The sequence below is a fragment of the Bos indicus x Bos taurus genome, chromosome 22 (genome assembly GCF_003369695.1).
Source record: "Bos indicus x Bos taurus breed Angus x Brahman F1 hybrid chromosome 22, Bos_hybrid_MaternalHap_v2.0, whole genome shotgun sequence".
Classification (NCBI taxonomy): domain Eukaryota; kingdom Metazoa; phylum Chordata; class Mammalia; order Artiodactyla; family Bovidae; genus Bos; species Bos indicus x Bos taurus.
Genome location: NC_040097.1, coordinates 4,640,576 through 4,910,760, shown reverse-complemented (window position 1 = coordinate 4,910,760; position 270,185 = coordinate 4,640,576). Strand labels below are relative to the sequence as shown.

The 270,185-nt window shown below is 45.2% G+C and overlaps 2 protein-coding genes, 2 long non-coding RNA genes, 2 other non-coding genes and 1 pseudogene across 17 annotated transcripts in view; 3 read left to right on the top strand and 4 right to left on the bottom strand.

The window, feature by feature from the left end:
* Nucleotides 1-31,633: 31,633 nt before the first annotated feature.
* TRH (thyrotropin releasing hormone) lies at nt 31,634-35,122 on the bottom strand. The gene is made up of 3 exons (XM_027523413.1): nt 34,872-35,122; nt 33,668-33,886; nt 31,634-32,820 (listed from the first exon to the last, which is right to left on the bottom strand). Exons 2-3 carry the CDS (start codon nt 33,876-33,878, stop codon nt 32,306-32,308), a joined length of 726 nt encoding a protein of 241 aa, XP_027379214.1. The 5' UTR covers nt 33,879-33,886; nt 34,872-35,122; the 3' UTR covers nt 31,634-32,305.
* Nucleotides 35,123-89,309: 54,187 nt separating this feature from the next.
* LOC113880765 lies at nt 89,310-89,858 on the top strand (annotated as a pseudogene). Its single transcript, XR_003507820.1, has one exon. The product of XR_003507820.1 is annotated as a 60S ribosomal protein L23a pseudogene (transcript).
* Nucleotides 89,859-92,740: 2,882 nt separating this feature from the next.
* Nucleotides 92,741-249,302, top strand: TMCC1 (transmembrane and coiled-coil domain family 1). 11 transcript variants are annotated; one of them, XM_027523475.1, is made up of 9 exons: nt 92,741-92,846; nt 98,111-98,234; nt 103,079-103,327; nt 134,532-134,587; nt 138,488-139,188; nt 224,555-225,489; nt 233,420-233,437; nt 242,006-242,141; nt 245,105-249,302. In XM_027523475.1, exons 5-9 carry the CDS (start codon nt 138,616-138,618, stop codon nt 245,417-245,419), a joined length of 1,977 nt encoding a protein of 658 aa, XP_027379276.1. In that variant the 5' UTR covers nt 92,741-92,846; nt 98,111-98,234; nt 103,079-103,327; nt 134,532-134,587; nt 138,488-138,615; the 3' UTR covers nt 245,420-249,302. The 11 variants fall into 11 exon arrangements, with proteins under 11 accessions (XP_027379276.1, XP_027379277.1, XP_027379282.1 ...); XM_027523476.1 differs by having other exon boundaries at nt 103,076-103,327; XM_027523481.1 differs by having other exon boundaries at nt 92,742-92,846; nt 138,917-139,188.
* LOC113881092 lies at nt 146,014-146,117 on the bottom strand. Its single transcript, XR_003507944.1, has one exon. It is a non-coding gene; the product is annotated as a U6 spliceosomal RNA (small nuclear RNA).
* On the bottom strand, nt 163,331-163,437 carry LOC113881069. Its single transcript, XR_003507924.1, has one exon. It is a non-coding gene; the product is annotated as a U6 spliceosomal RNA (small nuclear RNA).
* LOC113880857 lies at nt 212,937-214,003 on the bottom strand. Its single transcript, XR_003507851.1, has 2 exons — nt 213,856-214,003; nt 212,937-213,702 (listed from the first exon to the last, which is right to left on the bottom strand). It is a non-coding gene; the product is annotated as an uncharacterized LOC113880857 (long non-coding RNA).
* Nucleotides 249,303-263,759: 14,457 nt separating the features above from the next.
* The window catches only part of LOC113880813, a 6,511-nt gene continuing 85 nt past the window's right edge, over nt 263,760-270,185 (top strand). Inside the window, exons 1-3 of the long non-coding RNA XR_003507837.1 lie at nt 263,760-264,093; nt 264,459-266,451; nt 266,699-270,185. The exon at nt 266,699-270,185 is cut by the window's right edge and continues 85 nt beyond it. This is a non-coding gene — a long non-coding RNA (uncharacterized LOC113880813). The remainder of the gene's footprint in view (nt 264,094-264,458; nt 266,452-266,698) is intronic.

Here is a 270,185-nt window from a genome sequence, read left to right as displayed (position 1 = left end):
GGTGGGATTCCCCGCTGCAGCCTCCTTGCACGGAGCCGTCCCCCAACCTAGGAACCACAGCGACCTCAGCGCAGCGGTCTGCCGGGGCTTGGCATCCGTCGGGGGTGGGAAACGTCCCGGGAAACAGCAAGAAGCACAAACCTCGGCTGTTTCTTCTCCCCCTGTCCACCCTCCTCTCCCACCCAGGAAAGCCACTTTCTTCTCTTTAAGGCTCTGCTTGCAGCCCACCCAGACCCGGAAATGGAAACGTGCTGCCGCCTTGTGGACACGTCCTGTAACAACACCTTGAAAAGCCGGGCTTCTGGTAACTGGATACTCACAAGGGCTCCTCAGTTCAGTTCAGTTTAGTTCAGTCGCTCAGTCGTGTCTGACTCTTTGCGACCCCATGGACTGCAGCACGCCGGGCTCCCCTGTCCATCACAAACTCCCGGACCTTGCTCAAACTCATGTCCATCGAGTCGGTGATGCCATCCAACCATCTCATCCTCTGTCATCCCCTTCTCCTCCCGCTTTCAACCTTTACCCAGCATCAGGGTCTTTTCCAATGAGTCAGTTCTTCGCATCAGGTGGCCAAAGGTTTGGAGTTTCAGTTTCAGCATCAGTCCTTCCAGTGAATAGTCAGGACTGATTTCCTTTGGGATTAACTGGTTTGATCTCCTTGCGGTCCAAGGGACTCTCACGAGTCTTCTCCAACACCACAGTTCAAAAGCATCAATTCTTCAGTGCTCAGCTTTCTTTATGGTCCAACTCTCACATCTATACATGACCACTGGAAAAACCATAGCTTTGACTAGACGAACTTTTCTTGGCAAAGTAATATCTCTGCTTTTTAATATGCTGTCTAGTTTGGTCATAGCTTCTCTTCCAAGGAGCCAACGTCTTTTAATTTCATGGCTGCGGTCACCATCTGCAGTGATTTTGGAGGCACTGGGCCCCAGCTCACAAGGGCTTGGGCACTGGAAAAACACCCCACCTCCAGAAATGTCCTAGGGTTGGTCATCAGAAACAATTCAAAAAAGAAGTCCCATTCACGAAGCACATTTCAAGTGGTGAACGGTCGGCGGAACTGTTGCTGAGCTGATGATTTTGCTGAAGCACAAGAAAAGCGATCATTAGGGAGAAGCAGATTGAAATCTCAAGCAGATACTACTTCACAGCCATCAGACAGGAGATCAGGAAAAACAGGGACAGAGAATCAAAGCGGGATAGGGGCCCAGGGGAAGGGAACCATCCGACGGTCATTTGGGGGAGGTAAAGTGCAGGAGCCACAATGGAGAAAAGTTTGAAGGTCGCTTCTGAGAGAAAATAAAATACAAATACAAATCGATGTCTACCAATGGGCCCGCAATGACACTCCTGAAACTATATGCAAAGAAAAACTCTGATTCCCAAATGACGGGCGCAACCAACAGTCACTACAGAAAAACTTGCAATCACCAAGACTGGCAGGCAACAAAAAGGTCCATTCCAAGGACAGAGGGATGCTTCAGCAGGAGGCAGCACACAAATGCAATGATCTCTCACTCAGCCATCAATGGAAAGGAAATGCTGCCTTTGGCAACAACATGGATGAACCTGGCGTCGATCATACGTAGTGAAGGACCTCTTCAGGGCTTCCCTGAGAGCTCAGTTGGTAAAGAATCCACCTGCACTGCAGGACACCCTGGTTTGATTCCTTGGTTGGGAAGATCCTCTGGAGAAGGGATAGGCTACTCACTCCAGTATTCTTGGGCTTCCCTTGTGGCTCAGTTGCTAAACAATCTGCCTGTAATGAGGGAGATCTGTGTTCAATCCCTGGGTTGGAAAGATCTCCTGGAGAAGGGAAAGGTGACCCACTCTAGTATTCTGGCCTGGAGAATTCAGTGGAGTGTATGCTCCATGGGGTCGCAAAGAGCTGGACACAACTGAGCAACTTTACTTTCACTATTTCCAGTGAAGGACCTCAGTCACAGAAAGACAAATAACCTGTGATGTCACTTAGACAGACAGTGGAAAATGAACAGAAATGGACCCATTGACCAAGGAGAAATCGATGCCTGGACCCAGAGAAAAAAAAAACAAAACCTAATGGTTACCAACGGGAAAAGGTAGGGGGAGGGATGAATTCGGAGTCTGGGATGGACAAATCCCCACTAGCACACAGAAAGTCGTCACGAGGACCAACTGTCCAGCGTCAGGGACTCTGCTCAGCCCTCTCTAGCAACCTGCACGGGAAAAGAAGCCTGAACTGAAACACGTCTGTGTAGAGGCATAACAGGTTAGGGTGCCTGATGCTAAAAAGAAGCACAACATCAGAAGTGAACTCTATTCCCATGGGGAAAATGTAAACTTCAAAAGAAGAGGGGGAAACAAAGAAAAGAGATGCCACGGCTCTTCCCTGAGCCCTCGGTGACCTGGGCTTGTGTCATAGCCCTGGAGCCTGACCAGCCTTGAGAACCGAGGCCTGGGTGATGGTACAAGCCCCCGGAGGCCCAGAAAAGGCCTGGGATTCAAAACACAAAACAATTCAAAATTCAGAACAATTCAACACACAACCGCTCTGCAGAAAGCAAAGGCAAAGAGGAGATAGGATGCCCATTGTGTGTTTTCAAGTTTTGCAGGAAAACCACCGGCTGGCTCTTCTCAATTATTATGAGAGGGAAATCAAATCACCACCAGGTATCACCTCACACCACTCAGAAAGCAAATCAATCAGGGTCGACAAAGAATACCTTCTGGGGAGGGCACGGAGGAGAGGGAACATTCCTTCGCCATTTTCGCCAAGGTCGATTGCTAACAGCCCGATGAAGAGCCGGAGGAGGTTCCCTTTAAAAATAAAAGTACACCTACCAATAAAGCCGCAATCACACTCTTGGGCCTCTACGTGAAAAAATAACAATTAAAAAGAAAACTTTCATTAGAAAAGCCACATTCCCCCAACCTGCATGCAGAACCATTGACAAGAAGAGACCTGGAAGCAACCAAAAAAAATGTCCATTTCATGCATATTCTGCAGTATGACTCTGCCAATCAAAGGAAAGAAACACTGCCTTCTGCAGAAAACACAGACAAATGCACAGACCTGGAGCCACCGGCAGAGAACCACAAACACCTTCTGATGTCACTCAGAGGCGGAATCCAAAGACTGATACAAATGAATTCATTTAGGAAAGAAAAACCGATTGCCAGGCCCAGAACCAGACGGATAGATATCGAAGCATAAAGGGTGGGGAGAAGCACACAGGAGGTGTCTGAGGGTAAGAGGTGTGCACTGAGGCCTCTAGACGATCAGAAAGGACCCCCTCCACTGCACTGGCTGCTCTAGTCCACACACTCCAGGAACCCGAAGGGAGAAAGAAATCAACACGGAATACATCCATGGTTAGGTGTAACGGAACCAGGTGGCTAGAAACACCAAAGAAACGCATCGTGGTAAATGAACTCCATTCCAATCTCACAGAAAGCCTTCAGACTGGAAAGAAGGGGGTGGGGAAAAAATCCCAAAACTAAACCAAGAGAAATGTCAACACTATCTCCCTGAAGGCCCTTTGAGCAGGCTTGTGTCACCTCTCTGGGGCCTGAGCAGCCTGGGGCCCCCGAGGCTGGACTCTGGCCAGCTGAGAGAGCTGGGGAGGACGTGTCTCTCCCCTGAGACCTGGAGTGTCTGGTTCCATCATCTCCTGACCCAGGCGCACCCCCCTGAAGCCTCCATAAAACCTCCTGCATCCAAAGACCGGTGCGTGCTCTGGACTGGAAGAGCTTGCAAAAGTCACCTGGTGCGCAGCTCTCACGCCGGTGGGATTCCCCGCTGCAGCCTCCTCGCACGGAGCCGTCCCCCAACCTAGGAACCACAGCGTCCTCAGCGCAGCAGTCTGTCAGGGCTTGGCATCCGTCGGGGCTGGGAAATGTCCCGGGAACAGCAAGGAGCACAAGCCCTCGGCTGTTTCTTCTCCCCCTGTCCACACTCCTCTCCCACCCAGGAAAGCCACTTTCTTCTCTTAAGGCTCTGCTAGCCGCCCACCCAGACCTGGAAACGGGAACGTGCTTCCGCCTTGTGGACACGTCCTGTAACAACACCTTGAAAACCACCGCTTCTGGGGACTGGATACTCACAAGGGCTGGGGCCCTGGAAATGACACCCCACCTCCAGAAACGTCCTAGGGTTGGTCATCAGAAACAGTTCAAAAAAGAACACCCATTCATGAAACAAATTTCAAGAGGTGAACGGTAGGTAGAATGTGCTGCTTCGTTGATGATTTTGCTGAAACACAAGAAAAGCAATCATTCAGTTCAGTTCAGTTCAGTCGCTCAGTCGTTAGTGAGAGGTAATTCAAAATAATTTGCGATAGGGGAATGAGAAATGGGAAGATATACCCATCTGAACGCAGAGTTCCAAGGAATAACAAGGAGAAATAACAATGCCTTCTTAAATAAACAATCCCTAGAAATAGAGGAAAACAAAGTTGTGGAAAAACTAGAGTTCTCTTTAAGAAAATTAGATACCATGGGCACATTTCATGCAAAGAGAGGCACAGTACAGGGCAGCAGTAGTATGGACCTAGCAAAGTAGAAGGTGAAGGGAATATGCTATGCACAGGCCTGTACTATAATTAACGGGGCTTCTTTGAAAAATAAGAATGACTTTCTCATCACCCCCAAGGGCTGGGAGCAGTAAGAAGTACATCATGGGAAGACATCTTGAGAACAAGATGTTGAAGTACTGATGTGAAAACCACCATGACTGTTTGTAACCAGAGCCTTGAGGCAGTTACTGAGAAAGGGCGTTGCTAGCCAAAAAGCTAAACAAAGTCATGAAAGGCCTGAAGGTTTGACACTGAGGACTACGCACTGTATATCTTTATCCCCAGTCTGAGATTGTAAAGAACAGTTATCTCTCGGGCACGAATAAGGAAGCGGAAGCTAACAATAAAAGGCATGCGGGGATTAGGATCTGGGTTTTTGCCTGCAAATGGCATCGGCCCCCTGACCCCACTTTATTTATGAGTCTTGTTTTCCTTATTCTTCTGTGGCACGACTCCCTCGGGTTGGTTGGTTGTTGGGCTGGTCCCGACAGAAGAGATTAAGAAGAGGTGCCAGGAATACGCAGAAGAACTGTACAAAAATGGTCCGTATAAGCTGGATAACCACAGTGGTGTGATCACTCACCTAGAGCCAGTCATCCTGGACTGTGAAGTCCAGGGGGCCATAGGAAGCATTACTAGGAGCAAAGTAAGGGAGGTGATGGAATTTCTGCTGAGCTATTTCTAAATCCTAAAAGATGATGCTGTTTAAGTGCTGCACTAAATATCCCAGCACATGTTGAAAATTCAGCAGTGGCCACAGGACTGAAAAGGTTGTTTTCGTTCCCATCTCAAAGAAGGGCATTCCCAAAGAAAGTTCAAACTACCTCACAATCTCACATGGTAGCAAAGTCATGCTCAAAATCCTTCAAGCCAGGCTTTAACAGTACGTAAACCAAGAACTTCCAGATGTAGAAGCTGGATTTAGCAAAGGCAGAGGAACCAGAGATCAAATTGGCAACATCTGTTCGATCATAGAAAAAGGAAGGGAATTCCAATAAGACATCTACTTCTGCTTCACTGACTACACTAATGCCATTGACTGTGTGGATCACACAACAAACTCTGGAAATTTCTTAAAATGGGAATACCAGACCTCCTGACCTGCCTCCTGAGAAACCCGTACGCAGGCAAAGAGGCAACGGTTAGAACTGGAGATGGAACAACAGACTGGTTCCAAATCGGGAAAGGAGTCCATCAAGGCTGTATATTGTCACTCTGTTTGTTTAACTTATATGCAGAGTGAAATGCCAGGCTGGATGAATCACCAGCTAGAAACAAGATGGCCAGGAGAAATATCAGCAGCCTCAGATATGCAGATGATACTACTCTAACGGCAGAAAACAAAGAGGAACTAAAGAGCCTCTTAATGAAGGTGAAAGAGGAAAGTGAAAAAGCTGGCTTAAAACTTAGCATTCAAAAAAATAATATCATGGCATCTGGTCCCATCACTTCATGGCAAATAGGAGGTGAAACAATGGAAACAGTGACACTTTCTTTTCTTGGGCTCCAAAATCACTGCAGATGGTGACTGCAGCCATGAAATTAAAAGACACTTGTTCCTTGGAAGAAAAGCTGTGACCAACATAGACAGCATATTCAAAAGCAGAGATATCACTTTACTGACAAAAGTCCATCTAGTCAAAGTTATGGTTTTTCCAGTGGTCATGTATGGATGTGAGAGTTGGACCATAAAGAAAGCTGCTGTGCTTAGTCGCTCGACCTTGTCCAACTCTGCGACCCCGTGGACCTTAGCCCGCCAGGCTCCTCTGCCATGGGGATTCTCCAGGCAAGAATACTATGGGTTGGCATTCCCTCCTCCAGGGGATCTTCCCAACTCAGGGTTCAAACCCAGGTCTCAGACATGGCAGGCAGATTCTTTACCATCTGAGCCACCAGGGAAGGCTGAGCGAAGAAGAACCGATGTTTTCAAACTGTGGTGCTAGAGAAGACTCTTGAGAGTCTGTTGAAGAGCAAGGAGATCAAACCAGTCAATCCTAAGTGAATTCAACCCTGAAGATTCATTGGAAGGACTGATGCTGAAGCTGCAATACTTTGGCCACCTGATTCGAAGAGCCGACTCATTGGAAAAGACCCTGATGCTGGGAAAGATTGAGGGCAGGAGGAGAAGGGGGTGATAGAGGAAGAGATGGTTGGATGGCATCACCGACTCAAAGGATATGAGTCTGAACAAACTCAGGGAGATAGTGAAGGACAGATGAAGCCTGGCGTGCGGCAATCCATGGGGTTGCAAAGTGTCGACACGACTTAGCCACTGAGTACCAGCACCACCAGTGGAAGCGCAGTAAGCTAGGCGTCTAGAGCCCTGGGGACTAGCCCTGACTGCATCCTACTTTGTGACTCGGAGCGAGTTCCATCCCCTTTCTTGGTCTCGGTTTCCCATCCGTACAGATAAAAAGGGTTCCAAACCTCTTTTATGTTTTCAACCTGAAGGCCACATATATATATATATTTTTTTTTTTCCACGAGGCATGGACAGGGATTCCCCTTCCTGTACCCACACGGATCTGGAAGAGACTTGCCCGGGGGTCAGAAGCAGAGCAACAGACCCAGATCTCCCCGTGTCACTGGCCTCTCTCTTAGATCCTGACAGCCAGCACTGGGGAAGGAAAACAGCTCATTTCACGTCCAGCGGTCACAGGAGTCCCAGCACAAGCCATGCCCCCAGGCAGGATTGTGTCTGGGGTCAGGCGATGAACCTGTTTTTCAACCATCGTGATTTCTGCCGGCCATTCTATCAGTTAGACGAGGCCGAGTGACGCTCACAGGAGCGGCGGGTCCCTACTGATGAGGCGCCTCCCCGGGAGCACAGGCTGACTTGGCACCACAGTGAAGCCGCTGAGCGGGGGACGGAGCTCACCAGGCGGGGACCAGACGTCAGGGGCGGGTGTGGGCACGTCACGCAGCTCCCCACAGGCCTGGCTTCCCTCCAGGCTGGCCCCGGCCCCGGTTCCCAGGCCTCTGCCACCTGCCGCTGTGAGGCAAAGCGGGCAGGAGGTGGGGTGGAGGCTGGCACTCCCTGTCCGCTGGCACTGGGAAGCAGCCACGATGACGGAGGAACTGGCAGGACCCCGTCTGGGGAACCGGCAGAGACTGTGCCAGGCTGGGTGACGTCCAGGGGAGGTGGCAGCTGCTCGGAGTCAGGAAGGAAGGAAACAGAGGCAAGGAAGGGGCAGAAAGGGAGGGAAGCAAGTAGGGGAAGAGGAAGAAAAGAAAGACAGGAAAAAACTGGCACTTCCAGGGTGGCCTGTGGCTAAGACTCTGCACTCCCAATGCAGGGGGCCCGGGTTCACTTCCTAGTCAGGGAACTAGACCCCACGTGCCGCCACTGAGATCGGTGCAGCCAAATAAATAAATTAAATTAAATTAAAAAAAAGACACTTTGTTTTTAAAGTGAAGGCGTAGTGAAGCATCGTGGTTACCCACTGCCAGAGCCAGGGGACCCAGGTTTGAATCCCAGTCAAGGAGCTGTTTGATTCCAGGTGGGTCACGTATTCTCTGGACTTTTAAGTTTTTCTAATCATTAAAATGGGACCACGATCCTATCTCCCTCCTAGGTTGGAGAATTAAAGAGGTCAGCATTTGGAAAGTGCTGGAAGAGTGCCCAGCACTCAGGAAGGACTTTGTAAATGTTTGTTCAATAAAGCGTCAGCCTGAGTCAGATCCTGCCACGGGCGGTGTGAGAGTCCAATCTGGTTCAGGGAAATATTGTTGGGTGTCATGGCCCTGCCAGACGGAAGCTCAGAACTGAATCACATAGTAACCATATTTCTTTGAATGTGATAGGGGCGTGAGGGTGAGGGATGGGGGGTGGGGAGCCTGAAAAGTAGAAAATATGGAATTGACCTGAGGGCTTGTGAGCTGCAAGGCCGCCCGATTTGCAGGTCATGGACTGGCATCGCCTTTGACCAGGCAAGGCTACCACTCACCCAGAGGCCAAAGGGACCTTCAGTGAACGAGAAAGAACCCCCAACCCCCGCGCACCCAGCAGATGGAAGCCTGTGCCAGCACTCAAGCCCTGGATTTGGCCAAAGGGGCTGGCCGCCCACCCAACCCCTATTCCCACTCAACCCCTCGACTGTGATATTCACAACCTGAGCTGTGTTCCCAGGGACAGAGGAGAGAATCAAAGTCAACACGCTGCTCAGGAGAAAAATTCACGTCGGTCGACTGCAGCTTCAGAGCTCATTCCTCTGACCTGCATCTCAGGAGATCTGTGTGCTCAGCCAGTTGAGAAGTTAATCCTAATTTTACCCCCGAATTGAAGCAATCCATATAATATGTGGTATTTGAAGTATTTGAGGCATTTAAGAGAGTTTGGAGCACACAGCATCTAACAAGACTTGTGCCTCCAATTTAAAATGTGTAACTCAGAATTGACTTAGGCTTGCAATTTTAAGTTCATTCAATAAACTGTGTATGCATGTATTGCCCAAGATACACCAAACTGACCCTGATTCTTGCCCTCCTGGAGCTGGAGAGACACAGACTCTAGACAACACGTATACTAAGTAAGTACATGATGTGGTGTACTGGAAAGTGGTGAGTGCTATGGGAAAAAGATAAAGGAGATGGGGAGGGCCCGGTCACGGGATTTAGTAGGGGGCTGGGAGGCAGTGAGGAATGAGCTATGTGGATCCCCTGGGGAAAAGCAGTCTAGGCAGAGGGAACAGGCCATGCGAAGTCCCCAAGGCAGAGTGTGCCTGGAGGGTGGGAAAAAGAGTGATGAGGCGGACACCTGTGTTCACAGCAGGATTGTGCCCAGAAACCAGAAAGTGGGAACCACTCAAGTGGCCATCAGTGGGTGACTGAACAAACAGAGTGTGTTCTGGGCATGCGGTGGAATATTATTCGGTCGTGAAAAGGAACAGAATTTGACATATGCTGTAACATGGATGGATCACGTTCATCACGCTGAGTGAAGTAAGCCAGACGCAGAAGGACAAATACTCTGTGACTGCACTTGCAAACAAGTTCACGGAGACAGAGAGTTGAATAGCGGCTACCAGAGAAGGAGGGGCAGTTTCACGAGGGCAGGTTTGTGGAGGGATGACGAAAAACTTTAGGTGTAGGTAGTGGTGCTACTTACCCTAAATTGTGACGGTGTTTAATGCCGCTAAAGTGTGCACTTAAAAAGGGTTAAAATAATAAATATAATGTATATGTTTACCATAGTTTAAAAAGTCTAAAGAGGCCAGTCCCTGGAGAAGGAAATGGTAACCCACTCCAGTATTCTTGCCTGGGAAATCCCATGGACAGAGGAGCCTGGAGGGCTGCAGTCTATGGGGTCACAAAGAGTCAGACACAACTTAGCAACTAAACAACGCCACACAACAAAGAGGCCAGTGTGGCTGAAACAGGGAGCGAGGCAGTTACAGGAATTAGATCCTCGGGCCCAGGGCGGGAGGGCACATCATGGCTGTCGTGGCGACGTCTGCCTTTCCTCTGAGTGAGGTGGGTGGGGGAAGGGGCAAGACTTGCAGGAGGAGAGGGACAGGATCTGACTCTAGGCTTCTGTGTTGGGAAGGGAGGCAGAGGACAGACACCACGCGTGCCTGGCACAGAGTAAAGGAGGCGCTGAGTCTCTGGAGGGAAACAAATTCCAGCTGAGGTTGCCTCTGGGGAGGGGGAGCTGGGTTGAAGGGAGGCCTTTTCACAGTGTATACCCTTCTTGATGCGACAACTGGACCATAAGGAAGGCTGAGCACCAAAGAATGGATGTCTTTGAACTATGGTGTTGGAGAAGACTCTTGAGAGTCCCTTGGACTGCAAGAAAATCCAACGAGTCCATCCTGAAGGAAATCAGTCCTGGGTGTTCATTGGAAGGACTGATGCTGAAGCAGAAGCTCCAATACTTTGGCCACCTGATGCGAAGAGCCAACTCGTTGGAAATGACCCTGATGCTGGGCAAGATCGAGGATAGGAGAAGGGAATGACAGAGGATGAGATGGTTGGATAGCATCACCGACTAGATGGACATGAGTCTGAGAAAATTCTGGGAGAGAGTGAAGAACAGGGAGCCTGGTGTGCTGCAGTCTATGGGGTCCCAAAGAGTAGGACACGACTTAGTGACTAAACAATCTTTTTGTGGGCTGTGCACGCAGGGTGAGCAGAGGGCTGCGAGGAGTCTATCCAGCCACCAGGAGGTGCCATAGGACCATATAAGAGCCATGCAGCCCTCCTGGGTTGCCAGCGTGGCTCAGCTGGGCCCTACGCTTTGCTTTCCAAGGCCGCCCCTTGCTGTCCATCAGAGGCGGGTGAGCACCCCAGCGACCTGGGGCGGGAGAGTCAGCCACCTTCGCGCTCCCCCGACCAAGCCCCTGCACCGCTGAACGTGAGCCCCCTTTCTCGCGGGGGCTCAGCTGAGCAGCTGATGAGCTTGGACTGCAGGACACACAGCGCCTTCTGGACCAGCCCTGTGCCTTCAGCAGAGCTCACGGGGGTTCTGTTCTCCCAGAGACCCCACCCCCAAACCGGCTCTGATCGCAGCCTGTCCGTGGGGGTCCATGGCACCTCCATTCAGCCAGCTGTTCCAGCCCAAAGCCTTGAGGTCATCTCTGACCCCTCTCTCTGACACGTCACTCCCAACCCATCCGTAAGTCCGGCTGGCTTTTGCTCCCCAGTGTATCTAGAATATGCCTGCTTCTCCCCTCCGCCCGGGGTTGGGGGGGCGAGTAGGGGGATACCCACCCTGTGCAGAGTTGAAGGGGGTGCTCACCCCCAGACCGGGCCCCGCTGGCCTCCTCTCTGGACTCAGGGAGCCTTGTCCACTTCCCCTGCTCCTGGCTGTTCCCCCGCGCCCTGACCCCTTGACCTCTATGCCCGTGCCCGGTGTTCGCGTCCTTCATCTCTTCTGAATGTGCCTGTGTTTACTGCCTGCCTGCCTCCCTCTCGCATCCCAGCCACACGTGGCAGCAACTCAGCCTTGTTTGCTGCCGCATCCCAGCCCCCAACCGTGCTGGCACAAAGTAGGCCCCCGGTGAGTGTTGCAGGGCTCAGCGAGTGAATGTGTGGCCTGCAGTGCCCTTTCCTTTTCTCCCTCCCGCTGTCAACCTAGCTGACCCCCACTCAGACCTCCCGGGTGGCTCAGTGGTAAAGAATCCGCCTGCCGATGCAGGAGACGCAAGAGACGCAGGTTCCATCCCTGGGTGGGGAAGATCCCCTGGAGTAGGAAAAGGCAACCCACTCCAGGATTCTTGCCGGGAAGATTCCATGGACAGAGGAGCCTGGTCTGTAGTCCATGGGGTGACAAAGAGTCGGACACAACTGAGCGTGCACGGCACTCCTACCCAACCTTTAGAACCCATTTCAAGGGCCTGCCCTCCACAAACCCTCCCAGACAGGGGGTGCAATTCATCTCTTGTGAGTCCCAGGTCTGGCACCCACCCGACAGCGACCTTCCCGAGGAAGGAGCCCTGTCCTGGTCATATGCCCCAGGACGTTCCAGCTGTGAGAACTGGAGTGAGTTATTAACTCTCTCTGTGTATCAGTTCCCTCACCTGTAAAATAGGGATAATGACCCTCTTCATAGGATTGTGGGGCTTCTCTGGTGGCTCAGATGGTAAAGAATCTGCCTGCAATGCAGGAGACCCAAGGTTCAGTCCCTCGTAGGGAAGATCTCCTGGAGTAGGAAATGGCAGCTCACTCCAGTACCCTTGCCTGGAGAATCCCATGGACAGGGCAGCCTGGCGGGCTACAGTCCAGGGGGTCACAGAGAGTCAGAGACAACCGAGCGACTAGCACTTTCATGCAGGATTGATTATACGAGGATCAAATGAGTTAATACGTGCAAAACACGTAGAACAGCTCCTGACACAAAGCAAGTGCGCAATACGTGTGAGCTATTATTATATTTGCAAAGGGCCTGGCCCAGGAGACATTTGTAGAATGGATGACTCGCTGAATTGTGCGTGACCTTCAACTTCATGAGCAGAAATGCCAGAGCACGGGAACGGGTAAGCTTTTAGCTGGGAGAAAAATACACTATCATCAAGTGTATTAAGCATTTTAATTAGCGCCTCCTCCACGCCCCCATGCTGTCTGGCCTCTGCCTTCTGCCCCTATTTTTGTTCGGCCTTGGTGTCACTTTGAGGATCAGAATTTGGGACATGCCTTTTGCCTGCGTCCTGAGCCCATGCACCAGACCTAGTGGCCTCCTACGTGCCTTCCAGCCTCATGCTTTAAATAGCATCCTCTACCTAACTGTGAAAAGGCAGCCTGGAGCACAGCTTACATAAACGGGACCAACCTCTCCCCCATGTAGCTGAGACCCCGAGTCTCCCAGCAAATCCTACCAGTTGGGAGAATGCGGCTCCTCCCGCCAGCAGGGGGCGCCCAACACCTCTTCTCCTGAGAGGCTCAGGGACGCTCTATGAACGGCACACCTGTCCCTGCTGCTGCTGCTAAGTCGCTTCAGTCGTGTCCGACTCTGTGCGACCCCACAGACGGCAGCCCACCAGGCTCCCCCGTCCCTGGTGGGGCTTAAAGAATTCTAACGCTGGGTCTGCACCCTCAAGTTGATCTGGAACGCAGCCTGGACACTGGGGTTTTTAACACTTCCCATGCGATTCCGATGTTCAACCAAGATTGAGACTCGCAGCTCAGGAACCCAGCCTTCCTCTCCCAACCGCTGCGGTGGGCTCATTCTAGGCGCGAAGCACGGATCTCACTTTCTTGACCCGCCTGTTATAATCGGTTCAGTTCAGTTCAGTTCAGTCGCTCAGTCGTGTCCCACTCTTTGCGACCCCATGGGCTGCAGCACGCCAGGCCTCCCTGTCCATCACCAACGCCCGGAGCTTGCTTAAACTCATGTCCATTGAGTCGGTGATGCCATCCAACTATGTCATCCCCTTCTCCTCCTGCCTTCAATCCTTCCCAGCATCAGGGTCTTTTCAAATGAGTCAGTTCTTCCCATCAGGTGGCCAAAGTATTGGAGTTTCAGCTTCAGCATCAGTCCTTCCAATGAACACTCAGGACTGATCTCCTTTAGGATGGACTGGTTGGATCTCCTTGCAGTCCAAGGGACTCTCAAGAGTTCTCCAACACCACAGTTCAAAGCATCAATTCTTTGCCACTCAGCTTTCTTTATGGTCCAACTCTCACATCCATACGTGACTACTGAAAAAAACCATACCTTTGACTAGGTGGACCTTTGTTGGCAAAGTAATGCCTCTGCCTTTTAATATGCTGTCTAGGTTGGTCATGTTAATAGCCACAAGCCAAGTTCCAAACTGTCCCTCTGCCTCCTGTACAGTTTCACCCTTTTTACAGATTGCCCATTATTTACCTTGAACATAGCGCACTTTTAAATTTTAACCCCATTTTAGGCAGATGGAAAATTCTGTGTGGGACATACTGGTCTGTTTTCTTTAGAACACATTTAAATAGAAGTCGAACTATTAAAACTTCAGGCCATGCTCCACTCCAAATCGTTTTGTGCAGACCCAGGGGCACACTCACCACAGCTGGGAGGGCACGTGGGATCTGGGATTAGAGGCTGCCTTTCAGGGTTGCAGAGAATAGGAATGGAGGGGGTTAATTCTAAATCACCGACAGCACATGGATGCTGAAAATGCTTAAAATATCTCTCGAGGGACTCACAAGAACCTAGTAAAAGTAGCTACCTCTAGGTCTTCTGGGCTTTTTTTTTTTTTTTTTTCTCTTTCACTTTTAAACATAAATCTCCTTTTTTTGGTCTTTTTTTCTTTTTTGGCTGCACTGCTGGGCAGTCAGGATCTTAGTTCCCCAACCAGGGATCGAACTCGTGCCCCTTGCATTGGCAGCCTGGAGTCTTAACCCCTGGACCAGACAGGGAAGGCCCCCAAATAAATCAATTTTAAAAAGAGATAGAATAGGTTAACAGAAGGAAGTGTCCAAGATGGAGGCACCAGTGCCAGAGCCCCAACTGTGGTTGAGGATGCCCAGCCTGGTCCAGGCAGCAGAGGCACAGGATCAGGGTGGGGGCTCCTGGTGTCCTGGTCCCCAGACACCCTCTGCCCTCCGTGTGGGCAGTTAGCCTTCCTCACACCTCAGCCAGGGCACAGCTGTACCCACGCAGGGACCTGGGCACAATACTAAAGTCACCAGACTGAAGAAACAAAAAGTCCAGGTGACTGAGTTGAATTTGAACGTCAGAATGTCGGATGAACAATGAATCGTTTTATAGGATAAGTTCTATGCACTGTGTCCCATGCATTTGTCTATTTAAGCATCATTCAGTGACCCAACATTTAACTGAGCACCCTCTACTTCACCTGGAGGCACCTGGGAGAGGCATCCAACCACCGGCCTGGCTCCCATGGGCAGGAGAGGGAAAGAGGGAAGGTGGACAGTGCGGCAGGCTGATAATGGCCCCCCAGATGCAGAGAAACTGTGACTGCTACCCTGCCTGTCAGAAGGACTTTGCTGATGGGATTGAGTTAAGGATTTCAAGAAGGGGAGATGATGCTGCATTATCCAGATGGGCCCTAAGTGTAATCAAAAGTGTCCTTACAAAAGGGAGGCAAGAGAGTCAAAGAAGGAAGTCAAAGGTGTGACTTCCAAGCCCGCGGGGTGTCCTGTCCCTGGGGAAGGGCCTGCTGCTCTCGGTCACTGTCTGGGAGCAGCCCACAGGAGCCTGGTCTCCAGGGGAATGTTGTGTCTCCTTCCATACAGGCAGCTGAGGCAGTCGGTGACACGCCCCATCCTTGGAGACCTCAGAGGGGCATCTTTATGGCTACTGTGTACAACAGCCTTCTTTGTCTCATCCTATCGCAAAGAAACCAATGCACAGAGAAGGTAAGAAACTTGCCAAGGTCACACAGCCTTGGAATTTGAACCAAAGTGGTCCGACTCTGGAGTCTATACCACTTAGGTACGATTCTAGAATGCTTCCTTCACATATCTTTGAGTAAAAGCTATCTCGAACCACATTGGGGATCAAGTAGAATATATATTAGAAATATTAATAGATTAATTTCAGGACTCCCCTGGCAGTCCAGTGGTTAAGACTCTGAGCTTCCACTGCAGGGGGGTGTGAGTTCGATTCCTGGTCGGGGAAACTAAGACTCTGCATGCTGCAAAGTGTGCCCTCCCACCCAAAAAAATAGAAATGGGTTAATTTCAAAAATATTACAAGCTGATAATATCCAGTGTTGGGAGTGGCATGGGGAAATGAGAACGCACAAATCTCATTCACTCTGGTGGGAGTATGAATTGCATACAGACTGTTGTAGAGCATTGGCAGGATTTACAAAAATTATGTCTGTCCATTTTTTGTCCTAGCAATTTCACTTCCGAGGCTTCCCTCGTGGCTCAGCTGGTAAAAGAATCCGCCTGCAATGCAGGAGACCTGGGAAGATCCCCTGGAGAAGGGAAAGGCTACCCACTCCAGTAATCTGGCCTGGAGAATTCCATGGACTGTATAGTCCATGGGGTCCAAAGAGTCGGACACGACTGAGCGACTTTCGCTTTCACTTCACTTTCAATATCACTTCTGGGGCTTTCCTTGTAGCTCAGTCGATAAAGAATCTGCCTGCAATGCAGGAGATTTGGGTTCAATTCCTGGGTCAGGAAGATCCCCTGGAGAAGGAAATGGTAACCCTCTCCAGTATTCTTGCCTGGAGAATCCCCATGGACAGAGGAGCCTGGCAGGCTACAGTCCATGGAGTCGCAAGAGTTGGACACAACTTAGCGACTAAACCACCACCACTAATTTCACTTCCAGGTGTTCTATCCCACAGAATCCCTCACGTCTGCACAAGGCTGCTCATCGCAGCACGGTTTGTAATGGAGAACCACTGAAAATAACCTAGATATCCAGCACCAGGGGAGTGTGAAAGTGAATGATGGCGCTCTATCGGCACAGTCTTGTGATGCTAAAGCGGCCTAGGGTAAGGAGTAGAGGGACAATAACGTTTATGTCAAATAATAGGAGACAAGGCGTGAGAGTGTGTGTGTGCATCCTGGTAATGCATGAAAATATGCAAAAGCAGAGACCACCCTTTCTAGTATTTATGCTTCCTTCTGGAGACTCAGCCTTCATCCTTTCAGCTAACACTGAGGCTTCACCATGTGCCCAGCACATCTGGCATCAACACACAGCCAGAGGTCAGGTCCTGTCCCTCCCACCCCTCTCACGAGACCACAGACAGCAGATCCTGGTATGTGACCCTCCCCCTTGGCCTGCCAGCCTCAGACCCAGAGTTCCTGGCTCCTCCTTGTATTACCTGAATCTTTTACCTCTTTTTTTTTTTTTTAACCACGCCAGGTGGCAGGTGGGAATCTTAGTTCCCCAACCAGTGATCAAACCCACGCCCCCTGCATTGGAAGCACAGATTCCTAACCACTGGACCGCCAGGAAAGTCCTGTACCTTCCCTTATTTCTGATGCCACCAACTGTGGGGGCTTTCAGACTCAGGAGAGGCTGTCCTTCCAGGGTAGGCAGTTCCTAGGGCTCAGAAAGGGTTACCTGGGAGAGTGCCTTTTAGATGCAAACTAAACCATCCAGAGGAGCTCTTACACCCTGGATCACCACCACCACGCCCACCCCAGGGCCAGGCCCCAGCCAGCTAGGACAGCCCCTGCTCCCCAGAGCCCACTGGAATTATTCAGCTCCGCTTACCTTCTTCGTTCGCCCATTCCTTCCTACAGACACCACAGTAAAGGCTCCTGCCCACATATTCCCTCTCACTGCCTTCCATCAACCCTGGTGCTTCCCCCCTTCCATGCCTGCCCGCTCTCCTCCGGAGTGTGGGACCCTCTCCTCACAGAAACTGAGAGGCAAAGTGTCTTTTCTTTCTTTCTTTCTCTCTCTCTCTGTATCTCCATATCTCTCTCTTTCTCGGAACCTTAGTTTAGTTGAACTCACGCCCTCAGCAGTGAAAAGTGCAGAGTCCTAACCACTGGACCGCCCAGGAATTCCTAAGCTGCCTTTTCCAGGTCCGTGGGCCTCATCACACTGGGCAGAATAACAAAATCTACACCAAAAGTGTAGAATACTGGAGTGGGTTGCCATTTCCTTCTCCAGGAGATCTTCCAGATCCAGGATCTAACTCAGGTCTCCCCGATTGCAAGCAGTCTCTTTACCGTCTGAGCCACCAGAGAACCCACATTGAAAAGCCCTCCCACATCTCCCTATCTGAACGACCACCCCTCAGTGGCGTGTGCGCTGTGCTGACCCCCAGACTCCTCCTGACCCTTCCGGCTCCTAGTCTGTCTGGAGATGTTCCTCGTGAAATGGACACATCTGTGAGCCGTGTGCAAGGATTATCATGACGCCACACAGTAACACACCCTCCTCCTTATTCCCCTGGGCCCCGCCCCTTCCTGGGAGCAAGGCCCCCAGGTCCAGCTACCTTCAAACCCTGGGGTAGCAGGAGGTGGCGAGTTCCAAAAGGAGACTCTGATTTTTGCTCTGCAGATCCGTGTGTACACACATTTTTAAACAATAATGTATTACTTTATGCCCGCTGAAGAATGGTGCTTACCCTCCGGGTCTGCAAGGGTTAGGTCACAAGGCACTCCAGTTCCTGACCTTCAGGACAGCCTGCCAGGGGCTCAGGGTGGAGATCAGGAATTGAGGCACTCAGTGCTCCGGGAGAGGAGAAGGCGGTGGCACCCCACTCCAGTACTCTTGCCTGGAAAATCCCATGGACGGAGGAGCCTGGTGCGCTGCAGTCCATGGGGTCGCAAAGAGTCAGACAGGACTGAGCGACTTCACTTTTTACTTTCATGCATTGGAGGAGGAAATGGCAACCCACTCCAGTGTTCTTGCCTGGAGAATCCCAGAGACAGGGGAGCCTGGTGGGCTGCTGGCTATGGGGTCGCACAGAGTCGGACACGACTGAAGCGACTGAGCAGCAGCAGCAGCATCAATGCTCCGGGAGAGCTGGCAGAACAGGCCTTCAGACAGTTAGATATTTGCAGAAGAGAATTTTACGAAGCCAAACTCCTGCATCTTCCCATATTCTGAAAAAGCATGGGGACTTTCCTTGATGGTCCAGTGGCTAAGACTCTGATCTCCCAATGCAGGGGGCCCTGGGTTGGATCCCTGGTCAGGAATCTAGATCCCACATGCCACAACTAAGATCTTGTGCGGCGAAATAAATAAATATTTTATTTTTTCAAAGAAGAAATAAAGAAAGCACTAAAACCATTTACTAAGCTGCCTGTTCCTCGTACCAAGGTGTGTGATTGGTAGCCAGTACCCACTTCCCCAAAATCACATACACACTAACCTCCCCCCTTACCTCTCTGGAACAGTTCCTCAGCCTGAGAGACTGCCCCCTGGGCTGTGGTCCTCTGTGAGATTCTGAATAAACTCAGCAGCTTTTGCATTGCACAGTTTTTCTTTACAACGACATCTGTTACTTGAGTGAATGAGTGTGGGTTTGGGGGAAAGAAAGGAGGAGGCGCTTTACATCAACAGCTGTGTGCTTTGGCAGGGTGTGCGGGGGAGTGTTAGGGAGGCTTGCTCAGTCTTTGCTGCTTGTCACTGGTCTTGAAGCTTTGCTCTAAAAGAAGCCCCAGCCAGGTGTGAGGAAAGGGGTTTCTTACTCAGACCTGTTGGCACTTGCTGTCTTGGTGGCAGCCTCTCCTCCACCGCACCCAGCTCCTGACAGCATCTTCCGCCGCCTCCTCCTGCCAGCTTCAGAAGCCCTTCATCGGAGGACATGAATGGGCCTCATTTGTCTCTGCCTCGGGTCTTGCTCCCACGCGTCGGAAATCTCCAGGGGCTGGGTTCTTCTCCAGACAGCTGCCCACCACACCCCAGCAACACTCACTGGACCATCAGGAAGTGAGCCCCCAATGTTCTCCTGGGTTCACATACCAGATCAGTCACAAAATTGCCGTGTGACCTCACACACATTGCTTCATCTCTCCGAGCCTCAGTTTCCTCACAAGTCAAATAGGAATAAGATACCATCTACCTCGTAAAGTTGTTGGCTCTTTGACTAGATCTGAGACACTTAACGTAATGCTCAGAGTAAATGTTCACTTTCAATTGTCAAAGTTTATTCTTAACCCACCCATTTCCTCCCCCCACCCCCCACTATTTCTAAGTGAATAAACCATTTACTGAGTGCCTGCTGTGTCCCTGGCCCTTGGCTAGTTTCCAGAGAAAAAGTGGAAGTGGTGATGCATTTTGTTTTCTTGGGCTCTAAAATCACTGCGGAAGTGATGGCAACCGTCACTGAAATCAAAAGGTGCTTGCTCCTTGGAAGGAAAGCTGTGACAAACCTAGGCAGCATATTAAAAAACACCGACATCACTTTGCCGACAAAGGTCTGTATAGTCAAAGCTATGGTTTTTCCACTAGTCATGTGAGAGTTGGACCGTAAAGAAGGCTGAGGACTGAAGAATTGATGCCTTAGAGCTGTGTTGCTGGAGAAGACTCTTGAAAGTCCTTTGGACGGCAAGGAGATCAAACCAGTCAATCCTAAAGGAAATCAGACCTGAATATTCTTTGGAAGGACGGATGCTGAAGCTCCAATACTTTGACCACCTGATGTGAAGCACCAACTCATTGGAAAAGACTCTGATGCTAGGAAAGATGGAAGGCAAAAGGAGAAGGGAACGACAGAGGATGAGATGGTTGGATGGCATCACTGACTCAATGGACATGAGTTTGAGCAAACTCTGGGAAATAGCAAGGAACAGAGAGGTCTAGCATGTTGTAGTCCATGGAGTTGCAGAGTCAGACATGACTTAGCTACTGAACAACGACAAAAAACAGAGATAAAACCACTTGTTTCTTATAAATCACAGACTGGTTTGGAGCCAGTGACAGCAAGAAAGAGTGAGGTTAGACACCAAAAAGAACTTCCTAGTACAAGAGGTTAGCAGATTCCAGGAGTGCAGGGAGGGGATTAGACTGAGGGAAGTGACTCTTCTGAAAATGTTCGACACCTTCCCAGCTTTCTGAGCCACAGTGGTGAGTTGCTGGGCAAGAGAAGAGGGGAAAAGAAGTATTTTTCCAGACAACATTTGGTGTGTCTGAGGGGAGCCATGCGAAATTGACAACGTTTTCCTGAAGAAGCAGCTGACTGGCGTGTTGATTCTCAAACTCAGCAGGTCCCAGCGTGGCAGGATTGGGATGGAAGAAAGACTGATGAGAAATAAATGAGACCGGTGCTGAAATTTCTTCTTTGCCAATAAAAGAAAGTTACAATTCAAAATTGGTTGAGTGTCTCCATGAAGTGCGAGAAGAGGATGGGTCAGAGACAGTTCTAGTCTGTAACAACTCTGTTAGCCGGCGGCACCCAGGGGAGGCACGGACCCCTCCCTCTTGCAGCAGCTGCTGGAGTGGGACCAGGTCGTAAGGCACTTCAGATGCAGAAAATGCAGCTGCTTAGACCAGTGATTCTCAGACTTGAGCTTCAGAATCCCATGAGGGGCTTTTTACAACACAGATTGCTGGGCCGTGCTCCCAGTTTTGATTCGGAAGGTCCAGGGTGGAGACTGAGAAGCCATGTTTCTCACAAGTTTCTAGATGAGGCTGGACCATGCTTTGAGATGGGTGGTTCTAGATGGATCCCCAGGATCCTGGGCCCAGGTCTGTCCAGCTCTGGCAGGTGGGATCCCCGAGGAGTTGCCTGATGCAATGCTGGGAGGAGGTCACGGAAGGCTTCCTGGAGGAGGAGGTGCCCGAGTTGAGCCTGAATTCGGGATTTTCCAACTTCAAAAAGAGAGGCTGGAAGAATGGTAGTATTGCGTGGGTGAAGGAGAGAAATCGTTTCGTCCACACAGAGTGATTGGGTAAGGTGGGTGATTGGGTGGTTGCTGACACAGGAGCAGTGGGCAGGATCTGGCTCACGAAGGACCTTGAACGATGGGCCTTGACCCCCGCCTGTGTCTGAGAGCTGGGGTTAGTGCGGCTCGGGGACGTCAGCAGGACAGAAAGGCGAGCAGAGCTGACTTATGAAATGAGTTCTCTGCAGGGTCGTGGTTCAGGTACGATTCTTGATCCCCTCCTTACAGTTGAGGACACTGGGTGCAGACAGCAGAAATGACTTGCCTAACACCAAGGCCGGAGAGTGGCAGAGCAGAGGACCCACCTGTCTGCCGGACATCAAGTCTGCCCCCCATCTGTTCCCCCCCGACCCCCCAACTTTCCCTGCAAGGGTTTGGAGCAGGGACAAGACATCTGAATCTGATTGTCTCCCCCCCTGAGGCCTCGTGTTCTGATTCAGCCTCTCTTGGCCAAACCAGGAGGACCAACGAGTAAATACCTAGTTTATCACCTCAGTAAATGCCAGCTGCAGTGCTGGGCCCTGGGGCTGGAGAATCATGGGAGTGGGAGTGGGGCACGGTGCCATGGCTCTGTGCTGGCGTTCCCTGAGTCATCGGGCCCAGACACAAAGGGACCGCCAGCCCTGGCCGCCCCGCTGTCAGATGAGACGCTTCCTTCTGCTCTAATGAGGGGTGTGCTCCGCGGAGGCCAGAGGCAGCCCCACTTGCTGGCTCTGCTCTCACCAGGCACTAATGAGGCATTTCGGAGCTTTGAGGCCACAGGGACCCAGGGCCAGGGGGAGGGACGATAAGCTGGTAGGGGGGCTCATCCTGGCTAGGGCGAGCATCCTGACCCCCACAGAGGCAATCACAGGGCACCATCCTGGCAGACTTTGCAAAGGCAAGACGTGATCATTTATCGTAATATTCGACCCACGCTCCTCAGATTCCCAAACCAATGGTTGTTGACCTTCCGGGATTGTAGACCCCTTTGAGAATTGTATGACAGCTCAAAACTCTTCCCCCAACAAAAATTAAATGCAAACTAATAAAGTGATCATCCCAAGAGCTGGCGTTTTTGGATAATTTACTATGAGTCAGTTCTCAAATTACATGATTCACATGCCGCATCTCATTCAATCTTCATGACACCAAAGACCAAGTTCGATCCCTGGTCAGGGAACTAGATCCCACGTACCGCAACTAAGTTCACATGCTGCAACTAAGACCTGGCAAGCTAAAGAAATAAAGAAAAGGGTGACATGCACAGATGATGTTAAACTTGTTATATTTAAAGGAACACACATGAGAGAAAACGGAATTCATTGGCTCATGTTACTGGAAAGGCCAAGGGTATAAGGCAGTGCTGGGTCTGGGTCTCAGTCTCTCCATCGCTTGTCTGACTTCTGATCAGTGAGGATTCTCAGCCAGGTTCTTGCTCTGCACTGGCCAGGAGCTCCAGGGTAACCTCCTACCAGTTCAGCAACCTGTGAGGGGAAAAAGAGCCTCCAGAAAAATGTCCCCACCGAAGCTCCGAAGCCGGCTCTCATCAGCTGGGCATGGCCCATCCCTGAGTCGATCGGACACTGTTGAGGGTGGTGAGAAGGTGGTCCTCGGGGTCTGGCTCAGAACTGAGGAGTAAGGAGCCCTCTCCTGGCTGTGTGATCCAGCAAAAGCGCTGTATCTCTCTGTGCAGAAATGTATTTATCATGGGAAACTTACACTGATGCCATCAAACCCAACCCCACCTCCCCCCGCTCCTCCCCGCCCCAGGGGGCATGCTGCTTGGAAGCAGAGTGCAGAGGCCTGGCCAGGAGCTCAGATCTGGAGCCTGGAGGCCTGGGCTGGCAATTGGACTCCGCCCTGTTCTGAATATGTGGCCTCGGGTAAGAGACTGAACCGCTCTGTGCCTCAGTTTCCCCGTGTGGATAATTGTAATAGTTACCTCCTGGCTATGAAGACTAAATAGTTCAAAATACATAAAGCCCTTACAAGAATATGTAGCACACAGGACTGCTAAGTCCAGCTCTTCTTAGGATAGTGTGTGTGTGTGTGTGTGTATTTGTTTCAATCAAGTTTCTCTCAGCACCCCTTTAGGTACTTAAAAGTTATTGAGACCCCCCTCAAAGAACTTTGGATTGTATCTATTGATGTTTCCTGTATGAGAAATCCAAGTGAGAATATTTTAAAACAACTAATACATAGTGTGTTAACTAAAATATTTTTAAGGAAATAATAGAGTTTCCAAAACAAAACAAAAAATTTCATGAGAGAAGTGGCATTGGTGTACAATTTTACAAATTTTTTCATTGTCCGACTTAATGGAAGGCAACTAGATTCTCTTATCTGCTTTTGTGTTTACTCACCAGATTAAATTTTGACGGAAACACATGAAGACAACCTGGCCTCACACAGATGCACAGCTAGGAAAGTGGAAACTTTGTGGATCCCCTTAAAGGGTTTTAGGACCTGAGGGGTCGTCCGAGCCCCATCACCTAAGAGCCAGCACTCCATCCATAGCTGTTCAACCGGGAAACAGACTGGCTGGAAAAAGATGTGAGGCAAATCGCTTGACCTCTCTGAGCCTCAGTTTTCTCCTTAAGAAGGCTGAATGTCCTGCTTCCTGTGAGGTGCTTAGAGCAGTTCCAGGCACACAGTTCAGCTTAGTTCAGTCGCTCAGTTCTGTCTGACTCTTTGTGACCCCATGGACTGCAGCACACCAGGCTTCCCTGTCCATCACCAACTCCCGGAGCCTACTCAAACTCACATCCGTTGCGTCAGTGATGCCACCCAACCATCTCATCCTCTGTCGTCCCCTTCTCCTCCTGCCTTCAATCTTTCCCAGCATCAGGGTCTTTTTCAGTGAGTAGGTTCTTTGCATCAGATGGCCAAAGTATTGAAGTTTCAGCTTCAGTATCAGTCTTTCTGATGAATATTCAGGACTGATTTCCTTGAGGATTGACTGGTTGGATCTCCTTGCAGTCCAAGGGACTCTCAAGAGTGTTCTTCAACACCACAGTTCGAAAGCACCAATTCTTCGGCGCTCAATTAAAGAGTTCAATTAACACTGACTATTATGATTATTAAACTGTGGTGTTGGAGAAGACTCTTGAGAATCCCTTGGACTGCAAGCAGATCCAACCAGTTAATCCTCAAGGAAATCAATGCTGAATATTCATCGGAAGGACTGATGCTGAAGCTGAAGCTCCAGTACTTTGGCCACCTGATGCAAAGAGCCGACTCATAGGAAAAGACCCTGATGCTGGGAAAGATTTAGAGCAGGAGAAGAGGGCAATAGACAAAGAGCTGGTTGGATGGCATCACGAACTCAATGGACTTGAGTTTGAGCAAACTCAGAGAGATGGTGAAGGACAGGGAAGCCTGGCATGCTGCAGTCCGTGGGGTCGCAAAGAGTCGGACATGATTTAGCGACTGAACAACAATAACAGTTGTGATTATTAGAGCCTGGCACTAGCAGGGGGTCCCTTTTTTCTTTAGGTTGGGCGTCTCCTTGGAGACAATGTTTATCCTCCCAAGGATGGCCTGGGCCTCCGTGTTCTCCAGGGTCACCCCGAGACCCCACACTCCTCCTAGGGGAGACTGGGTTGAGCCTGGCATGTGTCCTGTGCCGTCTCTGGCTACCGGCCTAATGCGGCCACCCCCCGACGTGTGCCTGCCTGCCTCTGTCTGGCACCTTGGACGGGGTGTACCTGCGTCTGTGCCGGGAAGCTCGCCTCCTCAGCAGCTGGCAATTAGGAATTCACTCTCCTCCATGGACAGGATCTAATCAGCCTGCCGATAATCAACAGCCCCAGAACATGGCTGCAATTCAGGAAAGATGATCCCCGAAGACTAGAGCCACTTAAATCCTGGCATTGACCACAGGTCCCCTTGGTAACCTGTAACTCTCAGCGCAGTTTAGCCACTGAGCTAATTGATGTTCTCCAAGGCAGTCAGCTCAAACCCGGGTGATCGAAATGGGCTCTAATTGCCAACATCCTTCAGGTTAGAAGCCCCACGTGTTCCCCCACCCCACCCCACTCCGCAAGAGGCCCGAGCAGGAACTGAGTCTCTTGGCAAAGCGGTCCTCTGATTGCATCTAATTAATCGAAATAAGGTTCGCAGAAGAAATTAATTCAAGAACATATATCAGAGGAAGTCATGACATGGGGATGGTTCACAGCAAAGCAGGTCAGACAGCCTCGCTGGAGTCTGTGAGAGGCAGCTCCTTGAAGGGATGTTCCCCAGCTTTAAAAAAAAAAATATATATATATATATATATTTATTTATTTATTTATTTTTGGCTGTGCTGGGTCTTCGTTGCTCTGTGGGCTTTTCTCTAGTTGCGGTGGGCAGGCTTCTCCTTGCGGTGGCTTCTCTTGCTGCGGAGCAGGGGCTCCCGGACTCTAGAGCACAGGCTCAGTAGTGCGGCGTATGGACTTAGCTGCATGGGGGATCTTCCGGGATCAGGGATCGAACCCGCGTCTCCTGAATTGGTAGGTGAATATTTTACCACTGAGCCACCAAGGAAGTCCTGTTCCTCCGCTTTTAAAGCTTCGTACATGAGGATGGCAGGGGTTGAAAGGAAAAACCACTGGCCTTGAAGTCTTTAGAACTGGGGTGAGCCTGGTGGTACTACCCATAGGAGACGTATGGCCTTGGGCAAGTTGCTTCACCTCTCTAAACCAGGCATTTCTCACCCATAAAGTGGGGTGTAAATGGTAAGCGGAAAGTCCCCACACAGAGGAGGTTCTTGATGTCCCAGTGTAGAGACTAAAGACTACCACCTGCAAAGGGCTGTTTAATGCCCTCCAAGGCTCTGTAAAAGGCAGAGTCACTGGGCAAGTGTAACACGGGGTCATAACACAAGCTCTCAGCTCCGGGGCCACCCTTGAGGCCAGGCTCACAGGTCTGTAGTGAGGAGCGCCCTACAACATTTGGGTTTGCCCCATCGGCTCTCTCTCAGGCATCATGCGTGCTAAGTCCCTTCAGTTGTGTCTGACTCTCTGCAACCCCATGGACTGTAGCCCGCCAGGCTCCTGTCCATGGGATTTCCCAGGCAAGAATACTGGAGTGGGTTGCCACGCTCTCCTCCCTGAGTTCTTCCCCACCCAGGGACCAAACCTGCATCCCTTATGTCTCCTGCATTGGCAGTTGGGTTCTTTCCCACTGTGCCAGCTAGTGAGTGAGTGAAAGTCACTCAGTCGTATCCAAGTCTTTGAAATCCTATGGACTATACAGTCCCTGGAATTCTCCAGGTTAAAATACTGGAGTGGGTAGCCTTTCCCTTCTCCAGAGGATCTTACCAACCCAGGGATCGAAGCCAAGTGTCCCACATTGCCGGGGGATTCTTTACCAGCTGGGCTATAAGGGAAGCCCAAGAATACTGGAGTGGGTAGTCTATCCCTTCTCCAGGGGATCTTTCCTGCCCAGGAATTGAACCGGAGTCTCCTGCAGGCAGATTCTTTACCAACTGAGCTATCAGGGAAGCAGGAAGCCTTCAACTCCCATCTCCACCTTTGTTTTCATGTTTAACAAATGTTTTCTAAGCACCTGCCCTGCACTGGCACTGTCCTTGGTGCTCGTGGTACTGGAGTGATCGCCTCATGGAGCACAGAGTTTGATGATGAAGGAGGCATTTATGAAAAAATCACCCAAGAAAACTGGCAGGTGCTGCGGGCCCCTCACTCCATCCCCTCAGTGCTCACCTTTGCGGTGATACACAATAGCATCCTAAGATTCTCCACCTCAGGGCCCCCAGTGGTCAGTGCTTGCGGCAAGCTGAAAGTGCCAGGGTGTCAACATCCCTAGGGCCCATCTTTGACTCCTGATCAGTGAGAGTCAGGAGAGAATCTCCAGCTACCTCACTCTGTCGAATGGGACCCTCTGAGTCCTGTTCTCCAGTTTCTCAAGGGAAATCTGTTCACTACTGCATCTGCGCTTATTGCCTTCTCTTCCCCAAATCCCTCCCCAACTCTGAGACCATCGCTTCCTGGGATCACCCTCCAAGTAAACTGTTTGCACTCTAATCCTGTCTTAGGCTACAGATATAAAAACAAACTGTGACAGCTGCAAGGAAAGGCGAGATGCGGTGCCACATCCCGATGAAGGGTTGTCTGAAATGACAGCTAAGGAGGAGGAGGAGTTACCTAGTGTGAATCAGGAGTGAGCACAGCAAACACTTTACTCTAGGGATGTTGAGCAGAAAAGTTGATCTAACACAGCAGGGCTGGCGTTCAGCAAATTGTGTCCATACTGCTGTGACGTCACAGGTGTGTTAGAATCTGTCCATTCTGATCGGACGTGGGCCCTGATTGGCTGATGCCTGTCTGGTACCAGTCTTTGAATATCTGGAATATTGCTCTCGGAATAAAGTGCTTATGAAATTGTCAAAGGGCTGGGGGAGCCATCCTGCAGAAAAATACCACAGAAGCACCCCACCAGGGAAGCTGTTTTCTCTGTTTCTAATCAGGAAAATGAGGAGACCACCATGGGAATCACTGAGCTTAAGAACCCACTACCAGTCAGTCCTAAAGGAAATCAACCCTGAATATTCATTGGAAGGACTGATGCTGGCTGACGCTGAAACTCCAATACTTTGGCCACTTGATGCAAAGAGCTGACTCATAGGAAAAGACCTTGATGTTGGGAAAGATGGAAGGTAAGAGGAGAAGTGGGTGAGAGAGGAGGAGATGGTTAGATAGCAACCAACTCAGTGGACATGAATCTGAGCAGACTCCAGGAGATAATGGAGGACAGGGAAGCCTGGCATGTTGCAGTCCACGGGGTCACAAAGAGCCAGACATGACTTAGCAACTGAACACAACAGCAACTTGGAATATTATTCAGCAATCAAAAAGAACAAGGTAATAAGACATGTTACATCATGGATGGACTTCAAAAGCATTGTGCCAATTGGCAAAAGCCAGGCATAAGAGACCACATGTTATAGATTCTATTTGTATAAAATATCCAGCAAACACAAATGTATGGAGAAGAAGTATATGAGTGGTTGCCTGGGGCTAAGGGTAGGGAGAGAGATTAATTGTAAATGGGCATGGGGATTTTACTGGGGGTCTGAAAATGTTCTAAAATTGATTAATGATGATGGTTGTATCACTATGTAAATTTACTAAAAATCACTGAAGTATATTCCTGCAATAAATAAATCTCAGGATACGTAAAATATACCACCAACAAAGTTGTTTATAAGGGAAAGAACATACTATGATAGCTGCGAAGCTGGCCTGAAAGGTGCTTTCAACAACTGACTCTAGATGCTCTCAGAGCTGGAGTTTGGAGAGCAGGAAGGTGCTGCAGAAACAGATCACTATCACCTTGCTTTCCAGCAGGAGTCATCAGAGCAGCCTTCCCAATCTCACTTCTTCCCCACAGACACCTTAATGTGATTCCAAAACTCTAGCTGCAAGGGAGTCTGGGAAATGCAGTTTCTGCTTTCTAACCTCCACAGTTCAGGAAGTACCCTAGGATACTGATCTGGAGAATGTGAGGAATAGGAGGAAAGGGGGCTTCAGATGGAGGGAGAAACATAGACTAAGGTCCTGAGGTATGTTTAGGAAACAGAAAAGAGGCCGACTGGGTGGCCGTGGTGAGGATTTTATTCTAGGCAAGTTGGAAGCTGCTAAGCGGTCTTAAGCAGTATGGTTTCCATAGTCCTATCTGCTTCTCTCTGGCTGCTGTGTGGACAATGGCCTTTGGGGACAAGCGTGGAAGCCAGAGACCAGCAAATGATGGTGGCCAGGACCTGGGGGGTGTCAGAGGAACTGGGAGAAAACAGGGGGACTTGAGACATCTAGGAGGTAAAATTTATAGGCCATACTAAACACTGGACGCTGAAGGAGGGGTTAGGTAGAGATGAACCCCAAGTTTCAGACTAACCCGAACCTTACTTCTCTCTTAGTATCCTTTCCTTTGAACTGGAGATGACTATGATGGGTAATTAATTCATTCAACAGGTATTTACAAATCACTTATATGTGCTGGATAAAAGTGCCCATCAGGCAAAGCCTGATGTCTGGGCCCAGAGTAAATGATTAGGAAGTTTTCTTTTTCTTTCATCTTTCAGAGCTCACCTCAAGTGCCCCTTTCCCCAGAGAGGCTTCCTTGATTCCATTCCCAAATCACACTGCTCTCTCACACTTCTAAGGGGCCGTGATCAGCACTAGACAACAGGTAGAGAAATGGGCCACATTTCTCCTCAAAGAAAGGAATGGGCCAAAACCCCTCAGATTTCCAGTGTTAGCACTCTAGGAACACTGATTTTTTTCCCCCACTGGGCCTTTGTTTATGCTCTTTATTTCTGCCTGAAATATCTTCCCTCTTATTTATCCTGTGACTCAGCTTGGATGTTTCCTCCTCCAGGAAGCCTGCTTTCCTCAGCCAGACGGATTTGCTCTGCCGTCTGTGTCTATCCTGCATGCTTTACTAACTACAACGTGGTCTGATCACTCTCAGGGGTACAGGGGGATCATTAAATGACTGGGGAAGCGGGTGTCTCACTCTTCAAATGGCCCCATGTCTGAAGAGGTAAGAACAACCCACACCAAGCACGTTTGGAAGGAGCAGAGGGTAGGGTGTGCTCTTGGGCAAGCACTTCATTTCTCCATACTCAACTGCCATTCAACGTCAGAAGGACACACCAGGGCTTCCCTGGTGGCTCAGTGGTGAAGAATCCACCTGCCAATGCAGAAGACACGGGTTCGATCCCTGATCCGGGAAGATCCCACAGGCTGCAGAGCAACTGAGCCCATGCACCACAATCACCAAGCCTGTACTCTAAAGCCAGGGAACTGCAGCTACTGAAGCCTGCGCGCCCCAGAGCCCATGCTTCATAACAAAAGAAGCCACTGCAACGAGAAGCCTGCACAACTCGGGAGTAGCCCCCACTCGCTGCAGCTAGAGAAAAATCCTCAGAGCAGCAAAGACCTAGAGCAGCCAAAAATAATAAATGTATTTTTTTAATTAGCAAAAAACACAACAAAACAGTCTTGTGTATTTTTTTTAAAAAGGACCTGACAGGCAGCTTCTTGGGGCTGCATGGGATTGGCTAAGAAACCACCTGCAAGCCCTGAGCTCCCGGGAAGAGCTCTTTAAGTGGCCCGTGTTACCTGTATTAGGGTGTCTGCCTTCCAGCAGGTCTCTGAGCAGAGGGTTTCCTGCTAGGGCCCTGCTTGCCCTGATGGTCCAGTGAAGAAGAGCCAGAGGGTCTAGAGGGAAGACCACCCTACCTTCAGGCACCTCGGTGCCTAATCTCTGTGCTGGTTCCCTCATCAAAAATAGAAAATCCATCAACGCCTCAATAGTTCAGGAGACTTCTGCGGACATTAATGGAGATGACGCATGTGAGTGCATAAGCCCTTTGCTCTTCCAACCCCAGCCCACCCGAACTGTGGTTCCCTGAGGATGGGAACTGAGTGTCAGACACCCTTCCAACCCTTCTTTCCCTCTCCAGGAAGGTGACCAAATCCTGTCTGCAGAAAAGCCAAATAGACCATCCACCCACCAGAAAAGAAGGTGTGTGACGCACAGTCTAAGACCCAGGGAAATTTCAGAGTTTGAGTCAGAAGTGGGAAGGTGGCAACGAATGGGCCAAATTCAGCCCCAGACACGTCACTTGAGCTTTCTGTACGTTGGTTTCCTGGCTAGGAAATTTGGCCTAATCATAGTAACACTTAGGATCATTGTGAAGATCAGAACTAATATACGTAATGTGCCTAAGAACTGCCTGACACATAGTACATGTTGGGTATATGTCACTATTATTATCGTTATTTGATTCACAGGATGTCAAAGTTTTTGGACTGAAGTGCTATCAGATGGCCTCTTCCATTTTTTCCCAAGTCCCCACCACTCCCTCTTGTCCCACACTCAGCCTGCCTCCCTGCTCGGCCCCTGGTTTGAGTTTGCAAACACAGCCTGGCCCTCTGTCCTCACTCTGCCTGCCAGATGACACATGAACTCTTGGTTCCTGCCAAGAACGATGATGATTATAAAACTGGGCCAGCCCAGCCCTGTCACCAATCAGGCAAACTCAAGTCAGGGTCCTGAGCTGCCTCTCACACCCGTGGCTCCGCCCCAGCTAGCTGTGTGTCTTCTGGCAAGTCCCTCCTCTTCTCCAGGCCTCAGTCTCCCAGGTGTCAAACGGGCTCCAAAGCTCCCGTCCACCTCCCTGGAGCTTGTTCTGAGCTGGGGATGGTGGAGAGGACTTTTCACCCCTGCAAGTTCCCTGATTCCCTTCTCAGCAGAGCTGGGGACTCTCAGCCTGTTCCCTCTCAATGCTGTAAAGATAAATCCCACACCAGCTGAGATATAACTGCAACCGCTGATGTTATCCAGATGTAGGTTTTATTAACACGGATAGGAGAAAGGTGCCTAGAAGGATACATACGAACCACGGCTTCCAGGGTGTCGTTTACAAATTCCTGCAAGTGTTTATTCCCTTAGCCACCATGCAGCACAGCGCCACCTACAATGTTTCTCCCAAGCGGAACACAGCTGTGGGGAGGGGCTCTTCCTACCCACAAAAGGATACCCAAGAAGAGAATGAGATCCTGGGTGCCGGGGGTGAAGTGTATACATGGCAAATCCTGGCACGTGGCAAGGGCTGAAAGTTGGATCTGGACCCCACCCACCCTCCCTGGTTGCTCACATCAGTGGCACCCTGTTCCACTCTGGGGGTCCCTTAGAAGACACAGCACGCTCATCTTAGGGCTAGGGAGGGGAGCAGGCCTGCCGGGGTGGGGGAGAGGGACTCTGGGGTCTGTCGCCTCGCCAGAGATGCCGAGGTGGGTGACACAGGGTGTGAACTCATCGGCTGGCTTTCTCACGTCCCTGATATAGGCAGGCGAGGCAAGAGTTTGACATGTGTGTAAACTGGGGGCTCGGGAGTATGGTCAGGCATCTAAGGAGGAGGGGAAAAGGGGGGTCACAGGGGGTAGGGTGCACAGGGCTCAAGACGCTCTTAGACCACAAACTGAGTTTACAGGCAATGGGGCTCACTCCTCCAGGGGCTCGCTGGCCCAGGCCGCTCGCCGCCCAGGGTGCTGCCGCTTCTCTTCAGCCCCCTGCCCTCGGCTCAGGTCATCGAGGAGGCCCAGAAGAAGGCTGGCTTGGCCGCAGGGTCCCCGGGGTCCGCACGGGCTCCCCAGGGCCCTCTTTCCAGGATGCTGGCGTTTCTCGGACATCAGCTCTCCACCCTCATCCTCGTCCTCCCCTGCCTCCTCCCAGCTCCTTTGGGCCCTGGGGTCCACCAGCCGTCTGCCTGGGTGCTGCCTCTTAGTGACAGCGTACCCAAGCCAGGAGGCGCGCCGGCCAGGATGCTGCCGCTTCTGCTGACCCGCGTCCACCGCCCATGCCGCCACATCACCCCTCCGGCCAGGGTGCTGCCGTTTGTGGAGTCCCGCAGCCCCTCCTTCCTCTTCTCCTTCCACTGCCTCGTCTGCCTCCTCCTCCTCCCTTTTGCCAGGATGCTGACGCTTGGAGAACCAATCGGGTTGAAAGATCTGAGACTCTGTGGAAGGAAAGAGGCCAGTGAGGGACCCCATGACCTGCAGATGCCCACTCCAGCCTTCCTTCCAGGCAAGACAGATTCCCACAGCATTCACCCAGATTCATGGCCTTGCACCTGCCTCTCAGGCCTCATAGACCCAGGCACACTCACACAGGTGGTCAAGGGCATGGCCTCTGGTTCCACTCCCCAGCTGTGTGACCATAAGCAACTCAACTTCTTTGAGCCTCAGTTTCCTTCTGAGTAAAATGGGGGTGGGGAAGGGTAATAACTACCTATCTGAGGCTTCGGTGGTTTAGTTGCTAAGTCGCATCCGACTCTTGAGACCCCATGGACCGTAGCCCGCCAGGCTCCTCTCTCCACGGAATTCTCCAGGCAAGAATACTGGAGTGGGTTGCTATTTCCTTCTCCAGGGCATGTTCCCCACCCAGGGATTGAGCCTGGGTCTTCTGCATTGCAGACAGATTTAGGATCTGACGCTTAGGAAGATCAAATCCTGCTACAAGGGGTTTCAAGTACTTAGAAGGGTGCCTGGCATACCGGTGTCTAGTATGAACAGGTGCCTAGTAATTCACACTGTAACACACAAAGAAACTCTCTCTCCCTGGCACAGACTCTTTCCCACTGAAGGTCTGCTCTCTGAAATATTCCCAGAACTGAGATGGAAAAGGAATCTGATCCCAGGAAGCAGTCAACTCACCACCTGCCAAAGGTGTGGCCAGGGGTAGTTTCTGAAAGGCAAGAGGCTGAATGACTAAGTCTCTCCCTCCTCTGTGGCCGGGTTTCCCCTAACCCTCTCCAGTCGGCGTCCTTCTCTCAACCCGCAGCCCCACACAGTCCCAGCCCTCACCAGATACGCTGTCATCCTGGTGTTCTCGCAGTCGCTGGAGGTCTTCCCGGAAGAGGAGGAGGCGCTCCGCCTGGCGCAGGAGGTCTTCCAGGCCCTGTTGCTCGGACAGGTCCGCCTCCTGCTGGGCCACATCCAGCTGTGCGCGGCCTCCGGGGACACCGGTCAGGGTCAGGGTCAAAGCCATGGCTAGCAGAAACCAAGAGCCAGGCATCTTGGCGTCTGGGGCAGGGAGACAGGAAGAGAAAAAAGGTACACCGCTGCGCTCCCGTCCAAGCATGCTCTATGGCTCTCTTTCCTGTCCTGGGGGATACCCGAGGCCTGGGGTGAGCTGGGGAGGATCAACCGTTCAAATGCTCTCCCAGGAGCAGGACCACCTGCCACATTTGGGTGACGTCAGCTGGAGGACCTGCCTTGAGTCCTGGGCATCCTCAGCCCTAAGGATGCTTGGACAGCCTGCCCACCCCCAGGTCTACCTGCGAGAGTCAGGGACCCCATCTCCACCGCCACTTCTCAATGACAGAGGTGTAACCATCAAGATTGCGGCGCGGGCCCAACGGCCAGGACGCTAACCTGCAGCGTCGCAGGCTAAAATTCTCCCCCAAGGTTCCCAAAGCAATGTTTTTATTCCAACACGCCATCTACAGCGTTCTGATTGCAACCCTGACTCTATTTCCAATGCTAAGATTCTAGGGCCAGGCTAGGAATCAAATTCTAACACTAAGAGGCTAATTTCAATGGGCTAAATCCTATTTCTAGCTCCGAGAGTGAGATTCTCAGACTGAGGTCGGTTGCCACCGTGAACAGTCTGTAAGATTCGGATTCGAATTCTAACTCCCAGGCTTTCCCGCCGGTCCCTTGACTGCCCAGCGCAGCCCCGGCATCCTGGCGCGTACCTCCAGCTTGGGGAAGCCCGGCAGCGGTGGGATGCGAACCTCCCCGCGATGTGCGGCTCCAAAGGCCGGGACGTGCGCGCCGGGAGGGGCCGCCAGCCCTGTGGCCGCGCCGTGCCTCCGTCGGGCCCCGGCCTGCGCCGTGGAAGACCCGGGGGTGGAAGCGCAGCGCCCCTCCCGGGAGCGCTCGGAGCTCCAAAGCCGCCGCTCTCCGCGGGGCGCATTGGAGGGCGGGTAAAGCCCCCCCTTTCCCGGGCCCCGGACGCCGCCCGCCGCCCGCAGCTGGTTACCTGCCCGGCACGAGCTCCACGCACCGGTCCGGGATCCTGGGCTCCAATCCGGAGATTCGGGGTCTGGGGTCGGCGGGTCAGTAGTCGAGGAGCGCTGGTAGGACCCGGGGCGCCGGTTGCCCTCTTCGCCGCGGGGCCGCTGCTTATATCTGCGCGAGGCGGCGGCGCGGGTGAGGTCAGCGCGGAGGGGTCGCGGCCGCCGGGAAGGGACGCTGACGGCAGCGGGCCCCGTGGGTACCCCGCCCGCTGGCCCGCCTGCCTGCCTGCTCCACCGGAAATCTGGGGCGGGGGCGGAGAAGCGGGAGGAGGAGGCACGAGCCGCAGAATGGGATGCTGGAGCGGGGTGGCTTCTGCATCCAGCTTCGAAGGTCTGATGTCTAAGAGAACATCAGGGTAGGGGACAAAGGCAGAGATGCTGAGAGAATCGCACAGAGATGCGCACAGGACAGACTCGGAGATGGAGACGGAGACTGAAAGATGCACAGAGAGATACAGAGCAGACCACGCCAGAGAGACTGAAAGACGCACAGTCAAGATGGGGAGTTGGGGGCTGCGGGGGAGAGGGAGGGGGAGTAAGGGAGAGGCCGAGAGAGGAAGAAAGTGGACAAGTGGACCTGGGCTCTGATCTTGACTGTGTTGCCTCTGGAAAATGTCTCCCCCTCTCTGGACCCAATTTTCTCATCCCTACAGTGAGGGAAGGCCGCAGTTTCTAAAATTTCAAAACTGTAATGGACACGAGTTTGAGTAAACTCCGGGAGTTGGTGATGGACAGGGAAGCCTGGCGTCCTGCAGCCCATGGGGTCACAAAAAGTCGGACACGACTGAGCGACTGAACTGAACTGAACTGAACTGGCCTGTTGGGCTCCCCAGGTGGCGCTAGTGATAGAAGAATCCACCTGCCAATGCAAGAGACACCAGTTCCATCCCTGGGACGGGAAGATCCCCTGGAGTGGGAAGATTCCCCTGGAGTAGGAAATGGCTAGCCACTCCAGTATTCTTGCCTGGGAAATCCCATGGCCAGAGAAAAAACTCAGTAACTGACGTTTTACAGCCAGGAGAACGCAGGGAAATTATGGATTTGTGGCTTCTCTTGAAAATCTCTTGGGAAAAAAGTGGGCTTGCATTTCCTCCTAACAACAGCTGCCCCAGGTCACCACACCCTCCACCAATTTCTACTGTCTTCTCAGAGTATTGCTCTGGTCATTGAGTAGGGACATTGGAGTTTGTGACCCCTGGATAGGAGGTTTTTTTGAATGTACCTACCCCAGGCAAAGGAAATGAAGGGATACAGGGAGCAGAAAAGCAACGATCCCAAGGAGCTTGTGCACCAATCAGTCCCCGAAGTCAGATGATGCCTTGGAGGAGAGCATTGTCACACTAGTCCTGGAAACAGCCTCCATAGTGAAAGAGTTAATGGGTACCCACAGTGTGCCAGGCTCCGTGGTCCCTCCTGGAGATAGAGAAATGTGCCAGGCATACTTAGAGGAAACCACATTTTAGGCAGAGGGAACATCAGTGAAGACTCTTCTACCTCTGGACAGTCTGAACATTATTCTGCCTCCCCATACAGTAGTTCTTCAGGCTGAAACTTGGAGTACCTGTTGTATGTCTCAGGCCATGCTGGTGGTTTGGCAAGGGGAATCCAAGAGTGTTAGATGTCACTCCTTTCCTTGGCAGAGCATCTAGCTTTCCAGGCGTGTCCACCACCTCATTGCATCCCTACATCACCTTTACATCAGCCTTACATCACAAGATAAGTGGGATAGGGACTATTAGTCCCACTTTACAGATAGGGACATAGAGACTCAGAGAGGCAGAAAGACTAGAGGTGGGAGGGAACTTTTAGATCACCAGCTATAGTCCGCTCCTCATTCTTAGGTGAAGATACTGAGGTCCGGAGAGGTAACCTAACCACCTTCCCAACTCCCAGACACACGTTGTGTCCCCAGGGTCAGATGGTTGGATGGGGGTGGATTACAAACCTGAAATTCCAGACTTGATCTCCCAACCAGACCCCAGAATTAGAACTGCCATCCTAGCTAAGCATTAAATCAGACAGACAGGCCTCTTACCTTTCATATACAGCAGTGGAGGTGTAAATCAGTGCCATCTCTTTGGGTGGCAACCTGAAAATTTAACACGTGCACCTTCCACAAGGCTTCTCAGGTGGTGCTAATAGTAAAGAACTGCCAGCCAACGCAGGAGACGCAAGAGAGGCGGGTTTGATCCCTGGGTGGGGAAGACCCCCTGGAGGAGGGCATGGCAACCCACTCCAGTATTCTTGCCTGGAGAATCCCTTGGACAGAGGAACTTGATGGGCTAGAGTCCATGGGTCACAAAGAGTCAGACACGACTGGGGCAACTTAACATGAAGCATGCACCTTCCACAGACAATTCTGTTTCCTGAATTCATCCTATAGACACCCACACCTGCACGTGAATTACACACACAGGGTATTCAGGGCAGCAAGATTCACAGAAGCCAGAACTGGAACAAACCTGGTTGGCTGTCAATCAGGAGAGATCTGCTTGAATCAACTGGGGCCCATCTGGAGCTACAGGGTACTATGTCACTCTTAGCCGATGTGCAATAAGCTCCAGGATGTATTGTTAAGTGAACAAAGCAGAGCAGAGAACAATTTTTACATCTGTGTGATGGTACAGGAGATGAACTGTGGTTCTCGTATTTGGAGATCCCTTCAGGAGGGATGAAAGAGTACAGTGCCAGGGAGCTGGGGGGCTGGAGAAGGGGAGGTCAGGTAGGGGCTTTCTTTCACTGGCAGCCCTTAGAGGTATTTGGATTTTTTTTCTCTGTCCAGGATTCCCTGTCCACAAGTTCAGTTCAGTCGCTCAGTTGTGTCCAACTCTTTGCGACCTCATGGACTGCAGCACGCCAGGCCTCCCTGTCCATCACCAACTCCCAGAGTTTACTCAAACTCACGTTCGTTGAGTCGGTGATGCCATCCAACCATCTCATCCTCTGTCATCCCCTTCTCCTCCTGCCTTCAATCTTTCCCAGCATCAGGGTCTTTTCTAATGAGTCAGTTTTTCCCATCAGGTGGCCAAAGTATTGGAGCTTCAGCTTCAACATCAGTCCTTCCGATGAATATTCAGGACTGATTTCCTTTAGGATTGACTGGTTGGATCTCTTTGCAGTCCAAGGGACTCTCAAGAGTCTTCTCCAACACCACAGTTCAAAAACATCAATTCTTTGGCACTCAGCTTTCTTCATAGTCCAACTCTCACATCCATACGTGACTACTGGAAAAACCATAGCTTTGACTAGACGGACCTTTGTTGGCAAAGTAATGTCTCTGCTTTTGAATATGCTGTCTAGGTTGGTCATAACTTTTCTTCCAAGGAGCAAGCGTCTTTTAATTTCATGGCTGCAGTCACCATCTGCAGTGATTTTGGAGCTCAAAAATATAAAGTCTGACACTGTTTCCATTGTTTCCCCATCTATTTGCCTTGTAGTGATGGGACCAGATTCCCTGTCCACAAACCCACAAGCAATATGGGAAAAAAAACAAAACAACAGAATCTTGTCTGAGTCTAAGAGATTCCCTCCCAGGGGCAGGGGGGAAGTGGGGGGAACATCGCTCCCTGGTGAGCCCATTTCTGTAATCAGGGGTCTGAGTTGCTTATTAGGAAGTTTCTGGGTGGTTGGAGCGTGGGATGGGGGTTCCCATATAGCCCAAGGGATCAGAGAAGATGATAAAGGCATCTGAGATGTCCTCAACAAGCCAGCTCTCTCCCTTCCATCTCTTCTTTCCTTCTTTCAATGAATATCCACTGAGTCCTTATTAGCTACTAGGATCTGATCTGGAATCAGCGCAAGATGGAAGGCTGGAAAAAGCACAAGCTGGAATCAAGATTGCCGGGAGAAATATCAATAACCTCAGATATGCAGATGACACCACCCTTATGGCAGAAAGTGAAAAGGAACTAAAAAGCCTCTTGATGAAAGTGAAAGAGGAGAGTGAAAAAGTTGGCTTAAAGCTCAACATTCAGAAAACTAAGATCATGGCATCTGGTCCCATCACTTCATGGGAAATAGATGGGGAAACAGTGGAAACAGTGTCAGACTTTATTTTTGGGGGCTCCAAAATCACTGCAGATGGTGATTGCAGCCATGAAATTAAAAGACGCTTACTCCTTGGAAGAAAAGTTATGACCAACCTAGATAGCATATTGAAAAGCAGAGATATTACTTTGTCAACAAAGGTCTGTCTAGTCAAGGCTATGGTTTTCCCAGTGGTCATGTATGGATGTGAGAGTTGGACTGTGAAGAAAGCTGAACGCCAAAGAATTGATGCTTTTGAACTGTGGTGTTGGAGAAGACTCTTGAGAGTCCCTTGGACTGCATGGAGATCCAACCAGTCCATCCTAAAAGAGATCAGTCCTGGGTGTTCGTTGGAAGGACTGATGTTGAAGCTCAAACTCCAGTACTTTGGCCACCTCATGAGAAGAGTTGAGTCATTGGGAAAGACCCTGATGCTGGGAGGAATTGGGGCAGGAGGAGAAGGGGATGATAGGATGAGATGGTTGGATGGCATTACCGACTTAATGGACATGAATTTGAGTAAACTCTGGGGGTTTGTGATGGACAGGGAGGCCTGGCGTGCTGTGATTCATGGGGTGGCAAAGAGTTGAACACAACTGAGCGACTGAACTGAACTGAACTGAGGATCTGATCAAGACCTTGGGTACTATACTCAGGATATATTTTTAATGCTTTGACCTCTGGGGTCTTGCTGACTCTCTGGAGAGCCTGCCCCTCCCAGGGTAGCCAGTTCCTAGAGATAGTAAAGAACTCCCATGAGAGCACCTTTCATATACAGACTAACCAATCCAGAGCCCTAATCAGTCAGGGTCAGGTACCAGACAACTAGGGACAGTCCGGATGCCCCAGAGTCCACTGGAATTATTCAAACTAGCCAGTTCTAAAGCTGCCTACCCCACTGTGCCTATTCGTTCCTGAGCAACCACAATAGAGGTTCTTGCCCATTCCCCCCCCACCACTCCCTGCTCCCTCTGCCTGACTCCCGGTGGACGCTGGTACTTGCCTCTGTGGCCCTGCATGGTGTGTGCTGTCTTCTTAGGAGCTGTGGCTCACTCCCACTCGTCTCCTCATCTACTGGTCTCACCATACCTGAATAATGGTCAAACTTATATTTTAAAACAGGGACCCAGCAGGATAACAAGTCAGGTTCCTTCTCTCTCTCATGGAGCTAGGAGTCCAGTCATTATATTGCATATATTTTTCCAACTTGCTTTTTATTTCCCCCACCTGATGATAGAAATCTGCTTGATTTCAAGACTGTAGTTGCTTATCAGATTAAGACGGCTTTGCTTTTGAAAAAGAATAATGAGATAACTTAATGGTGAGGTTTGGACACTATTTCTAACTCCCAGTACCCACGGCTGTCACCCCCACCCACCCCAAAATGCACACACATATATATTCCTGCATGAGGGCTCTTGAGACCCTGGGAAAGTTCTGATTTCCAGATCCTGCCTTCCTTGAGCTCCTCTAACCTTCTCTCTCAAAGCCCTCTGTTCCATGTTCAGAGATGCCCCTCAGATATTGTAGGGTCTTTATCAACCCTAAGCTGCAGAAGGTCTGCCTAGCCTACCTATTGATTTTTTTTCAGGGTTTAATAAATTTTAATTTTGAGATAATTGTAGATTCACATGCAATTGTAAGAAATAATACAACGAGGTCATTGGTACCCTTTTCCCAGCTGCCCATAACGGTTACATCTTCCTCTAGTGGTTTATATATCCACTACATGGTAGCTTTTTAATTATAGCAAATGGTACCTTTTAAATATTCAGTTCTTTCCTTTGTATTCAGCTTTAATAGAAATAATAATACATAATAAGCATCCTCTCTTTCCCAAGATCATAAAAATTGTCTCAAAAAATTCCAGGAAGAAGAGTCCTTTCAGCATCTGCCTATTCTCCATAGAAACTCACTCATTTCCCCAGTCAGATTCCATTGGAGATTTTTGACTCAACTGATCAATGACTTTATTGATCATGAGTCCACTGTAAACTTGTCAGTTGTTAATTCAGTCATGGATGTATTTCTTTATTCAACAAGGATTTCCAACATACATCTAAGCGTCAAGGATGGTTCCAGCCCAGGGCACATAGGGGTGGTGGGGTGGGGAGGGGGTCAGGGGGAGGGGTCTGATCTCCTGGGGTCTTGTTGGCGGTAGAGAATAAAAGAGTATGGATTTTGTTCTCGAGGCAATGGCACAACAGAGGGCTCAAAGCAGGGAGAACCCTGGGCTGATTTATCCTTTCAGACCATCCCCCTGTCTGCTTGGCAAATTGTGAGTACATCGGGGGCAGAGAGAAATGGCAAAGCCAGCGAGGAGCTTCTGTGGAACCTTGTTCCTTGTGAAATCTCCCGTCTGTCTCATCCCATTCTGTTCACTGTCTCCTCCTGGGTTCTCGCTCTACTCTGCCTGCGTCTATCTGTGCCCCAAGGGGCTCAGCCTGGGTCTGTTCCCACCATGCACCGCCCAGCCTTCCTCAGCTACTTCGCTGCACCTGGCCACAAACCGGCTTCCTCACAAAACCACGGAACCACCTCTTCTTAGCCCTTGCCACCTGCGGGCCATTTATTCTGTTTTTTACATACAGATTTAAGACAGCATATTCAGACTATGAATGCAGACATGTATACACATATATATTAAATATGAAGAATAGTTCGAACCCCTTAAGCACCCAGAAAGTGAACGTGAAGGTTGCTCAGTCGTGTCCGGCTCTTTGCAACCCCATGGACTATACAGTCCTTGGAATTCTCCAGGCCAGAATACTGGAGTGGGTAGCCTTTCCCTTCTCCAGGGGATCTTCCCAACCCAGGGAACCCAGGGCTCCCACCTTGCAGGCAGATTCTTCACCAACTGAGGGGAACCCTTGAGCACCTTATGTGGAGATATTAAGTGAGGAAATATTTTTTCTAAAATGAGTGGCATATTAATGTAAAAAGAAAAAAATCCCATCTTCTTTATTGTGAAAGATACCTTTCAGAAACGTAATATGTTTCCACTGGCCTGTCTGCACTCCCTATCCCACTTTTCAAGCAGTCTCAGAGTTGAATCCTGCATTCTTGCTGTATGCCAAGGGTTAGGTCATTAATATGTAAAAGAGGCTAGTGTTGAAAGGGTGGACTTTATAATTGGACACATTCTTTAGAGCCTCCTGCAAACGCTCATTTGTTCATACATCCATTTCTTTACTCATTTATTCGCTCATTCATTCATCTCTCCTTTTATTTGCTAGCTTAATGAACATTCCCTGGGCAGGTCATGTTGAGTTTTAGGGTCACTGAGGGCATCCAGAAAGGAACACTCTTCTGAAGATGTTAGCAGTCCGGGAGGAGAGGAGAACCTGTCCACATCGATTGCACTGCAAGATACCAAGTGCTCGGAAGCCCTGGGGTGGGGCCACAGATCCAGCTGATGGGGTCAGGGATGGATGGTGTGTTGGACAAGACTTGGAGTTACTTTGGATGGAAGGTCCTACCAGGGGCTTTCTCTGACCACCCTGGCTGAAACAGTGGCCGTCGCACTCGCCCTTCCCCGCCAGCGCAGCTGGGCGTTTATTTCCTTGTCCCTGGTTTGTTGTCTGCCTCCCGCAGCGGAACCTCGCTTCGTGAGGACAGCTGCTTGCTGTGTGCTGTTTATCCAGTTTCTGGCCAAGAGCTAGTGCTTGGTAAAGAGTTATTGAATGACTGATGGCACGAGTGAATGCATTCAGCCCAGAACGAGTGTGCACAAGCTGAGTTGCCCAGCTGATGTCTTTCGAACCGAGAAGGCATAAGGGTAGCCCCCCAACCCCGTGTCATCTCTAGGCACACACAAGGCAGTCTAGACATGTACCGGAAGGAGGAACGAACCACATGGGGGGCAGTTTTGGGGTGTGCGAGGAGGGACGCGAAGGCAAGAGCAATCAGGGAAGGCTTTGTGGAGGTGGATGGGCCAGAGGATGGGGGTACTCGGGACCAGCAGGACTGGAAACAGGTAAGCCCTAGCTGTTCAAGGACCTGTTTTTCTTCCCTTCTTGAGCAGAGACATCCCCTCGCCAGAGCAGTGTGGTCCGGAGATGGCTGATGCCCAGGGAGGCTTCCCACGCCCTGTGAAATGCCCAGCAGAGTCATGCCCCTGTCTGGGTTCAGGGCCAGCCCAGGATTCTATGGTCTGGGCTGACTGATGAGCTGAAGCCCTGAGCCCCACCAGCCCAGGCCCTGTGCCTCCCTGAGGTCTTACATTCATGCTGAGAGGCCAATTGCAGGTCTGTGTGGTCCAGATTGTGTCTAAAGAGCAATTTTCCGCTCTGCTGGAGCTTGCTGAATGGAGCCTGCGATCAGAGAGGGCCCGGGGTGGCTGAGATGCCGCCAACCCGCAGAGCCAGCCAGGGAGCGGAACTCATGAGAATGGCTCTGGAGAGTGTTGTCCGATGCATGTAGGTGGCATGGAACGTGTGCACAGAGGTGTTCGGGCGCACGGCTCTGCATCACACAGGCAGCTTGAGTGTGCGTATGAACGTGTGTGCAGTCCGTGGCTGTGCAGTGTGCACATGCGTTTGTGCCCAGGGATACAGGTCAGGATGTACCTGCGTCACACACATTATCTGTGGCTCAGTTTGGGGCGGGGTCTGTGATCATCTTAGGGTCCAGTCAGTCACTGGTGACGCCATCTGGGGAGGACACGTGGCTGTAGGCCCGGTGTTTTATTTGTGCATGGACCACTCTCGTTGCCTCCTTTCACACTGACCTGTAAATTCTTTTCTTCTTTATTCTTTGCTAGCTGAGGCTTCCCAGCTGGTGGTAGTGGTAAAGAACCTGCCTGCTAATGCAGAGATGTGGGTCCAATCCCTGGGTCAGAGGAAGATCCCCTGGAGAAGGGAATGGCAACCCAATCCAGTATCCTTGCCTGGAGAATCCCATGGACAGAGGAGCCTGGTGGGCTACAGTCCAGGGGGCTGCGAAAAGTCAGACACGGCTAAGCGACTGAGCAGACACTGCACACACATACTCTACTAGCTAGCCCGGTAAGTTAACATGTGTTATTATAACAGAAGGAACTCCCCTGCAGACATAATGTGTTCACCTCCCAGAGAGTTTAACACACAGTGGGCGCTGAGGAAGGAGATGAATGTGGAGAGGGACAGCAGAAAGAGACTGTGTGTAGCAACCAATGCCCGGGTGCCCCGCACACATTGTTTTCTCATTCAATGCACGCAGGCGTATGAGGGCAAAATGATTCTGCCTCTTTAAAGAAACTGAGGCTCGGAGAAGCAAAATGACCTACTCAAAGTCACATAGCCAGGAAATAGAGGAACTTGGCTTTGAATCAGGTTTGTGTTATTCTAAAACGTGCCCACTGGGACATATCTGGTGGTCCAGTGGTTAAGAATCTGCCTGCCAATGTAGGGGACACGGGTTCGATCCCTGGTCCGGGGAAGATCCCACATCCCTTGGGGGCAATTATGCCCGTGCACTGCAATTATGGAAGCCCAGGTATCTAGAGTCCGTGCTCTACAACACAAAACCAACCTCCAGTCACTGCAAATGGAGAAAACCCAGTGCAGCCAAAAATAAATAGAATTTTAAAAATAATAAAATTCTTTATTAAAATAAAGAAAAATTTCTACTTTATCCCACTGGAAGGGAATGTACCCAGTTGAAAACAAATAGTGTTAGGATGCTGATGCATATGAAAAATTCTTTTTCCTTTCCCAAAATTTTCTTTGATGTTTTGCTTACGTCTTCTCCTCACTAAATTAGAGGGAGTTTTATTTTTTAACAGAAAATGTTTTGAAGGAATCCATACCTCAAGCCATCAGCCCAGACTCTGATGTCTCAAGGCCCATCGTGAAAAGTGAGACTCTCACTTTTTAAATATCACGAAGCTTATCTTTGGATCCTCCCGGGAGGATATACGCTGACTCTGGTGAGTCCAGAGACGCTTTGGGTGGGTTGGGGCGGGGATGGGTGATAACCTGCGGGCTGCCTGTGAGCCGCAGTCACCGGGGGATGAGACACCGCGTCATCCATCAGGCCCGCCAGAGATGACAAGCCCCCACCCCTGCCACCGCTCCTCTTATCACAGGAGAAAAATGAAAACCAACCGCAAATCACCTTGGCCATTTAGGTATATTTATCTTGCTGTCAGCCACAAGCAGCCTCTATGCCAATGTTCTGGGCTAATTAGAGCTTGTCCTTGGAATATATGGAGTCTGAACTCTGAATATTGCAAGTTGGGGGAGCAGGTATTAATCCGCCTCTAACACTGGGCCATGAGTCAGGGTGACAAGAGATGGAGGAAGATGGCTCCAGCAGGTGCTGACAGAGGCGTCCAGTTAGTTTGGTCTGAGGAGAGGCTCGTTGTCCCTCCTAAGAGTTCAAGTGTTCCTTTTCATTGCCTCATGGGAAGTCACTTGTGAGTCTGGAGTGGATGCCATTGTGTTTTGGCCTCCTATATCCATCCTTTGACCTCTGGGAAGCAGAAGGAGCCATGGTTGAGATGGTTGGATGGCATCACCAACTCAATGGACATGAGTTTGAGCAAGCTCCGGGCATTGGTGATGGACGGTGAAGCCTGGCATGCTGCAGTCCACGGGGTCACAAAGAGCCAGACATGACTGAGCGACTGAACTGAACTGAACTGAAGCAGAGGAGCCATCTTTTCTCCTGGGGGAGGTGCCTTATCTCCATCCAGAGTGGCCTTGATGGCACACCAGCCACACCAGTGCATCCCAGTACAAGGAACTGGCATGTGGGCCACGCTTGGCCTATGGAACCCACTCTCCTGTGGGACTTAGACTCTTGGGTGGAGACATGCCAGAGTTGTGGGGGGACACTCGTACCAGCAGTAAAGGCAGTGTTGGGATAACATGGTTGGAAAGTCATTGCTGCCTGGACCCTCCAAAGCCCTCCTTTTATTTTTCCCGGTTGCTGTTGCTCAGTTGCTAAGTCGTGACTGACTCTGTGAACCCATGGACTGCAGCATGCCAGGCTTTCCTGTCCTTCTTCGTTTCCTGGAGCTTGCTCAAACTTATATCCATGATGACATCTAACCCTCTCATCCTCTGTCGCCCCCTTCTCCTCTTGCCCTCAATCTTTCCCAGCATCAGGGTCTTTTCCAGTGAGTCAGCTCTTCACATCAGGTGGCCAAAGTACTGGAGCCTCTGCTTTAGCATCAGTCCTTCCAACGAACATTCAGGACTGATTGACTGGTTTGATCCCCTTGCTGTTCAGTAGACTCTCAAGAGTCTTCTCCAGCACCACAGTTCAAAAGCATCAATTCTTTAGGGCTCAGCCTTCTTTATGGTCCAACTCTCACATCCATCCATACATGACTACTGGAAAAATCATAGCTTTGACTATATGGACCTTTGTCAGCAAAGTGATGTCTCTGTTTTTTAATACACTGTTTGAGTCAGTTTCCACTGTACTTGCTGTCACTTGCAACCTAATGACTAACAGATGACGCTCAAAGACGTAAAGGGATCCCAGCCCAGGGAAGAAGAATCGTGTGACTGACACCAGAGCAAATTCCCCTGTCTTAGCTTCTGCCACAAACTCTATAGGTCTGCATTCAAGTACCAGCTCAGCCAATGATTTGCTGGAGGAGAGAGGGGATTAGGTACCCTACTTAACATCTCTAGCTCAGTTTTCCTTCTGTAAAATGAAGATGAAAATAATGCTTAAGCACTAATAATAATTTTTTTAAGTTTTCAGCTAACTAATTCATTACTACAGGCTAGTCCTTATGCTAAGGATTTTTCCCATGCATTATCACATTCAGATCAGATCAGTCGCTCAGTCGTGTCCGACTCTTTGCAACCCCATGAATCGCAGCACGCCAGGCCTCCCTGTCCATCACCAACTCCCGGAGTTCACTCAGATTCACGTCCATCGAGTCAGTGATGCCATCCAGCCATCTCATCCTCTGTCGTCCCCTTCTCCTCTTGCCCCCAATCCCTCCCAGCATCAGAGTCTTTTCCAATGAGTCAACTCTTCGCATGAGGTGGCCAAAGTACTGGAGTTTCAACTTTAGCATCATTCCTTCCAAAGAAATCCCAGGGCTGATCTCCTTCAGAATGGACTGGTTGGATTATCACATTAAATCCTCATAAAAATTGAATGATGTAAATATTATAGTTATTCCCATTTTACAGATGAAAACACTGAAACCCAGAAGTTTGGGCAATTTGCCCAAGGTCACTAGGTGGAAAACCAAATCTTTGACTCAACTAACACGGTACACAGCATGTCTGTTGTTGAAAATGTACCTGGCCATGAGGGGCAGGGAGCTCTGCTCTGCCTGTTGGTTCACAAGCTCTAGCCTCTTTGTTACTTGTTCTGCACCTTTCAGAGGTAGCTCCAATTCTACCTGAAAAGTATTCCTGTGAGGAAGTGACCCAAAGTCTCATGAGTCTCTGAGAGAACAAAGCAAGTTCAAGGCCTTACCCAACACAGGGCCATTGGCCCTATTGATGATATCTGAACTGGACTTTCAAAAGATGGATGGTTTCTCCTGGCCTCATCTGTATGTAGTCAAAAGGAGGCCAGAAAATTTTAAGGATACTAATGCTTTACGTGATTGAGTGAATGAATGAATGGATGAGTCAGGGAGTGAATAAATGAATAAATCCATGAATGAGCAAGTGAGTGAGTGAGATAGAAGTAAATTGGTTTCCTGCCTTATGGAACTCCGAGCTCGACTGGAGAGTTTCCCAGGTGGCTCAGGGGTAAAGCATCTGCCTGGTAAGGCAGGAGCCTCAGTAGATGCAGGTTCAATCCCTGGGTTGGGAAGACCCCCTGGAGGAGGGAATGGCAACCCACTCCAGTATTGGTGCCAGGGTAATCCCATGGACAGAGGAGCCTGGTGGGCTGCAGTCCTGGAGGTCACAAAGAGTCGGACAGGACTGAGCGACTGAACAACAACATCACCAAGGACGCAGACGAGTGGGGACACCCACGGCGAGATCTGGGAGGGTCCCGGGCGCGGGCACTCCATCTTCGCAGTGCCAGGGGGCATCTCCCTCCTGGGGTGGATGTGTTCACCAACAGAAAGAGTCGGGCGTGACTGAGCGAGACTGACCACGCGTGCACGCACAGCGCAACTGGGAGACTAGACACACACAGTTTAAATGGACTTCTCTGCTGGTCTAGAGGTTAGGGAGCCACCTGCAAAGGAAGGGGACACGGGTTCAATCCCTCATCTGGAACGACGCCGCGTGCTGCGAGGCAACTAAGCTGGCGCGTCACGACGATTGAGCCTGCACGCTAGAGCCCACGTGCCACTAGGGAGCCCCCGCGATGCGACTGCTGAAGCCCTCGCACCCTCCAGTCTGTGCTCCTCAACAAGAGAAGCCACCCCAGTAAGAAGCCCACGCATCGCAACTAGAGGAGCCCCTGCTCGCCGCAACTAGAGAAAGTCGGCACGCAGCAACAAAGACCCAGGACAGTCAATTAAGCAACTAATTGATTTGAAAAACAGTATAAACAGCTCGAGAACAGCTATGTGCCGAGACATATAGCATCGAAGGTTTGTCACCGTGGATGATGTCTCTGTCGACTGCACAAGACCAGTCAAGTGTGAAGTGTGAGGAGGGGACTATTTGGGGTGCTGAAGAATGCGTAACATCAGAAAAGCTGGAGCAGAGAAGGTCAGGCACTCAGGAGGGGCCACCTCGTGCAGCTGGAGATGAGGAGGACGTGCAGGAGCCTCACCGCCTCCCTGCAGACCCGCTTCACCCTTGCCAAGGCAAGGGCGATGCCTGAAGCAGCACTTAGCCAGGAGTTATTTGTGGGCACAGATCTAGGGCATGGATTCTTGGGGGAGAAATCGCAAGGAAGGGCTTCTCTCCACTCGAGCCCACAAGTGGAGAGCAGAGGTGAGCCAGGCCATTCCATCACAAACATCCTGGTCTGGCCGTGGCAAAGGGTAGTCTAAACTCATCTCCAGGGCCATCCTGGGGGCCTAGTGGCTGCAGCAAGTAGACTTTCCTTTATTGGTTTTGGGGCCAGAGAGCTATTCAGGACAGTAAGAATGATGCTCAGAAAAGCAAGGGCCTCTGAGGAGGTGGGCGGGACCGCAGAAAGCACTCGACTGTGAGACTCCATTCCTCAGCCCACCACGGCCTTGCTTCATGACTGGGGCAGATATCGTCACCTCTCCATTCCACAGGTTCCTCATCTTTACATTGAAGGGAGTAAAACCTTCCTCACGGGGGTCATGTGAGGGAATGTGGAATGTTCTTGGCATCATGCTGGCCTGGAACAGAGCAGATACTTGGAAAAGATTGCTTTTTATTTTCTGACTTTTCCCCAATGGGCACTTTTTTTGGTTTTGTTTTCTAGCTTTTTTTCCCCCTGGTTTGTGTTTTTTGTTTGTTGTTCATTTTTTCTCTTTTTAAATTTTTTTTAAATAGGGGGAGCATTTATTATCAGAAACAGAGTTAATTTTTTAAAAACTTTAAAACATCAAAAGTGTGTCCGCTTGTGGTCTGGGTAGCAAAAGCGTATTGGTCACAATCAGGCCAAGAAATAGATGACATCTTCCAACTGGAGAGTCTGAGGATGATTTAATAAAGGGGATATTTATAAAAATATGGGCAGAGTGTACAAGGTATCATGCAGCACCCGGGAAAGGTGAGGGATCCCTGTCAACACCTCCAAGCCCGAAGGGAGACAGAGGAGTCAGTGGTCACCAGAACCCAGGGAAGGCAGGGGCTGGGTGGAGAGGGAGGTGGCCGGAGCTGTAACCTTCAGTTAGGGACCCCCGAGCCCGAAGGGAGACAGAGGAGTCAGTGGTCACCCAGGGAAGGCAGGGGCTGGGTGTAAAGGGAGGTGGCCGGAGCTGTAACCTTCAGTTCAGGGACCCCCCCGGCCCAGAGAGGAGCCAGGGGACAAAATATCGCACCCTGTTTCTCCTCCCACCTCTGATCTTCCCTGGGACTCTCCATCGGCCAAACCCAAAAGAGAACCAGGGGCCCAGGAAGCCGTTGATGAAGACTGGCTTGCTCCGCACGCACAGAGCAGCGAGGGGAAATGGAGAGTGGATCCAGATGGTCAAATAGAGAGACCCAGGGAAGGGATCTCTGAATGCCCTGCTGGCAATAGACTTGGAGACCCCTCCCTGTCACCATGCTCCCACACCCTCCGTCTTCCAATTGCAGTGGCAGCCAGTGTTCCACAGCCCGGAGAGGGGAGCGCAGTGATGACTACGCTCTGATGAAAGATAAGCTTGGTCTCTTTAGGGACGCAGCTTGAGAAAGGGGCCGGGACACTGTGACATCCTCTGCGGGGATGGGCAGGGCCGGACGTCGAGCGGGAGCCCTGCGGATGCTCTTCACGCCAAAGGCGCCTCGTGATTGATGAGCCTTTCGAGTCCAACAGGTCGGGAAATGAACAGACATTTTCAGAAGAACATTTAATAAATTCTGGCTGGAGTCACGCAGAGAGAGACACCCTCCTCTCCCAATTACCACCCGTCATTTTTCAGTTCGCATTCAGAGAGTCACAAACTGACTTGCTGCAGCTGTCAGGATGGTGGGGCCTGGGGTTTCAAGCAGGATTTACCAAGTTCTGGCACTTCCCCTGGGCCTGGGAGGGAGGGCAAGTGCTGAGATGGGCCAGGTCACAGCCACCAGGCTGGTCCGAGGCAGACAGAGGTCAGGGTCGCCAACTCCTAAAATGGGATGGAATGGACAGGCAGGCGGGGTGTGGGGAAGGTGGTGGAGAAAGTGTCACACCTTCAGCACACACGGATGGACACACGTGGGGACCAATACAGAGACTCAGACACACACAAGGACACAGGGAGACATGGAGACAGACACACAGGAACATTTAACAAGGACAGACAGAGACACAGAGTGGAATTCAAACCCAGGTGCATCTGGATCCAAAGCCCAGCCTCTTTCTGCTCTACTCTCTAAGGCCCTAGAGATGAAGGGTCACGCTTCATGCACACTTAAATCCTTTCCAGGGCTTCGTTATTCTAAGCCATGCTGCAATGAATATCTTCACGTTTTAGATCATGTCTTTAGCTTAATTCTCAGGAGTGAAATTAATGGTCTAGGTCCTACTCTGGTGCAGGGGGCAGACTCTCTGACTCTGAGCAGGTGGGGTGAGAAGCAGATTGCTAGTTGTTTTACTCCTGTCCTGAATCAGGTACCTGCTGAGTTGGAAGGGAGGGAGGCACAGGTGGCAGGCCTTTCTAACGAGCAGAGAACTCATCCAGGCAGGGCTGGCCATCGATTGCCCGGCTCCCATCTCACTCCAGCACCCAGGGAGGCAGGAAGGGGCGTGCGTGTGTCCCCAGGAGCAGGATGGCCTGAGAGTGGAGAAGGAGGGTGTCTAGGGAGATGTGAAGGGCACTCAGTCCCGTGGAGGTGAGAGCAGACAAGGAGAGCCGAGTGAGTGCCAAGCACATTACATCCTTCATAAGACTGAAGCTCAGAGAGGGAAGGTGACTTCCGCAAGGTCACATGAAGGTTATGACTTCTGTGTCTAAAAGTCTAGAAGCCAAAGAGGCAAAAATTTTGACTCTCTAGGTTGGCACTTCACTTCCATCACAAGCTCTTTCTCTGCTAAGAAGTGGAAATTTAGTCATTTCAGAATCTCCCCACCCCTACTGCTCAGTCCCCAGGTTTCTATTGTTGTCTAGGGAATCAACCCCAGATTTAGCGGCTTACAAGAAGAACTGACAGAATAAGAGAACAGTTGGTTATTGTCTGGACAGGTCTGCGGGCCGACTGGGCTTGGCTGGGGGGCTCCCACTCAGGGTCTCTTGTGCTGTTACAGTCAGACAGTGGCTGAGGCTGGAAGTACCTTGAAGGTCCCCTCAGTTAGCAACTGATACTGGCTGTTGGTTGGGACCTCAGCCAGGTCTGTGGCCTGGAAAACCTACATGTGGCCTTTCCAAGGCCCCTGGGCTCCCTCGCAGCAGGGTGGCCAGGTGCCCAGAGCAAGTGACCCAAAAGAACCAGGCAGAAACATCTCCTTGTTTTTTCCATTCCCTCCCCAGGCTGGAAAGAGTGGGACCTAGGGGCTGCAGCAGCGACAATCCAGACAGGAATCCAAAGCCCGGCACAGAGGAAGCGCTCAGTAAGCGTTAGCCTCTGCTCCTGGGATCCTTGTAAGTTACTGAAGGCGAAGGGAAGGGCATAAGGCATGAGGGTTCAAGGGTTCACGGAGCCAAGCCGGGGGTCGATCGTGACACTTAACCCAGGAGGGACCTCGAGCTGGTGGTTCAGGGCTGCTGGGGAAGGTCATGGCAGTGTTTGAGCACAAAGCTAGGAAGAAAGCAGGCTGGAAAAGCGTCCACTCTCTCCACAGGTCCACTTTGACTTCCCCACACCGCAGTTCCTGTGGGTGGGCGTTCCAGCTCTAGGACCTCGGTGAATGAAGCAGGTGGGCCTTGCCGAGCTGACTTCCAGTGTCCAGGCCCCTTCCTTTGGCAGGATGGGGGTGGGCTACACCCATATTCTCAGAGCCTTCTCAGGGTGGCGGAGTCAATCAGAGGCTCTGCCGGGAGGTAGCAGAGTGTGTAATAACTCGCATTGTTTCATTAGGAGCACCGTGTTTAATTTAGATAAATGTACTGCTTGGCAAAGAACTGCTGAGTGGGTGGGTGGGGGTGAGGGTTGGGGCTAGGGGTTGGCGAGCGGCAGGGCTCTTTGGCTTCCCGCGACTTTGTCCATCACCACCTCTTCCCACTGCCCAGTGCTATCTGCAGACTGGCGCTCCGCAAACTCCCCGAGCCTCTCACCAGGTAGGTCCAGGGGCTGCCCCAGGTGACTTGGACGTAGCTGGACCAGGAACATGCTTAGGAAGAACTGGTAGAGAAGGAGGTGAGGCTGAGGTCGCAAAGGACCTTGAATGTCACTTCAAACAGTACACACAACTCCAGTCTACTTGTTTGGTACAGGCTGGATGTCGGGACAATACTTAATTTGAAAGGAGAGGTTTGGAAGCAGAGCTGACCAGCTCCGGCGCTTGTCTTGCCAAAATACCTGTTCATCCACACCTGCTCAGGGCCAGGCCTTGTTCTGAGGACCGGAACAGGGACAGACATGGGAATAGGAGCCTGAACTGTGACAGAGAGCTGCTCCTAGCCAGGGAAATGCAAAGATTAGCTCTACTTCCCAAATTGGGGTCTTTGGGGCTGGGCCTTGAAGGATGAATAGGAGCTCACCAGGGGGAAGCCAGCAGAGTGGGAGGATGGGGTGAAGAGAGGCAGTTGGACTTCTTTTCCCACAGGGTCTAGTTTATTCCTGTGTGGTGGCCCACGTCCTGCCCCTCCCTCACACAGCCCCATGGTGGCCAAGGCGACCCTGGTTTCCAAGGCTCCCTGGACTCAGCATCTCCATGCGCTTTCCCCCACCCCCCATACACATCTAAAGCTGCTATCTCGAGTCACCTGGCAGGGTGGGAACATCCAGGTGACAGTCTTCCTCACTGTCACAAAGTTAAGGGTCCCAGCTACCGCAGAGCCCTGTGAATGGACTTTCTTCAGCTTTATAATTATTTTTTTCATCTCTGGGCCTATTATTCTCACATTTAATTAATGTTCTGCTTGACTAATAAGATATTGAAAAAAAAAAAAAAGCATCTGGGATTGCCAGCTGGAATAATTGCACATCTTGGGAAGGAGGGGGAGAGCCTTGGTAGGGCTGGAAGTCTTGGGATGCAGGCAGTTAGACCTGCAGGAGGCTCAGCTTCAGAGAAACCCAGCAGGTGAGCCCGCTCCCCTCTGCACCTTCGCCCTGGCTGCCCCCACCCCCCACAGGGGTTTGTCACTTCAGAATGCGACTACCTCAATGGTCTCTTCACCCTGCCACCTCCCAGGGCAGCTGGGGCAGTGGTCCTCAAAACTGATGCTGGGAAAGATTGAAGGCAAAAGGAGAAGGTGGCAGAGGTTGAGCTGGTTGGATGGCATCACCAACTCGATGGACAAGAGTTTGAGCAAACTCCAGGAGATGGCGAAGGACAGGAGTGCCTGGCGTGCTGCAGTGAGTCCATGGGGTCACAAAGAGTCAGACATGACTGAACAATGACAGAGATTGCCACGGTGTGTGTGTAAAATGCAGGCTCCTCACCCCGCTCTGATAATCGGGTGAGTGCAAGCCCAGGAACCTGTATTTGACCGGCACGGCCGGCCCAAGTGCTTCAGTTACAGGCTGAACTCAGACAAAGTCTAGGAAATCATGATTTGGAGATGCTCCCTTCTCCTCTTTTATAAAAGGGGCACAATCATGGCACTGTTAAAAGAATCAGGATCCCGCCTGGCCACTCTAAGCAAGCACTCAATAAACTTCAACAGCCACGGTCATTATCCTTGGTTCTGCAGGGGCTGTGTCTGGTCCCCTGCTGTCCCTAGTGCCCAGGGGAGTGTTTGGCTCTGAGAAGGTGATCAATAGCATCAGGAGAGCGGGTTTTCTCCCCGCAGCAGTTCCGGGAGGCATCGTGGAGGGCGAGGAGCTGAAGTTCCTACTTCATCCTCCTGTGTTTTTTGAATATTTTAACATGTACATACGACTTTTCTAAATTCTCAAACTTGTTAAACTGTATATTAATTTGTTAAATGTCTCAAATAACCTTCTTGAGGTTTTGGGTGGAGAACATGTTCTCTTCCTAAGGCTTTTTGGTTAAGAGCAAAGAGTGCAAAATCGGATTCCTTGTAGCCTGCGGAAATTCCATTTAATCCATATCGTCTGCTCCCAGAGAGACGCTGGTTTGCAGGATCTTCAGGGCTGGAGACTGCCGAGAGTCCCTTGGACAGCAAGGAGATCAAACCAATCACTGGAGGGACTAATGCTGAAGCTGAAGCTCCAATACTTTGGCCACCTGATGCGAAGAGCCTTTTCATTGGAAAAGACCCTGATGCTGGGAAAGATTGAGGGCAGGAGGAAAAGGGAGCAGCAGAGGATGAGGCGGTGGGATGGCATCACTGACTCAATGGACATGAGTTTGAGCAAACTCCAGGAGATAGTGAGGAACAGGGAAGCCTGGCATGCTGCAGTCCATGGGGTTGCACAGACTCAGACACGACTGAGCAACAAAACAACTACAGGGCTGGAAGCGGGTATCTGACACCCTCCGGGCAGGAACTTGAGATCCCTCCGGCTTCTGTGCCTGCCCCATCCCCCAACACAGTCTAGTTGCTGTGGTTGAGTGTAGGGAGCTTGGTAAAGACTTGTTTATGGATTGAAAAATCTGGCATAAAACTCAACATTCAAAAAATGAAGATCATGGCATCCCGTCCCATCACTTCATGGCAAACAGATGGGGAAGCAATGGAAACAGTGACAGACTTTATTTTCTTAGGCTCCAAATCACTGTAGATGGTGATTGTAGCCATGAAATTAAAAGACACTTGCTCCTTGGAAGAAAAACTATGGCCAACCTAGACAGCATATTCAAAAGCAGAGACATTATTTTGCCTACAAAGGTCCATATAGTCAAAACTATGGTTTTTCCAGTAGTCATATAGGGATGTGAGAGATGGACTATAAAGAAAGCTGAGCACCGAAGAATTGATGCCTTTGAACTGTGGTGTTGTAGAAGACTCTTGAGAGTCCCTTGGACTGCAAGGAGATCAAACCAGTCAATCCTAAAGGAAATCAGTCCTGAATATTCATTAGAAGGACTGATGCTGAAACTGAAGCTCCAATACTTTGGCTACCTGATGTGAAGAACCAACTCATTGGAAAAGACCCTAATGCTGGGAAAGATTGAAGGCGGGAGGAGAAGGGGACGACAGACGACAGATGGTTAGATGACATCATCGACTCAGTGGACTTGAGTTTGGGTGAACTCCGGGAGTTGGTGATGGATAGGGAGGCCTGGCGTGCTGCAGTCCATGGGGTTGCAGAGTCGGACACAACTGAGTGACTGAACTGAACTGATGGATTGAAAAAGGCACTGAGGGGGCTTCCCTGGTGGTCTAGTGGCTGAGACTTCTTGCTCCCAATGCAGGGGGCACGGGTTTGATCCCTGGTCAGGGAACTAGATCACACATGCTGCAACTAAGACCCCACTCAGCCAAATAAATAAGTTTTTTTTAAAAGTATACTGAGGCCCAGAGAGGGGCTAGGACCTCCCCCAAGCAGAGGAAGTGGTTAAGGCCCAGGCTGGGAACCAGAACTGCCTTATTTAAGAAGACAAAGCAGGGACTGCCCTGGGTGCAGTGGCTAAGACTCTGTCCTCCCAGTGCAGGGGCCCTGGGTTTGATCCCTGCCCAGGGAACTAGATCCCACATCTAATGAATTTTCTTGTTGAAACTAAAACCTAGCTCAGTCAAATAAATAAATAAAAAGAAAATACATATTAAAAAAAAAAAAAAAGAAGACAAAGCAGCTGTTTCCTGGATGGCTGTACGGCCTGGGGCAAGCGCCTCCACCCTCCAGGGGCCTCTTATGAAAGGGGCTGTTCATCCTTATCTCAGAGGCCATTTACAAAGGGGCTTAGCGCCGCCTCTGACCCCTGTGAACTTCCAGTGCCTGGAAACTACTAGTGATGTCACACTTGTCAACACCCTTGTCATTGAGAGGCCACTTGGGAGCCGCTGGCCCCACTTTTGATCTGAGTGAACTTGGAGTTGTCACTGGGCTTCTCTGGGCCTTGGCTGTTGTTCAGTCGCTCAGTCGTGTCTGACTCTTTGCGACCACATGGACTGCAGCACACCAGGCTTCCCTGTCCTTCACCATCTCCCCGTTTGTGCAGACTCATGTCCATTGCGTCAGTGATGCCGTCCAACCATCTCATCCTCTGTCATCCCCTTCTCCTCCTGCTTTCAATCTTTCCCAGCATGTGTGTGTATGTTAGTCGCTTAGTCATGTCTGACTCTTGCGACCTCATGGACTGTAGCCTGCCAGGCTGCTTTGTCCATGGCATTCTCCAGGCAAGAATACTGGAGTGGGTTGCCATTTCCTTCTCCAGCATCAGCATCAGGATCTTTTCTAATGAGTCAGCTCTTCACGTCAGATGGCCAAAGGATTGGAGCTTCAGCTTTAGTCCTTCGTGACGCATGTACAAGATGGAGACGGGCACAGTAACCATCCCACACATAACCGTCCTCACGGGGCTGCTGTGAGCTGATATTTGTGAAGCATTGAGGACAGCACCCTTCACAGAGTGGGCCCGCATGGCAATCAGCCGCGGGACGAGAGGCCTGCTGAGCCCCGGGAATGGAGCGTGCCTGCTCGCCTCCCTCCTCGGCCCGTCCCTCTGGAAGTCCCGCTCGGAGCTGTCTGCGTAATGAATGTACTTCTCATCCAAGCACGGCTGAGACCACACGGCTCTGACGAACGAGGCCTTGGCGACAGCACCACCATCTATGCAATTAAGCAGCTCCATGGCGCCGGGGAGGTGAGTGACAGGCCACTAGGATGGGTGGGACCACAGCCCAGGCCAGACGGGGCCTCTGCTGAGACTGGAGTCAGTGTGCAGGGGCTAAAACCCCCACCCTGCCACTCTGCCTGGGGCCAGAGTATCCTGGGCTAGGAAGTCCCCCTCCTTCCGGGAGGGCCACATACGAGCCACGTGTTTCCTGATAATGCTGGTGTGACACCGGAGCTGACATTTAATAAGCATTTAGAGAGAGCATTTCATGTTCAATCATAAGTACAGTGATGACTCCTTTAATGGACAAGAAACCTGGGGCCCGGAGAGGCAGAGGAACTGACCCAAGGCCACCCAGCTGGGTTTCAAGCCCAGTCTGTCTGTTCCAAGACATCTCTCTGAAAGATTGCCGTGCTGCCTCCTGTGCGTTACTTGGGTAAGTTCCTGGCTGGGCCTCAGTTTCCCCATCTGCAAAATGGTCCCAGAGGACTGAAGTGGATGACCTCCAAGGGCTCATTCTGCAGTCGCGTTTGTGGTGAATTAAGTCGTCTAAGGGTTTTTCTGAATCAGCCAGGAGACTGAGCAGGGGCCCGTCTTTGAGACTGAGACTGAGCCCTGCTGCTTCTCAGAGACTGGCACACCCACCATGGCCCAAGAGGTCATTAATAATATGCTAGCGTTTCCCAAGAACTTACCATGCATCAGACACGGTTCTAAGAATGTAAACTATTTTAATCCTCACCTTTCCCTAATGTACACAGTCTACGCAATGCAGGAGACTACCTGCAATGCAGGGAACCAGGGTTCAAACCCAGGGTCGGGAAGATCCCCTGGAGAAGGAAATGGCAACCCACTCCAGCATTCTTGCCTGGAAAATCCCAGGGACAGAGGAGCCTGGTGGGCTACAGTCCATGGGGCTGCAAAGAGTCGGAGACGACATAGTAACTAAATCACCACCACACAGGCTACAAGCCCTGTTTTCTAAGTGAAGGGACTGAGACACAGAGAGGCTGAACAGCTTGCCTGTCCAGAAGCTGTGGGTACCCAACCCCGCTCCCCTCTCCGGGCTGAGGCACCCACCCCCCGGCTGCCGTGAGTGTTGCCTGCTAAAGAGCACAGCTGCCCCCTTCTCCTGACAATTGTCTTTGGCCAATGGGAGCCACCTCATCTGCAAAGCCCTCCCATAGGGCCCAACTCTCGGGCAATGTAGACGCGACAGGCTGGCTCATTGCCCCAACAACAAAGCTGTCGTGGGATGAGCTATATCCCCCTGAAAACCTATACCGAAGTCCTAAGCCTCAGTATCTCAGAATGTGACTTTATTCGGAAACAGTCATCGTGGATGTAATTAGCTAAGGTGAAGTCGTAGGGTGTGTCCTTGAGCCAACACAATTACTGTTCTTATTAGAAGGGGAGAAAAGACACAGAGACGGAAACACACGGGGAAATGGCCTGGTGACCCGGGAGGCAGACGTCAGAGTGATGCCCTTGTAAGCCAAGTCATAACAAGAGTGGGGTGGGGGGCAGCGCTGGTGGATGAGGGGTCTGGATCAACAGGATATGAGAAAGGTGGGGAGTGGGGGTGGCTCCGGAGGAAATGAAAAAGCCCAGAGATGGAGCTGATTGTAGGGAAATGAAGGGGGAGCCTCGGGGTCCAGGGGGACGTGACAGTCCCCATGGTGAGGTGGCAGTTGCTGAGAGTCCCTGGGCACAGGAAAGTGAAAGTTGCTCAGTCGTATCTGACTCTTTGCAACCCCATGGACTACACAGTCCATGGAATTCTCCAGGCCAGATTTTTGGAGTGGGTAGCCTTTCTCTTCTCCAGGGGATCTTCCCAACCCAGGGATAGAACCCAGGTCTCCTGCATTGCAGGCACATTCTTTACCAGCTGAGCCACAAGGGAAACCCAAGAATACTGGAGTGGGTAGCCTATCCCTTCTCCAGCGGATCTTCTTGACCCAGGATTTGAACTGGGGTCCCCTGCATTGCAGGCGGATTCTTTACTAACTCAACTATCAGGGAACTGGAGGGTCTTGCAAGTCCCTTGAGAGGGGTGGTGAGGCGATGAGGCACTCTGTTCTCTCCTAAAGGGTCAAGGTATCCTGTGACTCTTGCTGAAAGCTGCTTCTGGCTGCTCTTAGGTAGCGTGAAGCCCTCATGACCCTGTTGTGATCTGCGTGGCCCTACCAACCACCCAGCATCTTCTCTTTACTTGTGAGTGAGAGGTCACTGTCTCCCCTCCCCAGGCTCCAGGATCAGGCTGGCTGGGCCGCACACAGTGTGTTCTCTCTAACTCGTGCTGATGGCTCTCCTGCGGGCGTCCTGTCTCTGAAAATGCAACCCGCTCCTAGCAATTGCTTCAGCAAAAACCTCTGGGGTCATTCTTGACTCCTTTCTTTTTCTCATTTCCCACGACTCCTCCAGCAGCAGATCCTATTGGCTTATCCTTCAAAATGTATTCAGAATCCCACCCTTTCCCCCAGCATCAGTCTGGTTCAGCCACCATCTCCTCTCACCCCAGCAACTGCAACAGCCTCTCTGCTGGTCTCCCTGCTTCCACCCGGGTTGCCCCCACCCTGTGAGCTATTTCCTACCAGATGGTTCTTTTCGAAACTGAAGTCAGATCATGTCCTTCTGCTTCTCAGAAGCCTTCCATGGCTCCTGGCTTTAGGGAGAGTGAAAACTCAGGTTCTTATCGTGGCCCATGGGTCCTGCACCTCCTTCCTGTGTCTCCTCCACTCCTCTGATCGCCCCGCTTAGCCCTTAGAGCCCTGAGGACTTTGGTTGTTTCTTGAAAACACCAAACTCATTGGGACAACTGAACGGCAATACCCGCTATGACCTCTCGCCCTCTGGCCTCCCCTTGTTGTCAGACACTGGGTCAGGCACATCCCCAGATCCTGTCCCCACCATCTCTTTTCAGCTGCCTTCTCCTCCTGCCCTGGTAGCCCCTGAACCCGGCAGAGTAGAGCTCCCGGGCCTGGTTGTTGTTGCTGTTCAGTCGCTCAGTTGTGTCCGACTAGTCGCAATCACATGGGTGGCAGCGCACCAGGCTTCCCTCCTGTCCTTCACTATCTCCTGGGGTTGGCTCAAACTCCATTGAGTCAGTGATGCCATCCAACCATCTCCTCTGTTGCCTGGGCCTGGAACTCATCAATTTTGCAATCTCTGCTTCCTCCTGGTGGTAAGAATCAGAATTGCACTTTAAACTTGCAACCGTTCTTGCAGTCAGGAAGAGCAAAATCCCATGAACACACACACACACACACACACACACACACACACACAGAGCCGTTTAGGAATGTTGTGATGGTCTGGTGGACAGCAAAGTCCTATATTTTTAATGTGCTAAATCTGGCAACCGTGACACGCCACCACCACTCTACCCCAGGATCCTTTTCATAGAAGCTTAGATTTTTTCAGGCTGGCCTTTGGAGTTGTTACAGAGACTGAAGGAGACCTCTAAAGGGAGTGGCCCCCACTTCGCCCCACCCACCACAGCCCTGAGGGAAGGACTCTGTTCTCAAAAGAGGCACAAATACTGACTATAGATCAAATTTCCAGATTTCTACAGGTTGGGAACTAATTCAAAGTTCATGTATCACCACGCAGGTCAAGCAAAGCAGATTCATCAGGAAAACAGCAGCCAGGTTTTGACCTCGGGAGCTAACTGTCCCATTTCACAGACAAGGAGACTGAGGCCCATAGAGGGGGGTGGTGCTGGTTGGTCACAAGGCCGGTAGGTGTTACCTTAGGTGTTACCCCTGAGCGGGGCCCTGTGGGGTCTTCCTGGAACACAGATCCCCGTCATGTCCTCTACCTGCCTCTCTTCTGCCGGAAAACTTGCTCTTCCTGCTGCTACTGCTGCTAAGTCGCTTCAGTCGTGTCCGACTCTGTGCAACCCCATAGACGACAGCCCACCAGGCTCCCTGGTCCGTGGGATTCTCCAGGCAAGAACACTGGAATGGGTTGCCATTTCCTTCTCCAATGTGAGAAAGTGAAAAGTGAAAGTGAAGTCATTCAATCGTGTCCGACTCTTCTCGACCCCATGGACTGCAGCCTTCCAGGTTCCTCCACCCATGGGATTTTCCAGGCAAGAGTACTGGAGTGGGGTGCCATTGCACCTTCCCTGAGTTCCCAAAAGTAAACTTAATCAGAGAGGTTAGAAAACACAGAAAGAAAACAATCAAAAAAGATAAAATATAATAGTTTAGTCATGAAATGAAGTTAAAGACATTTAGTTCCCTCTCAACAGCTATAGATAATGGTGGTGGTGGTTTAGTCACTAAGTTGTATCCAACTCTTTGGGACCCCATGGACTGTAGCCCACCAGGCTTCTCTGTCCGTGGGATTCTCTAGGCAAGAATACTGGAGTGGGTTGCCATTTCCTTCTGCAGGGGATCTTCCCGACCCGGGGATGAAGCCACGGTCTCCTGCATTACAGGCAGATTCTTTACCAACTGAACCACCTGGAAGCCCTATCAATAATATTCTGAGCCATATTCTTCATGTTGTTTTGCAGACACTGAAGCCCCACCAGGTGGCAGAAATTAACTGCTTGTTGACCATAAGCAGGTAGATGGCCGAACAGCTGGAACCAGAAGGTTGATGATGTTGACTCCAGGTTACCTCACCACCAACCAATCAGAAGGACAGTCCACTAGCTAATCACATACACCTCTTCCTCATCCTGTCTTTCAGTTCAGCTCAGTCGCTCAGTCGTGTCCGACTCTTTGCAACCCCATGAATCACAGCACGCCAGGCCTCCCTGTCCATCACTAACTCCCGGAGTTCACTCACACTCACGTCCATCGAGTCAGTGATGCCATCCAGCCATCTCATCCTCTGTCGTCCCCTTCTTCTCCTGCCCCCAATCCCTCCCAGCATCAGAGTCTTTTCCAATGAGTCAACTCTTCACATGACATGGCCAAAGTACTGGAGTTTCAGCTTTAGCATCATTCCTTCCAAAGAAATCCCAGGGTTGATCTCCTTCAGAATGGACTAGTTGAATCTCCTTGCAGTCTCAAGAGTCTTCTCCAACACCACAGTTCGAAGGCATCAATTCTTTGGCGCTCAGCTTTCTTCACAGTCCAACTCTCACATCCATACATGACTACTGGAAAAACCATAGCCTTGACTAGATGGACCTTTGTTGGCAAAGTAATGTCTCTTCTTTTCAATATGCTATCTAGGTTGGTCATAACTTTTCTTCCAAGGAGTAAGTGTCTTTTAATTTCATGGCTGCAATCACCATCTGCAGTGATTTTGGAGCCCCCAAAAATAAAGTCTGACATTGTTTCCACTGTTTCCCCATCTATTTCCCATGAAGTGATGGGACCAGATACCATGATCTTCATTTTCTGAATGTTGAGTTTTAAGCCAATTTTTTCACTCTCCTTTTTCACTGTCATCAAGAGGTTTTTGAGTTCCTCTTCACTTTCTGCCATAAGGGTGGTGTCATCTGCATGTCTGAGCTTATTGATATTTCTCCCGGCAATCTTGATTCCAGCCTGTGCTTCTTCCAGCCCAGCATTTCTCATGGTGTACTCTGCATAGAAGTTAAATAAGCAGGTTGACAATATACAGCCTTGACATACTCCTTTTCCTATTTTGAACCAGTCTGTTCCATGTCCAGTTCTAACTGTTGCTTCCTGACCTGCATACAATTTTCTCAAGAGGCAGGTCAGGTATTCTGGTATTCCCATCTCTTGAAGAATTTTCCAGTTTATTGTGATCCACACAGGCAAAGGCTTTGGCATAGTCAATAAAGCAGAAATATATGTTTTTCTGGAACTCTCTTACTTTTTTGATGATCCAGCTGATGTTGGCAATTTGATCTCTGGTTCCTCTGCCTTTTCTAAAACCAGCTTGAACATCAGGAAGTTCACAGTTCACGTATTGCTAAAGCCTGGCTTGGAGAATTTTGAGAATTACTTTACTAGCGTGTGAGATGAGTGCAATTGTGTGGTAGTTTGAGCATTCTTTGGCATTGCCTTTCTTTGGGACTGGAATGAAAACTGACCTTTTCCAGTCCTGTGGCCACTGCTGAGTTGTCCAAATTTGCTGGCATATTGCGTGCAGCACTTTCACAGCATCATCTTCCAGGATTTGAAGTAGCTCAACTGGAATTCCATCACCTCCACTAGCTTTGTTTGTAGTGATGCTTTCTAAGGCCCACTTGACTTTACGTTCCAGGATGTCTGGCTCTAGGTAAGTGATCACACCATTGTGATTATCTGGGTCGTGAAGATCTTTTTTGTACAGTTCTTCTGTGTATTCTTGCCACCTCTTCTTAATATCTTCTGCTTCTGTTAGGTCCATACCATTTCTGTCCTTTATCGAGCCCGTTTGCATGAAGTGTTCCCTTGGTATCTCTAATTTTCTTGAAGAGATCTCTAGTCTTTCCCATTCTGTCGTTTTCCTCTATTTCTTTGCATTGATCGCTGAGGAAGACTTTCTTATCTCTTCATGCTATTCTTTGGAACTCTGCATTCAGATGCTTATATCTTTCCTTTTCTCCTTTGCTTTTTGCTTCTCTTCTTTTCACAGCTATTTGTAAGGCCTCCCCAGACAGCCATTTTGCTTTTTTGCATTTCTTTTCCATGGGGATGGTCTTGATCCCTGTCTCCTGTACAATGTCACGGACCTCATTCCATAGTTCATCAGGCACTCTATCAGACCTAGTCCCTTAAATCTGTCTTTAAAATCCTTTAAAAACACCCTGTCTTTAAAATCCTTTAAAAACACAAAGTCCAGCTGCTTTTCCTCTGCCGCTGGACATGGAAGGCGAGCCTGCATTTGCCTGGGACCCAGGCATTCTGCTCCAGGTAGATGCCTCCAGACATCCGGACTCGGGGCCACCGGGGGCTTGGACAGCAAGACTCGAGGCAGACTCGTCATATGAGCCAAACCTGTCCATCTCCAGGTGAACATCCATCCAATCAGAGGAGCAAACTGCTGATTCATGCAAAGCTGAATCTCAGAATCATCACACTGAGCAAAGGAGCCGGACATAAAAGGAGTCCCTGTCACAGGACCCCAGTTGCGTGAAATTCCAGAAGCGGCCTAACTCGTTTATTAGTGACAGTCTGAATAATACTGGGAGTGTGTATGTGTGTGTAGGGGGGGAGGGCTGTGGACACTATTGACTGAGAAGGGACACCAGGCCATCTGCTAGGAGGCTGGAAAGGTCCTATGGCCTGGTGTGGTGCCAGGGTAGATACACATGGAAAAGTACACCATGCCAAATACTTTTTGCACCTGGCCATATGTATATATGGATCTCAATTTTGGCTATATATGGAGCCCAATTTAAAATTTTTAAAATAGATTTGTGTAAAATTATCAGATGTATGGACTTTATCCAGAGATCAGAGAGAGTGGTACCATCTCCTGTCTGTTTCTGTGAGCTCTCTGCCCCAGGGTTGGATTAAGACCCCTCCAAGCCCTGACAAGCTTGTGGTGAGCTCCCCTCACCCCAACTGTACCTCAGAGGATGGCCACCAAGTCAGGAACAGGGCAGGCAGAGGAGTCAGATTGAAAAGAGACTGATTTAGGAGACAGGTTGCAGGGTGAGGTGAGGAGCTCAAAAGCATCTGGTTGAGAGAAGAGGAGGGTGAAATCAGGGTTGAATCTGGGGATTCTGTGAGTCCAGGAGGCCATCCAGGTAGAGGTGTCCAGGTGGCACTTCCTTAAATCGAGGCCCAGAAGAGGAATCCAGGGTGGAGAGAGGGAGCTGGGCTCTATCGGATGTCAAAAGACAGGCAGCCTGTGGGCCAAACTTAGCAAACAGGTGTCATTTGGTCTGTACAATTAATGTTCTTAAAAATGACATCAGTTCCACTTTAAAAAGTGGAGAATTTCACTTAACAAAAGTCACATTTTTAGCTTCCTTTCAATAACCAGACGATCAGGCAATATTGGAACACTTTTCCATATGGAGATGATTAACTGGGGCTTGATTAATCTGGGAAATCCCACTTGCTGCCCCTCTCTGTTGCATCACAGACTGCCAGCTTTGATCTGTAGGCACTCATTCACGCATTCAACAAATCACGGTGTGTGTTCTCAGTCACGTCCGACTCTGCGACCCCATGGACTATATTCCACCAGGCTCCTCGGTCCATGGTACGTTTCCAGGCAAGAATACTGGAGTGGGTTGCCATTTCCTCCTCCAGGGATCTTCCCAACCCAGGGACAGAACTCATATCTCTTCCATCTTCTGCATTGGCAGGCAGATTCTTTACCACTGAGCCATCTGGGAAGCCCTCGGTGTCTACTATGTGCTGGTAAACTTAAATGAGCAGGGACAATGATCCCTGGCTTCGTAAAGCATAGAGTACTGGGAATGAGACTAGACAAGCAGCAAATGTACAAAACATGCCGAGTAGCAGGTGGTGGCAAGAGAAAGTCTGGGGGAGGGCTTCACTGAGGAGGAGACATTGAGCAAAGACCCAGAGAGGCTGAGTGAATGAACTGAGTGGATAATCCAGAGAAGGAAGGTCCCAGCAGAGGGAAGGGCAGGCAAAGGCCCTGGCAGAGAGTCTACCTCATCAGTTAGGGGAGCCGTGAGGAGGCCAGCGTGGGGAGGGGGTGATCGCACACCAGATTCCATGGAGCCTGTCCATGGAGTTTTCCAGGCAAGAATACTGGAGTGGGTTGCCATTTCCTCATCCAGGGGATCTTCCTGACCCAGAGATCGAACTAGCATCTCTTGCACTGGCAGGGAGATTCTCTACCACTGAGCCACCTGGGAAGCCTGTGTGTGTATGCTGCTGCTGCTGCTAAGTCGCTTCAGTTGTGTCCGACTCTGTGCGACCCCATAGACGGCAGCCCAGCAGGCTCCCCCGTCCCTGGGATTCTCCAGGCAAGAACACTGGAGTGGGTTGCCATTTCCTTCTCCAGTGCATGAAAGTGAAAAGTGAAAGTGAAGTCGCTTAGTCGTGTCCGACCCTCAGCGACCCCATGGACTGCAGCCCACCAAGCTCCTCCGTCCATGGGGTTTTCCAGGCAAGAGTACTGGAGTGCGGTGCCATTGCCTTATATGTATATACCATACCTCCCTCCGTTTTTGGCATCTCTTCCTGGAAGTTGGTATGTACAAATATCTGTGCTCTTGTTTTTGAATTCAAATGCATGAAGTTCCTTCCCAGAGGTTCAGAATCACAAAATATTAGAATGTCAGATATTTATATCCTAGCAATATGATAAGGATAAGAATTACTGTTCACTGAATACCTGGCTTGGAGAAGGAAATGACAACCCACTCCAGTATTCGTGCCTGGAGAATCCCAGGGACAGAGGAGCCTGGTGGGCTGCCGTCTATGGGGTCACACAGAGTCGGACACGACTGATGCAACTTAGCAGCAGCAGAATAACTGGCTAGAAAAAAGCAAATATAAAATAATAAGGACAATAATTTTTCAAAGTACTCAAACATGCCTCAAATTTTAATAAGATCCTGTGTATACTCATTTATTTGCTACTAAAAATTGAAATACACATCAAAAGTTTTATTGCAAGTCAAGTTTTTGAAAACAGAGAATTTATTTACCCATCCTGTCCTAGTTATGCTCCAGCCAATGTTTTCTTTACATTCCTTCCACACAAATCAATTTGCCTCAAATTCTGGGCCTGGGGTTTCATCTTATGGATTTAAGGCTTCTAAAACAGGCAGTACCTAAGAGCTATTGTGCTTCTCTGGGTCAAATCAAAAAGTGGAACTAGGGCGTATTGTTGTTGTTATTGTTCATTCGCTCAGTCGTGTCTAACTCTTTGCGACCCCATGGACTGCAGCACGCCAGGCTTCCCTGTTCAGCACAAGCTCCTGGATCTTGCTGAAGCTCACGTCCATTGAGTCGGTGATACCATCCAACCATCTCATCCCCTGTCATTCCCTTCTCCTCCTGTCTTCAATCTTTCCCAGCATCAGAGTCTCTTCTAATGAATTGGCCCTTCACATCAGGTGGCCAAAATATTGGAGCTTCAGCTTCAGTATCCATCCTTCCAGTGAATATTCAGGGTTGATTTCCTTTAGGATGGACTGGTTTGATCTCCTTGCAGTCCAAGGGACTCTCAAGAGTCTTCTCCAATGCCACGGTTCAAAAGCATTAATTCTTCGGTGTTCAGCCTTCTTTATGGTCCAACTCACATCCATACATGACTACTGGAAAAACCAGCATATATTGAAGTCATTCAAATACAAACTAGGTAGATTCCTAATGTTACCCATATTGAGGTAGAGAAAAGGTACAGAAGACAGACATCATAGAACTTATATTGTAGGTTATCAAAATATTGATACACAGTTCTGTTTTATCGTAGAATAACTTTCCCAGGTTCCTGCATAATGATCCTAAAATTCCTAGGTAGAAGAAACAGTACAAGAATAAAGATGTTGGCTACATCAACTCTGTGTCATCATTATTCTCCAGGATAGAATTCTCAGAAATATCTCTGTGATATGGGAACTTTCCTGGTAGCCTAGTGACTAAGACTCTGTACTCCCAGTGTAGGGGGCCCAGGTTCAATCCCTGGTCAGGGAACTAGATCCCACATGCCAAACTAAGAGTTCACATGCCTCCACAAAGATGGAAGACCCCACGTGCCACAACTAAGCCCCAATGCAACCAGATAAATATATAGTAGCTCTGTGAATCTTTCCATTCTTGATTGTCGGGGGAGGGGGGAATGAAATCAATTGGGTTAATAGTCAAAATAATGAAATGGATTGATTTTTACCCCAAAGAGATACAACAATCTTCAAATCTAACGATGGTTATTAGAATCGCCTTTGGAACCCAGGACACTGAAACAATAAGTAAATAAAAAGTCCAAACCAAAACATTTTGAGAAAAAAGAGGAGGCAGGGTTGAAATATATGGGTACCAAAGAATGCCAAATAGTGAGTCATTTTGTAACGGTATGGCTGCTGATTGTCAGTCCATAAAAAATACGTTCCTGGTGTCAGTTCCCTGAATGCCTTAAATGCGACTCATTCAGCGATGCAACGTTTTGTATTTGCTCTTTTTCTGCGTGGCATTGTCAAAAACATCATGTTTGTGACAGCACATGAACAAAAGCACAAGACAGAACACCAGGAGTGGACTCCAATGTCAGCTACAGGCTTTAGGAGATGACGCCCTGCTGTGGCTCCATCAGCTGTAACCAACTGTAGCCACAATGTCAGCTACAGGCTTTAGGTGATGACGCCCTGATGTGGCTCCATCAGCTGTAACCAACTGTAACCACAATGTCAGCCACAGGCTTTAGGTGATGACACCCTGATGTGGCTCCATCAGCTGTAACCAACTGTAGCCACAATGTCAGCTACAGGCTTTAGGAGATGACGCCCTGCTGTGGCTCCATCAGTTGTAACCAACTGTAGCCACAATGTCAGCTACAGGCTTTAGGTGATGACGCCCTGATGTGGCTCCATCAGCTGTAACCAACTGTAACCACAATGTCAGCCACAGGCTTTAGGTGATGACGCCCTGATGTGGCTCCATCAGCTGTAACCAACTGTAGCCACAGCTGAAGTGTCACTGCTTCACAGTCAATTTCTTATCAGCCCCCAACCCCCATTCCGTTCCCAGTTTGAGACCTGGAGGGTAGGGCCTTTTCCTAAGACTGCAGATCTATCTGTAGCCAGTAGGTGACACTGCAGTGCCAGAAATAGCCAGACTCTGGGCTGAGTGGACTGTGGCCCCAGAACCAACAAACCGAGTTTTCAAATAATCAAAACGTGTACGAGTACAGTTCTAGAATCTTAGCATCAGCCAATTTGCAAGCTAAGACAGGAAATGCTACACCTGACTCTGTGAGTAGGAAATTCAGTGGGTAGTGGGTTTCAAGAGGTGTTTACTTCTGTGGTATATATGTGAATTAATTCCTTGCCAGTCAGTGAGGTTATTCACTGAGCACCTACTAAGTGCCCGCGAGCTGTGCTAAATGCTGTAGATTCAGCTGTGACTAGGACTGACTTAATACATACCTGCCTTGGGGGAGTCTGGAGACAGAAACATCAACAAACAATTTAAAGACTAAGATAATTATAGGTTGTGTTATCAAGGAAATAAACAGATTTATGTGATGGAGATAATGGAAGGAGAGAACTGGGTGAGGAGGTGAGGTTTTGAGGGGAAGGCTCCAAATTTCTCAAATAAGAGCAGGCTTTTAAAAGCAACCTCCAGATGGCCTGTGCAAAAACGCTGACGGGAAAAGTTTAATGATGCCAGTAATACATGCTTTGCCTCTGTTACCCAGATAGCAGACCTGGAGGCAAAGGTGAGCTGTAAACTCCAGGCTTCTTTGACCAAGAGGGGGCAGACGAAGCCGCAGCCAGGAGACCAGTGCCTGGGAGCCCCGCCTGGACCCCAGGACTGTGAGTGGTGGGGGAGCAGGAGGCCAGGGGCCTTAGGGTCTAGCTGGCGAACATCTGTCCAGTGTGACTTCAGACTTCCTGCCTGGGGACGTCTGCCCTGCACGTCCCAGGGAAGAAGCTTGGCTTAACCTCCTCACTGTGGCTGACACTCATTTGCCCCTGGCAGATCTGCATACACTTGTCACATACAGACACAGACACACACATACACACACACACTCTCATACATGCACAGACTCGTTCACCCAAATGTTCACACCCACACGTTCACGGTCCCATACGATTCACCTACTCAGACTCCTGTGCTCACACATATATTTATACATGTGGTCATAGCTTACACACTCAAACTTTCATATCCACACGTTCATTCGTTTATCCTCATATTTACACACCCTCAAACATATACACTAGGTGCTAGGTGCTCAGTCGTGTCCAACTCTTTGCGACCCGATGGACTGCTACGGCCAGGCTCCTCCGTCCATGGGATTCTCCAGACAAGAATATTGGAGTGGGTTGCCATTGCCTTCTCCAGAGGATCTTCCCGACCCAGGGATCAAGCCCATGTCTCCTGCATTGGTAGGCAGATTCTTTACCACTGAAGGGGGCAGCAGAGGATGAGATGGCTAGATAGCATCACCAACTCAATGGCCATGAGTTTCAGCGAACTCCAGGAGACAGTGAAGGACAGGGAAGTCTGGTGTGCTGCAGTCCATGGGGTCACAAACAGACGGACATGACTTAGCAACTGGACAACAATAAGCATATGTGTACTCACATCTTTAAATGCACGCACTAATATAGTCAGTAATATAGACACTAATATAGTCACACAATTTTATACTCAAACATACTTAAATCTGCTCCCAGACATATACTCTCAAACATTTACACACACTCAGTCACACACATTTACACATACAAACATTCACACATGCTGATGTATCTGTGCACGTTGATTCACACACATGTGATTAAAGCACTCATACACTTACACACGTACTCAAATGTTCTACACCTCACACACATTCATATTCACAACACTTACACTTTCACACACCCACTCTGCATTCCCTGATGCACATATATCCTGCACATTCATACCTCACCCATTCATAGACACTTCTACACACACTTGCCAACGTGTCTGCTTATACACATAGCCATATATATATACACACGCAAACATTCACACACGTTTATACTCAAGCTCACATATGTACACGTGTACACTTACATGCTCAAACATCACATGCACTCATACATGCACATAGCTACGCACACAAACATTTGCGAGGTCACACGCTCACTCATATAAGGACGTGTGCTCGGTTGTCTAACCATTCAGTAGCATCTAAAAGACCTCTCCTCTGTGGTCTTTTGTGTGCTGCCTGTGTCAGGGAGTTAGCGTGCTGATCAAATGAGGAGAAACTGCCCAAGAACAGGTTTGGACACTGCCAGGCTCTGTACCCACCACATCTCCCCTGGACACTGTTCCCTCACTGCCCACCTTGGGGGCCCCGGGAAAAGTCCTGGGCTGAGAGGTGAAGCAGCTGGGGCCAGACCCACTGGGAACAGCCACAGCTGTCACAGATCCAGCCAAGGGCCAGGCATGTGGTCTGATAGGTGGGAAGCACATAGGGATTCCGGGGACCACAGGCTATGGAATCACTGTTTACTGCTCCCCCAACTGAGTGTTACAACTTTGTACAAATAAATAAACATTTGTTGAAAGGGAAAGTCGCTCAGTCGTGTCCGGCTCTTTGCGACCCCATGGACTATACAGTCCATGGAATTCTCCAGGTCAGAATACTGGAGTGGGTAGCCTTATCCCTTCTCCAAGGAATCTTCTCAACCCAGGGATTGATCCCAGGTCTCCCACGTTGCAGGCGGATTCTCTACCAGCTGAGCCACAAGGGAAGCCCAAGAATACTGGAGTGGGTAGCCTATCCCTTCTCAAGGGAATCTTCCCGACCCAGGAATCAAACCGGGGTCTCCTGCACTACATGAGGATTCTTTACCAACTGAGCTATCAGGGAAGCAAACATTTGTTGAGGGCTTTAAAAAAAAATCATTTATTTATTTGGCTGTGCTGTTCTTTGTTGCTGTGAGGGCTTTTTCTCTAGTTGCGGTGAGCAGGGGTTACCCTCTGTTTCTGGTGCACAGGCTCCAGTGTGTTTGGGCTTCAGCAGTTGCAGCTCCCAGGCTCCAGGGTAAAGGCTCGGTAGTTGTGGCACACGGGCTTAGTTGCTCCGCAGTATGTGGGATCTTTCCAGATCAGGGATTGAACCTCTGTCTCCTGCATTGGCAGGCAGAGTCTTTACCACTGAGCCACCAGGGAGGCCCTGTAGAGGGCTTATTTTAGGGACCTGAGACCACAAATCATCTGATGGACCACAGACCATCTCACTCTACAGGCTCTTTCATTTGGGCAGCACATTTTAAATTTTTTAATTTCAAGATCTCTGTGGGAGGGGAGAGCACTTTCGGAAGAATGGAGTGAGGACCACTGAAAGTCCAGCCCTCCATAAGGACAATGAGGATGTTGGCAAAAGTAGTCAAAATCAACTTTTTAAGTGTTCTGGAAATTAACCAAAGTCTTACAACATTCCCAGGAACATTTATTTTAAGAAAAACAAACTGAGTCTCAGTAAGAGCCGTGACCTTTTGTGGCTATTATCCGAGTCCATCTTCTCTTCCCATATCTGCAGTAGCCTTGAAAACCAACAGTTTCACAATCATGATAGCCAGGAAAAACAGTAATTTTAGCAGCATCTGAAGGGGGAAGGAGGGCTTGGTGCTCCCTAAAAGGTCCTGTCCCCAGGGCTTTGTCATTATTTGACCTGCTGGAAGTTACCTGGAAATCCCCGCTCTCAGAGCTTGTCTTTATTTGACCTGACTCACCTCTTGTCAGTGTGAACAGCCTTTTCCCTACGGGACTTCTGTCAAAAAACAAAGAAAGAAGGAAAGGTCAGCAGCAATAATTTAACATAAAATCTGCCTGAAGCACTGACAACAGATGGAACACACAAGAAGCTGCACAAAAAAGTGTAAAAGGAAAGCTGGGGAAGGAGATCCATCCATAGAGGACTCTGAAAAGCTCCAATATGTTACTGGAGGTCTCGAAGGCCAGGCACCTGGCCAGGACATAGCTGAGATGGCCCCAGTGGTTCACGTGTGGCTGACCTTCAGGCTCTGCAGAAGCAGGAGGTGAAGACCCTACACAGTCTGACAGAGCATTGGAAGCATGTCTCAGCACATGGAGCCTCTCGTCCAGCCTGGGAGACTTACTGGCGCAAGGCATTTAAAGAAATCTCTGTTTCATCGTTAGCAGACCACGATGCTAACCAGACAGAGATTTTGGTGATCACACATAACAAAGAACACAGATTTTACAGAATTCAGTCAGGGATTTCACCAAAGAAACAAGCAGCAGCAGCAGCAGTAACAATGCATAACAGCAACACACCCTGGGGAGGGGGGGTGTCTAATTTCTAGAATTGCCACACTTACTATTTAAAATGCAAACGTTTCAGCAAATTTGCAAGACACACAAAGAAACAGGAAAGTATGACCCATACATGAGGGGAAAAGAAACCAACTGAAACTATCTTTGAGGAAGGCCAGATCTTGCCTGGAAAATCCCATGGACGGAGGAGCCTGGAAGGCTGCAGTCCATGGGGTCTCGAAGAGTCGGACACGACTGAGTGACTTCACTTTCACTTTTCACTTTCATGTATTGGAGAAGGAAATGGCAACCCACTCCAGTGTTCTTGCCTGGAGAATCCCAGGGACGGGGGAGCCTGGTAGGCTGCTGTCTATGGGGTCGCACAGAGCTGGCCACGACCGAAACGACTTATTAAAAGGCAAAATGATAGGATACTGAAAGAGGAACAGGTGCCCAATATGCTACTGGAGATCAGTGGAGAAATAACTCCAGAAAGAATGAAGGGAAAAGACTCTGATGCTGGGAGGGATTGGGGGCAGGAGGAGTAGGGGACGACAGAGGATGAGATGGCTGGATGGCATCACTGACTTGATGGACGTGAGTCTGAGTGAACTCCGGGAGTTGGTGATGGACAGGGAGGCCTGGCGTGCTGCGATTCATGGGGTCGCAAAGAGTCGGACACAACTGAGCGACTGAACTGAACTGAACTGAACTGAAGCGACTTAGCTGCAGCAGCAGCAGCAGCAGCAGATGGTGGATTTACTAGACAAAGACTTTATTTTTTGATAATTTTTATTGGACTGTAGTTGATTTACAATGTCGTGTTACTTTCAGGTGTACAGCAAACTTATGCCAGTGGTCCTTGCAGCATTATTCACAATAATCCAAAGATGGGTACAACCCAAATGTTCCTCAATAAACGAAATGTGATATTATACATACCATGGAAAATTATTTAGCCTTGAAAAGGTCACTCACCTAGAGCCAGACATCCTGACAAAGGCATTCCAGCCACATTCATCTCTCATGCTAGCAAAGGAATGCTCAAAATTCTCCAAGCCAGGCTTCAGCAGTATATGAACCAAGAACTTCCAGATACTCAAGCTGGTTTTAGAAAAGGCAGAGGAACCAGAGATCAAATTGCCAACATCCTCTGGATCATCGAAAAAGCAAGAGAGTACCAGAAAAACATCTACTTCTGCTTTATTGACTATGCCAAACCTTTGACTGTCTGGATCACAACAAATTGTGAAAAATTCTTTAAAATATGGGAATATCAGACCACCTTACCTGCCTCCTGAGAAATCTGTATGCAGGTCAAGAAGCAACAGTTAGAACCAGACATGAAAAAACAGACTGGGAAAGGAGGGAAATTGGGAAAGTTTCCAAATTGGGAAAGGAGTTGTCAAGGCTGTATATTGCCACCTTGCTTATTTAACTCATATCCAGAGTACATCATGCAAAATGCCAAGCTGGATGAAGCACAGGCTAGAATCAAGATTGCTCAGAGAAATATCAATAACCTCAGATATGCAGATGACACCACCCTTACGGCAGAAAGTGAAAAGGCACTAAAGAGCCTCTTGATGAAAGTGAAAAAGGAGAGTGAAAAAGCTGGCTTAAAACTCAACATTCAGAAAACTAAGATCATGGCATCTGGTCCCATCACTCCTTGGCAAATAGATGGGGAAACAATGGAAAGTGACAGACTTTATTTTGGGGGCTCCAAAATCACTGTAATGGTGACTGCAGCCATGAAATGAAAAGATGCTTAGACGCTTACTCCTTGGAAGAAAAGCTGTGACAAGCCTAGACAGCATATTAAAAAGCAGAGATATTACTTTGCCGACAAAGGTCCATATAGTCGAAGCTACGGTTTTTCCAGGAGTCGTGTATAGATGTGAGAGTTGGATCATAAAGAAAGCTGAGTGCCAAAGAATGGATGCTTTTGAACTGTGGTGTTGGAGAAGACTCTTGAGAGTCTCTTGGACTGCAAGGAGATCAAATCAGTCGATCCCAAAGGAAATCAGTCCTGAATATTCATTGGAAGGACTGAAGCTGAAGCTGAAGCTCCAATACTTTGGCTACCTGATATGAAGAAATGACTCATTGGAAAAGACCCTGATGCTGGGCAAAATTGAAAGCAGGAGGAAAAGTGGATGATAGAGGATGAGATAGTTGAATGGTACCAGCGACTCAATGAACATGAGTTTGAGCAAGCTCCCAGGAGTTAGTGATGGACAGGGAGGCCTGGCATGCTGCAGTCCATGGGGTCACAAAGCGTCAGACATGACTGAGCGACTGAACTGGGCTGATGAAAAGGTCTGAAGTACCAACATTTGCTACTACACAGATGAACCTTGCAATCATGCTAAGGTGAAACGAGCCAGATAAAAAAGAACAAATATTATATGATACCAATTATATGAGGTACATAGAGTGGTAAATTCATAGAGTGGAAAGCAGATTTGTGGTTCCTAGATTCAGAGAGGAGGGGATAATAGAAAGTCATTGCTTAATGCTTACATAAAGCAGTCCTTCAGGCTGAAATGAAAGGACACTCAAGAGTAACTCAAATCCACAGAAAGAAATAAAGAGCACCAGCATAAAGGCATAGGTAATTCTAGAAGATAGCATAAATACATTCTTTGGTTTACAGCTCTTTTTTCTTTTGTTTAATTTTTAAACAAAAAGTGGATAAGCTTATAATACATGAAGATATCATTTGTATGGCCATAGGAGGACGAAGAAGGGGAGGAACAGAACCATAAAGGAGCCCTGGGCACATCGGTCATCATCTTAGCCCCCAAAGCCTGATTCAGGCTCTGACTCCCGAGTCAGTCATCTGACCTTTATTGGTTGCTCACTCTGGGGGATCTAGTGGTGGCCAAGACAGACCCAGTGGTCCCTGCCTTTGCAGACAGAGCTCCTAGCCCCAAAGGATAGGTGAGAAGGAGTTTTTCAGCGTCTGCTCAGAGCAGAGGGACTGGATCCTGCTCGTGAGTTTTAGAGGAATTTTGTCAGGCTTTGGCGTTAGGGCTTCCCTGGTGGCTCAGATGATAAAGAATCTGCTTGCAATCAGGAGACCCAGGTTTAATCCCTGGGTAGAGAAGATCCCCTGGAGAAGGGAACACTGCCCACTGCAGTGTTCTTGCCTGGAGAATCCCATGGACAGAGGAGCCTGGCAGGCCACAGTCCGTGGGGTCACAAAGAGTCAGACTTCCACTTTCTTTCACTTTTGGTTTCAGGGAGAGAGTTCTAGGTATGAGGCTACCTTCCATTTTCTGCTGCACTTTCCCCCTTGTTTCTGCTGCCTCTCCTCTCTCTCTGCTCTTCCAATTGTTTCTTCATTATGCAAAGCCTCCACTCTCACCTTGACCTTGGAGCTAGGGGTGGAGGATGGGCCTGTGGGGCAGGAAGGTTGTGAAAGGGTGGCATGGGAAAGTGGGGGGAGCACCAGAATCAGTGAGTGCAGAGCCCTCACCATCTACCCCCAAGCCAGTGCTCCTGTTCGCCCTCCTGTCCAGATACACACACAGCTCTCCCTGCAAAAATTCAGCAGTAGAAACTGTTCTTACCTCTTTGCACATGTAATTGTGTGTGTGCGTGTAACAGGATGCTAAATTGCAACTTCCTACTCAGTCACCAAGATAAAATGGATAAGACATTCCAGACCACGATGCAAATGTTCAGAGGAAAATAACAAAAACCCACTGTAAGACCTTAGAAGGTTTTCCCAGCATTGAGGATCTCATGATCTAGTTATTGGAGATTAAATAAATTTCTGAGTGGTTAGTGGCTCAGTTGTGTCTGACTCTTTGAGGCCTTGAACTATAGCCTGCCAGGCTCCTCTGTCCATGGGATTCTCCAGGCAAGAATACTGGAGTGGGTTGCCATTCGCTTCTCCAGGGGATCTTCCCAACCCAGGGATCAAAGCCAGGTCTCCTGCATTGCAGACAGATTCTTTCCCGTCTGAGCCACCAGAGAAGGCCAAATTTGTGAGAGCCCTCCTGTAGGAGGAAGGAATCTTGGTCCCAGCATTCTGCCAGTGTAAGGAGGTGGCAGCTGTGAGAGACTGGGGTTTTTCTTGGTTTGCTGCTCTGGCTGGGGCCTGGCCTGGGAAGTGAGAAGTTCCTCGACTCTGGGAAGAGAACAAGGGGTTGTGATGGCCTGGTCTCTCACTAAAATCAGAGGCCAAGGGCTCAGGAAAGGAGCAGCCAGAGGGGCCCCCAGGGCAGGGCTCTCCAGGGCAAGAACCGGCCAGGGCAGGTGTGGGCTGACTGGTTTCAGCTTTCCTTTCACTCCCTCAGGCTTTCACAAGACTGTGTGAGGGCCCCAGGCTGGACTGCTTACTCAGAGGAATCAGGTGAAGAGCAGTGGCGTGAGGGGGGAGGTTCTAGAACAACCGGCCTGGCAGCCTGATGCAGCAGGTCAGAGGCAGCTGAGGGACGGGGTGGACAAGCAGTTCATCTGTGAATGACTCTGGGACCATAGCCTCCCACGGCGAGGGGGTAACATTAGAGGTCGTGGCGGGGGGCGGCTCGGGGATTCAGGGGGCGACTTCAGAAGGGAGACGCCTGGTGTTCGGGAGCCTGAAGGGGGTCAGACTTTGGAGAAGGGGCAGACAGTGGAGCATCATGGGGGCGGGGGTTCTCTGCAGCCAGACTGCCCGGGGATGAGTCCCGAGGATGGTGGAGGTTAATCCCTCTCTCTCTGTGATCTCGGCTGTCAAAGTGAGGGTGTATGAGGATTAAATGAGTGGGTATTGGGAAGTGCTGAGAGGAAAGCCCGGGAGGCATGTGTTTGTGAAATAAATAAGTGCTGAGTGAGGGGGGAGATGGGGGCCGTGTGGTCAGGTTACAGAGGCTTCTGCGAGGCACACTGAAGACCTCCCCCAGGCCCTACGCAAAGAGGGGTGAAGGCAGCTTCATGGGTTTTGAGGGCAGATGGGAGGAGATTCCTGGTCCCAAATGAGGTATCTGCAGGAGTGAGAGGCTCCCCCTCAAACCCGCTCTGGGTCCTGACCTTGCTCCCAGGGCTGAGAGAAGAGGGAGGGAAGGGAAAAAAACAACAACTAAAGGCTGTTTAGCTTTCTCTCAAAGCCTTTCCTTCCCTTTGGGAGCATTGTGAGGGCCAAGCAGAGGTCATTCCATTTCTGTGTTTCTCTAATCTGCTTCCAGCCCAGCGGCACACAGAGGCCTAGAATCCTGTCAACCGCCAGGTTGGATCCTGTCAGCCTCTGGCCCCCGGGGCCGCCAGGCCTCTGCTCACCAGGCGGGCGCTCCGTACGGGCCTCACTCACTGGCATCCCCTGCCCGCTCTGAAGTCTGGCAGTGGCATTCAAAGGGACAGAGCCTGAGAGATGGGGCTGGTCAGGGGCAGGGGGTCTCCTTAAGAGGGGCTGAGGCCCAGCCAATGGCCTCAGGATCCAGGGACGGGCCAGGGTCTCTGAGGTTGTCTTGACTGGCCCTCCCTTTTGGATAGCTGTGGACACTGAGTCCCAGAAAGGGGCGGTTTTGTGGTTTTCTGAGCCGCACTGCTTCCCCTCCCTGGCTTCAGCCAACTTTATTCAGAAACTGTTATCTTCCAGAAAAACTTCTAAAGATCCTGAGAAGAAAAGGCCCCAGACTGCTGGAGTTCAAAGTCCTGGCTGCAGTCTCCCAGGAGAGGTGGGCCCTCGCTTATCACAGTTGAGGCCTGCCCCAAGGCCGCAGGTGCGAGGCCTCGCGCTAAGGCCACAGAAGCGGAGCCCAGAACCAAGGTCACCTCCGAAGCTGATGGAGCCCTTTTGTAACCGCTGGTCATCACTCACAAGCTTCCTGACTCCCAGTCAAGCAGCGATGCCCGCTCCAGTAAACGCCCCTATTGTGCCCCAACTGGTCGCCTAATGCCAACCGTCCAGCGGGAATTTTCTTTGTCTTCAGGCTCTAAAAACTGGCTATTAACCCATGAAAACTGTTGACTCCCCCTGGTCTGTCAGGCGTTGTTGGCCCACTGTGCCTGCACTGCCCACTTTATCTCTCTGCTCTTGGCTCTTCATAAACTCACTCCCTTCTGAAATGCTCTGTGTCTGGAAATTCTGTTCCAGCTTGCTCTTGGACTGCCTCAACACCTATCCCTGGCCTCTGGGCCTCAGTTCCTTCAGGTGAAGGTGAAGGGTGAGGCCCTGGGGGTTCTGTAAAGACATGAGAGGGGGTGGCAGGGAAGCTGGGAAGGGGGGGTCTCTGGGAATCAGCCCCACATCACCTGCTCACCTGGCAAACCTCGGCCCATCCATTAAGCCACCATCCAGGCACCGTCTCCTCCTGGAAGCCTTCCAGACCTGTCCTAGACCTGCCTAAAGGCCTCCTCCGGGTGGTCACAGATTACAAGCTATCTCCTATCTCCTCCTATCACAAGCTATCAAAGAAGTACCTTTGTAATAGGAGATATTATAGGAGATACTACAAAGGTACACACCTTTGTAATTGTCTACACACTTATTTACCTGTCATCAAAGAATAAGTAAGTGAAGTCGCTCAGTGGTGTCCAACTCTTTGCGACCCCATGGACTGTAGCCTACCAGGCTCCTCTGTCCATGCGATTTTCCAGGCAATAGTACTGGAGTGGATTGCCATTTTCTGCTCCAGGGGATCTTCCCGATCCAGGGATCGAACCCGGGTCTCCCACATTATAGACAGACACTTTACCGTCTAAGCCACCAGGGAAGTCATCAAAGAATACCTGAGTTGAAATTTCAGTTCTGTTACTTCCCAGCTGTGTGACCCTAAGCAAGTGACCTAACCTCTCTGTGCTTCAGTTGGTACATCCCTAAAACGGTATCAGTAAACACAAAATGTTTGTTACATGCCACTCCCTGTCTTATGTCCTCAATTTCATCTGCAAAACATCTCTATGAGACTGATATGAAAGGCATTCATTTCTACTTTAAACAAATGAGAAAACTGGGAATTCCCTGGCGGGCCAGTGGTTAAGACTCAGTGCTTTCAGTGCCAGGGTCCTGGCTCGGTTTGAGGACCTCTGGTCTGGTCAGGGAACCAAGATCCAACAAGCTGTGCGGCGTGGTCAAAAAAAAAAAAAAAGAGAGAGAGAGAAAAAACTGAGGCACAGAGAGGTTAAGTACTTTGCCCAAAGTCACACAGCTTGTAAGTGGCAGGGCCCGTAGTACTCAAATCATGTAGTCCAATTGCAAAGAGACTCGATTGCCTCTCAGAAGCTATGTCATTGGATGTGGTGAGGGTGATATGAGTAAATAAAGCTGCTTGGCACATGGCAGGTACTCAATGTTGGGAGTTGGATGCTCAGTTGTGTTCGACTCTTTGCAACCCCGTGGACTGTAGCCCACCAGGCTCCTCTGTCCGTGGAATTCTCCAGGCAAGAATACTGGTGTGGGTTGCCGTTCCCTTCTCCAGGGGATCTTCCCAACCTGGGGATTAAACCCAGGTCTCCCACATTCTTTACCATCTGAGCCACCAGGGGTATTCCCTGCTAGGTACTCAATAAACGCTATCTATGATTTCCAGTGTCCCCTTCTCTCTCAGTTTACTCTTTGGGGATTTAAACCTGGGATTTGAAATAGGAACCAGACACATTTCTACATTTGTTTGCTTACTGTTCTCACCCATTTACTGTCATAGGATCATGACACGCCAGTGCTGGAACGGACAAGTGAAATAACGAGAAGAATCATAATAACTAGCACTTACTGAATACTTAGTATGTGTCACTGTCTTATGTTATTAAATAGATTTTATTTTTTAGCAGCAAAATGAAGTAGAAGTTACAGAAATTCCCCATGTATCCCCTGCCTGCCCCCTTCTTCCCCCACTGTCAACATCCCGCACCAGAGTGGTACATTTGTTATAATCGATAAACTTATATTGACACATCACTATCACCCAAAGTCCACAGTTCACCTTAGGGTTCGCTCTTGGGTTTGTACAGGCTCTGTGTTTTGAAAAATGCATTATGACATGTATCCACCATTATAGTATAATATAAAGTATTTTCACTACCCTTAAGATCCTCTGTGCTTTGTAGATTCAGCCCTTCCGCCCACCCCCACCCTCTCATCCCCAGTCACTGATCCTCTTACTATCTCCATGGTTTTTCCTTTTTCGGAGCATCAAACAGTTGGAATTGCACAATATGTAGCCTTTTCAGATTGGCTTCTTTCACTTATTAATAGCAATAAGCATTTAAGGTCCGTCCACGTCTTCTCATGGCTTGACAGTTCATTCCATTCTAACACTGAAAAATATTCCATTGTCTAGATATGCTACAGTTTATTTATCCATTCACCTACTGAAGAATATCTTGGTTGCTTTCCAAGGTTTGGCAATTAAGAGTAAAGCTGCTATAAATATTCCTCTGCAGTTAGTTTCATGAACATGAATGTTCAAGTCCTTTTGGTAAAGACCGAGGAGCACAGTTACTGGCTCCTCAGGTAGCACTAGTGGTAAAGAATCCACCTGCCAGTGCAGGAGACATAAGAGACACGGGTTCCATCCCTGGGTCGGGAAGATCCCCTGGAGGAGGGAATGGCTTCCCACTCCAGTATTCTTGTCCAGGAAATCCCATGGACAGACGAGCCTGGTGGGCTACAGTCCATGGGGCTGCAAAGGGTCGGACACAACTAGTGTCTGAACACACACACGTGCTAAGAGTATGCCTAGTTTTGTAAGAAACCACCAGTGAAAGTCGCTCAGTTGTGTCCAACTCTTTGGGACTATACAGTCTATGGAATTCTCCAGGCCAGAATACTGGAGTTACCGGGTAACCTTTTCCTTCTTCAGGGGATCTTACCAACCCAGGGATCGAACCCAGGTCTCCCACATTGCAGGCAGATTCTTTACCAGCTGAGCCACAAGGGAAGCCCAAGAATACTGGAGTGGGTAGCCTAACCCTTCCCTAGCGGATCTTTCCGACCCAGGAATCGAACTGGGGTTTTCTGCATTGCAGGTGGATTCTTTATGAACTCAGCTATCAGGGAAGCCCAAGAAACCACCAAACTTCTTCCAAAGTGGCTATGTCATTTTGCATCCCCACCAGCGATAAAAGAGAGCCCTCATCGCCCCACATCCTCAAGAGTATTTGGTGCTGTCAGTGCTCCAGACCTGGCCATTCTGATAGGTGTGTAGTGGTATCTTGTCATTTTAATTTGCATTTCCCTAGAAGGCAATGGCACCCCACTCCAGTACTCTTGCCTGGAAAATCCCATGGACGGAGAAGCCTGGTAGGCTGCAATCCATGGGGTCGCTAAGAGTCGGGCACGACTGAGCGACTTCACTTTGACTTTTCACTTTCATGTATTGGAGAAGGAAATGGCAACCCACTCCAGGGCTCTTGCCTGGAGAATCCCAGGGACGGGGGAGCCTGGTGGGCTGCCGTCTGTGGGGTCGAACAGAGTCGGACACGATTGAAGCGACTTAGCAGCAGCAGCAGCAATGACAGATGATATGGAACATTTTTTCATACCCCTGTTTGCCATCTGTATATATTTGCCATCTCATCTCTGATAAGGTGTCTGCTCAGTATTTTGCTCATTTTTACATCAGTTGTTCATTTTCTTATTGCTGAGTTTTAAGAGTTCTTTGCATATTTTGGATATGCCTTTTGCAAATATTTTCTCCTAGTCTCTGGCTCGTTTTCTCACTTCCTTGACCAAGTCTTTCACAGATCAGAAGTTTTTAATTTTAATGAAGTTCAGTTTATCAATTGTTCCTTTCATGGTGCTAAGGTCTGAAGGTTTGGGTCCATCCAAAATGTATATGTTGAAATTCTAGGACTTCCCTGGTGGTCCAGTGGTTAAGACTTCTAGTCCACTACAGGGAGCTCAAGTTCGATCCCTAGTTGGGGGAACTAAGATCCCACACACTGTGTGGCATGGCTAAAAAAAAGAAAATTAAAATATTAAATAAAAAATAATTTTTTAAAAAGAAATCCTAACCCCTAAAGATGATAGTGTTGGGGGGTGTGCTTTAAGAGGTTCTTAAATCCCCCAAGAATGGGATTAGTGCCTCATAAAAGAGGCTTCGGGGAGATTTCTCAGCCCCTTCTGCCATGTGAGGCTAGGAGAAGTCTGAAACCCGGAAGAGGGCTCTCACCAAACAATGCCAACACCATAGCCTTGGACTTTTAACCTCCAGCACCAGGAGAAATAAACGTCTGCCGTTTGCAAGCTAGCCAGTCTGTGGTATTCTCTTATGGCCTGAATGGACCAAGACATTTGGGTCATGCTTTTGTGATGTATCTAAAAAGTTAATCATCATTCCCGGGGTTGCCTAATTTTCTCCTCTGTTATCTTCTAAGAGCTTTAAGTTTTGTGTTTTATTCTTAGGCCTATGATCCATTTTGAGTTCATTTATGTGAAGGAGTACAGTCTGTAATTAGGTTCATTTTTTGCATATGAATGTCCATTGTCCCAGAACCATTTGTCAAAAAGACTTCTTTTCTCCATTGTATTGAATTTGCTCCTTTGTCAAATAAAAGTTGACGACATTTCTGTGGATCTAATTCTGGGCTCCATGTTCTGTTCCATTGATCTACTTGTCCATTCTTTCACTCACATTAGTCCGTCTTGCTTACTGTGGCTTTATAGTGAGTCTTACTGTCAGATACTTTCAGTTCTTTAAGTTCTTCTTCAATATTATGTTGACTATTCTGCGTCTTTGTCTCTCCATGATAAGGACAGAGTAAAGGGAAAAAGCAGGTGTTTAACGGGGACTGAGTTTCAGTTTGGGAAGATGAAAAAGTTCTGGAGATGGGTGGTGGTAATGCTTGCACAACACAGGGAGGTCAATGAAAGGTACACTTAAAAATAATTAAGATGGTAAATTTTATGTTACATATATTTTATCCCAATATAAACATTAGATTGTATTAAACTATAATCCACTGAATAAAATTGGAATCAATGACTCTGTATGGACAATAAATAAAAAACAAGGAAATGGGGGAGATGGGAGGGCTCTTCCTTATGTTATAATCTCAGTTGATAAATGTGGAAGAAGAGGTGGATTTGGAAAATGACAATTTACAGCAATCATAATAAAGGTTGATTTTGCAAATACCATCAATTGATGCTGAACCTAAGGAGGAAAATTTGCTGAGGAATGTGAGATTGGCGTGGTCTTAGAATGTTTCCCCATAGGTTACCCATAAAACAAGAGGAAAACCAGGACCTAATCAATGGAGAAAACAGATACAGCATTGAGTAGGTGGCCCATACAGACATCACCAATAAGACTTGTCAGATATCACATGCCTCCGTATCAGTTCAGTTCAGATCAGTCGTTCCGTCATGTCCGAAACTTTGTGATCCCATAGACTGCAGTACTCCAGTCTTCCCTGTCCATCACCAATTCCTAGAGCTTGCTCAAACTCATGTCCATAGAGTCAGTGATGCCAAGCAACCATTTCATCCTCTCTCATCCCCTTCTCCTCCTGCCTTCAATCTTTCCCAGCATCAGGGTCTTTCCCAATAAGTCAGTTCTTCACGTCAGGTGTCCAAAGTATTGGAGTTTCAGCTTCAACATCAGTTCTTTGAATGAATATTCAGGACTGATTTCCTTTAGGATTATACGACACCCTTGAACGGGTACAACACTTGTCTAAAGTTCTGGTTGGGGAGGTATTACCTGAATTTAATCATGAGGAGACATCTGACAAACCCACATTGACAGATCGTCTATAAAACAGTTGGCCTACATTCTTCAGTAATGACAATGTCATGAAAGATAAGGAATGTCTGAGAAAACGTTATAGACTAAAGGAGGCTAAAAAGACCTGATAACTATGTGCAATTCCTGATCCTGTGGGACACCAAGACAACTGGCAACTTTGGAATATGGACTTGGGAGGTGGGCGTGCACGTGAAGTCGCTTCACCTGCGTCTGATTCTTTGTCACCCTATGGACTGTAGCCCGCCAGGTTCCCCTGTCCATGGGATTCTCCAGGCAAGAAGGCTGGAGTGGGTTGCTATGCCCTCTTCCAGGGGATCATTCCGACCCAAGGATCTAACTCCCATCTCCTGCATCTCCTGCATTGCAGGCAGATTTTTTTTTTTTTACTGCTGAGCCACCAGGGAAGTCCCCTTGGGAGGTGTTATACCAATATTAAATGTCCTGAATTTGATAACTGTATTGTGGTTATGTAAGAGAAAAATTGTTGTTGTTAGGAAACATTAAACCATGAAGAGTAAAAGGGGAATGGTGTATGCCAGGAACTCTCAAATGGCTCAGGAAAAAAGCAAGAGAAAGAATGTCTAAATAAAGGTGTCAACATGCAGGAAGTTGCTGAACCTGGGTTATTTGACTTATTTTTACAAATGGTTTGTAGTTTTGAAATTGTTTTCAAAACTAAAGCGTTAAAAAAATTCCCAAGAGCACACCATTGCTAACGGAAGAGCTTGGATTTAAATTGAGGTTGTTGGGGCATTTCAAGGGATTCTGCTGTCTCTCTCTCATCAGTGAGCTCCACTACCCCCATCTTACAGAGGAGGACACTGAAGCCCAGAGCTGAAAGAGATCGGTGTTTGGTCACGCCTCACGTGGGCTGCTGCTTAAGGACCAGTGTCTGGGATCCCAGCCTGGGCAGATTCTATTGCTCTCTTGTCCTGTGGATAGAGCTGAGCTCCTAGACTTGAGAAGACTCATGTTCCTCTGGAGCTTTCCTCTGACCACATCCTGAGCTGGCCGGATCTCACCTGCAGGACCCTCTGGCCCCATCTCTGGAACCCTGGACTGTGAACGTTATGTTTAACTGGAGGAGTAACCAGACCAGTCCCCAGGGATGAAGTTGCAGCCAGATCAGTGTTAGGAATCTGTGGTTTACTGGGTGTCAACAGAAAGAAGGGGAGGGAGATTAACACTCAGCAAGGCTCCCCTCTGAGGTTCTCGGTGGGAGGAAGAGAAGGGAGTTGGAGGAAGTCTATGTCAAGATAAAAGGAGATTGGCCACAATCCCTTACTTGTGCCTAAAACATGTGAAAGTCGCTCAGTTGTGTCTGACTCTTTGCGACCCCATGGACTGTATAGTCCATGAAATTTTCCAGGCCAGAATACTGGAGTGGGTAGCCTTTCCCTTCTCCAGGGGATCTTCCCAACCCAGGGATTGAACCCAGGTCTCCTGCATTGCAGGTGGATTCTTTACCAGCTGAGCCACCAGGGAAGCCCCCAAATTACATACAGTAAAGCACTCTGATCTTGGGACTACATTTCCACACACACATTCATCTGTGTAATGATGAGCGAGAGTCAGAGCGTTTCTGCACCCGGGAAGTCGGCTGTGTGCCCCTTCCAAGTCAACATGCTGGCCCCCACCTCCTCTGTACTGATCTACCTCTATCATCATAGGTTAACCTTTCTCCTGCCCTTAAATATCACATAATAAATATCAAACTGTTTTTTTGTGTGTCTGGCTGCTTTTTCACTCAGCATAATAGAGGGGATAGGGCTTCCTCAGTGGCTCAGCGGTAAAGAATTCACCTGCAACGAAGGAGACATGGGTTTGATCTCTGGGTCAGGAAGATCCCCTAGAGGAGGGCATGGCAACCCACTCCAGTATTCTTTCCTGGAGAAACCCACGGACAGAGGAGCCTGGAAGGCTTCAGTACGCGGGGTCCAGAGAGAGATGGACACAACTGCACAACTGACCAACAAAACAGCAGCAACAACAAGTAAAGAGGATGCCCAATCTTTAATGTTGGTCCCAGTGCTCTCGATCTTCATGCTTGCTGTTGTTCAGTCGCTAAGTGGTGTCTGACTTTTTGTGATCCCGTGGACTGCAGCACACCAGGCTTCCTTGTCCCTAGTCTCCAGGAGCTTGCTCGAACTCATGTCTATTGAGTCAGTGATGACATCCAACCATCTCATCCTCTGTTGCCCTTTTTTCCTTCTGCCTTCAAACTTTCCCAGCATCCAGGGTCTTTTCCAAAGAATCAACTGTTGGCATCAGGTGGCCAAAGTACTGGAGCTTTAATAGCTAACATCTGCCAGGTGCCAGGCACTGTTCCAAGTGCTTTACATGTACATATTCTCTTACTCCTCACAGTGTATCTATGAAGTAAATAAAAATAAGGGGACTGGTGTACAGAGAGGTGATGTAACTTGCCCAAGACACAGAGTTAGGACTGGAAGGCAGGCAACCGACCCCTAGTCATGCTTATATCTGAGAGGTCAGATGTCTCATACATATTTTTTTTTAAAGATTTTTATGTGGATCTTTATTGAATTTGTTACAGTGCTGCTTCTGTTTTATGTTTTTTTTGGGCCAGGATGCATGTAGGATCTTAGCTTCCCAACCAGGGTTTGAACCTGCAGCCCCTGCATCAGAAGGCAAAGTCTTGACCACTGGACTGCCAGGGAAGTCTCCCTTATACACATTTTAAGGGCTGAGAGAGGCTCAGAGCTGGATCTGGGTCTTTGGAGGCCCAAATGGGATAACAGAAGTAAAAATGTGCTAAAAAGAATAAAACTTTGCACAAACAGAAGGCAGAATCATGCCTCATTTAATGTGAATAGGGTCACCATTATTCATTTAATAATCCAGTATGCATTAAAATTTTTAATGACTTTAGCATATTTTTTATTTATTTTAATTTTGGCCACACAGTGCTGCATGGAGGATCTTAGTGCTTAGTTGCTTAAGTTGTGTCCAACTCTGTGACTTCAAAGGCTGCAGCATATCAGGCTTCTCTGCTCATGGGATTTTCGGATTTTCCCGGCAAGAATACTGGACTGGTTGCTGTGCCCTCCTCCAAGGGATCTTCCTGACCCAGGGAATAAACCCACATCTCCTGCATTGCAGGTGGATTCTTTACGGCTGAGCCACCAGGAAAGCCCCCTTGGTACCCCAGTTCAGTTCAGTCGGTCAGTCTTTGTGACCCCATGGACTGCAGCACGCCAGGCCTCCCTGTCTGTCACCAACTCCCAGAGCCTACCCAAACTCTTGTCCATTGGGTTGGTGATGCCATCCAACCATCTCATCCTCTGTCGTCCCCTTCTCCTCCTGCCCTCAATCTTTCCCAGCACCAAGGTCTTTTCACATGAGTCAGCTCTTCCCATCAGGTGGCCAAAGTATTGGAGTTTCAGCTTCAACATCAGTCCTTCCAATGAATACCCAGGACTGATCTCCTTTAGGATGGACTGGTTGGATCTCCTTGCAGTCCAAGGGATTCTCAAGAGTCTTCTCGAACATCACAGTTCAAAAGTGTCAATTCTTCAGTGCTCAACTTTCTTTATAGTCCAGCTCTTACATCTATACATGACTACTGGAAAAACCATAGCCTTGACTAGACGGAATTTTGTTGGCAAAGTAATGTCTCTGCTTTTTAATATGCTCTCTAGATTGGTCATACCTTTCCTTCCAAGGAGCAAGTGTCTTAATTTCATGGCTGCAGTCACCAGCTGCAGTGATTTTGGAGCCCCCCAAAATAAAGTCAGCTACTGCTTCCACTGTTTCCCCATCTATTCACCATGAAGTGATGGGACCAGATGCCATGATCTTAGTACCCTAACCAGGAAGTACCCCAACCAGGGAGCACACACATGCCCCGTGCCGTGGAAGTGCAGAGTCTTAACCACTAGACCGCTGGGGAAGTCCCTAAGCCAATAAGCACTTAATGAGTACCTGAAGATACAGTCAGTGGTTTCAGAACGACAAAGTTCTGGCACCTTGGAGCTCACCGTCTAGAGAAGAAAGAAGCTGCTTAAGGGGGAAGTTACCCATGTGCTGGGCTGAGAAAGGGGAAGTTCAGGATGACTTCGGTGTGTGTTGGGAGGGACTGACCATGTCTGTGGGGTTAGGGAAGGGGTCTCCGAGGAAATGACATTTCAGCTGAGACCTGAAAGGACAGCAGAGTTGGAGAGGAAGGTGTATCATGGACAGGCAACAGCAGAAGCAAATGCCCTGAGGTAAGAGAGAAACTAGCACAATAATTAGAAACTTAAAGTCACTAGCATGTGATAATTTTCTGTATAACAGTTACTTGTCTTGCTTTCACGGAAACAAAATTCCTTATGGCAGTTTCAGATGTACAAGCCAGTATCAGGCTGTATATTGTCACCCTGCTTCCTTAACTTATATGCAGAGAACAAAATGCAAAATGCTGGACTGGATGAATCAAGATTGTCGGGAGAAACACTAACAACCTCATATATGCAGAATGATACCACTCTAATAGCACAAAGTGAAGAGGAACTAAAGAGCCTCTTGATGAGGGTGAAGGAAGACAGTGAAAAAAACAGGCTTAAAATTCAGTGTTAAAAAAACTATGGCTTTTCATGAAGATGGCGCCGAAGGCGAAGAAGGAAGCCCCTGCTCCTCCTAAAGCTGAAGCCAAAGCAAAGGCTTTGAAGGCCAAGAAAGCAGTGTTGAAAGGTGTCCACAGCCACAAAAAAAAGAAGATCTGGACGTCGCCCACCTTCCGGCGGCCCAAAACACTGCGGCTCAGGAGGCAGCCCAAATATCCTCGGAAGAGCGCCCCTAGGAGAAACAAACTTGACCACTATGCCATCATCAAATTCTCCCTCACCACCGAGTCAGCCATGAAGAAAATAGAAGACAACAACACACTGGTATTCATTGTGGACGTCAAGGCCAACAAGCACCAAATTAAACAGGCTGTGAAGAAGCTCTATGACATTGACGTGGCTAAGGTCAATACTCTGATCAGGCCTGATGGAGAGAAGAAGGCATATGTTCGACTGGCTCCTGACTATGATGCTTTGGATGTTGCCAACAAAATTGGCATCATCTAAACTGAGTCCAGCTGGCTAATTCCAAATATAAAAGTTTTCACTATTAAAAAAAAAAAAAACAAACTATGATCATGGTATCCAGTCCCATCATTTCATAGCAAATAGAAGGGGAAAAGGTGGAAGCAGTGACAGATTTCCTGTTCTTGGCCTCTAAAATCACTGGGGATGGTGACTGCAGCCATGAAATTAGAAGACGACTGCATTTGGAAGGAAAACTATGACAAACCTAGACAGCGTATTAAAAAGCAAAGACATCACTTTGCCAACAAAAGTCCAAAATTTTAACTTTTGTTCTTTGAAAGATACCGTGAAGAAAATGAAAAGGCAAGCCATAGATGGGAAGGAGGTATTTGGAATACAGTATATTTGACAAAAGACTTGAATGCAGAATATATAAAGAACTCTTATAAATGAATAAGATGAACAACCTGAAAAAACCACGGGCAAGAGGTTTTACCAAACACTTCACCAAAGAAGATACAAAGATGGCCAATAGCAACAAAGCAGTGCTCAGTATCTTTAGTCATCCAGAGATCTGCAAACTAAAACCACAGTAAGATGGCTCTGCACTCTCATTACAGTAGCTGAAATTATAAAAACTGATGACCCAGCAACCACATTCCTTCACAGCTCCTTAACTATACTTAAGCTCCGAATAAAGATAATAACAAAGTCATACTTCCACCTAATATGATACGACTCACCTGCATACAACCAAAACACCACAACACTTTCCGCAAAAGAGGAAGCAGACTTTCTGAGTGATACTCCCTTTCTGCTTTTGACATCCTGTAACTTAATGCTGTGATATAAACCTAAGTAAATTATTACTGCATCTCCATTGTGTGTTGTTGCTGTTCAGTCGATAAGTCCTGTCTGACTCTTAAGCGATCCCATGGACTGCAGCCCGCCAGGCTCCTCTGTCCATGGGATTTCCCAGGCAGGAATACTGAAGTGGATTGCCATGTCCTTCTCCAGGGGATCTTCCCTACCCAAGGATAGAACCTGCACTCCTGCACTGGCAAGTGGATTCTTTGCCACTGAGCCACCAGATCATTACTATTCAAAATGTGTCCCGTGGACCAGCAACATCAGCACCACATAGGAGCTTGTTAAAAATGTAGGATCTCAGCTCTACTCCAGATCACCTCAGTCTAAGTCTTCATTTTAACGTAACCTCCAAGCAATTTGTATGCATATCACAGTTTGAAAGGCACCAGGCTAGAAAATGCATGTAATTTGGAGAATTACCATAAACATGAATTGTAACAACTATTAAAAATTTACAATTGAAATTGACTAATGAATATCAGCAGTAATATCAATGGGAAATGAATGCAGAAGAACTAAAAACCTTAAGTTGTTCAACAAAATCTAGCATAACTTCCATTGAAGTATTGTAATATCTTTGCAGCAATACTTTATCATATTTCCAAATAGCCTTGTGTTAGTATGTATTTAACTTTGCTACGTATGGGTAACCAGTAAACAACATAGCTTCACAAAATTAAAATTTAATGAAAACTATTCAAGGTCAAGAGTGATCAAAAAAAACTGTCACATTCGGTGACCATGACGTATTAGAGCATGTAAGGATAGAAACTTCCATGTTGTTGTTTAATCACGACATGTGTCCGACTCTTTGTGTCCCCATGGACTGCAGCATGCCAGGCCTCCTTGTCCCTCGCTGTTTCCCAGAGATTGCCCAAGTTCATGTCCATTGCATTGGTGATGCCATCCAACCATCTCATCCTCTGTCGTCCCCTTCTCCTCCTGCCCTCAATCTTTCCCAGCCTCGGGGACTTTTCCAATGAATCAGCTCTTCACATCAGGGGATCAAAGTATTGGAGCTTCAGCTTCAGCATCTGGTTGACTGGTTTGATCTTGCCATCCAAGGGATTCTCAAGAGTCTTCTCCAACACCACAGTTCAAAAGTGTCAGGTTTTCAGCACCCTGCCTTCTTTACGGTCCAACTCTCACATCTGTACATGACCACTGGAAAGCTTTGACCATATGGACTTTTCCACCACATCAAGCTCTGGTCCCCTGGAGATAAAGTTAAGTCTTTCCAAGTCAGCATTCAGATTCCAGCCTGGAAATCATTGGCTGAATCCATCTCCGTCCTTCCTTCCCCTAACACAGGATCTCTTAACACCACGCACCTCTCAGAAGACATTTTTACTATGCATGAATTTAAATTTTGTGTGAGTCTCCCTTTAGTTTGCCTTCTCCACCAGTTCTAACGTCAAGACTCTGTTCCCACGTAGGACTTCCAGTAACTCATATGAGGCCCAGCACCCGTAAGGAGCTTCAATGTGTAAGTGATGAAGGAATAAATGAGTTAGGAACATGGAATAACAAAGGGACAGGTTGATGGCTGCGAAATACTAACATGCCCTTTTGCCAGCAGCGATCGAAACTCTGCTGGATCCGGGGAGGAGAGAAGGCCTTCGACTGAAGGTAGGCATTAACAGGTGAGGGACCCAGAGCGACTGCCAAAAATTCGCTCAAATCTTCGCTCTCAGAAAGCCGGGCCAGGTAGGAGGAATTCGGTTCCCGGAGCCGTGGTGGTGAAGAGCGCACCTGGATCAGCCCGCTGGCCACCTGCCGCGGAGGAGCCCGCTGCCCAGCGACCGCGTGGGTGGGCGGGGCCATGCCTTCCGGGGGCCGTCCCCGCCCACTCCTGTGGCGTGCGCGCGCCCGCCGCCATCCCGCGCGTGCGCCGCCGGCCGGGGGCGGAGGTTGTGGGTGGCTGCGGCCGGCGGGGCGCGCGCGCGCGCGCTCTCGCCTCCTAGGGCCGGTTCGCGCTCCCGCGCTGGGACTCTGGCGGCGATAGCGGCGGCTCAGGGGGCCGCTGAGGCAGAGGTGGCTGAGGCCGCGGCGGCTGAGGCGGCGCGGGGGGAGGGCCGGGAGGGGGGGAGGTCGGGGTGGGGGGGATGGATCGGGCGCGGCGGCCGCAGCGGCAGGAGCCGGCGCTGGAGCGCGAGCGACGGCGCTGGAGGAGACGCCGGCTGCTCCTCCCCTCCCCGCCGGTAAGTGAGTGCTCCCGCCCCAGACGCTGGAGGCGGCCGGGGCCCCCTCTCGCCGCCCCTCCGCCCCGGGGCGGGGAGAATGGTGAGGTGGTGAGCGTGGCCGGGCGGCGCCGCCGACGCGGCCCGGGGCCTCCGGCTCGCGGCCTGGCGCGGCTCGGACCCTCGGTCGCCCCCGAGCGGGGCCGGAAGCCCCGGGGCCTAGGGCTCGACCCCCAGCATCCTGCCGGGCCTCTCTCCCCTCCCGGCGCGTTCCGCTGTCATTTTGACCCTGGAGGTTTCTTCTTCCCCAACCCTCTTGTCTCGCCCCCTTCCCCGCACCCCCTCCAGGGCCGCGGGGACCGAGGGGAGCGTGAGGATGTGGGCCCAGGGCCGAGGGACTGTTTGTCAGGGGGTCCTACGAACCGTCGTCGTTTGCCCTGGCGTCCCCAGAAGTTGGCCACTAGGACTCAGCCATTGCCACCTGAAACCAGTTTTTAGCACCTTTTGTTTTGATTTTTGAACTTGTCGTTTGGAGGGAGGACGGAGCCGGCAGTTCTGGGAACGTGGAGAATAATAGGTGGTGCGCGGTAGGATGGGAGTCTGGGTTGGCTGGGCCCTAAGGTGTCTTTTATTAACCCTTGTAGGAAAGGAAAAGGGGCTCAGTGAATTGTTCCTTCTGTGAAGGGCCAGAGATCCGTTTGTAAGTTGCAGACTCCACAGCTTTTTCAGCTTAAGCAAAGGTGCATGTAGTGTTTGTCCAGGGGTTCTTGTGGATCATCCCTAACATTGATCGTGAACATCTCCCCAGGTGAATCTGCAGCAGCTTCTTGAAGCACCCCACTTGAGCTACTGGTTAATTTCCTCCCTCTTGTTGGGCGACAGCTTACACATTAGTCTTGGAGGAAGATCTTAGCCAATGCTTTTGCAGGCTGCCTTTTCATCTTCACTTGTCATAGAGGAAGGGAAGATGAACACACACATGTCCTAATCCAAAATGGTTGCTTTAAGTCTGACATACTTATCAGAGGTACCTGTACCACAAGCATCTCTATGAAAGGTCTGAATTCCTAAATTATTAAAAAGCAGGTAGCTGCTTTAAAACAAAGCAAAACTTTGATTTGTTTAAGCCTTCTGATCAAATGTATCTTACATTTGGGAGTTATTGACTTAAACCAGATCCTTGTCTTTGAAGTACAAGTGTATAGAAATTGTTACAAACCCTAGAAGGAAAGAACCTTATGGAAATGTTAAGGACAAGATTCCTCCAGGAGGTAGATAATATTTTTTTCCCCACTTGTAGATTAGAGGAGTGCGGCTCCGATAATGAGTAGGTGGTAGTTTTACTCGTGTCATGTAACAAATGATGCTTATAGGTGGGATTTTAATGCGACAATTCCTTGTCCTCTACCGACAGAGTTGGCTTGTATTTTTTTGAAATCACACACCCACTCTCTGGCTAGTATAGAAAGATTAAAAAGCTGCTTCTGGTCTGTGGGCGGTAACCTTTTCATTTCTGAGGAGTTTTCAGCTGCTTGCAGAATAGATTGCTGATCAGCAGCATAGGGAGGAATCAGATATTAAAAATTCATTAGCACGTGATCTAGATCTGTTAAAATTATGAGCACTTATTAAGATTTAGCATGGTGTGGGTGCTTTGTAGCATCTTAAGGTAAACAGAAGTACAGTCAGCTGACAGTGTTCTGACACCTTACAGTAGATGAGAAAATCTTGTATGAACACAGAAAACCCTGTACAATTTGGTGAAGAAACCCAATGACCTGCAGTAATTGATGACTACCATTACTTTAAACTCTTTTCTCATCTCTACTAGAATATTTCCCCTCTTCTAATGCTCAGTAATGTCCAACTCTTTGTAACCCCATGGCCTGCAGCACACCAGGCTTCCCTGTCCATCACCAATTCCTGGAGCTTGCTCAAACTCTTGTCCATCAAGTCAGTGATGCCACCCAACCATCTCATCCTCTGTCGTCCCCTTCTCCTCCTGCCTTCAATCTTTCCCAGCATCAGGGTCTTTTCTAATGAGTCGGCTCTTCGCATCAAGTGGCCAAGAGTATTGGAGCTTCAGCTTCAGCATCAGTTCTTCCAATGAATATTCAGGGTTGATTTCCTTTAGGATGGACTGGTTTGATCTCCTTGTTGTTCAGCGGACTCTCAAGAGTCTTACCCAACACCACAGTTTGAAAGTGTCAGTTCTTTGGTGCTCAGCCTTCTTTATGGCCCAGCCCTCACATCCGTACATGACTATGATGGCTGAAGGCTTAAGTTTGAACTCTTCAGAGTGCCATTTATGGATCACTTATTAATTTATTGGGAAGCCGCCCTGGCTCAGCGGTAAAGAATCCATCTGCAGCGCTGGAGACACAGAAGACAGTTTGATCCCTGGTTGAGGAGATCCCCTGGAGGAGGAAACGGCAACTCACTCCAGTATTCTTGCCTGGAGAATCCCATAGACAGAACAGCCTGGTGAGCTACAGAAGAGTTGGTTACGACTGAGTGATTGAACACACATACACACACACACTTGTTAATTTATTATTCAAGTATTTATTTGAATAGCTTAATTAATCAAGCGCTTAATTTGTTCCAGGATTGTTTCTAGGTAGGTACTGGCCTACAGTGTGGGGGAAGGTCTGCCTTCATTAAAATTGATTTTGTGTATGTGAGAATGAGGATAGCAAATAAGCAAATAGAGGTAATACTACAAATCAGTGATTAGCAAACTTTCTGAAAGGACCAGAAACGAAATATTTTAGGCTTTACGCGCCATGCAGTCTCTGTTGCAGCTACTCAGCTCTCTTGTTTAAGTACAAACGCAGCCACAGACAGTACAGTACAGAAACAAGTGTGTCCATGTTCTAATTAAACTTTGGACGCGGAAATTTTAATTTCATTCAGTTTTCCCGTATCATAAAATAATTGAATTCTACTTTTTGATTTTTTTTTCCCTTCACCTATTGAAAAGGTAAAAACCATTCTTAGTTCATAGGCCATATAAAAACATGGGACAAGCTGGATTTGGTCTGTGGCCTGGCATTTTATAGAAAAAGTTTGCTGACTCCTAAATAGTGTGAACCATGAAGAAAACAAAACAAGTCGATCTGATGATAAGCCCGTGCCTGGCGGTGTTGGTGGGGGAGGCATCATTGAGAAGATACTTGAGCTGTGGCCTGTCATTGAGATGGAAGAGCTTCCTTGGCAGATGAAATAGCAAGGACCAACACTTGCAGGTAGAAGTGAGCTTCTGGCATTTTGGCTCAGCGGTAAAGAATCCACCTGCTAATGCAGGAGACTCAAGAGATACAGGTTCGATCCCTGGGTCATGAATATCGCCTGGAGCAGGAAATGGCAACCCACTCCAGTATTCTTGCCTGGAAAAATCCCATGGACAGGGGAGCCTGGCAGGCTGCAATCCATGGGGTCAGAAAAGAGTTGGACATGACTGAGCACGCACGCACTGCTGTGGTCCCCAGCATTGACTTCACGTACTGTGTCATTCTTGCCCTGATGTCTTTTTTTCATTTTGTTCTTCTCAACTAGTTTGCGCTCCTGACAGGTTTTTACAGTCTACACGTTATAGAATTGAAGACCTGGAAGAGATCTTAGCTTCTTACCCAATTGCTCTCTTCTCAGATATTCTCAGTGATTTTTCAGCCTCTGTTTGAACTCCTCTGATGACTGAAAATTCATTCCTGTGAGGTAGCCCAGGCCGTTTTTTGACTGCTCTGATTGTTGTCAGAATACCCTTCACGTTGTGGTGGGACTCAGCCTCTCCGCCTCCTTTCCCTAAGGCTGCCTTCCCGTGCCCACAGAGGAAGCCTGCAGTGGGGGCTGCACCTCGTCTCCAGGATTCGGTTCTGAAGTCAGTGCTTGAGACAAACATTACATAAGATGAAGACTATACTTGAAAATTCCTTAAATTATTTCAAAAGCATAGTGTGCATGTTTGTGCATATATAATTGTGTTTAATTCTTAAGCCTTTTTCAGACTGGGAGCCACTAAGCTTGACTGAAGGAAGGAACAAGAGGAAAAAAAATTATTACGTCTATATGTAGGCCTTCAGAAAATTTTTTGCCTTTTAAGAACTATCACATCCTTATCAGACAGTGAATTTTAATGTGTTCCTGCTTTGCTGCGGGATTAATTTTATTGTATTTATGCATCGTGCCTTTTAATGTATAAATTTAAGCCTCTTAAATGGATAAATGCAAAACATTAATAAATGTTTACAGATATGTTGTGCATATTAAATGAGATGTAAGTGGTCAATACATGTTTGCAGGATTTGAATCTAAATTTTGGCTTCATTGGGCTCACATGCACACTGTCCTTTGAAAAGTTGTAGAGAAGAACTTGGCCACCTGCTTCCTGTCTTTCCAAACTGGCATTTCCTGTTGTGGCTCTGCAGAGCAGCTGTCACTCCCCGTGTCCTTGAGTGTTGGTCACATTTTCCCAGAGGTCAGCTTGTAAGTTAAATGGGCATATGACATAACCCTATTAGTTCTGCCACGTGACCTTAGGGCTAAATCCTCTCATTTCTTTTTGTGTTGTGTAGTTGCTAGGTCATGTCTGACTCTGCGACCCCATGGACTGTAGCCTGCCAGGCTCCTCTGTCCATGGGATTTTCCAGGCAAGAGTACTTGGGTGGGTTGCCATTTCCTTCTCCAGGGAATTGAATCTGTGTCTCCTGCATTGGCAGGTGAATTCTTTACCACTGAGCCACTTGGGAAGCCCTTCATTTCTTTTAGTTTTTCCTTATTCACCCTTCTGGTTCTTATAAGTGCCCTGGTCATTGTTCTTTTTTGCTTTGGGACCCTGAAGTCTGTTTTAAGGTGCAAACTTAGGTTTTACCTCCTTGATGAAGTCTTCCCTTATAATTCTAGAGCTACATTCCTAAATATTGATACTTTTATCTGTATTTCTCAATATTATTTTTACATTTTATACTTCTTTCATGAGCATATATCTTACCTCACAATGAGACGGTAAGCTTCTTGAGAGCCAAGAGCATATAAAATGTTTACAACTTTCTAAAAATAAAAACTTTAAAAGTCAACATTTTATTTAGAACTGTTAGATGTAGTGATTTATTGGGAAGATGGTAGAGAGTTACTGTCCCACACCCAGCTTCCCCTATTATTAACATCTTGGATTAGTGTGTTACGTTTGCCACTATTAATGAATCAGTATGGGTACATTGTTACTGAGTCTATACTTTATTCGGAGTTCCGCAGCGTTTTCCTTCATGTCCTTTTTTGTTTTCCAGGATCCCATTCAGGATGGCGCGTTACGTTCAATAGTCATGTCTCCTTGGCCCCTCTTGATCGAGGCAGTATGTCAGACTTCCCTTGTTTTTAATGGCCTTGGCAATTTTGAAGATAACTGATCAGGTATTTTCATAGAATATCCTTCAACCAGACATCTGTCTGATGTTTTTCTAATAGTAGATTAATGTAATACGATTTTGGAAGGAAGACCACAGAGGTAAAGCGCCCCTCTCATTGCACTTCAAGAGGACATACTACTGATGTGACTCTATCAGTGACGTTGTTAACCTCGATCACTTAACTGGTGCTAGTGTCTGTTTTCTCCGCTGTAAAGCTACCCTTTTTTTTTCTCACTTTCTGTATTATGCTCTGGAAGAGGGTCACTAGGTGTAGCCCACACTTAATGAGTGATGAGTTATGCTCTACCTCCTTTGAAGTGGAGTACCTACATAAATTTCATTGCTCAAATTATTCAGCTCTGGCCATTTGTAGCTCTTTCAGTTGGCTTTCTGTATCCCTTTCCTTTGACGTACTCCCTTGGCTATGCGTGTGTGTGAATGCTTTCTTTCTGGCAACATAAAATGCTTCAGGTTCATCTTTTATGGGATGCCTCAGTTGTATGGTCATCCTTCTAGGGCACTGTAGTTTATTGTGGGGAAATTGGTTAGAAACCAAGGTCTGAGTGCCGGGTGTGCTGGTTGCTGTCAGAGTGTTGTTGCTTCTCCACACTCTGAGTGAGAGAGCAAGGACATGAGTGTATATGTTAAGCTGTGTATATACACATATCTTTAAATATTTCTGTGTGTAACTATTTGTCCTTAACCTCAACATGAATTTACACTGCCTTAAAGTTCTAGGGGTTTAAGGAGAGGGAGGAGGGAGGGGGGTTCAGAATGGGGGACACATGTTCACCCACGGCTGATTCATGTCAATGTATGGCAAAAACCCGTACAATATTGTAAAGTAATCAGCCTCCAATTAAAATAAATTGATTAATTAAAAAAAAAAAAAAGAGGCCATGGCAAACCAGGAGGAGAGAGATACACAGAAAGGATTGATCATGCTCCATTGGCCATGGAAAAATATTTGAATTTCACTATAAAAGGAATGGAAAGCCATTAAGTGTTTTTTAATTAAAAAAACAAGTTTTACGGGTTTTGACAAATGTTTGATGTCTTTTATTCACCATTACACTGTCATATAGAGTAGTTTCACTGCTCTAAAAAACTTGAGCCTCACCTATTTGACTTCTGCCTCACCAGACCCTGACACTCACTCATCTGTTCACTGTCTCTGTTCTTTTCTAGAATGTCGGTATATTGAATTTTTAAACAGTAGTTTTGAGAGATTTTTATGAACACAGCATTTTGTTAAGTAGTGGGAGCTCAGTTCAGTTTAGTTGCTCAGTTGTGTCCGACTCTTTGAGACCCCATGGACTGCAGCCTGCCAGACCTTCCCTGTCCATCAGCAGCTCCCGGAGCTTGCTCAAACACTCATCCCAAGCATCAGCCTTCCAACCATCTCATCCTCTGTCACCCCTTTCTCCTCCCACCTTCAGTCTTTCCCAGCAACAAGGTCTTTTCCAATGAGTTCTTCACATCAGCTTGCCAAAGTATTGGAATTTCAGCTTCAGCATTAGTCCTTCCAATGAGTATTCAGGACTTATATCCTTTAGGATTGACTGGTTTGATCTCCTTTCAGTCCAAGGGACTCTCAAGAGTCTTCTCCAGCACCACAGTTGAAAAGCATCAGTTCTTCGGTGCTCAGCATGCTTTAAAGTCCAACTCTGCCATCCATACAGACTTCTGGAAAAACCATAGCTTTGACTATACAGACCTTTGTTGGCAAAGTAATAGCTCTGCTTTTTAATAGCTTTTCTTCCAAGGAACAAGCATCTTTTAATTTCATGGCTGCAGTCACCATCTGCAGTGATTTTGGAACCCAAGAAAATAAAGTCTCTCACTGTTTCCATAGTTTCCCCATCTATTTGCCATGAAGTGATGGGACCAGATGCCATGATCTTTTTTTTTCTGAATGTTGAGTTTTAAGCCAACTTTTTCACTCTTGTCTTTCACTTTCATCAAGAGGCTCTTTAGTTCTTCTTCACTTTCTGCCTTAAGGGTGGTGTCATCTGTGTATCTGAGGTTATTGTTATTTCTCTCAGCAGTCTTGATTCCACCTTGTGCTTCCTCCAGCCTGGCATTTCACATGATGTACTCTGCATATAAGTTAAATAATCAGGGTGACAATATACAGCTCTGATGTACTCGTTTCCCAGTTTGGAACCAGTCTGTTGTTCCATGGTCAGTTCTAACTGTTGCTTCTTGACCTGCATACAGATTTCTCGGGAGGCAGGTCAGGTGGTATAGGTACTAAATAACTAACAATTAGAAGCATACTACTTTTTTTCTATTGAGTAAAATTCACATAACCTAAAATTCATCATTTTCACCACTGAAAACGTGTGGCTCAGAGACTGTTAGCGCATTCACAAAGCTGTGCGGCACTGGCGCCACTGCTGTCCAGTTCCAGAGCATTTCCGTCAGTGCAGAATGGAACCTCGTGTCCAGTAAGCAGTTCCTTTCCTCATCCTCTGGCAATCACTGGTCTGATTCATGTCCCTGTGGATTTGCCTGTTCTGTACATTTCATTTATGAAATCATATAATACATGGCCTTTTGTTTCTGGCTTCATTTACTTAATGTTTTTAAGGTTGATCCATGTTGTAGCATGTTTCAGTATTTCTGTCTTTCTTGTAGCTGAGTAATAATTCATTGAATGAATATACCACATCTTGAATCATTCGTCAGTGATGGACATTGATGGTGTTTTCACTTTTTGACTATTATGAATCATGCTGCCATGAACATTCATGTATAAGTTTTTGTTTGAACATATGTTTTAAAATCTCTTAGGTTTATAACCAATATATTTCTTTTGATAAACTTTACTTTTATAATAAGAGGCAGGTTACCTGATGGCTTACTTGTGGTAAAGTGCTGAAAGAATGATACTTTTCTCTTGGCATGATATTCATCATTGAATACTGAAATCCCTTAATTATTCTGTTGTCTTTGCACAGAACAGAAAGTTGGTCCTGATAGGGTGACAGTAGTAGCTTTCCCTTCGAATTCTGTTAAGAGGAATTTCCTGAATTATGTTGTGTACCATTTAGTCTCAGAGAGTGAGATTCACTCACTGTGAAGTTTTATTATAAGATCTGCCTGTAGTCTCGAGGAATCTCCGAATGTATGAATTGTGTTTAACATTTTGTATTTAGAGGGATAGTAGGCAGGATTCCCATTCTGTAATCTGTTTGGCATCAATAATTTTACAGAGGTTTTATTCTTACTAACCACATTCCCTCTGAGGTTTGGACTGTGATAGAGTGGCATTAAATATTAGCGTTTTTTTTTTTCCCCTATCCCAGCACCCAACCTCGAAGCTTTGTTTTGCTCTTACTGCTTTGACAAATTAATTTTCCTCAAGAGTTGGCAAATGTTTTCTTCCTCTAGAAAGTTTGGAGTAACCTGACCAATTTATTTAAAAGCTAATGTTGTTTTTCAGACTTATTGAAAGTGAGAAACATTCTTTGCTTTCTTTGTAGTATCTAAGTGACTTTGGGGTTCCCTGGAGATGATGGGAAATAGATAAATTATGTATTAACTGCCATCATAATTTAGTCCAGGAAATTCTTTTTAGGCAGGCACTTTAAAAGAGTTTGTGTATAGAACACTGGACTAGAACCAAGAATATTTTAATTTCACATCCTTAAAAGACTCACTGCTGCTGCTGCTGCTCAGTTGCTTCAGTCGTGTCTGACTCTGTGCGACCCCATAGATGGCAGCCCATCAGGCTTCCCCGTTCCTGGGATTCTCCAGGCAAGAACACTGGAGTGGGTTGCCATTTCCTTCTCCAATGCATGGAAGTGAAAAGTGAAAGTGAAGTCACTCAGTCATGTCCGACTCCTAGCGACCCCAGGGACTGCAGCCTACCAGGCTCCTCCGTCCATGGGATTTGCCAGGCAAGAGGACTGGATTGGGTTGCCATTGCTAGCTTGTACCTTGAGACTTCATTTTGTAAAAAAGATAATATTGACTCTCTAGTTTAAAGGAATGGGTGATGGGAAATGAGTTCTGTTAATCAAGGTTCTTTATTTTGGGAGATATGTGTGTTATATGTATCTTGTTAGTATTTTTTCTTTATTTTGATAAGTGAGTGAATCGGCTGATTATAATAAAAGCCTTTGTCCAGTACTGTATGTGTATTCTATTTACCATTTCCAGTGCTCTTCTTTTTTCTGTGTAGTTTTGGATTTCTACCTGGTATGTTTTCCTTCTGAAAGAAGGACTTCTTTTAACATTTCTTGTAGTTCAGATTTGCTGGTGATGGATCCCTTCATGGATTTTTGTCTGTTTGAAGAAGTCTTTAATGTGCCTTGATTTATCGAGGCTGTTTTCTCTGGGTATAGAATTCCAGGTTGGCAGTCGTTTTTTTTTACACTTTAGAAATATTTCTTCACTTCCACATCAACTTTGCTTTCCTGCCAGACCTAAATATGTATTTTTTACATGATTATTCTATATTTCCTGCTGACATAGACATCTGCATTGGTAGTTCTACAGTATTTATAAGTACTAGAGTGCTTTGGTGTCTTTGGCAGACTAATATTATTTGCCTATGTTTAGTTGTATGATATGACCATAATCTTGAGATAGAAAACATGAAACAGGTTTTTGTATTTTCTTTACTGCTTATTTATTATTGATCAGAGAGCTGGATTGATGCTGTTATTGATAACCCCAGCCTGGACAGGCTAGGTCACTTGTATTTACCTTCATGTGATCTTCTGATATACATTTTATCAACTTGAAAAATTTTGCAGACTAACAACTGGTAATTGTTTGCTAGCCAGACACTTGCATTCAGTAGTATTTCTTTCTCTTCTTGCTCCTCTGTCCCAGCAGGTATTACTCTCTTGAGAAGACACACCGACAGTTAGCACTTTCTTCAGATTCTGACAGTTGGCGAACAGCTGCTCTTGATCATAAGACTTAGAAGATAGTCTCCATCTTCCCAGATTGGATGTCTTTTCACATGGATTTTCTATTTCTCTGTCTTTTAAAAAAATAAATATTTGGGAACATTCTGGATTACAACTGTTCATCCTCATCTATGCAAAGGAAGGAAAGCTGTTGTGCTTGGATTTTGAGGAGGTATGTCTTTTTTTCTTCTATTGCAAAATTACATCACTTAGAGCAGTATGACATCATAACACTGCCTCTTTCCTCAGTGGAACTCAGTTCTCATTCATTCATTTACTCCATCTTCCTTACTCCTGTTCTTCCTTTATTTGTAGCAGTCATCGTAGCTCAGTAAGTTTCTCTCCTTTATTTTTTTGGGCCACACCACACGGTATGTGGAATCTTAGCTCCCCAACCAGGGCGCGAGCCCATGCCCCCAGCATTGGAAGTGCAGAGTCTTAATCGCTGGACCACCAGGGAAGTCCTAGTAAAACTTCCTTGATGTGTAATCTCACAAGCTCGTTTCTTACATCTTGGTGAATGTCACTGGGCTCTGGGTTAGTCTAATAAGTAACAGGAAGAAGCAGTTTGAATTCTTATAACTCAAGTTGAGATCATGACTTTGATGAATTGAGTTTTTTGTTTGCCTCCATTTTGCAGAGGCACTGGGTGGTTTGGGAAAGCTTACTGTCCAGCATAAGATATGGCTGTATGATTTTATAGTCTGGTTCAGTATCATTTGCAAGAAGAGATGTGATATTATAGAGTTTTGAACTAAAAATTTAGACACTTCAGTCCTAGTTTTGACATTTTTATGGCCATATTTTGAGAGTTAAAGCATGTTCATTTTCTTATCTTTAAAATGTGTTATTGTTATTTGTTTTACACAAAACTTATGGGATTGTTGAGGATCAAGTGAAAAAATTTGTGTGGAAGACTGTTTTTATCAATATAAAGGGTTGTTACTGCATCGTGGAAAGCTGTAGGCATCTCTGTTTTATTTTCACTCAGAGACTCAGTTTTTATTTCTACAAAATTTTTGGTGGTACAGCCCAGTCCTGAATCAACTTTTAAATCCCCATGCTTAACTATGGTGGAACATTAGTGTTTACAGTGCCTAATTACATGGTAGGTTCTCATTATATTTTAAAAAGCAGATCTGTGTGATGTAATGCTGAGAAAACTTCAATTTGTGTGATAAGGAAGCATTTTACAAGATCTTTTGGTAGTTTTGAAGAGAGACCTCATTTTTTATTTCATGTATTTAAAATATTTATTGAGTGCTTGCTGTATCCTTGGCACTGGGGAAGAAAACTGACAAAAGTCTCTGCTTTTATAGAGCTTACGTTGTATAATATATGGGGAGATAGAATAAACAAAATAAGTAAAAATGCAGTTTTTAACCTATGGTGACCAGTTCTGATGAGAAACGTAAAAGTGGGAAAGGGGAATAGGGCTCACTGAGGGGAGGAATATATTTAGTGCTCACAGACAGCCTTAAAGAGAAGGTGACATTTGAGTCAAGTCTTGAAAGAGATGACGGAGAAATGCAGAAATATGAGAAGAGCATGCCAGGCATAGCAGATGGCAAGTGCAAAGGTCCTGAGACACAAACGTGTATGAGGGATGGCAAGGGTTGGGAAGGGTGGGTTTTATGGTGCCTTATGGAAGTACTTCGCAGCTGAACAGCAAATGGAAGTACTTTGCAGACTTCGATGTGCGCGTGAATGACTTAGGGTATTCCTGTTAAATGATCTGGCCCCAGATGGTTTGTTTTTCATCTGACAGCCACCGTGATCTGAAGTAGCTGTGCGAAGTGGCTGTGGAAAGTGGCTAACGTCGATGAGCGTTAGAGATGTACAGTGTCAGGTTAAAAGAAGCACTGGTCCTTTGTTCGTGTACTGTCAGATTATGTCTTAGGTATTGTGTCCTCTTAGGGACTGTATACTTCGGTGGGACAGTGTTAATCTAAATTGTCCACATTAAAGTGACCAGAATACTGAGAGCTCTAGCCATCTTTATCTAGTGAAGAAGAGTAGCAGAATCAGGTGCTCTTTTGCTGTGGAAGCTAATACTTGGAAACTCAACTACCTAGATATATTTGGAAGAGCTTTAAGCAACAGGAGCAGGCTTCTCATCTGTATTACAGCAGAGGGCGACAGCAGGTGGAGATTACATTAGTGGACGTGAATTTTATCCCACCCTGGGGAAGACCTTTCACACATAGGATCTGTCCAACAGTGGAGCAGGTGAATTGTGAGGTCTCTGTCATTAGAGATACTCAGATATAGGCTGGATGCTTGTCTTCTGGAGATAGTGAGAGGAACCCCTGCTAGAGTCTGGACTATGTGAGTTTTCTTATCCCTCACAGCTCCTACGGTTTTCTAACTTCAAATGTTCTCTCTCCTTAGTGCTAATGTTGGCAATGATGAGAAAGTAATGAAAGTCTTGTTGACTTAGTTCCTTAATAATTGGGGAAGAAATAAAGTGAAATGTCTGCCAACTAGCCAGAGAGTACAGATTAAAAGCAGTTTTCTTAAGTATGTAAAGTACAGAAGTAGAATACTAGATCTGTACATGAAATTTCATTTTTACTTTATAATTATTTTTTCCATAGAGCATCTCTTAAGACTAGCCTTTCATGGGCATAATTTGAGACATGTTATCCTCAAAGATTGTTAGAGAGTTTATAATGTTACACTCCATGTAAAAAGTAAAGGCTGCTATAGTGTAGAAGAAGGCAGGGATTTGTCTGTTAAAACCAGATTTTGCCCCTGTCTCTGCCACTTGCTATGTACAGTGGGAAGTTTAATGATGAGATGTAATTTTCTCTTCTGCTCTTGGCAGTGTTTACCTTTCAGAATTGTATATATACTGGAAATAATTTATTCTAAGTTTAAAGCCTGGTGCAAAGCGCATAGATGGCATAAAATTAATGCTAATTATTATTAGTAGCAACTATTCTGACAACATTGCTTAAATTGGAGGGTTTATTATTTATATGTATGCAGTAAGGTAAGCTGGGAGTCTCTATCAACAAACCCATTTGCATCTTCAAGCTTTACAAATGCAGACCAGGAGTTAACTACTTTTGTGTGGGTTTTTCCACACCACAGTTGTCTATTTCCATACCAACTGAGTGTCCAACAATTCAATTCAATTCTTACACTATCTCCCTGGAGCTAGTGTCAGATCTATAAGTTCAGTTTCATAAGACCCCCCAGGGTAGACACCAGTTGTAAGTCCTGGGTCACCTGTTACCTTCTCTGACTTTGCTACAAATTCTGTGGTTTCCATGACCCCCTTCTCAGGTTCAGTAATTCACTGGGTTGACTCACAAAACTCAGAAAAAAACACATTGCTTACATTTACAGATTTGTCAAGAAGGACACAGCTCAGAAACAGCTAACTGTAAGAGATGCATGGGTGGGTGTAGGGCGCCTCCCTGCCCTCTGCCCGTGCACCACCCTCTGGTTCCTTGTGCTCACCCATCCGGAAGCTCCTGGAACCCCTTTGTTGAGGGAGTTTGTGGAGTTTCCATCACCCTGGGAATGATTGGTTGAATCACTGACATGGGTGGCTAACTCTGTCCAGTCTGTCTCCCTTCCCCAGACTGGGGGCAGAACCTGAAAGTTGCAAACCTCTAATCACAGGGATAGTTCCTCTCGCAACTACCTCCCATCCGGATGCTATCTAGGGCCCCCCACCGCCACCCCGCAAGAGTCATCTTGTTAGCATAAACTCAGGTATGGTTGAAAGGGGCTTGTTTTGAATAACAAAAGACACTGCTCTAACTCAGGAAATTCAAAGGGTTTTGGGAGCTGTGTGTCAGGAACTGGAGGTGAAGACCAAATATATATTTCTTACGATATCATAGTTATTGTTGTTGTTCATTCACTAAGTTGTGTCCAACTCTTTGCAACCCATAGACTGTAGCACACCAGGCTTCCTGTCCTTCACTATCTCCCTGAGTTTGCTCAAACTCAAGTCCATTGAGTCAGTGATGCCATCCAACCATCTCATTCATAGTACGATTACATAAAACTAGATTTTGCTTTTAGAGTAGAGGGCTGAGTTTCAGAACATCAGTAGTGAGTTCCCTCTAGGTCACTGATTTGTTTCTTTATTGGGCTGTGATGCCACCATTTTGATTCTTGGTAATGTAAATAGCATTTGAGATTCTTAGATGAAAGGTACCATTGAAAACAGCTAGATGTCATTTTCCTCAGGGATCATTATCAGATTCCAGTATCAGTTCTTTTTCTGCATAGACTTTTGTCCTCAGATGACTGTACTCTAATTCCGTGACAGAGCTCGTTCTTAGTGTAATGTGACAAAAAGAAATAATTTTTCCAACAGTAATAAGGCTTGTTTTTCTTAGACCTGTTGGGTCATAAAATTTGGGTAGAGATGTCTTTCGGTAGTTTTAATCTTTTTAACAGTAAACCACGTGTGAATTTTCATAGGAAGGAAGGAAGGGTAAATTGTTTGGAATTTCAAATTCATTTCTACTTAAAATTTTTTTTCCGTACCTCTGTCTGCTAATTTTAATATGCTTGTTAAAGATGTGGTCACTGCCTTGTCCTAATACAAAATTTCTTTACAGAGAATGTAAGCTTTAAATAGGGCTTCTTTGATGCAGAGATGGTAAAGAATCCCCATGCAATGAAGGAGACCCAGGTTTAATCCCTGGGTCAGGAAGATCCCCCGGAGACAAGAATGGCTACCCACTCCAATATTCTTGCCTAGGGAATTCCACGGACAGAGGAGCCCGACGGCCTACAGTCAATGATTGCAAAGAATTGGAATTGAGTGAGAGACTAAGCACACAAGCCTTACATGTTTGAACCTCTACAGGAAGTATCTGGGTGTACAGCAGTGAGCACTGGTCTAAGAGTGCCCAGCTGAGTTCTCAGCACATATTCAGTTCAGTTGCTCAGTTGTGTCCGACTCTTTGCGACCCCATCAGTCGCAGCATACCAGGTCTCCATGTCCATCATCAACTCGTGGAGTTCACTCAGACTCGTGTCCATCGAGTCGGTGATGTCATCCAGCCATCTCATCTTCTGTCGTCCCCTTCTCCTCCTGCCCCAATCCCTCCCAACATCAGGTCTTTTCCAGTGAGTCAACTCTTTGCATGAGGTGGCCAAAGTATTGGAGTTTCAGCTTTAGCATCAGTCCTTCCAGTGAACACCCAGGACTGATCTCCTTTAGGATGGACTGGTTGGATCTCCTTGCAGTCCAAGGGACTCTCAAGAGAGTCTTCTCCAGCACCACAGTTCAAAAGCACCAATTCTTCGTCGCTCAGCTATCTTCACAGTCCAACTCTCACATCCATACATGACCACTGGAAAAACCATAGCCTTGACTAGATGGACCTTTGTTGGCAAAGTAATGTCTCTGCTTTTTAACATGCTATCTACATTGGACATAACTTTCCTTCCAAGGAGTATGCGTTTTTTAATTTCATGGCTGCAGTCACCATCTGCAGTGATTTTAGAGCCCCAAAAAATAGTCAGCCACTGTTTCCACTGTTTCCCCGTCTATTTCCCATGAAGTGATGGGACCGGATGCCATGATCTTAGTTTTCTGAATGTTGAGCTTTAAGCCAACTTTTTCACTCTCCTCTTTCACGTTCATCAAGAGGGTTTTTAGTTCCTCTTCAGTTTCTGCCATAAGGGTGGTGTCATCTGCATATCTAAGGTTATTGATATTTCTCCCGGCAATCTTGATTCCAGCTTGTGCTTCTTACAGCCCAGCGTTTCTCATGATGTACTTTGCATAGAAGTTAAATAAGCAGGGTGACGATATACAGCCTTGACGTCCTCCTTTTTCCTATTTGGAACCAGTCTGTTGTTCCATGCAGCACATATTAGGCACTCAGTAAATATCTGTTCTCTTCTAGGGGTTAGAAAGTCAGTTCTAGCCTTTGCTGCCAGCTACCTATGTAAACTGACTAGAATCTCTGTGTGTGGTAAGTCTCTCAGTCGTGTTTGACTCTTTGCGACCCCGTGGACTGTAGTCTACCGGGCTCCTCTGTCCTGTGGGCTAATAAAGGTTTACTAATAAAAACCATGCAGCCATGAAATTAAAAGACACTTGCTCCTTGGAATAAAAGTTATGACCAACCTAGATAGCATATTAAGCAGCAGAGATGTTACTTTACAACAAAGGTCCATCTAGTCAAGGCTGTGGTTTTTTCCAGAAGTCATGTGTATGAGAGTTGGACCATAAAGAAAGCTGAGTGCCAAAGAATTGATGCTTTTGAACTGTGGTGTTGGAGAAGACTCTTGTGAGTCCCTTGGACAGCAAGGAGTTCCAACCAGTCCATCCTAAAGGAAATCAGTCCTGAATATTCACTGGAAAGGCTGATGCTGAAGCTGAAACTCCAATACTTTGACCACCTGATAGGAAGAACTGACTCATTGGAAAAGACCCTGATGCTGGGAAAGAATTGAAGGCAGGAGGAGAAGGGAACGACAGAGGATGAGATGGTTGAATGGCATCACCGACATGATGGACATGAGTTTGAGTAAGCTCCGGAGTTGGTGATGGACAGGGAACCATGGTGTGCTGCAGTCTATGGGGTCGCAAAGAGTCGGACACGACTAAGCGACTGAACTGAACTGAATAAATGAATCAGATGCACTTTCCTAAGATCAGAGGATTTCCCAACTACTCACCCAAATGTTGAAAATGTTAGTCATTCAGTAGTGTCCGAGTCTTTGCTACCCCAGGGACTGTAGCCTGCCAGGCTCTTCTGTCCATGGCGTTTCCCAGGTGAGAATAGTGGAATGGGTAACCTTTCCCTCCTCCAGGGGATCTTCCCAACCCAGGGAGCAAACCCAGGTCTCCCATATTGCAGGCAGATTCTTTACAGTCTAAGCCACCAGGGAAGCCCAATCTCATGTCTTATCTTTTAACATCATTAGAATCCTGGCCCTGATTCTGTGACTCAGTTTATTCTTAGCTTTATTTTTAAAAATTTAGTTTCACTTGGCCTTCAAGTCAGTTTCTTGAAAGCAGGCAAACACAGAGTCACCAGATAGACTGAATTGGAAAGTACCGTGAAATAACCCATTCTCTGTGGCTTCGGTTCTTTCCTTGGCCACATGTTCTTCCTTCAGTTGAGTTACCTTAGATTTTCTCTTCATTTTTAGTTGGGACTGGCTGTTTATTAACAAGAAGATTTCTTAGCACCAGTCCAAACAGGGTGGAATGGGAGCCTCATAAAATGACGATCATTTTCCCAGTCATGTAGATCCCTAAGTGGTGCCGTGTGCAGTATAGTTTGGGTTCTTGGGAATACCGTTTAAGCTTTTTTGTTGTTGTTGTTCCAATGTTTTCTTAAGATAGGTTTAGAAAAATTTGACCAGTTGACCAAAGTTTTAAAAAAATGTCATATATGTTTTTCCCATGTTTACATATGTCATATTTCAGACAATGAATGTAAACGCATTATGATTGTCAATTTCAATCTGATTTTATTTAGAGTTTGTTTAATTTCTTTTAGTACCTAGAGAATTTACATTACTCTTTCACGTATTCTGAAATAAGAATTGCCTTTTTCTCTTCTAGCTTGCAGAATTAACTTCCTTTTACCGTGTTTTAGTAACTAAACTTTTCTTTTTCGTGGTCCTAAAATGAGATGACAGACTTGGCCATTTAAAAAGTAAACTAGAGAGGAGAGGGAAGAAAGGAATAGGTGAGGGAGATTAAGAGGTACAAACTTCTAGTTGCAAAACAAAATGTGTCATGGGTGTGAAATGTAAAATTGGGGGAGTATAGTTAATAACTTTGTAATATCATCTATGGTGATGTATTGTAACTAGATTTATTATGGTGATCAGTTTAAAATGGACTATAGAAATACTGAATCACTGTGTTGTATAACAGGAAATAACATAGTATCGTTGGTTATACTTCAGAAACACAAACTCATAGCAAAGATGAGGTTTGTTACTAGAGGTGAGGGGGATGGATGGAGGCGAGGGGGCAGTTGAATAAAGGCGGTCAAAAGGTACTAGCTTCCAGTTTTAGATAAGTACTAGAAATGGCACCCCACTCCAGTGTTCTTGCCTGGAGAACCCCAGGGACGGGGGAGCCTGGTGGGCTGCCATCTATGGGGTCGTCGCACAGAGTCGGACATGACTGAAGTGACTTAGCAGCAGCAGCAGCAGGGATGTAATGTACAACATGATAAATATAATTAACACTGCTTTATGTCACATATGAAAGTTGTTGAGATGGTAAATCCTAAGGGTTTTCATCCCAAGAAAAAAATATTTTTCTCCTAGTGTTTTAATTTTGTTACCTATATGAGACGATGGATTTTTATTAAACTTACTATGATAATCATTTCATGATGTATATAAATCCAATTATGATGTATATTATGCATTCTTCAAATCCATGAACATGGTATATCTTCCCATCTGTTTGTGTTGTCTTCAGTTTCTTTTGTCAGTGTCTTACCGTTCTGAGTTTTTAGGACTTCCTGTGTATAGTATCATGTTGTCTGCAAACAGTGACAGTTTTTCTTCTTCCTTTCCAGTTCAGATTAATCTGAAATTCCATCCCACATGGATGATTACCATTATAATTTTGTAAACATTCTTCTATACATGTCTCTTTACAAGTATATACACATATAGATGTGTATATATGAAGTAATTTTACATAAATAGGACAGTATTATAATGCTGTTTTTCTTTTGCCTCAGGCATAGGTTTTGGAGATTTTTGTGTCAGTAAGAGACCAGTGTTAAAGATGGTATATTTCTTTTTGGACTGTGTTTCATGGCTTATCTTATCTCTGAGTGTTCACTTACCAAGTAATATTTTGATATTTATTCAGTTTACCAAGGAGACTGCTGAGAAAAGAAGGTACTGACTGACTGATAGTTATAATTCTGATTATAAATTAAAATAGTAGTGCTATGGGACAGATAAGTATGAGGCTTTACATAATATGAACAACTTTTTTTCCAGAGTATAATTATCACTTTAGATAAGGTGGATCCAGCTTTTGTGTGGACAGAGATAATAGGTGTGGTGTGATGAATAGAAGGCTGAATTCAACTTTGACTATTCCACCTGTTAGCTCTGAGATATTAGGCAAGTCTCTTAATCCTTTTTGAACTTTGGCGATGCAGACAGTAAAGAATCTGCCTGAAATGCAGGAGACCTGGGTTTGATCCCTGGTTGGGATGATCCCCTGGGGAAGGGAATGGCTACCCACTCCAGTATGCTTGCCTGGAGAATTCCGTGGGTCACAAAGAGTCAGACACGACTTAGCGACTGACACTTAACCATTTTAGTATTTAGTTGCTTTGTTCATTAACTGAATAATTGACTTCTCAGATCTAGTCCAACTCTAAAACTTTATGACCATAAAATAAGAGCCATCTTTTACCTTGGTTCATTGAGGTGTAACCTTTATACTTCTATCTGTCTTACTCAAGACGTGTAAATGGCCCAAAATGAAGGCCAGGGAGTATAGTCCTGAGACCCTTAGAAAAACCACAGAATGAAGCAAGAGGTAGCACTGTGTTAGTTTTTAGAGGAGGTGTGAACCTATGAACTTCTTTTGCATTCTTTGCAATTATTTCACAACCAGTTCTAGATAGAAATATTTTTCTTATTTGTGAATAAGAATATGGCATTGAGGATGTAGAGGCTGTTGATTTGGTCGCTCAATTTTCTAGCCTTATTCCGAGTGACTTGCCGGAATTGGTTATGTCCTCTTTGTTTTCCTGACTTTTTTTTTTTATTCTCAGTAGAAAGATCTTGAGATTCAAACTCAATTGTCTGTGACACACATTGGTTAGATCAGTGATAGAAGAGAGTTGGAAGACCTGTTTTTCTTCTTCATTTTGACAGAAGAAAATAAAGTGAATTGCTTTACTTCTCCATGCTTGATTCTTTTTACTAAAAGAAAACAAAATCTGACTCTTCTTACCTCCCATATCTTGGAATAATGAGGTCATTCTTTGGAATCTTTTAAAAAATGTCATGTAAAAATTTTGAGGTATAATTTCTAGTAAACGCACAAATCTAAGATGTATGCATAGCTTACTGAATTTTTATATGTGTATGCTGCTGTATATGTAATCAACCAGTCAGTTCAGTTAGTTCAGTCGCTCAACCATGTCTGACTCTTTGCAACCCCATGGACTGCAGCACTCCAGGCTTCTCTGTCCATCACCAGTCAGATCAAGACTTAGAACATTTTCCTGTCCGTAGGATTCCTTCATGCCCCTTTCCAGTCACTCTGTGCCCTGCTTAGAGCGTGCTTTGTGTAGAGCACACTTTGAGTGCTCTATTATTCATCTTAAGAAGCGGTTGAAAACAAATCTTGACATCGTTTATGTTTGATCAGTAATCTGAATCTTGAACCCTGTAATAAAGTGTGATCTGTAGATAGTAAGGTCTTTAGCCTTTTAGATAAGGCATAATTGTGTTAAAGTGCTTTCCTGTGTGTATGTGTGCTTAGTTACTCAGTTGTGTCCAACTTTGCACCCCACGGACTGTAGCCTGCCAGGCTCTTCTGTCCATGGATTCTCTAGGCAAGAAAACGAGTGGGTTGCCATTCCCTGCTCCAGGGGATCTTCCCAACCCAGGGATGAAACCCAGGTCTCCTGCGTTACAGGCAAATTTTTTACCACTCAAGCCACCAGGGAAGCCCACAGAGGGAGTAATTTTACATTGATAGAGGTAGTGTTGTGCATTTTCTTCTTTTCTTCTCTGTGTAGACTTTTTCCTGAAAATTTTTGGGTTGTCTGAAAGTAAATTTATTTGGAACGTTGTAGGTAAGTGGGAAAAGGAAAGCTGGGTTTGGCTAAGTGAACGATTAAGTTGTTCCAGTTCTGTGAGTTCTGTTCTTCTAGCTGTTTCGTTTTGTAACCCTGCAAACAAGGCCTAACCTCATTTTTTACATCTCATATTTATTCAGTGTGGTTTTGTCTGAGGCACTGTGTGTGTCTTTCTAAACTGCTGCGGTGCAGCTTTAGGTTACCTCATGCTTCCACTATATGTATTACATGATTTTGTCTACTAATTTGCATATTTGTATCTTTCATTTTAGAAGTTGTAGATTTATGGAAAAGTTAAGCAAAGATAATATATAAAGTCTGTCAGGCTCCTATTTTCCCTGTTGGTAACATCCTGTAAGTTTTATGGAGATAAATTTGATGTATTTTAAAATTTGCCCATTTGAAGTGTACATTTCCATTTGAAGTGTACATATACATTTTAGTATATTCACAGAGGTGTACAACCATCACCACAATCTAATTCCAGAATACTTGCATCATCCCCCAAAGAAATTCTGTACCCCATTATCAATCCCATTTCTGCCCTCCCCTTAGCCCTTGTCCTAGGTAACCACTAATCTGTTTCCTATCTCTGTGGGTTGTCTCTTCTGGACATCATATCGTATAAATGAACTTGTATACTGTGTGGTCTTCTGTGGCTGGTTTCTTTCATGTAGCATGTTTTCAGAGTTTATTCATTCTGTAGCACGTGTCCATTCTTTTTCCTATTGCCAAATAACAATTCTGTTGGATGGCTGTGCCACATTTTTTCATTTTGTAGTTGATGGACATTAATTGATTCTATTTTTTGGCTATTGTGAACAGTGCTGGTATGAAATCTGCATACAAGGTTTTGTGTTGACCACATACACCTGCCTGGAGATGGAATTATCAAGTCTTGTGGTAGCTCTGTGTTAAGGATTTTTGAGGCATTGCCTGCCTGGGCCCTTTTACATTTCCGCCAGCAGGGTAGGATGGCTCAGGTTCCTCTACATTCTCTTCAGCACTTGTTACATTGTCTTCTGATTTTAGCCATCCTACTGAGTGTGAAGTTGTATATTACTGTGGTTTTGACTTGCATTTCCCTAATGATTAGTGAAAGTCACTCAGTTGTGTGTCCGAGTATTTGCGACCCCATGGACTATTCAGCCTGTGGAATTCTCCAGGCCAGAATACTGGAGTGTGTAGCTGTTCCCTTCTTAAAGGGATCTTCTTAACCCAGGGATCGAAACCAGGTCCCCCACATTGCAGGCAGATACTTTACCAGCTGAGCTACCAGGGAAGCTCAAGAATACTGGAGTGGGTAACCTATCCCTTCTCCAGGGAAACTTCTTAACCCAGGAATTGAACCAGGGTCTCCTGCCCTGCAGGTGGATTCTTTACCAGATGAGCTACCAGGAAAACCCAATGATGAGCATCTTTTCATGTGTTTATCAGCCAGTTCTATATCTTTGAAGAAATATTTTTCAATTCTTTGCCTGTTTTTTTAATTGGATTGTCTTAATCGTATATAAAGTTTTATTTTACCAAGGAGATTGTAAATCAGTTGAAAGATTATAAATCACTTGAAAAGTTCTAGCCTTAAACAGTAGTTTTTTAAAACTGGGGTATAGTTGCTTTACAATGTTGTGTTAAAACAGTAATTTTTAAAATAATAATTATTTAGTGTTTTTGCTTGCTTTTATTCCGTCCCCCGCTTTTCTGAAAGCACTCAGAATATCATGCAAGTCAAAGTCCCATAATAAGTGCATTTGGTTTATTTTCTCCCTGATTTGACTACACAGAAAATCAAAGATGGCTGGGAAAGCATGTTTCTTCAAATCTTAGATAGTCTACATTCCTTGGTTAGTGGAGTAAAGTTTTTTTTTTCTTTTTGGAGTAAAGTTTTTTAAAACTGTTTTTGTTGCTTGCTTTTGTGAGAAAAGTTTAGATTTGTACAGCAAATATAAAAATGACCCAGAGATATATAAATTAGAAAGTTATAATTTCTATAATTTATAGTGATAACCAGTGTTACAATTTTAATATTTGCATGATAGACTGATGCAAACATACCTATAAATACATATGTGTATCTGGATAACAGGGTACATACTGTTTTGTTACGAGTTTTTTCCCCCACTGCACTTAGCAGTATATTATGAACAGATTCTAATCATAACAATATTTTGTGGAGTTAAATTTTGACATCAAGTTATGAAACATCTATTTAAATGGTTGTTTCTTAATGATGATCAGTTGATTTATGAAGATAGGAGGGTAGGGAAATATTTAAATGTTAAACCTGTGTATTTTTCAAATCATTGGATTCTTTTGTAGATTAAATTAGCTAATGGTAATTATTTTCTACTTTATGTCAAGAAGTATCTGCTTTGGCATCCAAAATTGTTTTTCTAGTTATCATTGGTAATGGATTGATTAAAAATTGTACAGTTGCCCTGATGTATGCAGATAAAACTGCTGGGTACTAGAGTTTGGATTATGGTCTTGATGGTTATTAATGGAAAGTTTGAAGTCTCTTGGAAAGTTTAACATGTATCTGTTGAGCACCAACTGTGTCAGGCAGTGTAAAGGGGGCAAAAATTAAATGATCAAAGTCCTAGAGATGTTTGTTTTTCCAGCAGGGATGGGGTGGGTGGGAGTGCCAAACTGCATTAGAGCAAAGTCAAAAGGTAAATTTCCTGGAGTGCTGATTTATTTTTGTAGTTTATTTTATACTCAGATTATTTGCATTTCCATGTTTATTTCATAATTACTGTTTTTGCAGTACATTTAAATGATAAAGTGATAAAAATAATTGTTAGGAAAAAGGAAATGTGACTTTGAAACATCACTTTTCTTCTTGAATATTTAAGGCATTAATATTGTTAAAATAATATTGTCCCTGAAAATTTTGCAGTTTTTATGGCAAAGTGAATGAAATTATACTATGAGCAAACCAAAATCTCAGACAAATTTGAAATAGGGATTATAGGATTATTTTTGTTCTTTTAAATCACTGCTATCAGATTATTTTTTTATCCCCACTTTGTCTTGTACTATATTTATATTGAATTACTGCTTTGACAGTATGAGAAGAAATAATGAAACACATTTTTGCATATATATATATGTATGTATACAAATTTAAATCAGGTACCAGGTTCTTTATAGTTACTTAAACTAAAAAATCATTACAGCTATCAGAAAAAATCCTAAATTGGACCTCTACCTGTGATTAAGAAAGTCTGTTTTTTCCAACAGGTATGTTGGAAACCAAGAGGCAGTCAGGCAAAACAAGATAATTAGGGGTTTGCATGTTTAACCCTTCCATTCTTTTTCTCAGCCACTTAGTCTCCATACATGCTTGCAGGTGTTTATATGTGAGAACATGAAAAAAAATTTGTTTTGATTCTGACTATTGCAAATAGTGGACTTCCCTTGTAGCTCAGTTGGTAAAGAATCTGTCTGCAATGCAGGGGGCCTGGCTTCGATCCCTGGGTTGGGAAGATCCCCTGGAGAAGGAAATGACAACCTACTCCAATATCCTTGCCTGGAAAATCTCATGGACAGAGGAGCCTCGTGGGCTGCAGTCCATGGGGTCGCAAAGTGTCAGGGACGACTGAGCGACTGACACTTGACTCACTCACTTATTGCAAATAGTAGTCCTCATGAGGCCTCTTCTCCTTATAAGGGCATTATGTAAAATGAGAGATTATACTGCAAAATGATTGTTGTTATTTAGTTGCTCAGTCGTGTCTAACTCTTTGTGACCCCACTGACTGTAGCCCACCAGGCTACCTGTCAGTGGAATTTTCCAGGCAAGAATATTGGAGCAGGTTGCCATTTCCTCCTCCAGGGGATCTTCCTGACCCAAGGACTGAACCCATGTTTCTTACGTCTCTTGCCTTGGTAGATGGATTCTTTACCACTAGCACCACCTTGGAAGCTACTCTCAAATATTGGCTGTTATTCCCTTTGCTGTACAATATAATCCTTATAGTTTTTTTTAACCTAATAGTTGTGCTTATTGCATACCAGGCTGCCCTCTAAGTGTTGGCCATTTAATCTTCACAATTCTGGGAGAGTAGATACTGCTGTAACCCATGAGGAAATTGAAGGTTAACAAATAAGTTGTGGTTGGTGCTGCAATACTCTGAAACCTTTTCTTTACAGTCTGGATATGTTTGTACTTCACACATTTGCAGACTTACCACATCTTTGCGAAAGATTTCTTCTGTCAGTTTCCAGCAATAGGTTATTGGTAATTTTATCTGATTACCTTTAGAGGGCTTGATAGATTTTGGGATAAGTAAAAGTCCAGGAGCAGTGCTTCAGTCTATTTCTTTGTTAGAAAAATTTGGAACATATGATAGATGTTGGTTAGGTAAGCTGGTGGTGTTTTATAAATCCTCTATTTTGTCAATTCTGAGAGGAATGCCTTTTTTTTTTTTTTTTGGCATCATAATGTGTCAATATTGTGTGCATTTAATATGGTAGCATTTCTCTTCAAAAAGCTGTTATTTAGGTATAGCTGTCCTCCACCCGCTTTAGGTGTGTCTGTTAATCAGTTGATGAGATCTAGCATCAAGGCAGTACAGTCCTGTTTTGACCATTTGACTCTGTTCTACCTGACAAGCACTATCAGCCTGTCGTTCTTGGCCCCGTGCATGGTCTTTGCCTGTTCAGTGCTGAGAGCTAGATTTCCTTTTAGCTAGCTAAGGTTGAAGTTGCTGTGGGTTCCGAGACTTGATTTTGTATCCTCACTTTTTTATTTAGACTTCCTGTAAGGCTATCTTGATGACTCAGAGACAGATGGACCTATGTGTTTTGCCTTACTAGCTACTGCTAATTGAAGTGAATCAGCTACTTGAGGGGATAAGTTAGCAAACACTTTCACTGGAAACAGGACCTGAATTAAAACTTGAAAGTCCAAGGGCAGTTAATGTTTATTAGATACATCCAAAACATTGTTTTATTATGGGAACACACTTCTACCTGTGTCCTTTTTCGTTTGGTCATGTTGAGGATGCTATATACATGGAGTCATTTGAGATTTGCTTTTTTTTTTTTCCCCCATTCACTAAGCATACTGCCTTTAAGATCTACTCAGGTTTTCATGTATGCAGTGTGAGCAGTCTTTCTGCTTTCTTGCTGAGTGGGATTCCATTATACGGATGTGCCAGAGTTCAGCATTTGTCTGTTGAGGTGTGTTTGCCTTGCTTCCAGTTGGGGTACTGTCAGTAATGCTGCTGTGAACGTTCATGTACAAGTTTTTACATGAACATAGATCTTTTTTTCTGATAAATGCCAAAGAATATGATTGCTGGGGTGTATGATAACTAAATGTTTAATTTCATAAAAAACTACCAAACTTTTCTGTAATAGCTGTACCATTTTATACTGCTACCAGCAGTGTAATGAGCCTACTAATATCTTCTTATTGCTTGTTCATTTTTTGTCACATAAATGGTGCTGAAAATTTTATGTCAGAAAAATCATAAAAAATAAGGTGTATGCATTGACATAGTTGTTTTAACCAGTATATACAGTTGCTCTCAGGAGATTAAAATTAGTAGTTCTAGATTGTTTGCTCGGGCAGTCTTTTGTTGATCTCATTGAAGTGATGAATAACTGAAGAATGAGGTAGGTTTTTTAACTGAACTTTCATGCTATATCATTTGACCATTTTGGAATCTACAGAACTGATGCTTCTTTCTCTTTAATTCTCCTAATGTCTCTAGAAATGTGTATCTTTCCCTAAATTGTTAATAATTTCTGATACTACAACTCCTGTTTATTGTAGGATACCTTATATTTTTTCATTCATTTGCCTTTTTATTTTGTCATGAATTATTTTATCTCCCCTTTTAATGACTTGATATGGTATTGAAACTCCAGTTAGAACTGTGCTCACTATCAGAACAGGCAAAACAGGCAAACAGGTTGCCTAAGCAACCGTATCTATACACAGGCCTCACTCAGTCACTGAAATAGCATAGATTTTTTTAGGCCAAGGGAACTATCCAAGAATTTTGTGAATACACACACATTCACACATGTATTAATGTTTTTTCTTTTTCAGATTCTTTTCCCATACAGGTTTCTACAGAGTATTGAGTAGAGTTCTCTGGGCTATACAGTAGGTCCTTGTTGATTATTTTATACATAGTAGTGTGTATATATATATGTTAATTCCAAACTCCTCATTTATCCTCTCCCCCCTTTCCCCTTTGGTAACCATAGTTGGTGTTCTAAATCTGTGACTTACTTAATTAAACAAGAGTGGTGTTAGTAGAGAGGATAGAAAGGAAATAATTCAAGAATATTTGAGAAGCAAGGTGATCATTTTGTAATGTAAAGAAACATCAAATCACTAGGTTGAACTCCAGGAACATACATAGTATTGTAGGTCAACCATACTTCAACAAACAGACTTACAGAAAAAAGATCAGATTTGTGATCACCAGAGGTGGGGAGAGGGTAGAGGATTGGATGAAAGTGGTCAGAAGGGTCAAACTTCTAGTTATAAGGGCTTACCTGATAGCTCAGTTGGTAAAGAAGCCGCCTGTAATGCAGGAGACCCCAGTTTGATTCCTGGGTTGGCAAGATCCGCTGGAGAAGGGATAGGCTACCTACTCCAGTATTCTTGGGCTTCCCTGGTGGCTCAGCTACTAAAGAATCTGCCTGCAATGCGGGAGACCTGGGTTGGATCCCTGGGTTGGGAAGATCCACTGGAGAAGGGAAAGGCTACCCACTCCAGTATTCTGGCCTAGAGAATCCCATGGACTGTATAGGGTCACAAAGACTCGGATATGACTGAGCGACTTTCACTTTCTAGTGATAAGATAAATGAGTACTCAGGATGTAATGAGAAACATGATTAATTACTACTGCAGAATGGTAGGTATATGAACGTTGTTAGAAGAGTAAGTCCCATGAGTTCTTACCACAGGAAGAGCTTTTCTCTCTTTCTTATTTTTTAATCTAGATGAGATGATGAATATCAGAGGATGAGATGGCTGGATGGCATCACTGACTCGATGGATGTGAATCTCGGTGAACTCCGCGAGTTGGTGATGGACATGGAGGCCTGGCGTGCTGCGATTCATGGGGTCGCAAAGAGTCGGACACGACTGAGCGACTGATCTGATCTGATCTGATCATTACATGATGTATGTGAGTCATATTATGCTGCACACCTTAAACTTATACCATGAAAGTGAAAGTTGCTCAGTCGTGTCTGACTCTTTGCGACCCCATGAACTATACAGTCCATGAAATTCTCCAGGCCAGAATACTGGAGTGGGTAGCCGTTCCCTTCTCCAGGGCATATTCCCAAAACAGCATCTTCCCAAATTGAACCCAGGTCTCTTGCATTGCAGGCGGATTCTTTACCAGCTGAGCCACCAGGGAAGCCCTAAAACTTACGTTGTATGTAAAATAGCTCAATAAAACTGGAAGAAAAAAAAAGTGGCATTTAGGTGGCATTTGGTGAGGGATAGAGAATGTAGAAGACGGAGAGAGAGAACTCGGGTTTCTCTGTCTTAGGCAGCTTAGTGCCCCTCACAGAAAAAAGGAATGCTGAAAGAAAACAGGTGACCATTTTATTTTGTTTTCCAAGAAGATCGCAAATTAGATGTAGAACTTGAGGTACTCTCTGGTGATACCTGGAAGGAGATGTCTTAATGAGGTGAGACCTCATTGGTTAGATTTAGATATACCGTCTTATGTGGTTCAGTCGTCCAGTCATGTCTGACTCCTTGTGACCCCATGGACTGCGGCACGCCAGGCTTCCCTGTCCATCACCAACTCCGGAGCTTACTCAAACTCATGTCCATCATCCCATCCAACCATCTCATCCTCTGTCGTCCCCTTCTCCTCCTGCCTTCAATCTTTCCCAGCATCAGGGTCTTTTCTAATGAGTCAGTTTTTCCCATCAGGTGGCCAAAGTATTGCAGCTTCAGCTTCAGCATCAGTCCTTCCAATCAATATTCAGGACTGATTTCCTTTAGGATTGACTAGTTGGATCTCCTTGCACTCCAAGGGACTCTGAAGTCTTCTCCAACACCACAGTTCAAAAGCATCAATTCTATGGTGCTCAGCTTTCTTTATAGTCCAACTCTCATATCCATCAGTTCAATTCAGTCGCTCAGTTGTGTCCGACTCTTTGCGACCCCATGAATTGCAGCATGTCAGGCCTCCCTGTCCATCACCAACTCCTGGAGCTTGCTCAAACTCATGTCCATTGAGTCAGTGATGCCATCCAGCCATCTCATCCTCTGTCATCCCCTTCTCCTCCTGCCCCCAATTCCTCCCAGCATCAAGGTCTTTTCCAATGTGTCAGCTCTTCGCATGAGGTGGCCAAAGTACTGGAGTTTCAGCTTTAGCATCATTCCTTCCAAAGAACACCCAGGACTGATCTTGTTCAGAATGGACTGGTTGGATCTCCTTGCAGTCCAAGGGACTCTCAAGAGTCTTCTCCAACACCATAGTTCAAAAGCATCAATTCTTCAGCGCTCAGCCTTCTTCACAGTCCAACTCTCACATCCATACATGACCACTGGAAAAACCATAGCCTTAACTAGATGGACCTTTGTTGGCAAAGTAATGTCTCTGCTTTTGAATATGCTATCTAGGTTGGTCATAACTTTCCTTCCAAGGAGTAAGCGTCTTTTAATTTCGTGGCTGCAGTCACCATCTGCAGTGATTTTGGAGCCCCCCCCAAAATAACTGACTCTGTTTCCATTGTTTCCCCATCTATTTCCCATGAAGTGATGGGACCAGATGCCATGATCTTTGTTTTCTGAATGTTGAGCTTATCCATACATACTGGGAAAACCATAGCTTTGACTAGACGGACCTTTGTTGGCAAAGTAATGTCTCTGCTTTTTACTGTGCTGTCTAGATTGGTCATAGCTTTTCTTCCAAGGAGCAAGTGTCTTAATTTCATGACTGCAGTCACCATCTGCAGTGATTTTGCAGCCCTAAAAAGTAAAGTCTGTCACTGTTTCCATTGTTTCTCCATCTATTTGCCGTTGAGTGATGGGACTGGGTGCCATGATCTTAGTTTTTTGAATGTTGAGTTTTAGTTTAGTTTGATAGTATTTTGTTCTTAAGATACAAATAAATAACACATGTGGGAATTACTTTTCCATAGTGGTATGCCTGTCAGTACTTTTCCCAATGTAGGGTTTTATATGTGTTGATGTGTACTGCAGTTTTGACCAGAGTAGGCATTGGGTAGTGCTTCCTGAATGAATGATTAGATCTGTAATTTTAATGCTTTCCAGAAATACTGTCCTCTTGCTCATGTTTCTCATGTTGGCAAATAATTAATGCGTTATTAGTTGATGTTTGCCGTTAATAATAATATACTCTCCCTACCTAACAACCCCTTCCCCTCCATAAACCGTCTATTTTTATCCTAGAATTTTGTAAAATGTTAAGATGAAAAAGACCTCATTTTTCAGGAGCATGTTACCTAATGGAATCAACATAGAAAAATAAAAAATAGCTCTGCCTGGTATTATTTGGCTTTGAGTTGTATTGTTCTCTACTTAGGCTGGCTGGTTTATAATTTGATGAAAGTAGCATATTTGAGTATTATTCTTTTAATCATTAAAAAAAGTTAAAATATACTGAATTTTCATTGTATTGTCTTTTATAACTTTAAGTTGCCTTCATTTCTATGGAGCAGATGCTCATTTGAAGGAATTTGTATGACAGTCTTTTTCTGTTTATCCTGCTGGAAGTTTGATCCACTCGGTTGACAGCTTTATTTTCCTTTGCTCAAAAGCCAGCACTAGGCCCACAGGAAGGAAAGGAACCTAAGCTGGAGCCAGAGGCTGGGTCGCATAGGCCTGAGGGGGGCACAGTCGGAAGCCTTGCAGTTGCTTGGCCTGGACCTGTCAGAACGGGTCTGGGGGGCTCTGGCTGTGCCATGGTTTATGTGTGTGCTCCAGAGTCGTGATCCTGAGAATGAACGCATTGTGAGCACAGTTCGGAAACTGTTGTATAGATTGCTCCCGGAAGGGGAAGAAGCCCACCTGAGAGACCCCACTGTTGAACAGATCCTGGGTTCACTGGTTTAGTTTTCTCTGAGTGCGCCCAGTGCTTAAACTTTTGCCTCATCTCAGCAGCCACTGTCAGGTTTTTGAAGGCAGGTTAGTTCGTGGAAGGGACTTTGTGTGATAGGAAGACAGAGTGTGAGATTAAATATATCTTAGCTCTGGCCTGAGTAGATACTGTTAAAACATGAGATGGATATAAAATAAGCTTTCTCTTCTGGTTTCAGGAAAGCATAGTGGGAAAAAAAAAAAAAGTAGGATTCTTTTCTAATTTCTGTGGATCCAGCTAGGATATTACATCTTGCATTTTTAAGGCATTTAAAAGTACAGACAAAAGGACAGGACAGTCTATATTTGAACAGTGTTAAGTACAAAAACATGAATTGATGAGGTAGTAGTATCGTTCCATATTATTTTCTATCAGGACTTAGCCTTTGTTACACATTATGCATTTATCTTTTCTTTACAAAAGAAATGCAGACTTTTCAGTAAAGTACTAACGGTTTTCAAATAACACGTAATCTGAGTGTTAATTAGAAAAGAATTTACAATTTTGCATTAAATGTAACCTTTCTTACACCTTAGGCTTCCCTGGTGGCTCAGCTGGTGAAGAGTCTGCCTGCAATGCAGGAGACCTGCCTTCCATCCCTGGGTTGGGAAGATCCCCTGGAGAAGGGAAAGGCTACCCACTCCAGTATCCCAGCCTGGAGAATCCCATGGACGTTGCAAAGAGTCGGACACGACTAAGCGACTTTCACTTCTCTTTCTTACATCTTACTGTTAAGTTGTCAAGAGATTTTTGATGAGTGATTCAATCTCCTTTCTCTTTGTAGGTCTGTTCAAAGTCTTGAGTTAGTCTTGGTAGATTTTGTGTTTCTAGGAATCTGTCCATTTCATCTTGGTTGTACAATTTGTTGCACACCTTTGTTCATACTGTACCCTGGTAATCCTTTTTATTCCCATAGAATTGATAGTTATGTCCTCACTTTCATTTCTGATTTTGAGTCTGTCCTCTTTTCTTAGTAGTCACTCTAGCTCAAAGTTTGTCAGTTTTGTTCATCTTTTCAAGGAATCGGCTTTTAGTTTCGTTGATTTTCTCTATTGTTTTTCTCTTCTCTGTTTCATTGATTTTTGCTCTCATCTTCTTTATTTCCTCCCTTCTCCACTTTTGGGTTTAATTCCTCTTTTTCTAGTTCTGTAAGTTATAAGATTATGTTTTTGATTTATGATCTTTCTTGTTTGTTAGTGTGGGGATTTATAGTCTATAAATTTCCGCCTCTGTGCGGCTTTCTAAGTGTCCCATAGATTTTAGAATGTCATGTTTTCATTTTCATTCGTCTCTAAGTTTTTGCTAATTTCCCTTGTGATTTCTTTGATTCATTTGTTAATATAATAGTGTGTGGTTCAATTTTCACAAATTTGTGAATTTCCAGTTATCTTTCTGTTGTTATTTTCTAACTTCATCCCATTCTGATTGAAGATAGTTTGTATCTCTTTTAAAATATATTGAGACTTAATTTGTGAGCTGCTATGTGGTCTGTCCTTAAATGTATCCCACGTACATTTCAGAAGAATGTGTATGCAGTTGCTTTTGAATGTCTTAGTCTTCAGTGTCTGGCTGCCAATAGTGGGGGTAAGGGGTAGGAAGATGGATTGGGGGAAAAAGGGTCAGTTCAGTTCAGTCGCTCAGTCCTGTCCGACTCTTTGCGACCCCATGGACTGCAGCATGCCAGACTTCCCTGTCCATCACCAACTCCCAGAGCTTGCTCAAACTCATGTCCATCGAGTTGATGATGCCATCCAACCATCTCATCCTCTGTCATCCCCTTCTCCTCCTGCCTCCAATCTTTCCCAGCATCAAGGTCTTTTCCAATGAGTCAGTTCTTCACATCAGGTGGCCATAGTATTAGAAAGAAGGATACCAGTCCTTTAAATAAATCCCTTGGAAGTCACTTAGCTAGAGAGAGAGGGCCTTGCAACTACCGGGGATCAGAGGGATAAGGAGGAAAGGTGCAACAAAAATGAGCACCTCTCTCTGCATCTTTGTGATCAGAAGTAACAGTCAGTGGTCAGAGCATAGATCGCATAGATCTGCAGTATTTGGAGAACAGAGTCTTTTTTGCCCACCCTAGCTCCTATAAGCTGTGTCCAAGCTGCTCTGGAAGCTTGCCCAGCTGACCTCCGTGTTGCTAGAGGAAGCTGTGTAGCTGCTACAGTGCTAGGAGTTGAAATTGAAATTAAATGCAACTTACTGTCCAAGCCTTCGCTTGTAAGTTGCAAGCCTTAAATAGGTTCCATAGTTCCAAAATACAGCAGACAGATTCCACCAGTGCATTTGTTGTCTTGTAGTTAGCAACTACTCACTGGACAGTCTAACTTTGACCGTATTTCTCACTTTTAATGGAGCATTGTATTTTAGTATCTTGTATTCTCATGTTTGCACGTTTGTTCATTTACAGAACAGTTTAAGCCAAGGCACTAGAGCTACCCATTCTTTGTAGTCACTGTGCTTTTAGTAAGGTCTTCTTGCTTCAGCCATATTTACTGAGTGAACTCAAGTGAAGTGAAGTGAAGTGAAGTGAAAGTTGCTCAGTTGTGTCCGACTCTTTGTGACCCCATGGACTATACAGTCCATAGAATTCTCCAGGCCAGAATACTGGAGTGGGGAGCCTCTCCCTGCTCCAGGGGATCTTCCCAACCCAGGGACTTAACCCAGGTCTCCCTCATTGCAGGCAGATTCTTTACCATCTGAGCCACAAGGAAATGTGATAAAGCTATATTTGTGACTGAGGAGATTTCATTTTTCAAAGTAGTAAATATCTGTTGAACTTACTTGATTACGTCTTTCTCATTTCTGGCTCAACTCTTGGGTTTCTTGTCTATGCATTTATAAACCAAGGAGGTCAAGAGAAAGGTTTGTTTTGAGTGTGAATGACCAGGCTGGGAAAAGATGTTGTTAAATCACAAATACCCTTAGGAGGGAGCCGGAAAAATGTTGTCCTTTATAAAATAGAAGCATGAGAAGAAATAATGACTTCAAGAATAGAACTGCTGAATAAATTTGCAGTGTAGCAAAGCATAAAGTATGTGTTCCCACTGAAACCACTTCAGATGACCTACAGTGAAGGAGAAAGAGCAGGAGTTGAAGACATTGTTAAAATCCAAAAAACATGACTAAGTTTTATTTCTAAACTTTGTGTTCATCCATTTACTCTAGAGAGATTTAAGATTGGCTCTGGGTCAGTTGAGCAGAGTTTGACATTCTGAAGGCATATTGAAATGTAACATTTATATTAAGTGTGTGTACGTGCTCAATCACTTCAGTTTTGTCTGACTCTTATTGACCCCATGAAGTGTGGCCCTCCAGACTCCTCTGTTATGGAATTCTCTAGGCAGGAATACTGGAGTGGGTTGCCGTGCCCTCCATCAAGGGATCTTCCTGACCCAGGGACTGAACCTGTGTCTCCTGCATTGCAGGTGGAGGCTTTACCCACTGAGCCTCCTGGGAAGCCTGCTATTTGTATGTGACATTAATTAATAATAAATACTGGTGTATGTTTATTTTGAGTATTCTTTCCTGTTTTGAATTACATATCGTGAATACTTGATGTAAGAAATTTGAAATTAAGATTTTTTAATTGAAGTATGGTTGGAAAATTCAGCAGCGGCCACAGGACTGGAAAAGATCAGTTTTCATTCCAATCCCAAAGAAAGGCAATGCCAAAGAATGTTCATACTACCTCACAATTACACTCATTTCACACAGCAGCATATTAAAAGCAGAGATCCTACTTTAGCGACAGAGTTCCATATAGTCAAAATTATGGTTTTTCCAGTAGTCATGTATGGATGTGAGAGTTGGACCATAAAGAAAGCTGAGTGCTGAAGAATTTATGCTTTTGAACTGTGGTGCTGGAGTAGACTCTTGAGAATCCCTAGGACTGCAAGGAGATCAAACCAGTCAACCCTAAAGGAAATCAGTCGTGAATATTCATTGGAAGGACTGATGCTGAAGCTGAAGCTCTGATACTTTGGCCACCTGATGCGATGAATGGACTCATTTCAAAAGACTCTGATGCTGGGAAAGATTGAAGGCAGGAGCAGAAGGGGATGACAATGGATGAGATGGTTGGATGGCATCAGAAACTTGCTGGACATGAGTTTGAGCAAGTTCCGGGAGTTGGTGATGGACAGGGAAGTCTGGTGTGCTGCAGTCTATGGGATCACAGAGTCAGAGGTGACTGAGCGACTGAACTGAACTGAACTGATTTACAATGTTGTGTTAGTTTCTCGTGTACAGCAAGCTGATTCAGTTATATATGTATTCCCTTTCAGATTCTTTTCCTTTTTAGGTTGTTACAAGATATTGAACATAGTTATCGGTGCTATACAGTAGGCCTTGTTTATCTGTTTTAGTAGTGTATATCTTTTAAGCCCTAATTTCCCAGTTTATCCTCACCCGTTTTCACCTTTGACAACTGTAAGTTCATTTTCTCTGTGAGTCTGTTTCTGTTTTGTAAATAAGTTCATTTGTATCATTTTTTTGGATTCCACATATAATATTCCGCAGATATTCTGTGATATCTGTCTTCTCTGACTGACTTCACTTCGTATGATACTCTCTGGGTCTGTCCTTGTTGCTGCAAATGGCATTGCTTCATTCCTTTTGTGACTGAGTATTTTACCATTGTGTACACACGCTACATCTTGTTTATCCATTCCTCTGCTCATGGACATTTAGGTTGCTTCCATGTCTTAGTTATTATTCGTAGTGCTGCTATGATATTGGGGTGCATGTATCTTTTTGAATTAGAGTTTTCTCCAGATGTACGTTCAAGAGTGGTATTGCTGGGTCATAAGGCAGCTCTGTTTTTTCTTGATAGCTTTTTAGGGAGAACTCCATGCTGTTTTCCGTGGAGAAGCCAACGGCAGCCCACTCCAGGACTCTTGCCGGAAAATCCCATGGACGGAGGAGCCCGGTGGGCTGCAGTCCACGGGGTCACAAAGACTGGGACACGACTGAGCGACTTCACTTTCACTTTTCACTTTCATGCATTGGAGAAGGAAAGGGCAACCCACTCCAGTGTTCTTGCCTGGAGAATCCCAGGGACGGGGGAGCCTGCTGGGCTGCCGTCTGTGGGGTCGCACTGAGTCGGACACGACTGAAGCGACTTAGCAGCAGCAGCAGCCATACTGTCTTCCATAGTGGCTGCACCAAAAAGTGCACTTACACATTGGAAAAGTCTTTATTTCCTCTTCACTTATGAAGGATATTCTCACTAGATATAGAATACTGGTTGAACAATCTTTTTCTTTCAACATTTTTTTAAAGTTGCTAAACCCCTATTATCTTGCTTGCAAAGTTTCTGACAGCAAGGTTATTATAATCCTTATCCTTGTTCCTCTGTATATACTATGTTTTCCCTCTCTGGTTGCCTTCACGATTTCCCTTTTTCTTTTCAGCTATTATTTCAGCTAGCTATTATGCCTAGTTTTGAGGTTTCTTTTAAGTCTTGTTTGACATTTTTGGACCTTCTTAAATCTGTAGTTTGGTGTCTTGTCACTTAACCATTCACATATTTCTTCTGCTTTGTTCTTTCTTCTCTAGGCATTCTGAGTATATTACACTATTTGATATTTTCCCACAGTTCTTGGATGTTTTCTCTTGTTTTATTTTCCTACTTCTTTTCTTCTTTACGTTTCAATTTGAGTAATTTCTGTGAGCCTGTCTTCAAGTTCCCTGATTCTTTTTTAGCTGTTTCAAATCTACTAAAATAATTTGTTGTTTATTACCATGTTTCTCTTTCTAGGATTTCCACTATATTCTTTATGATTTCCACGTCTCTGTCAAACTACCTGTGTGATCTTGCATGTTGTCTACCTTTTCCATTATTCTCTACCATATTAATCATGTTTTAAATTCTCTGATAATTCTCATACCATGGCATTTCTGAGTCTAGTTCTGATGATTGCTTTGTTTCTGCAAACTATGTTTTTATTAAAGTGGAGAGTGAAAAAGTTGGCTTAAAGCTCAACATTCAGAAAACGAAGATCATGGCATCCGGTCCCATCACTTCATGGGAAATAGATGGGGAAACAGTGGAAACAGTGTCAGACTTTATTTTTCTGGGCTCCAAAATCACTGCAAATGGTGACTGCAGCCATGAAATTAAAAGACGCTTACTCCTTGGAAGGAAAGTTATGACCAACCTAGATAGCATATTCAAAAGCAGAGACATTACTTTGCCAACAAAGGTCTGTCTAGTCAAGGCTATGGTTTTTCCAGTGGTCATGTATGGATGTGAGAGTTGGACTGTGAAGAAGGCTGAGCACCAAAGAATTGATGCTTTTGAACTGTGGTGTTGGAGAAGACTCTCAAGAGTCCCTTGGACTGCAAGGAGATCCAACCAGTCCATTCTGAAGGAGATCAGCCCTGGGTGTTCTTTGGAAGGAATGATGCTCAAGCTGAAACTCCAGTACTTTGGCCACCTCATGCGAAGAGTTGACTCATTGGAAAAGACTCTGATGCTGGGAGGGATTGGGGGCAGGAGGAGAAGGGGACGACAGAGGATGAGATGGCTGGATGGCATCACTAACTCAATGGACGTGAGTCTCAGTGAACTCCGGGAGTTGGTGTTGGACAGGGAGGCCTGGCGTGCTGCGTTTCATGGGGTCGCAAAGAGTCGGACATGACTGAGCGACTGATCTGATCTGATCTTGGCATGCTTCATAAGTTCTTGTTGAAAGGTGTCCATTTTGTGTAGAACAGGAAATACTGAGGTGAATATCTGATATGCTTGGAGAAGACTGCAAGCTTCCTTCTGCTGAGCCTTTAAGGTAGAATTTAAATTAATCTGTTAGGGGTTGGGCTATGTTTAAAGAGTATTATTGCTATGGTTACCAGCATTGATACATGTTGTTGCCATGGAAACCAAAGACTTCAAATTTCCCTAGTGTCCATTATATCCCGGCTTAGCTTTGGGTTTTCTCTTTGTGCTGTTTCACACAGTGAGTTTGTTTATTGCAGCTATATTCCATTATTTTTACTCAAAGCTTGTTAGCAGAGACATTACTTTGCTGACAAAGGTCCGTCTAGTCAAAGCTCTGATTTTTCCAGTAGTCATGTATGGATGTGAGAGTTGGACTATAAAGGAAGCTGAGTGCCAAAGAATTGGTGCTTTTGAACTGTGGTGCTGGAGAAGACTCTTGAGAGTCCCTTGGATTGCAAGGAGATGAAACCAGTCAATCCTAAAGGAAATCAGTCCTGAATATTCATTGGAAGGACTGATGCTGAAACTCTAATACTTTGGCCACCTGATGCAAAGAACTGACTCCTTGGAAAAGACCCTCATGCTAGGAAAGATTGAAGGCAGGAGGAGAAGGAGATGACAGAGGATAAGATGGTTGGATGGCATCAGCGACTCGATGGACCTGAGTTTGAGCAAGCTCCAGGAGTTGGTGATGGACAGGGAAGCCTGGCATGCTGCTGTCCATGGGGTCGCAAAGGGGCAGACATGACTGAGCGATTGAGCATCTGAACTGAACTGAACTGTTAGCATGATAGTGGAGGTTGAGGGGAGTTCTGTGATGATCTGGTACGCCTCAGATTTAGGCAGGCACTAGAACCTGGGTCTCTTGTAAAATTTTCTGTTTCTAGGAGTGGAGTTGTTCCCCTTCTTTTTTCTTCCTCAACTGCTGTGTCTATCTTAGGTTTTATATTCCCTCCCCTTTTTTAAGCTTAAGTTTTTTTCTTAATAGATTTTAACCAATAGTAGTTTTTGTTTGAATTTCCTATTCAAAGCAGCCTTCTCTGCCCCTGTATTTTATTTTTTTGGCCTCACCATGTAGCATGCAGAATCTTCGTTCCCTGCAGTGGGAGCATACGGAGGCTTAACCACCCTGGACCACCAGGGAAGTCCCTAAGCTAATAGGGGGTAGATTTGGGCTGATTGGCGTTGGCTGCCAAGCTCCACAAGGGTGGGGGCTGGGATAAGAAGCTTCTTTGCATTCTCTCAGATTCTATCTGCCTCCCCCCCACCCCCCTTCCCCCACACACACAGCCTTTGAGGTTCCTGGCAGAAAAGCCTGTAATAGGGTAGAGCCTCTCTCCTGATTGCAGTCCCTTGAGACTTGGCACTCTCATACTGGCCCACATTCAGTGTCCAGCAATTGGTCAAAATTTGTGATTTAATCGTCCTGACTGCAGTGGAATTCCTGCATGCTCTTGGGGCTGTATTTCCTTTGGTTAGAAAGAAAGGTTTACCTCTAGGATTATAGGTGCTTGTCTAGCATCTTGTGTTACTCCATCCCTGTTGCACTGTCTGCAGGTTTGGTCAGGTGGCATTGTGGGTGGTGGGGAGAGAGCGGTTTTATCCACTGTGAACCTTAGGAGTCCACATTGTGGTCAGAGAAGAACTTGTGAGACTTGATTTAGTGCTCAGCATATGGGTCACTTTTTGTAAGTGATCTCTTTGAACTTGATAGAGTATTCTGCAGTTATTGGGTACTGTCTTATACAAATGTCTGTTTAGGTCCCCAGTTTGTTAACCATGCTATTCAGATCTAACTCTCTTTTTCTTCCGATTTAGGTCGTTTATTCTATCAATTATGAGAGATTTTAAAAATTTCTCCATTATGATTATAGATATATTTCACTTCTTGTAGGTCTGCTAAATTGTGCTTTATGCATTTGGAGGCTATGTTATTACTTGCATATAAATTTTAAATTATGTCTTTCTAATGAGTTCTGCATTTAATCCTATGAATTATATTACCTCCATTAATGCTTTTTGAATTATAGTCTACTTTGAGTACTACTAATAAAGCTTGAGCAGCTTTTGTTTAGATTATGTTTGTTAACCCTTTCTATACATTTTATTTTAATTGTTCTCTATATTTGGCATGATTCTTTTACACATCATAATAGAGAATTTTTTTTTTTTTGGCCACGTCACGGGGCTTGTGGGATCTTAGTTCCCCAACCAGGGGATGAACCGGGCCACTGCTGTGAAAGTGCCGGGTCCTAACCACTGGCCCACCAGGGATTGATTTCCGTTTTTTATTTAGTGTGATAGATAGTCTTTTTCTTTTGGTCCACTTAGATTTAATATAATTATTGGGGTATTTGGGTTTGCATTTGATATCTTATATTTTCCTTTTTATATGTCTTATCTGCAGTCTTGCTTTCCCTCCTTTTTGTATTTATTTGCATATTTTAATTCTGTTTTTCCTTTCTGCTAGCACAATAGTTATGTCCTTTTCTATAATTTTAAAATGTTTCCCCTTGAGATTAAAACATGTATTTACTTTCTTTTTTTTCCAAATGTGTAAGTTTATTTTTTCCTGACGTAAGAATAGTCATAATGTATATACTTCGAGAGGTAGAAAAAGTTGGAAAAGATGGAAAGTCCCCCCTCACATCTGCCCACCAGCCACCCAGTTCTCCAGATGACTCAGGATGAGTACCCCCAGTGCAGTCATCTGGCCTCTTCACTGGCCCCCAGTGTGTAGCGTGTGTGCTGCTCTGCAGCTGGGAATCTCGGCCTGTATCTTCCTGCTCATTCATCCATCTTCTCATCTTTCAAAGTGTAGTGAAAGCTTCTTTGTTCTTGAAACTTTTCGAGGCAAGTGTCATCAGATTTCTTCACTTCTGATGGTAATCATAGTTGTCCTTACACATTCTAGCACTTAATTATGTTGTTCTGTGCTGTTTCTCTTAAGCTTCAAGTATGTAAACTCACTTTCCATCCTAGATTACTTCCTTGAGGGTAAGGTAGGATGCTTTGTTTGTGTAATTTGGAGCACAAAGCAGATGCCCCCCAAACACAGGCCTGAGTAAATTGCCTCTGGTAATGGCTGTTTTCCAGGGAATTTTCCATTTTGGTGCATCTTGAGCCTCAATTATTCATGGTAGACATACTTATTAAGAGTTGCTTTTGAACGCAAAATTGTGGATGGAGAATTGGAAGCTACTTGAAAGATACTTGCTTATAAAATTATGCTTCTTTTCATGTTGGTAAGGAATCTGCCCACAATTCGGGAGGCCCGGATTCAGTCCCTGGGTTGGGAAGATCCCCTGGAGTAGGAATGGCAACACACTCCAGTATTCTGGCCTGCAGAATTCTGTGGACAGAGGAGCGTGGCAGGCTACATACAGTCCACGGGGTCGCAAAGAATCAGACATGACTGAGCGACTAACACACTTATTTTGCATTTCATTTTACTTTAAGATTAGAATTAATGGACTATCCATTCCTAATTCCGTATCATAGTGTAAAAAGATTTATGAAATATACTTTTTTTTTTAATATTGACGTTCCTCAAATTGTTTTTTCTTGATTATAGTTTTTTTTTTCATTATTTCTTTGCAAAATGAGAAAATACTGAAAAACACTAGAAAAAATTACCCTGTACTACCACTGAGAGCTAAATGTTACCATTTTGTTATGTGTATACTCAGTTTTTTCCTATGTTTATAAATAAACTCCCCTCTTCTAAGTTTCCTACCTTGTAATTCTTAATGTTTGCTTTTCAGCTTTCCCTAAAAGGATTCCAGAACACCTTAGAAGTGCTTGAGGAAGAGTGATAAAGGCAAGTATCCAATTTGTTAGCGTCAGTGAAATAATTTGGTTCATAGCCAAACCAAAATGCTTTGGTCACCGTGTCTATCAAGAAAACTAAAAAGTTGGGAGTAACGACTTAAAGGAAAAAAAAGAAAGATAGTTCATATATAATTCGAATTTTTTTTTTTTCAAAACTGTTGTAGAAAATTGTTAAAATTCTGAGAATTTAACCAAGTTTTCTGAAATACCTGGTTTGTCGGTGGCTCCCATTTCCTCCTCTTTTTTCCCCGCTTTCCACCCCTTCCTCCTGCCCCCTTTCTCCCATATCCTTTTGTTCCCTTTTCTCTCTATTGGTTTCCTCAGGCTTACTTAGAAGGACTTTACTTTTCAGAGAAGCCCTGTGAATAAAAGAGAAGCCAACATTTCCTTCTTATGAAAGAACACTTAGCTTTACAGTTGAACTTGTTTGTGTTAAACCAGAGATAGCAATACAGTTGTTTGGGAAGTTTAATAAGCTGAACAGCAGTTATTATTCATTTGAATTTTACTACTGTCTTACAGAAGAAAATAGGGGAGTCTTAAAAAACGTTCGCATTATTGAATTATTTTAGTGCTTGCTTTCTTCTTGTCACAAGTTTTATATAATGATTATAGCGTTACGTTTTACAGTCAGTGCAACAGGTTGTTGTTTCAAAATTCTTATCTAACAATTTGATGCTTAAAGCTCAGTTTAAGTTTCTTTGGTGTTCTGTGTTAGGTAAGCTTCTGTTAGTATCATGAAGATATGTTTTGCCTTTAGAAATCCCAGAATTTACTACTCCTCTACTAGGTAATCTGTGCAGCCATGTAGATAGCCTATGCAAGCTTTGGCTTGGAAATCAACACCCTGTTTCTGGGTTTTCCTCCAAATGCTGGCATATCCTTATAATTAATCATTCTTTTAAATTATATGAGAATAAATGATATAGACATGCTAATGAAATCTCAAATGAAGATACAGACATTTAAAAATGTACCATATTTTCCATTTTTTTAAAACCAAGAAGCAGGTTTATGTGAAGTGAAGTTAATGTGAAGTGAAGTGAAGTTGCTCAGTCATGTCTGACTCTTTGCGACCCCATGTACTGTAGCCTACTGGGCTTCTCCATCCATGGGATTTTCCAGGCAAGAGTACTGGAGTGGGTTGCCATTTCCTTCTCCAGAGGATCTTCCCGATCCAGGGATTGAACCCGGGTCTTCTGCATTGTAGTCAGACGCTTTACCATCTGAGCCACAAGGGAAGCCCCTTGATTAGTTTATAACACTGCCCAATGAAGCTGATCTGCTGAGTAATAAATTCCTTGTATGTTTATATATGAGACAAGTAGATTGTTTGGTGTTCTAACGAACCTTGATACCATTCCTCTCTTTATGGTGTCTTTTATTATCATGGGATAAACTTATTTTATATGTTTTACTTTCAAAATAGCAGCAACAAAAAATATGTTGTATTATTTAGCTAATGCAATATAAATAAGGAAAAAAGTAATTTACTTCCTCATTATCAGCCTGCTGCTTTCACATCCTTCTGTCTTTTCGGGGTCTAAATATCCCAGTACAAGAAGAGGTTAATTGATATACAGTTACTGGATTATCTTGGTTACATAGCCCTTTTTGTCTGAGAAGCTCAGTGCTTTGCAGAGTGAAAATAATTCAATAACTATTAGTCTGCACTAGAAACTCATGAGGGAAGGTCAGGATAATTAAATACATATACTGTTGACAACATTTTTGCCCACAAGGAGCCCCAGAAAACTCCATATAGCCCAAAACATTTGTTTATGTCGGTAGGATTAAGGGCTTCTCTCTTGGCTCTCCCAAAGGGAAAAGGAAAAATAAAAGCAACACAGAGTCGGGAAAAGGGTGAGAGGCCCCAGCCGTGTGGCAGGTTTTTGGTGCAGCCACAGAGAATTTGAGTGAAAAGCAGTGAAATTTCCCATCCTCGTGACTGCTCCTCATTTGCCTAGTTTGGGAGCAAAGAATTTTGTGGTATTTAGTTAGTAGGAAGGTACTGGTTAAAGGCCTTTAACCCTGTCAACATGGTTTATGCTCCTGAGTCATGAAGAGGTTAGGAGATGGGAAGATAGGCATGTAAGAGTGTGGTCCGCAAAGCCACAGTGACGGTGTCCATCCACGTTCATGGTGAGAGGGTCGTCTGAGAGAAGTTACCAGGAAGAAAGGTCTGATGGGTTTGCATTCCTATCCCTTTGGACTCTAGGAGTCTGGAGGTCACCGTGAACTCTTAAATCCAGCTGATTTATGCCTTTCAGATTGCTGTTTGGTGGCCAGAGGTCTGTCTGCGTATGCCCAGACCATGACCACCCTCAGTGCTTCAGACTTGGTAGTGACTTAGTAGTGACTTCAAACTGTTCAAAGTCCTTGGTGTAACGCAGGGAGTTTTAAAGCCCTTTGAAGGAAAAGCTGAGGTAAAATATAGAAATAAAGAACTTCACGCACCACATTTTGTCCTCCGTAGCAGGTTCTGTACATTAATGCAGTTTTGTTTCACATACTTGCAGAAACTCAATTTTTTTTAAAAAGTTTTCTATTATGAGAAATCTTATCCCTACCACACCCTCCCTTTCTTTGGCATGTGACTTCCGTAACTGTGGCAGTTATGCTGACCTTACATCTCTTAGTTTCAACTTCCTTTTAATTTCCTGCACTTTAATGTTGGTGTGTGGTTGCTATTTGACCTTTCTTTTTCTCTCCTTTTTAGTCATACCCAGTTACTGTGTCACTTCTTTGCTTTTGAGTTTGTGTGAATACAGCCGTCCCTTGGTACCCATGGAGGACTGGTTCCAGGACTCCTGCAGATAACGAAATCCTCAGATGCTCGTGTCTCCTATATGAAATGGCATAGTATTTGCATAGAACCACGCGCATCCTCCCATATACCTTAAATCATCTGTAGAGCATTTATAATACCTAATACAACGTAAATAAATGCTATGAAAACAGTTGCTGGGAGCATGGCAAATTCAGGTTTTGCTCTTTGGAAATCCTAGAACTCCTTCACCCCAAATGTTTTCCATCTGAGGTTGGTTGGATCTGCAGATGTGGGACCCGTGCATATGGAGGGTGGACTGTACATGGGCAGCCTCTTGTCAGAGTCGACCCTTTTCAAAGAAAGGGATTCCTTTGAGTCTCTTTCTTTGTTCACTGGTTCTGAGCCAAGCTCTAGTCTCTGAAGACAGATTCTTTCTGGATCATGTACTCATTGTACCGAAAGGTCGTTTGTGTTCCAGCAGAGAATCCAACCTATAAGATTTCAGTTTGCATTTTCTTCTCAAAAGAGCAAACCTTCTCAAAAGAGAAGTGTCTAGTTGCCAGTGACCTTGATGAATATAAATGATAACTGGAAATTCCTCTTTTCCATTAAAACCCACAATGCAGTTAGATTGGGATGTCCACGTTTCACAGTTATTCTTTGAATTTACTATATTGAGCTTCAGCATGCAGATAATTAACTATGGTTGTGATTGAGAGGAATCATTTCAATTGCCTCAGCTAGACTGTCTGTATTGAATGCTCTGTGCTCGGATGTCTCTCGATTTCCCAAGTAATGGCTGTTCTCTCAAATATTATTATGGTTTGCATTCCAAGATGAACCTTCTAGTATGTAGTTCCTCTTCACATTGCAACTTGTAGGGAGTTTTTTAACAGCGCTGTTTTTTCATTTCCTTTGTACTTGTTTCGGAGCTTTTCCTCCTATTCTAGAAAATAATCATTACCCACTATCTAGAAAACTATCTTTTAATCTTCTGATTAAAGATTGCTTAATGATAGTGTCTACTTCTTGGGCTAGTGGCATGTTTTTCTTTTAACACTGGAGTTTCTGCATGGATTTATAATACGAGCTTTTTTTTTTTTTTTTTTTTAACATTAGGTAGGCATGAAGCCTTCGTCTCACAGCTGCATGTGTAGTTACTGTCGAAGCAATGCCTACCTAATTTGACAGTCGTGGTGTGTTAAAAAAATTTTTTGAGTTTGCAAATAAGCGTATTAAGTCTACTGATGGAGCCTTCGGGCAGTGAACAGTTATTTGAGGACCCTGATCCTGGAGGCAAATCCCAAGATGCAGAGGCCAGAAAGCAAACAGAATCAGAACAAAAGTTGTCTAAAATGACCCACAATGCTTTGGAGAACATTAACGTGATTGGCCAAGGCTTGAAGCATCTCTTCCAGCACCAGCGCAGGAGGTCGTCCGTGTCCCCCCACGATGTGCAACAGATTCAGGCAGACCCAGAGCCTGAAATGGATCTGGAAAGCCAGAACGCGTGTGCTGAGACTGATGGTGTCCCCACCCACCCCACAGCTCTGAATCGTGTCCTGCAGCAGATCCGCGTGCCACCCAAGATGAAGAGAGGGACGAGCCTGCACAGCAGGCGGGGCAAGCCAGAGGCCCCAAAGGGAAGTCCCCAGATCAACAGGAAATCTGGCCAGGAGATGGCAACTGTCATGCAGTCCGGCCGACCCAGGTCTTCATCCACTACTGACGCTCCTTCCAGCTCTGTGGTGATGGAAATAGCTTGTGCCGCTGCCGCTGCTGCTGCGTGTCTGCCGGGGGATGAGGTGTCTGCAGAGCGGGTAAGTTTCTGTTAAATTACCTGTTAACTTCTTGTGCTTTATATCTAGTACTCTGCACACTTTGCCTGGGTGACTGAAAAGAAGTATCTCTTCAAGTACCCCGAGGCTGTGGCCAAAGATAGTTTCCCTTTTCATTAAATAAGTGGGATGAAGAGTAATCATCATAGCTAATAATGAACGCTTCTAATTATATTCCTGTTTGCTTCCTAACATGTTGCCTCAGATGATTCCAGTGCAGTCAGCCCACGAGTTTTAAGAATTACTGAATCCGAATTTCTGGAGCTCCCATTCAGCCCGGTCGGCAAGCTTAGAGCTATCTAGACCGCTCCTGCTCTTTAATGACATGACCCCCAAGGTTGCCCCCATTCTCCATTCCAAATCAGTGCCCTAGTTTAGGCCTTCATCTGTCTCACTGCCCTTTCAGATTCTTTTTTTCTCCATGCTGGACACAGCTTGTGAGAGCTATCTGAAATACTAAAGTCATTGTCATTTCCACTGCTTAAAAAGCAGTCACTGGCTCCATCATTTCCTGAGGGGCAAAGAAAGTTCTTTAAGATGATACACAGGACCTCCCATGATTTAGCCCATGTGGACTTCTTTACCTCCTACAACTTAACAGCTAGTACTCCTTTCTCACGCTTTTTATTTTTCCTCTAAAGTTTTTCCTTTTGTCCATATCTTGACTTACTCTTTCATTTAGTCATTTGTTCAGCAAACATATAATGAGATGTTCCAGTCACTGTGGATACTGTGATGAACAGAAAAAGATGTGATCCTTACTCTCATGGAGTTTATTATCAGATGGGGACACATATTAAATAATCACTTGAGCAAATCTAAAGTTTCAACCGTGGCACATGCTACTGGAGCCTATTACAGGAACTTAGGACCTAGTTAAGGATGTCACTTCTGTGAGGAAATGGCAAAGATCTGGAGGGTAAGCTGAGGTAATTAGGTGATGGAGAGAGAACTCCAGGTGCAAAGGTGCTGAGATAGAAGGACGCTTTCCTGAGTACGAGGGACAGGATGGCAGGTGTGTGTGCGTGTCCATGCAAGCACACAGAGGGTAAGGCTGGAGAGAGAGAGAGGAAGGAGTTCATACAGAGGTTTGCAGACAGTGTTCAGGAGTTTTTCTCCATTTAAGAGGAATGAGTAATATCAAAGCATTTTAAGCAAAGGGGACAGTTGCACCTTTATGATTAGAAAATATCACTGTGTTTATGGTGTGAAGAGTAGATTAGACTGGGTTCAGGTGGGATGCAGATAGATGAGCTGGAAGGCTGTCGTGTCCAGAGAGATGACAGTAGTTTGGATCAAAGACGAGACGGTGGGAGCGGAAAGAAGAATTACCTAAGGGCGGGGGTGTGTCTTACTCCTCATGCCAATAGTTTGGGCTTCACTACGTGGGTCAGTGGTAGAGAATCTGCCTGCCATTGCAGGAGGTGCAGGATCGATCCCTGAGTCAGGAAGATCCCCTGGAGGAGGAAATGGCAACCAACTCCAATATTCTTGCCTGGAGAATCCCATGGACAGAAGAATCTCGAGGGCTAACAGTCCATGGGGTCGAAGAGTCAGATACGACAGAGCGACTGAGCACGCATCCAATACTTTGGCCCTTGAATTATTGGTTTGATGAATTAGAAGTAAATAGATAGGGAGCAAGAAACGATATCTAGTTAGGGAGTTTGAGAGTATATGCAGAGAAGTTTTTGAAATGGAGTAATCTTTCATTTAATTATTCATCAATACTTATTAAATACCAACTATGTACTAGGCAGTTTTCTAGGTAGTTAGAATACACCAGAAAACGAAACAGGCAAACATATGTGCTGTTATGGAGGCTTACTCTGTATTGAAGGAGATAACATACAGTAGATATAAAAATGAATAATATGTTACGATGAAGTGTGGTGAGTATTATGGGAAGAAAAGAGCAAAATTAGAGAAAGAAAGAGATTAGGGGTGTGTACAGAGGGGAGGGGAGTTGCAGTATAAGGTAAGGTAAGCCTCACTGAGAAGGTAACGTTTGAGTGAAGACTTGAGGAGATGAAGAAATTAGTCATGAGGCTGGCTTTCTGGGGGATAAGTACTCAGGCGGATGAAATAACTCCAGGGTAGGAGCTGACATTCCCTACCTGACGTGTCCAGGGAATAGCAAGACCAGTATGGAAAAGCTGAGTGAGGGGGGACAGTAGTACAAGATGGCCTCAGAGGGGTCACAGGTGGCCAGCCTGGGGAGAGCTTCATAGTGATATCTCAGTATAGACACTCTTCCGTTACATCTTTATAAAATACCGTGGGATCGGAGACATTTCCCCCCGTGTTTGTTTGCTTGGTAGTTGTTCCACTGAGTGTTTGACCTACCATTGTTTTAGGTTAGGGATCTGCACACTTTTTCTGTAAGTAGTCATTGTATTTTCCACCATATGGTCTGTCTTGCAACTACTCAGCTGTGTCGGAGCATGACATCAGTTACCCATACTATGTAAATGAATGGGCATGCCGGGGTTTGACTGGTGAACAGTGTCTGGGCCTCGGCCCATACTTTGCCCACCACAGTCTTAGGCACTGAGAATGTATGAGTGAAACAAACAAACAAAAATATTTGCTCTGGAGAAGTTTAACAAAACATATAAGTAAAGTGCATGATATGACAGTTGCGTAAGAGGATAAGGATTTCTAGGGAGGGAAGTTTTAAGCAGAGTGATCAGGGAAGACCTCACTGATATACAAGCGAAGACCTGGAAGATGCGAGGGAGCAGACCAAACCTCTGAAGGGAGACCTGAGGGAACAGCAAAGGGTAAGGTCCCAAAGGCCTGTACTATGAGGAAATGTTACGGAAGTTGGATTTTTTTTGGCATTGTTAAAGGGGAGAAAATGATAATGTACGTCAAGGCCGTAAGCTGTAGCCACCTGTCTGCCATGCCTGATGGGTGAGGAGCAATACTTGAAACAGTTCTTAACTAGTGAGAATTTGATCTGTATGTCTTATTTAAACTTAGGTTGTATGGTCTAAGTGTTAGTACCTTTCAAAAAAACGAAATTGAACCAAGTCAAGAGCTTATTGACTTTATTTGATGATTCATGGATTGGGCAGCATTCAGTCTGAGCCAAATAGAAACGAACTCTGAAGAGCTGTACAGAGAAAAAGACTTCTAGGCAGAAGGGAGCAGGAACAAGGAAGTTACACTCGTCCAAAAAGTGTGTTGGTTATTGCTAGGTTACTGTCCTCACAGAGGATGGCAAGGGTTACCTAACTAATGCTAATCAGCAGTTCCTGGTTGGCTGGTTTGAGTCCATTTCTGGGAGAGGCAAAAAACTGTAGTTTAGTTCTCAGTTTGATGTTACGAGAATTAGCATAAGAGACTCCATTTGGGGCCTACTGTGTTTTGTTTTGTTTTTTTAGTAAATTTACTGTGTTTATATGTAGCTTTTTAAAAAATAGTCATGTCAACTGGCCTTGTCAAAGGTGTAGACTAAAACCCATTCTTTCTCATTCAGTAACAAATAGCTTGTAGACTTAGAGTATGTGAATTTCCCAGGGTTTATAAATAAGGAACACTACCCTCTGCAGTAAATTACTGCATGATGGCATTCTACTCTGTTCAAAAGAAAGGGAGGTTTGTAAGATTGAGTTAACTGAGCCGTGTGCAAAACCAGAAAGCCTAGGTGTAATGTTCTACCAAAGGGGAAAGAAACGAGGTGATGGGAAGGATAATTCCTGTTGCTGACCACAAGGTGGTACCCCTAGACCAGGAGAAGTAGGCGGAAGTGAGGAGATGACTCCTACTGTGACAGGCCATTAGTAATGAAGGAATTATACCTTGAGAAGTCACTAGTTCAGGGAATTGTTAGGATGTGGGCTGGACTGAGTAGTGACTATCATACGTAGTAGTAATAGGCGCTCTTTTTAAAGTACTGAACTGAATTGGTAACTGTGGAAATGGAATTGACAATAGAAGAGTGGGTAGAATTTACTGACAATGTTAGAATTAAAAATAGAGATATTGTTGTATGGCCGAAACCAACACAAATTGTAAAGCAATTATCCTCCAATTAAAAATTTTTTAAAAAATAAATAAATAAAGTGACTTCCCTGGTGGTCCAGTGGCTGGAACTCCAGGGTTCCAATGCACTGGGGTCTGGGTTCAATCCCAGGTCAGGGAACTGGATATCATATGCTGTAACTAATCCCATATGCCACAGCTGAGACCCAGTGCAACCAAATAAATGAGTAAATAAATACTTTTAAAAATAATTAAAGATAAAATTGAAAGTCCTAAAGTCTGCTTGGGAGAAGTAGTAAAATAATGTCTGTTTTCCTAAAAACAAAAACATTGACAATTGTATTTTTTAAATGAAAACCAATAGAGATCTTTCTCGTTTGTGTATTTAGTGTCAGTTTGGTAGCTGACACTATCAAGGAAACGATCCCGGATGGGAAAGTAGGAGTAAATCAGAGATGAAGATGTGTTTTGACTTTTCAGTTGTTCTCTAGTAAAGGTACTTTAGAGAACAAAACTCATATGCCAAAGAAAGTAACTTGTAGGCTATTGACCCTAACTCAGAGGTCTAGAATGTGTGAAATGAAGGGAAAGTCACTCAGTCATGTCTGACTCTTTGCAACCCCATGGACTATACAGTCCATTAAATTCTCCAGGCCAGAATACTGGCGTGGTAGCCTTTCCCTTCTCCAGGAGATCTTCCCAACCCAGGGATCCAACCCAGGTCTCCCTCTTTGCAGGTGGATTCTTTACCAGCTGAGCCACAAGGAGGTCCAGAATGTGTATGTTTGTTCTAATGCAGTATATTTCTGTGGTGACCCACAAGATGCCTTTATTATCCTTAATGATCTTACACTAACTTTTAATGTGGTTGTCCTAAGAGTGGAATTGAAGGTGTAGCTAGGATGTTCTTGACCTTGGCAGACTTACCATGCACAGTTATCATCATAAGGATGCCTCTCCAAGTTTTATTTGGTTTTATTTTTAACATCTGAGTTGTATTCCTTCTGTGACGAAGGCTCAACATAATGCAAAGGCAAGTTCACTCTTTAAGTTGAATTTAACCTCCTTTTCCTTTATATTACAAAATATATAGAGACCTTAGAGTAATTAGACCTCTAAAGGAACATAGTATGTGCCTATACCTTCTGCTTTCCCCTTTTATTCACAGAGGATTTGAGTACTTTATCAGTAGCCTTCAGTCTTAAGAGGGAGGGAGAATTTTGGCCCCCAAAGTCCACTACTCTTTTTTATTTTTTTTTAATCCAGAACATTGTTACAAGAATTTGTCTTGTGACTATTAGCTTCCCAAAGACTCATAGGTAGATAAATAGAAGGACAGACCAGGATCATGTATGATAGAAGATGATTACTGGAACAGATTGGTTTTTCTTCAATGATCATAATGCAGCATTTTATCTAAAGAAAGATAGGCAGCTTTGGCAAGTTAGCAAAATATTGTAAGTATTTGTTTAGTTAGTTTGTAAGTATTAGCTTTAGTAAGTATTTGTTAATATTTGACTTGTTTCAGTGTTACATCATCATGACCTGTGATTTCGTCAGTCAGTGGGAGCAGACCAGATTTCATACTTCAGGATCAGCATGTATTTATTAGGCATTAGTGTCTCTCATTTTATCTATGGTTTGACTTTGAAAGCATCTTATTTCCTAAATAGAATCCTTTAAAATATGTAAAAGATGTTTGATTTCAAAAATCAGTCTTTGGACAAATCTCTTTGTAAAAAGAATTAGCAAGGATTTGTTGGTTTATATATTACAAAAATATATCTTTAGCCAAAGATCAAGTAAAATATTTGTTGGTGGTAGTTTAGTCGCAAAGTTGTGTCCGATTCTTGTGACCCCATGGACTGTAGCTCACCAGGCTTCTCTGTCCGTGGGGTTTCCCCCGCAAGAATACTGGAGTAGGTTGCCATTTCCTCCTCCAGGAGATCTTTCCAACCCAGGTCTTCTGCATTGCAGGTGGATTCTTTACTGACTGAGCAATAGAACTGGCAACTACATTTTATTTTATCACAGTAACATCTTACTGGGGTAAAGAGCCCTGACACAGATTTCAATATCATTGTAATGAGGAAGCTAAGAATTTAGAAACCTTGATTACAAAATGAGCCCCTTGCAACACAAATGATTTTCAGCCAAAAGATCGCTGGCTATTGCCAGGTGATTAGCAAAAACGCAAAGACTATTAAGGCTATGGGCTAAGCCTAAGCAAGCTCCTCATTTTACAGATCCAAAAATGTTGGAAAAACAGCCTGAGGTAATACAACTAACTGTGATACTAGGGACCCTGGGTCCCTTCTGATTCCATGTTCAGCTTTCTTGTCTTTCTATCCTGTTTGTATGTCAGAATTGAAGAACATGATTGTTGTGATCAAGTAGGGGACAAGAAAGGGGGACAAAGTTTTTCTTTTTTCAAAATAACTTAAATAAGCTTTTTGAATGTGAGCAGTGACAGAGGCTGATTTTCCCACTACTCTTGTTTGGTTTCTTCTGTTACTACTTTTAAACAACTCTGGTCATCTTTTACAGATGAGTAACAAAAGTCATCCTTCTGACTACTACCCTTTGCTGTTGTGGGTCTTGCCAAAACTAATCTTGTAGCCATCAGTAATGCCTGGAGGTAGCTCAAAGAGAAAACTGACCTAAAGAATGGCCTTCTAGCAGTGAGATTCTGGGATGCTAGATGAATTTGGAGTCTCCCTGGGCTCCATCAGGAAACTGCAAATCAGGAAGATCCTTGGCAGTCACAGATGTAAATCTGTGTTTTAAACAATTCACTAAGGACCCTAGAGGCCCATGAAAAATACGGAGTGCTTCAGGAATTTGAGTATCATCCCTGTGCAGGGCCCGCGTTACTATACTCTGTGTTCCAATTTCAGTATATGTGCTGCTGGAGCAAGCGCTGGGGTGTTCTCACATCGTCATTTTGAATACTTGGTCATACTGGTCCATCAGCTCTTGGTTGTTCTAGTTCTTCGGTGTTCTTCTTAAATTATAGTCTCCAAAACAGAATACAGTTTCCACATGTGGTTACGAGAGCTTAGCTATCGCTTTTCTCGTTTATTTATTTCATCGCTCCAGGTCTTAGTTGCAGCATGGGATCTAGTTCCCTGACCAGGAATCAAACCCAGGCCTCCTGCATTGGAAGCCCAGAGTCTTAGCCACTGGATCGCCAGGGAAGTCCCTATCACTTTTCTGATTCTAAGATCCGATATGCTTCTTTTAATATATTTAACTCTAGTTTGAAGTTTCTTTTCCTTTTTGCAATCTTTTTCATATCTTTGATTTTCCCCTGGTGAAAGTCATAGAATTTAATTCAGAACAGTTGAAATTTTTGTTGATAGTGCTTTAAAAATACAGATGCCCACTAATTTTAAGAATGTTATAAGACTTTGCTAGTGAACTTTGTTTTATCTTTAAAAAAAATTACTTCCCAACTCCAAATAATAGAATTTTCAGCCTACTGGGATAAAGGAAGCCTCTGAAATGATAACAGAGTTTCTTAGGAAATCAGAAGTGATATGGATCTGCCTGGTTCAGTAGGGCCCTAATTTACTTGCAGTAAGATAGCACATGTTGCTTTTCTATCATATTTGTGATTGTATGATCTTAGATGTCTTGAGGGCAGGAGGAGAAGGGGACAACAGAGGATGAGATGTTTGCATGGCATCACCAACTTAATGGACATGAGTTTGAGCAAGCTCCGGGAGATAGTGAAGGACAGGGAAGCCTGGCATGCTGCAAACAGTAAGCCATGACTTAGTGACTGAACAACAATAGATATCAAACGGTTTTTTAAAAAAATAATATTCTGAAGAGCTGGCACTTTTGTTTAAACTGTTAGAAAAGTTTGGTCCTACAGTGCAGAGTGGTAACCTGAAAAGCAATATTTGACATTTGAATATTGCTTTCTTTGTTTGGGGGTGAATTATTTTAGTTTAAGAGAAATTCCCAGATTTAATTTCTGAGCTAGAGTCTTAACCAGATGTTGACAAATTAATTTGAACTTATACTTTCTTTTTGGCAAATATCACTACCAGGGAAGTAATTCATGTCCTGGTTTACTTGGGAAAGATGTTTTTAGAAAGCTTGCGTACCACTGTTTCTAGAGGCCCTCTGCTGATACCTTCTGGTACTGCTGAGAGTGTTTAATGAAATGGCTAATTTTTCTGCATTAGGTTTGTGATTCTTACTGGCTGCAGTGTATTTTAAACAAAGTTTCTTGGTTAACCGTCATAATAATCCCAAAGTCTTATTTTTAATTACCAACTTGGTCTTGGAACTAACTTTTAACAAATGTTGGCACAAATTCTGAACTTTTGCATAATGTCTTGTAGTTAGTAAATAGCTTCAGGATTTTTACTTTGGTCAGCAAGGTGGTTTTGGTTTTAAATAACCAGAAGATAGACAGTGTGCTTTGAAAACCTGTGTGTGTTAGTCACTCAGTCGTGTCCAGCTCTTTGTGGCCCCATGGACTGTAGCCTGCCAGGCTTTTCTGTCCATTAAATTCTCCAGGCAAGAATACTGGAGTGGGTTGCCATTTCCTTCTTCAGGGGATCTTCCCAACCCAGGGATCGAACTCGGGTCTCCTGTATTGCAGGCAGATGCTTTACCATCTAAGCTACTAGGGGAGCCTATGAAAACCTAATTTAATTTAAATTGCTTGCCTTTTTTAAAGGTCCTAGATAGAGCAGTTTCTCAAAGACTCATTCGTCATTTCCTTGCCTTGTTTTTAGGGTACTCCTTGTGGCAACCTGAACATTTTCTTTAAAAACTTAGAGTATTTTCTACTTCTGTATAATAAGGATTTTGATAGTGTTTTCTAAACAGTACTATACTTGAAAACTAATTTCAAGGATAACTATATTTTAAATGTTAATTGAAATGGGCTTGATATGTTCTGGGGGTCACTTTGAATATTAAGATTCTGGAGAATCCAGCTTAGGCCTTTAAGTGCTCATGCTCAGTCACTCAGTCATGTCTGACTGTCTGTGACCCCAAGGACTATAGCCCACCAGGCTTCTCTGTCCGTAGGATTTTTTCAGGCAAGAATACTGGAGTGGGTTGCCATTTCCTCCTCCAGTTAGAGGTGGATAAATTTAGTCAAATTAGATTCAGTTTTTAGATTTAGGTTGGAAGGATAATGAAAGATAGGCTCACAGGTCTTTATCCCCCTTCTGGGTGTGGGTGTATGTTTGTGTGTACATGTGTGTGTGTGTGTCTGTGTACATGGTTGCCACATGCATGGAGTAAGCGTGATGGAGAGCTGGATAGTCCCATTTCTTTGCCACCACTTCTGGACTCTTTTGCCTTTCACTCTATTATTTGGGTGCCCTTGGAGTCTGATGCTGAACATTTATTTATATGTGGTTGATGCTACACTGTTTATGAGTATTTAATATCTGTTGAAGATTCATAATCATATAGTAGGCCTCCTGTGACCTAAATTTTTTTAAAAAATAAAGGGAAGGTTATTAACTATGGAGAATGCTGCTAAGTCGCTTCAGTCGTGTCCAACTCTGTGCGACCCCATAGACGGCAGCCCACCAGGCTCCCCCGTCCCTGGGATCCTCCAGGCAAGAATACTGGAGTGGGTTGCCATTTCCTTCTCCAAGGCGTGAAAGTGAAGTTGCTCAGTCATGTCTGACTCCTAGCGACCCCATGGACTGCAGCCCACCAGGCTCCTCCGTCCATGGGATTCACCAGGCAAGAGTACTGGAGTGGGGTGCTGTTGCCTTCTCCAAACTATGGAGAATAGTAGCCTCCAAATTATTTTGCTCACCCACACGTTTTACTTTGCCTCTTATATTTTCATATTTTATATAATTGTTCCTGTGTATTATGTTGGGCCTCCCTTGTGGCTCAGTTGGTAAAGAATCTGCTTGCAATGGGGGAGACCTGGGTTCAATCCCTGGGTTGGGAAGATCCCCTGGAGAAGGAAATGGCAACCCACTCCAGTACTCTTGCCTGGAAAATTCCATGGATGGAGGAGCCTGGTAGGCTCCAGTCCATGGGGTCGCAAAGAATCGGACACGACTGACTTCACTTTCACCTTCACTTTCAGGAATATGACACTAGCAGAATGTAAGAACAGATTCCACAATAGAACTGTCCAGTGTTGAGGTAGGCTGCCTTGGGCGATCCAGCAAAGGCTGGAGAACCACACATCATGCCTCTTGTAGGAAAAAAGCTCCACGACTCCAGTTGGGAATTGGACTAAGCTTCCGATATTTCTTCTAAGATTCTGTGGCTAGCGATAGGAATTCCTGAGTTGAGCTCTTAAACGTAAAACACTGTGGGAGAGTTAGGCTGTGAATGGAGGTCTGACTCAGGAGTGTGCTGGGAAGTTGGTGAACTTCTTCATGGAAACCTCTGCTGTCTTTGGAAGTTTAAAGGTTTTTGGTTCTCAAGCCATCTCCACATAGGGAAAACTATTAACGTCTTTTTCAAGCCTATAGCATTTCTGACTAAAATTGCTAGTCACTCAGTCGTGTCCGACCCCTTGTGACCCCATGGATTGCAGTCCACCAGGCTCCTCTGTCCGTGGGATTCTCCAGGCAAGAATACTGAAGTGGGTTGCCATTCCCTTCTCCATCCCAACTAAATGGAAAACTAAATATTTAAACAATAAGAGATTCCAAAAATGGACTTTATTGCTTACTCTGTTTCATTATATCAAATAGAGAAAGAAATGAAAACAAGTTTAAAATAAATGAACATATATTTTGAAGTATATAGTATCACTAATGACTTAGGAAATATGTTTTCAATTCTGTCTAACATACGCAAGTAGTGTTTCATTAAAATTAGTCTGTTCCGTGGTAGAAACTGAACAGCTTCATCTTTGAACCTTCAAAGTTGTATCACCTTAAAAAGAAAAACCTTAGTTTCCTCCTAAACTCTTTTGTTTCTTTTTGGTGAGGGAATGGTTGTTTTGTAAGATGCAGCTAACAAAGATAAGTCGGCAATAAACGCAGAGCTTCTTCACGATACAGATCTTGATTTGAGTATTGTGAATGTGACTGCAGTGCTGTAGAGCAAGCACTGCTGAAGGTTTTCTGTTGTGGGTTTCTTCTCTCCTGGTTCATGTAATACCCTGTTCTCTCTCATTGTTAACGCAGAGGCAAAAGCCGTTCTGCACCAATGACTCTAGAAGTGATGCTGAATTCACCAGAATTGAGACTTTTTTTTTGTAATGACTGGCCATGCATTTATTGAGATGATTTCCATCTCAGCAGCACTTTTCTTTTAAAAATGAAAAGTCACGAAATGAATGCACGGCCATAAGGGTGAAAGAGAACCCTAATTCTGATCTCTCTATTTCTGAGCATTTCTTCGTAAAAAGTTTAATCGTGGACTAGTGCTTCAGAGGAACTAAAGACTGATATAACCTTCCATATGAATATGCTCTGTGGAAAATGATTTCTGGGACTTTTTTGACATAGAGATTAGAACATTAGAACATACACAGTCTTAGGGAGCAAGTCTCCTGTTGAGGAGCAATGCAGATGCACATAGAAAGAACCACTTTAGCATCGCATGGAATATCTTCAGCCCTGCTACTGGCCGAAGCTCATCACAGCCTTTCCCACAACAGTAGGTTGTTCTCAGTCACTGTAGATGGCTCAGGTCACAACTGTACATTCTTCTAGGCAAAAGAACAGGGTCTAAGTTTTCTACTCTGTGGCACTGTTGTCTGCTACAAGAATACAAAACAGCTGAAGAAAATAATCTACCCCATTTTGTTACTGTAAGTGTGTTTGTTAGGACTTGAAATAGTTCTTTGTTAAGCTTTCTTCCGTTTTCCATATTCTTTGGTTATCATACATTGTCTTTACATGATTTGTGATGAGTTGCACTGAATATAGAATCAAATTAAGTTTAAGCAGATAAATATGTGTGAGATTAATGTATTCTTCCTAAGAATGTTTGCCCAGAGGGCCGTAGGTGTAAGGTGACCTTGCTTAAGTTTCTTTGCATAAAGATAGAATTCAGTCTGTCTTCTAATTGTCAGAAGTTCAGCTTTGTGAGAATGGAAATAAAGGTTTATGATCCGATTAGAGCTCAGGGGAATTTAGGCTGCAGTGTAAATTACCTGCCTTGGGTTACCTACTAGTATGTGATATGTATTCCTTGTTTTCTGCTTATAGTTCTGTGTCCTTATCTTCTGTTGCATTAGGATACAGATTGGTTTGTAGATTGGTACAGAAATCAAGACAAGCTTGACTTTTACGTCCTGCTTTCATCATTATGAAGATTTGTAGTTTTACTGAATAAAATCAATTGAATAAATCAGTTTCCTCAATTTAGATGAGTCACACATTGTCACATCTAGACTAACTTTAATGGGCAGTTATTTTTTTACTCTTTTAGTGGGATTCACCTAAAAATGAGGTTTAAAAAAATTAACTACCATCAAAACTGGCAGAAAAATCTTTGCAAAAGACATCAGTGTTGTATAAAGGAAAAATTATTCTTGTGTCTCTCTTTTATTACTCACACAAAACACTTCATTTTTGGTCACCAAAGGTCTGGGGTTTTTTTTCCTTCCACACAGTCCTCTGCAACACTAGTTGGGTGTCTTCCAGTTTAAAGCAGTTCTGACGCTATGTGAGGATAACGTCAGATCCCACAGGTTAAGGGCTCAGTCCCGTGAGGCTGCCTCCCGTCGCCCTTTACTGCCAGCCCCAAGTCCAGTTGTCTCCTGTGCTTCTGACCAGCTGGCTAGAGCACCTTCCATAAGCCGCTCCTCGGGAATGATTAATTTACTATTAAGCAGAACGACCCAGAGAACTTGGGAAAATATTTTACTTATGACACTACAGCTTTATTGCTAAAGGATATAACTCAGAAACAGGTGGATGGAAGAGGTGCAAAGGGAAAGGTATGAGGGCAGAGATCAGAGCTTCCCTGCTTTCTCCCAGCACCTCCGTTTGTTCACCAACCTGGAAGCTCTCCGGACCCAGTCCTCAGAGATTTTTATGGAAGTTTCATTACCCAGGCAGCTGGATTATTTACTTGGCCTCTGGTGACTGAGTGTAATCTCTAGTCCCTCTTTCTTTCCCAGGGGTGGGGGTTGGGTTGGGTGGGATGAGTTGGACTGAAAGTTCCAGCCCTCTTATCACACGGCTTGGTTCCCCTGGCAACTAGCCGCCCGCCAAGCATGGGTTACCTAGGCCCTTATAAAGTCACCTCGTTAGCAGAAATTCAGATGTAGTTGCAAGGGATTATCAATAATAAGACACCCATTTTACTTTTATACTCTGAAACTATTTCAGGAACTGAGGACAAAATACCAAGTATTATAACAAGGCACTCCCCACTGCTTTACCCTTGAGGAATTCCAAGAGTCTTGGGAGCCATGATCTAGGAACCATGGACACAAGACCCACATAGACGTGTATACTGATAAATCACAGAATCATATGTTACAGTATGAAAAATAACAGAGACCATTCTTTTTTGTGTAATTTGAACATTTTAGATATATATTTTTCTATAGATACTGTCTTTTCTCTCTCTCCTTTTTGTATCCTTGTGATTTTTTTTCTTCCTGTTACTTTGCATCTCTTATCATTCACTGTCTGTGGCTTCACAATTCAGCATTGTCCTAGTACCATTTTTGAAATCACAGCTGGAAGCATTGAAAAGCATTCTGACAAAGGAAGACTGAATTGTGACTTTAGGCCAACAATAAGCTATAGGAACAAATGATGTTTAAAAAATTAATACTATTTCAGTATGTGTTAATGTTTTTAGTCCTTCAGAGAATTGTTGAAACCAAGAATTTAAAAGTCACAGACTTCTTCTTTTCAACACAGAAGTATAAAACATTCTACTTGCTTGCAAATCTGTGATTTGACCTTTTTTTTTTTTTTTGTCCACTCTGTGCGGCTTATGAGATTTCAGTTCCCCAACCAGGAATCGAACCCAGGCCCTTGGTAGTGACAGCGTGGAGTCCTTACCACTGAATCCTTAACCAAGGAATTCTTGTACATTTTTTGTGAAGGAGTTTTCATAGACTCATGTGCTGCCATCTTTCAGGTTCTCAGAGTCTGAAATGATGTATGTGACATTGTTTAGTTGTATTTGTTTTGGGGCTTTATAAAATGGTATATTATAGCTTATGTAAAATTAGAAGACATTTGCTCCTTGGAAGGAAAGCTATGACAAACCTAGTCAGTGTATTAAAAAGCAGAGACATCACTTTGCTGACAAAGGTCCATCTAGTCAAAGCTATGATTTTTCCAGTAGTCATGTATGGATGTGAGAATTGGACCATAAAGAAAGCTGAGTGCCGAAGAATTGATGCTTTTGAACTGTGGTGTTGGAGAAGACTCTTGAGAGTCCCTTGGACTGCAAGGAGATCAAACCAGTCAATCCTAAAGGAAATCAACCCTAAATATTCACTGGAAGGACTGATGCTGAAGCTGAAGCTCCAGTACTTTGGCCACCTGATGCGAAGAGCTGACTCACTGGAAAAGACCCTGATGTTGGGAAAGATTGGAGGCAGGAGGAGAAGGGGACGACAGAGGACGAGATGGTTGGATGGCATCCCCGACTCAATGGACATGAGACTGAGTGGACTCAGGGAGGCAGTGAAGGACTGCAGGCCATGGGAGCACAAAGTGTCATACGCGCTGAGCAACTGAGCAGCAGCAGCACGTCTTCTGTGAGTTGCTTTTTATGCAGCTGTGTTTTCTGAGCTTGCTCCGTGTCACTGCATGTAGCTGTGGCTCATCTGCACTGTGCATCTTATCCCCCAACCCCTACACTTCTTAGTCACAGGTCGGGTCTTCTGTTTCGTTTCCTGCCTCTGTCTTTTATCCTCATTCCTGGGAAGTTTCCTTATTTTCTGATACTTCCCTTAAAATATTTTGTTTCTATCATGTTTTAAAGTTTCTAAGGCCTTTTTTTCTTCTATGAATACTTTTGTATAATATCCTATTCCTTTAGTAAAGGTTTTGTTTTCTTTTGTTTCTGAGGATTCTTTTTCTTCCTATATTGTCTCTGTCTCTTCAGAGTCCTTCTGTTTTTCTTTTTTCTTGGGTGTTTTAGTCTCTGTCTTTTTGGTTACAGGGTTTTCTCAAGTGTCTGGTCATCCATGACACTCTCTTCATATTTGAGGGAGGCATTAAAATGCTGTGGTGGGAAGCTCTCCTTTGTGAAAGCTTGTAAATGATAGCTTTTAGTATAGAGTAATTAGGCAGAGACTCATTTTACTGAAGACCCCTTTTCTTCAGCTCTGCAGTTAGCTTTTCCAGACGAATTATTCAGACTTTAGCCTTAGCTGGTGGGTGGATGGTGGTGGTGGTCATCGGCCTGGCTGCCTTTTTTGCTGGAACACTAGGAGGAAGAGGACTGAAATTCTCATTTATCAGTGTAATCCTTCTGTCCTTAGAGTGGTACCTCATTCCATCCCTCAGAGTTTAGAGTCTCTCAGTTTCTCGTCCCTTGTTTCAGTGTTCCCCAGAAAATAAACCCCTGGACTGATCACCTTCCTGTGCCTTAGGAGAATGAGCTGCTGAGCTAAGTGCTCACTATAAATACTCATATCCAGTCCTTCTGTTTTCAGACTCAACCCAGTGCCCTTGTCCTTAGAGTAACCCCTGATACTTCTAAATCCTGACTTTTCTATACTTTTGGCATAAATAGGCTTGCTTCTTATTGATTGCTTCACACCACCCACTCCCCTACCAAGTACTTATGCGACTGGAGGAAACCCCAAAGCTGTCCTCTATTACTGGACTATCGTTCTTCACCTCCCAGAGAGTTTTATTGGCATCCTTATCTACTGCTTTCTCCTCTCAAGTTTGCTGTGCCTTTCTGGTTGTATGCCTTTTATTATTTCAATTTTATTAGAAAGCCAAGATAAATATGTTTAGTCCATTGATTCCTCTGTAAGGAAGCTTTTATTACAATAGAAATGTGAGGGACTTTGATACAGACTTGCCTTCTAAAGTCTTCTTTGCCCTCAAAGTAGAAATCACCGAAAATTTCATTTCCACTGGTTGTAATCCAGGTTAGTCTGTTTTTCAGTGCATACAGAGCCTTTTGAAACCTAGGGGGCCACTCATGTACAGTAGGAAAGACTAGGATCCATTTGTTTCTTCCTGTAGCCGCTAAAAAAAAATAGCACTCTTGTAGCAATTTTGCAGTTATCTTCTGTCTTGGATTCTTGTTACTAAAGAGCTAAACATGAGCTTCGTTCTCCTTTCATTGTTCTGGAGTGTCATAGACAGGATAATCTTTTTAACGTTTGAATTTAGACATTAAAGCTTAGTTTTCCAAATCCTGATTTGGGTGAAGGAAATCTAGATTAAGTGTAGCCTAGATTACACTTAATATAATGTAAGTTTGATTTCCTTAATCTAGATATCTTATACTTATTACGCTAAGTATTGCTTTAAGCCATATGCAGTTGCCAATAGGTAAGCAGTTTTAGCCTATAAAAATGGTAATTGTGTGTGATTGCAACACAGCAAAGTTAAAAGATCTTAATAGTTTAGTTAACAGACGTTTTTGTCCAATGTAGTAATTTGTTCTATAGCGTTTTTGGAAACATTCCAGTAGGAGGAAAGGATGAGATAAAATGATAATGTCAGGCTAAGTAAGAGAAAGAGTTGAGGTCCCTATTCCGTGTACCTGTGTGTCTTAGAGCTACATCAGGGTTCCTCTAGTGTTCTAAAAGCTCCACGCTGCTGAGGCTGGAGGCTGTGAATTCCATGGAGGGCCAGTTAGATACACAGTGCCTGTGACTTTGTACACTAACAGCACACTCCCTGAGTCCCTGGCTGCCAGGTGACACGAATCTGTAGGGGATTTCAGCAAATACCAGTTTAGCTGGAATAGTATTACTTAATTTTGTTCATTCTGTGTACAGCCTTCATGTATATTTCCTTACGTTGGTTAAAGATAGAACTTTAAAATGATAATATGACTGCCGTGTGGCTTAAAACATAGTGGAAATAAAATATACAACAGTAGCAAGAAGGACTCGGGGGAGGGTTGTTTGGAAGGTGCTTAAGGTAGCCTGTAACCCTGTAATTCACGGCACCACTGACAGAACAACACAAGAATGCATTAAAACTAATAGACAAGGTTAAAGGAAATAGAAAAATGCTTGATTCGTAGAAAAGAAGAATAAAAGAATAAAGAACACACAGGACAGATTTACAACAAATAGCAAGATGGAAGTAAAAAGCAGAAAAAAATGTGAGCACTAACAAAAGAAAACTGTTAAAACTGTGCTAATATGAGGTAGGTTATAATATAATATATATAATACAATACTATCAGATAGCTTAGACGTTAAGGCACGTGGTATTGCTGAGGATAAAGAATGACATTTCATAACGCCAAGACAGGCCTCTCAGCAGGAAGACATAAGAATCCCCAGCAACCTTCTCTTCTTGTTTGCTTTGTTGTCCGTACATATGTGGTCTTTGGATCTTTTCTTTTCACGAGTGTTGTCATTTTTCACTGCTAGAGATGTTTGTGTGGCCTGTGAGGGAGGAGTTGCTCCTTTGTCTGTCTGACTTGTGATAGCGTTCGTGTTCAGCATGCTCTGGGCAATGTAAACAATTGTGTGGGGGCCCCACTTGAGAGACCAAAACTTCAGGATATAATTATTTCATTTAGAGTTGTAGTTATTTTTAATGTAATTATTGTCCTTTACAAAAGGCCACCTATGAGAAATAGAATTTAGATGAAGACTAAGAAGTTATGTTTTAAAGAATTCTTTTTTAACATCGTGTGAATATGAGTAATAAAATATTATAAAGAACAAATCAGAAAGGAGTAGCTGCTTGTCCATTTATAAGGATTCTTGGCAGTAAGTTTTTTTTTTTTTTTGGTACTAGATCTTTAAAGCCTTGCAGTGATGTGTCACTGTCAAAACTCTTCATTTCTGTCTGGAGAGAATGTCCTTTTATTTAGAGGATATTCTATTTTTCTGAGGAAAAAAAAAAAAAAGAGACATCTGTTGCTTGATATTCATGCCTAAATGCAAGAAAAGCAGAGAGGCTTAAAGAAACAAAAGTGCTGAATCAAGGAGCATATTTGGAAATAGACAGAAATACAGCTCATGTCAGTTTTTTAACAATGTGGGGAAAAGCGTGTAACAAAATATACTATTTTAAGAGACTTCCTTGGCAGTCAAGTGGTTAAGACTCTGCATTCCCACTGCAAGAGGCATGGATTCAGTCTCTGGCTGGAGCATTGAGATCATGCCACTCAGTGTGGCCCAAATTTTAAAAAGATTTACTGTTCAAATGCGCAAGTTAGTAGTGGTAATTATATTCACTTTGTTGTGAAATAGATCTCCAAACCATTTCATCTTGCAAATCAGAAACTCTCTACCCATTTTCAAAACTCTTCCTTTCTTCCTTCCCCTCTGCCACTGGTAACCACCATTCTACCTTCTGTTTGAATCTGACTACTCTAGGTACCTCATGTAAGCGGAATCATACAGTGTTTGTCTTTTTCTCACTGGCTTATTTCACGAAGCATAATGTCCTCAAGGTTCATCCATCTTGCAGCACGTGGCAGGATTTCCTTCCTTTTTAAGACTGAATAATATTCCCTTGTGTGTATAGACCACATTTTGTTGATTCATTTATCTGTTAGATCTTTGGTTTTCTTTTACCTCTTAGCTGTTGTGAATTAACACTTGTTTTCTGGGTTTGGTTTGGTTTTGATAGTAGCCATCCTTTCAGGTATGAGGCAGTATCTCATTATGGTTTTGATTGCATTTCCCTGATGATTAGTAACGTTGAGCATCTACTCATGAGCTTGCTGGCTGTCTTTTGTCATCTTTGGAGAAATGTCAGTTCACATTCGGAGAAGGCACTGGCACCCCACTCCAGTACTCTTGCCTGGAAAATCCCATGGACGGAGGAGCCTGGTAGGCTGCAGTCCATGGGGTCGCTAAGAGTCGGACACGACTGAGCGACTTCACTTTCACTTTTCACTTTCATACCTTGGAGAAGGAAATGGCAACCCACTCCAGTGTTCTTGCCTGGAGAATCCCAGAGATGGGGGAGCCTGGTGGGCTGCCGTCTATGGGGTTGCACAGAGTTGGACACGACTGAAGCGACTCAGCAGCAGCAGCAGCAGTTCACATCCTCTGCCCATTTTTTCATCAGCTTGACTTTTTGTTAAGGTGCATGCATTCTTTATATATCTTGGGTATTACCCCCTTTTCAGGTGTATGACTTGCAGATATTTCTCCCATTCGCTAGGCTGCCTTTTCATTTTGTTGATGGCTTCCTTTGCTTTCCAGAAGCTTATTAGTTTGATGTATTCTCATTTGTTTATTTTTACTTTTGGTGCTTTTGATCTTGGCGTCAAATCCAAGAAATCAATGCCAAGTCTAATGTCAAGGAGCTTACTACTTAGGTTTTCTTCTAGGTGTTTTATGGTTTCAGGCCTTATGCTCAAGTTGTTCATCCATTTTGGCTTAGTGGTCTTATTCTTTTGCATGTGACTGTCCAGTTTTTCCAATACCACATATTGAAATGACTGTTACAACAGTTATTTAAAATTCTTTGTCAGTCAACTCATAGATCTGTTTCTTTAGAGTCTGTTTCTGGAGCTTAATTTTGTTCCTTTAATTGGGCCCTGCCTGCTTGTTTATATGCTTTGTCGTTTTTTGCCGAGGCACTTGAAAAAATTTGGAACAAATCACCTATCCCAGCCTGTCAAGCCTTTGTCTAATCTCAACTCCCCCTGGGGTTTGCCTGCAGAACGGCAGCTCCAAGGTGCCTTTGCATCTTGCTTACAGTGTCTTGCAGCTCTGGTTCCTAGTTCTCTTAGTGCTCAGAGTTATCCAAGACCGAAGCCAGTCCCTTAGACGGTTCTCAGACAAGCCAGAATTGGACATGTGGTCTGCTTGGTTTGTGTTTCCGAGGGAAGAGTCCAGGCGTGACCGTTTGCTTCTGGTTGCTCCACACTGTGCTCTGCAGGGAAAGTGGCATGAGTGCAGAATGCCAAACACCACGGTTTTCTACCCCTTTCATTGAAGCCTAGTGTTGCGTTTACAGTGGCCCAGGTGCTGTCACTTCTTGTCTGTCTGTTGTGAACTCATTGTCTCTGTGAGGGAGGGAGGCCAGTATTTCCTAGTCTGCCATTTTGGTGAGGTCACTCTCCCTAGTATCACTTCGTGAAGTAGGAATACTGCCACATAATGTTTCTCTTTATAAGACAGGTGGGAAAAAAGGAACCAGAGATGGAATATTTTAGACTTGAGTAAGGTGGTTTGTCCTTTATGAGGTTCATATCTACAAATGGAGAAGATGAAATCTAAAGCAGTATTAACCTGTCTAATGTTTTATTTTGGAATAAAGAAATAAAGTAAGCCTATCAGATAAGACCATGTATTGTTTTAAAGTTTTCAGGGCATTTGACAAATATTTATTGAATGTCTTCCGTGTTCATTTCAGTTCAGTCGCTCAGTCATGTCTGACTCTTTGCAACTCCATGGACTGCAGCACGCCAGGCTTCCCCGTCCTTCACTACCTCCCTCAGTTTACTCAACTTCATGTCCATTGAGTCAGGGATGCCATCCAACCATCTCATCCTCTGTCATCCCCCTCTCTTCCCGCCTTCAATCTTTCCCAGCATCAGGGTCTTTTCCAATGAGTCAGATCTTCCCATCAGGTGGCCAAAGTATTGGAGTTTCAGCTTCAGCATCAGTCCTTCCAATGAATATTCAGGACTGATTTCCTTTCAGATGGAGTCGTTGGATCTCCTTGCAGTCCAAGGGACTCTCACGAGTCTTCCCCAACACCACAGTTCAAAAGCATCAATTCTTCGGTGCTCAGCTTTCTTTATAGTCCAACTCTCACATCCATACATGATTACTGGAAAAACCATAGCTTGGACTAGACGGACCTTTGTTGGCAAAGTAATATCTCTGCTTTTTAACATGCTGTCTAGGTTGGTCATAGCTTTTCTTTCAAGGAGCAAGCATCTTTCAGTTTCATGGCTGCAGTCACCATCTGCAACGATTTTGGATCCCAAAAAAGTAAAGTCTGCCACTGCTTCCACTGTTTTCCCATCTATTTGCCATGAAGTGATGGGACCAGATGCCATGATCTTCGTTTTCTGAATGTTGAGTTTTAAGCCAACGTTTTCACTTTCCTCTTTCACTTTCTCAAGAGGCTCTTTAATTCTTCTTCTCTTTCTGCCATAAGGGTGGTATCAACTGCATATCTGAGGTGGTTGATATTTCTCCCAGCAGTCTTGATTCCAGCTTGTGCTTCATCCAGCCCAGCATTTCCCATGATGTTCTCTGCATATAAGTTCAATAAGCAGGGTGACATATACAGCCTTGACGTACTCCTTTCCTGATTTGGAACCAGTCTGTTGTTGCATGTCCGGTTCTAACTGTTGCTTCTTGACCTGCATACAGATTTCTCAAGAGACAGGTCAGGTGGTCTGGTATTCCCATTTCTTTAAGAATTTTCCACGGTTTGTTGTGATCCACACAGTCAAAGGCTACTATGCATAATACAGTCTACTATGTATAGGGTACTATGCAATTGGGATACAGAAAAGATGAGATGTAATCCTCCAAGGTCCTTATTTTTAATTTGATGAAAGGCAACCTTAATGCATAAAAAACTATATAACAATACAACATCAACACACAAAATATAAAAGCATAAGAACCATCACTATGAGCTACGCAGAAGCAGAAATGACAGTGAACTTAAGTGAACTGGAGTGGCTGCCAAAAAAATGAGTTTGGGATGGACCTTCAATAGTTAGGATCTTATCTTAATGTCTCACCTGGAGGGGAAAAAAAAAAATCACACATCCAGCAGCAGGCCTGAGTAGGCCTATATGTTTGGACTCGCAGAAATGTGGAAATAATCTAAATGGTTATCAAGAAAATGCACAAATAAATTCTTCCATCTATACTGTGAAATACTGTATAGGAATTAAATAGTGGAGATCCATATGTGCTGTCAGAATTTTCTAAGGAAATTGAATTTTTAAAAACAGATAGCTTAGCTTATTTGGGTTACTATAACCACGTACCACAGACTGAGAAGTATATAGACACCAGGGTTTATTTCACACAGTTCATATGCTAGACATTCGAGATCTGTGTGCCTGTGTGGTTGGGTAAGGACCCTCATCTGGGCCTCAGACTTCTCGTCGTATCCTCACCTTGGAAGGAACTAGAGAGAGTGGGGTCTGTCTTATAAGAGCACTGGTCCCACCTGCTGACTGTAGCGTATCTCAAATGCCCTACTTCCTCAAACAATCACACTGGGTTTTAGGATTTCAACCTAAGAATTTTGGGGAGACATCAACATTCAGACCACAGAAAAGGAAGTTTCAAATAATGTGATGGTATGATATTAGTTGGGTTAAGAACAAAGCAAGCTAGTATGCATATAATACTGTGTACTTTTATAAGTACATAGTATATAAATTCATAGTAAAAAAAAGGGTAAATTGATAATAGTGGTTACAACAGTTAAGCATTTATAAATCATTAGCAGAATTAAAAATAAAAAGCCCAAATGAAAATTTATCAAACACTATTAGTGGTTCCCTCTGTATGGTGATATTATTCACAAATTTTCTTTATATTTTACCATATTTTCTGAATTTTTACAAGAAGCATTTTATTGGAAAATGTTAAATTATAGAGAGTCATAAGTGGGAGGTAAGTAATTGACAAATAATTAATAAAATTAATAATCACAAAGTGAAATATGAGAACAAGAAGAATTAAGTGGAAAAATCAGGGAGTTTAAGAGTAAGGGAGATGGTTGAGGAAGAAAGAAGGAAGTCCAGAATGTCTTAGCAACTTTTGAAGTTTGCCTTATATTTTTAAGTCATTCATTCAGTAAACATGGATATTTAATAAATACTTGGCCTAGCAGGTGCCAGAGTTCTTGCCCTAAGAAGCTTATGTTTTGATGAAGGGGATACAGACAAGGAAATGACAGTGTATGAGGAGGAATCAGCAGGGTGGAGAAGCGGGTCATGGAGGGCTGACAGAGAAGGCTTTCCTGAAGGAACAGAAGTGTGAGCAGAGCTTGGGAGTGAAGTTGAAAGTCATGTGAGATGTCTGGAGAGAGAAAGTGGGGACGAGCACAGGAAGCACGTTGAAGACCATTCTAAGAACGTGATTTTATAGCGTTTACATATTTAAAATACATAGTCTTGCTGGGTGTTCTTAGCAAAACAGCCAACAACAGTCACGTTGTTGTTTGGTACTTAGCAGGTACACTATAGTCCTCCCCCTCTCTTCTCCCTCGGCTTGTCTCCCCCTCCCTTGCCATGTATTCACTGCAGGTGACACAAGGCATGGGTTTTACAGGGAAAAATAATCACAGATCCCAAACGTTGCTGATGTAAAAGGGGGCAACCTTAATTTAGCGTATTTAAAAGAGCCATGTCCAGTTCATGAAAATAAATATGTTAATTTGGCATGGTTGGCTACTCTTTAAATTAGCCATCACAATGAGTTAGTTATGGTATTAAATACGATTAGGTGTTCAAAATTATTTTTGTCATCAATATCAGTTAACATCTTACTACTGGATAAAGTATACTACTTTCAGGGTTGTTTGTATTGACAGTGGCTGGAACCTTTGCAAATAACTCCATAAGGTACTTAAGCAGTTCTTAGGTAGATAAAATATGGTTTTTGTATTGTTGTGTATTTGGGGATTCCCAAAAGAAATTTCTTCGTGCAAGACAGAAATAACATTCAAGGGGCCCGAACTGCCATAGGAAATCCAGCAACTGAAGATGTTATTTACTAAACTTTTTGCAAGTAGATTTTTCTCTCTCCTTGCTTTAAAGGCAAACAATAGCTAAAACAACCATAACTTGTGTAAAGAGAGAACCTGTCAGATTATTATTTGTTAATGATGGGCTATTCCCATTTGGGCAGTTTATAGCAAAATAGTTAACAAACGTGCAATTTAGAAAGAAAGAATACATGAATTTTGTTATAATCCCCATTCCATTCCACAAAGAAAAAATACTGTGGAAAATATTACGACTTACAACACGGTGCGTTGTTAGTTTGGAAAAACTGAATTTTACTTACTGCTTGATTTACCCCTCTGTGTTTGTTTTTTTTTTTTTAAATATGGAACGCTTCACGAATTTGCGTGTCATCCTTGCGCAGGGGCCCTGCTAATCTTCTCTGTATCGTTCCAATTTTAGTATATGTGCTGCCGAAGCGAGCACCCCTCTGTGTTTTTAACTTGTGTTTTTTCTACTGCCTGGAATGCCCTTCCTCTTTCTTGTCCACTTGCAGAATTTCTACCCACCCTGAAGGACTCCTACTTTGCAAGTTTCTCTGTCCCCTGGAAAGTTGATCTCTCCCTTCTTTGTACCACCACTGTCCCTGTATTGTAGCACCTGCCGCATTAATGACAGTTGTTTTAAGTTTTCTGTGTTTCCTTACTGGATTGTGAACCTCCTTGAGTAAAGGGAATGTTTCCTTCTATACTGAGTGTCTGGTGTCATTAATGCTTGTTTGGCCTGAATGAGAGGGGCTTTCTGCAATGACACGGTGCTGCATAATGAAAGCCTGTCTTATAGTTTTATGGATTGACTGGTAGCTGGCACTGTGCAATTACTTCTACTGGGTTATCACAGAAAGCTGGTTAAAACCCACAATAATGTTTGAACAATAAGATTTATTTAATAGAACTCTGTTACAGGACTGGACGCCAGCAAGATAAGGGGAGGAACTATAAGCATATTACTTTAGGTGCGCCAGGCTGTAGGGAGACTCCCTCATAGCAAAGTATAAAGGTTCAAATTTTAAAATGGAGTCATCATACAGTTTGCAACAGAAGTTTACTACGTATCTTCTGTGGTGTTCTTTAAGTGCATTCTAAATTACTAAAAACAGGAGGAAGCATTATGTAATGGGAAGAGTGGTACTGTGGAATCTGGGTATTTTGAGTTCTAGTCCCAGTTCTAATGCTTTTGATCTTGGTCTACTGCTTTCATCCACAAAGCTGTGAGACACCTCAAAATACATCAGATTTAGAGATTCTGATCTTTACCCTAACAGCTCAATTTATTGAGGATCTTTTCAGGTTTTTTTTTTTTTTTTATCATTTTATCAAGCAATGAATTGCAGTCATGAATTCAAATCATATTTAACAGGCTTTATTGCATTTTAAACAATTAGAGATTTATTTTAATAGGTAAAAAAGAAGTAAAAGTTCCTCCTCGAATGGAGACATCCTCCTTTTTAAGTCTTGTGGGCTTCCCAGGTGGCCCTAGTGGTAAGGAGCCTACCTGCCAGTGCAGGAGACATAAGAGATGCAGGTTCAGTCCCGGGTCAGGAAGATCCCCTGGAGGAGGGCACAGCAGCCCACTCCAGTATTCTTGCCTGGAGAATCCCATGGACAGAGAAGCCTGGCGGGCTACAGTCATAGGGTTGCAAAGAGTTGGACACAGCTGAAACGACTTAGCACATGTGTGTCTGGCACTTTGAGGATGTATACCTTGTTCAGTTATATTGATATTTAATGTGTACTTAAGTTTGTAGATTTTTGACATTTTTTTCTAATTCTTTTTCCTGTTTACTCTTTTTATTTTTTGTGGAGGTGGGGTTAGCAAGAATCTTGCAGCAGTGATCTGGGATTCTAGTTGCTTTTATCAGAAACACTTCATGCTTAAAGATACTGTATCTTGCGAATTTCCTGGCAGTCCAGTGGTTAGAAGTCCGTGCTTTCACTGCCAGGAGTGTGGGTTCAATCCCTGTTTGGGATTAATTCTGCTTTCCCTGGAGAAGTTTGCTGAGTACTTGGTTTCTCTCTTTGTAGGAGAAAAGTGGAGGTAATGGTACTTTTACCTTTTAAAATCAAAACACACAGAACTCGAGTTCTTTGTCAGCCTACTTTCCACTTGGAATTAAATTGCAATCAGTTAGTTTAAACATTAGGTTGCATTGCATACTCTGAACCTAGATACGAAGAAGGCTTCACTTTCAGTCAGAGCTGTTGATCTAAGTTTTTTTTAAGCTTTGGAGTTTCACAAAAAAAGTTCAGTTAAATATGTGCAATCCTTTTCTATTCAGAGTTTGTAGAATAAACTTTTTATGTATGCATTTTGGTTAGAGAAATTGTTGGAGCCTTGGCAGCCTGATATTTTTTTGGTTTGGTATGTCTTTTCTACTCTTCCTAAGGTACTCTGAAATGTGTCATATTTTAGATGAACTTTTAACTGTTATTTGCTGATAAGTAGAAACAGTGGTGTGTGATACGGGCACAGTTGAGAATATCCATTGCATGAAGATCTTTTCAAACTCGTTTTTCATTTTTCTCATTTGAAGAAAAGAAATTTAGAAATACTATATGGTTTACTCATAATAATATTGAGATTTTTAGAGAGAATATCCCTGCTTTACTTATAGTTGGCTTTTAGTACCTATTTCACAGACTTGTTTGAGAAGTCAATGGGATGATAGTTGTGACATGCTCAACACAACAACCGCACATAGTAGGTTCATTACACAAAGGCTTTATGTAGCCTGACAGGTGGTCATGTGTGACAGGGAATTGAGAGTCACAGGCTCAGGGAAAAATTAATGTATGCCCCCAAATTCTGCCTTGGTCAGTTGTTAAATTCATTCAGAAGTCATGAAAAATTTGCAGAGGAACATATGGTGTGGAAAGTTTCGTTACAATAACGCTGTATCCTTCCATCGGCCGTCTGGAAGCAGCATCCAATAGTTAGGAAGAGACCAGTAAATGACAGCAAAACACACATGGATTTTTTAATCTTTGGCTCTGCCCTCACCATTGCCATTTTTTCATACCTTTCTACCTTCATTAATTCAGCCCGAGCTGTTCCTTTTGTGTATGTAGACGTGTTATTAAAGTTACTACCTTGTTCTAATGAGAGAGGGCGAGCATCCCAGAAGACAGGCTTAGATTGTTTTAACTTCGTGACGAAGCTGAAGTCGCCCCGCACCTGACATTCCTGCCCCGGGCCCCTCCCCGTGAGTAAGAGGAAAGGCTTGGCCCATCGCTTAGACAAAGCCGGACGGCTGCCTGCCGAGCCGAGCCGCCGGGGAGGAGACTCCTCCTCTCCTCCAGCGGGGCTCGTCTCCCAGGGTTTCGCCCTGCAGCCGACCTGCGGTGGAGCCTGAGCAGGGGGTGCTGTCGGGGCCGCAGACCCCCGCCCCTGGGAGGCCCCGGGGGAGGAGCCTGCAGGCAGAGCCGTGCCTGCCGACCCCAGCGCGCCGCTCCCCCTCCCGCTCGAGAGCCAGGTTGTCCCCGGCTCTCAGGTGGCACCGCGGCGAGCGGCTCCCCTGGCCGACCCGGGCGGCCGGCCGGCGATCTGATGGGAAGGGAAGGGGTGGTCCTTCTGCCCGGACCCCTCTCGGCTGACTCACAGGAAGTGCTCGCGCTCGCAGAGCCGGGATCCCGCCCTCCCCCTCCGACGTGGGCTCTGCCCTGTCTCCCCTAGAACAATGAAGGGCTTCCAAGTTTGTTGAGTCTCCCGGGCGCGTTCCTCTGGCTCCCGTGCTAGCCTGCAAGATGTTTCGCCACCGATTTTTGCAAGAAGCGGCCTCGGAAAAAGCCCTTCCCTTGGTGGATCGCTTTGTGTGAAGAGTCCTCAGGGTGACCATGGTTCAGCGCTTCAGCCTCAGGAGGCAGCTATCCAAGGTGGGTAGCTCGGGTAACGTGCGTGTGGAGGGAGCTCGCGCCGGCTCCGGCGTGGTCTCCTTGTCCTCCAGCACGGTTCTTCTGTCAAGCCTGCCTCCTCCGAGTTGAGGAGGGGCTGGGGGAGGAAGCGCTGCCTTTTGTTCTTTCCTCAGACAGACACAAAGGTTGAAGACTGACTGCACTGGGAACCCCAGATTTTGTTCCCCCGAAAGGGGAGCTGTCATCTGTGAAATCTGGAGGAAGTTGTAGTCCGCTTCTCACTTCGGGTTTCTAGAGTGTGTGCGGGGAAAGAGAATAGTGGGTGAAAAGTGCCCATGTTTAATTAGCAATTCATGTAGCCGCTCTTGACCAAAATGAGAAAACCTTATTGGTCTGTGGAATCAGTGCTTTCATAAAAATTAATGTTGACCTGGGGAGAGCTCCCAAAAAATAGTTCGGTAAGTGTGACCAGCATGACGATGTTACCGTGAGTGGTGGTATTAAGAAACTCACATACTCCTTCATTTAAGGAGCAGGTGACAGGCAGTCACTGAAAGGCTCAGGAATCAATTTTTACAGAGTTGTGCTGGCAAAACACATTTCATGTGTGCAGCTTTGGGGGAAAACATTTTAATCCGAGAAAATCAAATTGAAAATTAAAAAAAAAAAAAGCAAAGCTCTCTGAGAAGAGGGGCTGCTGGTTTTATGGATCACACTTGGCAGTGGCCAGCCCTCTGCTCACCCGTTTATGGAGCTCTCTTAAGTCAGTGCAGAAACTAGTGAGGAGAGAGGTGTGTTAAGAGTTGAGCTTATTTCAAAAACCATTCTGTTTGAAAAGCTCTTTTTGAAAAATGTAGCAGTTGGGTGGCTGGATTTGTGGCAGAGTCCATCCTCTTTGTGCATGTGTGCTAAGTCACTTCAGTCGTGTCTGACTTTGTGCAACCCTATGCACTATAGCTCCTCTGTCCAGACAAAAGCTAAAACAAATAGTAAATCAGCAGGTATTCTACACTTCGTTAGTGGTTAGTCAGACTTGTTAAATCCATTACTATCTTAAGAGGAAACCTTTAGTTCCTCAAAGGTGACCTCAGTGTAAGATGTGTGCATTCAAGCAGAAATGAGCAAGGCTCTTGCCGCCATCCCTTTGTCAAAAGTCATCTTTTTTCTTGGATCTCCCAGCTGAACAAGGACGTTTTCGGAGTATTATTTTAGAATAAATTTTCCTTGCTTCCCATGTCCTCATTCCAGGTGTATGTGTGACGGGAGTGAGGAAACTGGGAAGCCTCAACATTTCTCCCTAACAATAAAAAGAGTCATTTTTGTTTCTTCTTCATGTGAACTTCTTGAACCACGTGTTTTCAGATATATAGTACAACTAAAAAGCGGAAGATGTGTAGATTGTCAGAGCACTGACATTTCTGCATAAGAGTTTTTGAAACAGTTGAGAACTAGGTGGTAAGTTTCTAATTAGGAAATAACTGCTCTCTAGGTATTTTGCTATCAGTGTTTCTCTCCCAATTATTTTGTGAACTTTTAATATTCATTTCACTCTGTACTATACTCTTGACCATGAATTATAGGGAAAAAAAAATGTTCTTAGGGAAGCTAGGAGCACATCTTCTCTATAACATGAAGAAATAAAATGTACAAATTATATACTAGAAAATATATACAAATTATACAAGAGGTAACCTCTTTCAGTTCTTTTTTCTAACATCCCTTTCCATTTTAACATGGTTTCTGGGTCCTAAACTGGATGGTGAGGACCAAATCTAAGGAGTTTTGTTTTCTATCAAGAGTCCTTAACATAGTAATGAATTGACAAAATGCGGTAATGAATTGAAAAAATAATATTCTTAATTGTTTCAGTCTGTATGGCCCTGAAATATGGAGTAGAAACTGAAAGGCTATATCAAAAAAACTTTTTCTAAAACTACAGTGAATACACTGAATACAGAATACATTCTGTCTTTTTGGCTAAACCCACATTACCTGAAAACAGAGACCCTGTTGTACCCTGGTGCGTGGTATTTCTAGCACACACTGAACACTCAAAGTGCAATTGGCTATTTGCAGGTCACAAACAGTTGAACAATGGTAGTTTCATATGGTTCCAACTTTAGGAACAAGTGTTTTTTCCAATAAGGAATAATCTTCCACAAATATAGATTTGTCTTAGAATGATCTCATTTAAAAAAGCAGTTTCCTGTCTTGATAAAGAAATACTCAGATGATCATCATTAAATTTTGTTGGGAATTTGTTGAAAGAAAATATTTATACATGTTTGCAGTGATTTCAAACCCAGTATCTAATTTAGATACTTTTTACCTTTGGTAGTCATGTTTACTTACACTGGATGTTTGCCCTAGAATATTAACATGATTCCTCCAGGCTAACGGATGTTGACATCTGAACTAAGTAAAAAAGGAGGGAGTAAATTAAATAGATGAAGTAAAAATCTTCATTAAAAAGAGACATGCTCAGTTGTCCTCTTTGACCAGACCCAGTTACTTGCCTCAGACAAGTTATTTTTCTTTGCCTTCTAGTTCCTTTCCCTTGCCATTTTAGATTATTTTCTTCCTTTAAAGTTTTTCTCACATGTGACTTCAAAAATACTAAGGAAAGCTTTTTTTTCCTCCCCTAAGTCCTCTTCATGAGGCAGCTGAAATAGTCTGAAACTTGCTAATTGGACATGACATTTAATTCTCTTAATGATACTTCAGCTTAGATGATACCAACTTCATTTTGCTATTTAAGAAACAGGTTCAGGGAAATTCATTTTCCCAGGATCAGCCAGAGATAGAGTGTCAGGTTCAACTTAGGTCTAACTCAAAGCCCATTCTGTTTCCCCACATTACCTGCCTCCCTGAATTTCTGGCGTATTGATTGGTCTCCTGTCATGGTCTGTGATATCTCTCCATGCGTATAGAAAACAGTATAGTAAATAACTTAGATAATTTCTTTGGAGCAACCCCATAGGGCTGAAATTAATGTTTGAAAGAATTTGAGTTTATCAGCCAAACTTGGTAAGTGTCTTCTACAAAGTTACGTTATTTGGCCAGAGAAACATATTGATTTGAGTAAAATAGTTGATTTAATAAAGCCATATTAAATGTAATTGAGGCTTAACTGCATGTACTTACAATGAAACGTTATAAACTATATTGCCTTTTTAAAAATGTCTATTAAGGAGAAGAATTTACTATTGAGTTTCTGTAATACTGTTTAATAATGTTAATACAATGAAATAAACATTCAGAAAGTCTTATTTTAACTCATTCTGGCTCTGTTGTCCTCCCCCCCACCCCGCCCCACTTTACATGGGTAATAGAAAATCGGTCTTTTCTATTTCAGAAACTTTAGGTTTTTAGAAGGTATGAGGCTTTAAGAAAATAGCTTTAAAATTGTTTCAGCAAGATTTAGAAAGTATGATAAATGCTGAGGAGGCTTTGAGAAAATAGCTTTATGATTGTTTTGGTAAGAAAAATATACTTTTATTTTTTAATGAGAATCATTTCTGTGATTCATAAATAAAAATTATATAATTGTGAACTCTTGCTTCCACATCTTTTCAACTCTTTCAGATCCCTGCTTCCATAGGTAACCAGTTTCTCGTTTAGCCTTCCACTCTTTGTTTATGTATATGTAAGAAAATGTGAACATGTATGTTCTGACCTTTCTAAAATGCAGGATAATGTTTGTTCTAAAATAATAGCTTGAACTTTGTTTGGGCTTCATGTTTATTTTCACATTTACACAGGAGGCTTACTTCCTTTAGGGCAAGTAAAGCCACACAGAATGTACTTTCTATATAAAAGATAACTAATAGTACATCAAAGATGATTTGATTCTTTTTCATTCATACCACATTTCTTTGCTATTCAGTTGGAGATCTTTCTTTGGCTATATTAAAATTTTTCATATGGCAAAAAACATAGAATATAAACATCATACCAGTAAATTCTGGGCTGCCCTGTGAAGAGATTAATGGCTGAGAAATAGGAGATGTGGGACTTTTTTCCCCCCCAGTTCATCTGTTGACTTATTTATTGAAGTTATTTAATTCAGACTTGTAGAGCACTTGAAAGTATTTTTGTCTAAGAATTTTATTCTTGCCCTTCCTACATTTGAGACTGCCCTGTTATTTGATGTCAGTTTGGTACCAGCTTAAGAAACTTAACATTTAGAGAAGTGTTGATCATAATCTGAATTCTTAATAAAAAACCATTATATTCTCAAATGTAGTTTTCTTTGAATTTCTGCCTGCTTTCTGGGTTTATGACCTCTGATAATGCACATGATTGATTTAATCATTATATGAATGTATAAGAAATAAGGATTCTCATTTCCATTTTAAATAAATTAATTTAAGATCTTATAAAAGTATTTTGATGGCTACAGTGGTAAATTTTATGTATTTTTACCACAATTAGAAAATATTTTGAACCCTTCTAAAGATTGAAGGCGGGAAGAGAAGGGGATGACAGAGGATGAGATGGTTGGATGGCATCACCGGCTCAATGGACATGAGTTTGGGTAAACTCCAGGAGTTGGTGATGGACATGGAGGCCTGGCATGCTGCAGTCCATGGGGTCGCAAAGAGTCGGACACGACTTAGTGACTGGACTGAACTGAATGATAAATACTATATCGGTACAGCAAAGTAGTATTTTGTGTATAGGCGTGGGAGTCAGTACCAGATGGGTGCTTTTAAGTAATGGAAATGTATACCTCTCTTTTTCATGCTTTTAAAATTCAATTTTCTCTAAGTTACTCCAGACATCAACTAGTTTCATACTTGGAAATATAATGGTTTATGTTTGTAATTTGGAGGCTTTAATGAGGCAGTAGTGTCATCAGCATTGTAAGATCATTCTAATACATTACGTAACCAAAATAAGAAGACTGATGGATGCTGCTCTACTGTTACATAAAACGAGACCCTAGTAAAATAAGTCCCATATATTGTGGATGTGGTGGGAATAGGTAAGAAATAGAGCATGGCTTTCGTGTTCAAATATATTGGCAATAATAGGCTGAAGTAGAGAAACTAATTTAAAAATACGTGTATTATAAATTCTGAAATGTTTTTATGATGTTGATGCCAGTTTAAATTTTAAAAATAACAAGTTATTGGCTGTAGATCTGAGAGACTGGAATATGTTACCAAGAGCAGATAGTAAAAAATCTCCTTGGGAGTGTGTTGCTTTTTTGTTTTTTAAGTACACAACTTTCATTTGGTGTCGCCTTGAATATCATTTTCCTAAGTGAGATGGCTATATTAAATGACTCGATTAGATTCTTTGAAGTTCGAACATGTTTACCAGAACTGATAGTTTTGAAAATCAATACGCTGATACCCTTGAAAGCGCTTTGAAAACTGTGAAGCACTATATTAAAGATTATGGTGTTTTCATTATTCCATCATTCTGTAAGTATATTTGAAAAGAAGTGATGGTTCTTTAAAACTATATTTTCAAATAGGCACACATACACGCACTCCCTTTTGTTTGGTACACATAGACCCCTCTGTCTTTGGAGAGCTAACAGTGATTGCCTCTGAGAAGAGGACCTGGGAAACTTGGGTTAGGGGTGGGAAGGAGACTTGGTTTTTCAAAATTATTTACCATGTATATGCACTTTCTTAAATAATAGTCTGAGTTAAATGTGTTTAAAGATCAAAATGTAGAATTGAATTTCATTATTCTTCAGTGAAACCCATTGCCAATAGCTTACTTAAAGGTTAATAGTTGAAAGGTGATACTCTTCTGGGCTTGGAACTTTATCCCAACCATCCATGTTATTCTCAGATTGAAGATAGCTTTTGCATGTAACACAGAAGTTTGTAGTACAGGGTGACTAACCCTTTAAAATTTGTTTAGATGAACCTGTTTGGAGTAAGTTAACCATACTGTTTTAAAAACCATACTATTTGTATACCATTTGGGGAATGGTATATAAAGGCAAGAAGACATTTTACTTGTTATGTCTGTATATAGAAGTTGTATGTAATAGTTACTAAAATGCTCTTGATTTGGCTTACATGAGAAAGTTAAAAGAATTTGCCCTTTTGGTCACCCTGGGGTTAGCAAGGCTAACCTCCGCTGTACACATGGACCTGTAACAGTCCTACTGCAAACATGTTGAATAAGAAGAGTGCAAATTGAACTTACTTTATGGTAGCACAGGAAATTGCTATTAAATTTCAGTCTGTTTCCAGCTAGTGTTTTGTAAGAAGTAGATTACTTTGTGTGTATTAGAAGTTTAGTGTTTGAGAAGAATCCATGTTAAAGCCAGCAGTGTCTAAAATCCAAAGGTAACACATATAAACATTTCATAGCTTTCATTTTCATTTAATAAAATTTATCCCAAAAGTATATCTCGCTGAAGTTAAGTGAACTGTGGCTGGCTATGTGACTTTAGACAAGTAATTTTACCTCTCTGAAGCTTTTTCCTCATCTGAAAAGTGTTATCTGGGATCCCTGAGAGATGTAAAATTCTGTGATCTGTTTGTGAGCTAGATTATAGTCCCCAAAAAAATGACTTTAGATTGCAAATGCCAGAAAAAATATCTAGTTGTATACCAGGAGAGATCTAATTTTATACAGTTATTCTTAGCTAAAGAAAATAAAAATAAGTTTGACTTTAATGGATAGGCTTAAAGTTTAGATGCTAGCCGAGTCCGAATAATTCAGATTTGAAAATAGCAAGAGAATTACACTTCTTAGAGTCTGAGCGCTGAGATGATAAACATTTCCTCTACCTGTTCCTTGTCAGGAGAAAATTTAAAATTTCTCTGTGAAAACAGACATTTCTTATCATGGAAATTTACCTTATATGCAACAGATTTATCTTCTTATGACAGTGTGTTGGAATTCAAGTCCTTTTTCTTGGACTCCTCTTAAGGAAAAGTTAATCTTTTAGTTCTAATATGAACTAGGGTGGCGGGTGTAAAAAAGGTAAAAAGTAAAATAAGCTTTTTATTTTTACAGACTATTCTTTTGAACTTGAGGTAGGCTTGAGAAGCCCCATAGAGGAAGTGAGATTTTAGCTGGACCTAAAGGATTTAAGGGCTTCCCTGGTAGCTCACACAGTAAAGAATCTGCCTGCAGTGTGGGAGACCCAGATTTGATCCCTGGGTTGAGAAGATCCCCTGGAGAAGGGAATGGCTACCCTCTCCAGTATTCTTGCCTGGAAAATCCCATGGACAGAGGAGCCTGGCAGACTGCAGTCCATGAGGTTGTCAGGAGTCAGGCACAACTGAGCAGTAACTTTCACGTTCAAAGGATTTGGATTAGTGGTTCTCAACTGTTCCTTCCCCTTTAGCCCCAACATATTAATACTAATACTGTAAGAATGTGACTTAGGCTTAAGGTAGTAGTAGTACTTTGGGGGTGACCTGATAAGTACCTCACCGTTCTGATGCACGCTCCAGGAGAATCCCTTCCTTTGTGTATCATTGATATCAGTGAAGGAAGGACAGAAGGAAAATATTCCAGGAAGGAGGCAAGATTACCAGGTACGGTTTTAAGAGGAAGAGCTATGTCATATTCAATACCTGTTTGTTTGGGGAAGTTCTAATATGAACATCCTTTAAAAATCTAATCTGAGAGTTAGTTTATATTTTCTGTGGGGAAATTTAACCAAAGTAATGAACAGTGTGGGCTTCCCTTGGGGCTCTGCTGGTAAAGCATCTGCCTCCAATGTGGGAGACCTGCATTCGATCCCTGGGCTGGGAAGATCCCATGGAGAAGGGAATGGTAACCCACTCCAATATTGTTGCCTGGAAAATCCTGTGGCCAGAGGAGCCCAGTGGGCTACAGTTCATGGGGTCGCAAAGAGTCGGACACGACTGAGTGACTTGACAGCCAGCCAGCCAATGAACAGTGTTGTCATCCTAAATTCCTTAACTTCTATAGGGGTAAATACAGGAAACAGTCTTCCAGATAATGTATGTGGGTTATTTAATATTTCCACTTAGTATTATGTATGGAATTTTAACTGTAAAGTCTTAACATACTTCTCTAACATTCTTTCCCTGTCTTCTGGTCACTTGGTGAAATGTATATCGAAATGATGCACACAACACCTGAGTGTAATTGCCCATTTTCTCTGGGTTGCAGAGTGTTTCTGTGTGTATGTGTGATTGTGTTGAGACTTAGGAGACTAGCCATAAAAGTTGTTTTCAGTGAACACTTTCTCTTTGGAGAAGATTGAGAATGTGACCCAAGCTATTCAGTGTCCAGTGGTAAGTGATTATTTTAGTTTCGAATCTTACAAAATGATGTTATTGATCACTGTAATGAGATAACACCCAACCCTTGGGACTTCAAGAAATTGTAGGGCATAGAGTAGAAATTCTGTGTGTGTTCTGACTCGGAGAGAACTTGGAACTTAGTAAATGGAGATTGTGTTTGAAGGTGAATAGTGACCTCACGTCCTACTGCTCTTTTCCTTTACTCAGACCACTTGCGCTATACCCCCTTCCTTGCTGTTTTCTCAAATGCACACGTAGCCTTGGGTCCTTTGCATTTGTTCTTCCTTCCTTCTGTAATCCTGTTTCTCCAGACATGTGCTTGGATTGCTCTTGTACATCATTGAAGTCTCAGCTCAGAAGTCACCTCTTCAGCAAGGCTTTAGCTATTTTCTTTAAAACAGCAAAATTACTCCCCCTCCCCACCCCTACACACTTGTTCCTCAGCTCTCCTTATTTCCCTTTGAGTTTCTTTTCTTTTTCCCCTCTGGTTTTCTGGTTTATTTATTGTCATCTGTATTTTCTTACTCTGCCCTGCACCCATCATGTAAACTTCATGGTAAAGTTTATGTAAACTTTATGTTGATCTATTTTTTTCATGTCTGTATACAGGAAGACATGCCTTTCAGTCTTCTTTTCTCTGGTTGCGTGTTGGAATATAGAGGCCTTCCCTCTTCACCTTATAAATAAAGCTCGGTGTCAAGTGGTGATAGCCACCTTTCATAAGTGCTATGTCCTTTGAAAAAGTGATCATGAAAGAAACGCTAGAGCTATACTGACTATTGGGGAGTTGTCTGTGTTACGTCTGCCTTTTCCTGGACTTTGGAGATACAAAAAGTTGTTCCTCTGTAGACTTTGTCATTTAGACTCCTGCATAAAACATCACTACTTAGAAACTAGAATCCTAATGAAACTTCCTTTCTCTATTAGTCAAAGAACAAATACATTTAGGTATTTAGATATTATGGAGACTTTTAAGAGCTGACATCTCTCTGTCGGGCTAAACTGAGAAAAAGCCCTCATACTTCATTCTTGAGCTGTCTCTTGGTTTGATAAACCTACCCCAGCTGTTGTATTAGCCACAAAAACACACTTGTGTTTGAATATACTGGTGGCTTCCAGAGTCACCTTGCCTATTTTTTAATTTAAGAGAAAGGGCAAATGGCTAGCATAAAATAGCTTATCTTAAAGGACAAACTAAATGGAATTCCCCATTCTGGCATCTAAATTAGCTGAATTTTTAAGCAAGTTTTCATTTTCTGCCGTTGAAGTTGTCAGGAGTACTCAAGCTTTGGGTGATAAGTGGAAGCACTATCTACTGCTACCGTCCATATTTCCTATTCTCAAATACAACAAACAAAACAAGGAAATAACATATCACAGCTCATGATAATCAAATTGTATTGAGCAACTGACCTGAAAAGTCATAGGAAGGATGGTAAACATTCCCAAGAGATGCCCTTCTACCTTTTTTTCCCAAGTCCTGCTCAAGTAAAAATAGTTCCCATGAGAGTCAAAGGAGGAGTCAGCAGGGAGGGAGCCTGCCATGTCTGTCAGCACCACTCTAGTCCTATAGCTGTGGAGACGTGGAGACACAGGGACCTTGACTCCGGCATGGCTGTTCATTTCACTTGTGTTGCTTTCCTGCTTATGCTTTGCCAAGACCTCCAGTGTGACCTCTGTGTTGCTAAATCCAGTCCTTGGTTCTCAGTTCTCCTCTTGATTTGAACATGTGGCATGCCGGTCGCTCTGTCCTCAGTGAACACTTTGCTCACTTGGCTGTCAGGATATCATACTCTTGGTTTTTCTTCCACCTTACTGGTCCTCACCAGTCAGTCTCCTTTCCTGATCTTTGAATTATGTAGCTATAGCCTAGACTCAGTCCAGTTTACTACTTTCTTGGTGATCTCATCCAGTCTTACAGTGTTAAGTACCATTATATGTTGACACTTCCCAAGTGTATAATCTCAGTCCTGATCTTTGCCTTGAATTCCAGGCCCGTATATTCAGCTGCCTGTTTGACATCTCCATCGGGATGTCTAACAGACATTTGAGACATAATATGTCCCAAACTAAGCTTCTGGTATCCTTTCCCCCCTGGTCCCCTTGCACTTCTCCTTCACAGTTAACAACACCTCCACCCTTCAGATCGGAAATCTTTGAGTCACCTTTGATGCCTCTTTCTCACTCCCAGTTTATCAGCAAATCCTCTTGACTTCACTTTTAAATGTATCTAGAATTTGCCAATATCTGTTCTCTGCTGACGCACTCTTTCACCTGAATTACTGCATTAACCTCCTCACGAGTCTTTTAGCATCTACTTTTGCTCCACTAGAATTTTCTTCTTATCACAAAAGACAGAATAATCCTAATAAAACTTAAGCCAGATGATATTATTCATATGATCAAAACTCTCCAGTGTTTTCCTTTGTTACTCACTTGTATACGGTCCGTAGAGCCCTACACAATCTGTTTCTTCATTAACTCTCTGACCACACTAAGGTAAGTTCAGTCGCTCAGTCGTGTCCACCTCTTTGCGACCCCATGGATTGCAGCACGCCAGGCTTCCCTGTCCATCACCAACTCCCAGAGCCTACCCAAACTCACGTCCCAGAGTTGCTGATGCCATCCAGCCATCTCATCCTCTGTCGTCCTCTTCTCCTCCTGCCTTCAGTCTTTCCCAGCATCAGGGTCTTTTCCAACAAGTCAGCTCTTCACATCAGGTGGCCAGAGTATTGGAGCTTCAGCTTCAGCATCAGTCTCTGCAATGAATATTCAGTTTGATTTCCTTGACATTGGCCCTCTAGCTATTCCTGGAACGTACCAAGCACTCTGCTCCCTCAGTACCTTTGCACTGTACTCTGCTGTCTCCGGGTTCTTCTTTCTCCAGGGAGCCACATCATTCATGTGGTCATTGCTTTCAGATCCTACCTTAGGTGTTGTCTTGTCAGATCTTCTTGGTGAGACCTTCCCTGAGCACTCTAAAATATAAATTAGGATATCTCCTTGTTTTATTTTTTATTCCTATCATTTATTACCTTTTAGTGTACAATAACTAATATACTATATGATTTACTAATTTATCTGTTCTCTTTCCCCCTTCCTGCCCCCACCTCAAGAATGTAATTCCTTGGAGAGTGTTTGTCTATTTTATTAACGTATCTTCAGCATCTAGGGTATAGTAGATGCCTAGTTCCTGTTTATTGAAAACGTGAATGAATTGTTTCTTTGAAAAAAATGGAAGGAAAGAAAAGCGCCATCCTGAATTAAGAATGCAGTATTCCATGGAACATTGTATTTTATTATTGAGCAGAAATCTTAGTGTATAACTTTTTAAAAGTGGTTTCATCATTTCCCTTGAATGTAACAACAGCATAGTAACCTTTTGCCTACTCTTTATTTTTCAGCTTTTTTATAAATAATGAATCCCTAGAGATTTCTTCTTGCCAACAAGAAAAATCAAAGTTATTCACTCTTATTTAGTTTGATTCTATGATTTAGATAGAACAAATGTTATTGTCCTACTTAGTAGATATATAAAATAAGATTTCAGTGTCTCTTATAACTCTGCTTTTAGTTAAATTCATGCTGCTGTTGCTGCTAAGTCGCTTCAGTCATGTCCAACTCTGTGCGACCCCATAGACGGCAGCCCACCAGGCTCCCCCGTCCCTGGGATTCTCCAGGCAAGGACACTGGAGTGGGTTGCCGTTTCCTTCTCCAAGTTAAATTCATATTAACACAGAAATATCTCCTCTCTTGGTAGTAAATGCCAAATTCCTTAAGTAGATTGAATTCTAGGTGGGATCATAAAGCATGAAAGAATATAAAACTAAATTTTACTTAATTGTGTCCAAATGTGGGCTGTGTACTAGTGCCCTGAGAACTTTGAGAGGGGAAAATAAGCTAGGAGAGCTTGAAGAAGATGGGCTTTGAAGGATAGACGGGTAGGAAGCCAGTGAGCGGAGAGGAAGCAGAGTCGGTCAGAAGATTATTGTCTGTTTCCTTTTCTTCAGTATTCCTGGAATCTGTGTCTCATACGTGGTTTATTTATTGAATGAAAGAATGAATGAATGTGATAATGAGCATTGTCCACTACGTGATCACTGAGAGCAGTTTGGCGAACAGAGTATGTGTTGGCAAAGAAAATGTACAAAGCAGTTTGATGAAGCCAAGTCTGGAACGTTTCGATGTCCAGATAAAGATTTCAGACTGGTTTGATTAAGTGTTAGCAATCCAGCCCATATTCTTACTAAATATTTACTAAGAAAACCCATGATGTAAATAGTGTGCTAAGAAGTTTTGTCTAAGATTATGGCTCCTTCCAATAGAACTTTCTGTGAGGATGGAAATGTATCTGTGCTGTCCAGTGTAATAGTCACCTACCATATGTGGCTGTTGAGCCTTGAACTGCAACTGGTGTGAACGAGAAACTGAATTTTAAACTTAATTTAAAAGCCGCCTGCAGTTAGTGGCTGCCGTATTGGACCATGCAAAAGGATATTGGCTGGGAAAGTGAGCGAACTAGGCCTGGGAAAACAAGCAGTGGTGTTTAGAGCAATCCCGCCATGAGTGACGACGTTTCGAAAGGGGGAGCATCTGCTGTCCAGAAAGAAGGACCAGCAGGATCGAATGAAAAGGAGACGGAAGGAGGAAGACTCAGACTCGCATAGCATCCAAGACTTTGGGTAATTAGGAATTATTAAGGGAACAGGATATTTGGAGCAAGCTGAAGGGTGGTTTGTTGGTTTGGGTGTAAGTACAAGTTTGGGTGTATTATGTCTTTGATGAAGATGTAATGGCCAAGTGGAGAGACTGTGTATTTGGAAATAGAGAATTTGGTGGTGATATTAGTGTAGAGATAATACCTGAAGTCATGAGTGGAAGAGCTTTGAGCAAATAATAGAGGAGTGAAGGTGGTGATTAGTGTCATACAGCAAAGAGAAAAGGATGAAGGCTGATTGAATTTAGTTGTGAAACTATAGGTTTAATAGAGGAAGAGACCCTAGAGATTGTCATCTAATCCATTCCGTTTACAGAGGAGGAAAGTGCTCAGCGATGGGAAATGAAGTGTTGAAGTATACACAGCTTGTGAGTGTCAAGTGGATGTCTTGACCCTAAATTCTCTGCTGACCCTTCCGTTTACTTCTCTTCTCATTATGTGAGCAAAACAGAAAAATCTTACTGAGGAATATAATTTCAGTTGACTAGGTGGGAAGCTGGTTAACAGACGATAAGTGGAATATGGGATAGAGAAAGGACATTAGTAAGTGTGGACAGCTTCTTTAGGAAGCCTGGAGGGGAGGTGGGGGGTGGGGGGAAGGGCTTGAAATGGATGTAATTGGAAGAGGCAGTAAAATCAAACCCAAGTGTTTTTTTGGTCACAGAAATGTCGCTGAATGAATTATTCTGGCTTGACAGGCGAGGGATGAAAGTGACAGAAGTCTTAGCTCCCTTACTGGCACCTAGGAAGGCGGGTAATCGACCCGGGACTGTCCTCAGTGGGGTCAGAAGTCTTAGCTCCCTTACTGGCACCTAGGAAGGCGGGTAATCGACCTGGGACTGTCCTCAGTGGGGTCAGAAGTAGACAATCCTTAGGTCTACTCAAACTGCTTAATGACTAAGCCTTCTGACTATGTATATACAGAAACAGTCATGCCTCACTGCATGTTATTCTCTTCTGGTTTAAGATGTTGATCGTTGGTGTGACTGCCATTTTACTTGGAAAGATATGACTTCATAATATTTCCTGTTCTTCAGACCACCTGATCCACTAAGATCTGAAAGGAATTCAGAGAGACAAATTTTTAGCATGAGTACTTTGAATATGTTCTTTTTATAACTTTTAATTATCTAACCACCACTATTTGAAGATATTTCCCATAATATTAAAGAACCAACCACTATATAAATTAAGAAGTCTCTTGAAAGCCCCTTGGACAGCAAGGAGTTCAAATCAGTAAATTCTAAAGGAAATCAACCCTGAATATTCACTGGAAGGATGGTTGCTGAAGCTCTAGTACTTTGGCCACCTGATGCAAAGAGCTGACTTATTGGAAACAACCCTGATGCTGGGTAAAATTGAGGGCAGAAGAAGGGGGTGATAGAGGGTAAGATAGTTGGATGGCATCACCAACTCAATGGACATGGATTTGAGCAAACTCTGGGAGATAGTGAAGGACAGGGAAGCCTGGCGTACTGCAGTCCATGGGATTGCAGGGAGTCGGACACGACTGAGCAACTGAACAATGAATATAAGTTAAATGTGTCACAGCATGTTCATTGTAGCTCAGTAAAGCTAGGGTGAGGGAGAAGTGTCCCTGCTTCTCCATCCCCAGAAGGTATCTCAGGTGAACCTTTTTTACATCTTTAAAGTATTTGATGTCATATTACAAAAGGAACTTCTACTGAAATGGTGATCACAGACAATGAAAATGTAGGAAAGAGGAAGAGCTTAAGATTTGTAGGGACCCAGAAGATTGACTTATATTTTGGTTGTTATTAGAAGAAAATGTTAAGAGACTTACTAGGCTTTCACCTTATGTAGAAAATTAAAAGGTAAAATGTAAGATTTCTTTTAATTTTGCAGTGATGTCTTAGAAATAACAACTGAACAGATAATTTGAAGCTAGGAATTACTTCTTGGTGTTTAACTTCTGCTCCCAGTTTATTTCTGAGAGCACATGACCACTCTTGGTTGATTTACTGCTGCCAGTAGTCTCTGTGTATTATGATGGGGGATATTGTGCTTCTGCCATAAGTCATTGCATTCCAGACAAATTGCCAAATCAAGATACAGTCATTTGGTGCTTGGTTCTCGGAAACACACACACAAAAGAAAGCCCCGTTAGAGTGGAGTTAGGCTGTTTGATTAACTTTTCTTAAAGGGAACATACTGCCTTGAGATGTAGTACACTTCTGGCAGTTATGCTTTACTGCAGGGAGATGAGATATTGTGAAATTCAACCTGTTCCGAAGGCAGAAAGGGAGAAAGTGTCTTTAGCCTAATTGCATCAGTGGGTAAACAAGGCCAGAAGCACAGCTGCATAGTGATCCAATCATGATTAGGATTTCTTCCCCCTTATTTTCCAGTTTCATGCTCTTTTGAGCTTCATATTAAATGAAAATTTTGCTCAGTTTAAATTTTGAATTGTTTTTTTCCTTATTCCAGATCTTAGTCTATTAATACACTCTAGTAAATAGACTGTTTACCTGAAAATATTTAGAAACCTAACTGCTGTAGTTTGCTTTTAGAACATTTCAGCTTAGAAGAATGTGTCTTGTTTACTTTTTGCTTGCTAAGCGTGTATAACTGGCAGAAGTTCTTTAGCTCCGCTGCCCACATGGTCTGGACAAAAGAACTGGCAATCTGTTAGAGAGGAACAAAAGAGAAGCAAAGAAAATAATTTTCCTTTGGCTGGAAGATACCAGTGCAGCCTTGGTCTCTGAGGTCTGGACACCAACTGAAGTGGGGGAATCAATGGGAAGTAGTGTGTGCTCTGAGGAAGGAGGCATTCCGGCTGGGGGTTGGATCGCATGGCATGCAGAGTAAAGGTTCCTGTTGGTCCGCGGTATTTCAGCCTCATGTTCCCAGTTGGAATTTAAGTGAGAAATACTTGGGCATTTTTCTCTTGTTTAGTGTTTTTGAGGAATCTGTGTTCTTTCAGCTCAGCTGACTTTTTTGTTCTTTATTTTAAAAGAAGCGAGCCTCTTGACTCTAGCAAGATAATCTAGCAAAATAAAAGTGCAAAAAATAAGATCTGACTGAACTGTGATACTTTTCTTCTAATCTGTCTCATTTTAGGAAAGTCAGGAAGTCTTGTTCGGGAATAAGATAAGCCCAAGGAACTTGTGTTTTGAGGGGAAAGGCAGGTTTTAGGGTCTTTCTCTGAGTGGTATATGAGGGGTGGGGAACTCAAAGAGCTGTGTGCTAACGGGATGACCTACTTCTGAGTCACTTAAGTCACTTCTGTACCTGTGCTAAAACCAAACTGGAATCTTGCAAAAAACCTTGAATTGGTACTTGTCAGTAGTTTCCCTATAAAGAATCCTATCCTTTTGCTTATTTTAGTATTCCCAGAATAGATAATGAATTTTTAAATCAAATTATTCCCCAAGGGAAGATTGCCATAAATTGCTGTAGTGTGCTGTAATTTTTCTTTTAATCAGTGAAGGGAAGATAGTTTTATAATAGTAACTGTGATTGATTAGATGCCTGTTGTGTTTCAGAAATTATACTCAGCACTTTATGAACAAGATCTCATTTAATCTTCTCAGCAGTTGTGATAATTAAGATTCGGATTGGGACTTGCTCATAGCACACTTGGAGAAGATTGTATTGTGTACCAGTCTTTGAATAGTCATTAGTAGCATTTTATCTATTTCTTGTTTGATTTTATATCCCAGCTCCTAGCATAGTCCCTGGCAGGTGGTAGGAATATATGTCCGACTTCAGTGATACATACTTCTCCTTAATGCCAAGCTGCCTTTCCAATAAGGAGTGCTCTTCTACAGCGTCCAGCACTTTGGGAGTATCTCCTGGTTTTCCTTCTTTATCTCTGGTTCTTCCGATTTGTTCCTTTGTGTGTATAGACCTTCTTCTTCTGCTCATCTCTTGAGTGTTGATGTTCCTCCGGGCTCTGTTTTAAGGGCTCTTTTATTCTCTGTCTGTACTTCCCGTGGGCAATATGTGTTTTCTTGGCATCACTTGTCATACACATGAGGAAGATGCCCAAATCAGGGGCTCCAGCTGAGCTTTTCCTTCTGAGCTTCAGTTCCATTCATTTTGTGCATTTATTCATTTGTTAATTCATTCGGCAAACGTGTTGAGGGTCAACTCTCTTCCATCTGTACAAAGTAGAGCAGTGGAAAAGATAAATAAGGTTTCAGTTCTCATGGAATTTATGATGTAGGAAATAGGCAAACAATCGAGGTTACAGATTGTAGTCCAGTAAGTCATGCAATGTGGAAGGGAGTGGCTAGAGGAGGATTCTTTGAGGAGATGGTATTTGAGATGAAATCTGAAGGCAAAGACGTTTGTGTTGAGGGGAGAAAGGGGAATAAAGGGAAGTGAGGCAGTTCCCTAGTGCAGAGATTCTAAAAGCAGAGAACTTGCCCAAATGAGTGAGAGCAGTAGATAAAAGAAGAAAAATGGTCAGTGTCATGGAGGAATTTTTTGGCCATGATAAGGAGTTCGATTTCATTTTTAAATTCAATAGGAAGCCCTTCAAGGGTTAAAATAGGGAGTAATATGATCTGATTCATATTTTAGAAAGATTACTTACAGCATGGGGACTAGGTAATAGAAGTGGATATATGGCAACCATCAAGAAAAATACTGATGCTTTGCAATATGCTGGCTAACAGTGGAGATGAAAGGAGGTGGACAGAGTTGTGCTGTATCTTGGTTTTTGAAAGTGGACTTCAGAGGATTTGGTGATGGATTGAATGTGGGGAATGAGGAACAGTGCTGGTTGCCTGCTTCTTGCCTCTTCTGGGATCTCTCACAGTCACTCAGTGTTTAATATGGTCAAAAATGAGCTCGTCTTCCCCGCCCCTTTCCCCAAACTTACTTCTTTCCCAGTCTTTTCTTATTAAGGGTCACCCGCTGTGTACCCAGTTACTTATGACGGAAGAGGAGGCATTATCTTCAGCTTCTAATCTTTCCCCCGTCACACCCTCAGCCCCTAACCAATAGAAGCCATTGACCCTGCTTGCTACACATCTCTCAAATAGCGAGTATTTGAGAGCGTGCTTCCATCCCCAGCGTTGCACCTGAGTTCTGACAGCAGACTTCTGGTGGGTCTCTTTGCGTCCTTTATCATGCCCCCTTCTAATCCATTCTGGATGTGTGTGCACGTATGCATGCTATGTCGCTTCAGTCGTGTCCGACTCTTTGTGACCCCGTGGGCTGTAGCCTGCCAGGCTGCTCTGTCCATGGGATTCTTCAGGCAAGGATACTAGAGTGGGTTGCCATGCCCTCCTCAAGGGATTTGGCTGTTCAGACAGATTTAATTAAGGCTTCCTTCTGCCAAAAGTTCTTCACTGGCTGCCTCAGCATAGAGTTAAAACTGCCCTAGCGTAATCTGTAGATTTTTTTTTTTTATGACCTGGCCTCTGCTTACCTTTTTGCCTCAGCTTTGCTATCCACCAGCCACTTTAAATTACTATTTTTTTCCCTCTTAGTCATGAGGAGTCATGCTGTGGCTATTTTTGCATTGATTTCCCTCCCTTTTCCTAATCCTGTCACTACTCACTCTCCAGTTTCCATTCCCAAGAAACAAGCAAATATATACAAACTCCTGAATGTCCTTTGGGTCTCAGCTTTGATGTCATTGCTCCAGAGAAACTTGGTGGCCCACCAGCTCTAAGCCAGTTGCCCTTCTTTTGTGTTCTCTCAGCACTGTGTACTGCCTACCATCTACCAGGCCGCTGTCTCAGTATTTTGAATTGCCTTTGTGTTCCACTAGACTGTAGGCTTCGTGAGGGCAGGGGTGAAATCTTCCATGTTCACCATTATACTTCCACCTTCTAGATTCTTAATATACATTCCTTAAAGGTCATCTGTGGTAAGAAATGTATATATTAATAGAACATTCATAGCATTTTGGAGTATGATAATTTATTCTGCCTACTGACAGTTTTATGGAAAGAATATTCAATATATATGTGATTCATAAATAGACTGATACCTCAAGCTAAATGACAAAGTGGTCAGTACCCTGAATAATACTATTCTCTGAAATGGCCCTTAGACATTTTCACAGGACCCCAGCAGTCCTTGTGTAACACGAAAGTCAAGAAATTTTCTTCTCCAGACCTAGAATCATCTGTGTTCTTCCAAGGAGCCCTGGTTCCTTTAGTGAGGAACAACATTTGGGGACCATTCTGAGCGCTAAATATGCTCATTGCTTCTGTGTTGTGCCAGGATGACAACTGAAAACAGTTTAATATTTCTTTGTAGTTCTTTTGGTCTTTAAGGTACAAAGTACAGTAAGAATATATTTTAAAATCACTTGAAATAATTTGGAGCTTCTGTGGTAGTGCAGATGGTAAAGAACCTGCCTGCAGTTTAGGAGACCTGAGTTCCATCCCTGGGCTGCGAAGATCCCCTGGAGAAGGGAATGGCAACCCACTCCAGTATTCTTGCCTGGAGAGTCCCATGGACAGAGGAGCCTGGCAGGTCCATGGGGTCACAAAGAGTCAGACATGAATTTTTAAGTTTTTATTTTCTTCTTTTACTTTTTCAAAATTTTCTGTTAACTTACCAGCTTGATGCTGTTTGGCTTCTTTCATTTCACTTTTTACATTTAGAGGTTTTCCCCCCATTCTGATTGAATTTGATTTTATAATCGCATAAAACATTTACATGGTTCCAAAGTCAAATCTACAAAGCAGGGTGCATTCAGAAAAGTCTAGCTTTTTAACTTCCCACACCCACTTCCAGCTCTGCCTTTCCCGTATCTATGTGGCCTGTGCACCACATCAGTCTTTGTAAGCTGTGTCTCTCATGGGCTCAGTCATGCCATACAGTCTTCAGTTGCTCCCTCTGTACTCAAAATGAAGCTCATATTCCTCAGCTTATTGGTTAAGTCCTCTTATGACAGAGGACAATTAACCTAACTTCATTAGCCAGTGAGCCTAGGGTTCAGCCAGACTGAATCGTTCATTGTTTCCTGTACAGGCTCTGTATTTGTTCCCTCTTGCTTTTCACTCAGGTTTTTCTTATAGCCCGGATCACTTTATACTCCCTTTCCTTTTCCGGCCCACCCCCCAATCTCCTTATCCAGGTCTTAACTATTCTTTAAGCCAAGATCAGCTGCTTCCCTCCTATCAAAGCTTTCCTCTACCATTCCCTAGGGCTTCAGTCTTCTTGCCTGGAAAATCCCATGGACAGAGAAGCCTGGAGGGCTACAGTCCCTGAGACACGACTTAAGGACTGAGCACAGCTACCATTCTCACATTCCCTACTATGGACATGTTGATTTCTGAGAGTGTGGTGGTTGGGACAATTAGAGTTAAGTATTAGAGTCCTCAAGAGAGCCAGAGATTCTGATAGTAGTAGTATCACATTGACAGAAACCTCAGAGCACACACATCTCAACTGACTCCTCTCCTCTCCCGTGGGTGGTGCCTGGGATACTCCTGTTGTTGTTCACATCTCTTCATTTTTGTTAGAGTGCTTAGGAGGCCAGAAATTCAATTTTAGCTTTAACCTAATTATAGTCCGTCTTTTTAGTCAAGTGTACAAATTGCAATTACATATTCATTTTACTGTGTACGGTCCTGGAATCCAAATTCAGAGTGTCTTCCCTGAAGGTGTACTGTCCATGAACCCAAATTCAGAGTGTCTTCCCTGAAGGTGTGGGAAATTTTGCACACTCTCTGGAGATAATCTCCAAGTTCATAGATTGTAGAATTAAAATCTGTAGTTTAGGAGCATTTTGGTAGTGTTTAAAGAATTGTGTCAAACCTGTGTTCTTAATACCTCTGTAAGTACAGATACAGTTTTCATTTTTCTGGTCTTTCATTTAATTGGACCTCAGATAATCACAGAATCCCTTGGAGCTCCAAATAGTTACCAACCTCAGGCAAAATTGTTTGCTTGCCAAGGACAGAATGTTTCCGTTTAACAATATAAGGGAAATGAAAGTTCCATTTTGCATCAAAAATACAGTGCAGGATGGATCCGTTTGAATTCATGACACATGTAATAAAATCAGAAGGTAAAGAGTGTGTTGGCTACAATAATCCTTTGGTAATTATCACCTTAAAGAAAGACCTTTAACTGCTAAAGGAAAAGATAGGTAACATATTCTTTGTTGCTTGATTCAGGCAGTTTGTGATTAATAATAAAAAGAGCATTTAAAAAATAAACTGTGCAGTTTTGTTCCCCCTCTGTAAATCAGCATAGCTTACGTGCCATAAGAAGAGAAGTGTGGTTTAATTGTTCTTGGTTTATCTTTACCCCTGGTCAAGAGTAGGTATGTCAACCTTTATATCATTTCCAAACATCAGTGTAAGAACCTAAGTGAATGAGGTCTAACCTAGATTGCTTTATAGAAAAATCATATTTGGAGGGGGATGTGAAGTATTTCAAAGAAGAGAAGACAAAATTCCCAGCTCTTACCCCTTCCTTCTCCTGGTTCTCTGGGTGTCACATCCATTACCGTTTGCTTGTCCTTCCTCCCTACTAGACCGTGAAGTCTGTGAGGTCAGAAATGAGTCTGACTTCTTTCTCTGGATATCCCCAGTGAATACAGGGATGAATCAGGAGTCTAACCCTAGCCATGCTGACAAGCTTCTCTTTAGCCTCAGGCAAGTCATAGTACAGCTCTTTATGCCTGTGTTCAAAAGGATTAAAGAGAAAAGTCATAGTCTCTCAGAGATGGAAGAGACCTTATCCAACCCTGTATTTTGTGGATGGAAAAACCCTGACAGCCTGGCTTGCCTCAATGTGAGAATAGAAATCCTTTGAACTAAGTGAATAGCCGTGTTATATTTTATCCTGATTTTCTCTTGTGGGATGGATTAATTTCATTTGGGACTATGGTGTAAAGCCTTAAACCAGATCCATTTTCCTTTGCAACTTAGTCTTCAAATCTTATTCTTGAGTCAGAAAAAGAATGGATGGTTTAAATTTCTCATGGTGGGGGACAACAGGAGGGAAAAAGAAACACCCGTTCAGTAGGATTTATAATAAAACAAAATGCCTAGAGATCTAGTTGCTAAAATCATTTACCTCTCAGGAGGCACCTCTCACTAAACTTCTTTTTAAATAATGAACTCACGAACACATTAAGATCCTTATGTCTATATATGTGGGCATTTAAAAAATGGTCTTCAGAAGTTGTTTGGATTGGGGACTTTAAAATTTTACTTTCTAGTGAAATATCTTCAAACTGTATTGTGAGGAAGAGCTGTATCTTGCCATCTATTATAACACACCTCAAGCAAAGTGAAATAATTATTCTTCAGATTCAGTTCAGTTCAGTCGCTCAGTCGTGTCCGACTCCTTACAACCCCATGAATTGCAGCAGGCCAGGCCTCCCTGTCCATCACCAACTCCCGGAGTTCACCCAAACTCATGTCCATCGAGTCAGTGATGCCATCCAGCCGTCTCATCCTCTGTCATCCCGTTCTCCTCCTGCCCCCAATCCCTCCCAGCATCAGTCTTTTCCAATGAGTCAACTCTTGGCGTGAGGTGGCCAAAGTATTGGAGTTCCAATGAACACCCAGGACTGATCTCCTTTAGAATGGACTGGTTGGATCTCCTTGCAGTCCAAGGGACTCTCAAGAGTCCTTCTCTAACACCACAGTTCAAAAGCATCAATTCTTCGGCGCTCAGCTTTCTTCACAGTCCAACTCTCACATCCATATGTGACCATTGGAAAAACCATAGCCTTTACTAGATGGACTTTTGTTGGCAAAGTAATGTCTCTGCTTTTGAATATGCTATCTAGGTTGGTCATAACTTTCCTTCCAAGGAGTAAGCGTCTTTTAATTTCATGGCTGCAGTCACCATCTGCAGTAATTTTGGAGCCCCAAAAAATAAAGCCTGACACTGTTTCCACTGTTTCCCCATCTATTTCCCATGAAGTGATGGGACCAGATGCCATGATCTTAGTTTTCTGAATGTTGAGCTTTAAGCCAACTTTTTCACTTTCCTCTTTCACTTTCATCAAGAGGCCTTTTAGTTCCTCTTCACTTTCTGCCATAAGGGTGGTGTCATCTGCATATCTGAGGTTTTTGATATTTCTCCCGGCAGTCTTGATTCCAGCTTGTGCTTCTTCCAGCCCAGCATTTCTCATGATATACTCTGCATATAAGTTAAATAAGCAGGGTGACAGTATACAGCCTTGACGTACTCCTTTTCCTATCGGGAACCAGTCTGTTGTTCATGTCCAGTTTTAACTGTTGCTTCCTGAACTGCATGTAGGTTTCTCAAGAAGCAGGTCAGGTGGTCTGGGATTCCCATCTCTTTCAGAATTTTCCATAGTTTATTGTGATCCACACAGTCAAAGGCTTTGGCATGGTCAACAAAGCAGAAATAGATGTTTTTCTGGAACTCTCTTGCTTTTTTCATGATCCAGTGGATGTTGGCAATTTGATCTCTGGTTCCTCTGCCTTTTCTAAAACCAGCTTGAACATCAGGAAGTTCACGGTTCACATATTGCTGAAGCCTGGCTTGGAGACTTTTGAGCATTACTTTACTAGCGTGTGAGATGAGTGCAATTGTGCGGTAGTTTGAGCATTCTTTGGCATTGTCTTTCTTTGGGATTGGAATGAACACGGACCTTTTCCAGTCCTGTGGCCACTGCTGAGTTGTCCAAATTTGCTGGCATATTGAGTGCAGCACTTTCACAGCATCTTCTTCCAGGATTTGAAATAGTTCAACTGGAATTCCATCAGCTCCACCAGCTTTGTTCGTAGTGATCTTTCTAAAGCCCACTTGACTTCACATTCCAGGATGTCTGACTCTAGGTGAGTGATCACACCATCGTGATTATCTTGGTTGTGAAGATCTTTTTTGTACAATTCTTCTGTGTATCCTTGCCACCTCTTCTTAATATCTTCTGCTTCTGTTAGGTCCATACCATTTCTGTCCTTTATTGAGCCCATCTTTGCATGAAATGTTCCATTGGTATATCTAATTTTCTTGAAGAGATCTCTAGTCTTTCCCATTCTGTTGTTTTCCTCTATTTCTTCCTATTGATCGCTGAGGAAGGCTTTCTTATCTCTTCTTGCTATTCTTTGGAACTCTGCATTCAGATGCTTATATCTTTCCTTTTCTCCTTTGCTTTTTGCTTCTCTTCTTTTCACAGCTATTTGTAAGGCCTCCCCAGACAGCCATTTTGCTTTTTTGCATTTCTTTTCCATGGGGATGGTCTTGATCCCTGTGTCCTATACAATGTCGCGAACCTCCGTCCATAGTTCATCAGGCACTCTATCTATCACATCTAGTCCCTTAAATCTATTTCTCACTTCAACTGTATAATCATAAGGAATTTGATTTAAGTCATACATGAATGGTCTAGTGGTCTTCCCTGCTTTCTCAATTTACGTCTGAATTTGGCAATAAAGAGCTGATGATCTGAGCCACAGTCAGCTCCTGGTCTTGTTTTTGCTGACTGTATAGAACTTCTCCATCTTTGGCTGCAAAGAATATAATCAATCTGATTTCGGTGTTGACCATCTGGTGATGTCCATGTGTAGAGTCTTCTCTTGTGTTGTTGGAAGAGGGTGTTTGCTATGACCAGTGTGTTCTCTTGGCAAAACTCTACTAGCTAGCTTTTGCCCTGCTTCATTCCGTATTCCAAGGCCAAATTTGCCTGTTACCCCAGGTGTTTCTTGACTTCCTACTTTTGCATTCCAGTCCTCTGTAATGAAAAGGACATCTTTTTGGGGTGTTAGTTCTAAAAGGTCTTGTAGGTCTTCATAGAACCGTTCAACTTCATCTTTTTCAGCGTTACTGGTTGGGGCACAGACTTGGATTACTGTGATATTGAATGGTTTGCCTTGGAAATGAACAGAGATCATTCTGTCATTTTTGAGATTGCATCCAAGTATTGCATTTCAGACTCTCTTGTTGACCGTGATGGCTACTCCATTTCTTCTAAGGGATTCCTGCCCACAGTAGTAGATATAATGGTCATCTGAGTTAAATTCACCCATTCCAGTCCATTTTAGTTTGCTGATTCCTAGAAGGTCGATGTTCACTCTTCCCATCTCCTGTTTGACCACTTCCAATTTGCCTTGATTCATGGACCTGACATTCCAGGTTCCTATGCAATATTGCTCTTTACAGCATCAGACCTTGCTTCTATCACCAGTCACATCCACACCTGGGTATTGTTTTTGCTTTGGCTCCATCCCTTCATTCTTTCTGGAGTTATTCCTCCACTGATCTCCAGTAGCATATTGGGCACCTACTGACCTGGGGAGTTCCTCTTTCAGTGTCCTATCTTTTTGCCTTTTCATACTGTTCATGGGGTTCTCAAGGCAAGAATACTGAAGTGGTTTGCCATTCCCTTCTCCAGTGGACCACATTCTGTCAGACCTCTCCACCATGACCCGCCCGTCTTGGGTTGCCCCACGGGCATGGCTTAGTTTCATTGAGTTAGACAAGGCTGTGGTCCGTGTGATCAGATTGGCTAGTTTTCTGTGATTATGGTTTGTGTGTCTGCTCTCTGATGCCTCTCACAACACCTACCGTCTTGGGTTTCTCTTACCTTGAACGTGGGGTATCTCCAGCAAAGCGCAGCCGCTGCTCCTTACCTTGGATGAAGGGTATCTCCTCACAGCCACCCCTCATGACCTTGAACGTGAAGTATCTCCTCTCGGCCTTCCTCCTAATTCTTCAGATTAGGGAGTGATTATTTGCTTTTCAAAAGAAGGCTTCACTTTAAGAAAACATCCTAAAGAAGTGCTGATATGTGCTATGACAAGAATGAACCTTAGAAATGTTTTAAGTAAAAAAAGCAATTACAAAAGGCCACATATTGTGTGATTCCATGTATATGAAATACCTAGACTAGGCAAGGCTGTAAAGACAGAAAGTAGATCGGTGGTTACACAGGATCAGGAGGAATGGGGTAATAGGAGGGAGATGACTTAAGGGGTAGGGGGCTCCTTTTTGAGGTGAGGAAGATGTTCTAAGATTGATCATGGTGATGGGTGTGCATTTCTGTGAATATACAAATAATCATTGAATTGTATACTTTAAATGGGTGAACTATAGTGGTGTATGAATTATATCTCAAAAGTGATTTTTAAAAAGCATTTATCATAAGGATTGTTTAGTGAGCATTGTTGTATCATCTGAAGAACCATTTGATTTTTGAGAATAATGGCTAGCATTTGTTGACTGCTTATTATGTGCCAGGCATTGCACTAAATATTTGAAAATCTACATCTTAGGCGTTAGTTTCCATCCAGCTTTTCAGTAGCACAGTCTTCTCTGTATTCTCCATGCATACTAGCACAAAGCCTTACAGATGCCATAAACTCCAAATATTTGGATGAATGACAATGTATATGAACTGATGAATGAATGAATTTAGCCCTCCAGCTTGGCCTCCCAGGACATCAGGGCACTGATCTCTCCTTTTCTTTTTATCGGTCTAGTCTCAGACCTAGCAAGCAGTTCTAGCTCACATAGCAGTTAATAGTTGTATCAAGTGGAAGGTAATTCTGACTGGGTTTTGCCATTTCCACAGAAGTAAGAAAAGAGGAGGCAGAGGGGGGCTTTTATCGCATTGCCCTCCTTCCTTTTGGTCCTTATTTTGAGTGGCCAGCAACCCATCTCTAGCTTTCAGTCTCTGTATTTACTCCTGGCGGGAGTGGTTAGTCTCCCTGCAGGTCTTTTAAGGAGAGAACACTAGCCCAAACAACTTTGACTTTCCGGTATGCCTGAATCAGAGTCCAAGAAATGCCTTTCAGAATCTTCTACACAGGTGATATTTCTTTGCTTTTCACTTTCTCACTAGAAATGAGACCCCTAAACTCTTATAGTGAGGGTCACAATTTCTTCACACTATTTGACAATTAGGACAGTTAGTTGGATGCTGACTTAAAACACAAATAATATAGTTCAGCTCTGCCCCCCAGAACCCTCTGGAATCCTGATGACCTCGTATCTGGACCAAGAGCGCTCTAACACTGTAATATCTATATTCCTTTGAATTCTGAGTCAACTAGAAGATGCCTTGCTCCACAGCCTGTGCTGATAATTATTGAATTATGAGATATCACAGTCTTGTTTTGTGTGTGTGTGTGTGCCCAGTCCATGTTCAACTCTTTGCTAACCCATGGACTGTAGCCTGCCAGGCTCCTCTGTCCATGGAGTTACCCAGGCAAGAATACTGGAGTGGGTTGCCATTTCCTACTTCAGGGGATCTTCCCGACCCAGGGATCGAACCCACATCTCTTGCATTTCCTGCATTGACAGGCAGATTCTTTACCACTAGCGCCACCTGGGAAGCCAAAATAAAACTTTTATAATGTTACATAAAACTTAGCCTTTCAAATTCAGGATAATCTTAATTCCCTATGAGCTGAGATCATGAATAACAGATTAGTTTACTTGTCATATTAAAACATCTTTATGTTTTTTTCTGAAACAATGAGGATATCCTGGATTTTTTTGTTCTTTAAAGAGATCAAAACAAGACTAAATACCTTGCACCTATCTTAAGCTGCCTGGAACCCTCAATCTCTTTTCCATTCTGCTTTCTCTAGTCATTGTTGGCTAGAAGGATTTTATATTTAATACTTATACTATGACCATATTTGCATTTCTCTAACAACCCAATGAGCTCCTTGCCAACAAGGAAACTAAGGTTTAGAGAAATACATACTAAATTTACCTTTAAAAAAATTAATTACCCTACTTGTTCAAAATACACCACAGAGGAATCTGGATAAAAAATGAAGCAAATCTCCCAACTCTGGCAAAATTGTTCAAGAATAAAACAGTTGGGAGGAGGTTCTCAAATACCAAATATGAATAATTTAAGCTCTGATGCTATATTAAAAACTCCCAAAGAAAAGCCAGTTTATACTTATAGTTAATGGTATTAATAAGATGGAAATAAGTGACTTATAGCCGTATATTAAAATGTTAGTTGCTCAGTTGTGTCCAATTCTTTGAGCTACCAGGCTCTGTCCATGGGATTTTTCAGGCAAGAATACTGGAGTGGGTTACCATTTCCTGCTCCAGGGGATCTTCCTGACCCAGAAATTGAACCCTATCTCCTGCATTGGCAGGTGGATTCTATACAATTGAGACAGATTGCTAAGATTGCTAAATTTTACTAGCGTTTGGAAAGAATCATGATTTATAAGCCAATCCTAAAAGCTTAAGGAAAAAACTTTGATTTTGAATTTGCAATTTAATGTGAATTGACTGTTATATAGAGTCTAAAATTTTCTAAATAGAAGTAGTATACACAAAAACTTCTTAGGCATATAATACAAGTTTTCAAAGAAAGGACAAGGAGAACATCAAAACATCGATGGTTTACCTGATAACACTGAATTATAGTTTGGACTGCGCTCCCTGGTATCCAAAGCAAAATATTACATATGGGAATTTTAATCTTGGGTCCCTGAATTTCTTAGGATTACATGTAAATGTGTATGTGTCCATGAGTTTTTCTGGAGGAAGAATTTTCATCAAATTCTCAAAAGGGTATGTGATCCAAACAAGACTGAACTATTGTATTACATTTTTAAAAACAGGGTGGGTAACTGAGGAGTCTCTATAAATTCATTTTTAAGAATCCTTTTGCAACCTGCATTAATGGAGCTTGTGTTTAGGGTTAAATTTATGTTTTAGATTAGTCTTCAAGTATATGGGGATTACCTTTTTACTGAAGGCCTTTTTGTGCCTAGGAGGAAAAAAAAAACTCAACACATGAATTCATTTCATTCTCACAGCATTTATACAAAGTGAATAATCCTGTTTTACTGATGAGGACACTGAGACTCAGATTCAGAAAGCTTGCCCAAGGTTCCGGAGCCAACTGAGAGAGCGAGGAGGTGCTCTGCCTGCTCCCCACTCCACTGTCTCCAGCTGAGCACCCTCGGTGCCCTGGGCGCTGCACAGATGCTGGTGCCGCGGCGCTGCACACACCCTTGCCCCGTGCCCCGCTCTTTAAAGAGAAGACCTATCAAAGAGGGGAGTAAGCATATACCGACTAATACAACTCGTGAGGGTGTAAGTGCTTCAGATGTCCCCTGTATTAGTCCATTTTCTCTTGTGAGAATGCTAGGAATGCTTTATTGAATTTCCTTAGCCTTCCCGTATCCTCATGGAAAAAACATCTATTCTGCACATGCACAGGTAGCGGTGAGTGTAATCATAACTGTCTCCTTATCATCTAGTTTATTCGTGGAATCGCTTTAGGACCAGGTTTTCTAACAGTTGAGATTATACAGTAATCAACAGTCTAAAATATTATAAAAAATTAAAAGTTTTTAAAGCCACAGGTATAGTCATGAAATCTCTAAGAATAATTCATTTCTTTTCCTCCCTTTCAGGGATTTAAAAACTATATAGAAGGAAAAGAGGTTCAGCTGTGTCTTTCTGTTTGGGTAGCAAGGACATGCTTTGTGCTGCTGAAAAGGAGGGAGAGAGGCCAATACCCTTAGGATCCAGAATGTCTAGCAACGCTGCCCTAGAGGCTACACAGCACAAGTGTAGGCAAGGTCTACACGGTCTCCCTTCAGGGCAGTTACTCTGGACGGGGAGGATTCTTGTGGCAACAACTACACTTAGAGAAATGTGAAGCCACTCTTGGAAGCATCTTTTGTGCTGTGGCTGAGAAGCTGTTGGTGTTAACTCTGATTATGAGCCCCCAAGAGAAGGTGTGGAGTTGGTGCAGGACATGACAACCAGATGTTTTATAATCGCATCATACAAGCCAAAGAGAAGAGTGAGTTTCGAGAAATGTGAATGCATGTTTGAAACTGTGGGACATGTTTTTTCTCTCTTTTTTTTTTTTTTAATGTACTCTTGAAGAATTTCCCTATCAGATCAGTGTCTGTAGCACTCGTAGCTGGTACTTGGAAATCTAGTTTAATTCGATTTAGCACATGACAATGACATGTTTGTTTTCTAAGCGATTTTATTCTCTTCATATTGTGGGAAGCCTCAAAGGCGGTTGTTGTGCTCTTTAATGGTTACCCATAATTACCATATATATATATATATTGGCTGGAAACACCTAGGTTCAAATCTCTTCTCCTTTACCGGTCAGTGCTCTTACCTTGAGAAAGTTTCTCATCCTCTCAGCTTCATCTTCGAGTTGAAGATGGTGATTGTAATAACTTCCTACCAGGGCTGTTATGAGATTATATTGAATATGTGTAAAACTCTCAAGTTTATACTGAGATTACATACTGTGTGCTATTTTAAATGTTTTTAAGAAAGGAGTGAAGAGAAATGGGTTGTTTCAACTTAAAAATACTTGATTTTCTAAACTCTTCTACAGCAAACCAGCCTCACTGCCCCCTTATCCTTCTTCCCCTGAAGTTGCTGGAAGTGCTCTCTCTACTTGGTATAAGTGGTAGTACACTTGTAACTACAAGGTGAAATTAAGATTTTAAACATCTTAGCAGCAGTGTAAGCATCCATTTTGCATTGAATTTGGTACATGGAACACAAAATTAATCAGATTTACTCTAGAGATTTGGATAATTTCAAAGGAACTCTTTTAAAATCATACTCTGGTGTCACTAGAATGTTTCATTAGATGCTGTTAGGACTGTAGTAATTGTTTTCCTTTAAAACAAATGGAAATTGGCAGTTGAAACCTACCAGAAAAGCTCTTGATTTGGGTTTTATGAAATGGTGAAAGTATTTTTTAAAGCCTGAATTTTAAATAAATTAATCAATAGCAACGAGGTTGTGAGTTTTAAGTTTTTCTTTGAGTTTAGAAACTGAACTCAGAAATGCCTTTTACCTTCCACTGTCTTTGTTTCTGAAGCTATGATCAAGATCATTTTTCTCTATCAGGGCATTTTGCAGACCATGTAGCCTGTTTGCCGGTTTTTATACACTGAGTGAAACATAAATACAGTTGATTTTTTTGGCCTGCACCATCTGGTAAAAAAGTAAATATCTCTAACTCAGTGCCTATCACAACATCTGGCTCAGAGTAGGTGTTTTATAATTATATTCGTGAAATGCTGTGATTGGGAGAAAGATTTCCACAGAAGGAACTCAGAGAAAACTTCATGAGAGCATTGGCTTTGAGCCTTTAAAGGCTCTTGGATGTAGAAGGGCATTCCAGGGTGAGAGAGTTTCAGCAGGCAAGGCCCAGTAGTGATGGATACTGTACGAATGTTACACGTGTTGACAAACCATCCCAGTTCTTGTGAACTGCTGTCACAGTGTGAACCCAAAGACACTGGACAAAAATGAAGCTAGCAAGGAAGCTACCTTCCTTTAGGATGGGTAGCATAAATGAAGCATCTCCCTTGGGATTTGGTTTGTCATATGATGTAGGCCAGCCTACGAGAGCATCAGAGATAGGCTGAATAGCACAGGTAAGCAAGTGGCTTACCCTCGCTGAGCCTTCATTTCCTCTTCATTAGAAATGAAGCCAGTGAATAAGTAGAGGGCCAGGTGTTCTGTGGATTAAATGAAGTAATGTATATGAAGAGCCTAGTACTTAAAAGGTCACTGTGCTTCTGGTGGTTATCGATAGTAGTAGTTGTGATTAAAAATAGTGCTACATTGGGATGTAAAGACATTTCATCATCCAAAAAAATTGATGGTGCCTTACAACATAACAGCTTTGTGAGTGTTTCTAATTCACATGTCAGTTGCATATACTTCACAGTGCCACTTGTGTAATGTGAATACAACTTTGTTTTTCTTATTTCGTGATAAAATATTTTACTCTGAATACTTTATATAACATGTAGAGGAATAGCTGCATATTCACCAAAGATTCACCATAATAAATAGCATGAAGTACAGGTGACACTTTTCTACAGAAGTCTTTTATTGGAATGTTTAATTCTTTTTTTAATCCCTTATTGCAGCCTTCATAGAATTCTCAACTGCTCATGAAGTTCAGGTTTGTGCAAACTAAGAGAAAATCTTTCTAAGAGAGTTGATTCAGCCAACAATTTTATCACAAGAGGCTTCACAGATGAGGAAACGGGCTTAGTAAGACTTGTCTACACAGGTTATTGGTGCCAAAGTGGGTATTCAGTCTACATTTTCTTCTCTCCTTGACTCTGAATGCTTTCTTTGGTATATACCATTCTGTCTGTAACCAAGTACATCTGTGCAATAAATCTGTATAGATCTTAAGAGTCGGGGTAGCTGAGAACACAAGTCCTGTTAGAAATGTTTAATCAAGAAGTGACTTTTTCAAGTTTTAACGGCTTTTCAACAAACTTTAACAGTTTTTTTTTTTTTAATATAATCCACATATAATACCCTTCACCCATGGAAGTTTATAGTTGCACGACTTTTACTTTATTCAGTTTCACAACTGTCACTGTGATTAATTTTAGAACATTTTCATTACCCCAGAAAGAAAGCCCACACATCCCAGCCATTACTGCCAATCTTATCATTCCCCTCAGCCCCAGGCAAGCACTAATCTAGTTTCTGTCTCTGTGAATTTGAATGTTCTGGACATTTTATGTAAATCAAATCATAAAATATATGATCCTTTGTGACCGGCTTCTTTAACTTAGCGTTCTGTTTTCAAGATTATACGGTATGTTATTTAGCAGTATTTCTTTATTAGTGCCAGGTAATATTCAGTTATATGAATATCACATTTTATATGTCATTCATCAGTTGATAGACATTTGAGTTGCTTCTCCTTTTTTCACGAATAATACTGTTGTGAATGTCTGGGTACATGTTTTTCTGTGGACGTTTGTCTTCACTTCTCTTGGGCATGTGCCTCTAAGTGGTGTGTTGAATCACACGGTAACGGTCTGTTTGATCGTTTGAGGAACTGCCAGACTGTTTGCCGCAGGGACTGTAGCATGTCGCATCCCCGCCGGCAGCCTACGAGGGTTCCACTTTCTCTGCATTCTCACCAATTCTAGTTACTATCGTCATCCTAGCTAGGTGTGAACTGGTATTTCATTGTGGTTTTGATTTGTATTCCCTTGAAGGCTAATGATGTCGAGCATCTTTTTAATGTACATTTTGGCCATTTGTCAGTCTTCTATTGAGAAGTGTCTATTCAGGGCCTTTGCCCATTTGGGTTTTCTCGCTAACATTTAGTTGTAATAGTTCTTTATATATTCTATGTACAGTTCCCTTAAAAAGCTTATGATTTGCCAAAAGTTTTTCCCCTTTCTATGGGTTGTTTTTTCATGTTCTTAGTGGTGCACTTTGAAGTTTGTTGTGGCTGTTTTATCTGTTTGTTCCTTTATGGCTTATGGTTTTGCTGTTACATCTAAGAAACCATTGACTAAATCCAAGGTCATGAAGATTTACACCCATAGTTTTAGGTCTTACATTTCGATTCTTGATTCATTTTGAGTTTATCTTTTATATTTTGTGAGGAAGAGTCCAACTTCATTCTTTTGCATGTTGATAGCTACTTGTGTTGGTATCATTTGTTGAAAAGACCATGAGTCTTCTTGGCAAAGGAAATTATTCTTAAGCATTGCTTTACGAAGAGAGATGTAAATGACAGAAATGAAAAAATTCTGATCTGGCTTCTAGGTAAATTATGTGAAGAGTGTGAGGTCAGACTATTTAGATCAGAGAGTCCTTTCCCCATGGTAGACAGTTGGAAACCAAAAGATGAGACATTTGCTCAGGAGAAATTACAATATTGGAAATAGAGAGTGAAGTTGTAGTGTTAGAAGTCTATCAAGAAATAACTAAATGATCTCAATTTATTTTGCTGAAATAAGTCATGAAATCTTCAGTTTATTAGGATGAATGTATAGAGAAGCTTTGAAGGTTTGAGTATGCAAAAAATATATATAAGCTAAAGAAAGTCTATAGAAATAATAAATGACAAAGATAGAGCATGAGAAATATAATTTATAATTTTATTTCCTCCAAATAAACACAGAAGCACAGAAATAGAGGCAAATAACTGAATGGCAAAATAGTGGAAAGAATGTTAGGGAAGAGTCAGAATTCCTTGGTTCTAATCCTAACCCACCCCAGTTATGTAATCTTGAATAAGTCAACCTTCAGAGTAGTCGCTAATATTTACTGAGGCCCTGCCATATACAGGAATTGTGCAGATCTCAAGTTCCTTTTTTGTAAAATGGAGATTATGTCACATTAATTGCTTTGAAAACTTCTGTAAAGAGCCATGTACATAGAAGAGATTATTCTTGAAATTTGGGTTTATTCACTGTAGCAGCAGTATCTGATAATCTGTATGTCAGTGCTCAGAAATGTGTGCTGAAAGGTGTGCTATATCCTTATTTTGATGAAGAAACTGACGTTCAGTGGTTATGAAAGTTGGACAGTCAGTAATCAGTAGAGTCAATTCTAATGTAGTTTTGCTTGATTTCTTTATACCACCTTGACTTTGGCTTGAAAGATGGTATAATAGATCCTGATGGGAGGGGGAGTGGGAGGGAATAGGGTAGCACCAATGAGATTTAATTTCTTAGACATGAAAGCTTAGGATGTAATTCCAAAGGGGTGATTAGTCCTGAGATTAGTGATCTCAGTGCTGAGGTGGAACAGAACCTTGTGTTAATAAGGTCAAAGGTAAATGCCATTTGACTAACTGGTAAGTCCCGGAAGAGCTAAATGTTCTGAAGCACAGTCATGTAAGAGTTTATCCATGTGTCTGCTGGAGTCCTGGACAGTTTTCTTCAGGAGGCAGAGCGGGGACAGAGCAGCAGTGAGATGTCTGAGTGGGGAGTAGAGGTAAGTGCCAGAGGGCACAGTGCCACAGCTTGTGGAGATGGGCAGACTTTGCTTTGGACCATGAGGATGTCACTTCTTAGAATTTTTTATTTTTTTACTTGAATTGATTTTCTCATATTCATACCTTTTGAAGACCCTTGTCACCCCACCCGTAAAGTGCTTGTGATTCATTTTTGAATGTGAAACTAAGCAGATCCTGAGTACTTCATAGCTCTGATCGTTCTGCTCTTTCCACACTTCTTGTCCTTTCCCTGGTGGAGTTGAGAAATACTATTTGGACATATAAGACCAATGAGGAGAGCACAGCACCCCACTCAAGTATTCTTGCCTGGAGAATCCCATGGACAGAGGAACTTGGCAGGGTGCAGTCCATGGGGTCGCAAAGAGTCATACTGCTGAAGCGACTTCGCACCATTACAGGTAACACTGAAAAGAGTACAAGACCAGAAAAGAGCCCAAGAAGAGAACAGAACAGCTTTTATTCATTGATTTGAGCTGTGCTGTTATCTTCTTGATGACAAGCACAGAGTTCAGGCTTGAGTTGTTAGCCTCTGCCACTGCTGAATGAATAAGCAGCAGACATGCTTCTCCCCGATGCAGTGTGGCTGTTGGAGATATCGTCAGCTGGCACAGGGGAAGCACAGAACTTTGAACTCACACTCTGGTTTGCAGACTTTCAGTTTCTGCGTAGAAATCCGTGGCGGTTGGTGTCTGTGAGAACAGATCTGTGATGGAAATAAAAGTAGGAAAGGGAATTAACATGCATGGGGCCCATGCTTTAGGTGAGGCGGCCTGAAGCGCTTGAAGGTGAAATGAGAGTCCCAGAAGTCTCAGAGGCCTGAGGTGTTCTTATTTATATTGCCGTGCATCCCAGAAATGGCAGAACTGGGCTTCAGAGGACTCGGGAGACGTTTGCGGGAAAGCTGATGCTGTGTGCTGACTGAGGGTGTGCATCTGCGTGTTCATGTGTCCATTGCTCCGGAGACTCCCCTGATAGTCACGCCTAACCCCACCCCTAGTCCGGAATCCAGTCTTTTCATCAGAGCTTTGTCTTTTTGAGAATGATGAAAGGATTGGGTCACTCTGGTCTGGAGTAAACCTTCCGTGATACAAGGGAGACCACAGAATGGGGAGGGTTGTCTGCACTGTGTGTCCTGTGCTTTTGTCTTGACGGAAATTCCATCTCCTGGTTCCTTTTTCTCTTCATGATTTGTGTGTGTGTGTGTGTGTGTGTGTTCCCCTTATTTCAGGGAAAAATTTCTAACAGTACAGTTATATACATTCTTGGTGACCTAAAAAGAAATGGTAATGTGCGCTAGGTCTGCAGCAACTTCTGCCTTTTGGGTATTTGGGAGAGATGAGGTTTTTAAACCATCTCTTCAGTTTCAGCGTATCTCTAACACCAAAAATATTTTTTTTAGAACATTCTCCCTTCTTCCTTTGTAAAGTAATAGAAAAGTTTTGGGGCTCCTCGGCTAGGTCACAGTGTCCAAACGACTATGCCTCATTTAGAATAGAATCTGGACATTATTTGTGATACAAAACAAAATAACCAGTAGTTCTTAGAATTTCCCACTTCCTGCTCATTTCCTCCAGACACAAAATAGGTTTGAGGAACAAAGTTTTCTCCTAATGTTTTGACCTGCCTGTGTTTGGGATTCAGAGTATTTTGGGTGCTTATTGCTTAACTGGGCTGAAGATCACCTCATGTGACAGCATAGATCCCTTGTTTTGGAATTGCCATTACTTTCTAGAACAGCCACTCTGTACAGCAGCCAACATGCCCTGGGTCCTCTTGCTTCATATTACAGTGATCCTGCTTTGTCAGGGTAGAATTCAGCCTCACAGGGCTGGAGTCAGTCTCTGCTGACCTCATGCCACAGTACAGCATGTTCAAATCTGGGAGAAACCCGAGGGTTCTTCGGCATATTCCTCCTCCTTCTCCCTCACAAGCATGGAACCCTCACTCTCCTCGGAAACCGTATGTTGTATATGTGTGTGTATCTGTCTTTTTTTTCCTCAAATCTCTTCCTTAATCTTATAATTCTACAGCTTTAAGTGGGGGCTGGTAGCTGAGACAGACACAGGAAATGCTTTGAGCTGCTGAAACTTCGCATTTTTCAGCAGTAGATCTCAGCCCCGGGCATTTGCTATTTTGGGACTGACTTGTGTGAGGTGGCAGTAATGGAGAGGCGTATTCTGTGTTTCCTAGTTGTTCATTTTACCCCTAGGTATTTAGGTAGAACGCACAGAGTGTTCTTTGGCTGTGTGGGCATGCTCAGCTGATACCACAGTGTCCCGTGCTGCCGTATGACGGGGCTGCTTCAGTGCAGAGTAAATGTCATCCTCACTCTCTCAGGCTGAGTAGTTCTCCAAAATTAAGTGTTTTCTTCAGAGAACCAGAGTTTCCTTTGCCTTTGGTAACTTGGGGAAAGCTTGGGTTAAATTTGAAGATACCAGGCATGCATAACCAATCACGATTTGGATTAAAGCCATTTGAAATATTTCTCACATTAAAAAAAGAAAAACAAAACGGTTCTTATTACTCAGCTACTTGTTTTTCATGTATTTTTCCCAAAGACTTGGCAATTTTCTGAATTGTAAAGCGGTATGCACATATTTTGGTACTATGTCTCGGCATCAGTGGAGCAAGTCCCTGAGATTCAACTGGATGGGAGGGTGACCCAGCTTCACAGCGAATCCACCATTTTCACATCTCATCCACAGTCAGGAGTACAAAGTGTGGCTAACAGCTGTAGTTTACCATGATTTTTTGGTGTGTTGTGGGTTTATAAATAATACATAGATCTTTTCTAAGAGATACATGCTGAAGCACACAGATTCTGTACAGTTTTACCTGATCCTAAAGCTGATATGTATTATTGTTTGTTGTGAGCCACTGTATTTAAGATCCAAATAGATTTTTCACTCTGAAGTTTGGTGTTAAGTCACTCTCCTATTCCTTACGGTTGATCACTTTAAATGCCAGCTTTATTAACAGATTTGTACCTCTGCTCTGTGTCCCCCTCCCCCCCCCCCTTTTTTTTTCCTGTTGTTTGTTCTGTATCTTGGATTTTAAAACCCTGGCACATCTCTGTTTGTTCTGAGGTTATAAAAGGTCAGTTTCCTTATCTATGTTTTATTAAGAATGCAATCCCAGGTTGAATGGGGTGTTCAGAAGAAAAGAATTCATAGGCCTGCCCTGAAAGGATAGGGGGTGGAGACTGATAGTAAAACAGAAGTTAACTCCTTTTTCTTCGTTATTGACAGTCCAAAAAGAGGAGGAAAACGTAAAACGTAATCTGAATATTTTTAATTGACATTGTTTTGTCTGTGTATTGCCTTAATCCATGAGTAGAGAAAATCTTGCCAAAATCACTTAGTACCTGAGTGAATAATTTTAGATTAAACTTGCGTCTCTACGCATGTCTCTCACTGACCCAAAGTATTCATCAAATCTGCGAAAGTGAAAGTCACTCAGTTGTGTCCGACTCTTTGCAACCCCATGGACTATACAGTCCATGGAATTCTCCAGGCCAGAATACTGGAGTGGGTAGCCTTTCCCTTCTCCAGGGGATCTTCCCAACCCAGGGATTGAACCCAGGTCTCCCGCATTGCAGGGGGATTCTTTACCAGCTGTGCCACAAGGATCCTCTCATTGAAACAATGATTAAAATGTTCAGAAAAGAGGTACTTGCTCTAGCTTCTGGATACATCAAACTGCTGTAGATAGGGGTTTATGTATAAACTCTTTGCATGAGGTTGCAACATACTTTATGAAAACTGCAGGATAAACATTTTAAAGGCACAGAACTCTAGAGGGGAAAACATATCTGATTCTAGGAAAGAATTGGAGATATTACAGAACGCATTGCTTATATATTGAAGTTATATTTGTGTTTTAAATATTACACAAGATAATATTCCCAGATGTTGACTTAAAGATGAATAATTTGCTTTTTCCTTCTTTAATAACCCTGCAACAACACACATCTATATAAATTGCCTTGATTTTCTGTACGAATGCCCAGAATTTATGGTGATAATTATTTGGTTCTGTACAGATGCTATCTGTCATTTAAACAGTTATTTACATTGGACTGTCACTTTATTAAATGGTGAAATTTCAAATGATAAAACTCCCCTCCCATCTCAACTGCTGCTTGACCAACTCTCATCGTTTCATGGGGCTCAGAGTGCTACATAAAGGTCAGATTCCCTAGGAACAATGCCTATGAAACAGTGCAAAGATCTGCCCACAGTATTTTGTAATTGTGGGATTTCTTTGTAATTGATTCGAAAGGAATAGCTAGAACAGTGATTTCAGTGGTGGATGAGAAGTGTACAGCACAGCAGCAGAAGACTGTTCCGCAGGGCAGCGTCTCCCTACTCCCAGTGCTCAAAATGCTTCCCTTCTCCTCCGGAGAATGTTTTACATCCCTTAAGACTGTGAGAAGAAAAATAGGTTGAGAGCTCTGACTTAATGCCTAAGAACGTTTGTCACCGATTATTTTAATTCATGCCAGAAATTACTGTATGCCAGAGTTCCAGTATATCCTATCTGAAACAGAGGGTGATGTAGACTGATCATTTGTTCACTGAACAAACAGTTGTTGGAGAATCTGTTTTCTATCAGAGTTTGGGAGTTGAGATGGCTCTCTGACCTCATGCAACTTCCACTCTAGTTGGGGAAGATGACAACAAGTAATAAGCCTAATAAGTAAACGAGGAGTACATTGGAGAGGTATGGGCTGTAGTCCCAGTCCTGCCAGAACCAGATGGGAACTTGGGGATTTAGTTAACATGCCAGAGCTTTTATTCCTCACTTGTAAAATAAGGCTATTTCACAAGACAGCTTCTCAAGATCGTTAGATTTTAGGACGTTTCAGAATATATGTGTATAGACACATAGAGATTGGTTTTAGAAATAAAGTGACACATCTTCCTATGACTCTCAGAAATGGTCAGAGACACCGATCTCAAACTTATTTTTCTGTTTCTAGGCAGTTAATAGAGTTAAAAAGCAATTTCTTAACTGATTATTATTCAGTTACAAACTACTCATAGAAGATAAATGAAGGAGTTTACTGGACTTCAACTAGTACTACTAGTACAGAGGAAAATCTGGATTTAGACAAAGTTTTCTAACTCTGGATAGGGTAATTATTTACTTTCAAAAGCATTCATTCTAAATTCTTTATATAGTCACTTTTAAGTGTAACACATTTTCAAATGTAATAAATATTATTCCATATTAAATCCTTAATTTGCACATTATTTTGCTGGAACAAAATCTTCCTTAAGTGAAGAGTTGCATATCTTAATTTACATGAGGTTGATCTCTGTGGCCTGGGCTTCCCAAGGGGCTCAGTGGTAAAGAATCCTCCTGCCAATGCAAGAGACGCAGGTTCGATCCCTGGGTCAGGAAGATCCCCTGGAAGAGGGAATGGCAACCCACTCCAGTATTCTTGCCTGGAAAATTACATGGAAAAGGATCATGGCTGTGTCTAGTCCATGGGGTTGCAAAGAGTTGGACATGACTCGATAACTGAGCGTGAGCACAAATCTCTGTGGCCTACAAATTAATAGGAATTTGAAATTAAAAAAATACAGTGAAATGAGTGTAACCATATGGTGTATATATGTATTCTAAACATTTTACTTGATCCAAAGTTGCTAAAACACTAACAGTCTTAAGATTAAAACTTAAACAGTTCATGCTTCCGTTTTTTATTAATGTTAAAATTAAGGGTACAGAAATATTTTCTGGCTGCTATTAATTCTTTGAAAAATAGACAAATTTTCAGTCTCCTTAGCATTAAGTTGTTACTATTCCAGACCTGTGGTTAGGCATACGTAAATAAGTACTTTGTAAAAGAAGCCCATAGGGAAGGCACTAAACAGATTTTCTAAGTTTGATTATCCTTAGACTAAGCTCATTCCCTTTTTAAATAGGATTTCTATAGTAGTAGAGATATTCTGAAGACAGGACATCTAGATTTCAGCAGTACATTTAACAGAGTTTTTCATGGTACCTTTTGAGGGGAGGAAATTATAATTGATTATTCATAACTGAGTCAGTGAATGAAATAGTGAAGATTACTAACTTGGATAAACACCATCCTGGAACACGGTCTCTGATGGTTTGCTGCAAAGTGCTTCCGGTCCTCTTCAACCTCTTCATTAATCCGTCACTAATGACATTGCTATGCTTAGTCAGGGTTGAAGATGTCAAGCAGTTGAAAAGAGTAATTAAAATTTTGAGCTGTAAAGTTGGAATTCAGTGGTATTCTCAGATGTAAAGCAGAAGTCACCACATTATATGATTCAGCTGTACCATATTTATGTGATTTATGGAAAGGTCAGCTGTTCTTAACACCATTTTCAATTAAAGAGAAAATACCAAAGAAGTGAGTTAGAAATGCTGTGAGTAGGTTCTCTGGCAATCTCTTAACTCAAAGTAATTTAGATCCTATAGCAAAAAAGGAAGTCTTTACCTAGTGGGATCTTAATTAACCTAAATCAGACGAAGCTCTTGTTCTATTACAGTACATTTTAAGAATTAGGTTGTCTTAGTCATTCTTTGAAATTAAAATTCTGGAAAAGTGGCATTATTAATATTACCCTAACATTAGGATGTTATAACAGAAACATTGTTTTTGATACAACATAAAACACCCTGAGAGAAAACAGAGTTCCTAGTAGTTGAAAAGAATACGAGAGATGACTAACAATATTCCCATCTCAATTTTGTTTACAAAAAGCCACCAAAAGAACATTTGTTATCAGTTGGTCACGAGCAAATTTGTTTTATTAAAGTTCTCCCCTTAATGTGCAAGACAAAGCACTAAGTTATTAGGAATTTTAATTAGGACTTTTCCTTTCCTACTCCCTAGATTAAAGGGCTGCAAATTCTATAATACCATATAAAGCCTTCAGTTCAGTTCAGTCGCTCAGTTGTGTCCGACTCTTTGTGAGCCCATGGACTGCAGCATGCCAAGCTTTCCTGTCCATCACCAGCTCCCGGAGCTTGCTCAAACTCACGTCCATCGAGTCGGTGATGCCATCCAACCATCTCATCCTCTGTCATCCCCTTCTCCTCCTGCCTTCAGTGTTTCCCAGCATCAGGGTCTTTTCCAATGAATCAGTTCTCTGCATCAGTGGCCAGAGTATTGGAGTTTCAGCTTCAGCCTCAGTCCTTCCAATGAATATTCAGGACTGATTTCCTTTAAAATTGACTGGTTTAATCTCCTTGCAGTCCAGGGGACCCTCAAGAGTCTTCTTCAACACCACAGTTTAAAAGCATCAATTCTTCAGTGCTCAGCCCTCTTTATAAAGTCTTAACAGTCGTCTAAACTGTAAAGGTAAAATTAATTTGACTGTAACATAGTTTGCAAAATTAATTTTTATCAAATCATTATAAGATAAAAAGTAATTTTGTCAGAAAATATTCTTGGGAAGATGGAATATGTTTTTTTCCCTGAGTGTGCCAAAGTCAAGAACAAACTACAGACAGTTCCATATTGATTTTCTAAATAATGGCTTGAGAACAGAGGCCTTCTATAGTTATTGCTTCTTAGACTTATATGAGAAATTTGTCTCCAGATTTTAATTGTGAATGATTTCACCCCCATTTCTAGTAAATTTCACTTAAATACTGAGTAGACGATCTTTTGGGGCTTCCAAAGTAGTACGGTGGTAAAGAATCCACCTGCCAACACAGGAGACGCAGGTTCAATTCCTGGGCTGGGAAGATTCCCTGGAGTAGGAAATGGCAACCCACTCCAGTATCCTTGCCTGGAAAATCACATGGACAGAGGAGCCTGATGGGCTGTAGTCCATGGGGTCACAAAGAGTCAGACATGACTGAGCATACACAGAGACTGTCTTCTAAGGTCTCTTACAACTCTGGCTTGGAATTCTGTGGAGAAAAAAAAATCTTGTAACTCTGCTTTTTATGTGCTTGTGGAATATCAGAAACTAAGGGAATCCTTAAAGGCCTAAAATTAATTCATAAGCAAACACTGTCCAGCAATCAGAGGTGGCTCTGTGAAACATTGAATACAAAAAAATGGAAGATTCCAATGCAGAAACTAGCCACAACTATCTGTAGATTTAAATATAAGCATGTATTTGAGGTGATATGATGTTATATTCTTATTTCTTACGGATTAATTCACTGGACATTTATTGAGCCTACATTGTAAGCTTAAATAAACCATAATGGAAAAGAATATGAAAAAGAATATATATATACACACACAACTGAATCACTTTGCTGAACACTAGAAGCTGACACAACATCATAAATCAGCTGTGCTTCAATTAAACATTTTTAATAGAATAAAATAAATTAGTATCTGAAGGGACATTAATTCTCTATACTTTGTTTGTTAGAACGTGTTTATTGCCTTCGGTAGATGTCCTGTTATCCTCCTTGTCCCCTTCCTTTTCCCCTCTGTGGTTATAATGATAAGTACACTACTGCTGTGTGTACATCTACTCTACATACATCGATCCAGTTCACTGAAGCTCTAGGAGTGAGTTGTTTCCGGACTGTAACTTCGTGAACCTGTGCTTATTCTATTTTTCAAGATCAGTGCAGATTCTTAATCAGCCATTTTGACTACCATTATCCTGATGTGAGTCTTTGACCTCAGCAAGACTTGTTCTTCACTTACACACTGTTCGCATTTACTGTAAACACACTTGGGCCAAAGGATGTGAATATTTGGCTTCATATTTGTTATACATTAAACGTTGACACTAGTCATGGAAATGTCTCTAGGACGTCCTTTTTGGATCAGAATTGCATGTCTTCAGTTAATTGTCTCGAACAGCAAGGCAGGTAACCTGGTTAATTTCTGAAGAAGGCGGGTGCCTGTATTCTTTTCCTAAAGCTTCATATTCTGGTATTGGCTTTGGCACTAATTCTGTTGCTCTCCTTTCTGAACTAATTGGTTCTAAGCAGTAAAAGAAAGCACTTGCCTTATTTAGAGATTCATATGACTATACTAATCTCAAAAGATTTTAAACTCCTTTCCAGTTACTTTCTTTGTCACTTTTCTGCTCCCCCACCCACTGGCTGGTTATGAGGGGTTGCTTTTGCATACAGAAAGCTGCTGAAGTCAAACAAAACCTCCCTCTTACTGAGTTGAGTGGGAGCTTGCTAGTTAAGGACTTTAGGTGAGCCTGTAACCTACTGGAGGAGGGCAAGAAAAGAGACTCCTTGAGGAATGCACGGCCAGCTGTTGCCACAGGTCTTGACTTCAGTGCCTCCCTTGCAAATCTATCCTCTGCTTTCTGCTATTACAGACAGTAACTGATTTATTAGATTTATCATTTTTCTTCCTCGATTCAGCTTTCCTTTTACCTATCTTTGGCCACTTTGGGAAAAGTTTATCCAGCCAGTCATCAGGCATCAGCATCAAGAAGGTCAGATGCTTTACAGAGCAAAGTTCCTCAGTCTTTGGACATTTTTCCCCAGTGGATCCTTCATGAAGTATCGCGAAGGGTGAAAGAGAGGGAGAACTTTAGGCATTTTGTCCAAAAAATAAAGTAGTATCCATGAGATCTTACAGCTGAGATAGGTTTTAATAATAGAGCAAAGCCTCTAGAATTAGTCTTGGTTTATGTTAAGGGTATCTTTTGTCTGGGATTTGCTTCCAAATCATTGCATGGGAGGGAGGAAAGACCAGCCATGAGTTAATTAATGTTGGAAACACTGTGTAGGATTCAGTATCCTCTGTACTTTTACACATATTTGAAATGTTGCATAACAAAGAAGTTTTTAAAAGGCATTCTTTCCCCAAGAGTTTTTTAGAAAGATAAAATCTATTTCCTATAAAATTTCAGCATTCCCCCCAGTACTCAACAGTGTTGAACACAGTAAAAATACTGTTGTAGGTTTGTATTACTGAGGGAAAAAATATTTTCTTGTCTCATAAATCCTGAATTTAGTAGTTTTTTTTTATTATTTTTATTTCCAGATTATTGTATTTATACTACAATGTTTAAAAGGATTTCGTAAATTAGATTCTAGTAAAATTTGTGTTCACCTTTGTTTCTTTCTAAGGGCATATTCAGTAAACTTTAATCAGTGTTGAGAAGTCTGAAAACCAGTCAATGAAAAACAGTTTTAAACAGTTTCTTTGAGACTTCTCTGGTGGTCCGGTGGTTAAGAATCCGCCTGCCAATGCAGGCGACACAGGTTCAGTCGCTGGTTGGGGAAGACCCCACATGCCCTGGAGCAGCTGAGTTCATGGGCCACAACCACTGAGCCTACACTCTAGAGCTCGTGCCCTGCAACAGGAGAAGCCACTGCAATGAAAAGCCCATTCACAGCAATTAGAGAAAGCCCACGCACAGCAGTGAAGACCCAGCACAGCCAAAAATAATATATAAAGCTAAAAAAAAAGTTTCTTTGTAAATTAACATTTGAACATTTTAAGACATTTTTAAAGGAAACTTTTTGTGTTATCAATAAAATATCCCTGATATGTCTTTGGGTGGTATAAAGGAGCCTGTTTTCTGTCTGGGTCCTAACTTGACTTTACTGGTAAATGCCAATTGAATCCTCAGTGTCTTCTATTTTGTCAAGTTGATCACGCTTATTCAAATATCTATGCCTGTTGAGATGCTGTAACTTTGATCTAAAGCAAGGATTGTTGTTGTTGTTCAGTTGCTAGGTCATACCTCACTCTTTCCAACTCCATGGACTGTAGCCCTTCAGGCTTCCCTGTCTTGCACCATCTCCCAGAGTTTGCTCAAACTCAGGTTTGTTGATTCGATGATGCCATCTCAACCTCTTCTGCCTACTTCTCCTCCTGCCCTCAGTCTCCCAGCATCAGAATCTTTTGCAATGAGTTGGCTCTTCGCATCAGGTGGCCAAAGTATTGGAGTTTCAGCTTCAGCATCAGTCCTTCCAATGAATATTCAGGACTGATTTCCTTTAGGTTTGACTGGTTTGATCTCCTTGCTGTCCAAGGGACTCTCGAGAGTCTTCTCCAGCACCACAACGTGAAAGCATCAGTTCTTCGGCGCTCAGCCTTCTTTATGGTCCAACTCTCACATGCATACGTGACTACTGGGAAAACCATAGCTTTGACTAGACGGACTCTGCTTTTAATACGCTGTCTGGGTTTGTGAAGCAAGGATTAGCAAGCTTTCTTTTTTCTTTGTAAAGAAGCAGAAAATAAATATTTTAGGCTTTGAGAGCCACAAGAGTACTCTATTATGTGTTCTTTTTGTTTGTTTGTTTTTGTTCTTAAAACTCTTTAAAAATTTAAAAATAGTTCTTGGTTCTTAGGTCTTTTGTAAGAACCTTATTAAAACAGACAGAATTAGACAATTGATTTTTAATTAGATGTTTTACAAAATAAAAGTTACAGATTCAAATGTGAAAGGTTTTATTCAAAGGAAAAATTGTGACTCTCATTCAAATTGAATACACGTGTCAAAGATTTTATTTGTCTCACTAATTCACCAATTATTAGGAAGCAGTAAGATATTAAAATGAGAATTGGACTTAAGGAAGTTTATATTCTCTACCAGACAGAATTGACCTGTTTCTCATCATCAGCACTATCCACAAGGTAATTTCCATCTCTACAGTTTTAGAATAACCTAGCCGGAGACAAAGACGCAAAATTTATACTATCGGATAACTCCAAAATATCTGATAGACAACACCGGGTAGTCCCTTGAAAGGACACTTAAATTTTTTCTTTTTTTTTTTTTTTACCACTTTACTGTTTCGCAATTTCTGCTGATAACCTCCCATCCCTCTTGTGATCATAAATAATTTACAAAGATTTTTCTTGATCACAAAATAGTTGGTTTCTTTAGATTTGACCTGATTATTGCGGTAAGAGTGCTAATTAATCATGCAGACATCCTTGATGGGTTGTTTTAGGGTAAATCCCAAAGTGACTTTTTCAGGGCAGGAACAGTCTCTTGAAGACATTTTCTTCTTTCATGCAGTATCGTGAGTATTCCATAAATAGTATGTGATGGTACAGGAGCTGAGCTCAGGTTTACGATTGTGGTGTTTTAATCTGTTACTTACACTTCAGAGAGCTTATTGCTTTTCATTCAGAAGCTTTTTTTTTCCTGTTGTCCATAGTGAAAAAGACTTCAGGGTCTTCTGCTCTGCACAAGAAGTCTGTCTTTGCTCAGTTTTCATTTAAATGACTTCGTAAACCTAAAATGAAAAATAAGAGAAGAAACTTTAGAAAAGCATAGAAATTTGTCCTGGCAATCTTTTAGTCTTCTGTTGAAACATGGATTGTTTTTTCTTTGTCTTTGTGGAACCAAGCTCCCTAAACAGTGTTACCCTATTTAGAATATTTTTTACCTCCTTGAGCTGTTCTCTGGTTGTAAATGAGAGTACAAATGTGGATGGTGAATGAACGTCCTGTAGCTTTAAGCCCAGCCCGTTGGATGCTTTTGTCTTTTATAAAAGATGCTCACAGCTTGGAGAGGAGCGGCAGATACTGTCTGTGATCTCCGGTCTCAAACTGTTCATTTGCATTCAGCTCTAGCAAACTGTGCCCACACCCAGGCACGCGCGTGCGCGTACACACACACACTCTCTCTCTCACACACACGGATGCTTGTTTGGCAGAAGCTTTCTGTTTGTTCAGCACAGAGTCCTTCCTCCCTGGCTCCCCAATGTAGAAAGCTCCAAGAGCTGACACGGGAGACAGAAGCAGAACAGTACGCAGGCCGTACTGCAGGGTGGTGGCTATGCAGGGATGTTGATGTGGTGTGGCTGTACCTGCCTGTTCTGTGAAAGGCACTTCTCTGAGGCTGTGAAGGTGAGAAGCCCAGGGATCAACTAGAAGCTTCATTTCGGCTGGCTGTTGGTGGGGGAAGGCATTCCCAGTGGTAGCTGTCCTCATTTACCGCGTTATTCTCGGAAACCAAGTATGTGCAGCCGTGACAGACTCTGCCACAGCTCGTCTGCAGTTTGGAAGCTGGGACAAATGGAAAGAGCTTATAGCCAAAAGAGGTTGTGATTGTTTGCGCGATCCAAGCTTGCGCTGGCAGTGCACAAATGAAGGATGAGCTTTGTGGCAAGCAAAATCAGCAGACTGCCTGACAGGGGGCTTTGGTAAGATAAATGTGTCGCTTATGTTTTGGGTCTCCACCCCCCGCCCCGGCCCCCTCCCCTTTTTTTGTTTTTTGTTGTTGTTGTTTCTACTTTTCTGTATCTGCTACATAGAATTGCCTCTTAGCAATGACTAAAACATTTTGCAGATTCACATTTGATGGAAAGGGATACCAAAGGGAGCCAGAAAGGAAGCCATTATTTCTGGTCATTCAGTTCTGTGACCTTCAGAAATAGTCATCAGGTTTTCTCAGATATCCATGAGGTGGTAGAAGCTAGGAATTTCCAGAGCAAAGAACACTAACAATTAGATAGCCTTTTTCTTCTTTGAATAGTCATAGTTAACCGCCCTCCCCCCATTTTTTTTTTACAGCTTTCCCTGTGGCCTGAAGTGGAGAAGAAAAAATAAAGGCTCTGTGCTCTTATTTAATTGTTGCCACTGGAACAGTAATAGGCTGAGAATTATAAGTATGGAGGTAGAGGAAGGCAGGTTGAAGAGTCTGCTATTTTCATAGCTGTGCGTTGGTGGGTGTTTGTCTTCGATTCATTATCTTTGCTGTTCGGTATCAAGTGGTTGGTTAATGCTTTATCTCTTTGCCTGTACTGTGATTTAATCCCTTTTGTGTTCTAGTTTGTACAATTTTGCTTTGCCAGACCCAGTTCCATCATTATGAGCCCTTCTGTTACTGTTAATACATATTAGCCTTTTTTAGAGAAAAGATAGTTGTATAAAGAAGCCCCGAAATATTTATGGACCCCCAAGAAAGATAAAGATATTTATCTCTTTAAAATCTAGAGTTTGCTTTCAGCAAATTTTGGAGTCTGGATTTGGGGCTCTTTAGTAAGCATGAGTTTGAGCAACCTCCGGGAGTTGGTGATGGACAGGGAACCCCAGGGTGCTGCAGTCCATGGGGTCACAAAGAGTCGGACACGACTGAGCAACTGAACTGGGCTGAATAAGCATTTTTATTGCTAGTTAAAGAAATAGTTACATTAGGTCAGTGAAATCTTACCAGAATCACCTTGCCCTAATCTGCTTTAAGTTGTATCCTGTTTCTTGTGTTTTGCTGAGCACAAAGGTTTCCTCTTCCCCAGCCTTTCTTGGGCAAGTTCCACTGGATAGTGCGGTGGCTGTTTTACTAGCCTGCCTCAGACCTTGTCCTTGAGCCCCTCTTCTACCCAGTAGAAGAGCCAAGTTTTCTAGCTGCTTAGAGTGGGCAGAGAAAAGATCCATTGACACCTGGCTTTTTGCTGACTCATTGCTTATGTAAGCCTGGTAAATACAGCTATCCATACACTCCATTTGGTTACTGGGCAGGTGGCCCCTTCTTTTCTGGTCTTTTCCTCTCTCATCCCATCCCTGTGCTTCTTCCTTAAACGTTTTTGATAACACAGTCTCAGTCCTTCACCAAGTGAGTTGTGAGAAGCAATGAATAGACAAATCTTTTTTCTCTTTTTGAATTGTCAGCTTAACTGTGTAGTTTCATCTTGATTATGATCATTCAAATTGTATATTTTGTCGGCACATGAGACCTACAGTAATAAGACTTCTCTTCCTTTGTGGCCTAGTTAAGTAACAGCATCCTTTCTGTCTCTGAGAACTCAGTTTCAGTGCCCCTGTTCAAAGAATTACTCTGTGACCTTCCAGTCTAAAGTAGGTTTCTCTGTCTTACATTATTCCTTTTCTCGCAGCACTCTGTCCTTTTTCTTTGTAGCACTTTTCGCAATATATCTCATTTGATTACTGGTTTTTTCTCTCTACCACTTTTCCCGACTTAGCACTCAGCATCATGAAGGAAGAGACTTTATTTTGTTTGTCAGTATATGCCCAAGCGCCTAGCAGAATGCCTGGCTGAGACTTGAAGAAAGGACAGTAGGCAGTACTGCAAGAGTAAAGATCCCGTGGTGACGTTGACTGAAAAAATGCACAACATCAGAGTTGTGACTTGAGTTTTATTTGGGAACATAATGAGGACTATAGCATGGGAGACAGTCTCTCAGATAGCTGTGAGGAATTGCTGCAAAGGGAGGGGTGGTGTTAGTGTATGTGCGATTTTGGTAACGGGATTCACGCATACGTTTTTACAGACAGTGCTGCTAGTCTAGAGCAGGTTACTGCTGGTCACGAGAAGCAAGTGTCTGCACTAATGATTTTAGTGCTTTTCGAGATCTGAAAAGATGCAGGAAATTGGGGTCATAAAATCTTTTCCTGAAAAGTATCTTTAACTATCTGAAGGCCAGTTCTGCCAGTTTTTCCCAGAGCACAGAGTCCCTCATTCTTGATTTCTGGTCTGAAACACTTTCAGGACGTGTTGAAGATCAGCGATCACAGTGGCCAGTGACCTCATCTTTGTAGAGACAGACGGCGAGCAATAACTTTTTATCCACCGTGAGAGAAGAAAGGATGTGCAGCAGCGCCTGAAAAAAGCCAGAGTGTCTGGAGTGGGAGGAGCACGCTATGAGATGAAGCTAGAGAGAGATCCAGGGCCCACTCATGTAGAACTTTGTCGACCGAGTTCAGGTTCTTGTTCTTAATACTTCAAGAGTGTGGGAAGCTACTAAAATAATGTAAGGATTGGGTGGTTTAGGACTTCCTTTTTTTAATATTAAAATCTTCAGTTTAATTGAGGGCCTACATGAATACAGGTAGATCAGTCAGTGTGAGTGATTCAGCAGAGAGAGGACAAGATTTTGTCCTAAGAGTTTGATGGTAGAAATAAGTAGAGATGGGTGGCGAGTATTATACTTTGATGGAAATTTGGAAAAGAATGGATAGGACTGGGTATTGGAGTGGATACAGGTAGAAGGCAGGTGATGTCAAGGATGATTCCTGGGCTTTGGCATGGTTTGGTTTTGGCTTTTGTGACCTGATGGATGGGGCTTTGCGGCTGGCTCAGTGGTAAAGAACCCACCTGCCAATGCAGGAGACACAGGAGCTGTGGGCTTGATCCCTGGGTCGGGAAGATCCCCTGGGGAAGATGGCAACCCACTCCAGTATTCTTGCCTGGGAAATCACATGAACAGAGGAGGCCGGTGGGCCACAGTTCATGGGGTTGCAGAGTCAGCTGCAGCTAAGTGATTGAGCGTGCACTGAAATCCATACTAGTCACATCTTTATGCTGTTTTTTTCATAGTAGAATTAAAATTTTTTTAATTTTTTATTGACAGTATTTTTAATTGATGTGTTTAATTTAGTTCTTTTTTTAAGTTACTGCTGTCCCATTATTACTCTGAAGTATCAGCTAGATTATATCCATTATGTTCTATTTGAGAACGTTGATTTATATATCATCGATTGTAAGGACTTTAGCTTTTACTCTGACCAATGTGTGGAGCTACCAGAAAGTTAAACATATTGTGATCTGACTTAGGTTTTTAAGGACTGCTGAAATATTTTTGACTGTAAAAATATTATTGCTGTAATAGTGTAGGAGATGATTGCAGTCATGCAGGGAAGAACTGATAGTGTCGTAGACCAGAGTGGCAGCAGCTGAGGTACAATGAGAAGCAGGCAGATTCTGCAAGAGCCTGAAACATTTTGCTGCGGCAACATACTACGCATGTTGGTAACAGCGCAGGCTCCGGAGCCAGGCTACCTGAGTTCAAACAGTGGTTTGGCCACTTCTTTACTTTGTGTTCGTGGACAACTTAAACTCTTTATGCTTTATGATTGCATGGATCAGTAAAGTAGCCATTACCGAGATGGTAAAGATTGCAGGGGGCACAGGTTAGGAAGATGTCAGGAACTCAGTTTTGTATGTTAGTAAATTTGAAGTGATTGTTAGACATCCAAGTAGAGATAGCAGGTGGGTAGTTGGGTATATGAGTCTAGAGTTAAGGAAAGCATGGGCTACAGTATACATTTGGGAACTGTTAGCAAATGCATTATATCTAAGACCATTTAAAGAGAAAGAAGAGTAATCAAGCCATAAAATGGAGTTGAGGGTGTACAGTTTATACAGCGCCTCCTTAGAGCTTTTTACTCCACATGTAAGCCTAACAATAGCCAGTCCAGAGAGAACCAGATTATCACAAACCACATGGAGCTTTGCAGATTCTTTCATTGCTTTTTAGACTTTTGTTTTATCAGACTTCCTTGAAATAAATAGGATTAAGCTAAGGCTTAGAAATCTTTTGTCTTAATTAGACTGTGTCCTAAGAGTATTTGTGGGAAATTAACTTGTAAAGGGGAACTCACTGGTGGCAGTTTTATAGATTTGCTTATCCACACGTGGGTTTTACTGATACATGCATTCTTAAATCTTCAGCAGTGAAAGCATTTTTCTGTGTCACTTTTTCTTTTGCTCGTTAGCACCTGCTCAAAAACTAGAAAGTCACTTTAGTATTAGCAGATCTGTGTGCTTCAGACTAGTCATTCTTCATTCTGAGGATTTATGAGAAAGATTTTTGAAAAACCCATACCCCAAGTCACTATTTCTTTTTCACAAAAGTTAAAACCTTAAAATTAGAAGGAAACAGGGATCATCTGTTCCAACTGTCAGTGCATCCTCATGTGACAGTTCTAACACTCAGGCGTGAAGTCTCTGCTTGAACATTTCCAGTGGCATACGCGACCTGATACCTGAAACCCCTTGGTTAAGTTGAACAGTGAATCTGTGCTTACAGAAACAGCTCCTAACCATAAAAAAGCAGCATATAATTTTATACTTACACCGTCAGTGCTGTGGTTGTAGGTTGCCTGTGATCTCTTTCTATTCTGTTCTTTCTTTCTCTTCCTCCCTCCCTCCCCCACTATCCCGGGCTCACACGAACCCATCAAATCCACGAATCAGGCCTGAAGTACAGCTGGCAGTGCTCATCCTCAGAGCTGTGTTTCATACAAGCAGGAAAACAGTTCTCCTGTGACGGAGCCTTCTGAGCAGCAGCCCTGGATCCCATAATGGAGTCTTTGCAGTGGGCTGGAGCAGGGTGGGCCAGAGAGGACCTTAATCATCTCAATGCATATTCAACTCAGGCAGTAGCTTTTCCTCAGCAGCCTTGGAGAAATGTGTATCATCTGTTGGAAGGTGTTTTTCTTAAAAAAATTCTGACCTTTGTTCCATTCATAGTCACATAGGCTCAGTCACTGCATGGTGTATGAGCTCTAAAAGGATCCTTTGAAGGACACGCTAGCAAGCATTTATATTGAACCCCTACTGGATATTTTCTTTTCCAAGGCATTGCGATACCTTCTCAGGGCACAAAGATGAGTGATGACCCCACCCCACAGGAACCGTCAATAGAAGCAGCCCACTCAAACAATCGTATCAGCATAATGTGATCGGCACAGTGATGCAGGCGCATAGATGTGTGGGAATAGAAAGGAAGAGCCGTGACTCCAGGGACTCCCCTGGTGGCTCCAACCGTAAAGAATCTGTCTGCAACGCAGGAGACCCGAGTTCAATCCCTGGGTGGGAAGATCCCCTAGGGGAAGAAATGGCAACCCACTCGAGTATTCTTGCCTGGAGAATCCCCATGGACAGAGGAGCCTGACGGGCTACAGTCCACGGGGTTGCAAAGAGTCGGACACCACTGAGTGACTGCACACATGAATCCAGCTGGGAGCAGGAGGCCGTCAGGACAGATTCCCGGAAGGAGGTTATGCCTGGACTGGGTTCCCTTCAGCCAGGAAAGGAAAGGAGATTGTGTCCTTGAAGGCAGAAGACTGGACGTGTGAAGCTGTGCGCCCTGGCCGGAGAGCTGCATTCCAGTTGCACCCTTAGCATACATAGATTCAAATGGAGTTTCCATTACTCCCAAGTGACCCATGGTACAGTTTTGGGTTTTTTTTTTTGGTCACAATTCTGCTGAGGCACATGGTGGGATCAGTAGCTCCAAAGCTAGTGAGCAGACCCCACCAGAGTTCACGTTTCAGTGAATTGTCACATACGCAGTGACACCCACGACATGATTTTAAACCTTTGTTCTTCATGAAGATAGACCTGAGAAGTGCTGGTGGTAGAAAAGAGAGTGGAGTCTTAAGTGGTTCTCAACAGAAAAGGGCTGTTTGAGACAAACTAGACTTGGAGTGCCAAGTTCACAGGTGATCAGGATTATTGTCATGAGTATTACTTGTGTATCAGTGCTTTTTCAAGCTGTTTTTGAGCTGATTTTGTGTGCGTTAGTACTATCCCTATTGTACAGTTGACGAAACGAACACAGAAGTTGAGCAACTTGCCCAGTGTCACATGGCTAGTAAGTAGCAAAGCCAGTTTTGAACCCGAGCAGTTTATGCCAGAACCCGTGCTTCCCTGCTATAGGAACTGTAGCCAGACTTAATAGTCTTATTTTTCTGGTCTGTGCCTTTTTCCGTTTGAGAAAACCTTCTCCTATTTTCCACTACTGCCTTCTAAAAAGGTTTAAAACATTCTTTTTATATTGGCAATTTAGTTTTGTCTGGAGTGAAGTAGGAATGAAATTTTACATTGTTAGATGTGGAGAGCTTCGTACGCTAGCAAAGACTTCTGGGAAAGCAAATTTTGCAGCTGGTACATTTACAACTCATGGCTGAGTCAGCCCTTCCAGTGCTAAGTATTCAGGCCACCAAAGACTTGGTTCACAGCACCGTCGATACCAAGGGAGCATTCTCACCCTGTCCTGTAACTGCAGTTCAATGTATCTTTCTCTTTCTCCCTTTTTCTTTCTGCCCCCTCCCCTCTTCTCCCGATTTCTCTTGCTCTTCTTCATTTTTAAGAATAGTGCCTGCCAAAATTGGGAGGAGTTACTGGGTAACCCAGGGATTCATGGTCTCAAGTCTAAACTACCCATGTGCTGAAACTGAGGGTTAGTCTTCTTTCTCGATGCTGAGGACAGGGGATTCTGTCAGCAGTGTTCTCGCAGGCATATTGCTTATGCTAAGTGGGAATCAGGCACGGGAAGGACGCAGTGGGGCTCCAGACAGCCCAGATAGAGAAGTCAGAGTAGAGAGAATCTGGATTATCTCTTCAGTTGCTGTGCAGGGAAGTAACATCACATCTAAACTGTGATCATTTGTAAATGATTATATTGAACCTTTATATGTGTGTGAAGTCATTCAGTCGTGTCCGACTCTTTGCGACCCCGTGGACTGTAGCCCGCCAGGCTCCTCTGTCCATGGGATTCACCAGGCAAGAATACTGGAGTGGGTTGCCATTTCAAATTGCAACCCACCTCTATATAGGTTTTTGCAGTTTTAGTGATGGAATCAAACCTTGATTCTGAGAGCAAGGTCCTATTCTGTTGCACAGGGAACGATATTCAGTATTCTGTGATAAACCATAATGGAAGACAAGGTATATATGTGTGTATAACTGAGTCACTTTGCTCTACAGCAGAAATGAACACATCATTGTAAAATAGATATATTTCAATAAATAAATAATAAATACATTTAAAACACCTCGATTCTAGTCCCAACAGTATCTTTTGGGCAGTATGATCCATGTGTGTCCTCCCAGAGTAACAGTGACCCTTGATTTCCATGTCGACACTTCCTCAGACAACAGGATGCGTAGAAGTTGATATTCAGATTGATAAGAAAGAGCCTAAGAAAACTAGACCATGCGTAAGCTTGTGGTCCTCAGTCTAGAGGTGTTTCTTGTTTGCCTTCCTGTTACACTGGTAGATGGAGAGCTGTCAAGCATAAGCACACAGTCAGGATCATGTAATTATATGCACGGTAGTTATGGGATCTGAAATCCCATTCAGAGAGAAAATCACGCTGTGGGAGCTCTGTGCAGCCTGAGAGAGTGACCCTGAGGCCCTGAGCAGAGTGGGTTTCCAGGAGCTTCTCTTGCAACTCTGGGCAGCTCAGTTAGCTGGAACTCTGGCTCATCTTCACCTCTGCTGCCTTCCCCCTGGCCCTTCCATGCTGATGAGCAGGCACCTAGAGATGAGCAGGGTAGATGGAAAAGGGACCCGACACGGTTATCGTCCTGCTTCCTGACTCTTGTGCATATCCGTTTCATTAGTGGAGCATAATGTCATTTTTGTTACTTGTTTCAGTTAGAGATTATCTTTTGCTTTTATTTCAGCATACAGTAGTTCACTTCTGTTCATCTGGAAGGAAAATAATACTGTTTGCTATTCACATCAGTGGTAGTATACTGAACCCAGTTGCGAACTGCATGCATCTTAGAGATCAACATGGTCCCTGCTCAGACAGCAGACTGAGGAGGTACAGCCAAGATGGGAAAGGGAGAATGCGTCTCTAGACTGACAAGTTAATGGTCAGCATTTCATGAATATTTCAGATTTGGTGTATTATTGTTATTACAGAATTATTGATTTGGCCTTTCAGAATATGAGAGTAACCTCTATATAGTTCTTGCTACCATCTTGTTTACTGGTAAATAAGATTAGGGATGGGAAACAAGGAAAAGAATGTGCCCTTCTTTCTCCAGGGTGGTGAACTTGTACATTGTCACTCCTAGTGGGAATTTTTTTACCCCACAATGGTTATTTCATTATTTCTTACTGTTACTACTCAATAGAGAGCAGTGTCTAAAGCCTTTCTGCATGGTTGTCATTGTTCAGTTGTGTCCGACTCTTTGTGACTCCATGGACCTCAGCACACAGGCCTTCTTGTCCTTCACTATCTCCTGGAGCTTGCTCAAACTCGGGTCCATTGAGTCAGTGACGCCATCCAACCATCTCATCCTCTTTTTGCATGGGCCCTGCCCTAATTCATCACCACAAGCCACATCCAGGCACACCTTTTGGAAGGGCTTTTTTTTCCTGAGTTAGAGAAACTCAACCTTCCCTTAGCTTTGGCCTGATGGTTTTGAAGTATGATAGTTGAAGTTTTCAAATCTGAACAATTTGTCTTCTTCTTTGGCTCCCTTGAATGGGTGCACACACACACAGGAAGATAGTCATTATGTGTGTTTTGGAGTCCCTTGCCTAATCAAAATCTTTGAGTAGACAGAACACATAAAATTTGAACTTCACAAGGCCTGAACTTAGTCCCTGACTTGTTTAATTACTTACTTCTTCTGTCTCTCTCCCAGACAGTTCGTGTTACCTTGCCCAAGCTTATCACAGCTACTTGTGATCTGGGCTTTTAACTTTCAAGCCCTTACCACGTTCATGCTTGCTACTTTTAGCAGGACCTTCCCATTCTCCCCTTCACATGCCACCAACTTCCAATTTAGTGTCCCTGTTGGAACAGACAGAATGATTCCGTACCCCTTGATGTGGTTTGATTAAAAAGACACGTGATAACAATTGGATTTTTATATGTAGCCACTTAAGTTACCTTTCTCACCAACATTTTCAGATGACTGTAATCTGAAAGCAAGAATTGGAATACAGTGGCGTCTGAATACGGAGACAATTTTCATATGATTAAATTGAAATGCAGATGTACTATGTTGTACATAGATAAACTTCTAAACACAAGTATGTGTGCTGAGTGTGAATTAATTCATACTTTAAACTCATTAGGAGAGCTTTATTATGTAAAGCAGTACTGTAAGAAATCCTCTAGCAGAAGACCTTTTGCACAGATTCCAGCCTCTGCAAATCTTTTCTCATGTATCTGTTTTGCTTAAAGCAAAGTGTGTTTGTTTGGGGACAGTATCCAAGAGGGTGAGGGGGCTGGTACAGGACAGGAGGAACTGGGTCAGCACTCTGTGCTGAGTGGGCGTCCCCAGTGGCTCAGCGGTACAGAATCCACCTGCCAATGCAGGAGATGTGAGTTCGATCCCTGGGTGGGAAAGATCCCCTGGAGGAGGAAATGGCAACCCACTCCAGTATTCTTGCCTGGAGAATCCCATGGACAGAGGAGCCTGGTGGGCTCTAGTCATGGGATCGCAAAGAGTCAGATAGGACTGAGTGATTTAAACAATTAGAACAATGCTCTGTGCTGAGTAGGTGAACTTTTTCAATACGTTGGGGCCCATCAATGGTGGAGAGCGAGTCCTCCTGGGCTCCTTCTAACCTCCCCCTCTTGCTTTCACACCAGATCGAGCGGTTGGAAGTGAGCAGCCTCGCCCAGACCTCCAGTGCGGTGGCCTCCAGCACAGATGGCAGCCTGCACACAGACTCGGTGGATGGAACCCCAGACCCTCAGCGCACAAAGGCTGCTATTGCCCACCTGCAGCAGAAGATCCTGAAGCTCACGGAACAAATCAAGATTGCACAGACGGCCCGGGACGACAACGTGGCTGAGTACCTGAAGCTGGCCAACAGCGCAGACAAGCAGCAGGCCGCCCGCATCAAGCAGGTCTTTGAGAAGAAGAACCAGAAGTCCGCCCAGACCATCCAGCAGCTGCAGAAGAAGCTCGAGCACTACCACAGGAAGCTCCGGGAGGTGGAGCAGAATGGGATCCCCCGGCAGCCAAAGGACGTCTTCAGGGACATGCACCAGGGGCTGAAGGATGTGGGCGCCAAGGTGACCGGCTTCAGCGAAGGCGTGGTGGACAGTGTCAAGGGGGGGCTGTCCAGCTTCTCCCAGGCAACCCACTCGGCCGCCGGGGCCGTGGTCTCCAAGCCCAGAGAGATCGCATCTCTGATTCGTAATAAGTTTGGCAGCGCCGACAACATCCCCAACCTGAAGGACTCTTTAGAGGAAGGGCAGGTGGACGAAGCAGGGAAGGCCTTGGGGGCCATTTCCACCTTTCAGTCCAGCCCCAAGTATGGGAGTGAGGAGGACTGTTCCAGCGCCACCTCGGGCTCAGTGGGCGCCAACAGCACCGCCGGCGGCCTCGCCGTAGGAGCGTCCAGCTCCAGAACCAACACCCTGGACATGCAGAGCTCAGGGTTCGATGCACTGCTGCACGAGGTCCAGGAGATCCGGGAAACCCAGGCCCGACTCGAGGAATCTTTTGAGACCCTCAAGGAACATTATCAGAGGGACTATTCGCTAATAATGCAGGCCTTACAGGAGGAGCGATATAGGTAAGTGATACGGGATTCAAGTCCTAGATGTATGACAATGTCTGTGTTAACACACTCCTTTCTCAGTTCGCCCCGCCCTCTTCCTCTCATCCCGTGCCCACAAGTCTGTTCTCGGTGTCTGCGGAGACGCAGCTTTAAAAGGCCTGTGTCGAGTCTTTCTCTGGAGTTTCCACAGCACTTTAGATATGTTGTCTGATGTTGGCATGAGTTCTTCTCAGAGAGAGCAAAAAAGAGGCCAGAAGAGTTAAATGACTCCTTATCTCACACCAGTCACTGTAGCCCTCCCGTCTTCAACTTCCAACTGGAGCCAAGGCTTTCCACCTACTTACTTATAATCCCAGCACCACAAACCATTGCAGCCCATAGCTCTACTACATGAAACTGAAAAGATCTATAATCCTCTGAACTCTGTAGAAATCAAAGATAGAGCTCAGCCAAATGTAGTGAACCTTGTAGATATTTGACTTTAAACACACGTATCTGGGCAATTGATACACAAAGATTTCGACTGGAAATAAATCTAGATAAGCCTGTCTGTTACTTTCATGAATTGCCAGCTCTTTAAATGAGAGTGGACTTAAACATGAAATGGTTCTACGGTAGTTAGAAAATTCTCCAAGGACTGAGTGCTTGGAGTCATAATCTGTGCTAAAGGTAGGAGCCGGTCTCGTTTTTGTGTTTCACAGCACACACTGTATTCATATTAGACCACGCTTAACCGTTCTCCACATCTTTGCCTCTTGTTCCCATCACATGCAACTGGTGGTGTCAGCCAGAGCCAGGCCACCTCTCTGAGACAGATGGAAGGGCCAGTATTACAGGAGCCGCACGTCCTGCTGACAGCCACAGGTTAGGCCCTGAAAGGCCCACGTCTGGTCCTGTCCCACTTCGCATCTAGAGTCTCGGTACTTTTACTGTAGTGTCAAGGATTGAACAGTTTCTTAAGTTTCCTTTACCTCTTGGGGAAAAAAAAATAATGAAAATGAATTTTTTTTTTCAAGTTTGCTTTTATGAGGTAATTTCAGGGCCTGAGATTAATTGTTCTCGTGTATCAGTTAGTTCCGAGAGGAGTTACAGCAGCACGCTCTTTTCAGGTGGTAAAATGTCACTCAGCCCTACCTCTTATCTCCACTCTTCTGTCCTTCAATTCTGACTTAAGACTTGAAGGGAGAAGAAGAGAGAAGTGTGGGAGAGAGAAATGAAGTTCTAAAAGCAAGTGGATGACTGTTCTTATGTCATTGTTTTATATATTCTTTAATATACTTAGATGAAGAGGGAAATGGCAACCTACCCCAGTATTCCTGCCTGGAAAATGACAGAGGAACCTGGCAGGCTACATACAGTTCACGAGGTTGCAGGGAGTCTGACACAACTGAGCACACACACAGAGTGTGCTTAGAAAACAGTGTCTAAAGCAGCGAGCAATCTGACACATATTCAGGTTCTAAAAACACCTAACTCCCAGGTTCAAATTCTAGTCCTGCTACTTTCTAATCTTGAAAACTGGACAAGATTCTTAACCTCTCTAAGTCTTGATTTCCTCGCCTCTAGCATAGAAATAATAATAGTCCTTCACAGGATGATTGTGCCATTTGAATGAAATCATTTATGCACAGCACGTAGCTCAGTGCCTGGCCCCAGAGTGCTTGATTGATGTTAGGTAGCAGCTGCTACTGCTGCTATTAAAATACATTGCCCTGAACATGGAGACCTGGGCGTTCCATGGTCAGTTGCTCAGAAAAACAACTGCCTGCTTTGACCTCTTTATTTTGAAAGGACAGCAAAACATTCCAGTTTTTAAATTCTTCCAGAGCTTAAAATTCATATAGAGTTTGTTAAGCCTTCAAGTCCGGTGTAGGCCAGTGTGAGAAAATCGGGGAGTTGAAAAACAAGTCTCCCAAGGCCACCTCTGTGTCCATTTAAAATAATTCACAGACAGGACAGAACCTTTAGGTCCTCATTAGTGCCTCATTAAAAGAATCCCATCCAAGCCACTTGTGACGTGAGGAGAAGTGCACTCCTTTCATTGCATTTTGGATTCTGGTAAGTGAATGCCTAGTTTTCTGGAATGAAGAGAGAATAAAAGGAACTTATGAATTTTCAAAAACCGAAGGGGCAGGAGGAAGACATATCTGTCACATCACTTGAGCTTGAGAGTGGTCTTTCCTTTAAATGGAATCTTTTTTTTTCCCCAAGAAAAGCAGTGGAAAAGTCAACAACCGTTTTACTCAATTATTTCATTCCACCAGTATTTCCATGTATAGAGCAATAAGGGAATTCTCCTCTCTTCCACATGTCTTTACACGGTAAATATATTTATCTAATTTTGTTGGTCTTTGGACTGTTTCACATAAATGAGATTTCTGCCACGGATCGTAGTGTATTCTTTAAGGCACTACAACTTTTCACATTTTAAGCATTTTTGCAGCACTTCTCTCCCTTCTTTTAGCAGAGCAGTCCGTTGAACCTGACGTGAGTGGAAATAGCTGACAGCAGTAGTGTTCTGGCCTAGAAGGATCCTCCCAGCCCCGTGCAGGTGGAAGCGTGCATGCTTCTGCAGTAAGTGGTCCTGGGCAGCTGGTCCTCTGTCCTTCCCACACCTCCTCCACACTCTGAGCGAGCTGCCTGCAGCAGCCTCTCTCTGCGGATTTCTGTGTCTGCTCTGTTCCAGGCCTGGAAGGGCTTGGACTCATGAGACTCTTCTGTGACCAGGAAACCCATTAATGTGTCTATGGCTGCTCTAGATGGGTTTCTGCTTATTTTCGCTGCTTTAGTTTATTTTACTAACATCTGAGTTGACAGGAGGGAGGCCAGGCACAGTGTTAGAGGAAGAGGAGGATGCTGCCTCTGGCAGCCTTCAGTAAACTCCTAGGCTGCCCACTGTGCTAGATGTTTCCTGCATATTTGCTGACCCTCATGGTGGACCTGTAGGCACACTGCACCCGATTTTGTGGCTCAGTCTCTCAGTCGTGTCCGACTCTGCGACTGCGCTGACTGTAGCCCACCAGGCTCCTCTGTCCACGGGATTTTCCAGGCAAGAATACTGGAGCGGGTTGCCATTTCCTTCTCCAAAGGATCTTCCCGACCCAGGGATCAAACCCACACCTTTTGTATTGGCAGGTGGATTTTTTACAACTGAGCCACCTGGGAAACCCTAAACCCAAGTTTACAGATGAGGAAATTGAAATTCAGTGAGGTTTTAAGTTTTGCCAAAGATTACTCTAAATGGTAAAGCCAGGAATCACACCCAGTTTAATGTGACTCCAAAGCCTGGGGTCTCTTCATCCCAGGACAAGTGTTTTCCCAAAGTCAACCCTGAAATCTGTCTGACTGACAGACTAACCTAGAGTCTAGCTCTAAGAAGCATTGACTTTAATAGCAAGAGCTTTAGGGCCTTTTTGAGGACCCAGTGTCTATTTCTGTAAAAGTTCTCTCTGTTTTTAACAGATTCTATAAAATTCTGTGAATGCTCAAGCTTGTACAACACTTGAGGTGAATAATAAGGGACCCCTACTTAAGCAAACCTCTACTACCGCATCCTGATTTCCCCCTTTCAGAGTCCTTTCTCAGTACCATCAGTCAGTTCATTGGTGAGTGCTTCCCGTTGGTCTCTACGCCAGTGAGTTGCACCAGGGAAAAGAGTTTTGCCCAAGACCATCTTCTTTGGAATCATCAGAATTACTCAGGAACCTCTCTTCACCCACACGATTGTACCACGAGTGAAGAGTGTGTCTTCAGCGCCCACACGCACTTAGCCCAGGCAGTCAGTGTCGCAGAGCTTGGATCTGGACTCCGCCTCAACCTTGGGCCCCTAACTAGGTGTTTAGTCTTTGCGCTTTGCTTTGGACTCTCAGGTATGAGTGGGATCGTATATCTGAGAAGGCAGGAGACAAGATATATAGCTGTGTTTGTTTTTTTAAGTGATGGAATCTGTGCTGACATCAGATTCTCTTCGTGCATCTAATCTCTTCATCCCATTAGAGTATTATTACAGATTGGTTCGTGGCAACTGGGTTCACTTTCGTACTTCAGAGATAGAGGGGGCCCTTAGATATCTAGTGTAATCTCATTCCAGAGATGAGTCCCCTGAGACCCAGAAAGATAAAGTGACTTCTGCCAGGTCACACAGTAAAATGGTTTAACATATATTTAATTGGCTGCTAAAAGCTGGAGGTTTATAGTCCTGTTCCCAAATTGAGTGTACCTTGCTGAGCTACTGTAGGAAGAAGTTCCGCTATGGCAAAGTACTTTGAAACCAGGAGAGAACTAGGAAAACAGTCCCATCAGTAGTCTTACAGGTTCATTTTGTTGTTTTTCCCATAGGGAATCTGACCTGGAATTTTGCTCAGCTACTGCCTGCATGAAGCAGTGTCGTATCAGGCAGGCAAAAAACCCTCCTGGTGTTGATGAGCAGTAATGCCATTTGAAAGCTTCTATTTTAAGGGGATTGCTGTTCTTTGGAAATTGGCTTCTGAGACTGTTTGTATTAAGCCCAGGGATATTTTAAATTGCACTGAGTCATAAGAGCAAAAATACAGAAGGAGCCCGTCCCCATGAGCAGCTGTCACACGCTGCAGAGCAGTCAGTAGTGAGGCCCACCCAGTTAGGCACCGGCCACTGGAGTTCTAACTAGAGAAGCTGTTGTTAAGTGTGAATTTATTTTACTATTGCTTGGCATAAGACAGAGATATGGTCAGATACAGCTGTGGTAGCCCTGTATTCCTTGGGTTAAACCCATCTCAGTCAATCTGGGAGTCTGCAGAGGGTATGCAGACCAGGTTTGGCCGTAAGCTTGAAATAGAAACTGAAAATATTGGCTCAAAGTGGTTCTTCATTTATAAGAGGGAAAAAAGCCCAATTGAGAGGTGCACCTAGGAGACAGACGCTTCATTCATAGGGTGAGATCTTCTACCTGAGAGACTCTCACGCAGATGAGCTCCTCCCAAGTTAGCCCTGGAGAGGTGCTGAGGTGGGAGGGGGGAAGGGTGGACAGACGGAGTGCGAGCAAATACAGCGACCACTTTGTTCGCTAAGAGAGGTTAGGCAGGCCTGAATTTGCTCACCAGTTCTGACGCTGGTGAGTGCTGTGAGCTGGTGTGGCTCACCTATGCTCAGTTTCCTCCATGAAAACGAGGTAATGGTGTCTATGGTGCAGGGTTGTGGAGATTACTAAATGAGGCAGTGTCTGTGGGGGCAGCCAGGATGGTGTGAGCAGTGCCAGGATATCAGAAAGCTGTCGTCGCTGTCTCCCCCAGTAGCCTTTATTTATTCCCTCTGTGCTTGAGGCATCTGCTGCTTTTCGTCTTTTAAGATAACGCACTGCCTCTCTTGAAAGCTGGGGGGACTGGTTGTTGTTGATTGGGGACTGAAACTGCTTTTTCCTTTTCAACTGAAGGCTAGTGGAGTCTTTCCTAGCCTCTTTTTGGGCCTCGACATAAATAAGGGAACAAAAGGTAAGGAGGGGAAATCAATTTTCTTTCCCCCAGTTCAGCCAGGGGCGCATTCAGGCTCCCACTGCACCTCCTGTCTCCAGCCCCTGCCATGTCTGCCCATTCAGATCCAGCACTGGCAGAAACCGCCTCGGGTCTCTAGGATGCGCTGGGGAGATAATGCACTCATCTGCTGCCGTGGTTGCCTGTTGGTGTCAGTCGGCCCGGGGACCTAGTCCTTCCTGTTCCTCTCAATACCTGTTCCACAAGATTCTTCAGCCATCCTGTCCCAGTGACCTGTTGCCCAATCAGGGAAGCCCCACAGGCTCTCAGAGATGGCTCCAGGCTCCTGAGCCACACCCGAAGAGTGGTGGTGCATTCCCAACTGTGCGCTCACCCAGCTTTCTCATTTGTCAGGAATGTGGCCCCCAAGAGCCCTGGCTTGTCTTTGGTCTAGGAAGGTGACTACTGTGTTGATTAATCCAATGGATGAATTGGACCAGTTTCCAGGACCAGTTGGGAATTTTCACTTTCCAAGACCAGTATTCATTTATGCATTGTAAACGTGCAGCAAATCTAGATGTATTTTCGGCTGTACCCCAATACAAAATGTTTTTGGTGTTAAATAAAAATTTGGGGAAAAAAATTTTTTTTAATATTTTATTTCATTTATTGGACAACACAGCCTGTGGGATCTTAGTTCCCCAACCAGGAATCGAACCCATGCTCTCTCCACCGAGAGTTCGGAGTCTTAACCACTGGACCACCAGGGAAGTCCAAAATTTGAAAAAAAATTTTAAAATAAAAAAATAAATAAGCTTCGGGGGGAAAAAAAGTAGATTGCCTAAGGGTGAAGCACCCCACTGGTGAACTTAACCCAGATGGATTCTTGTGGTCAGACTAGACTGGACTCAGATCCTGTTAAAAGCCTGGAATAAATTGCTCTAAATTCCTTTGGAAAAAAAAATCTAGGTGTATTTTAATACTTTGTAGATAGAGCAGTTGAATCTTGGTGGAGAAGAATTTCACGTCCCCAAATACAATATAACCTACTTTTTTCAAAAAAAGATCTTAACAGTGTTCAGGCCTTCTGTTTACTAGATAGGTAAGCTCAAATCGTATTTAGCTGTCAACATTCCACTTGAGTTGTAATGATTTAGGAAGGACCTTTAAGTTAAAAGTCTCAAAATGAGATTATTCATCTTATGCTACTTTGTGCTCCACGTTAAGTCACATGAGAAGCGTGTGCAGTCAAGGTCACATACTAGTAAGGTCAGGAACACCCACCCTTCCTGTCCAGAGAGTTCAAGTAGTGTCATATGAGGGGGTGCAAGTCCCCTACAGGGAGCTCTTGATTTTAAAAAATCACACGTGAAAGGCTGATTCACGGTTTAGTTTCCCTTTTTTCACCCTCTGCTGGTTTGGCTTTAATATTTAAGGAGAGAATTTAAGGAGAGAATGGCGGTGTTCTTTTTATGAATTCCCTAGGTATCTGGCTTCTCCGTTTTAGAATTCAGACTGGAAGTAAACACTGAAAAATAAAGGGAGCGAAAGAGTTTATAATATTCAAAATGGGAGGAGTTGGAAAGTTTGTGAGAATATTTTCTTCCTTCCTTTCGTCGTTTAGATTTTTCTTTTGACTAACAGTATGGGTCAGGGTGGAAGTTACAAAAAAGACAACAATAAAACAAATCTAAACAGCAAGAAGCATGAAGCAACCGATTCACATCCTCCTACACCTCACTAGCAGGGGAGAGTTGTGGCATTTTTTTTTCTCAGCCTCCCCTTTCTAAGTTACATTTCAAAGCGCCTCCCAGAGAGGAAGGAGGTGAGGATTACCGAGGAGTGTCTCCATGAGTCTCCGAGGCAGACATGTCACATAAAAAGGCCTAGTGGGCCAGGTAGCTATTGTTCTCCTTATCTTTGCTGGTGTTTTTGATGTTTCGGTGCTGACAGTGATTAATTGGTTAGACTGAACCCTAAACTCCTCCACCCAACACGCTCCACCACCCGACATAATACCACAGCATTTTTTACTGGGCTCTTTGGGCTAGTCTGTTTGCAGACTGTAATTTCACATGTGGTTTATGTAAGCCTCTCAGGCTGGAAGCACTGAAAAAAAATGTTTGGAAGTGGCTAAGCCTGGTTAGGTTTGTGCTTTTCAATTTGCAGGTTGTGAAAAGAGCTGAGGGACGAACTTCCCTGACCCAGGTGGGAAAATTAGGGAAAATGTTTTAGTAATGACAGGCCAGTCGAGTTCTTTCAGGGTACTGAGACAACCCGGAGGACGGCATTGCACGGTACCAGGGGCATCTTGCCAACCTCTTTGTTCGTCACATTTGACAAAAGCCTCAAAGTGTGTGGCTTTCTCCGTCTCCTCCCTGATGTTCCCTGCAGATTGGAGGTGCTTTACTACTATGGTAACCCAAACACAACTGTTTGTGTGAGTGTGATAGGATTTCCACTACACAATAACAGCTGCAACTTTTCTGTTCTTGCAGAAAGTCATCATTCTCCAGGTAATTCTTATGACTTGAAGAGGGCAAACGCTTAGTGGATGAATTAACAGGGCCGTTTCAGCTGGACCTTTGTGGGTTTTGCTTCACCCCTGAGTCCTGCAGCTTTGTGTCACCTCAGCAAGGCTCCTAACCTGTCTGTGTCTCGTCTTTTGGGAAACGGAGCTCTTCTGCTTATGCCAGTGCTACTTGGCTAGTTAGCTGCCTGCTAATAAAGCGCTGTCTTTGGGGGCACCAGTTACATTTTCCCATTCAGGAAGGCTCAGCCTGAGGGGATGTTGCTGTTAATTCCTATGTAACTGTGAGTAAATTGTTCAGCTTCTGAAAGCTTTCGTTTTCTGCAAGGGCATGGTAACCCAGGGTAAGGATTAACACTTTCTACTCAACTCTTTCTGGAGGTTTGCAAAGACCTAATACAATTTATTCGAGAGACTTTGCCTCACACGCATACACAACACATGCCGTGAAAGGAAGGCAGATAGAGTTTTTACCAATTTAAAGGACAGCTTGGAACAGGCCAGCTAGTTCAGTTAGTCCAGTCACCTGGCGGACTTGAGCCAGGGTGATGGCCAGAGCCGTCAGTGTGCTTGTGCTGGCCCTCCCGATGAGAAGGCAAGAAGAGGCTTGTGCCCAGCGTGGAGAAGAAACAGAGTGCCTGCCCCGTAAACCCACCTGTGTGATTTCATAGGGAAAGCAGCATGGATATACTGGGAGTGCTGAAAATTCCGGAATATGTGAGACTGAGAACGTGGAGACAGATGAAGAAATGAAAGGTTAGAGAAAAGAATCAGAAGCAGGAAGCTGTGAACAATGCAGCCACCTAGCACTTGGGATCCCGTGGCGATTGACAAGCAGTCCCCTGGAACCACCTCGCTAGGGCTTGGCCTTTTTTTTTGCCAAGCATTTGTCATCTATTTCCTGTGTAATCCTCACAGCCACCCTTGGGAGGAGACAGACTTCTTAACAGGTGAACAGGGTCACTCACACCAGTGTTTTGCAGAGTCAGGGTTTGAGTCTGAGACCTGGATGAGCAGATTCATGGGCTGGGACAAACTGCGACAGCATAAAAACATTTTCAAGTGAAGAAAAGGTACAAAGCAGAAACAGTGAAGGTGCAGAGCCTTTAGCTATAATGTGCGGTGAACAAAATCAGTCCTAACATGGTTTCCAGAGCCTTTGACATGTTAGTAACCTTTATATGACAGACACTGTTCTTTAAGGGTCAAGAGTTAGAAACACGTGCTGAAGACTTTTGCACGTACTCTGATTCACATGTAGCATTACATACTCATCAGTAGTGTTACATCATTACAGAATCTCCCCTTCTACAGACAGGTCGAAAAAGAATCCGAGGGCCAGCCTCAAGTGTCCTCTAATAAATCATCTTAGCTGTTCATAGGTGTAGGTATACAAAACATGTTTTGTCACAACTCAAAGCCACGAAACAGCTCAAAACAAAACCTGAAAAGAGGAGATAACCTGCAGGAGGGAACGCATGGAGTACTCTGAAGCCAAAGTTGCCAGCGTCACCAGGAAATCCAGCTGATGAAAGAGACTGAGTGTGAAACAGACCAAACACATGCGACATTACACTGCCGGAGGATGGCGGTGAGACCTCCAGAGGGCTGGGGAAGAGAAACTACACGGAGGCTGCTCTGTCCCACCTGCTTCATTCTTCGAGGAAGAGGGTGAAACCAAGACACTTTCAGACACATGTAGGTAAAATTACCTCTTATAAGCTTTGCTGAAAGAAATACTAAAGGAAAAAGAACTTAGTGAAAGAAATGAATAAAGCAGGTTGGTAAATCTTAAGTAGGGACTTAAAAAATTACATTGGGAATTCTTAATGTCTACATCAGTTTGGATCTAAAATTCCGGAAGAGAATATAGGATTCAAGGGTTGCATTTCAAAGAAATGTTAAAGTGTTAAAAGTTTGAGGGGCAGAAAAAGCATCTTATGTCCTGATCTGCCTGTCACTCGGCACCTGGCAACTTTCTGTTCACGTCATTCCTGTTCCCTTAAAGTGATGGATGCTGGGACCTCCCTGGCTGTCCAGCGGTTAGCTCCGACCTCCAGGCTCCCAGGCGTCTTGCCCTTACCTCCTGTCTTCTGCCTCTTCCCCCAGAATAAAATACAGGTTCATCTTTACAAATAACACGAGGCGTGCGCGAGAGAGTGATACTGACAGATGTGTGTGCAGTTAAGACTTTACCAAGGTTTGGTTCTGTGGAATCCATGGGAACTACCTCTTATTGCTGAAGGCAGGCGTCACAAGTAATGTAGCTGAGAGAGGGACTTGGTGTGAGGGAGGACCTGCTAGGCTTTAGTTCAGTTTTAGATGGATAGCTGCATCTATCTAGCAATGAAAACAACTCTTAAGAAAAATGAGACCCTGCCCCTTGAGGTGTTAACAGAGAGAATCCTTGTCAGGGCTGTTGTAGAAATAGTTCCTTGATGGAAAGAGATTTAACAAGGCTTCTTCTGTTCCCTAGAATTTAAGATTCTTTATAGTCAGGGAACTAAATTTTTTACCTTTCAAACAGTACTTTGTGGTGTATTTCTCTTTGTAACATACTGATTTTTAACAACTCTTAAGGGGAAAGGAGGGAGGTGTGTGAAATAGTGATCATTTTAGAAACATGTGAAATTGGGTGTGAGATACTGGATTCATTTTGTAGTTGGTACAATGACATGGACTGCGGATGAGTCTAAAGTGAGACTAAGGCATGAATCAGTCACCACAGGAAATACTTGGTTAGTTAGAAAGGTTTTCAAATTCCCATGAATTCTTTTCAGGAAGCAAGTATTCACTTGATGTCCTCTTCATTATGAACTAGAAACATTTTCAAAACAGCCACTGTGTTCTTAGTAGATTGAAACTGGATAAAAGAGAAACACATTTTTTAACACCTCCTGTGTACTCAAACGAATGTTTCAAGGTAGATTATTAACCTCAGTTTACAGATGAAGGAATTTGCTATGTAAAGTGAGCTGACCTGAGACCTCCATGCAGCTTTGAGAGGTAGGATTCTCAAAGGACTCACACCCAAATGCTCCTCGCTGTAATACCTATAGTCATTTTTTCCCGATGTTTATTATAAAACTTTCAAACACACTGCAGACTTGGGGGAAAAAAGTGTACAGTTAACTCCCATACTGTTAATATATTGTCTTACTGTATATCTTTCCATCTATCTATCCTTTAGCTGGTTTTTTTGATGCATTTCAAAGTAAACTACCATAATCTTCTTTAACAGCTTTATTGAGATATGCAAATCAGTGGTTTTAGTATATCCACAGACACATGCAGCCATAATCAGTTTAGGACATGTTTATCAGTCTACAATCTTCTCTACCCTGCCCCAGCCCCTGGCAGCCATTAATCTTTCTGTCTCTATCAGTTCAGTTCAGTCCGACTCTCTGCGACCCCATGAATTGCACCACGCCAGGCCTCCCTGTCCATCACCAACTCCGAGAGTTCACTCAAACTCACGTCCATTGAGTCGGTGATGCCATACAGCCATCTCCTCCTCTGTCGTCCCCTTTTCCTTCTGCCCCCAATCCCTCCCAGCATCAGAGTCTTTTCCAATGAGTCAACTCTTCGCATGAGGTGGCCAAAGTACTGGAGTTTCAGCTTTAGCATCACTCCTTCCAAAGAACACCCAGGACTGATCTCCTTCAGAATGGACTGGTTGGATCTCTTTGCAGTCCAAGGAACTCTCAAGAGTCTTCTCCAACACCACAGTTCAAAAGCATCAATTCTTCGGCGCTCAGCCTTCTTCACAGTCCAACTCTCACATCCATACATGACCACTGGAAAAACCATAGCCTTGACTAGACGGACTTTTGTTGGCAAAGTAATGTCTCTGCTTTCGAATATGCTATCTAGGTTGGTCATAACTTTTCTTCCAAGGAGTAAGCGTCTTTTAATTTCATGGCTGCAGTCACCATTTGCAGTGATTTTGGAGCCCCAAAAAATAAAGTCTGACACTGTTTCCACTGTTTCCCCATCTATTTCCCATGAAGTGATGGGACCAGATGCCATGATCTTAGTTTTCTGAATGTTGAGCTTTAAGCCAACCTTTTCACTCTCCTCTTTCACCTTCATCAAGAGGCTTTTTAGTTCCTCTTCACTTTCTGCCATAAGGGTGGTGTCATCTGCATATCTGAGGTTATTGATATTTCTCCCAGCAATCTTGATTCCAGCTTGTGCTTCTTCCAGCCCAGCGTTTCTCATGATGTACTCTGCATATAAGTGAAATAAGCAGGGTGACAATATACAGCCTTGATGAACTCCTTTTCCTATTTGGAACCAGTCTGTTGTTCCATGTCCAGTTCTAACTGTTGCTTCCTGACCTGCATACAAATTTCTCAAGAGGCAGATCAGGTGGTCTGGTATTCCCATCTCTTTCAGAATTTTCCAGTTTGTTGTGATCCACACAAAGACTTTGGCATAGTCAATAAAGCAGAAATAGATGTTTTTCTGGAATTCTCTTGCTTTTTCGATGATCCAGCGGATGTTGGCAATTTGGTCTCTGGTTCCTCTGCCTTTTCTAAAACCAGCTTGAACAACTGGAAGTTCACAGTTCACGTATTGCTGAAGCCTGGCTTGGAGAATTTTGAGCACTACTTTACTAGCGTGTGAGATGAGTGCAATTGTGCAGTAGTTTGAGCATTCTCTGGCATTGCCTTTCTTTGGGATTGGAATGAAAACTGCCCTTTTCCAGTCCTGTGGCCACTGCTGAGTTGTCCAAATTTGCTGGCATATTGAGTGCAGCACTTTCACAGCATCATCTGTCTGTATAGCTTTGCCTATTTTGAATATTTCATGCATGTGGAATCATACAGTTTTCAGTTCTTCCTTACTGGCATCCTTCACTTAACATATTTTCAAGGCTCATCCATACTGTAGTGTGTGTCATTACTTCATTTCTCTCTCTTTTGCAATAACACTGCGTTGTATGAATAGACCACACTTTATATATCCATTCATCAGTTGATAGTGGGTTGTTTCCACTTGGGGCCATTATGAATAATGCTTCTATTAATATTTGTATACGAATTTCGAGTGGAAGTTAGTCTTCATTTCTCTCTGGTGTACACCTGGAGTGAGATTTCTGGGGCACATGGTAACTATGTTTAGAGCTCCAAACTTACTTTCCAGAGAACAGTTGCACCAGCTGTATACCAGGGTTCGAATTCCCCCACATCCTCACCAACACTTGTTACCATCCTCTTTCCTGTTCTGGGTCCATAATCTTGTTTATTACAGTCCTCCTGTTGACTCCGCCTTGGCGTAAAGCTTCAAAGCCATCAATCAGTGTGGTAGTGTCCAGGCCCCTGTGGAGCTGTGTGATTTGAATCCACTTTAGACCTGACTCACCCTTCTTACGAAGGGAATTCATCTGGGCTTCTTGAATGGTTAAGAACTGGCTTTACAGTCTGACCTACCTGGATTCAAGTCTTCGCTCCCCTACTTAATTTCTCTGCCCTTGGGCAAATTTCTGTATCTTTCTGAGCTCCAGCTTCCTCATCTGTAAAGTAAAGGTATTACCTACTGTCTTGGGGTTGTAGAAGTTAATTTACATAATCCATGCTAAATCGATTCAGCTAAATCGCTCAGTCTTCTCTGACTCTTCAAAACCCTGTGGACTGGAGGGTGACAGGCTCCTCTGTCCATGGGATTTCCCAGGCAAGAATGCTGGAGTGGGTTGCCATGCCCGCCTCCAGGGAATCTTCCCGACCCAGGGATCGAACCCGTGTCCCGTGCGGCTCCTGTAGTATTGCCTGCGAATTCTTTACTGCTGAAGCCCCAGTTTACATCATAAGCATTGGATGAATGGTAGTTGCTGCTGCTCTTACTTTTTAATCTGTTCTAATGGTATTTGTGAGCCAGGTTTAATGTCAAATGATTGTCTCTAACTTTCCTGGAAAGCCTGAAAGACCGTAGTTTGTGGGCTGAGAGACTGAGGTGGTAGCCCATGGAACTCACGGCAGAGATGTCACCTGAGTGTGCCGCCGTCAGCATGCAGGCTGGTTGCCACTGCTGCCAGGCTCCCCACCCTGCCACCCCACATCGGCCCTAGCTTAGGAGAGTCCTTTGCTGCCAGCCAAGCCCAGCCCTTGCCCTAAATCCCAAGGAACTGACACAGTGGAAGACCCCATTTTTAAAAAGCCTCTAGCCCCTCTGTGGTGAGGGGAGAGAATAACAAAATCATCCAGCACTGACACCACCACACACGGTGGGTTTAATAGGAAATCATAAAAAGACAATATGTTAACCTAATCTCGTGGCATTTGTTGAAGTTAAAACGTGGTGGAAAATCAGCTCTAGAGGTGGCAGTGTTTCCGAGTATGCCCAGGCCCACAGATGGCGTGAAAAGGCAGAGTCCCAGAGGGCCCGCCTGAGCCACAGACACGCAGTGGAAGCCTCCCGGCCAGTTGTTCAGGCCACTCCGGTGACAGTTGCAGTGGCAGGAAAGCAGCACGGAGATTGTTATCAAGGACTCGGGAGAACCAAATAGGAGTCAGTAATCTGGGTCTCATGGAGAAGGAGTGGGGTTTAGGATCTATTTATTCATTATGTAATTATTAGAAGGGAGAATGTTGCTGATGCCGCCGCCACATAAAGATGACCTTGAACAGAGAACTTCCGTGGATTCCTTTAAAGCTTGTGTACCGCACGTCTGGTTAAACGCGAAAGGGGAGGGTAGTTGAAATGTTTGCCTTTGTTCTGACATTTCTGTTTCTGTAGTACAAAGTTTGCCAAGACTTTCGTGCCAGTGTTAAGCATGTGCTTGCCTGAGAAGCACCCAGTCGTCGCATCTGCGGGGAATTGGTTCTAGGACCCCACCCTACCCCCACGGGTACCGAAGTCTGCCAATGCTCCAGCCCCTTCTGGAACCCGTGCACACCCTCCCGTATGGTGGAACTCAGCCTAGAGTACATACAAGTCCGCATGCAGTGTAAATGCTCTGTAGATATTTGCTGGTGCCCAGTAAATGCACATCTTACATTTTGGAACTTGATGGATTCTTTTTTTTTTTTTCATCCGAACTCGGTAGAACCTGAAGTACTGTGTATCCTCCTCTTGGGATGAGCCCTCCATCTGACCGAGACGCTTCCATTCTAGTCACCATCAGTTAGAGCTGTGTGATTCCTCCCTTTCAGGGCTTCTTCCTGTGTAGTCTTCAGCCTTTCTCCTACCTACTTAGCTCTTTTCATTCTTCTTTTTTTTTTTTTTGGTTCCTTGAACTCTACTCACAACCTGCCGGAAGCTTCACCGTAGCAGACAGCCCTGTGTTCCTCGTGTCAGCCTCTCCCCTCAGCATCTGCTTTGGGTCCATGTACTGTCTAGTTCAGATTTCCACTGCCTTCCCTGCTTTTTAAGGACAGATTTCCTTTTTCCCCCCAGCTGTTCTGGTTAGTCCATACATTTCTACCCCCCCCCCCCCCCTTTACCTGTGTTCTTTGTCCAGTCTCTCTGATCTTTTCCTTTTAAACGGTTCCAGTCCCACAGATCCGTAGATGCCCTGCCCAGGTCCCGTCTTCATGTAGAATGAACCTTTTCACATGAATCTGAAGTGCTGGAGGTACCAGATGAACAAATATGGCCCCTGCTCCTGAGGAAGCCTCTCTCTGTGCATTCCCCCACTTTCTGCTCAGCTGCAGCCACACTGGCCCCCTCTCTGCTCTGAAATCTGCCAAGCTGACTGTCATCTCAAGAGCTTTATACTTGCTCTAAGATACTTCTTCAGCTTTAAGATACTCTTCCCCTCACATCTTCACGTGGCTTGTTCATGTCATCACCCAGGTTTCAGCTCTCAGGGTTGGGTAAAGGTCTTCCCGAGCAGTCCAGGGCCGCTGGGCACGCTGCCGTATCCCCGTCCCGATCTTCTCTGGCTCCCTTACCCGTGCCTGCAGTTGTGGTTTTACTGCCTTCCGCCACCACTGAAGGCTGTAAACTCCTGAGGGCAGGTGTTCGGTCTCGCTTACCGCAGCATTCCCAGAACCTTGAACAAACCGGGCACACAGCAGGCACTCAGTAAATGTCTGTTGACCCTGTGCCAGGCACTGTGCTTGGCAGTAGGGATGGTGGGCTCTGAATGGCGAACATCCAGGTGAATGAGTGACCTGCCCCGGTTGGAACAAGCTCCTGGTGATTGCTGGAAGGTCAGTTTCCATTTGCCTGCTGTGTATCTTCTGATGAGACTGCTTATCATCCCTCAGGTTTTTGCCTCTCCCATATGCCGCTGGGGGCAGAGCAAGAACAGCCTCGTTTGTAATGGGTCTGCTCAAGCTAACCAGGGCTGCTAGCCTCGCTGCAAATACTGTGTGTTGAGAAGAATGTGGAAGAGCCATGTTGCTGCTGTGATACGGCCTTGTGAGAAGCTGTCTGTCCCAGGGACCGAGAGCTGTGCCCACTAGCATGCCCTGTCACCCAGGCCACTCACCTGATTTCTCTGTGCTTTCGTTTTCTTCCTTTGCAGAATGGATTTGGGGGTTGGATGTGAATAATAACCAACAGAAATACAGAACGTGTGAAACATTTAACTTTTCACTCTTGTTAGATGTGAACGATTAGAAGAACAACTGAATGACCTAACAGAGCTCCACCAGAATGAAATCTTGAACTTGAAGCAGGAATTGGCCAGCATGGAAGAGAAAATTGCGTATCAGTCCTACGAACGGGCCCGGGACATCCAGGTCAGCACAGTGGGCCAGGTGGAAAAGCAGAAGGCTGAGAGAAAGCAGAATGGGGGTTTCCAGGGGCTCGGGGCAGGGGGCTGGGGGTGGGTTCCTGTTTAATGGGTCCAGAGTCTCAATCTTCTAAAATGAAAAGAGCATGGAGGTAGGTGGCGGTGATTGTTCAACAGAACGAACGTGTCAGACCACTGAACCACACACTTAAAAGCAGTTCAGATGGTAAATTTTACATTATAGATATGTTACCACAATTAAAAAAGGGGACGAAAAAGGAATGATGCACCGACACCTGCCCCAGCCTGTGTCCACCCTGAAAACATGGAGCTCAGTGCAAGAAGCCGGTCACAGAAGGCCGCACAGTGCATGAGTCCATTTACATGAAGCATACAGAGTAAGCAGGTCTCCGGAGAAAGTGGATCTGTGGTTGCCAGAAACTAGAGGGAGAGGAACGGGAGTGATAGCTAAAGGGAAGGGGTATTCTGGGGATGATGAAAACATCCTGGAATTTAATAGGAACGATGGTTTCACAACATGGTGAACTTACTAAATGCTTCTTAAGTGAGCACTTTAAAAGGAGTAAATGGTAGATTTTATATTGTGTATTTTACGATGCACAAAAAAAATGTTTAGGGGCAAAGACAGAGAGGGCAGAGTATTAGAAGAAGCTTAGACCGCCTGTAACACACCTGCTCTTCAGATGCCATGCGTTTCTCAAAGTAAAAGTGTCAGTTGCTCAGTCGTGTCCGACTCTCTGCGCACCCATGGACTGTAGCCCTCCAGCCTCCTCTGTCCATGGCATTTCCCAGGCAGGAAAACTGGAGTGGGCAGCCATCCCCTCCTCCAGGGGATCTTCCCAACCCAGGGATCGAGCCCGGGTCTCCCGCATCCCAGGCAGATTCTTTATCGTCTGAGCCACCAGCATTTCTCAAGTCTGCACCATTTGGAGGTGATGTGCTTGCTTGGCTTCTTGGGAAATGTTTCTTGGGCTCAGGATGGTCTCAGTAGATGGACGAACATGGATGTTATGTCTGTGGTTACTGCTTCGGGAGCTGCTCTGACAGGTCCCAGGGCCACCTGACCTATCTTCTTCTGTGGCAGAGGCCTCACTGCCACATCCACCTTATACAGCTATCCCACCAGGCCATTTGTGAGAATAATGGCAGGCTACACAGTCCATGCGGAGAAGGCAATGGCACCCCACTCCAGTACTCTTGCCTGGAAAATCCCATGGACGGAGGAGCCTGGTGGGCTGCAGTCCATGGGGTTGCGAAGAGTTGGACACGACTGAGCGACTTCACTTTCACTCTTCATGCGTTGGAGAAGGAAATGGCAACCCACTCCAGTGTTCTTGCCTGGAGAATCCCAGGGACGGGGGAGCCTGGTGGGCTGCCGTCTATGGGGTCAAACAGAGTCGGACACGACTGAAGCGACTTAGCAGCAGCAGCACACAGTCCATGGGGTCACCCAAGAGTCAGACACAACTCAACAGTAACAGTGGTCATGTTGAAGGCTAATGGCCCTCTAGTTTAATCCATGGCAAAACAGAATATTTTAACTTTTTCTCATCCCAGTTGGGAGATATTTCTAAAAACCCTAAGAAAACTCAAAGACTCACACCAAGACCTTCAGTGCTTTATTCCTTGTGGTTTCCACGGCCTTTCTCTGGCAGCTCTGGTGGTTTCATATGAGAGCATCCTGAAATAAACCAGTCTTGGTGCTGTAATACAGGAGCCGTGCATGACAGAAGCCTCAAGGAATCAAGGGAATGTCCAGATCACTTGCCCAGATGCCCCCTTTTCCATGACCCAGAAGTCTGTTTATGTTTTAGTTTTTCCCAAGGTCCTTCTGGACTGGGGTATATCTGTTGTATGTCCTTTCTCTAGCTTAGCTTCAGTCTGAAGTTGCCTTGCCGTCACCTCAGATCCCAGGAAACCAGGACCCACTGAAACCGAGGTCACATAACCCAGGGCTCCTACCACTGCTGAACTTCAGAGGGTATCTGACCACGGCTAAGGAAATAGGTCCTGTCCTCTGAGTTTTATGGTCAATTTTATATGAACCCGTGGGTGCAGGTTATGAAAGGAAACGTTGGGTCAGGTGTTGGGCACAGTGTCTGTTCTCTTCACAGAGATCAACTCTTACTAAGAAGACAGTGCAGGGAGCCCTTTTGCCTGATGTTGGGGGGTTACTTAGCGTGAAAAGCAGCTGGTAGTATGTCCAGAGGAGGTTCACTCCTCCATTGTTCGGTAAGAAGTAGAAATAACCCAGGTCTTTCCAGTAGGGAGCTGGCTGAGTAAACTGTGACCTAGCCAAGCTGTAAATGCTAGGTAGCCATTAAGAAGATCCAGGTGGGCCTCCACGCATTGACGTGGAGAATCGCCAGGGCCCTCTGTCAAGTGAGAAACACGTTGTGGACCAGTCCTGTGGTGTGATACTATTTGCACGAAGGTAGGAAATTTTTAAACAATTCCATGCATTTCCCTAAGGAGATCTGTGTGTAGCTTAAACACGGGTGAAAGGGTGAACACACACCAGACTGGCAGTCACTCCAAGGGCAGGGACCGGGGCTGAGGAAAACACCAAGGAAGCCTGTATGGCCTGTTAGGTGAGCAAGTGCATGTGTCCTGTGCAACTCAAATTAGTCATTGTTACGTGGGGGAAGAAAAGAAAGACACAATCGTGGATTTGAGGTCTTGTCATTAAAGTGTTCAAGACCAGATCTGACTGTGGCTGAATGCAGCGGAGCGCAGCAGAGGGGAATCGTAGTTGCTTGAATGGTAACCAAAAAGTAAATGATAGTGGCTTGAGTCGTGAGTTGTGCCGTGGCCCCTCACACTCAAGACTCGCACACATTTCAGATCTCTGACGTGGCTCGGGATGCGCCTGGCCGCCCTGCAAGGCCTGCAGCTGCTCCGGGCGCCGTGAGCTTCCCGAGGCTTACCTCTCCCCTGTCTGGCCCGCAGGAGGCCCTGGAGGCGTGCCAGACCCGCATCTCCAAGATGGAGCTGCAGCAGCAGCAGCAGCAGGTGGTTCAGCTGGAGGGGCTGGAGAACGCCACCGCCCGGAACCTGCTGGGCAAGCTCATCAACATCCTCCTGGCGGTCATGGCAGTCCTTTTGGTCTTCGTGTCCACGGTCGCCAACTGCGTGGTCCCGCTCATGAAGACTCGCAGCAGGACGTTCAGCACGTTGCTGCTCGTGGTGTTCATCGCCTTTCTCTGGAAGCACTGGGACGCCCTCCTGGGCTACGTGCAGCGCTTCTTCTCCTCACCCAGATGATGCTGCCGTCGCCCGGAACGCAGTGCTCCCCTCCCCTCCGGCGAGTGCATGCAGCGAAGATGTAGACGGCCACTTCCCTCCTCTGGAGTTTTCTACAGCAACAAGAGTTGAGTGAATCTGTTTACATTTAGAATAATGTTTTTTTTCTTCTTCTTCTTCCTCAAAAGACGCAATTGCAATAGTATTTTTTAGATTTTATCCAAGAAGTTTTTTGGGCAACAATCTTGGATCACTTTTATGTAGCATGATTTTCCTTGGGATGCAAATCTGAAAACAGTCCTTTCACATGAACCCACCCTCTGGAGCACACTGAAGGGCATTCTAAATTGTGGCTTGAAGGACTGCACTAAAACCCACTAAAAAGATGCGCGAACACCTGACTAGGGAAACCAGTTGATCCTAACACCCTGCCTTGTCTGGGCTCACCACCTCTCCCCGTCCCAGACTAACTTTACTGTGAAGTCCTACCACATTCCATGTCTGAGTTTCTGCGCTCGGGGTGGATTTTCCTTGTCCGTGGAAGAACACGTGGATCTCCCTGGCTTTCTCACCCAAGTTGGCCACTCAAGCTAACCCTGGAAATATGATCAGTTTGGAGCCTGGTCCCATAACCTTTGCTAGGATACGAAAGAGGACATCACACCCCAAGGATCACTGCACAGTCCTACTACAGTATTTTGAAGTAGCCCTCTAACTACTTAATTTTAAACAAATCCCATGGCCGCACTTTTAAGGTTTTTTTTAAAAAGATGTGTATAGTCACCAACTTAAAAAAACAAACAAACAAAAAAATCCGAACAGCATACTTGAAGAATGTAATACTCAAACTCTCAGTGCTTCCTTATGGTTTCTAATAGGATTTTTTATTATTGTTATTATTATTATTGGGTTTTTTTGGAAAGGGTTGGGAGGGTCTTTTTTTTTTTTTCCTCTGAAATAAAGAAGTGCTGTTTTTAAATGAAGAGATGTGTGGATATTTAAGTGTGCTGCCCCTCTTGTCCTGAAACAGTTTGAGGAAAGGAGAACTTGCTGTGAATGCCATCTCTGATGCCCTCGTCTGAGACGCGGCTTCAGCTCCCCCCTCTCTGGCTGCTGCTGCTGCTTCCTGGTGTCCTGCCCCTCCACGCCTCCCCCGACGGGCTTGGCTTGGTTGGAGAGGAAAGGGGTGCTCAGGCAGAGGGGAGGTGGTCTCCGCAAACCAGCGTGACAGGGTAGAGACGTTCCTGCCCCAAGACAGGTTCACCCAGTGACTTTGGGCTGGGGTTGTCTCTAGGAAAATCTGAGACTGTACTATGAGAGTCACAAATAATTCCTCGTGCTTTCTTAATTTATTTCTTAACACCTCCCTAACTACCAAGACCAAAGTGACGTGGGATCTTGTGTCTGTATTTTGTCCCCAGCCCGCCTTCATTTCACAGCTTTATTCTGTCTGCCCAAGAGAATCAACTGAGGATGATTCTCCCTAGAGAGCAGGAAAGGAAACGTCAGGTTAGAAGGACCCAAGTTTGGGGTGTAACATGTCGTCAGCCTCCTCTTCATCGAGATAGACATATTAGCTGTGCTCAGTGGACCTTTACATAGAGAGTTTAGAAAGATGGGCTGAGCCTGCATCCCTGTCTTATCACCAGTTCTACCATCTTGGTGGAACTTGGACTTTTCTGGCCTGTCTCGAAAGCGTGGTCAGCCTTTTCGTGTTCACAGTATTGAATCACAGACGCTGGTCCCTCTTGGCCTCCGTCCTGTGCAGCCAGGCAGTGAGCAAGGGGCAGATGGCCTCTGCCCTGGAAAGAGACGCACAGCATGCTCTGCCCATCCTCCCTGTGCCAGGGGACGCTTCTGGCTCCAGATCAGCCTCGCCTGTCCGTCCGAGACGATGGCTTGCATGCCAGCTCCGGCCTCCCGTGGCCTGGCAGGCTGGCCTTCTCAGAGTCAGCGCGTGGTGTCCATCATCATCTCACGTTCTAACTCAGGTACCCCAGTCTTCACTCCATCCTCCACCCCCAGATGGTGACACCACACCTTCAGCTCTGCGGGCCTCTCAGAATCACTGCCCAGAACAAGGACCATGGGGCTGAATTTTCTTTTAAAATAATTGGAACCAGTTTATGTCCTGGCCCAAAACAAATTGTTCCCAAGCCCGTGTATCTAAAAATGTTGGGACTCCCCCAGCAGTCCAGCAATTAAGACTCTGCGCTTCCAATGAAGGGGGCATGGGTTCAATCCCTGGTCGGGGAGCTAAGATCCCTCATGCCGTGAAGCACGGCCAAACGATAAAAATACAAATGATAAAATGTTAAACTCTGCCTAAATATATTGCAGTGACTTTAGGTAGAAGTGTCAGAGGGCACCACGACCTGGTCAGACTAGCACGGTGTCTGCTAACTGTCTGCTTTAGGTTAGCCTCTCAGAGAGGGGAAGAGTGCCCCACGAAGTTACTGGAAATAACTCTAGCCACAATCGTCCAGTTTTTCTAAGAACTTTTGAGTCCCCTGAACTGTGGAGAGGCTACAAAGTTTGGAGGGCACCGGAATTCACTGGCTAGATGGATCAAAATTGTTCCTTTTTTTTTTTTTTTGGCTTTGGGACAATTTCTATCAAAGGAAGGTTTGCACCTCCGGAAGCTCCCCGAGCTCCCAGCCAAACAGGCCCCCGCTGACTGTCCATCCTCTTCATCTGTCCCAGGAAGGACCTCCTCCAGGCCAGGTCAGGCCCAGTAATGGCTTTCTAGCTCTCCTGTCCCTTGATTATTCCCCAGGCCCAGCAGTTGTCTGCACCTAATGCTGTTTGTAACCATGCATCCATTTTCTCGCCTGCCTATCCCTGTTGCCTCTGAGTTTCTTTGCATTGTGGCTGTCCCTGAGTTGTCTTATCTGTTCAGAGTTCTCCTGTAACCTCGCTCTCACGGTTTAACAGTTCTGTGGGTGGAAACGTCTCCTCGCTTTAACGCTTCTTCTCTTCTAAAGACTGCGTGCATTCCCTGTGAAATGAAGCATTCCTGGATGACTGGTTGGTGTTGGTGTGTGAGGCTGACCGTGGCAGCCTGGGTGACTCTGTTCAAGTTGTAGAGTCTCCCTAATATTTTACCTTTTATATGATCGTTGAACGGCACTTCTGTCTGCTCGGATCTCAGTTCTTTGGAAAGAAACTCAGTGCACCCTAGCAAAGAAGGCTTTCCATTCCCCGGGCTCCTGAAGAAGCAAAAGTAAGGTTACATTTTATACTTCATGGACTGGGTGGGGTCTTCCCTCTCCCCTGAGCCCCTTCCACCCAATTAAGGTAAAACTTTGCTTCCAGGAAAAACTGGGATCAAGCCTTCCTTGCTAGCCACGTCGTGATAAGGAGCATAATGTTCACGTGGTCTTTGCTGCATTTGGTTTTGTTTTCTGATTTCATATTCCTCGGAGGTACAGTCGGATGAAATGCTGAATTCCAAGTGAGTTCCAGCAAGGAGCTGCCTTTCAGCTTCGGAAAATATGCATCCAAAACAAAGCCAAATATGATTTAAAAAAAAAAAACAAAAACCAACACAGGTCGGATTACGGTTCCCACCCCACGTGCAGCTGGGGATTTTGAATGCAGCTCTAAGAGTTGACATTGCTGTCTGTGTGTCGTGTATGCTGGGTGATGCCCTCAGTAGGAGTGATCACTAGACTGTAAGTGTGTTTTATCAAAGTGTGTAAGAGTGAAAACTCACTTGCACGAATTGAAAAGTACAGAAATGACACTTGTGAACGTGTGAACATTAACACTGTAGTTGATAGATCTTAAGCTGCTAATTGTTGAGAGAGAATTATGTTTATGTTGCGTCTGGTTGCTGCCAGTTCTCAGCAGCACTTTTACTGTACATAACGAATTTGAAATAAAGACCTCAGCTATTAACGAGGTGGTTGGATTCGGGTTTGTTTTGCTCTTCGTTTTTGCATATTCAGTTCCAGTGACAAGTTTGTCAGTCTGAAAACTTCCCCCTAGTTTGTGCATTAGAAACTCTGTGTGTGTGAGTGTGTGAGTCTGTGTGTGTGTGTGTGCACGTGTGTGTGAGTGTGTGTGTTCAGCCAGTATCTCAAGACCATAACTGATCAGCTTAGAGCTGGGTAGCTGTCACAGTCTCCCGGATTGAGTAGACTCCACTTCAGACTGGCACTTTGCCACAGCTCCTCTACACTGGTAGGTAAGACTGCCTCCTGAGGGCTCCCCAGGTGGCTCCGTGGTAAACTCTACACCTGCCAATGCAGGAGCCGCAGGAGACGTGGGTTTGATCCCTGGGTCGGGAAGACCCCCTGGAGGAGGACATGGCCACCCACTCCAGTAGTCTTGCCTGGAGAATCCCATGGACAGAGGAGCCTGGCGAGCTACAGTCCATGGGGTTGCAGAGAGTCAGACACGACTGAGCAAACAGGCACGCAAGACTGCCTTTTCGTTCTGAGGAGGGAGTCCTTCAGAGGCAGGACCTTCCAAATTCAGCACCTGATGACCCGAAATAGGTATAATAATCCATGTCCATTTTGGTAATAAACAAATGTTACAATGGGACTAAAAACTTGCTTAGTAAAACATGTACCATTTGAAGTTCTGCATTCATGCAAGGAATATCTCCATCTGTGTAGCCTATCTCCATCTGTGGTTATGGTATTGATGTAATAGTTTCTGTGATGGCTTATTTGTCTATCTTTTTTATGCTCTCTGGGAGGCCTCTGGAAATGGAGAAGCTCTGGAAGGCCTCTGGAAATGGATCTCGCTTTCGACAGGGCACCAAACGGGGTCCTCATGATTTTGATCCTTCACACCCACCATCTGAATGTCAAGATGTTTAGGTCACTCTACTGGCTTACTAGCTCTGTGCCTCCCCCTCCCGTCTATCAGCTAGAGAGATCTCACCCACCTTGATCCTGCCTGGTGGATGATGTGAAAGGAAGAGATGCCTCTTACGAAAACTTTAAATTGCTGTGAGAATGCCCTTGCTGCTGCTAAGTCACTTCAGTCGTGTCTGACTCTCTGCAACCCATGTCTGTGTCTCCTGCATTGGCAGACGGGTTCTTTACCACTAGCGCCACCTGGGAAGCCCCGTAAGCTGCTTGAAATATGGACCAGCCTGCTGTGTGCAGATGGTATGCTGGCCAGTCCGAAGGGGCCCTAAGTAGGCTACAAGTGAGTGACAAGTCCTAGAGTTTCACAGTGAACAGTGGGAACACACACGGAGCAGCCCTGACAGCAGATGATGGATAATTTCAAAGCCTGATTTATTATCATCCATTAAAAACTTGGGAGTATGGAAGACTAGAAATGGGCTTCCCTCATAAATCTGTGAAGCTGTGGTGTAGAAAACAGACTAGGGAGGCAGGGAATGGCCATGTGACCAACTAGAAAGTGTCTGCCTTACCGAACAGAGTCAATGGTGTCATTTTTAAACTATGAGCTAAAGTTGGTCCTAGCCAACTTGTGACCCCAAATCTCAGTAATCAAGAGTCGCTAACGTTCACTGAATCTTTATCGAATGCTGGGCTTAAAGGCTTGGTCCTTGACACGCATGTGCTGTGTGCTTAGTCGCTCGGTCGTGTCTGACTCTTTGTGACCCCATGGACTGTAGCCCACCAGGCTCCTCTGTCCATGGGGTTTCTCCAGGCAAGAATACTGGAGTGGGTTGCCATGCCCTTCTCCAGGGGATCTTCCTGACCCAGGGCTCGAACCTGGGTCTCCTGCATTGCAAGCAGATTCTTTACCAACAGAGCCACCAGGGAAGCCCACGTGACACAGAGTTCTCACATAATTCTTCCCAAGGTTCTTACACAGGCCTTGTCATCCTCACTGTCTAGCTGAGAAGCAAAGCTTGAGCTAAGTGGCTTTCCCAGAGTTACACTGTTAGGAAGTGGTAAATGAATGGGGTGGCAAATAAGTCTGTGCAACATATGTAACAAAAAATGAGTGTCCACAAAGGGTTAATGCAAACTGAGAAAATCATCAACCGAGTAGAAAATAGGCGGAGGTTCCCAGGTAAAGGAACGAATCACCAATAAGTATTCAAAAGAAAATGTTCAGCCTCATGGGTAAAGCAGTGCGTTAAACGGGGGGAAAAGTCCGTGGTGAAACAGAATTATCTACTTCTGTGCAAAGTATTGGGTTGGCCAGAAAGTTCCGAACAAACTTTTGGCCAACCCAGTAGTTTTGTTTGCATAACTCTATGTATGTAAGTATATAGAAATGAAAACCACATTAAAACTGTTCCCCATTATTACTTCTGGGAAAGGGAGTGGGAGGGATGGTGGTGAAAAGGGACTTTGATGTTAGATTGTAAAGTATGAATCTCTTAAACATGAATGTATCTGTGTATCTTTAAAAAATCAAAACCTGTGTGTTTTTTTTTTTTTTTTTTTTTAGTAATAGGTCCATTGAGAAGAAGCAGGAAAGAGTTGACAGTGTCTCCTCATGCCAGATTGTAATTTAGGATTACCTTAGAAGGAGATCCGAGCCAAGTTTGGACCACCCATTGGGTTTCTTCCCAGCCTGGATTTCTGGGTGTGGTGGTCAGATGGATTGTCTCCCTGCCCCGGGGGTGGAGGCAGGGCGTGGGGCAGGGGTACATGGGGCGGTGGGCTTGCAGCAGCTGCTGCCACCTTGACTTATCCTCCAGCCTTTGGGAGCCACTCCCTGCACCGTGCCAGGTGGTGGAGGTGTGCTCGGTCAAGGGGGTGGACCCTGTGTTGTAACAGCCAGGAGCCAAGTGTGGGGGCGAAGAGGAGGCTGCCGTTCTGAGCCAGCAGTTGGGAAAGGCTGGAGGAGGAGGCGCGGTGTCTGGGCTGAGAGATGATGGATTTCTGGTGGGTGGAGATGAGTGAGGGGGCCGTGCACGCTGAAGGAACGGTACTGGCACACAGCACCCAGGCGACAAAGGCCACGGCGAGTGGTTTAAGCAGCAGATGAGAGCCTCGGACGGCGCAAGCATGCTGGGAGAACCTGTGAACCAGAGACAAAGTTAACAGCAGTCCTGAACCATTATGAATGCCCTGCTGAAGGCTTACCCTGTGGCTGCAGGAAGCTGTCGGGGTATAGCGACCCACCCTGTGTTTAAAGGCAACTGTAGCCCTTTCGCAATGAACCAGTAGCCTCTTTCTCATGGCATTTGGCTGGCTGAGAAGCGCTGTCCAAGGTATTTGGTCATTTGCCTTTTTGATCCTGTAATGGAAGAAGCTCAAGTTTTTGATCTGCGAGGTGAGGGTATGGTGAGAGCATAGGAAGCTCAGAGTTCAGTTCATATACGTAAATGGAAGTCACTCTTGGCCTGAGAACCCTTAAAGGGATCTTCTACATCAGGAGTCCTTAACGGCTTATTTAGGCCTCTGCATTAAAGAATGCTTAAAAATGTCCAAAGGAATATTCTTTTAGAAGACTCATTTCAGTAACTGTTGAGACAGTTAAAAGGTACAACAAACCACGAAGAAAATCCATTATGATAACTACTATACCTTAGAGGTTGTAAGGATGAGATTAAATAATTGCGCAGTACCTCACGCAGCTCCACAGTCTCGATTCTTCATGGAATTATTAATAGACTGAGGACTTTTTGAGGACATGGACCTCTCTCACTCATCTGGATCCCTTCAGATTACGTCCCATCTCTCATTCTTATCTGACGAAAGAACCAGTAGCCAGAACTTGGGCTCTCTGTTGCCAGCTCTAGATTGTAAGTTGGCTTGGGGGAGGGGGGGGATCAGTATGTGTCAATAATACTGTGACCATGGAAACAGCAAGAGAGAGCATCCCGTCCATAGAGAACAGAAACTAGCAGATGGACGCAGGTACACTGGGCCAAGGGGCTAACGACAGACTCTACTGGGGACTTCTTTTTATAAATTTATTTATTATGTATTTGGCTGCATGGGATCGTTGGCTGTGGTGAGCGTTAGGCTTCTCTATGGGTGTGGTGCAGGGGCTTAGTTGCCCCCGAGACACATGGGATCTTACTTCCCTGACCAGGGATCAAACTGGCGTCCCCTGCATTGGAAGGCAGAGTCTTAACCACTGGACCACCAGGGAAGTCCCTACTGGTGACTTCTTAACCACAGGTAGGGATGGTGCTGTGTCGGTGGCCATGTCCTCAGTGCCTGGTTTGGCGCCTGGCACAAGGTGAGTGCTCTTTGAAAAGTGGAATCTTAGGTCATTTCAAAGAGGGCCAGTGGGACGAAATCCAGGTGCTCTTAACGCTGTGACAGAAGATTGAGTCCTCCATTAGATACAGTGGTCACTCAGTGGTGCTGTGTTTTCCTGATGGAGATACAGAAGCCTCTCATAATCCATGATTGGCGATGTGGGGAAGTAAAAATAAATGTAGGTTTCTCCCAAGTTAAAAAAGGAGAGTTTTTAAGTTGCCACACATAGAATCCCTCGTCTGTGCCAGGCACAGAGGCACTTGTTTATTTCTGATTCTTAACAGTTGCTCTGAAGAGGAGATGGTGTGTAATTGCCATGTTGCAGATGAAAGCAAACTCAGATAGGTGTTTAGGTTTTATTCTCTGGGCCAGTCATTTCACTAGTAAATGGCAAAGGCAGGATTTGGACTCAGAGACCCTGAATCTCACTGCTTCATGCGCCGGAAGCATTTTTTTTCCCTCTCTTACATTTTTAGTAGGTATCTTCCAGAACATAAATGAAACACTTCCTGCTGAAATTCATTTAATTATCATGACCAGGTTGCCAGCCCAGAGAAACTGAGTTGGGTAATTGGAGTGCTATGCTATTTGCCCCTGCCCTAAAATATCCCAGACTACTGTACTTAATCTTTTTGGATAACAAGCTTTATTGAGGTAACATGCAGTTTACTCGTTTAAAGTGTTCTGCTCAGTTCTGCTCAGTGGTCCATCCAGCACCACTAATCCCAGACCATTTTCATCCCCTAGAAAACCCACCCGTAAACTGTTCCCGCTATCCTCCCAACCCGAAGAACTCTAATCTACCTTCTGTCTGTAGCCTTGCCTCTTCTGGATGTCTTACATAAATGGAATCGCACAGTATGTGGTCCTTGGTGCCTGGCGTTTTGCACGTGGTACGTTGTCCAGGATCATCCGTGTGGCCGCATGTTTCAGCGCCTCGTTCCTTTTTGCTGCTGAATAATACTGCATTGTGTGGATACACGTTTCTATCCATCCATTGGCTGGGGGATATTCAGGTTGTTTCCACTTTTTTTTAATGGGCTTCCTAGGTGGCTCAGTGATAAATCTGCCTGCCGATGTAGGAGATGCAAGTTCAACCCCTGGGTTGGGAAGATCCCCCTGGAAAAGGGAATGGCAGCCCACTCCAGTATTCTTGCCTGGAGAATCCCATGGACAGAGGCGCCTGGCAGGCTGCAGTCCACGGGGTCACAGAGAGTGTCAGACGTGAGTGAGTGACTTTCACAAGTTTAACTGGGTCCTCAACGACCAGGACTTATTGGGTCGCCACCAGTAAGTACAGTAGGTGCTTGGGCTTTGTGACTGCTGATCAAGCAGCTTTGAGACTCTTGGTGCTTAACACCAAGATTTTATTTAAAAGAGAGAGGAAGGAGAGAGAGAGAAGGAAGCCTGGCTTCCTACAAGCGGTGTCCCCTGACGCTCCCTTCACGCCTTGGCCTCTTTGCTCGTCTTCTCCTTCTTGCAGTGACCTCCCCCAGCCCTGTTTGTCTGCCTGACAGCTCCTACTCTTGTATTTAACTCTTTATTTAGGAGTTTTTCAAACAGGGGCCGTCAGTGAATAGTTTCCTAAACCTCAGTCATCAGTCACCAGCTTGTGGTCAGTCTTGCCTCATCCACACACCTGCCTTCCCCTCCCGTCTCTCTTCAAACTGGATCCTTCAGGAGGAAATAACCAGGTAGCATACATTATTTGTCCCTTTGGGGTTTTTTTCTGGTAAAAAAAAAATTTTTTTTTAACTATGGTGAAATTCATATGACAAAAAATGAACCTTTTTTTTTTCCCCCTTATTTCAAATGAGTTGGTTTAATTTCAGGTGGTACAGAGATCAGGATAGAACACAGACTTAAGAACACACTTTGGCAGGATTCTGGACTGGGTTTACATGCATCTCATAGCTGAGGTAGAAATGGCTGAGAAGAGCTAAAGATGAACCAGTGCGTGACTTTTTTTTTTTAAGTTTATTCTTAAATGTAGAATAGGTTCCATGACAGCACTTCCTTCTAGCTATAGGTGGCAACAGATACTGTGGAAGCGAATCCAGGCGTTTACACAGGAATGGAACTAAGGGTCATCGTCGCCTCAGGCACAAGGACCAGCTTCCCTTTTGGCCAGATTTCTCAACTCCACCGGGGGCCGTGGCCTTTCCCCGAGGCCTTCGCTTTCAGCTCCTTCCGCTCTTCCTCCTGCTGGTGCCTAAACGCCTTATCTTCCTCCTCCATCTCCTCCTTGCGTCTTCAACTGCTTCTCGGGCTTCCTGCCGCCTTCGTGGCCCCACGTGGCTCCCGCCACTGAAAGGAACCAGGTTACAGAGAACAGCTCGGTGGCGTTTGGCGGGTGCTGGGGCCGTCGCCGCCTCTGCCCAGCGTGACGGCAGTGTCCTCGCCCCGGAAGGAAACGCGGCACCTGATGCGCGGGTGTTCCCCCACGCCCCCCTCCACGTGCTGCGACCACCGCCCTGGGCTGTGTCCCTGAGAGTTCCCTGTTCTGGATGTTCTCTACAAGTGCAGTCATCCAAAACGGGACCTTTCTGGCTGGCAGCTCCTTTCCTCAGCGCGTTTTCAGCGTTCATCCGTGCTGTGGCGTGGATCGGCACTCCACTCCTTCCCGCGCTGAAGCAGATTCTGTCGTAGAGGCAGGCGCGCGTCGCCGCCCGATGGCCGTTGGGACCGTTTCCACCGTCCGAGGGCTATGTGTTATATAGACACGCTGCAGCCATGGGCGCAGGTCCACACGCACTGGTTTGAGTCCTGGCTTTCAGTTCTCTTGGGGTGGACGCCTACGAGAGACCTTGCCGGCTCACGTGGCAATTCTGTGTGTGACCTTCTGGGGATGTGAGCAGCCTGTCCCCTGTGGAGCCTGCCCTGACTCCCCCACGCACACTCAGGGCATACCAGCTTTGCCAGCCCCTCCGTTAGAGCAGCCCCCTCACCGAATGGCGTCTTTGCTTTATGCGTGGTGTTTGCCACGCTGCATGGCTTCCTCTGGTAACCAAGCCCTGGGTCAGTGAAGTAATCCCATGATCCTGGCTCAGGAGATGGACCAGTAATTCCAGGCAGGGCAATCTGCGTGGGTCCGGAGGCTCTTGCTGGCTGAGTGGGGAAAGAGGAACTCTTCTGTTTGTTATCAACAGGGGCCCTGTGTGCCCAGGGCTGCCAGGAACACAGCCCAAGCTCAAGAGGGAGGGAGGCAAGGCCCAGACAAGGACAAAACAGGTTCCTGTCAAACCAGTTTGACTCCTGGATGCAGCCATGCTTGAAGCCAGTTTCAGTTCTAGAAGCTCCCGGTTCAGGAGCCAGTGCCTGCGTGCTCACACGCTTCAGTCGTGTCCAACTCTCTGCGACCCCAGGGACTGTAGCCCACCAGGCTCCTCTGTCCCTGGGATTATCCAGGCAAGAATACTGGAGTGGGTAGCCACGCCCTCCTCCAGGGGATCTTCCCAACCTAGGGATCGAACCCGCGTCTCTTACGTCTCCTGCTTGGCAGGCAGGTTCTTTACCAGTAGTGCCACTGGGGAAGCTCTCGTGAACCAGTGAATTCCCTTTCCTGCTGAAGCTAGTTTGAGTTGGGTTTTGTTGCCCGCAGCCAGGAGATGCCCCTGACGGTGGACTTGTACGAGACTGTCCGCCAGTCCCCTGCCCTCCGGGACCACAGTGCCCCGCGCTTCAGTCGTGCTGTCTGCACGGGAGTGGCCGCATCATCAGAATCGAACGAGGGACCACGAGGGTCAGTTCCAGTTCTTGGGTTGTGGAAGCAGGTGAGTGTGACGTCTGTGAGAGCTGTCAGCAGGGAGAGAGTCCACACAGGCAAAGAGGTGAGGCGGGGCACAGCCCAGCACCCCAGGCCCCGGCCCAGCTCTGCACCGGCCACGCGGTCCTCGCCGGGGTTCACTGTGTAAGACATACCTATGCTCCTCTCAACGAGGCACCCACCCTTTGGGGGCCCAATCTAAGGAGGAACTGTGTGGAGGTTCCAACACCCAACTGTGCTTTTGAGCTATAAACATGGCCATTTCATATGGCACAGTGTCGTGTGAATGGTATTCTGCTGATGAGGTCAGAGAGGTCGGGGTCTTGCCCAAGGGACTGCGTGTGTGCTCAGCCATGTCTGATTCTCTGCGACCCCGTGGACTGTAGCCTGCCAGGCTCCTCTGTCCATCGGATTATCCAGGCAAGAACACTGGAGTGGGTTGCCATTCCCTTCTCCACGGCATCTTCCCGGCCCAGGGATCGAACTCTTGTCCCCTGCATCGCAGGCAGATTTTTTTTCTCTTTGTACTGTCTGAGCCACCAGGGAAGCCCAGGAGGGTGTCGTGAGTCACCTCGTCAGGTACCCAGATCAGCAGCCAAGAGGCAGTAGATACTCAGCGAAAGTCCAGCAGCCCTGCCAGCATCCTGGACGCTCTTCGCCTCGCTTGACAAAGCGCTCGCTGTTGCCTCCACGCCTTCACACGCGCTGTTCCCACAGCCCTGTCCTCCATCCATCTGCTTTGGCGTTTCTCTTCTTCTTCAGAGAGCCCCGCTTCTCAGAAATCTTCCTTGACCAGCCCTTCTCCCCACAGCCCCCAGACAGACCAGGAAGCTGTCTTCAGTCCCTTCTCCGTGTCTGGGGCCCAGCGGCAGCTGAGCAGGGCTCCGGGATCACACCATGAGCGGTGGTCGAGCAGTTACATGACTGTCAGCCCCGCTGGGGCTGTGAGCAGACCTGGGAGGGGCCGGTTCCTCTGCTCCGAGACCTCGGACTCTCACTGTGCTCAGGTGTGAAACAGCGGTTGAGGTAGACATCTCCCGGACAAGGGACAAGTACCCAGAGGAGCCTGTGTCTGCAGGGAGCCCGGCCTGACACTTCAGAGCCAGCTGTCTGGACCCACCCATCGGAGAACTGCAAACTGCTTAGCTGGCGGCCCCTGCGAAAGAACTCAGAAACACCACACCCTCTTACGCGTTCAAAAATTGACATCGACAATGTCGAAGCTAAAGTGGGTACACAGGGTGTACTTTTCGGGGTATGTTAAATATGGACACTGTAAGCTTGAACTGTTTGATCACTCCAGGTTACACATCCCTTGAAGCTGAAGAGCATAGTGGCCCCACCGGAACTCGTGTAGACAGCACACAAACAAGCTCCTCTGTATTGAGGTTTCGCCTCAGTTTCTCTGAAACTTGTCTTCAGTTCCGCTCCTCTCAAAAGCTTTTAGCCCAGTGTAATTTATTCTTGTGGGCTTCCCTGGTGGCTCAGTAGTAAAGAATCCACCTGCCAACGCAGGAGACGCAGGTTTGATCCCTGGGTCAGGAAGATCCCCTGGAGAAGGAAATGGCAACCCACTCCGGTACTCTTGCCTGGAGAATCCCATGGACAGAGGAGCCTAGTGGGCTACGGTCCATGGGGTCGAAGAGTCAGACACCACTTAGCAACTAAACAACCACAATACACTTTAAAATATATATATATTTATTTGACTTTGCTGGGTCTTAGCTGTGGCATGTGGGATCTGGTTCCCTGACCAGGGATTGAACTCAGGCCCCTTGCGTTGGGAGTGCAGAGTCTTAACCACTGGACCCCCAGGGAAGTCCTCAACAGTATATTCTCATGCCTGAAAGTCGCTTACTGATCACACCATCTTCTCTGTGACAACTATGGATGTAAACCAGTTTTAAATTTTTAAAAATTTTCTGTGCTCCTAAGTCACTAAGTGCAAACTGTTATTCTGCAAAGGTATGATCACAAATACTAGTACATGATTGGTCAAAACTATAAATATTATAAGTTTTGATAGATACTGATTACACAAAGTATTATTTCACATGACATTTTTAATGGTTTAACTGGATTGCCCCCGTCTTGTGTACTAGTGGAGAAGTATTACTTATCTCTACAGCTTCATCTCTTCTTCATTCTTATTTTTACGGCTATAAGCACTCAGAAATCTTGTCACATAAATAAGGAACAGAAAAGAAAGGAAGGAGTCCTGGAGTAACGTTAACCATGTTACCTCCGTTTGCGTTTTACACCAGAAATCACTAGTAATCCATCAGAAAGAGTTATTTTTTGTTGCCGCCTGGTGCTTGGTATTATTATTTGTGCATGATTCCATTTTTTGTAATAAAAGTTAAAGACATTATGATTACTCTCTGTTAGTTGACAAAAGGAGTGGGCCCTCCTGCCATTTGTTGCAAGCAAGAAATGGAAGCCACTGGACTGGCCAAAGGATTTATCTCCCAGTACTGGCAGCCCTTACAGCCCTGATCCCTCTCCAGACCCAGCGCAGGACTTCCCCTGGCCTTGCCAGCTGGGGGCATTTGCCTTTGTTTCCCAAAGCAAGAAGCCGTTTCCTCAAGGAGTCATTTGAAACCCCTGGTGAATGGCTGGGGAGCAGCCCTTGGCCAAAGGACCTGGAGAAATGGTTCAGGCCAGGAAGAATGAAAAAGACTCCATCTCAGGCTGTAAGTGCATTCTCTGGCCCGCTCTGCCTCTCCCACACACCCTGCCCAGAATCTGCTACCTTTCAGTAGAGAAGACCTGAGTGGGACCTGCCCCAGGGCCATGTGGTTAAGGAGGGTGAGGCTGGAACTCTTCACATGCATCTTTTCTAAATACTTCAGCCTGAGAAGGCTTAGTGAATACATCTAATTTAACATAAAAATGAACAACTAAATGTGATCCAGGATTTGGAATGGGGATGGGGTACGGGAATGCTATAAAAGGCCTCGTTGGGACAACTGGCAATATTTGAATAATATTTTGCAGAGTACATAATAGTCTTGCATCACCATTACATCGCCGGATCTTGAAAGCTCTACTGCGGTTGTGTAATAGGATGTCCTTGTTCTTGGGAAGCACAAACTGAAGGATTTAGGGTTCAAGGGGCAGCACGTCTGCAATTTACTCTCCCCGTGCTTGGAGGTGGGGGCGGGGTGACTTGAATGTACGTAGAGGGGGGTCCGAATGCTAACACTTGATGAATCTTAGTTAAGAAAGTCCTAGAGCTCTCTCTGTTACTAGTCTCAGAATTTTTCTGTAACTTCGAAAACGATTCAGAAAGACTGGCGCTGCAAGCCCGGTCTCTGTCGCCGCCTGGCGGCTACTGAGGGGAGCGCACCCTCCCTGGCGGAGACATTTAAACTCCTGGCCTCCCGCAGCGGCTCCCGGCGGATCAGAGATTCCCGCCCAGGGCATCCCTGGCTGGGCAGGTTTGATTCTCCATTCCTAGGTCCATCCGCCATCTGTGAACCACTGCAAGCGCCTTTTTTGTGCAACCAAGGTGAGGTCGCGGTAATGTTGGTTGGAGAGGAGTCAGTTTCAGAGCGTCTTCCAACCCGGATGCTTACTGCAACCAGGGAAAGCGAGGCCGGGAGAGGTCACGTCGTCGTCGAGCATAGCTGAAAACGAAGCCTTCCTGACTTATCTATTCTCAGCAAACTGCCGGCCCGTCTCTTCATCGAGTTTGACTCAGATGCAGCCCCTAAAGTCTGGGCTCCCATGAGTCGGCTCTCTGACTTCACTCCTTCCCAGCAGGCGCCTCCCCCAGCCGGCCTCGGACCGGGGTCTCGGTCCACACGGCTCCTCTGCCCCGACTGCGCCCCACCCCGCCCCCCGAGGCTGCCTCTTCCTCCCGTGCTTTCTGCCAGGACGTCACCTGCCCAGAGCCTCCGGCGACCACCCCTCTCGCTGAGCCTTCCCTCACCGGTATCCCAGCTTGTGCAACCGTGCAGTCACTTACTTGTCGTCTAAACGATGCTCTGCACCCCCTCTGCCCCCGCCCCCCAGTGGAATGGGGGCCCCCTGCAGACGAGACCCTCTCTGGTTTCCCTCGTTCAAAGCGGGGGCGCTGGCAAGGACAGCGAGGTTTGCCCCGTCTCCCCGATTCCCCAGCTTTGCAGCCACGTGACCCTCAGCGAGGGAATGTTTCCTCCCACCCCATCCACCCACCCGCCAGCGGCGTCTGTGATTTCGGAGGGGCTCAAAGCCCCAAGGGTAAGGGGGAGCTGGTGGCCGAGTGACCTCTGGGGACGGCGCGGCGGGGCACGCGGGGCTCGCCTCCCTCCTGCAAACGAGGAGGGAGCGGCACGGGCAAGGGGAGGCGCCACTGCGCGACCCGGGGGACTCCCAGCCCCGGGCCCGCGGAGGGTCCCACCCCCGGGACAATGCGGGGCGGGGCGGAGCGGACGTGCAGACAATGGCCCTCGCCCACCCGGCGCCGCTTCCGGCCTTTCCCAGCCCCGGCGGGAGGGAGGGGGCACCGGGGAGGCCGGCGCGGCTCCGGGCCACACATCCCGGGCGCGGGAGGGACTAGGCAGCACCCGCGCGCGGAGCCTCCCGCGGCCCCCACGACTGCGGAGCCCTAGGAGATGAGTACCCCCCGGCCCCGTCCTGCAAGTGGCCGACAAGGGGAGTGGTGGCTTAAAAAAAAAAAAAAAAAAGGTTTTGCTTTGTTTTTTCCTATCAAGATGTGATTTAGCTAGAGGGAAATGGACAGATGTTAAACGTGAATGTTTACAGGGTTATACCCTGGAGAAGGAAATGGCCACCTAGCCCAGTATTCTTGCCTGGGAAATCCCATGGACAGAGGAGCCTGAGGGTACTACAGTCCTTGGGGCCCCAAAGAGTCTGAGCGACTAAAGAACGACAACTATCCTTATTCATGAGGGCTCCACCTTCACGACTACTCACCCTGCAAAAGATTCCCCCTCCTAATGCAATCACATTGTGGATTAGGATTTAACAGATGAATTTCAGTGGGGGGGACCGCGTTCGACCTACAGCAGAGCCTCCGGAAGAGTCATTGAAAAACAAATGAGGAAAGAGGGGAATGAACACAGGTGCTGTCTAGAAGCCCAGGATGTGGGAGGCAGGCAGCAAGCCCATGCATGGCAGGCAGGCAGGCCGTGCTGCGGGGCCACCTCCTGAACCTGGGCAGCTCCTGGAGGCCGGGTCCTGCCTCCCAAGCCCCTTGTGCTCTGAGTTTTGGAAGATGGGGAAGTGGGGCTAGGAGGGGCCTGCCTCCCAGCGTTCAGCAGGTCTTCGTTGCACATGTGCTGTATGTGGGCCACTCTGGCACGGAGCACCACCCGCTGCCCTGGTGGAGGTGCCAGTCCGTCAGGAGAGGTGGTTGACAGCCCCGATGAGCCGGGAGCGCTCCTGTGAAGGGGGCCATGGGAGCAGACATTCGAGCGATGAGAAGGCAGCAGCCCCGGGGAAAGGGCGTAAGAGGCAGAGGGAACAGCAAGGGCCAAGGCCGGGGGGTTAGAGCATGCCAGGTGGACTGAAGAGAGAGCGTGGGGACAGCGGGAGGGGCCAGGACCGGCCAGGGCACCAGGGGAGAAGGCACCTTGGTTGGCTTCTGTGGCAGAGACAGAGTACCGCCGCATGACAACAGAAATTTCTTTTCCTGCAGTTCTGGAGGCCAGAGGGTTTCCCTGATGGCTCACACAGTAAACCATCTGCCTGCAATGTGGGAGACCTGGACTGGACCCCTGGGTCAGGAGGATCCCGTGGAGAAGGGAATGGCTTACCCACTCCAGTATCCTTGCCTGGGAAAACCCATGGGCAGAGGAGCCTGGCGGGCTACAGCCCATGGGATCACAAAGAGCCCCATCAGGCTCACTGGAGGCCAGAAGTCAAGGTCAAGGCGTCAGCGGGTTTGCTTTCCCCTGACGTCTCTCTCCTTGGCCTGCAGATGGCCCCCTTATCGCTCTGGCCACACATGGTCTGTGCGGAGACTTGTGTGTGTCCTAATCTCTTCTTATAAGGACACTGGTCCCGTTGGCCTGGGGCCCACCCATATGACCTCGACTTAATCACCCCCTTGAAAGGCCCTGTCTCCAAATCCAGTCACATTCCGAGGTGCTGGGGTTGGGACTTGAGGATGTGAATCTGGGGACACAATTCAGCCCCTGACAGATGGCTTTTGCTCTTGGGGAGGTTGGGGCCTGGCTGAGTGTTGAGCGAGAAGAGACAAGATCTGATTTGCATATTAATAAGGATCCCTCTGGCGCCGAGGCAGGAGGGGAATAGACTGGGGGGGGGGGGGAGAAGGGGGGGGAGGAGAGTGGTGGGGGACGGCTGAGACCAGTGAGGCGGCTACTGCCCAGTCCAGGCTGGAAGCTGGTGGCTGGACCTGGGTGGCATGGTGGGCGGGGAGCAGCAGCCAGACTCTTTGTTCCAGGGTGCGGGACCAGGAGGTTTTCCCAAAGGACGGAGCTGGGGGGGTGCAGGAGAGGAGGGGTGGGGGTGGGGCCCTGGCTTCCTTATCCAGCAGGTGCCTACTGTGTGCAGCCCTGCCCCCCCAGGAGAGGCAGGCGAGGCCCCAGGCCTGCTGACTCCAGCTGACTTCTCTTCTGGCACTTCCTTCCCAACTCCTGGCTGTGGATCCTGACCCCCCCCACCCCCCCAATTGGACAAACATCTTGCGGCCGTTTCCTCCTCGCCTGCCCGGAGCCCGGCCTGGCCTGAACAAACACTCGGGACCTGCGCTTCCGGCCTCAGCTCTGGGAAAAGCCCGGCCAGGGGCCGCCGAGGTCAGCCCTGAAGGGAAGTGGGAAGGGGGCCCCTGCATGGGGTCCGGCCTGGCCGGCCTTGGCGCTTCATTGACCCCCATCCGTAGAATGGGCCTAATCACGCCCACCTCAGAGGCCCCTAGGGAGACAAGACGTGCCCTCTGGGCCTGGCACAGGACGGGGGACACTGCCCAGGGGGTCGTGAGAGGCCTGGGATGGAGGGAGGCTCCAGGGGACTCCCCCAAGGAACCACAGTGCCAGGAGGGGCCAGACTTAACTCTCCTCCTGTGGCCTCCCACTTCTTGTTCCTATTTCCGAAAAGTGTCCCACCAGGCTGCTGTTCCAGTCCTGGTCCCGACAGACCCTCCCCGGTGTGTCGCTATCAGAGATTAGGAGCCAGGCCCGGGGTGCGGCAGGAGTGGACAGACAGCTCTTGACGACGCAAACAGGCGAAGATGGCTGAATGTGAGGAGCGAGCTCCCCGTCGCTGGACGTGTGAGCAGAGCCAGCCGGATGCGCAGGAGGCAACCCCTGCCAACACTTACTCTTCCTTACCTGCTCCCAGTGCCCTGGACTGGAGGCAAGCTAGTGCGTTCTGGGGGTCACAAAGATCCAGGTTCCAATCTGGATCCGCTGTGTGCCCAGCCCCTCAGTTTTACAGTGTGAAAGGGTCTGAGTGAACTGGCCAGGGAAGGCAACCGGCCCCCACGGTGCTCACCCCACTGAGGGGCTGGTGGAGGCGCAGGTCCAAGGGGCACGGGGGTCTCTGTTTGCAGGGGACGGGGGTGGTGCCTCCTTCACTCAACCCCCTAACTTGAAGGCTTTACCAGAGAAAGCCTCCCAGCTGGGGTTTGATTTTGATTTTATTTTTGTTTTTCAGGCAGGATCTGGGAGTGGAAACAATGGAATTAATGTGTGTAAGGGTTTTGGTGTTTGTTTTTTTTTTCTTTTTTTTTTCCTTTGGAGCAGTTTCTCCTCATCTGCGGGGTTGGATTCCCACCTCAACTTCCGGTCTTTGGAGGAGCCGGCTGGAGAGGATGGGCGTGGGCGGGGGGCGGCGGTCAGGAAGGAGAGAGCTGCGTGGCGGGGCAAGGAGGAAGGAAGGGCTCCTTCTTGCCCCTGGGTCTTTGCACTGGCTGTGCCGCCCCCCCACCTCAGCCCCGGCCCCTGTTGGTAGCCCCGGTGCCTCCTCCAGGAAGCCCTCCCTGACCTCCCCCACCCAGGCTAAACAAACTGGAGTCAGCACCTTCCTGCTCTCATTCATCAGCACTTCATCTTCCACTGCGGGCTGGGCCTCTTGGTTTACAGCTCTCTCCTCTGCTCAGCACTCAGGGGACAGCAGTCGCGTAGAGCATGGGAAGGGGGACCCGGTGCCTACACTGTGGTCCTCACTGTCCACTCAGGCCCCTTGATCTGCGGTGGAGAAGGCAAAGGGCGAGTCGGGCGGGGTCGCGGTGGGGCGGTGGGGGTGGCTGCAGGCACAGAAGTGGGAATGGATGGAGTGCACAAGGGCTGGACTCCGACGACCCTGGCCGTCAATCTCGGCAGTGAGTTCTCCCTGAGCCTCAGCTTCCTCCTCTGTAAAACGGGGATGACAGCCCTACCCGGCAAAACCAACTTGAACGGCCCCAGCGCCGGGCCCAGGAGGCATCCTGCAGGTGCTTTAACCAACTTAGCAGGCGGGCAGCTGGGCTTGGTGCCTAGGCGGTCTGGTCTCTTGGATGGGAGGGTCCGGGGCATGGAGGGGAAAGCGGAGCCCCAAACCTGTAACTCACATGGATCCACTCAGCTACCAAGTAATGCGACCGGTTCCTCCGCACGCCCACCTCTCCTTCTCCCGGCTCCGCCAGGGGCCGAGGGTCCTGCAAACGCAAACCTGCAGCAAATAACGCTGATTATAGCATTTACGAGCCTTTTCTGAGGCTCCTCACTCAACCTCTCGGTCTCTCCTCTATCACGTGGGGTCAGCGCTGGGTGGGCACGTGCGGGTCCAGAGGAGCAGGGCCCCTGCCTCTCATCAAGCCTTGAGGTCCGGAGGCCTTGAGGTTCAGTAAGGACAGAGGGACAGGGCTGGATAATAAAATGGGGGGCGGGGGGACCTCTGGCTGTCACGCACAGATACTGGGCAACCCGCCCCCGACCCCGGAGGATGCCTTACGCATGCGCGTGGCGCTGGGTTCCTTCATGTCCGTCAAATAGCAGAGGCGGTGCGTCCGGGCCCACGTGTACGTGCCCACGCGTGCGTGCGCAGCGTTTGCTGACTCCGCCCCGGGTACCCGGGAGAAACTGAGGCACCGAGCAGGGTGGTGGCTTGTTGGGAGCTTCAGAGCTGGCGTTCCACCAGTGCTACCTTTCCGAGGGGACCTGCGGACCAGCCAGGTGAGTCCAGCCCTGAACGTTGTGTCTGAGAGGAGGGTCTGGGGTGGGCGGCACTGTTAGCCCTTCTCGGGTGGGTGACCCCCGACAGGTGGCCAGCTGTTCTGAGCGTCTGGTACCCCGCCACGGTGGAGTTGAGTCTCTCCCTCGGGGCTGTGGGGCGGCGACAGGGCCTGGGCTGGGCCGAGGTGGTCTCGCCTCGGACTGCCCCGTCCCCAGGCTCTGGGCCCCACCCTCCCTCTCTTTGTAGGTGCAGCTGCGCTTTTGGCCTCTGATTCTCAACAAATACCCACCATAACCCACATCCTCCCAACCCGTGGCTTTTGTCTTCTGTTGCCTTTAACACAAATAATACACAAGTTTCTCTGATGAAACTTAGAAAATTGAGACTCGAAAGAAAAACTTCAAATTCTCTCCTCCCACCCAGCAAAGCACTCCGGTACAGAGGGCGCTAGTGGTGAAGTTCTTGCCTGCCAGTGCAGGAAATGTAAAAGACCAGGGTTCGATCCCTCGGTCGGGAAGATCCCCCTGGAGAAGGGCATGGCACTCCAGTATTCTTGCCTGGACAATACCATGGACAGAGGAGCCTGGCGGGCTACAGTCCATGGGATCGCAAAGAGTTGGACACGACTGAAGCGACTTGGCACGCATGCAGGCACCCAGCAAAACATCAAGGGTTCACCCTGCCTGATTCTGCCTCTCCCCAACCCTGTAACCCGCGGTGCACACCCTCGGTGGCGGGCCCTCAGGGTGCCCATCGTTAGCTGCATGGCACGTCCAAGCCCAGGTCCTGGAGTGCAGCTCGGGATGTTACAGCCCTCCATTCCTGTAGGGGCAGGGGAATGCCCACCCCTGCCGTGGCATGGAGGGGGAAGTGAGAACGGAGGGGCAGGGATGGGATGACATGGGTCTAGTTGAGGAAGTGAAAGTTCTCCTGCGGACCTCCCCCCCCACCGATTGACGGCAGCCCGCTGGCATCATCCTTTGTCCCGGATGGAGGTTCACAGGGTGGTGCCCCCCCACCCGACCAAAACCATATTGGGGCCCCAGGCTGTGATACCAGGAGGAAGGGGGTTTCCCTGGTCGCTTGCCCGGGGAGTCTCAGCTCAGGGGGGACCGTCCCAGCCTCAGACCCCAGACTTTGACTCTGGCCTGACCAGCCAAGCCTCTTGAGTGAAGACAGGGAAGTTGGGGCCTGGGGCGGTGGTGGGGTTACTTGTTTGGTTTTACTATTTTCAGATAGAGACTGAATGGGGTCTAGAGCCCAGCCAGGGGGCCTCAGACACCTGCCCAGATGTTCGTGGTGGTAGCCTCCTGTCCTCTGTGAGCGCTCTACCTGGTCACACTGGGCGGGGTTCGAGTCCCCTGTGGTCCTCTCTGTGGACTTGGCCTTGGCAAGCCCCCGCCTGTCTTTGGCCTTCTGTGAAACGGGGCGAGGGATTGCCCGTGCTCCTGAGGGGAGCAGATGAGATGAGTATGGGTCCCCCTGGGGCGGGCCCCGGATGAGAGTCAGTTGGGTTGGAAGGTTTGGGCAGGTGGCCTCTCCTGCCCCGCTGACCAACCCCAGGTGCGGAGGGGCAATGGGCTGGTGGCTCCATCCGTGTGGAGCTCACCGGCTTCCTCTGGGGCCCCACAGGGCCTCCTGTTTCACTGGGGAGAGGGTCTCCCCTCCTATCCCCTTCCTCCAGGCCTCCTTCCTGCTTCCCGAGGTGCGGCTGGCCCTTCCGTCCAGGCGCTCATCAATTGCGCCTGAGGTGCTGAGCGTCCGGCCAGCCTTCTCAGGCCATGACTCACTTCCTGTTTCCTGGAGCTAGAAATAGCTTCCTCTGGATGCTGGGCCAGTGCTGGGGTCTCCCTCCCCAGCAGCTACTCAAAGTCTCTGTAGCCCACCCTCGCCAGGCCTGGGCACCCCACTAAGTCCGTGTTCAGCTGGACACAAGGCCAGCCCAGGGACCATTCCTTGCTGCCTTAGGGTTGTAGGAGCACCCGCTGGGGGTCTAGCCCTGGGGCAGCAGCAGTGAACAAACATGTGGACCTGCCCTCGGGTGTCTACAGACACTCACCAAATAACCTGGCAACTAGGGTGCTGTGAGCACTGTGCAGGGAGCGCCTGGGGCCTCTGCCCACTGTGGAGTCCTCAGGGGTCACGGATGAAGGAAAACAGGTGGGACTTTACCCCCAAGAGCTTTTGCAGGGTTTCAAGCTGTTGGAAAACAAGGTGAAGAGGTTTGCAATTGGACAGTCTCCCTGAGGCTGCTTCATGGAGAAGTGATTCCAGGAGAGGCGGGAGGGGGTGGGGCTTGGACGGATGATGTCATCTCAGACTGATGGGAGGGGAGGAGGGGGTGCCCTCTGGACAAATGGGAGGAAAGGACGGGGTGTCTGGGCACCTCCCAGGTTCTGTCTTCAGTGCCACGTGCGATGCAGTGGAGGCCTGGGCTGGGTCCAGGTGGGGTGACGCATTCAGTCCGTGACTGTGGACAAGTCACTCAACTCCACTCTGCCTTGCTTCCCATCTGCAGAATGGGTGTAATAGAAGGCCCTCCCTCATGGGCCGCTATTGTGAGGAATAAATGTGATCATCCACGTGCAGCTCCTGGGCAGCCTCAGTAAACTGTAGCTGTTTTATTTTCCGCCTTGGGCTCGGTAGGTCTTCTGCCGTGTGCCCCGGGCTGTGAAAAAGGTGATGAGGCTCCAGTGAAGCTGAGAGGCGCAGCCTCACCCTCATTTTGCAGAAGGGGAAACAGAGGCTGGGAGAGAAGGGCTCTGTTCAAGGTCCTGCAGCTGGGGAGTGGTGAGGCAGGATGTAAACCTGGTCCCTCGGTTCCCAAAGCCTCCCCACACCACCCGGGGCACCCAGAGTGTCCGGCCCCTGCCTGTGGCCCTAAGCTGGGGGGATGAGTTGATGCCAGCATGATCAACCCAGCCAAGTCACGTCCTCATAGGAAAATCTGTATTTTTAGACTCACAAACCCTCCCCAGGCTGGGGGGATGGGTGTCGGCCTTCCCTGGCAGGTGGGTGAAAGCACAGTGTGGCGGAGGGGGAGCATCAGCCAGACACCAGGGCCCTGGGGCTGTGAGGAGTGGGCACCAGCCAAGAAAGTGGCGAGAGGACTTTAGTTCGTCTCCTTGCCCATCCATTCACTCACTGGTTCATTCCCTCTCGTGAGCCTGCTCTGAGTCCCTGTGGGGGACCCAGGTATGCCCCCGACAAGATCCAGCTCCTGAGACACCCCCCGGTTGGTGAGGGAGCCAGAGCAACAGACACATTGTCGCTTGGTGTGCGCGCTGTGGTGGTGGCCACGGAGGGGGCCGTGGGAGCGCAGAGTGGGAGGACTCACCCAGCCTGGGAGATCAGGGAAGGCTGCCTGGAAGGGGAGAGGCCAGCACTGACTCTTAAAGGCACCCTTGGAGGCTCAGCCAGGGCCAGGACGAGGAGGGAAGTTTCAGGGTCGTGGTGAAACGTAACATGCATACCAGGACCTGGGGGTGGGGGGCTCCCGGGCCCTGGGGACTCAGACTCTGGCCTGGAGTCGGGGAGGGATGCGGGGAAGTACTGGTGAGGACGCTGGCTCATCCTGAGCCTCCTGGCTGTGGTCAGTGGAGACTGCGCTTAAGTAAGATGACAGATGGCGTCACCCAAAAGTCCCCAAGGGACCAGTTCCAAGTTCCTCAACTCAGGGGACTGGCCAGGCTGAGTAATGCTCACGGGCTGGCCTGCCCGTGGTTAAGGGCTG

What these genes read in the sequence shown, in the direction of transcription:
- TRH (XM_027523413.1), bottom strand. Translation starts at nt 33,878, where the DNA reads ATGCCTGGCTCTTGGTTTCTGCTAGCCATGGCTTTGACCCTGACCCTG. An exon ending in CCAGGATGACAGCGTATCTG is followed by an intron (nt 32,821 to 33,667) that starts GTGAGGGCTGGG and finishes TTCCTTCCACAG; the next exon opens with AGTCTCAGATCTTTCAACCC.
- TMCC1 (XM_027523475.1), top strand. Translation starts at nt 138,616, where the DNA reads ATGGAGCCTTCGGGCAGTGAACAGTTATTTGAGGACCCTGATCCTGGA. An exon ending in ATGAGGTGTCTGCAGAGCGG is followed by an intron (nt 139,189 to 224,554) that starts GTAAGTTTCTGT and finishes CTTTCACACCAG; the next exon opens with ATCGAGCGGTTGGAAGTGAG. An exon ending in AACGGGCCCGGGACATCCAG is followed by an intron (nt 242,142 to 245,104) that starts GTCAGCACAGTG and finishes TCTGGCCCGCAG; the next exon opens with GAGGCCCTGGAGGCGTGCCA.